Genomic DNA, 231,865 nt, shown 5'->3' on the forward strand with positions numbered 1-231,865 from the left:
GATTAGCATCTTGTCCGCAGAGACACCAACCAGAGTGGCTCTCCCCTTCATCTGTTTGATCCAGGCTAGAGCAGACACTATCTGGCAATCCCCGGCTTCCATCCCACCCACAGCCAAGGGGGTCGAATGGAAGTACATGGTGCCTTCCAAGGGGTATGAGTACCTCTATGTGCACCCCGCTCCCTGTTCATTGGTGGTACAGTCTGTCAACGAATGGGAGCACCACAGCCAACAAGCCCCCGCATCTAAATCTAGGGAGGCCAGGCGAATGGATTTGTTGGGATGGAAAATCTATTCCGCGGGAGGCCTCCAACTCCGCGAGGTGAACCAACAAGCCCTCCTGAGCAGATAGAATTACAATACCTGGGAGGTGGTCGGGAAGTTTGCTGAGTTGGTTCCGTAGGATTCCCGCCAGGAATTTGCAGCACTCCTGGAGGAGGGGAAGAGGGTCATGAGGACCTCCTTACAAGCCTCGCTAGATGCCGTCGATTCGGCAGCTAGAACGGTCGCCTCTGGCATAGCCATGCGATGTATATCATGGTTGCAAGTGTCCGGCCTGCCACCTGAGCTGCAACATACCATACAAGACTTGCCGTTTGATGGATAAGGCTTGTTCTCGCAAAAGACGGACCCCAGACTGCAGAGTCTAAAGGAGAACCGCGTAATTATGCGTTTGTTAGGAATGCATACGCCTCAGACTCAAAGACAGTCATTCCGCTCCCAACCTCAGCGCCCTTACCCCCTGCCTCAGCCAAGACAAGACTTTGCCAGAAGACACGGTCGTACCAATCGCAGACGTCAGTCTGGACCTCAAGGGGGTAATAATTCTGGTTCCACCAAACCAACACCGGGACCCAAATAAAACTTTTGAGGGTGCGCCCGAGAGCAGTGTACCAATTGCCTCCCCGGATCCCTTTCAGTTCTACAACTGCCTTTCCCCGTTCCTCCCTGCGTGGTCCCAATTGACTTCAGATCGTTGGGTCCTATGTACGGTGGAGCTTGGATACCATCTTCAGTTTGTTTCACCCCCTCCCTCTCACCCCCCCTCCTCGTCCCTCTTCAGGGACCCCTCTCATGAGCAACTCCTCATCCGGGAGGTCCACAGGCTCCTCTCAATCAGAGCTATAGAGGAGGTACCGGAGGAGTTAAGGGACAAGAGTGTTTTATTCCCGATATTTCCTAATTCCCAAGGCGAAAGGGGGCCTCCAGCCTATCCTAGACCTGCAAAGCCTGAACAAATTCATCAAAAAGTTCAAGTTCTGCATGGTATCCCTGGGAACCATCATTCCTTTCCTGGATCCCGGAGAGTGGTACGCCGCTCTCGACATGAAGGATGCATATTTCCACATTGCAGTTTATCCCCCGCACAGGCGGTATCTGCGCTTTGTGGTAAATCATCGACACTACCAGTTTACTGTCCTCCCCTTTGGCCTCTCCTCGGCCCCTCGTGTCTTCACGAAGTGTATGGCGGTCGTCACTTCTTCCCTACGCCGTCGTCGAATGCACGTCTTCCCTTACCTCAACGACTGGCTTATCTGAGGGGCCTCCGAGGCACAAGTCGTCAGCCATGTGACCATTATCAAGGACCTGTTTATGCGTCTAGGCCCGATCATCAATTTAGACAAGTCCACTCTGGTGCCTACGCAGAGGATAGATTTTATCGGGGCAATGCTGGACTCCAACCTTGCAACAGCCTGTTTACCCCCACACAAGTTTCAGGCCATAGTCTCCCTTGTCCAAAGTCTTTAGAGTTTTCCAACAACCTCTGCTCGCACTTGCCTTGGTCTCCTCGGTCACATGGCTGCATGCACATTCGTCACAAAGCATGCCAGACTGCAAATGCGTCCTCTACAAATCTGACTCGCCTCCGTCTATCGGCCGGGCAGAGACGCCATAGACATCATTCTGACAGTTCCGCCAAGCGTTCTCGGCTCCCTTGACTGGTGGCGAACGTCATCCCGGGTGTGTGCAGGTCTGCCGTTCCATCCTCCCCAGCCCTCCACGTCCCTAACAATGGACGCGTCCTCCCTGGGCTGGGGTGCTCACCTAGGGCACCTGCTCACCCAAGGCCTTTGGTCATCCCAGGAGCTGACGCTATATATCAATGTCCGAGAGCTGAGAGCGCTCCGGCTGGCATGCCAAGCATTCCAGCGCCATCTGCAGGGCCGTTGTTACAGTATTCACGGACAACACAATGGCCATGTATTACATAAACAAACAGGGAGGGACATGGTCCTCCCCTTTGTGTCAGGAAGCGATCCAACTGTGGGACTTCTGCATAGCCTACTCCATAGACCTAGTAGCCTCCTTCCTCCCAGGAGTCCGGAACACGCTCGCAGATCATCTGAGCAGGTCCTTCCTGTCGCACGAGTGGTCCATCCGTCTGGACATTCTCCATTCGGTTTTCCGGAGGTGGGGCTTTCCCCACATAGACCTGTTTGCCTCCAGAGTGAACAGGAAATGCCAGGTGTTCTGCTCCCTACAAGGTTGCTCTCCGGGCTCCCTGTGGACGTGTTCCTCATTCCGTGGACGGGCCACCTCTGTTATGCCTTCCCACCATTTCCTCTCATCCACCAAGTTCTACTCAAGCTCCGCAGGGACAAAGCCCGCCTTATTTTGATTGCTTCGGCTTGGCCGAGGCAGCATTGGTACACCATGCTGCTCAACCTGTCTCTGTCAGACCCGATTCCCTTGCCACTCTGCCCGGACCTGATCACACAGGACTTTGGCAGGCTGCACCACCCGGACCTGCAGTCTCTTCATCTGACAGCATGGCTGCTGGCTGGTTGAGCCAACTGGAGTTGCGTTGTTCCGCATCAGTGCAACAGGTGCTGCTGGGAAGCAGAAAGCCCTCCACGCATTCAACATACCTCGCTAAATGGAAGCACTTCTGTCACTAGTGCGCCTATCAGGACCTTTCTCCACAATCTGTATTAGTCACCACTATCTTGGACTATTTATGGTCTCTCAAAGAGCAAGGTCTAGTGATCTCTTCTCTAAGAGTGCATCTTGCAGCTATTTCCACCTTCCATCCTGGGGAGGCTGGCAGTTCCGTTTTTTCCCACCCTATAGTTTCCAGATTCCTCAAGGGCTTGGAGCGACTCTACCCCCAGGTCAAATGCCCAACCCCTACCTGGGACCTGAACCTCGTCTTAACCAGGCTCATGGGGCCGCCCTTTGAGCCTTTAGCCACATGCTCGCTGCTGTACCTGTCCTGGAAGACAGCATTCCTAGTCACTGTCACCTCGGCTAGACGAGTCTCAGAACTTCGAGCATTGACTGTGGATCCTCCGTATACAGTGTTCCATAAGGACAAGGTACAGCTGCGACCACACCCGGTGTTCCTCCCTAAGGTCGTCTCTGCCTTTCACGTTAATCAGGACATCTTCCTGCCAGTCTTTTTTTCCAAAGCCGCACTCATCGCGACGGGAACAGCAGCTGCATACTCTGGATGTCCACAGGGCTCTCACCTTTTACATCGAGAGGACCAAACCCTTCCGGCGTTCACCTCAGCTATTTGTAGCGGTGGCAGAACGTATGAAGGGCATGGCAGTCTCTTCCTAACGGATTGCATCTTGGGTGACATCCTGTTTTCAGGCATGCTATGACTTGGCTCACGTTCCGACTGACCATCTCACCGCCCACTCTACTCAGGCTCAAGCCTCATCTGCCGCGTTCTTGGCCCATGTTCTCATACAGGAAATCTGCCGCGCGGCCACCTGGTCTTCCATCCACACCTTTGCATCACACTATGCATTGGTCCAACAGTCCAGAGATGATACCGCCTTTGGCTCAGCGGTCTTACATTCCGCAACGTCTCTCTCCGACCCCACCGCCTAGGTAAGGCTTGGGAATCACCTAACTGGAATGGATATGAGCAAGCACTCGAAGAAGAAAAGACAGTTACTCACCTTTGTAACTGTTGTTCTTCGAGATGTGTTGCTCATATCTGTTCCACACCTGCCCTCCTTCCCCACTGTCGGAATAGCCAGCAAGAAGGAACTGAGGAGCGGATGGGCTGGCAAGGGTATATATCAGGCACCATAGCGATCCCACTCCAGGGGGCGCCCTGCCAGCCTACTGAGTGTTGCTAGGGTAAAAATCTCTGAACGTGCACGCGGTGCACGCACACCTAACTGGAATGGGTATGAGCAACACATCTCGAAGACCAACAGTTACAAAGGTGAATAACCGTCTTTTCTCAAAGTGGGAGTTGGGACCCCTTGGTGTTGTGAAGTCATTACATGGGGAGGGGGGGTTGTGAGCTGTCAACCTCCACCCCAAATCCCACTTGCCTCCAGCATTTATAATGGTGTTAAATATATTAAACAGTGTGTTTAATTTATTGGGGGGGGGGTTGTACATGGAGGCTTGCGATCAGGGGCGGCTCTAGGCACCACCAAAGCAAGCACATGCTTGGGCAGCCCATTTGCAGGGGTGGCAGGGATCCAGCGTGGGATCTGAGAACCAATAGGGGGCCCTGGGAGCTGTAGTTCCTTGGTTAGCTCCCTGCCTATTGCCCCAGCCCTGGATCAGGGAAAGATCTACATTTCCCAGCATTCCCTTGGCCACTATCAACAGGAAAGGAAGAGAGAGGAAGTGAGGTAGCTGAGACCTCATGCTGCAGTCTGTTCAGTGGAGACCTGCACTGTGTAGGGTAGGGATACCATATTTTAACATTCAAAAAATAGGACACTCCACGGGGAGGGAGGGTAGCCCCACCCTGCCACTATCCACTCCCTCTGACTGCTCCCCACAGAAACTCCAACCCCCCCTGCTCCCTGATCACCCCCTCCTGTGACCCCACCCCCTATCTAAGCCTCCCTTCTCCTTGTCCCCAACTGCCCCATTCTGAGACACCGCCCCCCCCAACTTCCCCCTTAGGACCTCACTGCTTATCTATCCCCTGACAAACTCCTGGGACTCCCATGCCTATCCAACCGCTGCCTGTCCCCTGACTACCCCCCTGAACCTCCACCCCATCCAACCTGCCCCCCACCGCTCCCTGTCCCTTGACTGCCCCCCTGGAACTTCCTACCCCTTCTCCAACCCCCCAGACCCCTTACCGTGCCACTCAGACCAGCATGTCTAGCTCCGCGCAGCCCCAGACACGCTGCTGCATACATGCTGCCGCGCTCCCCTGCAGAGCCACAGCCTGCCCCCCGCCCCAGCACCTGCCTTCCAGTTATGAACACCTCAAAATTCAGGAGTGCTCAAGGTCAGTTTGAGCAGCTGTTACTTCATTTCTCCCAAATCAAATATACTGATCCACTGTAACTTGCTGTATAAAAAGTAGGATAATATTGAGCAAGAAATGCTTCCCAGGGGTTATTGGGACTGGAATTGCTATTTTCAACAGCCATTGCCTGTTTGTTTAAAAGGAAGACACTGATAGCGCATTGGCAAATTCCCCATAGAAAGAAAGAGTGGAACAAAAGAATAATAAAGACATCTCAACTTTTCCTTATAATATGCATCCAGATATCCTCCAATCACACAAGTTGAAAAGTGTTCCACTTTACTGCAGTTCTGTAACCATAGGGGAACCAATGCTGTCTGTGTTCTGTGCACATCCAAAATTTCTGCTGAATGACCTACCTTGGGAGCGAGTTACCAGTGACCCAGGGCTGCGGCGAAAGGAGGGTGCAAGTGGTGGGAGGGAGAGCCCAGGGCTGGGGCGGCAGGAGGTGTGTGTGTGGAGGGGGCAATGGTGTGGAGGAAGAAGGAAGCCTATAGCTGGGACATCAGGAGGTGTAGGGGGGAGGAGAGCCCAGGACTGGGACAGCAGGGGGGTGCTGAGCGGAGCCCAGGGCTAGGGTAGGGAGTAGCCAAAATTTTTTTTTTGCTTGGGGCAGCAAAAAACCTAGAGCCGGCCTTGCTTGCGATGTGAAAGGAGGCACCAGTAAAAAAGTTTGAGACCCACTACTCTAGCTCCTCCAATCCAGGAGGATGAAGTGGATGCCCAGGATCCAAACAGGTATCACCTGAAATTGAGAGTGACCCATGCCAATCCAGGAGGCTTAACAGATTAGCATGGTTCACTACCTGGAATATAAGGGTTGTCAGCTTCATCATCAGCACGAAGGGTATGGCTATGTGCTTGGCGCAGTCCTGGGGACCGAGTGGGGGAGAGTCCGTTATCAACGTCATCGTAATCAAAACATGGTTAAAGGAAAAAGACACACTGGGTGGATGAATGTCTGAGGATGGGGGTGAAAAGGTTGACCCTTTCTGCCCACTCACAATGTGCTTAGCTAGACCTTTCTTCCTTGGCTGTAAGGGCTGCAGCTTTGGCATCCATGGGACAGTGCACTTGTTAATGCCTCTTTGGGTACTCTTGACATACCCTGTCCTGCACATCACATTTTCCCCTTGTACGTGTACCCCCAGCACTCTGTGCATGTGCTGCACAGGATGAAGCCCTTGGTGTGTTATCTTCTAACAAGTGTGAAGCAACTAAACGCTTATCTTTTATGTTTCTTGTTCACTGATGGAGCAGATCACTCGGAAGTTGAGTCCTCGTCAACTAAGGGCTGACCTCAAACCTCTGTGTTCTGTCCTAGAATGGACCCTTCTGAATGTTTTCTGTTTAGTGCAGCGTAGAAGTTGCCTTCCAAATATTCTTGGTTTGAGTGGAGAAAAGAAAAATTACTTTAACCACGATCCCTTAACATTACTTTCCCTCATACAGTGAATCCCATTGGGAATAACGTATAAAACTCATTCTCACCTTGAATAGCATAATGCAAGAAGATACTTTCTGCAAAACAGGTCACAGGAGATAACTTACATTTATATGTTTCAGAGGGGTAACCATGTTAGTCTGTATCAGCAAAAAGAATGAGGAGTACTTGTGGCACCTTAGAGACTAACAAATGTATTTGGCCATAAGCTTTTGTGGGCTAAAACCTACTTCATTAGATGTATGCAGTGGAAAATACAGTAGGAAGATCATATATACCATGACAGACCCAGCCCAGTGGAGTACAGGAGTCTGGTAGAGGGCAAATATACTGGTCACTGAATGAGTAGTATCAGAGGGGTAGCCGTGTTACTCTGGATCTGTAAAAGCAGTAAAGAGTCCTGTGGCATCTTATAGACTAACAGACGTTTTGGAGCATGAGCTTTCGTGGCTGAATACCCACTTTATCGGATGCACTACTGGATGAGTAGTTTTCTGTTTCCTGAGTGACCAGAGCAGGGGCGGCACTAGAGTAATCAGGAACCTGCTAGAACCAATTAAGGCAGACAGGCTGATTAGAACACCTGCAGCCAATCAAGGCAGGCTAATCAGGGTACATGGGTTTTAAAAGGAGCTCACTTCAGTTTGTGGTGGGTGTGTGAGGAGCTGGGAGCAAGAGGTACAAGGAGCTGAGAGAGGGTGTGCTGCTGGAGGACTAAGGAGTTCAAACTTTATCAGACACCAGGAGTAAAGTCCTATGATGAGGATAAAGAAGGTGTTTGGAGGAGGCCATGGGGAAGTAGCCCAGGGAGTTGTAGGTGTCATGCAGCTGTTACAGGAGGCACTAAAGACAGCTGCAATCCACAGGGTCCTGGGCTGGAACCTGGAGTAGAGGATTTGGTTCCCCCCAAACCTCCTAACTCCTGATCAGGTACAGGAGGAGTTGACCCAGACTGTGGGTTCCACCAGAGGGGAAGATCACTGAGGTGAGCAAATCTGCCAATAAGCGCAGAATCCACCCAGGTAGAGAAGGAACTTTGTTACAATACACGCAGACACACACACCATGAAAAAATGGGGGTTGCCATACCAACTCTAACAAGATTAATAGTCCACCTTAATTGATTAATCTTGTTAGAGTTAGTATGGCAACCCTCATTTTTTTCATGGTGTGTGTGTATGTAATCCTACTGTATTTTCCCCTGCATGCATCCGATGAAGTGGGCTGTAGCCCACAAAAGCTTATGCCCAAATACATTTGTTAGTCTCTAAGGTGCCACAAGTACTCCTTGTTCTTTTTACCATGTATATATGGTTTCTTTTCCCCAGAAGAGTATAGATTATTTCATCTGATAGACATACAATCCTCTCTCTCAGAGCGAACATAGCAGCTTTCTAACAAACATTAAACACAACAGTTTAGGACAGGAAATGGAGAGTTCATTCTCTATTTTTACGCACAGGGTGTACATTGTAGTTACTTCACTTGGAATTGGGCCAGGATACCATGCCCTTCTCTTGCAAGGCAATTGTTAATAACCTAGTCAATGGTCTTGTCCAAAAGATCTTGGGCAACATTTTCAAAAGCATTTAAATCCCTAAGTCTCATTGACTTTTAGTGGAACTTGGGGCTTGACTATGTGGCATTTTAAACCTGATCAAATTGCATTAATCCAGTTTGAAAACAGGTACACATGGCAAAAATTCATTACTGTGCATTAAGTCCACATTTATCACTAACTTTGGTGACCTCTTGCAAAGTGGACTAGGCTTGCTTCGAATTGAATGAGACTGATCTATTAGTGTGGACACAATTGCTGACTAGGTTATTAACAATTCCCCTACAACTCTTGCAAGAGAAGGGCATGGTACCCTAGCCTAATTCCAAGTGGAGTAACTACAATGTGCACCCTGTGCATAAAAATGGAGACAGTATCTTCATTTCCTATTCTGAACTGCAGTGTTTAGTGTTTGTTAAACGGCTGCTACATTCTCTGAGAGAGGACTGTATTTCTGCCAGATGAAAGGACCTATACTCTTCTGGGGAAAAAACCATATATAAATGTAAATTACCTCCTGTGACCTGTTTTGCAGAAAGTATCTTCTTGTATAAAAACTCATTCTCACCACCTTTCATGTTTCCAGTGGCTATCCCACAGCACTTTGCAGTTGGACCATTATTGACCTGTCCATTTACAGGTGTCCCCTCCCATGCTTTGGTGTCAAGTTCCCAAGATGATCCCTCCACCTATAAAAGCTGGCCCGGGACCAGATTTTGCCCATTTCCTCTTGGATTGCTGTGCATTATTTTTGTAATACAACCACAATAGTACTCTAGAAGCCAGGCAACATACCTTGCACAGCCACTTGGCACTGTGCTGAGACCTTGGGTCTCGTCTCCATCGGGGGAGAAGTGTCTGTGCAAGAAGCTCTTTGTGGCCAGCCTCTGGAATAAAGTGCTTCTTGTAGACATTACAAAGCAGATGTTTGTGAGGAACATGGAGCAGTGGCAGATAAAGAGCAAGGAGGTCAGGAAAAAGTACACTGAAATGGACAAAAGGAGACAATCTGGCAGGGGACATGACATGCCCATTGTTTGATGAACCAGATAGGATTCTACACAATTATAGTACTACCTGTCCCAGACACTGTTTGAATCCTGCTGCCCACACTTCTCCCACTACACCACTGAGGATGATCTGTTGGAAGATGAGCAGGAGGCTACCTCAGAGGACCTGTCCCCTAGGAGACAGGATCTTTTTGGGACACAGGATCCTGACTCTGATCAGCTGGAAAGCTTGCTGCAGTCCTGCTCTCCATCAGCTTGATCCTGAGTCCCAGCCAGGAACCCAGGCCGGGACTGATAAACCATATTCCTGGAGACTTTGGTATGTATGTACCTAGACTTACATTTATTATGATGATTACTGTACAGTACTGTGGCCCTAGCTTCAGGAGGGTTTGTAGCTCACATCCACCTGCAATGGCTGAGGCCAGGTGCGCTATGGTCTCAGCCATGGTAGGTGGATATGAGCTACGAGTCCTCCTGAGTTTCCAGCCCCTGCCTCAGCCAACACTGTCCATTCAGTACTCCCAAACCTGTTTCCAAAATGGCTGTGACTCTGCCCAGGCAAGCGGCCTCTGTGATGTGCTAAACCCACAACATTCACCTGCTTTCAGGACCACCACATAGAAGGCCCTTGCCTATCTGCTTGTTTTCCTTTCCCTTTCTCTGGAACAATTGGTACAGTGGGGCTGCTGAGAGCCAGTGAGCGAAACTGTAAACCCTGCACATAATGGAAACTACTTCAACCCAGGGGGTACGGCATTCTCTCATCTCCCCTAACTGGCAAACCCACCCATCCCTTTTTTTGCTGTTTCCAAATGGCAACCAGCAATAAGGCACAGCTGCAATCTCTACGCTGCCTAACCTGCTCCCCTGCCCAGCAGATCTGAAAAATGAAAGCATTCACGTGCAAAATTCAACAGTTTATTGCACTAGGGATACAGGAAAAGAAGTGTGGTTAGTGTTCACAGTTTAAGCGTGGTATAAATTAGGGCTGTCAATTAATCGCAGTTAACTCACACAATTAACTCAAAAAAAGTAATTGTGATCAATCGCAGTTTTAAACGCAGTGTTAAACAATAGAATACCAACTGAAATGTATTAAATATTTTGAATGTTTTTCTACATTTTCAAATATTCCAGAGGACATGATTCCTGCCGATGATACTTGTTAAAAGAAATAATGCGTTAGTTAAATTTTTGACTGAACTCCTCAGGGGAGAATTGTATGTCTCCTGCTCTGTTTTACCTGCATTCTGCCATATATTTCACATTATAGCAGTCTCAGATGATGACCCAGCACATGTTCATTTTAAGAACATTTTCACTGCAGATTTGACAAAACGCAAAGAAGGTACCGATGTGAGATTTTAAAGCTAGCTATAGCACTTGACCCAAGGTTTAAGAATCTAAAGTGCCCAAAATCAGAGGGATGAGGTGTGGAGCATGTTTTCAGAAGTCTTAAAAGAGCAACACTCTGATGCGGAAACTGCAGAACCCAAACCACCAAAAAAGAAAATCAGCCTTCTGCTGGTGGCATCTGACTCAGATGATGAAAATGAACATGCGTCGGTCTGCACTGCTTTGGATTGTTATTGAGCAGAACCTGTCATCACCATGGATGTGTGTCTCTAGAATGGTGGTTGAAGCATGAAGGGACATATGAATTTTAAGTGCAGCTGGCATGTTAAGTGCATCTGGCACTATAACAGTGCCATGCGATCGTCTGTTCTCATTTTCAGGTGACGTAAACAAGAAGTAGGCAGCATTATCTTCTGCAAATGTAAACAAACTTGTTTGTCTTAGCTTTTGGCTGAACAAGTAGGACTGATTGGCCTTGTAAACTCTAAAGTTTTACATTGTTTTATATTGAGTGCAGTTATTTTTTTTAACACAATTCTACATTTGTAAGTTCAACTTTCATGATATAAGTACTGTAGTGCAATCTCTTTATTAGGTGAATTGAAAAATATTATTTCTTTTTTACAGTGCAAATATTTGTAATAAAAAATAAAGTGAGCATTGTACACTTCATATTCTGTGTTGTAATTGAAATCAATATATTTGAAAATGTAGAAAACATCCAAAAATATTTAAATAAATGCTATTCTATTATTGTTTAACAGTGTGATTAATCACAACTAATTTTTTTAATCACTTGACAGCCCTAGTATAAATGTACACTGCATGTCCCATTAAGGAACAGACAGTACTGCTCTCTGCTCAGGTACAAATAGCCTGTAACACACGTCGTAGGTCACAATCACTACAAGACCCTATATATTTGTCTGTGCATGTCTGCGGGGGGATACAGCAGTAGTTAAGACTGAGAAATCACTTGATTTTGTTGGACATTACAGAGAATAGCAACACTCCTCTTCACCCCCTGGCTGTAGCTTGCAAGCCCCTTCCATTCCTGCTGCATTTCTGGGGGACCATCCTCATGAATAACTTATCTCACTGGGCTACTCTTCACCTTTATCAATAAGATCATTCTCTGCCTCCTAGTCGCCTGCCTCACCATAGTGTCATCCAGAGTCAGGACAGCCTAAAGGGGATTATTCATAGATTCATTGAATATCAGGGTTGGAAGGGACCTCAGGAGGTCATTAGTCCAACCCCCTGCTCAAAGCAGGACCAATTCCCAACTAAATCATCCCAGCCAGGGCTTTGTCAAGCCTGGCCTTAAAAACCTCTAAGGAAGGAGATTCCACCACCTCCCTAGGTAACCCATTCCAGTGCCTCACCACCCTCCTAGTGAAAAAGATTTCCCTAATATCTAAACTAAACCTAAACTGCAACTTGAGACCATTACTCCTTGCAGCTCTACCGCCACTGCTTCAGTCTTCGGCAGCAATTCGGCGGCTGGTCCTTTGCTCCCGTCGCCAAAGACCCGGACATGCCGCCCCTTCCCATTGGCTACCGCAAGCAGCTGCTTGCTGAGCTGGTGCCTGGAACCGGTCCCGTCCAGTTGAGGCCTAATCAGCATGGAGTACAACTAAAGAATTACTTCTCATGTCTTGTTTATAACACTCCTGCTAATACATCCCAAAATGATGTTTGCTTTTTTTGCAACAGTGTTACACTGTTGCCTCATATTTAGCTTGTGCTCTACTATAATCCTCCAGATCATACAGACCAAGCAGCATGGGTCTATTCGTGCATGTCACAACAGCAGCGCAGAGCAATGTTGGGTCCATGCTGGCTGACAGCAATATAAAAATGGCATAATCCCACTCAGAAAGAATTACGGTGTTGAGACAGTGGAAGCATAGGGTTTAAAAAAAAAATTGAATCAACATGGCTTCTCACAGTCACTGTGGAAATATCTGCAGGATGCAGCTGCTCAACAGCAAAGCAGAAGACCATGGAGTACCCCCAAGAATGCTTCTCCATCAGTTTGCAGCAAACTGGTGTCATGGATTCACACAATGCAAACTGAAAATGGAACAGATATGCTGTGTGCATGCTATTGATTGTGAGGTGCATCATGCGAGATACCTGACGTGCATCATGCGAGATACCTGACATGCATCAAAAAGCTTCAGATTAAGACACACACACACACACACACCCCTGTGTAAATGTACCTTTATTCTCCCAGGTCACTAAAATGTTTTTGAAAAATTCAGGCTCTCATCACAACATAGTTCCCCTTTACCTATGATGAAGTCTCAGCACACTTATAAGGTAAGCAAGGGTAATCTCTGGTGGTCAAAAGAGAGCGAGAAGCTATACACTGATGGTTTTTCAAAAAATGTTTTCAACTTGAGTCAATTGTGCATTTCATTTCTGCCCCACTGGGTGGTGCTCTGATGGCTGTCATTGAACACAACCGTGTCCAGTTCATTCTTGCACATATGTGAAACTTCGTCTGTTTGATTGAATAAGCTAAGATAGCCTACGAGGACACGGAGGGAGCCCAGCTTTTCCCTTTTCCTAACTTCTGGTCTTTGAAAAGCTTGCTTTGATTGCAAGAGCGGGAATGATATGGAGACTTGTTCTGTACAATTTACTATTTTGAATGATATCTTGCCAGTTCCTTTTAAAAAACTGTGCATGAAAAAAACAGAGCAGTTTAGCAGGTTTACAAATCCCCTTAGTCAAGAAGGCTATCTGCGCTGTAAAAGCAGCCGTGCCAGTGCCCCCAAAGATGAGCCTTTCTATTAGAGAAATGCGAAACATCAAAGCTCATACGAGCTATTATATCTGGAGAGGGCCCCTAACAATAGCCAGCTTCTACTACTCCAACTCCATCTGCAGCTCTGGCAGTTTCTAATGCCTGCTGTGAGATGTCTGCAAAACAGTTGCAAGCCATCCCACAAGAACGAGGTGGAAACATAAAGGCTTGTTCGATGCTCTTGGGAGTTGTTGTGACTGCAGTGTGTTCAGTCATACTCCTGAAGACTGAAGGGAGACTGAGTGTAACTGGGCAGTTTTTTTTTCCCCTTCAAGGTGGCCACCAGAGTCTTGGGACTGTTAGCGCTGGTGCCTCAGCTAATCTCTGCGGTCTGGGGATCTCTGGCCCAAACCATATGTGACGTTATACATCAGGGGTTGGCAACCTTTCAGAAGTGGTGTGCCGAGTCTTCATTTATTCACTCTAATTTAAGGCTTCGCATGCCAGTCATACATTTTAATGTTTTTTAGAAGGTCTCTCTCTACAAGTCTATATATTATATAACTAAACTAGTGTTGTATTGTAAAATAAACAAGGTTTTCAAAATGTTTAAGAAGCTTCATTTAAAATTAAATTAAAACGTTGATCTTACGCCGACCCACTCAGCCCGCTGCTGGTCTGGGGTTCTGTTCACCTAGGCCGGCAGTGGGCTGAGTGGGGCCTGCGGCCGGGACCTCAGCTGGGAAGGGTCTGGCAGCCAGAACCCCAGACCGGCAGCGGCTCAGCCCACTGCCGCTCAGGGGTTCCATCCTCCAGCTCCTGCCAGCCAGGATCCCGGCTGCCAGACCCGCTCACCCCGCTGCTGGTCTGGGGTCCTGGCCCTCCCCACATACAGTGGGTACCTACCTTCTCCCTGGTTCTGGCCCATTCTCTTCCTCTCTCTGCACTGAGCTGAGAGTTGGAGTGGACCGAGCACAGGGCTGGGGGTGAAGGGTCTGGCCAGGAGCTAGAATGAAGGAGGGGGCTCAGGGTTGGGGCAGGAGGTTTGGGTGTGGGGGCAGCTCTCATGTGGTGTGAGGGGTGCAGGGGCTCCTGTTTGGTGCTCAGGCTGGGGGTGGGGATGTGCATGCGATGTGGGGGGGCTGAGGATGTGGGGGGTGCAAGAGTCAGGGCAGAGGGCTGGGGGCATGTGAGGGGGGTGCAGGTGTCAGGGTAGGAGGGCTGGGTATGTGTGGGGGGTGCCAGTCAGGGCTAGGGTCATGCAAGAGGTGAAAGAGTCAACAGAGGGCTGTGTGGTACAGGGCTCAGGGCAGGGGCCTGGGGGTGTGTGGGGGTGGGGTCAGGGCTCAGGGCAGAAGGCAGAGTGACTGCCCTCCTCAGAAACCACAACTCCCCCACTCCTTGTCCCCTGACTACCCCCTCTTGGGACCCCGCCCCCAACTGCCCCCACCAGGACCCCATCCCCTATCTAAGCCTCCATGCCCCTTGTCTCCTGACTGCCCCCCTAGGACCCTACCTGTCCCCTGACTGCCCCAACCCTTATCCACACCCCCACCCCCAGACAGACCCCCTGGACTCCCATGTCTATCTAACCGCTCCCCGTCCTTGACAGGGGCCCCAGAACTCTGGACCCATAACCCCCCCCCCCACTCCCTGCCTGCCCCAACTGCTCTCCACACCCCTGCCTCCTGGCAGTCCCCCCAGAACTCCCGACTCATCCAACCCCCACAGCTCCTTGTCCCCTGACCATCCCCTCCAGAGACCCCCCCACACCCTAACTGCTCCCCCAGGACCCTCTTTGCTCCCTGTCCCCTGACTGCCCTGACCCCTATCCACCCCCACACAGACCCCGGGACTCATATGCCCCATCCAACCCCCCCTGCTCCCTGACTGCCTCCTCCAGAGACCCCCACTCCTAACCACCCCCAGTATACCGCCCCCGCCCTGGAGCCGGCCCCCTTACCATGAGGCTCCTCTCTCATCCAGAGCCCTGCCGCTGCCGCCCTGCTCCGCCCCGCCCCTCAGAGCGCTGCGCGCGGCAGCAGGGCTCTGGGGGGAGGGGCCGACGGTGGGTTGGCACTCAGGCCAGAGACCGCGGACCCCGTGGCTTGCCGCGTCGGCAGGATTTTTAATGACACGCGGAGTCCCAGCAGGCAGCCGCTTGCCATTAAAAATTGGCTCACGTGCCATTGGTTGCCGACCCCTGTTATAGATCAACAGAGTCTTTTTGGCGGGGGCAGACAAAGAGCTAAATTTGGAGGTGATATGACAGACTCCCCTAGGTCATATTTATACCCAGTTACCAAAGGGTGAGAAAGTCTAAGGCAATAACATGTACCCTATGATGCTGAAGGAGGTGTAAATTTCAGTAGAGATGGCCTGATTCCACTTACACAGTCCTATACCTCCTGTTAGGACTGGTTGGCACATACGTTTTGCCAGCAGAGCTATGTCAGTTAGGGCTCTGACTTTCTCCCCAAGATAGCTGCCAGCAAAAGCTCTCATGTCTATACCGCGAAAAGTGCTTTTGGTGGTTATAACACATTTCACTCAGAGGCACAAAACGTGTTCAGTCTCTGCTGCCCACCTGACCACAGGGGAACTAACTAACTGGCATAAACCACACTGGCCACAGGACTTTTTTTTTTTTTCTGATTTAACCTCGTCGTCACAAGGAGGGTTTGCCAGGACGAGAAGAGAATAGTTTTACTAGTTTTGAACTTGGTACCTTTGAATGTCTCTAGGTATTTTGTATTTCTGAGAGAAGCTGACTAATTCTACCTTTCCTGTGCCTGTCAATCTTGTGTATGCCTTTACTGTGACCCCACTCAATCACCTCTGCTCTTGGGTAAGCTGCCTCAGACCTTTCATCCTCTCACTGTATACGAATTTTTCTGTGCCCTTAACAGCTGTCCGCCAATATCCTTAGTAGGGAAATGTGTTTGCTTGAATGCTCCCAGAGAGGGACCGCAAACCCACAGGAGCATGCCTGAAATGAATCTGAAGTGCTAACCAATAGTCACAGCCTTGTTTTCGTAACTGACCCAGCGCTAGTCGGAGTGCTCTGTACTGCCGTCCACAAGACCTGGTTTTATTCCCAGTCTGCTGGTGCCAGGAGGACTGTGGAATCAGCTTCAGAGCTGAGGGCATGATATAGAGGAGAGGAGACCTTTTGTGCTGCTCAGCAGTGATCCTTGTGATGAGCTCTGAAGAGAGCTCCAGGCCCTTCTTTTTTGCTAGAAGGACAGATTTGATCCTGCAGGGCCTCAGGGAGGAGAAGTGGGGAAACCTTTGCGGCAGTTTTGAGATGATTTCCAGCTCAAGTCATCCTTCTGCAAATGCTTTGAGTCAGTCACTCTATTACCCTCTATCAGGGCAATTGAGCATCCTTGGTACGTTTCAGTACTGAGCGTTTCCTCTTCAGAGATGGCTGTATCCTCTGCAGGTACAGTGTGGCACAAACCAGACAGCGAAGCACCTCCATCAAGCTAACAAATTTCTCTCCAATAAGTGCAGCATTTCAGTATCGGGGGTAGCCATATTAGTCTGTATCCACAAAAACAACAAGGAGTCTGGTGGCACCTTAAAGACAATTTATTTGGGCATAAGCTTTTGTGGGTAAAAACCCCACTTCTTCAGATACATGGAGTGAAAATTATAGACACAGGCATAAATATACTGAAACAGGAAGAGAAGGGAGTTACCCAACAAGTGGAGAACAAGTGTGGACAGGGCCAATTCAGTCAAGGTGTGTCCCAGGTCCTGTAGCAACTTCAGAAAAAAAAAACACATAAAAACAGTTCCTTTCCCCACTGACCCCCGGGGTCACCAGCTCTGTATTGCAGGCTTGTGTAAACCTTCCCCTCTTTCCCTCCCAAAAAGCTTATGCCCAAATAAATCTGTTAGTCTTTAAGGTGCCATTGGACTCCTCATTGGTTTTGTGGCATTTAAATAGATGCTACATCCTCTGCTGACCAATACTAGTTCAACAGTTAATTTCTGGGTGTGTGATTGTTTTAAATAGAGAGAACACTAATAGCCACACATATGGACAGAAAAGCACAGTCACGTCTAAAAGCTAATGCCAATGGTATTTTTGGTTCTGCCACTTATTTGTAATGTGACGAGTGATTCTCTGTGTGATTCATAGTTTGTAAAATGGGGCTATTGCGAAGATTAATTAGTCAAAATTCATATAGTATGTCGAAGATGTGAAAGGCACCATGCTAGTACTTGGCATGAGGCTGCTTGCTTTCATTTCTGTGCATTGATTTTTAGTTCCTTAATCTCTTTTTCTCTCTTTCTGTGCCATGTTCCAGCCTGACTCATATGTGTATCTGTCTCATTCTCATTCATCCATCTATTTCTCAGTACTGTTGAGTGCTACGTACGTAAGTGAGAGAAGCTTTGTGTCTGCCAAAGGAAGGGCGTGAATCTCTAGGAGCCTGAGTGTGTGTTCCTTCCCTAGGTGAGATCCCTGTGAGTGGTTGTGTTCCAAGAGAAACAGTAACTGTGCTCAAAGCCCTTCAGCCTGCACAGAGGTGGGGAAGTTTCATTATCTCCATTTTTACATAAGGGAAAAGATTTGCCTAAGGTCAGAGGCAGGAATTGAACCCAGCTCTCCTTACTCTCAGTCTGGTAGCCTGCCCACTAACAGGCTGCCTCCCTATCTGTTCCCCAGCTCCCTTTACTGGGGGAAGGCTTGCCTAGCTGAGGCATGCCTTTCATTGTGCCCTCATCCTCATCTGTAGTAATGAGGAATTGCACAGCTGAGGGCCCTCTGCCGAGAACATCCATCCCTTGATATCGCCCCAGGCCCAGGTCCTGGGCCCAAAGGAGGGGGACCATCCACCGTAACACCTCCAGGGCAGGCAGTGGCTTGCAGGGGGAGAGGTAGTCTCTAAACTGATTAGGCCCCAGCCTGTTGTGGGACTTTAGAATCAGGAGCTAGGACGCTGGAATGATGCTGAATTCATCTTTCTGCATGAAGGGTTTGATTGCAGCACCCCTGACGAGAACTTTGGCAAAGGGGCGGGATATTACAGTATGTGTTTGATGTCCTAGATCACTCCCTGTTTGGGAGTGAAGCCCTGGCCCTGCCAAAATCAGTGGAAGAACTCCTGACTCCAGCGGGGCATGTCTCTGGAGCTGGACCCTCACGGCTGATGAAGAGTGACCAAGCCAACAGCTGCTCATTAACTGGATTAAAAAAAACCAATCTCAGTTGGTGTCTGTAGCTATTGTTCTGAGCAGTAGATATAGGGGAGTGGAGCAGCAGCCATTAAAGTGTAGAGCCTGTGGGCAGCACGTGGCCTGGATTCATACTGCTCTTCTGGTTCACATTCACAGAGAACAGGCTGAGTCTGAGCCAGCCGGGAGGCAGCAGCTTTGCTGTGTTTTTCGCTGCCTTGGAACAGATGGCTGTGTGCATTCCAGCCCAGTGAATGGTGCTGGACAGGAAGCTGATCCTCCTGGCTTATGTGTGCTTTGTGTGCACACCGCTCTGCCCTCCTGCCCCCGGGCGCACGTGCAACCTGCCAGTTTGTTTTCAGAGGGATTTGTTTAGTTTCTGATGAGGCACTGGACAGAACGGTTAGAAAAATGCAGTGTCACGTGGCAGCCAAATTATGGGCCAAAACCACACCAAGCTTGTACCCCTGTGCGGCCATGGTTTTCTTGCCTTTGTCGTAAGCAATCCTCCTTTCCTGAAGCTTTTATGGTTGAACATTCCCTTCCTTCCATCATGCCCACTTCCGAGGGCCTATGAAAATACAAGGGATTTTACTGCAGGCCAGCATAAATCTAAAGAGCCCACACGGCCAGATTTGCGATTGGTAATGAGAGAGGGAGGCATTCACCTCTTTATGGCCTGTCCCCACCTCATGGAAAACACTGATATGGATTTGGCCAGCATCCAGCCAGACAGCTATTGTCTTGCAAGGCTTTTCGCTAGACAAGTTTGCAGGCCACATTCCTCTTCCTTTTTCCTGACTCAGGGGAGGTGGAGCCATGTGGAAATTGTCATCTTCCTTTCCCTTTCACTGGAAGGTCTCTGGGGGAAGAAGAGTAGGGAGTGGTGGGGGCGGGGGGTGTTAGTCTACATACCATGCTTAGATAAGAGGTTGGTATGATAGATTAGCTCAGCTCTCTGGGGGTAGGGAAAATGTCTCTGAAGAGTGTCTGCAGTGGAGTTCCCTGATAAATCCCAGCTGAGGACCAGGCCCTTTGAGAAAGTCCCTTTCCAGTGTGTTTTCACAAGGGATTTGAGTGACGTGGTTATTTTTGTGTGTGTGGTTTTACTTTAAAACTGCTTCAGCCCCTAAAACACTTTCTGCAGAATTAGCTAGACCTGTCCCTGCCCCCAGATGCCACCACTTTCTCCAGCACTGCTCTGGCTTTGTGGGAAATGACCAGACTGTCTCAGTCCAGCTGCTAGCAGACAAGTGCCCACAACACAGCCACCGCTGGAAGCAGTCGCGGTTGGAAGCTGCTGGGTCATCTGGGGAGGCGATGGTCCCTCCATCTCAGGGTGGAGGCATGTTGGTACAGAGCTGCGCGGGGAAGATTGTGCTGCTGCTACCTGTGCTGTGCTTATTCTGTGGAAAAAGGCAGTACTCTAGGTCTGTCAGTTCCCTGCTTTTCACTAGCACTGACTTCATTAAAAACCTGTGCAGAAGTGTTTGCACAATGTGCTGATTATTGAGATCAGACTTCACCCACAGAGCACGTCTGATCTACGTATCTAGGTGCTTCCATGACTCCCAGCCACATAGTGTTTGAGCACTTCAAAGCCAGCAATAGATTGTATCCCCATGAGACCCCTGGCAAGTAGGGAAGTATCCTCCCATTTCGCAGATGGGGAACTGAGACACTGGATAGGTTTAGTGCTTTGCCCAAAGTCACACCAGAAGTTTGTGGCTATGTTGAGAACCAAACCCAGGCCTCATGAGTCCAAATCCCTACTGTCTTGATCAAACCTTGTTCCCCTAGTCAGGCAGAGAGACGGTCAGTCTTACTTCTGATGGGAGAGATTTCCAGAAAGCTGAGAAGGTAGGAGAAATACCCCAGCTCCCTTCTCAGAGCACCTACTAGGCTGCCTGGAATGGCACCAGTATACAGAGGCAGATGCTTATGTGCATCACACACCTGGCCTTCTGTGTTGATCACGTAGGGCTGATAAAACTCCACCTGCTCATGTTGAGTGCCCAGAACTGTTATTGTCTCTGAACCTGGAGTGAAGAGGCCACCCTGAGCTGCAGGGTGGACTAGTAAAAAATGGGATGGTTGTTGCATTTGAGACCTCCAACCTAGTCTTCTCTGCTGCAGAGACTCTCTGAGACAGTGAGCACCAGGGGCACGTGTAACACCTCACTTGACATACCTGTTGCACTGGATGAAAGTGACCTGAATTTCCATAGTGCTCAGCAGGCAACTCCCTGTGAAATCAACAGCAACTGTTGGTGGCAGATATCACATCGATGACACAGATGCCAAAACATTGATTTAGATGCCTAACTTGGGCACCTGTTTGAAAATGTTGGCTACAGGGTACAGAGAACATAAGAACGGCCATACTGGGTCAAACCAATGGTCCAGCTAGCGCAGTATCCTGTTTTCTGACAGTGGCCAATGCCAGGTGCTTCAGAAGGAATGAACAGGACAAGTAATTGTCAAGTGATCCATCCCATCACCCATTCTCAGCTTCTGGCAAACAGAGGCTAGGGATACTTCAGCTCATGGTTTTGCATCCTTGCCCATCCTGGCTAATAGCCACTGATGGACCTATCCTCCATGAACTCATCTAGTTCTTTTTTGAACCCTGTTATAATCTTGGCCTTCACAACATCCTCTGGCAAAGAGCTCCATGGTTTGACTGTGTGTTGTGTGAATAAATACTTCCTTTTGTTTATTTTAAACCTGCTGCCTATTAATTTTATTGTATGATCCCTAGTTCTTGGTGTTATGAAAAGGAATAAATAACACTTCCTTATTTACTTTCTCCACACCAGTCATTATTTTATAGACCTCTATCAATCTGCCCTTAGTTGTCTCTTTTCCAAGCTGAAAAGTCCCAGTCTCATTAATCTCTCCTCAAACAAAAACTGTTTCATACCCCTAATCATTTTGTTGCCCTTATCTATACCTTTTCCAGTTCCAATATATCTTTTTTGAGATGGGATGATCAGCTCTTCACACGGTATTTAAGATGTGGGCATACCATGGATTTATACAGAGGCAATATATTTTCTGTCTTATTATCTATCCCTTTCCTAATGATTCCCAACATTCTGTTCGCTTTTTTGACTGCTGCTGCACATTGAGTGGACATTTACAGAGAACTATCCACAATAACTCCAAGATCTCTTTCTTGCATGGTGACAGCTAATTTAGATCACATAATTTTATATGTATAGTTGGGATTATGTTTTCTAACATGCATTATTTTGCATTTATCAACATTGAATTTCATCTGCCATTTTGTTGCCAGGTCACCTAGATTTATGAGATCCCTTTGTAATTCTTCACTGTCTGCTTTGGACTTAACTAGCTTGAGTAGTTTTGTATCATCTTCAAATTTTGCCACCTCACTGTTTACCCCATTTTCTAGATCATTTATGAATATGTTGAACAGTACTGGTCCAATACAACCCCCTGGGGGACCCTACTATTTACCTCTCGCCATTCTGAAAACTGACCGTTTATTCCCACCCTTTGTTTCCTATCTTTTAACCAGTTACTGATTTGTGAGAGGACCTTCCCTCTTATCTCATGACAGCTTATTTTGCTTAAGAGCCTTTGGTGAGGGACCTTGTCTGAAAAATCTAAGTACACTATATCCACTGGATCACCTTTGTCCACGTGCTTGTTGACCTCCTCAAAGAATTCTAGTAGATTGGTGAGGCATGATTTCCATTTACAAAAACCATGTTAACTCTTCCCCAACAAATAGTGTTTATCTATGTGTCTCATAATTCTGTGCTTTTTCAACCAATTTGTGTGGTACTGAAATTAGGCTTACCGGCCTGTAATGATCCCTTCTCAGAAAGCCTGCTGCCTGGGGTCACCCTGTAGCATGGACAGGCCTGGAGTACCATGTGGCCATGTAAGCTCTGAAATTCCTGGGCCAGCCCTTTCTCCCTCTCCGGCACTGGGAAGGGACAGGAAACAATTGGATGAAACTGGCTGCTTGCCTTCCTTAGATCCATAGATTTCAAGGTCAGAAGAAACCACTGTGATCATCTCGTCTGACCTTTTGTATAATATAGGCCACAGAACTTCCTTGACTTAATTCCTGTTTGAAGCAGAGGAGATTTTTAAGAAAAATATCCATTCTTGATTTAAAATTTTCCAGTGGTAAATCATTCCAATGGTTAGTCACTCTCACTGTTAAAAATTTGCACCTTGTTTCTGGTCTGAATTTGTCTAGCTTCAACTTCTTCCAGCTATTGGATCACGTTATACCTTTCTCTGCTAGAATGAAGAGAAACTCTGTTAACACATTTCTGTTCCAGTCTAGGTGCTCCCAGTTGGACCAATTAAGAGGCTGGGGCAGCACCTGAGGGCTATTGAATCTCAATCAGGAGTCAGAGCAGGCTGAATCCGTCAGGAGATGAAAGCTGCTGCACACAGAAGGTGGTTCCTGGGAGCGGGCTGAAGGTGGGAGAGGTTTGCTGGCAGGCATCACCGAGCCAGAGCTGGAGAGGGCTTGAAGGCAGGAGGAGCAGCAGAGGAGATGCTGACTGGCTGTAAGCCAACAGCTAAAGCCGAGGACCAGAGAGGACTGAAGGCAGGGGGAGTGGCAGAGTGTCTTGACTTCTACTTGCTGGAAAGCTAGACCCCCAAGGAACAGTGAGAGAGCCAGGGGGAGTGAGGATGCCCTCTGGCAAGGCTGCTCCCAGCAGAGAGGCTGTGGGTGTTCCCGCTTGGAAGAGAGGGGTTGCATCTTAGAAGAAAAGGCTGGAGTGGCTATCCCAGCAGAGGGCAGAAGAGGACAGAAAAGGAGCCTATCTGTGATGGAAGACACTAAGGTGTGGTGAAAACAAGGACTTTATGCACTGGGGTGATATTGGACTATATCTTGGTACTTTTGTTATGTTTTGTTAATAAACTATATTGATGGAGTAGAGGACAAGCTTGCATGGAGTTACCAGGGCCCCAAGAAGGAAACTAAGGTGAGGGGCCACTTGCAGGGCTGCCCCAAGGCCACAAGGGGGCACCAGGGAGGAGGCCATTCCTCTACATCCACCATGAATCCCAAGATTTTTTCAGTCACTGCTTCCCAGAGGATGTCCCCCATCATATGACCTACATTCTTTGTTCTTAGATGTGCACAAGCACATCCTCCTCTTCCAGCTACTGAGCAGACCTGCCATAGGAGAATGGAGGGCGTGAGCCCTGTGCTTCCCCCATCCCCAATTTCCTATATGTTTTTTCTTGGTAAGACACGTGTTCCTTTTGAGTGGCTAGTAAAGGGTTTGCCAAGGATCTGGGGGATGCTGTCCAGAGCTGCTAGGAAATGGGATCATGGACATTCTTCCAAGTGTAGTGATGGTGGAATGTGCCCCAAATTAGCTGCTCTTAGCTGCCAAAGCTGTGGGCCCACATCTCGTGGGCTGCCAGAGCTGGTGCTTGTGAGAGGGAGCAATGAGTGCTGCTGCATCTTATGTGGCCCCCCACACACACCTGTTTCACAGCACTGCAGTTATATGAAGCCCTCAGAAATGTTTCTCATACTTGTGAGTCTAAATCTAGATCTAGAGGAGGGAGGTAGAGGTGAGGGAGGCAGGTTTCCCACAAATCTTCTCCCACTAGAGGAAAGAAAGCAGCAAACTGTGGTAGTCAGCACCAGAGCAAGTCTTGGACACAGCCACTGTGGCATGTCCACTAGTGAAGACGAGGCCTTTGAGTGGCTATATCCAGAACTATGTGGTATAGCACATACATACCCAAACAAAAGCCTGACTGGGACCTCATCCCCCAGCCAGACATGGTGACACATGGCCTGACAGAGACCTCATTCCATAGCCAGGTACGCTGATGCGTAGCCTGACAAGGACCTCATCTCACCCATGGCCGGACATGCTCATGCACGGCCTGACAGAGACTCCATGGCACAGCTAACCATGTTGACGCACAGCCTGACAGAACTCCCCCCAGCCCCCTGCTCACAGTCGGACATGCTGACACACAGCCTGACAGGGACCCATCCCACAGCCTGCCATACTGATGTACAGCCTGACGTAGAGCTCCCCTCACCCACAGGTGGGCACGCTGACACACCCTGGCACAGACCTCCCACCTCCACCCACAACCTGACATGCTGACTCATGCCCTGACACAGGTCTCCTCACCCCCATCAGTTAGACACACTGACACACACCTCCCCTTCCCAGTTTAATCAGCCATACGAACAAACCTACCTACATCCCACCCTACACAAAAACATACACATAGTCCTACATGCCCACCCACTCATACACGCCAACTGATCAAGGTCCATAGTAGCACATACCCTCATGCATGTCAACAGTTCAGTGCAGAGAGACACAGCAACCAAGACCCTCTGACAGACACAGAATGCTTCTTTGTGCACACCTTACTACAAACACCTAGGCGTAGCTATCCTGAGACTCCCCACCAACCATGCACACACACTTGATGCAAACCCCTCTCTTGATGCAAACCCACTGACCCTAAGCAACAGAGTCTCTTCAAGCCAGAGGCAGAGCCAGTGTGAGTGGAGGTCTGTGGAAAGTAGCTGGCAAGTGGTAACGCTGGGAGCGTAAGTGGAGAATAGGTGAAGCAGACAGTGTGTCCGGAATTCTCCCTCTGCCTCTCTGGGATTGTGTGTGCTTCTAGGGCATTCAGAGAGAGACAAATAGTTGTGAGGAAATATGTTCTTCCTCCTGCATTTGCTTATATTACTGCCTGTTATTCCCTTTGACCCCTGACTGCCTGTCCAAGACTGTGCTGGGATAGAAAAGAAGCCATAACTGTTCAGATAATGAGAAAATCAGTTGGTGTCCAAAGTCCAATTACAAGCCATGTCTGTGAGCTGCTTTCTTCCAAGGACGCTAATTGAAAACACATTGACACTACTATTAGGAATTATAAAATAAGAGGCATTTTGGAGTGGAGAATGACATACAGTAATAACACTTAGCACTTGTGCTGTGCTTTACTTCTTCAAAGCTCTTTACAGACAGTCAGCCTAAGAATCTTCAACCACAGTAAGGTGGGCAAGTACAGGTGGGGAAACTGAGGCATAGAGAGACCACTTGCCAAAGCGCCTACAGCTAGGCAGTGCAGAGCTGAGACTGGAACTCTGGACCCCTGACTCCCATCCCCTGCTGTCACTATTACATCATGCTCCATGCAAGTTAAAGCAATGCTGTGAAAAAATCGGTGAGCTTTGATGAGACGTTAAAAATAACCTGGTCTCTGAGACTGGACAAGTCTCCGTGTCAATGAGCCATATCCCAAAGCATCATAGTTCTCTAGTCTTCTGCCAATGTTTTTGCTCCCCTACAGATTCTCAAGTGTATGAAGCATCATGTGACACTGGCTAGTCCAAAGTTCATGAGAGTGCTGGGAAGGAAAGTGCTAGCAGCAGACTGCGAAATGAAAGGTCTGTTTTTCCTCCTCCTTTTCGTGCAGCTCCTTGGTGAGTAATGATAGGACCTGTCTGAGAATGGAGAATGAGGGCAAAATGGCTTTTTCCATTTCAGGCTTTAGGTAAAGTAGAATAAAGCCAAAGACTCTGTACTTGGTGACGTATTTCTAATGCAAGCGGAAAAACTCATTTCCAAATGGACAAAGACAGAGTAGGTGGGCTGTGATTTGCATCTCCTGTTCACTGCAACTCTGCTGCTTGGGTTTCTCAGCTCTTTTTATTTAAGGCTCTGAAGAGTTGTCTTCTGTTGAATATGCATATGTATTTAATATTCAGAGACCATGATTCCACAGCAAAAGGACTGATTAAACAGTCAAGTGATGTTGATATAGAGGCAAAAGGTGCATTAATGCAATACTGTAGTGCATAGTTAAAGTCAGGAATTGCATAAACTGAGGCTGCAACAGTTCGGTTAACTTGGCTGCATTGCGCAATTTGGGGCCAGATCCTTAGCTGTGTAATTCAGCCTTACTTTGTTGAAAGCAAGGAAACTATGCCGATTGACCACAGCTTAGGATATGTCTGTATGTTTTATGGTACTGGGTATGATACACTTTATAAGGTAAGCTACATATATCCAGCAAAACAGGGATAGAATTTTCTACATATATGCAATGGAATGAACTTATGCATTCTGTTAGAACTTTAACCTTTCCTTTTCCTGACTCTTGGGGATTTTAACTTGGCAGTTGTAGCATTGCAGCAACAGTTTTTTGTATGTAATTTTGTAGGTTTTTCACCATAAAAGAAAAAGACAAAACAAAAAAATGCCCATGTTTAGATTTCAGTTCAATAAGGTTCTCACGCACATGCCCAATTTAAAACTAGTGAGTTTATTCTATTGGGTTGGAGTATCATTACACTGCTCTGGCAATGTAAAGGGGCCTTAAAATGGATTTTAAAAATTCCCTAATTTAAGGCTCCTTCATGGCTTTAAATCAGACTCAAGTCTGTTTGCTTCAGTTAGATTACTTGTGTGCTTTAAGTTAGCCATGTGCATATGCCCGTTGCTGAACCAGGGCCTTAATGTTAGCATTGGAATGGTCCCAGTTTGGCTTTGGAATTCACACTGCATTGAAGGGGGGAGGGAGTGAATTCTCCATATTACTGCCACTATGGTGTGGCTGCAGACCCTCCACTGCAAGGCTGGGTTACAGGGCAGCAGCATACCTGTTTACATGGGGAGGGTTGCATCCTAAAGGACAGAAACATTTTCATTTTAATGAAGGTGTGACAGTTCTTGGGGTATCCGGGACTGTGAGTCATCTTGTTACCCCCACCTCCCCTCCCCCTCCCACCTCCAGCATGAGGGAGTCATGCCCGTGCTAGCTTCTTAACGCCGCCAACATGTTAGCCTCTCAAGCTCACTCTTCTGGGATATGCCAGCCTGACCTTGTTTTGCACGTTAACAAGAGGTACGCTCCAGTGCCTGAGTTCCTGTAAAGCATTCTCCAGTGAGATCCAGCCCCTGACACTGGTTAATCCCAGAAATCCCAGAGCCTCTGCTCCCAAAAAAGCAGTGTACCCCAGTTTATCAGTTTTACCTTAAATCACTGTACCTGTATAACACACAGCACTTGTGAGCACTTATAATAAAATAAAATAAAGTTTATTTAAGAAAGAATAGAGGTTCCACTAGAAATGAGAGAGAGAGATGAAAGCAAATGGTTACGATATAAACCAAAATCAGAAAATGTGAATTAAGGCCTCCATTTAATAATAGTTATCTTTCCTGCCTAATAAAGCAGGTCCCCCACCCCCAAAGTGCAATCTGTTGGAAAGCCCGGGAACCAGGATCCAAACATTCATGAAATATCCCCTACTCAACAAGATGGCTCCTTTGTGAATGGACACAGTTTCTTCCTCCACCTTGCGATATGCTGAATCAGTCTGTTGTCTCTATTCACAGGCTTTTATAACATTCCTTTTTATCTCCAAGTTCTTTCAATTGTTGGCTGTTGTCTTTGATGGTTTGCCATTGACAGTTGTGGGTTGGGGCAAGGGTAGAGAACTGAACATTGCATTATATCACCGGCTGACCAGAGAGCGGTGACAACTCCCTTCCACTTGAATGGCCCATCACCAAGACACAGGATTCCCTGGTGACTAAGTTGTACTCCAGGAACATAAGGTATAGTTTTCAATATAGTTATGTAATTCCTTAAACATTACCCATGCATACACATCTCACAATGGGAAGTTATAAGCTGTCAGCAAAGACCTCGCATGCCAGCCTTCCTGGATGGACTATATGAGAGTGAGTATTAGGTGTATTGAGTTTCTCAGGTCTGAGACAGCAGCTGATTGTAAAGAATAATGAACCCTTTTGTACCAATGGGCCTCTGGGTCACAAAAGAATAAGAATGTGCAGGACGCACTAGAAATTTTGGAAAGTCCTTTCTATGGTTTTCAGCCCCTAATGTTAAAGGAGAAGTGGGGGTTTTGTTTGTTGGTTGTTCTGTTTTGCTGTGTGTTTCAGTAAGACCATAAAACCACACTGTAAGATCTTGTCTTCAGTAGGCAACTGATGTTATTTTAACATATGTAGGTGTTGGAGGCACAGTCTAGGAAGCCCCCTCCCCTGAGTTTGCCTCCTGGGGTTCCCCACTAAGGTTTAAACGTCGACCAGTTAAAACATGTTAAAACTACAACTATCCTGTCTACACTATGGTGCTTTTTTTTTTTTTTCCATATTTTAAAAATAACCCTTTTTTCCTAGTCTGCCATACGCAGTGATTGTCTCAATAGCACTGCTGGCCAGGCCACACAAAAATAATGTTGCAATTATATTACAAAGGAGATCATTTGGTGCTGCTAAAATTTCAGCAGAGCCCCACTAAGTCTCTTCCCCATCACTCATAGCATTCATTGTGACACCTCACCACCACATGAAGTAAGTAATGGCACAGTTGCCTTTACTGGTTTAAAAAGTGGTTAGCATTTTTAACCATGAGAAAAGTGCAAATTTATTTTTACTGTCCAGTAACTCTCATGATTGAAACCATTTTACTCAGAATGTTGTCAGTTACATCTTGAGAGACCAACCTTAGAAAATGTTAGCACCAAAGGAGAATGTTTACAAAATGTTGTGCAAAAACAGGAGAGAGGAATGGAAACTATCTTGTAACCTTTTCTATGACAGAGGCTCTCATTTGATTTTGCTAATTTCTGGAGTGAGATACACTTTCTAAACATGTCCAATTTTTATCATTAAAAGATCCACATTAGTATTGTTGGATGGCAGGCGGTCCTGACTTTGAACCATCATTCCTTAAACTCATCCTTTCAATCCAAAACAGACAGAGGAACAGAGACAGAGTGAGGGCTTGGCTACACTGGAGAGTTGCAGCGCTGGTGGTGGGTTTACAGCGCTGCAGCTTAGTAACTGTCCACACCTGCAAGGCACATCCAGCGCTGCAACTCCTGGCTGCAGCGCTGGCTGTACACCTGGTCTGCTTGGGGTGTGACGATTGCAGCGCTGGTGATGCAGCGCTGCTCATCAAGTGTGGCCACCAAAAGGGCTGTTATTGGCCTCCAGGGTATTAGGAGGTATCCCAGAATTCCTGTCCACAACAAACCGGAAGAATGGCTGAACTCCGAGCTCCCGAGCTCCCCAGAGCTACTTATCTAAAAAACAAACACAGCTGCTCTTTGCTCCAGCGAGCAACGAGCAGAGGCAGGGGAATTGCTTTGGAATGTTCACAGCTGTTTGCTTGAGGAGAGAGTGGAGTCCGTGTTGAGCAGCTGCTTATGTGGTCTGAAGGCTATTTAGGAGTGCATAATTTGCATTTAGTGAATAAGAGAGGAATGGGGGAAGGGGTCAAAACTTTTAAAATGATTGAAGGTAGGTGCTGTGTATCTTCCAGTCCTTAGAACTTGCAAGACAGGGAGCTGAGAACAGTGTCAGCTCCAAAAATCCACTCTCTCTGTCTCCCCCACGCTCCCTGTCACGCTGCACCCCACCCCCGTTTTGAAAAGCACATTGCAGCCACTTGAATGCTGGGATAGCTGCCCACAATGCACCACTCCCAACAGCGCTGCAAATGCTACAAATGTGGCCACACTGCAGCGCTGGTAGCTGTCAGTGTGGCCACACTGCAGCGCTTTCCCTACACAGCTGTACGAAGACAGCTGTAACTCCCAGCGCTGTACAACTGTAAGTGTAGCCATATTGCTGCACTAGTGACTTTTGCTGGCTGATGGAAGGGTTATACTGATCAGAGCAAATGTTTGTGCCTGTGTCTATAATTTAAAAATATGGTGGGCAGGGAGATGGTTGAGAAGAGAGCTAGTAAAAATGTCAGGAATTCACCAAATTCTTGCAGGATCAGACAATGTGAGACAATTCCCACAAAAAAGATTAAACCAATTCAGTGTCCTGTGTCACAAACGCATGTACAATGGGTCACACAGACTCCAACAGTAGATATACAAGGAGTGGCCTGATCTGAATTACTGTGTGAACTCCATGTATATACACACTTGATAAGACAAACTTCATTTTCATCTGGTTTGACTGGTGGCTGCCTGTGACTGTTTTGTCCACTGTGGCAAGCACATCTCCCTCTTCTGTTACCTTGGACTCACCCTCCACCCCTCACTACCTTGCTTGTTTATTTAGTCACCCCTTCCATGTTGTTTAAATTGTAGACTATGGGGCAGGGACTGTCTTTATGTTTGTACAGTACAATGGGGCCCTAATTCCTATAGAAATAAATAATAAGTAATTTTAACACACTGGTATTTGGTAGTACAACATTCTCATTTACCACCTGGAGACATTGTACATGCACAGACAGTGCTTCTCTCTCAGCCATCAGTGATCCGCAGCTACATGTTAATCACAGCATTGAAAATGTCCCCTGTGCTCACTGATCACGGGGAAGGGAGGATTTTGACATTGCTTAATTTAAGACATACACACAGGCTATGATGCCTTTTTGCTCCTATGCAGAAAATTCCATCTCTGGCATATGGAGGCAAAAGGATGCTCTAAATCTCAGCTAAGTCTCTTTAAATCTATCCCCGCATAATGAAGCAGGCTGCGTATAATTTAATCAGGGCTAAGCAGGCTGGTTGAATACTGCAGATCTGGCGTGAATATAAACATTGGTTCAAATTCCCAACCGCTGCCTGGTACAACCATTGTCACACTCCTTTGGATTTGCTATGCATAATCATTAGTGCAAACAGGTTTGTGTTTGCACAAGTGTTTAGGGACTGGCTATTCTTCCTACAATTCCCATATTCATTTGCAAGGCAGAGGACTTGTGGCGAGACAAGTGTATTTGTTTGTTTTGTGTATGAAAAGTCAAGGAGTAGAAACAATATCATGTGACTTAGCTGACCACATGCCTTGAGTAATGAATAATAGTGAAGAGTCCAAATGAGTTGTTTGCAAACAAACTACAAACTGAGGCTGGTTCAGCCAGATTATTTGGCAAATGTTTAGAAATCACCAATCCTCTCCTCTCTCACCAACGGGCAGTTGGTCCAATAAAAGCTTTTACCTCACTCACCTTGTCTCTAATATCTTGGGACCCACACGGCTACAACAACACGGCTTAGGCATTACTAAGGCATCTGCAGAAGAGTCAGTTCATAAAAGAAAGGCAACAGCTACATTTGTCAGGTAGTTTATCCACACTGAATAATTGGGCCCAACTTCCTCATTTTTTACGATGGCATTTTGACATCCACTCTAGATGGTATTGATTGTTTACAAGTGCTTGAGTCACCATGAGATCCAGTTGCTAAATTAGACTTTGTCTACAAAGGAAAGTTGTACACTGCATTAGCTATACTACCGTACTGCCTAGCATGCTGACTCTTTGTACTCTCCGGTCTGTCTGCATCCCTCTGTTGTCTCTTGTCTTTATAAATAATAAAAAATACAGGTATAAAGGTGCTTTGGCTGTAGCAGTGTAGCTATTCCTGTATGGGGTGAAGAATAAGCGTTACCCGTATAATGGCTTGTCTATACTTAAAACCCTTCTGCAGCACTGCTGTGCCACTACCTATGCTGACAGCAAGGGTTCTCCTGATGGCATAGGCGTGCCATCTCCCCCAAGAGGTGGTAGCTAGGCCAACGGAAGAGGTCTTCCATTGACCTAGCACTGTCTATTCGGGGACCTAGGTTTGCTTAACAACTTTGCTCAGGGGTGTGCCTTTTTCACACCCCTGAGCGACTGAGTTAAATCAGCCTAATTTTCTAGTATAGACCAGGCCTCGGGCACATTTATATAGCTATGACTGTCTCCAAATTAGGAGTTGTATCAATATAACTGGACTGGTAAAAAATTCCATCTCTAACCTACATAGTTATCCTGGTGTAAAATCCGTGTCTAGACCAGGCCTTACTTCCTCTTCTTGTTTAAAATCATCTATGTTTTTTTTCTTGATCTTTTGCACTTAACTCTACACTCAATCCCAGCCCTGACCTAATTAAACTCCTGTCTCCTTCCATGAGTAATAATAATGCAACTGCAGAGATAAATAAGAGGAGAGATGTAGCCTTGGTTGACTGGTGAGGTGGAAGAACATGAAGGAAGGTGCTCAACATGGCAGGAGCCAGTGTCACCAACTCTCATGATTTCATCATGAGCCTGACAAATGGAGGTGTTTTTCTTAAGCTCCTGGAATCATGTTATTACTTGAGAATCTCAGCTTTCAATTAAAAAAAAAAGTTTCTACTCCTCCTGACTGCAGACAAAAGCTTGCAAACAGGGCCTGTAAAGGCTCAGAGACCAGAAGACAGATCAAAAGGACCCAACAGGCAGTATTATTCAAAGCTGATGATTTTAAAGCCAAACTCATGGGGTGGAGGAGGGGCCTGAATCATGGTGTTTTGAATGCTTTGGGTTGGCAGTCCAGAGGCGCTGCACAGTAGAAGGCTCTTACACCAGCAGTGTGTAGGCTGCAAACCAATGGCAAAGTCAGCAAGTTGATGAGCATTTTGCCTGAGTAAGATCTGAGGAACAGCTGACATGACTGGGCCCTCTCGTTCCAGTCTGAGACACTGGCAGCTCATTTCTTTGCTGAGTGTTGTTTATCTTTGTGTGACTGTATTAACTCATTCTGGGAGAAGTTTGGGGCCTATTCAGGGCCAGATCCTCAGCTGGTGTTAGTTCCTTAGCTCCATTGACCTCAACAGAGCTACAGTAATGTACACTATCTGGCCCACAGTGTGTCTGGAAATTGCTGTGTAGAAACAGAATAGAATTGAATTCCATTTCTTTCTTTGCCTCGCCTAGTTGCTTCGATTGCTGTGTACAAACAATGGATTCCAAACACCAATTTTGAAAATGCTTCCAACTGGGATAAAGACAGAATCCCATGTGCTAACGATGTGGTCCTTTTCAAGAGTAATCAGGTATTTAATTTCAAAATAGCATTAATTTGGGCCAATCTCTACCTGTTTACAGAAAATGCCCTCAGCCTTTTTGTATTTCTTGCAGGAGATCTCGGTCTTTGTCCAATCAACTCACTCTCTGACAGACATGGTAAGGACATGTATTGCAGCACCAAATGTGGTGGTGATGAACGCTGTCAAAAATATGAGACAGGGCCAGCTAAGTGACACAAGGACTGCCGCAGTGCAGGACACCTGGGTTCCCTAGCCACTTCTGGTGTCTCATCCGATGACCTGGGTGGCTGAGATGTGTTTTCACAGGCAGCTGGAGTCATGGGGGGCAGGTGGACCCCCCCTTCAGAGATGCTAGCCCCCGGCCCTGCTCCTTCCTCCCAAGGCCCAAACTCCTGTGGGCAGAGCCCTGAGCCCCCTTTCCCGCCTGCCACAGTTGGAGCCCTGAGCCCACTCATCCCCACTCCCTCCACAGCTGGAGGAGCCCCAGGCAGGCTCGAGCCCCTCTCTGCCCCCCCACCCCATGGCTGCACCTGGCCCCAGCCGTACTGCCCAAGACCCAGAGCTGCTTGTTGGGAAAAGCAAAAGCTCTTCCCAAAGAATGCTGAGCTTTTTATATGCACCGTGCAGGTTCTGAAGTGGCTGAGGAGGTGGTATCTGCTCCTCAGCTTCCCAGGTTCATCAGTAATGTCTCTGGAGTCCAGGGAGAACCTGGAAAGCTGAGGAGCAGATACCACCTCCTCAGCTTAGCCTCCCCAGGCCTTTTATACCTACTACCTATGGTTGGAGTTTTGCTGGGAAGGCCAGAGTGGGTGGAGTGTTACAGAACAGCCCCATATTGGTTGTTTTTGGAACCATGTCAGAGCTGTTCTCCGAGGAAGCCATTCATTGTCCAGGCTGAGCGAATAGCACTCTTCTTGTGCCCATGGGGAGCAGAATGCTGCTTCTGACTTGCACCACAGAAAAGAGAGTCCCCCCAGGATAACCAGACATATTAATGTAGTTCATTGGGGGTGGTACCAGAGCTAGTGGGAGGGGAGGCATTTGGAAAGAAATCAAATTATCCTTCAGTGCAACATTGTGGTGGCAGTGTAAGTAGGAGGGATCGGGCCAAGGCTCTGGGGCTGAGGGCTCCTTCATGGTGAGGTTGTACCTTGAAGGTGTGTTCAGTTCTGGGCATCCATATCCCAGAGAGATAGCACTAACCTGGAGGGAAGGCAGAAAAAAGCATCAATAACGCTCTGGGGGTGAAGGGAGGAACCAGCACAGAATGTCCTATTTATACAGTAGCTTGAGCAAGTGAATGAATAAGATCCAGTGCTGAGAGGTTCTGAGCTCCTTCATCTTCCACTCACTGCCGTGGCAGCTGAGAGCACTCACTGCCTTCTGGGAGGGTATTTGAAGGGCATAAAAACAGCAGGGAGTTGTAACTGAGTGTCATGGGATCAGGTGAAAAAAAGGAGAAGTTAAGATGGCCACAAGGGAGAAAATCCTATTGGCAAAATAATATTAACAATAATAATTTTTGTGCATGAAGCCCCATATGCTGTAGCATTCTAGTTCATAACAAAAACTATCAGATGAAAACACCATCAAGTCCTCAAACAGATCTGAGAGCTGCTGTACGGTGCCAATAAAATTGATGGAAAAGCCTCCCTGAGGGAAGTGGTGGCGGTGGAAGATCTATCACTTAGTCAGAGCTCGTTGTCTGTCTAGTCACTGACTTCCATGGGACTACCCATGTGCATAGAGCTAAGCAGGTGCTGTGGTACTTGGCTGGATCAGGGCCATAGTGAGGAGCCCAGACACCAGTGTGCCTTTCCTGTCTGGCTCTCTGCCCAATCTGTGGTACTTCCAGGTTATCCTATCACTGCTTAGCACCATTTAAAAACTGACAGGACAGAGCGAGATCGGGGATATGCTGTAGGGAGCACTAGTGTTTGCAGGGGGATGAACTAGGCAGCTTAATGGGTCTTTCCTATTTTTTATTTCTTGTCAATGAGAGGCTCATCAGGATGTCAGAGGTGCTCCATACGCAAGGCAAGGTATGAACTCTCACTTGGCACTTTCCATTCATTCAAAAATATCATGCTTAGCTAATGTCCCAGATCTTTTTCCCTCACTTCACTAAGCTCTCTTTGAATAGTGACCATTTTTAGAGAGTTTCAAAAATTGATCATCTAGGGAGAAAATGGGAGTTTAAAGCAAATTGTGTGATGTGTGCACCGCCCTGGCAGGCAGCCAGATATTCCTGTTAACCGCGATCATGTCACACCAAAGTCAGTCTGTCTTGATTTCTGTGCAAAGAACATTTGTTCATGGAAATGGCAACTGAGGTTGCCATGGTGACCTGATTTTTCTAGCTGTCCTTATACCTATTATAATTGGATTTGTTTTGGGCAATTCTAATGTACCCATCACCTTAGCATCCAGGCCCTAGGATTGTCATCCAGTTGTGATCTAGTTGTGACAGAATTGTCCTTGCCATTTATTTTATTTTATTTTAGCTGCCATAAGTAGTTTGAAAACTCGCCATTTCCCCCCAACCCTTTTTTTTGTGTCACTGTATCCAAATAGGCCCTATAAAAGTTTGGATTATAATTTGTATAAGCTGCCTAAACTACTGATAGCTTTGGTGCTTTAATAACACAGAGTGCCACATTTAACTCTTCTATAAATGCTTGGAGGAATTATCATCTATCTATCTAAACTATAAAATACGGAGTTTTTAAATGATGTGAATATTAGCAGGAAAAATAAATGCCAAATATCGGTTCAGTAGATTTTATTTTGTTTACTGATTAATGGATAATATTTATAAAGTACTTTGTAATCCACTATTGAAAGTGCATAACTGCAAAGTATTTATTATTATTCATTATGGCATTAACCTTTCAAAAAGAAGCCTAACAGCTAAGATTTAAAAAAACCTAAGACAGACCATATTTCCTGACAAAAAAAGGACAGACATCACAAAAGCTTAATACAAATAACAACTTCATCTGTAATAGAAAAGGAACTCTGTCTTACCTGAAGGACTTATGAGGGAACATTGATGTATTAGGATTCTACAGCAACTAAGAAAGGGTCAAGTTATTAAAGCAGACTGAAGAAACTGTTACCTTGCCTGATCTAAGCACCACATTGTGCTGTGGTTTTTAGACAGAACTTGCCATTTGAAATTAATGCTGCAGTTGTGCTTAAAAATAAATAGGCTGCTGCAGAGCTCAGTAACTAGTTCATGTCAAAGAGGCAGGTTTGTCCCTTGCCACGCGTAGGCGTTAGGTGGTGAGGATTTAGAGTGGTAAATATAACTCATCTCACTGGCACAGCAGCTTTTCCCTCATGTCTATTACATCTTTATCAATATACATGATGGAGGGCTTGATCCTGCAACACGCTGAGCATCCTCGAGTGCCCACGGAAGCTAATGGGAGCTGAGGATGCTACGCCCTCCCAGAATCAGGCCCTTAACTAGCTGCTAGCTTTGCTGCTATAACATCAGACCCATAGTTCCAGCCTGACTCCCAAACCTCCTCCCCGCTCCCGTAGTTTGCACCCCAGAGGATGTGTCTGGCATCAACTGACAGGAACTCTGCTATGAGAATCTCAGCTGAAGATTTCATTCTTGCCATGCTCTGAGGGATTTTATGTCTAATTATGGCTCTGAACCTTCTCAGCTCTAGACATTTATTTTGCAGCATATTATATAGGCTTCTAATGAATGGGAATGTGCTGAAGTCATTTAGCCTCAGAATTTATGTTTTATAGGATTTTTGTGAGATAGGAACCCAAAGCGAAAGCCCTCAATCTTCGGGGAAGTTGGGATCCTCAACTAAATCCAAAGTCCTCTGCTTAGGCCCCTTTCTGTGAAATGGACCTCGATTGGAACAACTGGCTCTGAATTTTGCCTTTTGGACCTGATGTCTATAAAGTGGGTCCAGACACTCTCCAGATCTAATCCCATCAAAAGACTTAACATAAGTCATGCCAAATCAGAGTGCCAAGTTATTACTTTTTGACATTAACATGGCACCACAAATGTACATGGTACTTTACAAGATGTGGAACAAGACTCCAACCTTGCTCAGAAGAATTTAGTCAAAAACCACTACAAAATATATGGGGTCAGATCCTCAGCTGGTGTGAATTGTCACAGCTCCTTTGACTTCAACAATTTACAACAGCTAAAGGTCCACCTCAGGACCCTTTGCATACTGACCCAAGTGCTGCTGCTGTAAAACAGGGTGTCTCTAAACAACGAGACTGACATCAGGCCACCAATCAGCCACCATATATAATGCAGACCATTCATTTGGTCAAAGTGTAACAGACATAAAGATTTACACTATATTGATCAGAGCAAGTTTTATAGGTTTCTGATTCAGCTCAGCTCTCTCCATGTATGGTAGGTGGGTTTCTGTTCTCTGTTCTTTGTTACCACGTGATAAAAATAATGCCAAGGTTCAGGATTTTTTAAAAATCAAGGAATTGATCTGCCCTCTTACTCCTGGGAATGGCCTGAAATTTGGTGCCTAGGTCATCAGAAAAATTGATTTTCAGGATTAGAGAGAAAAGCAAAAATGTGCCTCTTTAGACTGTAGCCTCAATATTTCTGTGAAATTAATCACATAAATCAGCAGGACTACCTTAAGCTTTTCAGTCTCCATGGAGACGCTATACAGCCTTTGGCCAAAGAAGTGGCCATCACATACTGTACAATCAAAGGGCGAAATTCAGATAAGGGACTTAAGCTCCTATTGACTTGAGTGATTTCAATGGAAGTTAGGCACCTAAATACCTCTGAGGATCTGGATCTTATAGATCTCTTCTCTGCAAGTTTTCCACATCTTCATTCTCCATTTTCCTTTTCTTACTTCCATCCTATTCGTTCTACTTGTCCTCACCTCAAATAATCTCCCTGTCTCCTAGGTCTTACCCCTTTTCAGATATTTTGTAGACAGTTGTCATACCCATAGTCTATTAGAGTAGTAGACAAGCTAATTCTCAATATTTAGCTCTTTTTATCTTTCCTCAGAAATCAATCCCTTCGTCCCGCTGATCATTTTTGCTGTTCATCTCTGAATTTTCATCAGTTTCTCTACATCTTTTTGATACTGAGGCACTCAGAATGGACTGCAGTGTTCCAGGGAAGCTCTCAGTTTATGGTCTTTGGTGGTGTCCTGCCTGTTCACATGGGAATGCAGAGCATGACAAAACATTGATGGGGTGTGTGTGTGTGTGTGTGTGTGTGTGTGTGTGTGTGTGTGTGTACAAGGTAGTGATGAAGGGCTAAATAGGATATGAAGGTTATCATTTTTTGTTTTGATAGCCAATTCTGGGTTTTGTAGAGAATCAATGTAACTCAATATTCCAGTAGGCTTTGCAATGACATTTAGCTGTGATGCAGGGAGAGAAAGCGTGCTCTCCTTATTCAGCTAGAATCTTAAAAACAGGAACTTATTTCATGCTCTTGGGGTTAAAAAAAAATCAATGTGTAAAAGCCTGCTGCATCTCTTTGGAAGTGTCCTCAGTGCTGTCACTCATAGGAGCTACCTGTCAAAATCTCACTCCACACATTAATCTGCCCTGGATTTAGCCCAGGTTTAACAAAGCCCATAAACTGGCTGTGCGTGACAGTCTAACAGGAGCTGAGCAGAAGCTGGCTGTTGCAATTTGCCTCAGAGAACACAGGATTCACCCTCTGTATTGTGGGCCATGAGGTACTCAATATACATAAAGCTTGGTGTCCTATAGGCTGTCTCGAAGGGCTGAGTGCCTTCAGCTCCCAATGATCAGCTTCTGAGCTGGGCTCCATGAACATGTTGGGAGTTTGGAGGACTCTGCACCTGGCAGAACTGGGCCCTTTCTTGTACAGTTCAGTGATTTGGACAGAAGCCAAATTTGGGTTGTTAGTGGATCAGAACCTGGCTCTCGGTCACCACTTCAAATCCAGACTAGGGGTACAATTTTCAAAAGTACCTAAGTGACTTAGGAGCCATTTTCAAAAAGGGCTTGAGCACTTAGGGCACTAAAGGGCAGTATTTCAAAGTTATTACGGCACCTAAAGATGTAGTAGGTGCCTAGTGGGATTTTCCAGAAGTGCTGAGGTGTCAAGTGCCTATTGAAATCATGGGAAATAGGTGCCTAGGTGCTTTTGAAAATCCCACTAGGCACCTATTGCATCTTTAAGTGCCTAAATGCCACTGACAATTTGGCCCTAAGGCGCCTATGTCTCAATGAATGTCAATGGGACTTAGTCACTGACGTCACTTAGGTGCTTTCAAAGATTTTACCCTAGGTTTGTACTGGCTGGAAGTTGTTCCTATCTGATGGCTGCTCAGGAGTGCACTGAAACTGAGTTCTGTAGCCTCAGATTAGTTCCCAGTGGATCGGTGCCCAGATCTGAAGAATCCCCACCTCAGCTGGAGTGAAATGGCTTGGATGGTGATGCTGCCCACACCGAGAACAAGGACTAGCTGGACAATGGAGACTGAACTGCGTGCTCCCCTCAGGAATGTGCGCTCTAGGAGAGGGCTGAGGTGCATTGGCCAGAGAGGCTTGCAGTGCTGCTCCCCACATCAGCCCTGTGCTCTGGTCTCCAGGGCCACTCCCAAATCTGTCAAGCAACTGTGCAGCCATTCTATTGACATGGCTGGAGTAGCCCTGTGTGCCTCTAATGTAGCCCTATTGTGAGGAGGGGGCAGAGACCATGCAGGGATGGCTTTTCTGGCTCCATTCCCATCCTTAACCATGCTCCTCCTCCCTGTCCTGCAGCCTGCCCCCCCATCTGCCTGATCTGCCCCACACAACTGTGACAACCACCAGGAATCCTTCCCCTCCCTTTGTGCAGTGGAACTGCATTGGGCCTGTGGCCTCAGTGATCCCTTGTGAACATACGGTTATTTTTGTAATTGTCTCCCCCTGCAGCGAGTGAAATGGGGCAGCGCCTGTCTGTGGCTGCTGGAACATGCACCACTGAACATGGGTATTGATGAAGAAGCTCTGCAGATGTAAACAAGGGGGTTATTGCAGCATCAGCCAATTTATGCAGGTCGTCTCTCTTCTCACTCTGTTATGTGAAAGGAGAAGAGTGGCCATAGCAACCTCCGCATTGGTAGCTTATGGAGGCTGCTGCTGAGTGCCCAGGCTCTTCTGTGAAACACACATTCCCTGGTTAATGTGCCTTGCACACGTACTCCTCAATAATGTGGTAAGGACAAGATGTGCATGTAAACCCTAGCACACTGATCCTCCTTAAAAGTGCGGGAATGAATGCTGATCCTCATGAGCTGCACAATCCTGCAGAGAGAGGGGAAAGAAATATTTTAAAAACCAATCAAGTTGCCTGCATGTAACTGGGAATTAGCATTCTAACCCTGGAATCGCTCTCCAACATCTGTTTCACAGCTGTCTGAGTCAGATGTCAGTGTTGCAAATGGCTTCTAGTACTGCCAGTCTCATGCAGGCTCTTTGCTATTCAGGCTGGCTAGGTGAAATAAGCACACCAATGCGCAGGATTGCTGGTGTGCAAAGTGCTCATCTTCCCGGGTTATATTTTTAGTCACCTAATTGTAAGAGCAGAATGTACTAAGCGTTGCAGCAAGACACTCCTCTGTTTCTGGTAGAGGTTGATCTTGAAATGCCAATTGCTCTCCTGGGGCCTGGTTCTAATGAATTGCGATGTTTCACACTAGTCCACTAGGCACTGTAGGTCCCTTAGCTTCTGAAACAGCAGGAGTGCTGGCTAAATATACAGAGAGGAAGGATGATTTTCCCTGTGATGGAGGTGGAAAGCTGTGCATGTCAAAGGGTATCTTAGGAACCTGTGTGTTAGGTATCTATGTGTGCATAAAATTACAGGGCCAAATCAAACAGAATTGCCATTGACTCCTTGTGAATGTGAGAAAGGACTGCAATCAAAGCCTGTGAGGTCATGCAGCCCAACCCCTCCTGGAGCATGGTTGTTCCCTACAAAACAGTTTCTAGTGGAGGAGCTTTTCAGATACCATCATTTCCTGTTACTCTTGGGAACAGCAACAGACTAGAGCAAAACAAAACTCTGTTTAGATTCCTTACACTGTATAGGGGAAGCCTTCTCAAGGGCAAAAAAGCCTTCTCAAGGCCATGTCTACACTACAGCTGTTACAGTGGCAGAGCTACAGAGCAGCACCTGTGTCCCTGCAGCAGCTGTCGCGTAGACACTTCCTGTATCCATAGAATGGGTTTTTCCATTGATGTAGTTAATCCAGCTCTCCAAGAGGTAATACAAACAATTCATACTAGGGTCTTGCATCTAAACTCTTCAGCACAGGGACTTTGTCTTTATTTGCCTGTCACCACAGACAAACCTATTGTGCTATGTAAAGAAATATACATACTACAGTGAGGTCTATGTAAGACTTGACAATGGCTAGATAGCTGGTGTGCTGACACCACTGCCTGTTGTACTGATCAATACTGTCTCATTGTTTCCTTACATTCTCCCCTCCTGTCTATATCCATCTGTTTTCTACTGTCTTAGACCGTCAACTCTTTGGGGGCAGGGATAGTCTTTCTGTTCTGTGTTCACTCAGTGTCCTGATCCTTGACTATGATTCCTAGATCCTGTGGTAATGCAAATAATAAATAGTAACAATTGTTAGTAAATGGTGCTTTTCACCTGTTGATCTTAAAGTGCTTTATGAAAGTGGGTTAATCTAAATAGCCCCAGTTTATAGATGGGGAGCCACCTGTACAGTCCCAATGTCTTCCTGTTCTGCCCTCACTGACACCTGGACAAGCATGGAGCTATGCTCATAGCAACCGTTGTAGCTGCTAGCACAATCACCTCATTCCTTGCCACAGGACTAAAATTATCCATAATCCTGGTGTATTTCAGAGAAAAAAGAACAGGAATCTGGAGTATAGGGATCATGGGGGTGGATGTTTTATGCCTACATAAGGCAGCTCTGGAACAAAAGCTCTCTCTCATATTATTATCCCGCAGAAAGGGAATTTAAATACCTAGGTTAGCTGGTTGCTGACAATGGCCGTCCTGCGATGCCCAGCATCATACCAAAGCAATTTGGTGCAAATGGCAGAAGCTGACCCCAGTTCAAGATGCCAGTAGAGTTAAAAGGTAGAGTGTATAAAACTGTAATTCAACTGTTCTAATCCATGGAGCAGAGACTGGGCCAGCAACCAGAGATCAGCATTCTTTCCACTCCAGAAATGATGATGTTGAGACACAAGCAGTGTTGAGATGGTCAAATGGTTGGACACTCTGTGATAGAAAATGAAATAAGGCTGTGAGGAACCTAATGCAGGTTGCCCGAGTTGAAGAAAAGTCGAGGGAGGCTAGGCTACATTAGTATGGACGTGACCACGGAGACCTGAGAGTGATATTGGTTAGGATGGCTCTTGCGATGGTGGTGGTGGACAGAAGACAATCAAGGGGAAAGCCAAAGACTTGTACATGGACCAGATATCAGTGGATCTTAGAGAGATCCGTTTGCATGACAGCCAGGTATGTAATTGTGTGTTAGAAAAAGGCTACAAAAGTCGCTGAGCCTGAATAGGGAAGTGGCAAGAAAGAAGAAGAGATTTAGCAGAGAGGGAAAGGAATCAAGTGACAGTGGGGGTGGAAAGCTCTCACTGGGTTAGATTAGTCCAGGACCTGGGCTGGTGGGTGGTGATTTTGCCTTTAGCAACCCAAAAAATTGGTGGGCACATTACAGGTATCTGTGCTTTAAAACCCACTTTCTATTTGCTTGATCAATAAATGAGTTAGCAGCTGTGTTCTTAGCAAAAGACCATCACTTCAGCTATTGGAAATGACCCAGCTGCACTGAATCGAGATTGTGCCATCAGGCTGTGTCAGTACAAATGACAGTCTAGAGACGGATTTCTCTGGGGAGTCCTATTTATTTGCAGGTGTGCTCCTCGGGGAACAGGAACACTGCACAATCTATTGATACAGCTCAGTGCACCAGGCATCCAGGACAGTGACCAAAACAGGGGAAAGTGACCCTAACATTTATTCTAGGGCTCTTCCATCCACAGTGAACAAGGGGCTCTGGTCTGGTGATGAGAACAGGGGACTGATAGTTAGCCCTCCTGGGTTCTAGCCTCACTTCTTCCACTGATGGGCTCTGGAACCTCAGGTAAATCATTAAGTCTTTCCGTGCCTCATAATAACCTCCTAGGGGCTGGGTTAGGAACTGCTGGATTGATCCTTTTCTTTTAACTTAAAACACTGGGTGACGTGCTGGCCTCAGGGAGGTCAATGGCAAAACTCCTGTTTACCTCAGTGAAGCCAGGATTTCACCCATTTTGCCTGGGATTTGCACCTTGATTTCTAGCCGCTTGTAACAGGGTGTGCTCTTTTACTGCTCTGTTGCCTCCTAGTGGTCCATCCGGGAATTAGCCCACCACATGGTCTGACACCCCTTCCTGTGGTTGCTCAGCCTGTTGTCCCATTCACTTGCTTCATGGCCTCTCTCATGGGCCCAGACCTGCAGCGCTTTCCTCTTTGTGGTGTAGCCTTCTGGCCAAGACACACTGAAATTCTCCCCCTTTCTGGGGTATTATCCAAGTCTCCTTCCAAACTCGCCCCAGGAGTCCCCAAATGGACTGTCCGTAGCATGCCACCCCCAAGGTGACATGTAGGGGAACCCAGACCCGCCCTCTGCACTAGCTTCCAATCCAAGGACCCTTGGCCCAGCAACTCAGGGCTGTATTCTCCCAGCCCTTACTGCTTTCCTACACTGCCTATGACAGGGTACTACTCGTCCCCCTTGTATCAGGGAGCGTGACTGCAGGGTTCCTCACTGCAGCCACCTTCTCTCTTGCTGGCTTCATAAAAGCCCTGCCTGTTTCTGCCTAGGTGAGCTTCATCCCCAATTAAACCTCATTGCATCCTAGCTCCCCTCCAGGTGAAGCCTGTGGTAATTGGCCCCTCTTGCATAGGCACTGACAGGGCTGGAGCACCCATAGGCAGCCAGCTCCCCTCTCACCCCAGCGCCTCCCACCCACCAGCAGTCCTGCTGATCAACTCCTTCCTCTCCCTCCCAACACCTCCTGCCTACCGCAGTCAGCTGTTTCGCAGCATGCAGGAGGCTCTGGGAGGAAGGAGGAGGAGCAGGGATGGGAGACGCTCAGGGGAGGGGGCGGAACTGGGTAGGAAGAGGTGGGGCGGGGGTGGGAAGAGGCAGGACAGGGTGGAGATTTTGGGGGAAGGGGTTGGGTTGGAGCGGGGCCTGGGTGGAGCAGGGAGTTGAGCACCCCCCCAGACTCAGAGGAAGCTGGCGCCTATGCTCTCTTGCCTACATTAACCCCTCCAGGGGGTAGTGTGAGGTGAAAGCCCTATCACTCAGCTCTAGTAACATTTGTCATTATTACACTAAAGAGGGGAGTGTCTATGGGAACCCATTGAGGGCTATAGCCTGTAGGGCTTGGGGTACTGACAGCACTTGCCTCTGAGCCCAGTAGTGAGCTACCTGCTATCTAGAGGGGACTGGTGTCCCAAAGGCCTCACAGCTTCACCCTGCAGCAGGGTTGGTCACAATACTCTTATAATGAAAGGCTACACAACCGCCTGCTTGGCAAGGCCTTCTCTCTGTGCAATAAGTGTAGGCTGGTCAGGTGGTAGGGCACTAGCCTGGGACCCGGCAGCCCTCAGTTCAATTTCCTGCTCCACCGCCAACTTTCTGTGAGACCTTGGGCTTGAGACATTGGCCTCTTGCTGGCTCAGTTCCCCATCTGTAAAATGGGGAGAATGACTCTGTTTTATCTCCCAGGGCTGTTGTGAGGACAAATACCTCAAAGATTGTGTGGTGCTCAGATGCGACAGCAATGGGAGCTGGACCAGTACCATAGAGAGCCAGGAACTGACTGCAACTAGAGGCCCTGCTGTCCTTGGGAGGGTCTCAGGCAGAGTCCCAGAATTGCCAGCAGATCAAGGGAAGAGATTATTTGGCACTGGTAAGGCCACGTCTGGAGTATTGCGTCCAGTTTTGGTCCCCCAACTACAGAAAGGATGTGGACAAATTGGAGAGAGTCCAGCAGAGGGCAACGAAAATGATCAGAGGGCTGGAGCACATGACTTACAAGGATAGGCTGAGGGAACTGGGGTTATTTAGTCTGCAGAACAGAAGAGTGAGGGCGGACTTGATAGCAGCCTTCAACTACCTGAAGGTGGATTCCAAAGAGGATGGAGCTAGGCTGTTCTCTGTGGTGGCAGATGACAGAACAAGAAGCAATAGTCTCAAGTTGCAGTGTGGGAAGTCTAGGTTGGATATTAGGAAACACTATTTCAGTAGGTGGGTGGTGAAGTACTGGAATGGGTTACCTAGGGCGGTGGTGGAATCTCCATCCTTAGAGGTTTTTAAAGCCTGAGGTTTTTAGTTGGTGTTGGTCCTGCTTTGAGCAGGGGGTTGGATTAGATGACCTCCTGAGGTCTTTTCCAACCCTGATATTCTATGATTCTATGAAGTTCATTTAGCTGAAGTTTGCATGGGTTGTGCAGAATTGTTGTTCAAAGTCATCAAATCTTAGTAGTTTCAGTTGGTTGCATCCAGACACAAACGTGGTTCCATCCTAAATCCACTTGACCATTCTGACACAGTCTGGGTCACAGGCGATGAAGTGGGTGAGAACTGACATGCCTCTGCAGCGCTGGGATGGGGAGTTTGCATAGTTCCTGCCCACCCTTCATTCTGGCTGCAAACAGCGTGGACCAGCCCAGCTCCAAAATACGCAGCCTTCCATTTTTAAAGTGCTAACTGTTTACGTTTAGGAACCATATTTTATTGGCTGTCCCTAGCATTGGGATTTAACGGCCAGAATGAATGAGTTTAGGCTTGATCCTGCCCAGAGCAGGTGCAGCAGCAGCAGGTTGTGCATATAAACTTAAGGTAAAGAGCGATGAGCTAACAGAGCAGGAGAACTGATCTTGCATTAATGAGAGTGCTGCTGCCAATCTGCTCCAGCCTAGTTGCAGGAATGAGGCTTAAGGGGAAACACGAAGTTAAGTGGCTCAGTAGCATGTAGAGGATTGTGCTTATTCTCAGGTCTCCTTAGACACACCTAGTCTTTGCCCACTCCTCACCTTTTATATCCTGCCCTCTTGCAAGTTGGGAAGGACACAAGGGTTGGGTTCCTCAGTGCAGTGGACTGCATCCAGCACCTACTCTTACTTGTGCTGGCTAGCAGCCTTTGCTCACTTGGATGGTGGAATGTTCTCCCCTCCCTTCCACCCCCTGCTGCACATTGCATAAGGGCCAACGAGACCAATTCCCCAGTTGAACACTTCACCCCTGGAACAACAGCAGAAGTCTGCTCTCTCTCATAGTAAATGTCCATGACACTGGGTTTCTCAGCATTGAAGAGCACTGTGTGGCGCAAGAGAGGAGATGCAGTTCAGGAAAAAGGCTTTTTTCACAGCTTGCCTGTGGATCTGAAGCAGGGCATGCAGCTGATTCTCAGTGCTGGTAGTTACTGGATCCTTTCTCACACTGCACAGAGCGTGGGACGCGCCGTGTCATCTTTACATGATCTGACAGGCCATGTCCAGTCCCCTCATTCAGTCTAGGCCATTAAGCCTTATTAAAAGGAATTCTGTTCATTTATTATTGCCTTTGGCATGCTCTGCTTAATCAGCCCATTTGGGGCTAGCCTGGGCACGGTCATAGTAATGTGATTCTACGGGGATGTCTCTCCTCTCTAGGGACCAGCAGTTAAAGCTGTTACAGCCTCAGAACCTAACAGTATGTAAGTAACTGTACCAGTGTTAGTCCGGGAATGAAGCTGGATATGAGTCAACAGTGTGTCCTTGTTGCCAAGAAGGTTAATGGCATTTTGGGCTGTATAAGTAGGGGCATTGCCAGCAGATTGAGGAACATGATCATTCCCCTCTATTTGACATTGGTGAGGCCTCATCTGGAGTACTGTGTCCAGTTTTGGGCCCCACACTACAAGAATGATGTGGGGAAAATTGGAAAGAGTCCAGCAGAGGGCAACAAAAATGATTAGGGGGCTGGAACACATGACTTATGAGGAGAGGCTGAGGGAACTGGGATTGTTTAGTCTGCAGAAGAGAAAAATGGGGGGAAGGGGTGATTTGATAGCTGCTTTCAACTACCTGAAAGGGGGTTCCAAAGAGGATGGATCTAGACTGTTCTCAGTAGTACCAAATGACAGAACAAGGAGTAATGATCTCAAGTTGCAGTGGGGGGGGGGGGTTTAGGTTGGATATTAGGAAAAACTTTTTCACTAGGAGGGTGGTGAAGCACAGGAATGGGTTACCTAGGGAGGTGGTGGAATCTCCTTCCTTAGAGGTTTTTAAGGTCAGGCTTGACAAAGCCCTGGCTGGGATGATTTAGTTGGGAATTGGTCCTGCTTTGAGCAGGGATTGGACTAGATGACCACCTGAGGTCCCATCCTATTCTAATCTTCTATGATTCTATGAACTGGCAGGGGCACATTGCAATGCTGGTCTCTCTGTGCTGTTGCTAAGGTGAGTATTTTTGCCTCAGTGTCTACCAGGAGTGATATCCTACCTCTGCTGAGGTCAATGGGAGTTTTGCCATTGACTTCAATGGGGTCAGAATGTCAATCTAGGTTTGAACGCTGCAATGGTTCCACAAAGATTCCAATAATGGGTTGGTACCAGTATTGCTCTGATGGGATGAATCCCGTCTTTCTCAGCCAGGGAGAGGTCCGAAGGGCTGGACTAGTCTATATCCCCCCAAACAGATAGATACGTGCACAGGCCTCTCCTCATTCATCAGAACAACTTGTCCTCTTCCTTGTTGCAAAAGCTGCTACAAATCGTCTCTCACCTGAGGCTCTGGCTCTCCATGCCTTGCCTGAGCATAGGGAAGTGATCCACGAGCAGTGACAGCGAGGAAAGGGGCAGTTACTCTCCTTTCATGGCCAGCTCCCCACCACCATATTACCGGCATTTGATCATTTCTGTTCCTTCCACCTGTCATTCCCCAGATGTTCTTTCCTTTATCTCCTGGTATAACAGTGTAACTCTGAGGGTGGCCAGGCCCTGCAAAGATTTTCTGAAGATTTCCAACTTCTCTTTGGTATAGCTCAGTGATTTATTCATTGCCATTGGCGAGACCTGAGTTCTAGTCCTGAGCTCCCTCTCCTGGTAGAATTGGGAAACAGCATGGGCCAGATCCAGAGCTGGTGTTAATCAGAGCAGTTCAGCTCTGCTGATTTACAGCATCTGAGTGTCAGGCCCCATGTGTTACTTTCCAGTGGCTTCCTCTGGCCACCTGGAGCAGCATCCCTGATGGATGATAGCAAAAGTCACATCCAGTCCTCCCCATAGGAAGGTGGTCACCACAATGAGAGGCCAGTAGATGAAAGGCGCCAGTGATGCTGTACAGGTCTTTGAAGATGAGTTGTGCTATATATTTGCCAGGGGCGGCTCCAGGCCCCAGCACGCCAAGCGCGTGCTTGGGGTGGCAAGCAGAGGGGGGCGCTCTGCCGGCGCCGCGAGGGCGGCAGGCAGGCTGCCTCCAGCGGTTTGCCTGCAGAGGGTCTGCTGGTCCTGTGGCTTTGGTGGACCTCCCGCAGGCGTGCCTGCGGAGGTTCCGCTGGTCCTGCGGCTTCGGAGGACCTCCCATAGGCACCCCTGCGGCAGGTCCGCCGAAGCCGCGGGACCAGCGGACCCTCCGCAGGCAAACCGGCAGAGGCAGCCTGCCTACCATGCTTGGGGCAGCAAAATCCCTAGAGCCACCCCTGATATTTGCAAAGTATTATTATAATACAGGAAAACAGGGGCCTTTCCCCCCTTCAGCTCTGCACAAGAAAGAAAGAAAGGCCCTAGAGGCATGGCAGATAGGGGTCTGGAGCAGGTCTGAGTGTGATTTTGGACTGACCGAGGGCATATGGCCTACGTGGGCTTTGGAAATGGAGGGAAATGTGCAAAGGAGCAGTGAGGACCCTGTTTTTCAGAAGTGCTCAGCTCTCATGTGTCCAGCTTTTCCAGAGCTCAGCATGGTGGGGACATTGGTAAATTTCCTTGGTAAATCTGGCCCATATTTAATGGCAGCTGAGTGCTTTTGCAAACCAGGCCCCTGCTGTGCGTGCTGAGCACTTGAAAATCTGGCCCATAAGTAGATAGCAGGCAGTATGTGAAGGGGCCCTCTGGGAGAGGTGCTGCCATGCAAGGAAAGTGCGCATATGTAGGCATGTGGGCGGGCATGGGTTAGGGTACAAGTAGCAAGCCCAAGAGTAGAGGTGCAGATTTCATCCACGCAGAAAACCCCTTGTGGCAAGTTAATCGGGGACATCACTTGAGTGAAGTCAAAGGAATTGACCCAAAGTTGGATTTGGCCCACAGCCTTGTCTCTTCCTACAGTAGAGTGACCAGAGAGCAAGTGTGAAAAATTGGGACACTCTTTTTCGGGGGAGTGGGAGGGGGGAGGGTAGTTGCCTAAATAAGACAAATCCCCTAATATTGGGACGTCTGGTCCCCCTGCCCTACTGCCAACAACCTGATCAGACCTAACTGACCCAGCTACTCCTTTTATATTAAAGTTTGTTCTCAGAACACCCAGCGCTGCATCAAGAGGACATTAACAAACTCCCTCGTACTCCTAAATTTCCCTTTCCAGTTAAAGAAAGAATGCCCTGCCTCTGCTACCCCCACACTGGGAAGCCTGCCTGTGTGTAAGCTAGTGCTTGGGCACATTGCTGCCATCTGCAGGAAGGAACTGGCAAGCACACACAAGGACAGATTTGTAAACAGAGGTGAAGGAATTAGGTGGATGATAGTGAAATCTGCTTTTTTAAAAACTTTAATTACTGTGATGGCGAAACTTAACCAGTCACTCGATGATACTGTAGTGCTGCGTTTCAGACGCAGCCCTGCAATGTCAGCTAAGGACTCGATGCTGAGACTAAGCAGTCTAGGTACAATATATCACAAATCAGCACATAGCCTTGATTGCTAACTAGCTGCTTGCAGAGCTCACACATGCTTGTAGCACTGCAGAGCCCAATGTTCTGGTGCAGTCACTGAGTTACAAACAGGGAAATCTGGCACAAACTAGACAAAGCAAAAAATGATGGTAGTTTGGCTCAGTGAATGAAAATAAAGATGATGGAATGGTCAACTGTAATGATGAGCTTTGTTCTTTTGGATGAGCAAAGGAAGTTTGACATTTTTTTCCTGCATTGATGATTATGAACATCAGTCATAGTGCCATTGCTGATCAACATACTGTAACCCTCATTAATCAGCTGGACCTTTAAAGTGACTCCATCTGGTTATACACCTTGCATTTTAAAAGACCCATTCCCATGTCTGTGTCCTTAGTAGAACCTTAGATTATTAAAATGGACCTAATTCTAAAGGGAGAATTTGATTCTTATCATTTCAGTTGCTTGTTCCCCCCCACGACCCCTCCCCATTTCTGAAAATGGCCTAGTCAATTTCATTTTTGCTTATGAACAATTTCTAGTGGGTTTGACTTCTGGGTTCTCAGGCACTAGCACTATTAGGTTACAAAGGTGTCTTTATATTCATATACACAGCCCTAAAACTGTTTTTAGCTGATAATCTCCACAAGTCCTGAAAACGTCAGTTGTCGTTACATTTCGTAATAGAGACCAAAGAAATAAGTTATTGAACAATAACCAAGAAGAAAAAATGCTAATCCTAAAACTACTGACGCTCTTGGTGTAGTGCTGGGCCCCGAGTACCCTTTGGCAGGAACAGAGGGCAGGTGAAATCACCAGTTTATTGGAGCCAGTCCCTTGGCACACGTCATTGCTCAGCTCAAAATGGACCTGGTTTATATTATAGGCAATTTCTATACCAAACCCCGCCGTGCAGAGAAAGTGGTTTCCAAATGGAAACTCCCATTCTGTCTTCTGCAGTTAGCTTTGGTGAATGGTTCTTCCTGTGGTGTGAGTGACATGTTTCTGAGCTGTCTTCTGATAGTGGCCATGTAAGGGAGAACTTGCTTAGTCCTCAGTCCTGCAAACACTTGTGCATGTGTTTTATGTTAAGTCTGTGAGTAGTTCCAGTGGGACACCTCATAATTAGTGTTAAGCATGAGTTTGTTTCCAGGATCGAGGCACTGGCATTGGACATTGGCAATGTGAGCGCCTATCATCAGAGATTGCTGCTATGATGCTAATGGGGCTTCACTTCAGGGTTTTGCAGAACACGTGACTCCTTACACCAGCTCTGGCATTTCCATTTAACGTCAGGTCTAGAGTTTATAGCACTGAGCCTGTCCAGACTTTGTAAGCATCATACTGAGGAGGTAAATGATTGTACATTGCATCAATACTTCTTTGGTTTCCCTATCAGTGTCTGCAGGAGCATGGGACACTCTGTCTTCAGGTGCTGAATACCCCATCTTGAATCCCCCATGAGAAGAAAGGGTTGTGGTCTCAATAGGTCCCTAGGCCAACCTTTGCACACGCACACAAAGCTCACAGAGGACGTATATTTCCCAGTCTATATACAGTAGCCAGAGCATCTCAACCCTGCACTTTCCAAAGTCTGTGTTGAGCACAATGGATGCAGCTGACTGTTGATCTCAACACAGAGGTGTGAGTCTTAGAGGTCTTCCCTGGGGTATAATAAATGTGCAAGCTGCTCACAGAGTTCTGTGTGGTTTCCTGGAGCAGGGCTAATATTACAACAAAACTTAGGAAGCGTTTGTTTAAATGTTGTGTTAGTGACATTTTTCCCTCATCTTGTGAACATTCGTGGCACATGAACTTTTGGGCAAGAAAGTTCAGTGCAACCGTGGATTCTAAGTGAATATTGCAGAGTATTCTGGGACCTCACATTCCTACTCAGGAGCAGGAGCACTGGAAATGAACCACTTCTTAGAACATGAAATACACTGGGGAAAATCCCAACCTGTTCATGGGCAATTCGTGAATGGAAAATGAGGTGACTTTTTTTGAATACATGATGTGTTATGAATGAGTCACTTGGCTGTCGTTTACTAATGCCTCCTGCCTTGTCTGCAGTAAGGAGTATCCTGGACTCAGCCATCATGGGCTGGTTATGAGAGTAATTGCACCAGTGCTTGGGGCTGGGATCACAGTGGAAACCACAGCCCTGGGTTAGGTGCCCAAGCTCTCCATACAATGCATGGGGAGAGATCGGCATCTAGGAAAGGGATTCTCAGAAGCCAACAAAGCTGAATGGGGAACTGCCCAAGCTAGGTTGGTGTGAAATGCAAAGGAAACGGGTGGGGCTTAGGGCCTAGATTTGCAAAGGGGCTTAGGCACAGGGGTGAAAGTAAGCACTTTAACCTTGCTGCCCCTTTTGCCCCCCCCCCCCGGGCCTCTGACGGGGGGGGTGAAGGGACAAAAGAAGTAGCTGCCCTCGAGCCATGATTTGAAAGGGCCCAGGGCTCTGGCCTCCTTTGCCACTACCGCAGCAGCACCCGCCTAAGCCCCAGGCCCTTTAATCACTGCTGGAGCCCTGGGTGGTGTGGGCCAGGGAGCTCAGATAGATTGGCTGCAGGATGCTGACTCCCAGCCCTGCTCCTTCCGCCCGAGGCCCTGTCACTTCCGGGGGGGCCAGAGCAGCCTCGTACTGGAAAGAGCTCCATTTTACTTTCACCCTTGCTTAGGTGCCTGACTCCCATTGGTCTGGACCTCAGGCATCGGACTGACAAGCTGGAGGAGGGTGCATAGTACCTCTGCTTGGTGTCTCTCAGTCCCTTCACTTGCAGCTATTTCAATCTGTAGAAAGAGTGAGAGAAACACACACACACAAAGTGAGACTGACTCTCTCACCCAGTGCTCAGGGCATGGGGGAGAGTCGGGGTCGAGTCCCTGTACCAAGAAACTTTTAGTTATTTTTACAAACAGGAACAGGTTCAACAGATTGAGAGAGACCCACCCTCAGAGCCTGATGGTTTGACTACTTACATGAGAGTCCTGGGGTCAAGTCCCTGCCCTATATCAGGCAAAACAGAGATTCAAATATGTGTCTCCACATCTTCTGTAAGCAAACAATTCCTGACCAGCTCAGTCCTGGCCTTCTTTTGTGAGGAGTAGGCATGCTCAGAGCCCTCCTACTGGATCAGGCCTGACAGGGAAGCTAGGCCTTGGCTGGGAAACCCACCATGACCTGATTTTGAAACCCCCCAACCATGCCCCCTCAAGCCAATGGTGTCCAAGGAGAGATGAGGCTGCACAGCCCTGTGTGAGATCAGGCCCGGGGCAGTGATTGGCTAGGAATGCTGGGAAGCCAACCCCTCCGGTCGCAAAGTGCTCAGCTGCCGAGAGACTGTACGGCCAAGCAATGTTCCCATGAAGGAGCAGACCCAGCCTTCCCCATTCACACAGAGACAAATGGGGAAGAATAGTGCAGTTTTGCACAATGTAGAGACAAAGCAGTAAGTTGTGGGGCATTTTTACTTGCTTCACGTCTGCACTCACTTGAGCTGCTTCATAGTTATGCAAAGGTCAAATAAAGCATCTCTCTGTAGCGCAGCATCTCCGCTTGTAAAATGGAGATGCTGGTACTTCCCTGCGACCCTGGGTGCTCAGAGTGGGTGGGGACAGCGACTGTTTGTGTTTGTATAACACGTTGGCAATGGCACGTGGCCTCTAGCTTTGAGGAATCAACATTGTTATTTGATCATAAGCATGTCTGGCTGGGAGGAGCGCCGAGTAGTAACTCTTTGAATCCCTTTGTTTAGTACCTTCCATTGAATGGAGAGTTCATTATGGCACCTGGTGCAGGATTTGCAGCTTTTGATGGCAGCTGGGATCCAGGCTGTGACACAGGTATCAAGTGCCCAATCCGCTGTTGATTAGCCATGTAAATTCAAGACACAGATGTCTGGGTGGGCTTTAATTATGGGAAATACAATGAAATAAAGAATTCCTTTGTAGCATCTGCCTTCTCCCTCCATGGGCTAGTAGATTGCACTGCAAGTGCTATAGTGTGCAGCTGTGCCACTGTAGTGCTGCTAGTGCAAACGCTCTGTGCCAATGGCAGAGAGCTCTCCAGTTGGCATAATCACTCCACCGCTGAGAGAAGCAGTAGCTATGTTGGCAGGAGAAGCTCTCCCGCCGACACAGCGCTGTCTACACTGGGGCTCAGGTGTGTGTAACTTACGTCACTTTGGAGTGGGGCTTATTCACACCCATGACTGACATACTGTGTTATACTGAAGTAAGTGGTAGGGTAGACCAAGGCCATGTCAGACCTTTTTCATGAGATCATCTGCCTTCTAACAAAGGCACAGAGAAGACTTTGAAAGGAAGGCTTAAAAAGGGGGGACGGTGTTGTGTGTATTTTCTGCCTATTTATTAAACATGGGGCCCAAATCAAAGTCCCCATTCTCAACACTTTCAAAAAATAGGTTGGTTGGGAATTTACGCCTTACCCTTGTTGTTATAATGAGCTGAACCATTCCCACGGGGAGGGGAGACAGCTATCCGGCCCATGTAGTATTTGTGCATTTCAGTAATAAAGTATCATCTATCCCCCATGTTAATCTCAAATTCACATTCCAAGTGTCTGTAGGCTGTTGAGCAGGTTCTGTTTTAGGAGTGGCTGCTAATTTGTGACTGGATCCTGAGGTTCTTACTCAGTTCATACTGAGGCAAAGTCCTCTAGGAATTTTTTCCATATCTAACAGCCAAAAAACGCTTTCAGTCTAAAGCGACTTTTAATTTAGAGTCAGAAAAACAAGAAAAGACTCAAGAAAAGACGCTATGAGAGAGCGCAGTGTGTGTCTTCACTGTGATTGGCTCTAGCAACTCTGAGACCAGGATCTCTGCACACTGGCCATGTTTCCAAAGACTTACAAGTGCAGGGCACAGAGAACAAAGGCAAACAGATTCAAATTACATATTCATTAACTTCATTGAGAGTTCTTGCAGTGGAAAAATGGAGAAGGGATTTCAGCTTTTGGCCCTGCCAGATTCAGTCCCAGCGGTCTCAACGGTAATGTTAACAGGGCAAGTGCAGCTGCAATTTTTCAACCTTTTGTTGCTTAAATTATGATTATATCCAAGGCCACCTCCGTTTTGAGCTAGCCTTAAATTCTACAGCATGGTTGCTGGATGCTGGGGCTCTCCACTGAAGCCAACTGGGAATTCTGTGGCAGCTTCACTTAAAATATAATTTGTTTTAATGAACTAAATACAAATATCAAGCCCAGACAGTGAGTAGCCACTGTGTAATTTATTTGGGTATCAAATTCAGCTAGGGAAATGCGGGAGGCAGTTTGGGACTGTGGGATAAGCACACTTGCCAGATGTTACTACTAAAAATGATCGGCCATGAAATAGTTAATTTCATGTCAGTTGCCATCTTTAGGTTTCAGAGTTAACCCACTGAGCTTCATGGGGCAGGTCACACCTCTCAGAGCTCTTGTTTCAGGCTATATGCAGACTCAGACAGACATTATTGCACCTGTTGCAATCAGTTAATCTTGTCAAGGTTTTCTCCATAACCCTGAAAGCTGGAAACAGAGGAAGGAAACAGAGATTCACCAGTCTGATACAAGAGGTGGATTCCGTGGGACACACTATACCTTGAGCATCCTGGAATACATGAATCCTGACTACAGAAGCCACCTGTCTGGCTTTGCAAAGCACTGACAAGTCTCCAGGCAATGAGTGCTGCTGTTATCCTGGAGAGGATGAGCAGACAGTAGATTTTAACTCCTGCTAAATGCTATTAGCTCCTTCATTTCAATCCCGGCATTCACACTATTTAAATCGATGAGAGAATTGAAAGAAATGTATCAGGGCGCAGAGACTGGCTCCAAGTCCAGCTCTCACCGAACTCCGTGTCTTTCTTCCCAGGTTCAGCTGTCTCATTCACTGCTGCCGAGCAGTGTAACTGGCATGACCCTGCACTATGGCACGCTGCAACCTCCTTGGAGGACCTAGAGCAGGGCAAGTACATCTTCGCAGTGGATGAAGAACGTGTCCCGTGCCAGTACGATGATGTTATCTTTCAGCCTGAAACCTCCTTCCGAGTAAACATCGACTCATCTGAGCGAATGATTCATCTCCGAAGCATCTCTATAATGGGACAGGTAAAGTGGAACATTTGAGAAACAAAACAAAACGTTATCACACTTCACCCCCTCCCCTGCGGTGCCCACAAAGTAGGTCATGAGAACAGAAAGTGCAGTGACACTTGCTGTGTGTGTTAGTATGGTTCACTTACAGGCACTTGTTCAGCACTATGCCCGAGTTTGACTTTGGCATGCACCGTGGTGCCAGATTTCCAGAAAGGCTTCAACCGTGTGCACCACAGTCTTAAGCACATGTTTGGCTCGTGCATGTGCAAAAAATCTGATTTGTGCTTGCAACCTGCGTGGGACCCCACAGCCAGGGGAGTCAGGCACTGACTGCCCCATCTGGGGCATGCAAAAGCAATTTTCAACTCCACTGACTTTCTTGACATGACAAGCCATTCAAGCATTGCTGAAGTATAAATAAGAGACAGACCCTCTCAGGCGTCTCTCAGAGGAAAGTGTATGATTGTCTGAGGGGAGGGGGGGTCATACTGTTTTGGGAGGGGTTGATCTCCTCTGTCCATTTGTCTCGTTGCTGGCCAGTCCTGATTGGGTGGTAATTGTTCTTACCCTACTATCTCGGCTGTCTCCTGCCCAAGTCAGAGTTCTTATGTGATTTAAATGTGGGTGTGCAAAACGGTGTGTGCAATTTTGGAGGCTGCTATGGTAAAATAGGGCCTCACTGTGTCTAAATCAAATGAAGGAGAAACGCGACAGTTCTGCTTTCAAATGCTGAGAGCCTGGGGAAAGCTCAGACTGGGTACCAGTGTAAATGAGGGCGCTGAGGCTGGGAAAGCTCTGTCTGATGAGTCTGGTCCTTGATTAGCTTGTTCATTTGAATCCACGTGTTGGGAAGCATTTCAATACAATTAGGCCAAGACTTTCCAAAGTGACCCAGGACTTTGGGTGCTGAACGTGAGACACATTCCAGGCGTGTGATTGTCACAAAGTGCTGAGCTCTCACCCTCTGGTGATCAGCCCCCTTTGAAGTGTCTCCGAATGGTGCCCAGAATCACCAGGCCCTTCTGCAAGTTTGGCCTCAGCTTTTCTTGTTAAATAAAAACAACCAATGTCACAAAAGTTGCACAGTGGTTTATTGAGATTGGCCCCTTCCCCTCCTCCCAGGTTCAGCTCATTGCTTTAGCCACATCAGGTGCAATACCGAGATGGGCATGAACAACAACCCCAGATCCAAACAGCTCCCAGCTTTGGAATCCAAATTGTGCAGCAGGGTTCCAACTTGGTAATGAGACAAGCTGAGATCCAGGGGGTTCTTCTGGCCACTGGGAATGCACGTATTGGGAGCCAGACTTTGCACCTCACGTCCCACTCTACTGCAGATCATCTATGTATCTGGCTCCTGTGACCACAGTAAGTGAGCATGTCACAACATCCTGGGAGCTGGGAAGAGCTCTTAGCAGATAGGGAACTGAGGCATAGGAGGCTAAGTGACTTGCCCACTGTCACATGGGAAGCCAGTGGCAAAGCAGGGAATTGAATGCAGGTCTCCTGGGTTCTAGGCCAGTGCCCTAACAACTGAGCATCCTTCCTCTCTGTCAGATATACCAAGACACACAGATGAATTGGCCTGAGAAATATTGTCTGTGTTTCTTGTCAGGTAGGAGCCTGAATGGTGGGATCTTCAGGGCCAGGCTGTTGGGGAGGAAGATGTGGTTGGAGGGGCATTCGTGCTCATTTCCCCTTGGTTGCTGCCACCTATTGTAGGCTTGCTGCTGTTTTTCTATTTGGTAGTTTTCAAATAGCTCCTCAGGGCACTGGAGCTCGGGAGGCCAAATAAATCCATGAATATACAGTCCCCTCTGCTTCCCTGGCTGCTCCATTCCTAGACTCACGTCTGCACTTGCTGGGCTCTGTGGCTGTGCTGGGTATTGTGGCTCTGGCAGGTTTCACCATGCAGGACCTCTAGCTTGGTTAGAAATGAGGATTTTAATGAGACCTTCAGAGGATAATGGTGCTGCTAGAGGGAATATACGGAGGCTACGTGCCACTGCATTCAGGGTCGGCTCCAGCTTTTTTGCAGCCCCAAGTGGCGAAGGGGGAAGAAAAAAAGGTGCAATTGGTGGCACTTCGGTGGCAGCTCTACCAGCCTCTTCATTCTTTGGCGGCGGGTCCTTCGCTCCGAGAGGGACTAAGAGACCCGCTGCCAAATTGCTGCTGAAGATCTGGACGTGCCACCCCTTCCCATTGGCCACCCCGAGCACATGCTTCCTGTGCTGGGGCCTGGAGCTGGCCCCGACTGCATTGAAGACACAGCCATGCCGTTCCTTTTTCCTCTTGGCTGTCACCTTCCAGCCCACTGGAATGTAATTGCAAAGACACTCGCAGTCTGCACTGTGCCTCTGCCCATGGATTAACCATATGGCTACTGCAGCGCTCCTAACCCTGGTGGTCTGAGGAGTTAACTGCGGTCTCTGAAGTAGTGTGCAGTGGTTACGCCCCAAAGCAGGAGACACAGCTGGACGTCTCAGTGGTTGTTATTATTTGCGTTGTGATAGTGCCCAGGAGTCCCCTCGTCCTCCCTGTACTCGGTGCTGTCTAAACATGGTAATGGTAATGGTAATGAAAACAGTCCATGCCCCACACAGCATGTAACTGCAGGATCCAATTCAGCACTTCAGAGTTCTGGATCCAAACTTTCCTGCATCGGGGGTGTTTGTGCTGTATCTGGGGTCTGGTTGTAGCCAGCTGTAGTCCCTATGTTCCACAGTCCTGTGTGTGCGAAAAGTGACACTGTAGAAATGACAGAGAGGTGTTCACCTTTATTGTCCCTCAGTGACCTTCCAGACTGAGACAGAGCCTTGTTTATTCACAGTGGGGAGGCGACATGCATTCAAGTTTGTAATGCCCTGTGAGGTCCTGAGAGAGAGGCTGAGAAGTTGGTTTCTCTCACTGGTTGGCTGGGCTGTGGGGATGGGGTACCAAAGGGTGGGTTTTTTACAGCAATGTTCTAGACAGGTCTCTTGGTTTGGCCTCGTCCAGACACAGTGGTAACCGGCAGAGTCGATGAAAGTGTTTAAACCGAGCTCACATGGAATAACTTGATTCCCAGCCCTGTGTTGACAGGACCCTAGACATGGATCCACCTATCCTGCTCCCACTCATACCAGTGGCAAAGCTCCCATTCACTCCCAAGACAGCAGGATCAGGATTAAAAGGAAGAGTGACATAGAGTAAAAAGATGCCCATCAGCTGCTTCTACTCGTCTTTGAAAGGTGACTTGCAAAGACTAGTGTGTGCTCCCGCTCCCACTCCCACTCCCCCACCCCCATTTAGGTAAGAAGGCCTATTATTTTCCTCTTGCTTTTACCTTAGGGTTTGTCTCCCCTGTTTTTCCTGGAAGCGTCAGGATGTCACAAATCTTTCTTTGGAAGCCTGTAAATTAATAGAACAGGATCTCTAGTCAGACTGTTTAGTGCACTCCTGTTCACTGCTAACAGCGAGTTAACTGAAATGCCTGACAGACAAGTTTGGGATAAAAGATTCTGTTAAAGAATCCACCTCCCTAGCCCTGGTGTTACAGGCGGATAGATCTGCAGTCTGATTCTCGGCTCCTCTAAGCAGACCTCCAGTACAAAAAGGGAAAAGAAATTACCCAGAGTCCTGGTAATTCTCAGCTTAAGAAGAAAGAAACAAATAAAAACCCCAGCCCATGGTGTTCTTTTTTATTGTTTTTTTAGTTTGGAAAAGCCTTTCAGGCCTTTTGTAGAAGGGGAGGTGGGCATGACCCCATTATTTTCCCTTGCCAGTGCACCTTGAAGGGGATGTCCCAAGTCCCAGTACCTCCACCTTTGAGGGCAGGTAGGCTAAGCGACCGCTCTGTCGACAAGGCTGGAGCAGCCTTGCTGCTTGCTTGCAGAGCTCCCAGATCTTACACTCCATAGCCTCAGCTGGTAAGAAATGTTGATCTATTTTTTAATCTTTCTGGGTTGGGAAGTAGAAGTTCACCAGTGATGCAGCCTTAGCTGAGTACATGCAGAGAAGCTTGGCCAAGCTGCAGTTCCACGGCAACAGGACATTCCAGGTGACGAACGCCAGGTGTCCGGACAAATCGGGCTGTGAGTGTGGAAATGCTGGGGTGAGTTTTTCCACTGGAATTAAACAAACTGTTCTCTGGGCTCTTTTAGCTCCACTAAGTCACAACTCCTGGGTGGGCTCTTCATGGCCTCAGGATGCAGATAGGAAGTCGGGGAACATCCCAGCACTATGCTCAGGCAGGGCAGTGCAAAACTGAACAGAAACGCAAAGCAGGGGTGGATCAAAGGAACTTACCCTGAGTTTTCATTTAAGGAACATCGACAGATCTGTGCTGCCTTGCTGGGGTATTCTGGGACTCGGTGCCCAGTGCTTGTGTGCAAGGACCCCTTCCAGCCAGTTGGACACTGCTGTGAAATATGCGGTGAGTGCAGAATGGGGATTTATTCTTGTAGCAGGCGTGGGCGGCGTGCCTGGCCTTCTGGCTTTATTGTATCCATTTCCTTGGCACTAGGCCTTGAATGCCCTTCTGGAGTTGAATCTTGTGGTTGTCACCTATACTTTGGGAATGCCAAGAATTGACTGACTGCTGTTTGACTGGTGCAGCGTCTGTTCAGTGGGAAGGTCGGAGGCTTGAGTTGGTAGAAAAATAATTAAACATGCTGGTGACTCTGCAAGTATCGAGACTCAGGCATAATAATTTAGGGCCTGATCCAAAGCCCTGTGAAATCAGTGGGAAAACTCCTGTTAACTCAGTGGACTCTAGACTCCCTTTGGCTGGACTTTTTGAAGCTGAGGAATAACCCATATTCCACCTGCTGAGCTCTTCTGGTTTTTCTCTGAGGAGTTTTGATCATCCCTCCATATCAGCATGGTGACATCTAGGGAAAGGTCTTTTGTATACTGTTCTAACTCCTCCTCCTCCCCTAGTAGTACAGTATTTTATACTGATGTTATCCAAACAGGACAGCTTCCAATAGCACATCAGTTGTGGTAGAATTTGGTTCCTTTGAGGTTTGGACTGTCCAGGTTCCTACCAGCATTTAAACCAGACGTGTTTCTTTGCTTGATTCTCGTTTAGCCAGCACTTCACTGGCTCAAATAGAAAAGTAGGATGAATAAATACAAAGGATTAATTGATTGAACAAATTCCTGAACTATCCTGATTCTGCATCCAACTTCCTCCTTGTTCCTGCTCTAGGGGCTACTCCACCTCCCTATGAAGTGAAATTAAAGGACACAGGAAAAGGATTTTAGAGTTAAAGCTCTGATCCCCAGCCGGACTGAGCCCCTCAATGGAGCTTTAAACAGTGATCACCTCGCAGGAAGGGGACCCAAGCTCACAGGATTATTATAGGAAGCAATGCTCAGTGCTTCCTTTAGTGCCATCAGATCTTAAATGCACAACACAAATATTAACTATTTGTCAGACAGCCTCTCTGTGGTTGGTAGCTATTTATTATCCCCGTTTCACAGATGGGGAAACCGAGGTATGGGGACCGGCTTCAGACAAAGGGGTTCAGCACCTCTGAAAATTAGGCTGCATTCGCTTATATGCCTAAAGGTTGGCCTTAGGGACTTGTCCAAGGAAGTCAGTGTCGGGATCCTCTAGCAGTGGGTTCAAATCAATCCCATCACCTCTTCCCGCCCCTGTACTATGCCTCAAATGCCTGTCTCTGGAGCCTGAGTTATGCAGAGCGCTGAGTTATATTCATGTCTCTCTGAATCATTATTATCCCTTTCTGGAGTCTATCTTGGATTGCAACCTTTTGTCCCCATCTGATTTTTCGAGGCCTGCCCGTGGTTTAGCCTGTCAGGGTGTCACAGGTCATCAAGATAGTTCAATCCATTCCTGTTAGTGCAGGCTGCTAGGACTGCATTCAGTGCTGGCATCAGAGATGTCACTAATGGAAAATACGCAAGGAAAATGCACTTTCTTGTTCCAATAAATGTCATCTTTATCACCTACAGTAAATTTCATTGAAAATGAAAATATACCCAACAGATTGGTGGAATTTCCTCTACATATGGGTGTTTGTCTGCTTATCTACCTGGAAGGTGAACGGGAATTTTTCATACACATGCCAAACTCATTAGGGCTCTAGCATATGGTTTTCAAACCTGTTCATACCAGCAGAGCCTTTGAAAGCAATTAATGGAACTTTATATTTCAAGAAACTTTTACTCCTGCTTTTCAAGAAAAATATTTAGCTAACTTGTGTGGTGCCAATTGATTCAGTGACTTTAATTGTGCCCTTCCCTGGTGCTTTTTATCCAAGGAGCTCAAAGTACTTTACAAGCATTGATGGATGCTCATCATTACCTCTTTAAGAGCTAGGTAAGTGTCAGCAGTGGATGTGGCTTTCCCAGGAGCATTCTGAAAAAAGCTCCACTGACGCTGGGTTTTTGAAACCTGTAAAAAGACCAGCAATAGAGGAGGTGTTTCCTTCTGAAAGCTTTGTTCAGAAATCGCTAGCTGATAGATTATGCTCCCCTTTGTGAGCTTTAGAATGAGACCAGATTACACAAATGGGACTGGAGAATTGTTTGGGAATCTTGTACTGATCCAGATCTTGGTAGACTCTGAAAACCACATTGATCCACGCTGCCAGCCTCACAATAGCCCACTTGCAATGAGAGGTGTGCTTGCAAATGCAAAATCAATGAACCTGTGTGCGTTCTTTCTTGTCTTTCTGTCTTTGAACTACAGGAGCCACTATTTCACTGGAATACACGCCTGATTTCGACATTAGGCAGTATCAGAACAGAATTCTTCATGCCTTCCTGAGCCTGGTATGCTAGTCTGTTTGGAAAGACTTATTTAATATACATCATTCAGATAGAAGCCAGGAAACCCCACCAATAAGACACTCACCATTATCTTATAATATAAATACACTGTAATAGACTGGTACGTACATTATTCCAGTGATGTCAGGCTGGGTAGTGGCTGCTTGCAGAGCTCTATCTGATACTCGTGTAACTTGGAAGTCAGCATGGGGAACAGCTGTTTGTAGCTCTGGCTTCTGACCTCAAACAGGAACTCAGCTGCTGGTGCACACAGAGTTGCTATTGTATACTGTATACATGTATTGTGTACTATTATATACAACATATATTGTATTACTATTGAAGCCGGTGATCTGGTTCTGCTCGCACATCAGTATGTCATTTGGTGTGAATCCTGATTTACACTGGTGTAAATGAGAGCAGAACCAGGCGTGTTGAGTCCAGACTACCCCAAACTGTCCCACTCTTTCAGTTAACAAGGCTGCAGAACACAGAGTGCTGTTCAACACAGAACCAGGCAGCATGAGCACCAGGAGCTCACACCTGCCTTGTTCGAGTTTTGACAGTTATGGGGCAGCAAGTTCCAAAGGTGGGCTCCTTTGAGTGAGGATGCCCAGCCACTACCCACAGAGAGCAGAGGGCCAGGTAGGAGATGCCCCCAGGAGATGTGGGGAAGGAGGTGGCCTGTGAAACAGTCAGCCCCGGATCATGCAGGGTTCTCGACTGCCCCTGAACTGAAGTGGGAGTTTCTTTTTTTCATTCATTCCTACTATTGTTTTGAGACTAGGGATGTGAACTAGGAGGTATGGGGAGAGGAGAAGGGGTTGATTTCACCCCATTTCCTTCACTCACTCCTCCTGGCTGTGTGGTTTCCCAAAGAAGTTAGCAGAGTTGTAGAGTTTAAGGCCAGAAGGGACCATGAGATTATCTAGTGTGACTGCTTGTATGTCACAGGCCACCCACACCATCCAGTGCCCGGCCACTAAACCCAACACCAAAAATGAGTTAAAAGTTGAACAGCCCACAGGAGACTAGGCTATAATGTGTGACAGGGAGGGAGGGACCTAGGTCAGTGCCTGAGGCACCCTCCATGGCAAGGAAATGATTACGTGAGATAGACCCAGATGATCCTACCAAGTGAGCCACACCCCATGCAGAGGAAGGCAAAAAGTACTCAAAGTTGCTGCCAATCTGACCTGGGGAAAATACCTTCCTGACCCCAGGTATGATGATCAGTTAGACCCCAAGCATGGGAGGAAGCCCCTGCCAGCCAAGCCCCTGAGAGAAGGAATGCTTGGTGCCATCTCAAGGCACCGGCCCACCCCATCCAGTGTTCATCGTCAGCCATGTAGGGTTGCCAACTTTCTAATTGCACAAAACCAGACATCCTTGCACCGCCCCATTCCCTGCCCCTTCCCCGAGCTCCCATCTCTGATCCCCAGGCCCCTACTCACTCCAGCTTCCCTCCCTCTGTCACTCACTCTCCCCCACCCTCACTCACTTTCACTGGGCTGGGGCAGGGGGTTGGGGGGTGGGGGGGAGGGCTACAGCTGGTGGTGTGGGCTCAAGGGTGGGGTCAGAAATGAGGGGTTCAGGGTGTGGGAGGGGGCTCTGGGCTCGGACAGAGTTGGAGTGCGGGAGGGGGTGCAGGCTCTGGCTGGGCTCTGGGATGGTGCCGGGGATGAGAGGTTTAGGGTGCAGGAGGGGGTTCTGGGCTGGGGTCGAGGGGTTTGGGGTGTGGGAGGGGGCTCAGGGCTGGGGTAGGGGGTTGGGGTGTGGATGAGGGTGCAGGATCTGGGAGGGAGTTAGGGTGCAGGAGGGGGTTCTGACCTGCGGTAGGGGGTTGGGGTGTGAGCTCTGGAAGGGAGTTACGGTGCAGTAAGGGGTTCTGACCTGGGGCAGGGGGTTTGGGGTGCAGGCTCCAGCTGGGCTGCGCTTAGCTCAGTTAGCTCCTGGTTGGTAGAACAGCAGGGCTAAGGCAGGCTCCCTGCCTGCCCTGCTCCGCGCTGCTCCTGAAAGTGGCCAGTATGTCAAGCCTGTACGCAGAGGGGCCAGGAGGTTTTGCGTGGTGTGTGCTGCCTGTCACCGCAGGTACCACCCCAACAGCTCCCATTGGCTGTGGTTCTCGCCCAATGGGAGTTGCAGAGCTGGCGCTGGAGCGGGTGCAGCAGGCAGAGCTTCCCTGATTGCCCCTGCCCCAGGGGCTGCAGGGACATGCCAGCCGCTTCCAGAGAGCTGTGCAGAGCTCGGGCAGGCAGGGTGCTGACTGGCACCGTCAGGTTCACTTTTCGACTGGGCGTTCCATTCAAAAACCAGACGCCTGGCAACCCTACAGACATTGCCATCCTTGATGTTTCAGCAGAAGGAGATTAAAAACCCCACACCAACCCAGAGTATGGGGTCGGGAGAGGGGGCATAATCCCTTCCTGACCCCTGCAGGTAACCGTCTGAAACCCTGAGGCATGTATTTGAGGCTTCAGCTCTTCTCTACATCCCGGGTCGGGGCGGGGGTGGGGGACTGGCTAGTGAGTGACCAGAGGCACTCTCTCTTCCCAAGGGATGACGCGCTGCAGCAGCAGGCAGAACCCACACTGGGTGGGTTTACAGGGCCAGATTCACAGCCATGCAGGGGTCCAGCAGAGAACGGCTTTCATCCTGGTGGAGCCAGGCAGGTGGGAATGTAGGAGACTCCTCAAGGAGCATACGGTTGGCATATTGGTTCCTACCCCATCCCACCACCGAGGGCATGGCCAGAGCAAAAGGTGCCTGAACAAGAAGGTGGTGCATCTGGCCAATCCCTGCCTGCAGAATGGGTCCTAGGGACTGTGGACACCTGGACCTAAACCAGAGCAGTTCTCAGGCTGCTCTAACTTGTGCTGGGGACTAGTTTGCTCCCTGGCAGCCATGGGATCTGGAGGCACAAAGGTAGCTGACCAGAGAACCTGACCCAAAGTTTTCTAAATATCCGTTCACGACACTGCCAGAGAAAACAGAGCTGGGGGTCCCATGCTGCGTGACAGGCAAAATCGCTTAGGTGTCATGGTGTTCAGCTGCCATGCAGAACACCTGGCTCCACTCCTCCACGCAGAGTACTCACTCTCAACTGGCCAGTCGCGGATGCCAGTACTGGAGTTGCTGCAGCAGCCCAGTCTCATGCTCTTGAGCTTACTGCCCTGTGCAGCCACCTGGAGGACATGGCTTCAGCTATCCCACAATGGAGCCCATGGGCCAAATTTTGCTCTGGGGCAGGTTGTGCTTCTGGAGTAACTTCATGAGAGTTACTCTGGATTTACCCTGCTATAATCAAGATCAGAAGGTAGCCCCATGTAGCAATAGATGTGAGTCTGGTTCTTCCCTCTTTACAAATGTGTACATTCTAATATGTTGTTTAATGGGTGTGTTACATTCATTGCCTCAGTATACAGGGGCCAAATGACACTGTCACTAGAGCCTAGGAGCCCTGACCCAGCTCCAAAGGGAGCAGTATTCTACAGGCGTAACCTGCCCTGAGTATTTTGAAGTAACATTGGGCCCCAGTGTCTGTTGTTTACAGCCCTGCATGGAAAAAAGACATAAATGTGTCATTGTGAAAATACAGCAGTAATATGATTCACAGCAACACTAGCTCTTGGTGATATTTACATTAAGATTTATAGCCAGCACTTATTTTACTGTCCATCACAGTTCCAGCTGGAGACATAATCTCTGCCTGCTGACCCAGTGTGTTTTGTGTGTCTTGCTTTCTTTGAAAAGCCAAAATACGCAGGTGTTCAGCTGGCTATATCCAAGGTGCGGAAACCTCAGACTTCACGGAACTCCGTTCCAGTCATCCAGATTGTGCTAATGGATGATAAGACGGGGTCACAGACGGGGACTAATGCTGAGCAGTTGGCTGAGGACATCATGCGTGACGTAGCAGAGCATGGTAACTGTTCCCATTCACCTAGGGAAGATTCTTTTTCATTCACCAGCGATGCTTTCTAGGAGGTTAATAGGAATCACAGAAAATCAAGTGGCAATTAATTTAACAAAGTATGTATTGAAAACTCCTGGTGGCTTGTACACAGCACTTTGGCCATGTCTACCCTCCGAGGACCATAGCGACATAGCTCCAGTGGTGTAGCTGTGCCAGCATAACCCTGTAGTATAGACGCAGCCTACAGTGATGGAAGAGGTTTTCTGTTACCACAGGAACTTCCCCTCCCCAACCAAGAGTAGCTGCATTAACAGAATCATTCTTCTGTCAGCCTAGCTGCATCTACACCAGCGGAGAGGTCAGCATAGCTACAGTGCTCTGCGGTCTGGATTTTTCATACCCGGAGCACCGTAGCCATGCCAACGGTCATTTGAAGTGTAGATGAGCACTTTTCAGCTCCTAAGCATTTCACAGCCCCTCTGAATTAATCAGTGCTAGTCCAGCACAACTCTTGCAAAGCTATCCTCCCCCACTCCCTAAGGACTTGGCTACACACAATTCAATGTTTACTGGTGCAGATTTGTATGCAGACACTTAAAACTGGTTATATCAGTTTAGTTTGTGCTTGTGAATTTACATCAGTGTCCACATACAGAGTTGTACCAGTTTAACTAAATGAGTATAAAATCATACAACTTCTGTGTGTGGACAAGACTAAAGGTATCAGTTTAGTGTTAGAGTGATGAAACCCCCAGTGTGGATGCAATTCACACTACAATTGTATAACCCTGTACTGAAAAATCCTCTTTCTTGCTTTGCAGGTGACTCCTTTGGCATTGTGACAGGTACAGTGCAAGTAGCCACTGGCAGTAATTCTAGTGGACAAGGAGTCACCGTTACTGATGGCATCATTGCTGGGACGGTTATTGGCCTACTGCTTGGGCTGCTGTTGCTTGGCACAATGCTGTTTCTCCATAGGAAGGGGATGATAAGGTAGGGACAGGGGCTTTCACACCCCTTAGATTGATAACCACCAAAAAGTCTTGTTTAACAGCTGGGACTAAAAGAATTATCTCTGAGGTCTTTTCTGTCATTCACTGATTCATGAAACAAAGAATCCAGGGATTGGCCCAGACCCTACCCACCATTAAAGCAACTTTATGCAGCTCCACCAGTGTCAAGCTGTGCTAACTTTGGCAGAACTGGCCTCCCAAATATCCTCGCGTCATGGGCAGGTCCTCAGGTGACAAAGAACTGCCAGAGCAGCTTCTATGCCTTGCCCTGTCCCTGCAGTGAGGGAAAGGTCATGGTTGGGCATCGTGGCATTGCAACAATCCTTGGCTGCGTGTGTTGTTGGTCGCTGGAGTAAATGAGGGCAGCCTTGAGGCTGCTCTGACTTGCACCCAGGGACTGATGGCTGCACAGTGGCCCCAGGGTCAGGGAAGTTCTTTGGTGGCTTAAAGGCACATTAGTGCCCCGTTCAGCTGCAGTCCATGAGCCCATAGCCATTACGCTGTTCTCTGGTTTGAGTTCAGTGTGGTTCAATTTTGTAGCTTAATGGAAACTCCCTGTTGCTCCTGTCACTTTGCAGCCCCGCATCGGCATGCAGAACTGACGTTGTCTAGTGGGGCCCATTTGGCAATATTAATGCACCAAAACAATTCTAAACACTTGTTCTGCAACTTTGTGTCCCTGAGAGCAAATTGCACAATGGAGAGAGCCCGCGGCAGCCCCTTGGACCTTGTCGCTTTATTTATTAATCGTCACGCAGCTAGCACTGCCTGTTGACTCAGTCATCATAAATGGAGACTATGCCAGGGCAGAGCTCGGCCTTTCATTCCTTCTGCACCCCAAATTCCCACGGAGGCCAAAGAAACCCAGGCCTGAGTACGGTCTACAGGTCTGGGCCCTCATTTCTTTTGGGGCTGCACATCTGGGGCCTGTTTCAGTATCTTGGGGCTTACCTGACTGATCCATTGGCCAGCACTTAATTTAAATCACTTATGTTTTATTAAAGGTTTCCGACTGCTTGCAAAACAAGCAGAGTCAAGCAGTAAAGATTATACCTCTGAAATGTTAACTCGTGTGTGTGTGTGTGTGTGTGTGTCAATGCGCGCGCATGCACTGGAAGGATGTATAGCTATCAGGGCATAGCTGTACTGGGAGGTGACTGGATCGGATGCATTTGACACAATAGGTGAGATGAGAAGAAGGAAAAAAGGGGGAATTCAGAAGGAAAAAGGGAGAAAAGTGGGGGTGGCAGGGGAAAGGCCCATCCCAAGATTTCAGTGTAATCAGATGGGCCTTATGAGCCCATTCTGCAGGTGTTTGTCCCACAGGTCACCTTACCACAGCGAAGGACCACGTAACAGCCTGGTCTCTGCTTAAAAAGCTTTACCAGCAGAGCCATGTAAGGGATGTGATTTGTGGTTATGCTGATAAAAGCCCCAGTGTAGACACTATAACTTGGGCCAGGTCTACACTACAGGCTCCTGGCAGCCTTGCTCCCTGGGCCAGGGGGTGAAGAGGTGAGATTTTTGACCAACATAGCTGTGCCAGAAAAGACCATAATGTAGACACTGCTATGTTGGCAAACCTAGCTTGTTTCACTCCTGGAGGGTGGTCTTACTTCCCCAGTACAACATGCAGCTTTGCTAGCATAGCAGTATCCTCACTAGGCATGCTTTGCTGGGATAGCATACCAGGATTCCTATAGCTGACCATGGAAATAACACTAGTCCAGGAAAGTACTCCTAAGTGCAGACATAGCCTCGCCGAACTGGAACAAGCTGTATCGGTATTGCTGCTTCCGCACTAGGGGGATGGTGTTGCTCTAACTACAACGGCAGAGTTGAAGTGACAAAACTGGTTACATGTAGACAAGGCCAGAAGTTCCAGATGAAACCCCATGTCCAGGCTGCTGTTGCATACCAGAGAGCTCTGTCACAGCTGGCTGGCTCCAGCAGGGTACGAATCCAAGGCAGGCTGCTTCTGCTTTTGCCAGCGTATTAGTGTTCCATTTTTCAACAACCAGCGCGGTTCTCAGGCATCATTTGTTTTTCTTGCCTCTCGACAAGCACAGAGATGATTAGCGTTTCCTAGCAATAAATAGCAGGTTTATTTCAGTTCTAAATAAATCTCTAACCCCAATAATTGTTCCTAAATTATTCATTTCCCAGTGACGCTCGTTTGGAAGCTGGGCCGTTGTTTGACAGTTGCTCACTGCTTTGGGAGGAAATTTATGAAACAATCAAAGATGAGTGGAACCCAAGACCAAAACTTTTGGCTTGGCTCTCCCTGCCCAGCTGCAGGCTCTGAATTCCAGCGCAGGCACAAATACTGTTTCAGCCAGGGCAGCTGCCTAGGATGCCAAGATTTGGAGGCGACAAAAAGCAGTGCCCCAAATTTTTTTTTTACACTATTGCTCCCGGCGGGGGGACGGGGACACTTGCAGCCGTGTTAGCACCTACCTCTGCAGGTGTGCTCTGCAACTACAGGCCCCGCCGTCTCCCTCTGCCACGCCCCACATCACTGCTTTCCCGTGCCCCCCCGCCAGCCCGGAGTCACCTCCTCCCCGAGCCCCCAGGCTGCTGCATCGCTCCCTAGCCCACTCCCTCCAGCTCTGACAGCCCTGGACCCCCTGCTGCAGCAGCAGCTGCTGCCCAAGGGCTGCCGGCTGCAGATCCAGATCGGAACCAGTGACATCAGCCCGTCTGCAGCTGGCCCTATTGATAGCAATGCAGCAGCAGGAGGGGAGGTGGGGGTGGCAGAAAGGAAGAGGAGACCGTGGCCACCAGTCCACCAGCTGGGGTGGTTCATGGCCCTGCCAGAGGATACCATCCTCAGCACATGCCACCTTCCAAGGCTTCATCCCCATCCGTCCCTGCAGCCCTGTGGAGCAGGTAAATAGAGCCCCATTTTGGGGGAAACTGAGGCAGAGAACAGTGACATGACTTGCCCAAGTTACTCGGGTAGACATTGTCCGAGTTCTGCTTTGAACACAAGGGGTCAAGGCTCCTAGTTCTGTGCTGGCTCAGACCATTAGACTAGAGGCCTCCAAGCCCTGAGTTCTGTACCTGCCCACACAAGTATTAATATGGGATTCAGGGGCAGCACACTGCAAGTTTTCAGTGAAGAAACACGACTGCCTTGCGCCCTTATGGTTACAAGGAAACTCTTCCAGAGGTGATGGGTGTCTAGCCGACACAGTTCTGTCTGCTTGAGTCTGCAGCCAGCCTGGGACAACAGCTCTAGGAAATGCGGCAGTAACCGTTAAGTCTAATTATGACACCATCAGAGCCAGATTTTCATGTAACATGGGTGACCAGTTGCGTGGTGCACAACCACTGCAAGTGTGCGAGCAACTCAGGTTAAGTGCAGCTGGCCCCGTGGGCAGGCTGCAGCACCCAAGAGATTTTTGTTCTCCCACTGTATGACAGCAGATGCACCAGTAACTTTACTAGGTAGAAGTTTAGTGACCACATTAGGGCCATATCCTCCATACTCCCAACATTGGGCCAACTGCCCCTCATAATTCTCCTGATTGCCTGTATTGTTATTGATGGGAGATCTGCTGTGGATGGATGGGTGTATATGGATCTGCCTTTGCAGGCTCAGTCCTGGCCCAGCATTCCAAATGAATTGCCCCGAGTTTCAGAAGTACCGAGAACCCTGGCATTCTCATAGACATCGGGGGAACCGCAGATGCTCAGTATCTCTGAAAATCAGGCCCAGAAAGACACCGCTGCCCTGGGCCAGAGCTCGCTGAGTAAGGGGCTCCAGTAGCGATTGGCATGGGGCAGAGTAAAGCAACCACGACAGTCAGGGTGGAGGTTGGAACTCTGTCCTCACCTCACAACTGTGGGGAAGACAGGCCTTCAAACACCCCCTCCTGCCTGCATTGCACTTTCCAGCCCAGAAGCAAGGAACCATTTCACACCTTAGCACTGAGGGGAACTGAAGCCCAGAATAGGGAAGTAACTTGCCTGAAGTCATCCAGCAAGTTGGTGCCAGGGTGGAGAATAGAAGTCAGATCCCGACTCCCAACTCTGTGCTCTGATCCCCAAAACAGCCTTTTCCAGATCCATGAGCTGGGGGAGGGACTCTAGCCACGTGCAGGAGACCCAAAGCCATTTATTTTCATGAAATATGTAGACTAAATAATGAAATTAATAAAATGTCAAGCTGAACGCATATTAATTCTAATGAACAATGCCACATTATGCAGTATTCATTTTTGAAAGTTTATAATAAGCGATGCTTTGGGGGCAGGGGGCACAAGGTGGAAGTTTCACTTAGGGCGGAAAATATCCTTGCACTGGCCCTTGTTTCAGCACTTGCATCACTGCTGCTGGACACTAGTTTTTTTCTATAATGGAGGGTGCTGTAGAAAATGGGGAAATGATAGAGCCAGCCAGGATGTGTGAGAGCTTCAGTGGATGCTAATCATCCTAAATGCTGCTGAAACAGTCCTTCAGAGAGCCTAGGTTTTAAAACTGAAAACTACAGCCACTTTCCTGAGAACAATCAATGTCCCTTTTTCAAGAGGGCCTGACACTTACCTAAATATCCCCCCATCTGTATCATGAAGGAAATCCATCTCACTAGGGGTGACTGGCTTGACAGTTGCCTTCAGCATTGGATGGATGCACATTTGGGAACCTAAAATGTCTTTCCTCTCAGGTTACCATCCTCACATTTGGCAGGCCTGTGGAACAGAAAGGAGGACCAGGATATTGTGGCGGGACCAAGTGACAAAGGGTTTGACAATCCTATATTTGCCACACCGACCAACGGAGCTGTAAGTACCTCATGTTCTCTCTTTCCACCATTGGCTCAACGTGTAACCATGTAATCCTTTGCATGTGGAATTGCCATTGCAGGCAATAGGCTGGTGGGGTGATTGGGTACTGGCTGGAATGTCTGATCTCGGTGGTGTCTGCTAGACAGAACGTCAAGTCTATGGGACTGTACAGACCACAGCAGGGATACATCCTATGTACTTAGTGGAGATTCCTCTTTAGTTCCAGTGGAAGAGCTGTGTGATCTCGGAGTGAGTGGAAGATCTTGGGCTCTACCTCAATGCTGCAGATGTGATGTATAGCTGGTGACTGTGCTGGCCATTGTTTGTGACCAGAGGCTTTTTACAATCTGGGTCTCTAGAAGCTCTCCAGTTTTACACATCCATCGCGGCTGAGGTTTTCAAAGGAGTGGTAGGTGAGGTCTATGTCCTGAGTGCATTGCAAACTGCCTGGATGTGTGGAACATTTGAGGAAGGCCAGTCCTCTGAGTTGGCAGCTATAGCTAGGTGCCAGAGCACTAAGTATAAAATGTAGCAGAGGAGTTTCATTTTCTGGATAAGTTACTGGCAAAAATGAGCTGTGCTGTTCCTGAATCCATAGTGCCTTAGACTGACATGTTTCTTCCACACCCTCCCCACACTCCTCCCCATCATAGCTCTGTAAAAGAACCAAATTACCCCATCTAATGTAATTGGGGTGTGACAAGAGTGAGCAGCAGGAGAAGAGAATTGCTCTGGGAGGAAGGACACTTGCCCCAGAAAGAGTCAGGAATTAACCAGTGTGTGGAATTTGCTGTCATGAGGGATTGGTAGGGTGACCATAGTGCCAGTTTGGCCAGGACAGTCCCTTTTTTAAGCCTGGTCCCAGCTGTCCCAACTTTCTTGGTAGAAGTGGATATTTGTCCTATGTGTTCTTGCCAACTTGATCAGTTGATCAGCAAATGGGACAAATGCCCACTTTTGTCAAAAAAGTGGGGTGTGGAGGAATTTGTGGCAGGGGATGATTGGTGATGCTAGCCCCAGCCTTGTGGGGTGGGGGGGGGGGGCATGCCAGGCTCAGGCAGCAATGCCAGCCCCAGCCTCGCACGGAGGGGGGGAGGCGGGGGAAGGGGAGGACAGGCTCAGGCCAGCCCTGCGTGGGGAGGGGGACTTGGGCAAGCCGCACACACGGTGGGGCCCTCAGATGAGCAACTCGGGACAGCCTGGGGGTGTGGGTAGGGCCTCAGGCTGTCCTCATGTGATGTCCCATTTTCCCTTTGGGAACTATAGTCACCCTAGGGATTGGCTAAAAGCTTAGCAGGTTCCATGGAAGGTTTTTCCTTTCTCTGATGAGAACATTCACCATTACATTAGATGGGGTCACTTTGTTTTGTAGTTACAGAGATAGGAAACCTCATGCTTCATGGATGGGCTAAGGAGGAACATCCTCTGTGGGCAGCTCAGTCCATAATGGTCAACTGAGGGGCTTCTGCTGCCGGTCATTGCTGGAAACAAGATACTGAGCTAGACGGCTGGCTGGTCTGAGCCAGTCTGACCATTCCCATGTGAAATATGCAGCTTGCTGAACTGTAGTGCAAAGTTCTACAATGTCACATCAGATTTGCTTCACCTCGCTCCTTAAACATTTTCTCTCTCTCTCTGTTGTAGGAGTCACATGGTACATGTTCCAGAGAGGAGGCCCCGAAGGAGATAGCTAGTAAAGACAGTGGGATTTATTTTGCTAACCCTTTATATGATGAAACTGAACTCATCGCTTAATAGCAAAGTCCTGAGCGGTCCTAGCCAAATGTGAGATTGGAATATAATTTCATTCAGGCTAATATTTTACCTGTTGTACAGCAACAGTTATCCCAGGATGACTCTCTATTGAGACATTTTTATTCTGCACTAAGAGTGGCTTTTATTTGGTTAATCTAAACCTCTTCCCAAGTGTTATAAGTTAAAGCAGAAAAAGCCACTCATATCAGAAAAAGTGTGTCCACATGCAGGGATTATACACTGGTGTACTATATCTGTTTAAATTCCCATCTTAGCTTATACCAAAAAACCTTTCCCATGTAGCCAGATCTAACTAAAATCCCCATGCATCATCATCTGTGTATGATTTCTTCAGTTCCTGTCCTAAACTGTTATTTTGTGTTGCTTCTAGAGCTGCTGAGTTCTTCTACCCCAAAGATGGCTGCATTTCAGTGGTGGGTGAAGTAGGGTGACCAGATAGCAAATGAGAAAAATCAGGACATGGGGTGGGGGGTAATAAGAGCCTATATAAGAAAAAGACCCAAAACTCGGGACTGTCTGTATAAAATAGGGACATCTGGTGACACTAGGGTGAAGTGATATAATTTGCATATCAGTTTCCCTTGTCGATGACTGACAGGAGCTGTATTCACTCATTTCTTAGCTGAAGTTCCCAACGCCTTAATAGAATAAACAGTGTTCATACAGCGCATGCTATTTGTGTGCAGTAGTTGTTTTTTCCTCCCTTTAAAGCTATTCAATTAGATAACAATACTTTGTCCCCATTTAGCCAAGGGGAAGCTGAGGCGTAGAGAGATCAGTTGCTTGATCCCTGCAAGATGCTGAGCTCTGTGGCCTAGATCCAGCACTTTTCACATGAAATCAGCCAGTGATTTGTGTGTGTGGAGAGAAACAGGCCTGGCAGCAAAATATTTCTGAGTCCTTTTTTGTTTCCCTGATGGCTTTTATCATTGAGAATATCTGAAAGCAGATTCCCCCAGCCCATCTCACAAGATGGAACCCTAAGCAAGTATTTATCTTCCTCTGTCTTTTATTGAAATGGCTGCAGTGTCAGGTGTCTCCTGCCGTCCCATTCAAGTTTGACATTTGTTATGAGAACTTCATAGAGCCACCTTGGAATTTTTCATGTTGCTTCCTGAGGTCAGAGAGCAAATATTTTAGCAGGAAAACAAAAGAGGGGACCCATCATTTTTTACATCCCTGACATTCCAATGTGCCACCTTACGATGTCCACACTAGTTCCATTGAGAAGTCCAGCATTAAATGTTTTAAATGGCTTTATTTTCTGCATCAAAGACAAAGTGGATGAGGCAATATCTTTTACTGGACCAACTTCTGTTGGTGAGAGAGACAAGCTTTCGAGCAACACAGAGCTCTTCTGCAGGTCTGGGAAAAGTACTAAGAGTGTCACAGCTAAATACAAGATCAAACAGCTGTTTTAGCATAGCTAGCACATATTCTAAGGAACCTTTATGCTAAACTGTCTGTTCCATCTTGTGTTTAGCTGTGGCACTTTGAGTACCTTTCCCAGTCCTAAAGAAGCTAGTCTCATTCACCAACAGAAGTCGGTCCAGTAAAAGATATTACCTCACCCACCTTGTCGCTCCAATATCCTGGGAACGACATCGCTGCACCAATATTACTTTCTGCATGACATTAATTAAGAGTGGGGCTAAGAGGCACAACCTTTCCACAGCTCCTTAGGATATGGCATCAGGAGCAGTATTAGAAGTATGTAGCCTCATTGATTTTAAGGCCAGAAGGGACCATTATGAGCATCTAGTCTAACCTCCTGCATAACACAGGCCGGAGAACTTTCAGTATGGACGTTTGCTTATTTAGCACTGGATTTTTATAGCTGGTACTTCTCTCATAACCCACGCAGCCCAGAAATTCATGCAGCAATTCTCCTCACACGTTGGGAATTCATTATAGAATAACTTATCAATGAGCAGATCTTGGATTCTGAATATATGGAGATGTGTGAAAATATATGCAAATTTGCAGTCTCCTGGGTTGTCAATAGGGCTGGTTGGCAGGTACTATAGGGAAGTAGATCTGTTTAGTTTATTATTTTTTGTTTCAGTCTTTAGCTGGCCCAAGCCTTTTTCAAAGGTTTTGGAACTTGGTTTTATGTCTATCACAGATTCTGACAAAATGTGACAGCTCATTGATAGACATGTAATGTCTTTAAACACTGTCTGAATAGCTCCAGTGGGTCATTATCCTGGAGACAAAGTTTTCTTTGCAGACAGATTCAATATATTTTATGGGGGTTCCAAACATTTCCCAGTGCTGATTGGTTCACTTGCCTAACCACTGGCATGAATGGGGCAGAAAAATGGATTCAAATGGCAACCTCCAAAAGGCAAAAGTTTTGCAACAGCCAGTGGATTCTGTTGCAGTTTTGGCAGTGAGGTTGGGCAAAGACATTATGGAGCAGACACTTGACTAATTTGTCATTCTGGGCTGCCAGCCTCAGCGGCTTGTGAACAAGAGCTGCCTCAATGGACCAGGGGCCAGAAACGAGGAGAGGGCCTCAAGTAACAGCCCTCTCCAATGCACAGCGTCTCTCTGGGTCCAAATGAAAGACAGGCCCTGAGCAGTCATATGGAAGAGTAGAAGCCAGACAGCACAGCTAAAGTCAAAGGTGGGAAGCTAATATGTGCTACCAACAAACTCCTTTTCCCTCACGGAGCCTCTGATAGCAAAGGCAGCAGCAGCATGGGAGCGGGGCTCAGTAGCATCATGGGGCTGGAGGGGGAAAAGGAGTGGGGAGGTTTGAGGACAAGGGATGAATTATCCCAGGAGCTTCTACAATTGCCTTATTATCTGTGTTACAGTAGCACTAGGAGGCCTTTACCAAGACCACAGTCCCATCCTGCTAGGTGCTGTATAAACTTATGATAACAACCCCTGCCATGCAATGGATACAATTGGCATAGACAGAGAGGGGAGGAATGGAGTATTATGAGCCCCATTCTGCAGAGACAGAGAGATGACAAAGGAAGCCTGGATTAGACCTTGTAAACTGAACTCAGAGCTTGGATTTCTAGTCTACTGCCTCACAGCGCAGCTCCTCCTTTCTGTAGCCCTCCGGGGATGTCACCTCTCGGGCCCCACTACCTTGAGGGATCTTTTAAGTGCCAAGCCCTGGGCCAATGTGTGTGCTGGGCCCAGGGATTGTTGTTGCCTTCAAAGCTGCCTTGCCTCACGTTGTAAGGATTGGTTAATGTTGTAATAACACTGTAAAAACGCAAAGCTTCTATAAGTGCTTCATAATGTTATTACTTGCTGCGTCCTCTGTCAGAGACCACTCCCTGCTAGTGCCAGGGGCAACCAATCTTATACTTCCTGGCTGTTCTTGAGAAGGGGGCATGTGTCAGCCATGAACTGGAGGATGCCCACCATCTCTGTTTCATAACCGATACCCACCAGCCCTTATGTGGTAGCAGCTTCAGCTCACTGTTGGGACCTGCTAGGTTTGTACCCACAAACCAGAAGGGGGAGACTCCATAGCCCATTCCCCAGCCAACAATGAGCTCCTATTTGTCCCTATAGGATATGTCTACACTGCAATTAAAATCCCCTGGCTGGCTTGTGCCAGCTGACTTGGCAGCTCGCACAAGCAGGGCTCGGGCTAAGGGGCTCAGGCTAAGGGGCTGTTTAATTGTGGTGTAGACATTCGGGCAGGAGCTGCAGCCCAAGCTCAGAGACCCTCCCAACTTGCAGGGTCCTAGAGCCCAGACTCCAGCCTGAGCATGAATGTCTACACTGCAGTTAAACAGCCCCTTATCCTGAGACCTAGTCAGCTGGCATGGGCCAAGTGCAAGTGTCTGATTGCAATGTAGACACACCCTGAAAGACCAAGATGACAGAGATTGAAAAAGCCTAAATTGCCTAACTATCTACATGGGAAATTGAGCATGGAGTAGCAGCCAGTGCCTTGGGACTCACGGGTGCTGGGGTCTAGGGCTGGCTGTTTCTGGGACAAGTCACTTTCTCGCCCTGCCTAATGCAGATGGTAAGTGCTGTAGAGCAGCGAGTGCCGGGGACCGGGTGGTTGGTTGTCCTTTGTTGATTTCAATTGAAAACAAATTACATTTAAAAAAATATTCCAACTTGGATCGTTTTAGTGACAAACAAGGAGCTGAAGTTTTTTTAAAAAAATGCAGCAGAATGAGTCCAATGTGCTGGGGCCCTGGCAGAACTATGTGCGGTGAGAATAAAACTAACAAGCCAGTGAACCCTCCTGGGTACCAAAAAGAAAGGAGACTGGGGTGGGAGGGGTGGTGGCGGGGAAGAGACAACTACTGAACACTGTCAAGCCTCTGCCTCTTCCCAGCGCAGTGTTGCGGCCAGCAAGGCCATCGATCTTATGGAGCGGTTGTTGTTGCCAGTGCTGTATTTCACATAATGTTAGATGCCATGGTAACAGGATGATGTCGCTTGCCAAGCTATTAATCTACGAGCTCAGAATTTCACGTTCACACTGGCCTCCTGCATCAGTGAGCACTAGCTCATTGTAGGAGAGTGCGCAGTACAACACCCATCATAAAACATGCCCTCACACAGCTGTGTGCCGCAGAATTCAACTGCCAAAAGCAAGGACACCCACCGCAAACATACACGCTAGGAGAGGAGGGATGGCAAAGGGGTTAGAGTGCTACCGGGGACCTGAGACACCTGGGTTCAATTCACTGCTCTGCCACAGGCTCCCTATGTGACCTTGGGCAAATCACTGAAGGCCAAATGTACGGACGCATTGCTCCATTTAGTGTTTTTGTGTAACTCCTACACGCCCTGCTGCCCAGTGGACCCCTCAGACCTCGGTTGGGTGTCCAGCCTCCCCATACAATGCCTGGGCAGAGTAAGTGATCCTCAGAGGCCAGTAGGGAGGGAACTAGCCATCTGTGAATTGCAGCATGTGGCTGGTGGGTCTGAGTTGGGAACCTCCTGCCTCTTGAGAACATCAGCCTTGACCTGCCTTCTGCAGTTAGTGGCCTAAACCAGGCCAGCCAACTCAGTAGCCCACGCCCTGGCTGGATGAAACTGAGCCCTTCTGCCATTTCAAGGAGTGGATACAGGAAGAAAGAGAACCCTAACCTGGTGGATCAGGCCCTTGGACCTTCAAGTTCAAAATCCTGTTTTGGCCGAGTCAGACGAGGGACTTGAAGCTACATCCCAGGCGAGTGCCCTAACCCCTGGGGGCAGAACATCAGGCTGCAGCTCTATGAATGTTGACTTAGTTCTTCAAAGTGCAGCAGCCCCACCCCGATTCACATACACCAGGAGAGCTGGCGAGCACTCCACCAGTGCAGTGGTTAGGGCACTCATCTCAGATATAGGAGCCCTGGCTTCACGTCCTGCTCCAGATCAGGTAAAACAGTGACTTGAAGTTGGGTCTCTCACATGCCCAGTAAGTGCTTTAAACACACACAACACAGTTTTGTCATAAAATGCTGATCTGCTGCCTTTCCTCCCCCATCCGCAGTCCATTGTGACAGGAATTGTTCAGGAAGGATAGGCGGGGGAGAAAAAGTGCAGGAGTTGCTGTATGTAAGGGAGCAATATGATTGCTCAGAGCTCCAGTATGAAACTGGAGAAAAGCCTGTTAAGAGTCTTTGGTTTAAGTTTAGAGGCGAGAGCAATAAGGGTGATGTCATGGTAGGTGTCTGCTGTAGACCACCAGACCAGGAGGATGAGGTAGACAAGGCTTTCTTCAGACAACTAACAGAAGCTTTCAGATCACAGGTCCCAGCTCAATCACTCTGACATATGCTGGGAGAGCAATACAGCAGTGCACAGACAGTCCAGGAAATTTTTGGAGAGTTTTGGGGACAACTTCCTGGTGCAAGTGCTGGACGAACCAACTAGGGACCGTGCGCCTCTTGACCTGCTGCTCACAAACAGGGAAGAATTGGTAGGGGAAGTAGAAGTGGGTGGCAACCTGGATAGCAGTGACCATGAGATGATCAAGTTCAGGATCCTGACAAAAGAAAGAAAGGAAAGCAGCAGAATATGGACTTCAGAAAAGCAGACTTTGACTCCCTCGGAGAACTGATGGGCAGGATCTCCTGGGAGGCTTATATGAAGGGGAAAGGAGTCCAGGAGAGCTGGCTGTATTTTAAAGAAGCCTTATTGAGGGCGCAGGAACAAATCATCCTGATGTGCAGAAAGAATAGTAAATATGGCAGGAGACCAGCTTGGCTTAACAGAGAAATCTTCGGTGAGCTTTAACTCAAAAAGGAAGCTTGCAAGAAGTGGAGACTTGGATAGATGACTAGAGAGGAGTATAAAGATATTGCTCGAGCATGCAGTGGTATAATCAGGAAGGCCAAAGCACAACTGGAGTTGCAGCTAGCAAGGGATGTGAAGGGTAACAAGGAGGGTTTCTACAGGTATGTTAGCAACAAAAAGGAGGTCAGGGAAAGTGTGGGACCCTTACTGAATGAGGGGGGAAACCTAGTGACAGACGATATGGAAAAAGCTGAAGTACTCCGTGCTTTTTTTTGCCTCAGACTTCACCGACAAGGTCAGCTCCCAGACTGCTGCACTGGGCAGCACAGTATGGGGAGGAGATAAGCAGCCCTCAGTGGTGAAAGAAGAGGTTAAGGACTATTTAGAAAAGCTGGTCAATCACAAGTCATGGGTCCAGATCTAATGCATCTGAGGGTGCTGAGGGAGTTGGCTGATGTGATTTCATAGCCATTGGTCATTATCTTTGAAAACTCATGGCAATCGGGGGAGGTCCTGGACGACAGGAAAAAGGCAAATGTAGTGCCCATATTTAGAAAAAGGAAGAAGGAGAAACTGGAGAACTACAGTCCGGTCAGCTTCACCTCAGTCCCTGGAAAAATCATGGCACATGTCCTCAAGGAATCCATTTTGAAGCACTTGGAGGAGAGAAAGGTGATCAGGAACAGTCAACAAAGATTCATCAAAGTCAAGTCATTCCTGGCCAACCTGATTGCTTTCTATGATGGGATAACCGGCTCTGTGGATATGGGGAAAGTGGCGGACGTGATATATCTTAACCTTAGCCATGGCCAATCTAGGCACTGTAAACAATCTCCCTCTAGTGGCCCCACCTACAGCCAGTGCTTCGCAGAGGGCATGGGGGCAAAAATCAGCATGGAGCCAACTGTGCAGTGCAGGGATGGATCACAGAGCCTGGGTTGGAGGAGGCGATGTGTCCACCACCCTCGAGTACAGTGCACATGCCTGTGGGTTAGGATGGCAGGGTAGTAGCTCCTCTGCTTGGGGACCTGTCCCCCCCTTAATTTCCCAGAGCCCTTTGCACCAGGGGGCGCCCCACCCCACACATGGCATTGCCAAAGCTTTCAAACACTGCCTGCCCTGAGGCCATCCCCCCCACCCACGTATATAGTCCCTCAATCCCTTGTCAGGTCCCCCCATTCTAGCCTAGTAAGGTGCCCTCCAGCACTTTTCATGCTGATTCACCATTCCAGGGCCCTTCCCAGAGCCCCACCCCCACCCCCAGGACAGGCTCCCTGTGCTGAGGCTGTTTATTTCCCTTTCTCACGCAATCACCCAGACTGTCTTCCTCCCCATCAGCAAACACAATTACCATGGGGCCCACGTTGGGGGCTGGCTCTGTGCTGCCTGCAGCTGGCTCTGCTCCCTGCTCATGCACCAGACACGTGATGAGCAGACTTTATACTGTGGAGCCAATCCCAGCGTCATCTCAAGCTGCCAGAAGACACTAAATGTGGCTTTTAGACATATGGCTACTCAGGGATGGCTTTAGGCCAATTCACCCGATTCCTGTGAATCGGACCCCACAGCATCCGGAATAGGGGCCCCGCAAAGTAAGGAAGGACCCTCCGCTGAAGTGCCACCGGAAACAGCAGCAACCGATTGAGCCGCCGCCGAATTGCAGCCGCTATCTTCGGCAGCATTTTGGCAGCAGCTCCTTCAAATTGGACCCAGACGTCCTAAAGCCAGCCCTGTGGCTACATACCTGAGGCAGAGCCACCTGTGGCCATGGGCAGGGCCTGTATCAGGCCTGCTGTGCCTAGTGGTAATCCAGCCCTGCCAGAGTAGGGTGACCATATTTCCCAAGAGAAAATGGGACACCCTGCCAGCCACTTGCCTGAGATCCCCGCCCCCTCCCGGCCCATGTCTGTTGCCTGTAGCTGGAACCCTGCAGGGCCCCCTCAGGAGGCTGTTGCCCATAGCTGGAGCCCTGCGCCCCCTCCGGCGCCAGGTTGTTGCCTGTAGCTGAAACCCTGTGGGCCCCCGTGTGCCATTTCCAAGGCTGCTGCTCTGGCGCACATCCAGCTCTTCTGCCCCTCACCCTTTCTCCCTCCCACACATTCCTCTGCACCACACCCCACTTTTTTGACAAAAGTGGGTATTTGTCCCATTTTCTCTTGCCAACTGATGACATCGACAAGAGCAGCAAATGCTGCCTTTTGAAATAAAAGTGGGGATGGCCAAGGCAGGGATTAAAAAAGGGACTGTCCCAGCCAAAATGGGATCTATGGTCACCCTATGCCTGAGCAGGTTCTTTACTGCCTAATGCCCCAGTATAGATAACTGGCCTTACCTGGTATAAACCCTTAGCCAACTTTGAGTCAGGCACTACTACAGTGTTCCCAATACCTGACTGAGCTGGCTTGGGGCTTGGGATGGGCTGACCAAGAGGGTTAGACCACTCAGTGATTTTTGTAGCCTGGGGGAGGCCTCACACATGAAGGGTCATGGCTGGGGGGAAAACACATCCCATAGGCCCAGAATTAGTTGTCCTGGGGATGCAAACTGCCACATGAGGGCGTTAAGGCTTAGGTGCGCTGCAGATTGCTGTAGTCAGCCTGTGTGGGATGCAAGGGAAGCACTTCAGGTCCGTGTTTCCTTCACACCACGGCCCTGTTTCCTCTTCGCACAGGCATTTTGGAGGTGAGGTGTGGGGAGAGTGGGGGAAGAGCAATAATGCTTGCCTTTCATGTGCCCAGCTTCCGCTTTGTGCCTCATCCTCGTTAACGGTTCTTCCCTTTGCTCTCTCTTTTGGGGTGCTTGTTCCGTCACTGTTAATGGGCTCCATGACTGCATAAAGTAGGCTGTCACCAACAAAGCGAGAAACAGCACATCCTGTGACCAAGTGCCAGGAAAAGAAACCAATAATAAGAGGGATCATTGCAAAACATGGCAGCAGAATGACACCGCTTGGCTGCAGTCAGTTGAAAACGTCCTATACATTCCACTTTGTATGATTGTGATTTTACTGCGTGCCGGGAAAGGACATTTGTATCTGCGGCGATATGGTTTCACAAAACACACAGCAGAATACAAAGCAGGCAAGACAGGCAGATTTTCTTGTAGCACAGATCCGCAGTGGTTAACCACTTGGCATTCAGGGGGCCTGGAATTCCCGCTAGTGAGGATTAATTTGAAATGCAATAGAAGCTCTTGGTCACTTGCAAGAGAGGATTTAATTAAAGCAGAGATCAATTTTGTCAGCATGCTAACAGAGCACAGCCTGTACTCTTCCTGCGGGAGCCACGTCCTGCTCGCCCAGGAAGAAATGTTGCAGGGACTCTGTAGTTTTCACAGAAATGACCCGGGGGGGGACAAACAGCCTCAGTGTGCCTTGCCAGGGCCAGGCTGGTGCTTTAGTACCAGAGCGCTGCTGCCATTCTGCCTTATCCTACTCCCTACTGTATACGCCTGGCCCATGGCGCAGAAAGGGTAATGAAAAGGGTCTCATTAACCTAGTGGGATTCTGCAGAATCAGCACAAAAAGGGGATGTAATTGGATTTGTACAGTTGCTTTGATAATCAATTCATTAATTAGATTCTTGGACTGGGTTGCTAGGATTGCTCATGCAACATTTCTTTGTTAAACTAGGAGTTGGGATTTCCCACTGTACTAGACTAATGCAAAATACGTTACCGTTAACAGCAGGACTGCTAGAGTCCTTGGTTCGCAGGTCGAAATAGCATTCACAGTATTAATGGACATCAACTGGCACATTATCATCTAGCATCAGTGTGCCTGCAGTGGCGCCTAGAAGCTTCTCATCATTCAGATTGAAGTCATTCTGTTCAGCAGCTCTTCTAGCATTGCAGCACTTGGGTCCTGGTTTTATTTTCAGTTCTAGCAGGAGATGGCAGCATCTGACAAGGTTTGCTCCGTCAACATGGACCAGCATCACTGAGATGAACCAGCTGGCTGGGCTGTTTCAAAGTGGGGAGCAGAAAAGTGGGCAGCTAATACCGTCAGAATTCACCACGCATCACCTTGGCATCTGACCTTCCTTTCTAAAAACCAGTTTGTCTGGCTTTTCCAGCTTCCTTGGAAGAAGGTCAGAGCTGGACTGGAGGCACCTGCCACAGGGAACAAACTTACAGTAAACTGAAAAGGTGACCTGTGTGATCCGCTACAAGGGGAAAGAGCTCTGAGCCACTCTCTAGCCTGTTTTGTCATAGTTCAGTGAGGTGTCTCATCTTAGTGAGGCAGATTTACAGTGAAACACAGGGGGCCCTGGCATGGGGCACCCGCAACAACAGGAGGCCCCAGGGCCAGGCAGCTGCGGGGGCCGAAACTTGGTCCTGCCACAGGCTCCTCCCCCACCAGCAACCAAGTTCCCCCCTCCCACGCCACCTCACCCAAGCATGCTATGTTCCCGCCCCTGCCCCTCAGCGCTTTCCCCACCGTCAAATTTGACGGCGCTTCGGGAAGGAGAGGGAGGAGCAGGGCTGTAGTGCTCTTGGGGAGAGGAGATGGAGAAGATGGCGGGGTCTTGGGGAGGGGGTTGGAATCGGGACAGGGTGAAGCAGAGATCGGGCCCCCACACATACCCTCCCCCCCTCAGCTGTGAGCCACTCAGGGCAGGGGCCTGGGAGCACCCCAATGCCCCCAGCCCCCTGCCCTGACTCCTGCATCCACCTCACACACATCCAGCCTTCTGCCCTCCCTGACTCCTGCACCCTCCCCACATCCCCCTTCCCTCTCTGAGCACCGAACAGGAGCTCCTGCACCTCCCCACCACATTCCCACCTGCACCCCTCACACCAAACAGGAGCTGCCCCAGGTAAGCACTCCACACCCCAACTCCCTGTCCCAACCCTGAGCCCCCTCTCTCACCCTAACTCCTGGCCAGACTCTGCACCCCAACCCCCAGCACACTCCTGCACCCTAACTCCCTCCCAGACCCTGCACCTCCAACCACCTGCCCTCCCTGACTCCTGCACCCCTGCTCACACTCTGACTCCTGCACCCCTCTCACACACCCCCTGCCCTCCCTGACTCCTGCTGTCCCCCCCACACCCCTTGCCCTCCCTGACTCTTGCCCCCCCACACCCTCAGCCCCCTGCCCACCCTGACTTCTGCTTCTTACCCCATACATCCCCACCTGCACCCCTTGCACCAAACAGGAGCTGCTCCAGGTAAGTGCTCCACACCCCAACCCCCCTGTCCCAGCCCTGAACCCTCCCTTGCAACCTAACTCCTGGCCAGACCTTGCACCCCAACCCCCAGCCTTCTCCTGCACCCTAAATTCCTCCCACACCCCGCATCGCCAGCCCCGAGCCCCCTCCTGCACCATAAGTCCTGGCCAAACCCCACACCCCAACACTTTTTTACATTTTCTTTTTTATAAAGCACTCTTGTCCAAAGAGCTTTACAATAGTTAACGATCTTTCCAAATATTGTTTGTTAGCTAAGTGGTCTGCCTAGACCCTCAGCGATTTTTCAAGTGGTCTGTGGAAAAATAAGTTAGACTACAAAAACAATCAAGGTACCTCACTTTATTTTCATTTACTTCCTATTACTTATAGGAGGAAGATGAAGGAAAAAAGAATGAAAAATGGTGGATTTGGGAGATAAGAGAGAAAGTTCTTTTTCTTGGCTGGGTCCCAAGGAGGGGCCCCAGAAATGAAGTTGAGCACTGGGTCCCATTAACTGTAAATCCACCACTGATCTTCGTGGGGGAGAAGAAATGTTTACTGCAGGTATAATATGGAGCCGAGTGATTTCTGATTCTGTAGTCCTCCTCTGGTTCAACTGCTGAACTGCAGCTCTAACGTCCTATTATTGCATCCCACAGAATTGCTCATACCTTAAAACAGGGTTTAATTTGTAACGAAAGAGGTGCTAAGGCTATGAACTGCGAAGTCTAGAGGTGCCAGGGATCAGGCCTGACAAGTCCTGGCACAAATTAAGCACTGCCCTGATCTAGCCCTTTAAATGTTGTATGCAGTGTAGTTGTAGCTCTCATCCCAGGATATTACAGACACTTGATGGGAGAGGTAATATTGTTTATTGACCCAATTTCTGTTGGTGAGAGAAACAAACTTTCAAGCTTACACAGAGCTCTTCGTCAGGCAGGGTTGGCTCCAGCTTTTTTGCCGCCTGAAGCAGTGAAGGGAAAAAAACCCAAAACAACAACAACATCCCAATCGAGCTGCTGCCGAAGAGGACGAGAGGGAGTGAAGGACCTGCCACCGAAGACCCAGACTTGCCTCCCCTTTCCATTGGCTGCCCCGGGCACCTGCTTCCTTTGCTGGTGCCTGAAGCAGGCCCTGTCTGCAGGTCTGGGAAAGGTACAAGGAGTATCACAGGTAAATGCAAGGTGGAACAGAGAGTTAAGCCTAAATTGTTAGCACATATTGTATGAGACCATTCAAGGTAGAGTGTCCCTTTAACAACTCTGCAGTCATAGGACAAAAGGAGGGGGTTAGTGAGTTAAGCTGTCTCCCAGCACTCGTATGCGATCACACCCGCACTTCAAAGCGCTGCCATGGGACATTGTCTACCACAGACTTTACAGCGGCACAGGTCTCTTGTGCGGCCAGTCTATGCCGGTGGGAGAGCGCTCTCCTGCTGGCTTAATTAAACCATCTCTAATGAGCGGCGGTCGCTAGGGTGGTGGGAGAAGATCTCCCACTGACATAGTGCTGTCTACACCGGCATTTTTGTCTGTCAGGAAATGTGTTTTTTGCACATCCCTGATTGGCAAAAGTTTTACTGAAAAAAATGCTAATGTAAGGCTTTGTCTACAGATTGTTGTAATAAGCCACAAAGCCAATGTGTCTGTTCAGTCCATGATTTTGAATGTTACAAAATTTCAGAAAGCCATAATACTACATTGGACCCATCAGTCCCCGTCCTCAAAGGAAACCTGCACAACACTTTCAAAAGATGAGCCTGGGAGCTTAAAGTCAACTTTGCTAGAAACTCAAAACCAGAGACTGAACAGAGACACTGGAGTTTTTGTTCATTACAACAGTCCTGTGACTGGAGAGGTGTTAATGGGCCACTTTACCTTGAATATGTGATAACTACTTAGGCAAGCAATCTGGCCCACCTTGCATTTAGCTGTGATGTTCAGCATACCTTCCCCAGCCCTGAAGAAGAGCTCTGGGTAAGCACGAAAGCTCGGCTCTCTCACCAACAGAAATTAGGCCAATAAACAATATTATCCCATCCACCGTAGCCCTTTAAAATGTTGACATTTAGCATTTTTCTGGCATAACACACCACAATTCTTAATGTCACTAAGGCCCTCATCGTCAAAGGGATTTAAGTGTCTAAAAAGGCAGATAGGCACGTAAGTCTACCATGTAGGTGCCAATAACATTTTCAAAGGTGCAGCTCAGATGCCACCTAATTCCCCTCCCCTCCCAGGTACCTAAATTTGCTGCTCAGCATTTTCAAAGCAGGCAAAGTGCTGACGTTGCCTTGCAGTTAAGGAGCAGCTCAGAGCCCTTGCTGACGCTGAAGCCCTGGAGGTCCCTAACCAGGATTCTCAAACTAGGCAGGAGAAATGCTTATCTCACCAGGAGGCCCCAGTCTTGTAGGTGTGCTCTAAGCACATCTAAAACCTGATGCCTGGCAGCAAGGGAGCCTGATGCAGGCCACTGACAGGTGAAGGGGCCAGGGGCGGTGAGTTGTATGGGCCTGTGGTGCCACCACTATGAGAGCCCAGGGGGACCTGGCTCCACCAAAGTTCAGGGCCAGGTCTCTCCCTCAGCCCTGCCTGCTGCCGCCGTGTGCCTCCCCTGGAGCATCCCACCTGTTACCCCCGGGCAATTTAAAAGGGCCTGGGGGGCCACCTCTGGCAGCGCAACGGGGCTAAGGCAGCTTCCTACCTGCCTGCTCCACTTCCAGAAGTGGCTGGCACATCCCTGCGGCCCCTGGGTGGGAGGGCGTATCGCCACATGTTGCCCCTGCCCCAAGCTGCAGCCAATGGGAGCTGCAGGGGCAGTGCCTGCTGGCAGCAGCACATAGAGACTCTCCCACCCCTCCCAGCCTAGGAGCTGCTGCCAGAGCAGGGTGCGGTTCGCTTTTGGGAGCCGACCGAGGTAAGCGCTACACCCCAACCCCCTGTCCCTGCCTGGTGGCGCCCACACCCTGCACCCAAACTCCCTCTCAGAGCCAATCTCCTGCACCCCAACTCCCTGCCCCAGCCCAGATCCCGCAAACTCCCTCCCAGAGCCCGCACCTCCTCTTGCACCTCAACCTCCTACCCCAGCCCAGAGCCTTGGGGGAGGGGCAGCACAAGCACCTGCACAAGAGAGAGCCGGAGGCATAGGGCCAGGAGTGCCAGAACAGGCAGGGCCAGGGGGGCATGTCCCTCTCCCTTTCTACCAGCCATAGGGGCAAGCAACAGGGGCACAGGTGCTGGAACTAGGAGTGCTGCTATACTCCCTGGCTTGAAGTGGTTTCCATCATATACAGGGTTTAGAGTTAGGGGTGCTGAGAGTCATTGACCCAACTGTACAAATTGTTCCAGCAGCCCTGGACAGGAGCTAGCAGGTGGTGTGGGCTTGGGGGGAAGAGGTGGTGTGGGAGCAGGGCCAAGGGGCAGGGCTGAGGATGAGGGTGTGTGTGTGTGTGAGGGTAGCGCCGAGGGGGACTGGGCAGTGCAGGGACAAGGGCTTGGGGAGAAGAGGCGATGAGAGGGTAGGGGTGTGGGGAGAAGGGGCAGTGTAAGGGCAGGGCCTTGGGGAGATGGGGGAGTGTGGGGCCTCAGCAGAGGGGGGTCCAGGGCATTGGGCGGTTCCAGGGCCACAGTTCAGGTGCCTGTGGGGCCCCCTCACACTTTTAGGGCACTTGTGATGCTCCTGCATAGGGTAATATAAGGCAGTGTGAGAGAACATGTGAGTAAATGACAGACAGTGAGATGGGCAGTTTTAGCACGGGCCAGTGGGAGCTATGATCTGCCAAACCTGGGGACTCAGCAGGTAAACAAAGCGGCCCTGGCCCACCAGGGTGCTTACCCTGGCGGGCTGCATGCCCAAGTTTGTGATCCCTGCGTTAAGCTTTGCTCCACTCAGCCAAGCAACTCCTAAATCCCTTTAAAAATTGGGCCAAGTACCTACATTTGCATGTACCCAAATTATCTGTGTATATGTAACATGCCTGCATGAAGCTGGTCTTTTCATACACACGCACACCAGTCAGGGGCTATTTTTAATTGTAAAAATTTCTCAGAATATTTGCATTGCATATATTATAACCTTAGTCCCAGATTTGGACCTTAGCGTCCAAAATATGGGGGTTAGTATGAAAACCTCCAAGCTTAGTTACCAGCTTGGACCTGGTACCTGCTGCCACCACCCAAAAAATTAGAGTGTTTTGGGGCACTCTGGTCCCCCTGAAAAACCTTCCCTGGGGACCCCAAGACCCAAATCCCTTGAGTCTCACAACAAAGGGAAATAATCCTTTTTCCCTTCCCCCCTCCAGGTGCTCCTGAAGAGATACACAGACACAAGCTCTGTGAAACTACACAGAGGGACTCCCCCTCTCTGTTTCCAATCCTGGAAACAAATAGTACTTTCCTATTCCCCCAGAGGGAATGCAAAATCAGGCTAGCAAATCCAACACACAGATCTCCCCGATTTCTTCCTCCCACCAATTCCCTGGTGAGTACAGACTCAATTTCCCTGAAGTAAAGAAAAACTCCAACAGGTCTTAAAAGAAAGCTTTATATAAAAAGAAAGAAAAATACATACAAATGTTCTCTCTGTATTAAGATGATACAACACAGGGTCAATTGCTTAAAAGAATATTGAATAAACAGCCTTATTCAAAAAGAATACAAATCAAAGTACTCCAGCACTTATATTCATGCAAATACCAAAGAAAAGAAACCATAGAACTTACTATCTGATCTCTTTGTCCTTACACTTAGAAACAGAAGACTAGAAAGTAGAAAGTACTTCTCCAAAGCTCAGAGAAAGCAGGCAGACAGAAAACAAAGACTCAGACACAAACTCCCTCCACCCAGAGTTGAAAAAATCCGGTTTCCTGATTGGTCCTCTGGTCAGGTGGAAGAGACATTAACCCTTAGCTATCTGTTTATGACAGCATATTGGATTGGCAGATGTGTCACAGGCAGGAAAGGACTGAAGGAATGAGTAAGGCTACTGGCCTTTCACATTAAGGTCACATATTTGACTCCTACAGCTATGTTAGGAGTGACCAAAAAAGTTGTAGGTGGCCCTAATCTAGCTCCTAGTGGAGAAGTATCCACATTGCCAAACTGTAATCAGTATTGGCACCAGCCCGTGCCTTGGACAACACAATCTCAGGCCAGGGGTCAGACTCTGAGTGGGAGTTCTTGTCATAATTGGGGCCTAGCAGGCCCACTTTAGTTCTTAGCCTAACTGCTGAAAAGTGAGTAAAGGTGAATTGTCACAATGACCTGCTATATAAAATTATTTCAGGAAAGATGTCAGGAGACAGAAGGACTAAATTAATTTAAACACAAAGGGTTTTATAGATATCACTCAAGACCAGTGTTAAGATGATGACTGGAAAACAAGAGGCATGGAGAACCAGAAATGAATGGGCCAGAATTGGTGCTTCAGAAATTAGGCCTAACAGATGGGCAAACTAATGAAAGGATGAACCATTCCATCTATTACCCTTTTGAGGGCCCTTAAAAAGAGACTTTTAGGGGAGAAAAATAGAACTTTAAAATTCCTGCAGCTAAAGTGGACAGATTGTTGCCGTGACACACAGCTTTGATACTCCGCTTTGAACACCATTGGTGCACCAGTGAGGACCCCAGCCTGATACATGTGAGATCCTGCTGTCTTCCCTTCCCCTTCCCCACCTCTATCTTCCTTCTGCCCTGCTTTTCACATGATTCGCACCAGCACGATGAGATGAGACAGCCCATTCACCTCTGCCAGAGGAGGACCAGTGAAGAGGGACCTGACCAGATCAACCAGATGATGTTCCTGACCAGGGAAGATGAGCCAGAGTCAAGAACAGTTGCTGTTGTGGCTGGCCTGCCAACTAGAGACTGTATTTCCCTCATATTTACTATCCTCTCTCTTCTGTGTGTTTTGTGTAAAGCAGCAAAGTGACTAATTCCTGACTCAGAATTGAACAGAACTAACCTTTCCCCACCCAGAGCTGTTTGACAAAATAAGAGACTAACCAAAATTCACACTCTAAAAAGTGACTGACAGGTTTTGAATAATCATCCAAATCTACTCAGTGCCATTTGCCTGGCTTTGATTTTTTTCCTTTTGTGTGTTTCAATTAATAAAATTCTAACCTTTGGCACGAATTTCAATGTGTATGCCATAGTACTAAGCAGGCTGAGGTCTCTGTATACCCAACCCTGTGCCTTGTTTAACACTGGTGTTGGACAATGACAGGGTCATGTTAACTCTCTGGGCCCATATATTCCATTTAAACCACGGGTGGGCAAACTTTTTGGCCTGAGGGCCACATCAGGGAATAGAAATTGTATGGCAGACCATGAATGCTCACAAAATTGGGGTTGGGGTGGGGAGAAGGGCTCTGGTTGGGGGTGCGGGCTGGGGATGAAGAGTTTGGGGTGTAGGAGGGTACTCTGGGCTGGGACTGAGGGGTTCAGTGGGTGAGGGGGATCAGGGCTGGGGTAGGGGTGCAGGAAGGGGTGCAGGTTCCAGCTGGGGCTGCGGGCTCTGGGGTGGGGCTGGGGCTGAGAGGTTTGGGGTGCAGGAGGGGGATCAGGGCTGGGGCAGGGGGGTGGGGCATCAGGAGAGCCTCAGAGGTGCTGGCTCTGAGTGATGCTTACCTCAAGCAGCTCCCAGGGGTAGCATCATGTCTTCTCCGGTTCCTACACAAAGGCACAGCCAGGCAGCTCTGCACGTTGTCCCATCCACAGGCACTGCCCCTGCAGCTCCAAGTGGAGCACATAGGAGCTGGAGTGGGGCCATGCTGTGGCTTCTGGGAGCCATGTGGTGCGGCCTCCGACCCAGCACCCTGTCTGGACTGGGCTGAGCCAAGCCGTGGGGCCCCCGACCCACCCCTGCTCTAAACTAACAGAACAGTGGGGAGAGAATTCTCATGCCTTGGAGAGTTGAAGTGTCCAACCCATCCTGTATCTTTTCCTTGCCATTAAATAGGATCAGTCCGTGGTGCTGTCACGCTAACGTTTCATGAGCTCAGCATTATTTTTCGTTTAAAAAGTCAGCCTGATGCTGTACGGGTGACCCTTCCGATGATTGGAATAAGCCTGGGACATTTCTAGTAGAGGAATGGGGCATGGGACAGATTGGACACCTTGCTATGTTGCATTTAAAAAAGGAATTATTTAGTACTAAGTAGTTCATTTGTTTCTAGAAGCCTACCCACATAGGCAATGTGGGGTCACAGGTCTGTCCCAGATTTCTGCCAGGGTGGGAGTCATGCTGAGTATGGCTGAGGGGATGTGCCTGGAAAGACACTGACACCATGTGCTCCCACTAGAGTCCCGCTAGGTGGTGCCCGGAACTGGGAAGAGGGATCAGGCTGGCAGCAGGCTCAACAGTGGAGCCTGCCTGGTGAGTGGGAGGCTGCAGAAAGGAGCTTGAGGCAATGGGGAGGGGGGGAGGCAGAAGGGACCAGAGGCAATGGGGGGGGAGGGGTACAAGTGCAGTTCCCCTGAAACTGTGACAACATATTTCATTTTTTCTAAGACCTAATCCAGCAGAGTACTTAAACCTGCTAAGTCCAAGCACTGGAGCAGTTCCATTGATTTCAATGGGATGACTCACATGCTTATAATTGAGCATATGCTGAAGAGTTTGCTCTATTGGGGCCTTAATGTTGGAATAGAATAAATAATAATTAAGAACCGGAGAGTCACACTATTAACTTTGTAAAGTTAATAGCAAAAGGGCGTCAGCTGTGAAACTTCCATCCAAATTCAAGTTCCTAAACTTCAGATACAAACCCAAGAGAGTTCACAGGAGTATTGGGGATTTGGAGTTCTGAACTGGCCCATCACAAAAATAAACCTGAGCTGTGAAGTTCAGATCGGGGTCCAGATCTGATCTGCCTCATGTTTCTTTCTGAGTGATTTGGATTCTAGGTCCTAGTTTTGGTCCCTCGCTAGTTAAAAGTGAACTGTAAAGAGAAAATTGTAGGCAAGCTCAGAAACCTGACTTGAATGTCCCTGTTAACTGGCCTGGGCACAGGCAATTGAGCACAGAAATCTGTTTTACTTTCCAAACATTCTTTCAAACCACTATCCTCCTGCCATGAAATGTTTTTACAGGTTTGCTATTGATGACCAATATTCAGCATTCTGTGATACTACAGATACCCGAAGAGACATCATAGCCACCGGTAGGGTTAGAATGAGATTTCTGGTACTTGTGATGCCCAAGACAGCCAATGTCTCCTTATAAATCCAGCAGGGAGAGGGGATTCAAATTGAGAGGGAAAATTATTTTATTAGGGTTAAATTAGAACTGATTCCTGACATATTTATTGGGTACTGATATCACAAGATCTCTAAAAGAGCATATCAAGCGCATGGTTTGCAAATCTCTCTTTAAATTGATATCGCACACCAGTGCAATCCAGAGCATCACGTGTAGCTCTTTTAGAACAGTCTCCACCTGCTATTTACATATCGTAAAATATGACACCAAAAATATTTCTAGAAATTAAAACTCCTTTGTCTCCTGAGTACCTGCCTTTAACTGCACTGCATACTAACAGAAACTTTAAATTGTGCACCCCCACTGCCAGCAGTTACTAGTCACCTCTGCTTACCCATGTTCTTAAATTACTCCTGGGGGGATTCTGCACCCAAAAATTAAAGATTCTGCACACAGTATTTTAAAATTCTGCAAATTTTATTTGTCAAAATAACACTACATAATCACACCAATTGCAATTATTTTGATAATTTATTTCAAAATACCTGTCAGCAAATATGTCTGACAATACAGACACACAAAAATTCCCCAGGAGTAGAGAGTTAAAGAAACCCCATATGACAATCCAGTTCCCATTTCTCTGCTCCCTTCCCACCCCGCACCCCCAGAACCCAGCCGTGGTCAAACACCCGCACTCTGTCATCCCCCCCACCATACCCGCACTCTCCTCCCCCAGAGATCCAATGGGACAAAAGGCTTGATGCTCGATTCCAGGCTTGCACGGTGCCTCCCATTCCCTCAGGACATGCTGGGAACTGTAGCTGCCAGGAACCCTCTAGCAGCCTAGCTCCCTCTCTCTCCCGCCATCAGTGTCTTATGTGCAATCTGGGCTCGGCCGAGTCCAGTGGCCCCTATGGGCAGCTAGCAGCACTGCAGCCCATTTCTGTGGGGGAAAGGAAATTCTGTGCACATGTTAATTTTTGCAAAATTCTGCATTGTGCAGTGGCACAGAATTCCCTCAGGAATATTACATTACCTCCAAACCTCTGTTACTGAGTTTGAGTGCTGCAATTTAGCACTGTTATAATTAATAGAGGCAGTGTTTCTGTTAAGCCCTTGGAATGCAAAGAACAATCAACCCAAGAGCAGTAGAAGTGTTTGACTTTTTTAGAAGATGAGTTAGTGTCTGAATACTGCATTTAGAGTTCGTTGTACTCCCTCTTCTCAGCAATCCTACACACACCTCCAGGGAGATTCTTGGTACACCTTCCCCGAACTAGAGAGCTAGCTCAGCTGCACAGCTCTGCACTAGCATACAAGAGACCCATGTGATCCTTCTGGCTGATTGTGAACTCTATTAAGATTTCCATCCAGGTCTGCCTGGCTAGGAGGAAAATGGTTGCTATGAGGGTGGTAATGATCAACGAGCAGGAAAAAAATCAAATTCTTGGGAGCACCTATAAAGGATGATGGAAATTCACACAGGAAGTATGTTAACAATCTAGAAGGGATAAAGTAGAAACTAGGTTTCTTCTAAACTTCAGCTGTAACCTGCCCCATTCTAGCCAAGTACTGCAGCACATGTGGAATTCTAAAACAAAGCATTGTTCAAAATCCCTCAGTACACTAGGCAGAGTATGATGGGTTAAAACAATGGAACTTTAGCCTAGGCATTCAAATTCCCACCCTTTAACGTTTTCATAACAGTGTTTCTTTGGAACCACTGCATCTTTCTAACTTTCCTGCATCCACCGCACCATTTAGAAGATGTTTGAACAGATACCGGAGGTCCTTTCACCTACACCTCAACCCCCAAGAAATAATTGTTCTAAATTATATTAAAGAAGCTAACCTGAATCAGAAAGGATTGTCATTTTCATTTTGAGTTCCTCAGATGAAAGAAAGGTGCTGCAATTCCAGCACCACCAGCAAAAGGTTTTTCTTTGCCATTAAACAAGTGCACAGAAATTCACATCTCTTTTGTAATGCTCCTGAATGGCATTTCAAAATATTTCTCCTTTGTTTTATATCTTAAGTTTTAACTGAAGACTGTGAAATTATTATGAAACTAAATTACGCACCCACAGTAAAGTATTTTCACACATCAAGACAAACCACTATGAACTTTAAAACCTCCCTCTTCTGCTTTATTGACAGGTAAATTGTTCAAAAATGTTTTCACAATTCAATAATTACAAAGACTTAGACTTACATTAAAAAAGTAAAAACCAGAAAACCCCAAAAGCAGTAGTGTCCATCTCTAACTGAGCCCCCTTTATCAATAATCTGAGAAAAAAGAGTAAGTACTGTCAAACACTTAATGTAACAGGATTAAATGTTGACTAGAACACTCCGTTTAACTAAATATAAGTGCACGTCCTATACAGTGTTTCAGAAAAGAACATTAACCATTGGTATATTATCATTAGCCCATTTAAACCAAACTTTAAATAAGTGACATCCAACTGTCATAAAATTGGCACAGAAGGCACACTAGTGTGACAATGACAAACTGGATATGCCAGCCACTGAATTAATTACAAGCTTTTAATGAAACATGGTCACAAATCTTTGATTACTAAATGTATAATACATGGAAGCATGAGATTAAATATACACGCAAGACATCACCACTGGACGTGGGCCATAGCAAAATATACAGGAGTGTGTTGTGCATCTCTCTCCATGATCAATACTTGATTAATAATCATGGGGTCTTCATGCATGTGAGGATACAATTAATGAAAAAGCAGCACCCTCGCTTACACATCCTTCATGTTCCACTTTGGTTACCAATAAAATAGACTGATGTTTTAGTATAATACAGTCCCTTAGTTCAAGCAGACTTCAAGGGTAGTGTTCCTGCAAGAATGCTTGCTAGCTAAAAAAAATGTAGTGTATTTTATACTGAAAAACCAAGAGAAACTACATCTCAGAAGAGGATAGCAGGAACTAAGAGTAAAATTTGTTTTCACAGCATTATTTACTGATGTCTTAAAAGCCCTGACTAATGATCATGAATGATAAGGACTAAAAAGCAGGGTAAGAGTAAAACGTTACTGGTAATAGTCCTATGTACAAGACTAAAAAGTTGGTAGAAAGATAGAAAGACAGTTACGCAGCTGAAATGTAATGGCTAAACGAGTTAAAAGGCCACAAAACTATCACCAACTTTCATTTGACTTCCTGATGATTCTGTTGATGCTGGGAACAACCTATAGCTTCCTATCATTCCCCTAAAGATTCAGGAAACAGCTACAGGAAAAAGGGAAAAGTATATTTATCTGAGGATGTAACTCAACCTGCTTGTATTTCCTATTCAGAGGTCCAAATTCTGTCTAAAAGGATTTCCTGCTAATGAGACATTACATCATTCTATAGAAAAATAGTATTTCTGATACTGCTTAGTAGTAACACTATCAGTAAGTACCTCTTCTCTATTTCTTTTTCAGCATAAGAATAAGACTATTTACTGGTGGCCTTTAATCTTACTATGCAATGAAACTGTGATAGCTGTGCAGAAATAAAATGAATGAATCAACCATAACTTAACAGTGAACGATTTTGCATAAAAAGCTTGATCACTATTGTAGTAAAGGATTTTTCTTCATCTCAATATTTTGTATCTACAATCTGGACATATAATTATTCTTGTGCAACACTAGAGATTTAGCATCAGTCTTGGCACTAGCATCTGAGACAGCTTTGCCTTGCTCTCGAATACTCCATGGAGTATTGAATGATCGAAGCTGGACCGGTAGGAGCTGTAGTATTATGCATCACAGGTTGACTGATCCAGTCCATCTAGTGTAAGCTGATTCCTATGTGGAGAATTGGGACTTGGGGGACCGCTTGGATTTGAGCTGTTAGAGGGAGTAGAGTGTTTGGTAGAATCTGAATCAGGCTGTCAAAGAGAAGCAAAAAGGATTCAATTTCTTATTTAAAATACTTCACACTCAGAAGCTTTCAAGGCACTTTACAAACATAATTAAGGTACTACATTCATTTTTACATTAATTTACATTACAATCACAAAATGAGGCCTAGGTAGAAGGAATAAGCCAAAGCTAACAGAAGTTAATGTGAATATTCCCATTAGTGCCAAGGGCCTTTGATCAGTCTCCTAAGTGACTTACCAATATAGAATGATAGAATATCAGGGTTGGAAGGGACCTCAGGAGGTCACCTAGTCCAACCCCCTGCTCAAAGCAGGACTAATCCCCAGACAGATTTTTTGCCCCAGTTCCCTAAATGGTCCCCTCAAGGATTGAACTCACAACCCTGGGTATAGCAGGCCAATGCTCAAATCACTGAGCACAAGTAAGTGGTAAAGTCAGGAAAAGAACTCAGGAGTCCCTATTATTACTTTCCTCTCCTCTAGCCACTACAAAGCTCATTTCTATTCAATGTAATTTAGGATTTTTCAGCAAATTTTTCCCAACTGATTTAAGTGGGCACAAAATAGGATTTGTTTGCACATATCAAACAATTTCATCCAAATACTTTATCAACACACTGAAGAACAGAAATTATAAAATAGCTTACAGGTTGCATAAGCTTTTGGCAAACAATGGCCCTGGCAGCATGAGGAAACCTGTGGGAAGTGTTTTGACTGCATGACAAAATAATCAAGAGTATTGCCAAATATCAGGCTGGAAACCCACTGCAGAAATAACAAGTGTTTACAGGAGACTCCTTCCAGTCAATAACTCAGTTAAGACAGCTCTCTCCCATGGTCATTTTCCACCCTACTGGTTGTTGGAACTCCGCCTCCAAATCTTAGTCCCCCCCTCAGCTGGCCAGTTTCCCACTATTTTGGTGAGTTGTAACCCTTAACAGTACACAAAACTATGGCTCATGAAAAGTTTCATAGGAAAACTGCTATCATCGCAGTCCGTTACTTCAGAAAAGGGAATTTAACTTTAGCTCATTGACTGAAAGGTGACACCGGTGAGGACTGCTTTTCACAAGATTTTGCCATTCTGTGATATACCACCAATAATGGGATTATTCTAACAAGATACACAATTGAGTTCATGCTGTGATAAGGCAGCAAGCTATGGGAAAACAATAATAAAGGTGAAGGGTAGCGTTAGACCCTCATTTTGCATGTGTAATAACCTATTATATTGCAAGTTAAAATTCCTAGGTAATAACCAACGTAAGATTTAACAAAAAAGTGAAAATTAAACACTTTTAAAAATTGAATATATTTCAGTATTTGCATCTGCAAACAACTAGAATATGGAATGTGAGGGGGATCTAGGAAGAATATTTCAATACAACAAGAACTGTAGGTGGTCAGCACCTCTGAAAAAATCAAGACACTTATTTAGATGCCTAAACTTTAGCCACCCAATTCACATTTTTTTGTTTTAGTGCGGCTCACCCAAGGCAACACGAGTCAGAGGGAGAGTTGGAATTAGAACTCAGGGCCAAGATCTTCAAAACTGACTAGTGATCTTGGGTGTACAACTTGAAACATCTTAAAGAGGCCTGATTTCAGAAAGTAGTGAGCACCTGCACTCTGAGAATCAAGTCTTTAAAGATTTCTTATATTGGACACCCAAAATCACTAGTCACTCTCAAAGATCTTGGCCGTGGAGTTTATCTCCCAGTCACATTTCCTAATATATCACTTGCACAGGGCACATAAACGTATGTGTACAAAGCTTGTAAAAAAAAGGCACCTGATGATAATACAGGTGAAAAATCCGATTTCACTAGCCTGGTGAAAGACACTTTAATTTCATGAAGTTTATACTCCTGTGATGACAGGAAGTATTCACCTGCAATCTCTTTCACCTGCAGGTAAAAACTGGCACATACTGCAAGACCTGTTAAAGGGCTTGTGTACTAGGTAGAATCTTTGCAGAAAGAAATGCAGAATGCAATCTTTATCAAAATGTTTCCTCACAGGTACCTAAACTTTTGAGGCTAGGAAAGACACTAATGCCAGTCACCATTTAATAAAAACTACTTTACCTCTTTGTCGAACTCCTGGTCAGTGTCGGACGTACTTCTCAGAGGCACGGCTACTCCCAAATCACCACCACCTGCAGAACAAAGGCATTTTACACCTCACATTGAAACAATCTAAGCTTTAAATTAGAACAGATCTGCTTGTTTTCAGTCTTACTTGATGAGGGCCATGAAATGTAGGTTTTGCTTCTCTGCTGCCGTGAGAGGTTGGCTGTGGGGGGACATGCTTTTTCGTCTTGGGAGGAAGGTAAGACACTCTGCAGCACAAATCAAACATATCCTTAGTCAGGATCTTTCCAATTAAAGCTCCTTTCTCATGACAATTCTAGCATAATTCGACAGCCATGTGTTCAGAACCATTACATAGAATGGTTTGTAGAAACAAAAGCTCAATGCCCCTACTTGACTGCATACATACAGTATCAGAAATACACCCCTTTCAAACACCCTCAATGAAACAAGGAAAGGACTGAGCCCCAAAGCAGCCAGAAGAATTTGGCAGGCAGCAAACCCTTTATACAGGAGCAGTGACATCACCAATTGCTGTTTTCCCGTCTCCTCCCGCTGGAAGGAAGCATACATTCCCCTTGTCTTGGCTAGCAGAGGATGAGAGAGGAATGCTGGGAATTTCAAAATGGAAGGTATAAAAGATAAAGCTGTATCTTCACATCTCATTCTCTTACTTTTGTTTTATTTTAGCTGCTGACACCACAGTACATTTGTTAAATCCAAGTACAAAAATAAAGCTGGGAACACTGTGACTTACAGGCATGTTAGTCATTATCTTCCAACTGTGTTAGTTTTTGCTCTAGTATTGGCCAAGCGCCACAGCACACCATTCTAGTTCCTAAAGGTTTATGCTACTCCTACCCTTGCTAAGGAGGCAGAGGAGGGACAGGAAGAGGAAGAAAGCAGAGGGGAGCCTTGCAGTGAGGAATGGCCATTCTGGAGAAAGATTTCTGCAGAGATAGGGCTCATGTGATAGACGTGCTCAAAGCTTGTTGGAGGTGATATCAGAGCAGAGTGACGAGAGGATGAGGGGGAAGGAAATTCATTCTGTTATTTTAACAAAACAAACAAGAAAAAGGAAGGGGGAAAGACTGATTATTCACAAAATCCTATCAAACTCTTGGCCGTGATATTTCTTTTTCAGCTTTCCATTTTAAAGCCAGCTAACGCTTCCTTGCATAAGGCTCAGAAGCACTATGCATTGTAGGAGCACATGTTCCTTGAAACCATGGCTTGAAAGTGCCTAACAGCTTGGAAAGATTTTAAATTTAATGCTGAAACCTTAGAGTGTCCATCTGCGTAGCTTTTCAGTCCAAAACTGAACACACACGTATCCCTCCCCATTATATTTATTTTACCAGTGGGAGATCCATGAGAACTTGCATTCCATCTCCTGGTCCCATATGAGCCACATGGTTGAAATTTGTTGGGTTAGAAATCATTTTTGATCTTAGTTCAGGGTCTCTCAGCATCTCTCTGAAAGAGAAACACTTCATGATTAATATTGTTTCACATTCATAACCTTTCCACTTCAATACGTACAAGCTGCTATGTAGAGATATTAAACCCTTACCGTCTTTGTTGTAATCTCTCTTCCTCAGGAACCTTGAAGACAAATCTTCTTTTACTTCTGGTTCGAAGCATTTGCTTTTTGCTGTTATCAGAAGTTTCTGGCACACTGAGGACAGCTCCTCCTGTAACAACACATAATGCAATTACACACACACATACCTTCAAATAGTAGAATTTATTTTCCAAAGCATGTTGACTCTGTAAAGCACACACTGCATGTTTGAAAGAAACTGGATTCTTACAATCTACAATTTTGTTTTGCTCACGAGTTGGTGATCGTTTCAATCTGACTGGTCATCCCATCCTAATGTCTTTCATTACACCACTCCTGCCCTCCTTCAAGAAGACTAACCTGAAAACTTGTTCTTGAAATATATAAGTCGTGGAGGTTCACAATTAAGGAGATTCAGTGTGCCCTCCACATTTAACGGTCTGATCTGTTTTGGAGATAAAAGGGGAAAATATTAACCCAACTGCAGTGTCCATTGTGAAGGAGCCTCCATTCCAAATCAGAGTTAATTAAATTGTGCAATAGAAGTGAACTACTTACCTTTCGTAGGCCAATTGTCTGAACCCATTCCATAGTGTTAACATCAAAGACATCAATGCCATATTCACTGTACACTGTAACATAGGAAGAATTGCAACCTGGTACAGACAAAAAACAAAAGTCAAGGAGTGTTCAACAAGCCTGGAGCTGGCATACATTTGAGCATTGCTGTAACAGTGTTATATTTTCAGCTATAAGAGGAGATTAAAATATCAAATTTTTTAAAGCCATCTCTTAAAAGAAAAAACACTTCTTTGTACAGTTCATGTTATTTTGGTGAAAATAGAGGTTTGCCGTGGCAAACAGCCACCAACCTGCAATTCTTATTATTATTAATTTTGGATACATTTACTACTTTTAACTTCAAATCTTGGTTTAATACTCTCAAGATGCTGTCTACTGTCTGGACAGTAAGTGTCAGGAATGTAAATGAGTTATTCTATAGGAAATGAACTGCACTTAACATCCTGTTTAAGGTTACCATGTCTAAGGACGCAGCTTAGTGCATTTTGAAAGCGATGCACTGACTATAACTATACACTGACGACATGCAGTGGAGTCCCCATGTGTGAGGTAAGTCATCAAGTTATGCTGCACATCTTTATGTTCATTTCCTTCCTCCTTCTATTGGAATGATTTACATGTGCATGCTGCTCTACCCAGGTTAATGGAACATACTTCAAGAGCTTCAAACCTCACCACTTGCTTTCTCTCTTTTTGAATCCTCTATATTAGGTGTGTCAAAGAACTTTATTTTAGCTCAGAGAAGAGTAAAAAAGCAATGATCAGGACATCTTAGCACCAACAAGCCTGGGCCTGCTCCTGACAAAAGTTCCTCAGAAAGAACAGCCATTATAGATCACATGGTATTTAGGAGAGAAAAAAGATGTACTCAGCTGGCAGGATTGCCTCAATAAATCGCAGAGGGTAAAAACCCTAACAGGGACACGGAATTCAACAGGAGTAAATTCCTGCAAGGAAGTGATGTGTGCTCTTGTAGCTAAAAACATGATTTGTCTCAAATGAAGCCTGGTGTAACTAGATATCATGAATCACAACTTCAGAAGAAAACCTTTCCAGAAATGACGTAGTCAGACAGACACCTGCTCCACTCAACTTAGTGTCTTCATGTGCCCGTCAATGAACCTTGGAAGATAAACATACTCCATCACTAGACAGAACTCCTCCAGTAAGCCATCCCTTAGGATTGAGTACATTACTAAGGCAGAAAGAACCTTTTCTAGTTTTATGATCTCATGATGGGATATCTAACAGGAAGGGTGAGAAAGGCTTCACCGATAACATACCAGGACCAAGGCAAGGGGAGTAGGCTGGTGAAAATAACCAGATTTCTTTAAGCAGTTGAGCTTATGGTCCTTCCCCACAAGAACGTGTGTCAATGCCAAACTGAGAATCGAATGTGCAAAAATCATTCTAAAAATGCTTATAATACTAAAAGTAAACAAAAGCCCTCCAACAAAAAAGTGCATCTGGTTTGCTGAAACAGAGTTTTAAAGTAAATTTGCTGATTACATCCCATCTCTATGCCCTTCTCCAAACTCTTATGTACAGAACCAAGTCAGTAAGGCAAGCAAATAGTTTCTATTCAGAATTAAAATAAAACAAACTATTAAGGTCTTGCAGTTTGAGGAATTTTACTATCAGCTGTAGCAGCTAGTTGCCCCATTGGTTTAATTCATTATTTAAACAATGGCTCTTTTTTGGTCTTCAATCATTTGGAACATATAGTCATTGCTATTGAAGCTCCAAATAATTTTAGGGCTTACTATAAGCAATCAACGCAATAATGCTTAGAAATCTTTTGTAAGTCACTATGTAGTCCACCAACTCATTTGTGTCTCTTTCAAACCAACAGACCTCAAAATTACAGCAGGCTGGAAAACAGGAGACAATTTTGCATATTTTTGTAAACTTCCTTTTGTTTCAAAAACAATTGATACAAGTTTTATTACCAGCTCTGCCCAAAAGCAATATTTTTCTTGAACCCTGTCACCTTCTTTGTTAGTAGTTGAAAACTGACCTACAACTTTCAATAGGTACTCGATTTGAAATGCTATAGAGAGTGGCCTGAAGACAAAAGTACTTTTAAACCCATTGGTGGAGCAAAAAAAAGGATTTTAGTAAAGAATTTTACAATTTATGTGGTCTTCTGCTATCCTACATACAGGTTACGCTATTAATTAGACATGAACTTATTTAAAAGAAAGCGTCATCTTGCTTTATATTGTTGTTAATTATTCTGTCTCCTGTGACTAGTAAAAACTGCTTTCCTACAGTATCCAGGAGTTTGCCACAAAATGGTCCCTATGTGGAAGAATTATTATTCTGTTAACTCATCAAAACTTAAAGCTGTAGAAATTGAAAGACAAAAAAAGCAAAATAGAATACATGCTGATTATTTTTTAGACAAGTAAAGCAGCAACAGGGATATGGCAACAGAAAAACATATACATACTACAGGCAACAGGAGTTGCAGGCCACATTAGTTCCTGCATGCGTGACCTTCGACCTTGTGAATCGACGTACACTCCCATATGGCTGAAGCAAAGCAGGTATTCCTCACTAGTGAGTTCCACAGCACAAAGGGCATCAAAAGACTGCTGTGAGAGGAACATAAGCGAGGGGTCATTAGGATTTACCAGGTTTATAGATTGTCCATCTCCCTGGATGCTCAACAGAGAGAACCCAGACTGGTAGCCAACACAAAGCTTGTCCTTGAACACTGCCATCCACTGTACATTTCCTGGAGCCTGAATTTCAGTGAATTTTTTATGGAAAGGTTTAGTTCTATGAATTTCATAACAAAGAACCTGTCGTTTGACTGCCACAAACAAACAAGTCAAAGAGCTTTTCTTCAGTGTTCCAGTTATAATCAACTGGCAGCCTTTAGTTTCTGGAAGTTTCATGTCAAAGTTGCTTTCTGATCCATCCAGGGAGGCCCACGGGTACAGGTGAACATGATGGTTCCTGCCACAGATGAGGATGATAATTTTCTCTTTGGGAGCAAGCTCAATCTGGTACACCTTCTTACAGTCAGCAACTCGGACTATCACTGCAATTAGAAGAAAAGCCACCATGAGTAAATGACAGGAGTATATGTAGGCCTGGAAGTATTACATAGTAATCAGAAATTTAGACTTATGCACACATCCACTAGAAAGGGACACCAGGCCCTGGCTCCAGGTTCTCCTTGCCAATTCTTAAACATACAACCAAGAAACAAACCACTTCAGTAGCGCCCTTCACTTTTCAACCATGAAGTCACATAGCTCCAGCAACCCTCAGCAGCAAAAAACATACGTAAGGTCTTTAAGATCTCCCTCCAGAGCCTTCACATTCCCTCACAGCTATGGGAAAACAAACATGCCTTGTGTGTGACTGTATGGATGTCTGCTAATGACTCTACCCCCAGAGAAAAAACATTTACACCATTAATAAAGGAGAGAGATGGGAAAGGGGGAAGAAATCATTTTTTTTTTGAATGCCAAAGACAGGCAAACTCAGAGTATTGTGATATTAGACAATAGTTCTTTGACTAAAGTGCAGAAATGGGATGGTAGAGAAGTAAAAAAATGTAAGAGTGAAAAATCAGCATCTGCATAATAGTGACTGACTCTAGCAAAGCGTTCAGTATTTCATGAGGTTTAAATAGGCCAGACCAAGCAATTATGAAATATGGAACATTAATATATTAATATTTCATAGTAATGTACATGTTATCTTATAAAACTTTAATCAATATCAGAGTTTTACTTTATTACTAGTGAAAACATTTAAGTAAATATTTATAAATAATAAAAAAATATTTTTCTTTTAAATCCTCCTTTGGAGTTTGTACAGTGATTGGTAAAGTAGTTTGGCAAGGTATCTGGTTCTACAAATACCCCTCAAAACCTTAGGATTTTGGACCACACAAAATCAAATGTCCTTGTAGATTTTGCCCCACTGGCACAGAACACAATATATTTGCAGAAATGTTCTAAGAGGTAAGTAGTAATTTCACAGTTAACCATATCTTGCCACAAATAAAACGTAACTTTTGCTTGTTGTCCAAGCCCAGCTCTCATATTTTAAGTTTAATGTACATGTAAGCTGTTTACAGAGATCTTGGTCAGAGCCATTAGATATAACCAGATGTCAATGAATTTGCATTAAAAGTAACAGCTGCTGTGAAAAAAAGGATGAGAAAATTACTACTTATAAAAACATTTCAGTAAAATCCAGGAACTTGCCATAGCACATAGTACAAACATTTAATGCTTACATAGCTTTAATTTGCTGAAAAACTAAGGTGGTATAATATTCTTATTCTGTACTACCTGTGATAATTAAGTGTACTAGAGAACCACTTTTAAATACTTTTTAATGAAATGAGTATGCAAATTACATATGTAACTTTACTCATGTAAACAGTCATATACTGAAGTCAATGGGATTATTCGCGAGTCAAATTATGTTCGTCCTTAAGTGTTTACAAGATGATAGATATAGGGAGTATAATGAAAAGAGCAGTATTTAATACCACTAAGAATGGGTTCAAAATAAATCTTATTTCACAGGCTATAAAACAGTTCCTCAAGCAGTGAAAATTACAAAATCTGTTCATATACCGTCAAGACCGTTGCCAATTGCTGTCATTACGTAATATATAAAATTGCATGAGAACAAAATGCTCAGGCATTTCTTTTTCCAAGAAGTAGAACCACCATCTTTTGGAGAGAGAGCTAGAATAAATTGTTGTATATTTCCCCCTTTTCCTTTTTAAAACATTTTACACAATTCCACAGTGTATGTATTATGTCAGTATTTTCTTATAATACATCTTTGGCAGTTTTTATTCAATGTGTTTCTATTAAATTTGTTTAAATCCAATAAAAATAATGAATCAAGAAATAATATACTTTACATTTTGTATTTATTGCTATATTTTCTGTCAAAGCATAATTCTTGCAATACTGCAAACTGAGTATTAAATAATTTACAGATTAAGTTGTATTAGGAAGAGGAAATTAGATTTTGGATTGCCAGAGGGATTTAAGAACATCACTTACTGTATATCATCATCATTGGTGACCTTCTTCTTGACATCGTAATTAAAGTACTATAAAAGGAGGTAATTAAAGACCTGTCCCTCAGGGAGTTTCAGGACACTACTCTGGAACACCCAGTCTTTACATTTTTCTAAACCATTACAGTGTGCACATGTATCTTTTAAATCTGCATAACTGCATATAATAGTCTCCAACACCACTTAATCCTCCATAGCTTTTAGCCAACTGGTTTTGAAGGGGTGGTTAGCTACTATTGTGAGATTAAATAGAAACAGATCGACCATATAGTTAAGGCTGTAAGATCTTACTGGACCACAAAAGCAAGATGTAATATCACCTACCTTTCTGGTAGGAAAGGTATCAGCGTTGTACCAGTTGTTTATAATGCCAGAGAAAACAAAAGGGCCTAAAAAATTACTTAGGGTGTTGTGGAAGATGGAAAAATGCAAGTGGCAGTAAATTAACTTTTAGCATGTATCCCTCCCCAGAAGGCTATTTTGTCTAACACATATAATTCAATTTATTAACTAATCTGTTCTGAGCATAGACATCACTTGCAATACTTCACAGTATAACGAGGTAAATATAACACTGCCATGATTCTATCTCACAGCCTTACCACTGAACTATCTGTGCTTTGCAGTTTTATGGAAAAGGAGCAGATATTTGGATTACTTACCACTGAGAAGTCACCATGTTCATTTCCATTAGTAACCCTCTCAGTTCACCTGCCTTCCCTGCTGGACTAAGGTACACTTCCCCCCCTGTTTTGTGTTGTGTCTATCTGTCTCTGGAAAATCAGGTTGCAGGGAGAAAACACCTCCACTTCCTTAATATACTACCCGTGATGGCTGGCAATTAAGGGCTAAACCTCAACTCTGCCTGGAGTAAGGCTGTGCAGGATCTCACTGAATGGCTAAGTAGTAGTCCTCTTTCCACTGTGCTGCCTGGGGCCTACTGTGTACGTGTGCTGCTAGCCCTGGCAACCAGCACTCCAGGAAAGGTCAGAAACAGCCTTGGCCAAATCCACTCGCTGCTACCATTGTAAGAGGAAAGTGGAGGACAGTCCTTAGAATGAGAAGGAGGAGGAGTGGCAGAGAGGGGCTCTGAGCAGGAAGCTGTAGGGGAACCTCCGTGCAAGGAAGGAGAGGGAGATAAGAATAGTAGGCAAGGAGAGGTCCAGCACCTACAGATTCAACAATCTTTTTGACTGCCAGCCGCCATCATAGACTGGAATGTTAAGTCAGTGGCTACAGCAATCAAACTTCTTTTATGTGAGGCAGGAAAAAAATGGAAGAACATTCAAAAGGCATGAATAATAGAAAGCCTCACAAACCTAATAACAGTATTCAATATGCTAGCAAAAATATAAACAGCAACATCCTAACATCCTGTTATATTCCAGTCTAAGTTATGGCCGTGCAGGTTGGAACAAATCAGCCTCCAGGTTAACTTATTGAAGTTACCAGTTTTCTCTCTTAATTCATTCTAAATAAACCATGTATTTTTCTTCAATGAGTGGCTGGTTATTCATTCAAACACTAGTGCTGTGTGCTCTGAATCCTGGAGCTTCAAGTGAGGTTTGTGTCACCTATTATGCCCAATGTGTTGGCCCCTTAATTTTAGGTAGCCAGCTAAATATAATGGTAATAATTAAATTAGTGTTTATACCTTATATTAAAATTTCCATCTTTTGTCAATTAACTGTGTGCTGGTATAAACTACCCATTAAAGGGCTATTATGTAATCTATATTAAAACAGCACTGGAGATCATTATTCATTATGCAATTACTGTAAACATGGAGATCTAACTTACCATCACGGGTCACCTCTACCACATACAGTCCTTCTTCTGAACCAATTGCTATTCTATCTCGATCTAAACAAGAGGGAAAGGAAAAAACATATGAATCCAAGCACGTAAACGTTAACTTGGATTACAAAACTATGCTTGTTCTCTTTGAAAGACAATGGAAAATGTTCAAAGACCAATAGCTGAAATAGCCTTGCAGAAAATCATTTTAAAATAGGTTTATGTCATGTAAGTTTATGCTTTACTTGAGATAAAGAATACAATGTGTTAACTATTTTGCTCAAGAAAATAAGCAAAATAATAAGTACAACCAAATGGTATAGGGCTTTTCTTTAACCACACTTTCCCCCTCCCAGTGAAATCAAAATTATGTAAGTGCTTCTTACTGCAAACAGAGTTAGTATTTTGAAGGGAAAAATTAAGATTAGTGTTTTAAACAATGTTTCACGCCATCAAACTTCTATGGGAAGAGATTAAGCTGAGGAATTTATTTAAGGTGTCGGCACATTCAAAATTGCAGTTCACCTTAAAGTTATAGCAGTGCACGCAGTTAAATGTAAGGCTAAAGCGGACATACCTACAACAGCAGCAGCTAAACTTGTTTTAATAAGAGGCAGTGTACTGTCATAGGCTTCTTGTGGAATATGTACAACTTGGTTTTTAAGTCTGTTTTTGTGCAGGATAGATTGCAACCCTTCCAGGATTCCAACCCATTTTCTCTTTTCATTCTCATTTTCTGTCAGGATTAGTAGTGAACAGGTCTTTGAAGGGAAGCCTAAGAGAGAAGCTGTCACCTTAACAGCCAGAGAAAACAAAATTAACACCTACGTAACACACACATTCTCTGTATAAAGTAGGGGTAGCCAAACTCTTTTTTGTGGCTCTTTTACAGTTGAAGTTTGGCTCACAGAGTCCCTCTCCCCACCCTAGTCTCTGCCTACCAAAGCTTGGGGCTTCTGCCCTGTGGCAGGGTGCTGGTGCTAAGTGGTTCTGCCAGAGATGATTGGTGCCTGCTGTGTGTGTGTGTGTGGGGGGGGGGGGGGCACAATCTAAAGGTTCCTCCAATAGCTTGAGTCACCCTCCTGGGCATGCCCCTCCTCTTATTCTCACCGGCCTCTACCTGCAGCTCCCAGTTGTTAGTTCCACATGCAGGGAGAGGCATTGGCAAACAGCTGGGAGTTGCAGGGAGGGGTTGCTGCTTTAGCTTAATGGGGAGAAGCAGCAGCAAAAGCAGTGGCTCTCCCTGCAACTCTCAGCTGTTTGCTGCGGCCTCTCCCCACAAGCAGCCCACTGGCTCCAGCAGCTGCCATGCAGTGAGGGGGCCGGACCATACCATGTGACCAAGTGGCGCCAGCAAACCCTGGGAAAAATCGAGGGGAGAGAGGGGGAATGTGACCCCGCCTCACGCCTGCAGAGGTTGAAGCCCCAAGCCCTGGCAGGCGCACCCCAACTCTCAAACTTCTGAAGATTGTCGTATGTGGCTTGGAGGATCAGTAAGTTTGGCCACCCCGATACTATACAGAAACAGAACTTTACTTATAAGAGTTCTATAAGTATCAGCTTCAAGATGTATGTAAATGGTATATAACATAGTATGCATCTTACCTGCTACACGGAGTACCATCATACCTACTTTTTCAAACAACGCAGTCTACAGTGATAATATTCAAGGCTTTCACACATTTAGTTAATGAATTTTGATCCATAGATATGAACCTGCCCCGCCAAAATCTACATTCTATTCTCCAAATGATCTATTTTAAGGCATGCTAGTAATGGAAACTTGTCTTTCCTGTACTGGAATCACAGTAGCATACAATAATTCTTCCTGAAACACAAACTTTTAATTCTCAATTGATTTCTATTGAAAAAATGAAACCTTTTTGTATGTTGAAAGAGATGCATTTAAATTGCTATCAACTGTACTGAACTTCCACAATTTTGTTGCTTACTGGTATACAGTATTTACAATATATTTAACTGGACTGAGGGAACAGGTAACTCATTTCTGGATGAAAAGTTATGGGAGCCAAGTCTCCAGCCCAGACATCTATACTGCAATTTTATAGCCCTGTGAGCCCAGGTCAGCTAACGTGGGCCAGCCATTGGTGTTTTACTGCAGTGTAGACACACCCTGAGGGGCTGTGGCCAGGTTCTCTGTATTGTTGGCAGAAATGACCACAGACTCAAATTTGTGGTGTTCCAAAATCATGCCCATATTAGAATCTAGGTTAGAGACTAGTTTTCCTTTTGAGAAGTTTCAGCCACTAAGTTGTCCAAAGTTTCCTCCCAAAATCAGCTACCCTGCAACGGCAAAGATGCTACTCATTACTTTGCTATGGCATCTGCTTGTCAGGATCATAATAAAAGTGGTCTTTCAGCCATTACAATGGATGCCACAGACATGGCAGAAAAAGAGGGTATTCACCAGTAACGGGAGGTTCTTAGAGATATGCAGTCCCCTATTTGTATTCCACACGTGAGTGCGCATGCATGCCACGCGCCTGAGTCCCAAAGTGTTTCTTAGTAGTGTCCATTGACCTGCATGCATGCAGTGCATCCCCTTGTGCTTGCAGCTGAGGGTATAGAAAGCAGTTTGGGTTGATGCCTCTCCAGTCTCCCTCTTACCTTTGCGCAGTCCAGTGCACAGCAGAGGGGATGGAGAGAGGATAGTGTAATACAAAGAGGGACCATACATCTCAAATAACCTCCAGTTACTGGTAAGTAACCTCCTCTCCTTCTTTGAGTGATAGTCCCTCTATGTATTCCACATATGGGTGATTTGTGAGCAATGGCTAGTGTGGAGGTGGGTACAAGGATGTGACAGGAAGTGCAGTCTGCAGTACAGCTTGGCCCACAGCTGCATCTTTGGCCACCTCTTGTGCAATGGTGTAGTGGGTTGTGAACATGTGGACAGAGCGCCAGGTTGTTGCATGACAGGTGTCTTGACATGAGACATTTGTGATGTAGGCTGATATGGCTGCTTGTGCTTGCATAGAGTGCGCTGTGACTATCAGGTGGGGTAAGTTGGATTGTGTGCAGCATTTGCAGATGCATCTGGAGATTCATTGGGAGGAGAAGGCTTGGCCCTTGGATTGTTTGGCAATGGTCACAAATAACTTCTGTGATGTGCGAAATAAGCAAGTCCTGTGGAGGTAGAATGCCAATGTATGATGGACATCGAGGAAGTGCAGGACTCTGTCCATGTGGGATGCATGTGGTTTGGGGTGGAAAAGTGGTAAGTGGATGCACTGATTTAGGTGGAACTCCGACACTACCTTTGGGAGGAATTTAGAGTGTAGTCATGAGGACGTTTTGTCCTTGTGGAATACAGCGGTGGGTAGGGGGAGGGAGGAGGAGAAGAGAAAGACACTGAGCACAGCCTGTGGACCGGTATAGAGCTGAGGGCGAGACCTGACATTTTGAGAGCAAGAAGAAAGTCAAGGACGATTGGTATGGATGTCGCACAAAGTGGGTAGTGATTGTGGCAAGCCCATAACATAAAGCGTCTTCAGTTAGCTCGGTAGTAGGTCCTGGTGGATGCTCTCCTGCTCTGGTTGAGGATGTGGTGTTCCAGGGTGGAGCATGCCGTTACCCTTGGGCTCCATCCATTTACCAGGCCGTGAGGTGAAAAGGGGCAGGACTGAGATGCTGGATCTGGCCCTGATCTTGTGTGAGGAGATCCAGGGTGCTTGGAGGCAGAGCGGTGAGTGTGTGGAGAGTCTGAGGAGGTCCGTGAACTGGAACCGACGGAGCCAGAACAGGGCTATGAGTACCCATACTGACCCACAATGATCTTGCATAGCACATGTGGTAGGAGAGAAAAGGAGGGAAAAGGCATAGTGGAGGTCCCCTGTCGGGGGAGGAGTCAGGTGTTGCCTTGCAAGTTCTTCCCTATTGTTCCCCTGCAACAATAAAGGGGCAGCTTTTGACTCTCACGAGTGGCAAAAAGTTCCGACCGAGGGGTGCTCCATTTGTCAAAGAGGTACCACAGCATGGCGTTGTGTAGCTCCCTCTTGTGACCGAAGTAGAGAGTCCGGGACGATGTTGTCCAGGGAACTCTGGGTGCCTGGGAGATACATGGCTTGGTGCTTGATAAGCCAGTTCCAAAAGGTGGATGGATTCAGAGCAGAGGGAGGGAGACTTGGTGCTGCCCTGCTTGTTGATGTACACAACCATTGCAATGTTGTCAAAGAGAGCAGTTTAATGTGGGGAGACTGGATGAGCAGCAGAGTGCTTGATATGAGAAATGGACTGCCCATGGTTACAGCATGTTTATGTGCATCCTGGCTTCCCGTGATGTCCACATTCCCTGGGCTGTGTGACCGTCCAGGTGAGCTCCCCAACCTCCTAGGAAGATGTTTGTTGTGATGGCAGCCATTGAGATGGGAGGGACGAAGGGAGTGCGACCATGAACTTTGAAGGATCAGTCCACCATGTGTAGGAGGCCAGTGCTGTCTGGGGAACTACGACCCTGACCTGCATATGGTCCGTGTTGGGTCTGTAGACAGAGAGGAGCCACATCTGGAGGCAATGCACGTGCAGATGTGTGTGTGGTGTTACATAGGTGCAGGCTGCCATATGGCCAAGGAGAGAGAGAGTGGCAGACCGCTTGTGATAATGGTTGTCAGTGTTGCAAATCGGAACCTGCCAGAAGAAAGGCCCTTGCCATGCTGGAGTTGAGCTGTGCTCCAATAAAGTGGACCATCTGTTTAAGTATTGACACAGATTTTTCCTCACTGATGCAAATACCTAGAGATGCCAGAAGAATGCAAAGGGTAAGGATGACGGGGTGACTTCTTGTTGCGGTAACATCACAAGGAGCCAGTCGTCTAGGTAGAAATATGTCGAGTAGCTAAGGTACTGCGTTGTACAGCCACCACGGCAAAACTTTTGTGAACACTTGCAGAACCGTTGCTATGCTGAAAGGGAGGACCCAGAATTGGTAGTGATGGTGCCCTATCGGAAAAATGGAGAAACTTGCAGTGGGTTGGGTGAATGTTCACATGGAAGCAGGCATCCTTCATGCCAAGAGCCGCAAACCAAGCTCCCTTGGAGAGGGATGGGATAATCAATGTCAGTGTCACCATATAGAATTTGAACTTTTTGATAAAGGGTGTTCAACACCTGCAGATAGAGAATGGGGTGGTGCCCTCCCTCATCCTGAAGAGGGGAGAAGTATGGGGAGTAGAAGCCTCGTCCTGTGTAGTGAGGTGGGACATGCTCTATGCTCCCTTGAGGAGGAGAACATTCACATGCATTGATGAGAAGGGACTCCAAGGGGGGCAATGATTGAAGGGTGAGAGGGTGCAGATGTGGCAGGAATGAGAGAAATTCTATGCAGTATCCAGGCTGGATGATCTCCAGTACCCAACTGTCCACGGTGGTCTTGCCCCAATTGTGGGCAAATAGGGTAAAATCGCTCCCAAAGACAATATGGGGTGCCCTAAGTGGCATAGGGGGAGGTTCATGGGTCTCGACTGTCACGTCAAAACTGAAGTCTTGGCTCCTTTGACTGCATCTTTTCCTGAGCACCATTAGGGACAGATCTAGCTCCTAGGGAAATGTTTTCTAATAGGCTTCTTGGGGGATGTGAGGAGCGATCATTGGATATTGCCCTTGAACCAGAGAATATAACTAACTGATTGTGGAAATCAAATAACTCAGAAAATAGTTTTTAATTTATTTTAGGTCAAATTCCTCCTTGTCTTCCTTTCTGACTGAGGAATGAGGCATATTTTTTTCTGCTCTTCTCCACTGTGGCAAGTACTGTGTTCTTATTGGGAGACACTGTGGTGGTAAGTTTTTCCCCTTCTGAGCCAGACAGAGCCTTACATTCAGCAACGTGAGAACTGAGTTTACGGAGTACAGACTCAGGCAAGACCACTGTGTGTGCTTTGCATGTCTGGATCTCATGAAGCACAGCCTGACTTCCATATTCAAAAGATCGCTCCTCCCATCCCCCAAGAAGCAGCTACTCACTGCACTGAGAAGAGGGGAGCGGGAAGAAAATTAATTTTAAAAATTGGAAGGAAGTGTAAGAAAAAAAAAGTAAGAAAGGAGAAAAACAGTAAATACAGGTGCAAATTCTCACTGAAGAAAATATCCCCTCTAAGAGGCTAAAAAAGCTGCAGGAGCACTTAAGCCGCCTCTGCTGCCTCTCCAACACAGAACATTCACAGCTTTGCTTAGGCGATGGGAACAAGTGATTGGGATTGCTTGCTCTTTTACACCTGTGCTCCATGGATATGGGACTTCATCTTAATGGACAGGACCACAGAGATATACTTGGAGAAATTAACGTTTTCAGATGCAAAACTCAAGAGATTAAAAGCAATGAATATTTTTTGTCTTTAAAAAACAATGTTCATCTTATTCTAAATTAAAGATGATCTATAAAAAACTAAAACAATCCGTTTAGTACAAAGTCCTTAGATGACCAAATAAACACATTAAAGGTGAACTGAGAACCAAGGAAAGTTATTTCTTCCCTTTATTGATCTTCTAGAATATATAAATATGGTTGTTAAATGGTTTTAAAAAGTATTCCTTATGTGGTTTTTACATTAGGCAATCAGAAATACTGATGAGGAAGGGATGCTTCAAGTGGAAGTCTGGCAAGCCACAGCTCAGGTTTCACCCTGCAATGTCACCATGCAAGTCCCTAAGATTGTTGCTACAGTTCTGCACACCAAAGAGAGGAAAACCAGGATCTGATCATTCCAATGTAAAAAGCAAAACCACTTATTTTTAAAATAAAGGAAACTATTTAAACATGGCAATTTTATAGCTCATAAAGAGCACACAAACAAATCTTCTGCATTTCATGGTTCACCTTTAAGAAGAATACTATAACCCTTGCCACCACCTTTAGAAACTCCTTTTAATGTGTTATTTGAGATACTTCTGCAAACTGATAAATATCATATTGTGCATTAAATGGTAATTGGGAACTGTAAGCATGAATATGGATAACAATTGACAATGAAAATACAACACTAATATTTAACATGCTTTTTTCTAAGAAAGAGCAAATTAAAACAGTCATACCCTGAATATACAAGGGATATCTTTACGGGTTGCATGTATTACATCTGATGCTAGGACAGAGTTCACACAAAAATCTTCATCTCTGTTAAGAAAATGAAAAATATAATCACTAACAGGCTAACATAACTTAGAGAAACCTTCTCAACTGAGTGCCAACTATCACTATTATTTGTATTGTGGTAGCACCTACAGGCCACAATTAGGATTGGTGCTCCGTTGTGCTAGGCACTGTATGCACACAAAGAAAAGAAAAGATAGTCCTTGTCCCAAAGAGTTTATAATTTTAGGCCCAGATCCTGCAATTTACAGCAGGGCCTGCTGCATCTGTGGGGGTCCACTGAAGTCAATGGGCTCCAGGCATGCTCAACGGTCTACTGGGATGTCAGTGATTGATTAGGGCTATTAACCTAATGATTTGAAGAGAGTTAGTTGCTCTTTGAAGCCAAAGAAGACATTAGAAATATAAACAATTCACATCTAAGAGTATAACAAGGTAAGAACATTTGCAGAGCCTATATTTAAAGGATTAAGCAACATACCTCGCCTGTTTGCTGGATTAAAATAAGGGCATATTTAGATTTTCAAAACAGCTACTTTCCCACTTTTTGTGATCGTAGAAATGAACACTGTAAATCACAACAAACTCTCACATACTTTACATGGTGTCCTTCTACAAAGGGATTGTCTATACTGGGATTTTTAACCGCATTGTAAATGTAAGCAGACACCATTATTTGCTCCTACCACAGTTAAACATAACCAGGAACAAACCTTAGGGTATGTCTATATCTACAATTTTGCAGCGCTGGTTGTTACAGCTGTATTAGTACAGCTGTATAGGGCCAGCGCTGCAGAGTGGCCACACTTACAGCAACCAGCGCTGCAAGTGGTGTTAGATGTGGCCACACTGCAGCGCTGTTGGGCGGCTTCAAGGGGGGTTCGGGGAACGCGAGAGCAAACCGGGAAAGGAGACCAGCTTCGCCGTGGTTTGCTCTCGCGTTCCCCGAACCACCCTGCAAACCGCAGGGAAGGAGACCTGCTTGCTCGGGGGTTCGGGGAACGAGAGAGCAAACCGGGAAAGGAGACCAGCTTCGCCGCGGTTTGCTCTCGCGTTCCCCGAACCACCCTGCAAACCGCAGGGAAGGAGACCTGCTTGTTCGGGGAACGCGAGAGCAAACCGCGGTGAAGCTGGTCTCCTTTCCCGGTTTGCTCTCGCGTTCCCCGAACCACCCTGCAAACCGCAGGGAAGGAGACCTGCTTGTTCGGGGAACGAGAGAGCAAACCGGGAAAGGAGACCAGCTTCGCCGCGGTTTGCTCTCGCGTTCCCCGAACCACCCTGCAAACCGCAGGGAAGGAGACCTGCTTGCTCGGGGGTTCGGGGAACGAGAGAGCAAACCGGGAAAGGAGACCAGCTTCGCCGCGGTTTGCTCTCGCGTTCCCCGAACCACCCTGCAAACCGCAGGGAAGGAGACCTGCTTGTTCGGGGAACGCGAGAGCAAACCGCGGTGAAGCTGGTCTCCTTTCCCGGTTTGCTCTCGCGTTCCCCGAACCACCCTGCAAACCGCAGGGAAGGAGACCTGCTTGTTCGGGGAACGCGAGAGCAAACCGCGGCGAAGCTGGTCTCCTTTCCCGGTTTGCTCTCGCGTTCCCCGAACCACCCAGCAAACCTTAGGGAAGGAGACCTGCTTGCTCGGGGTTCGGGGAACGCGAGAGCAAACTGGGGAAGGAGACCAGCTTGATTACCAGAGGCTTCCTCAGGTATGCTGCGATACCTGCTTATTCCACGGAGGTCAAGAAAAGCGCTGGTAAGTGTCTATACTTGATTACCAGCGCTGGATCACCAGCGCTGGATCCTCTACACCCGAGACAAAACGGGAGTACGGCCAGCGCTGCAAACAGGGAGTTGCAGCGCTGGTGGTGCCCTGCAGATGTGTACACCTCCTAAGTTGCAGCGCTGTAACCCCCTCACCAGCGCTGCAACTTTGTGATGTAGACAAGCCCTTAGTGTCCTGTCCACACGCTAACTTACAACTGTATTGCTCAACTTGTGTTAAAACACAACTAAAAATTTCAGTGTAGATAAGCTCAAAGAGGCAACTCTTCACCAATGGATAAAGCACAAGGCTGCTAGGAGTAATGTCTGGCTGAACTGCCTCAGGCAATCTACTAATGTGAATGTTATTTGCAGTGCCTCACATTTCTACTTTTGAACGCTATGGATTGTCACAAGCCCAGGAGATCATCAGTGTCAACTCTCAAACAGAATTACTGAAAGGAAAGAGCTGAGGGCTGGTCTACACTAGGGGCGGAAATCGATCTAAGATCACATAGCTGAAGTTGTGTATCTTAGATCGAATTACCTACCGTCCTCACAGCGCGGGATTGATGTCTGTGGCTCCCCATGTCGACTCCATTACTGCCATTCGCAGTGGTGGAGTTCCGGAGTCGACAGGAGCTCTTTCGGGGATCAACATATCACGTCTAGATGAGACGTGATATATCGATCCCCCAGAAATCGATTGCTACCCGCCGATATGGCCGGTCGTGAAGACGAAGCCTGAGTATCTGTCATCCTATGGCAGTAGGCCTTATTGGAGGGGATCGTTCATCAAGGTAGTTGTGTAAGCAGATTCTACACTAAAAGGCATAAATGTGTTTAACACTACAGGATGTGCTATATAACCAAGAGAAATTTTATATTAGTTTATTGGGTAAAAAATGGAGAGAAACAACCAGCTTGTTGTAGGAAAAAGTCTCCTGTGCTTAAAAGAAAACAGTTAAATGTAAAAACATGACCTCTGTAACCAATAAAGTCAGGGAGTGCTGGGGTAATCTACAGTCTAAATTCGCAAGCTCAAAGCTTCCTGGAGAACTGCTTTAATGTACTCAGTTTTTCCAAGGTTCCTGAAATTGCTAGCTATGTGTTACCTATGATTTGCTTGGTTGGGATAGCTCTTTCCCTGTTCACAGCCTGCACATCCCCTGTGCCCTACTTAATCTTGACTAGTTTCCCCAAGACGCACATCAAACTCTAGGAGAGCACACTAACATTATGTGATTTCTAAGAAAATGAAGTGTCACACTACTTCTTACTGCTTAAATTAACCTTAAATCCATGTATAGGAGGCATAAATCATTTCAGAACAGAGCTCTTATGTTACAAGAGCTTCTTATGTACTGCTTACAGAGGCACTTGATGTAGGGAAAAATAATGGAAGTTTTCTAACTACCATAGCAACACAAACCTGAGATCCAACACCTGACTTGCAACAACTCCAGGCTGGGTGGATTTTCCTTCAGGCACATCATATAGAAATAGTTTGCAGTCACAGACAACTGCATAGGCCCTCTGCCACCCCTTCTTAACTCCTGTAGGCTTTGGAACCTGCATGTAAATAATGGATCGTTCATTATATGTAGAAATGGTTATATAGACATAAGGAGAGGAAATTTAGAAAGGCATGGCGACACACATTTGAGTCAAGAGAACCTGAACACCAAATTTTGGTTGAGTCAAGAGAACCTGAACACCAAATTTTGGTTATGTTTAACACTGGTGGAAAAGTGTCACCGTACATGAAATTTCAAAAATAGCAGAACATTTCTTTATGAAATTCCCCCATTCTCTGTCCAGGTTTAATAAATACTTTCAACTTTTCAAGTAGTAAGCCCAGGACATGTCTTTTCAGAGATTCCACAGATGTCAAATTGGTGATCGAGTTTACTTTTCATCCTGCATTTCTCTCTACCATAGCAAGAATTCTTTTTTCCCTCAAAGAAGGTTTTTCTTTTTTATGTTTGTGGCAATTTCAGCAGCCAACTTCTAGTCCGCCAAGTAAAGCCACCTGTTTCTCAAGGATTAGCATTAAGGGCATTAGTGTGAATTGCACACAATCCCAGGGTGTTAGCACAATCTGGGGATGGAGTTAAACATAGCTACAATACAAGACCAAACAGCATCTGCAATTTAAGTTTGCAGTTATACTGAAGAAAAATATCACTCATGTGCAAGGTCAAAAGATTCTTACCTTAACATAACCTTTGTACGCCATTCCTATCCCTCTTTGCACATCTACTCCGAGAGGCCTTTTGGCTTGCTCAGGCGGTATAGGACAGACCTGAGGCGCACTATCCTTGCAGGAAACATGGCATGCGAATGAACAAACTGAGAATAAAAAAAAAAATCTATAATGAAATCACGTTATGAAAATGAATTCATCTTACTAGGTGATGCACATTTTCTACTCTTGGAATCAGGAGACCAATGAATTCAGTTGAAATTGCCTGCAAAACGTACATACAGAAGCTCCCTGACTTATGCAAGCGCTCTGTTCCGGAACGCTTTGCGCAAGTCGAATTTCGCGTAAGTTGGGAATGATTTTTAGGTTAAGTGACTGAACATTCAGAACGATTTAACTGACTCACCATCACAGGCATAGCCTTGTCGAACTAATCCCACCATGAGAGATGTGCAGTGACTGCACTGAGTAGGGCTTGAAAAGGACTTGATATTGAGTTGGTGAGCTTTAGGCTGAAAGATAAATTCAGGATAAAATAAAGCTACATGATAAGGTGGACCAATCAACTCCAATCTCCAGAAAATATGTTTATCTTTTCTTTATGTTATTAGCAGGAGGGAATTATAAAATACTGCTTTCTTGTAACTAACTGCAACTTGTCAGAAGTCCTGCATGATCGAACTTTCTCTCAAAGTCATGTTGTATATTCTTTTATTTCCAGTTTAAGAAAGACACACCCATGTGAACAGCAGAACCAGACAGGTATTTCTAGTACAAATAAAAAACCCAAATCTACTAACTAATCCGAAATAATTTTCTCTCATCTCTGACAAAACTAAAAACTTAAATAATAGTTACGTACGAATATGAATTAAAAAACAGGCTTACAAATAAACAGCAAATAAAAAACCCAGACAGGACAACCCCAAACACATGGATGGCTAATTTATATAAAGCATGTCTTTTCTTTAGTTCTTACAAATAAGGTGAACAAGGTCCCCCTACCTTTGGTACAGCTAGAGAAATGGACTGAATGGTAGGGGAGGGAACAGCAGGCATCCTCTGAAGCCGTATTGGTTCCTGAATCACAAAAAACTGCAGTTGAGCAAAATGAGGCTTCAATAATTTGTTTTACAATTAGGGTGTTACTGATCACCACAAATTTTTAATAAGTGTTTAAATTTTAGAATGTATAGCCATTCCTGATTTACTGTGAATGAATTACATCTTAAAGCACTCATAGGAAAGCCTGCATAATAACAAACAAGAAGCAGTACAAAAATGGGTATGAAAATGGAGTACATCAACATACGTAGAGACTGGGGAAAGGTTCCACCTGCAACTGTTCTCAAAGCATGTGTGCTTATAACAATGACGCATGGTCTGCAAATAAGCAAACACTCAAGCTTGGAGTAAGCCTCTTCATGGTGAGTAATGTCTGTGATACACATTTATAATAAACCAGATGTGCTTAAAGATGTAAGTGAATTACTCTGAATAATAAAATACCAGCTGGCTTACTTCTTGCTGCGGTTCTGTAGTCATAACAGAAGTGGATGGTGAGACTTCTGGTTTGGGACCTTGTGTTTCCTGCTCACTAATAGAACTTGTCTGCAAAAAATGTTAGCGAACAAATTAGATTAATACTATACATCTGAAGTAGTCTTCTTGCATCAGCACGAAATAAATCCCAGAATGGTTACAATTAACAACTCAGAGCAAAAAAATAGTTTGTGAAGCACAACATTAAGAGCACTGCTAATGTCTATAAATGCTATGTAACGTATGTTTCAAAAAACAAACAAAAAAAACCCCAGACCCACTAAATGACAGCAAAATTGTAGAAATGGAAGTATCATTTTAAAAATTCCCAAATGGTAGGTGGCATAATAGCCATAAACATTAGCCTCCTTCTCCCTGAAATCCAAAGAGGACCCATCACAACATACTTGGCTCCACCAATCACATCTTTGAATGTTGCTCCTACAACCTTGTATGCTGCTATGAGAGGAAGCCAGGTTTCTTGGACAACAAACCATGAAATATTTACTACAGTAGAATTTTTACAATGCAGAGCAGCCAATGATCCAAGCATAAGGTTCTTAAAGTGACTTCATACAATTTATTTTTAGTATTTAAAAAATATTTCAAGAATTTTATAGATAGAATTTTGTTACCATTTGGAATTCTAACAATAATTACAACACATTTCACTAATACTAGAAACTAATACCATCACACATCCTCTATTAAACACATATTTACAATAACTACTACTAATTGCCAGCACAAGGGGTAGTGTGCTATAATTCTAGAGTTAAAACAGCTGCGGGGGTGGGGGAATTAGGATATTATATTATTGAATTCTGTGGACATTGGGAAGATTATGATTAGCAAACATCAGATTAAACTTTATAAAATATAATGTAATTAGTAGTAAAAGCTGTTGAGTAAGAGTCATACTCACTCTTCAGCTACTTTAGATTGGAAGATAATTCACAATTACACTAGATATGTATCGACATTTTGTTATATGCTGATTGGTAGTGCTAGACTGAGGAGTATAAAATAAACATGAAATTGTATCCTTGTGTAAAACAAAGTATGTTACCATGGTAAATAAGATTCATCTTTAGCCAAGATTGTATTGTCAAAGTATCTTAAATTGTCAGCCTGCACGGAGGTTTAAAAAAAACCAAACCAACTATTTCTATTTAGTGGGTTAATTTGTAGTAAAAAGTTATTAAGGAAGAAAAAAAATCCACTAGTTTTAGGATGCCAGTTTTACAAATAGGTCATAAATTAGGAGACAAATGTATCAGCAAGAACTTACTTCTTCCCAAAAGGCTAGCAGAGAAGACGTAGACGAGGAAGAAAGAGAATCCTTTGTTGTAACAGATATGAGGGATAAAAATAATCACTTATCACCCGTAAGAAACTTCAGAGGGATTATTAGTAGGCTAATTAAATGTATGTTTATGCAGCAAACTGATATTTACACAAACCAAAAAAAACAGGAAGATCAGGGGGCAGTAAAAGTGTACCTTCAAAAAGTTAATGGAAATTTTGTTAATCAAAATATTCAGACTTCTAACTGTAATTCGTTAGAAAATGACACTCAACTTTCCTTAGCACTTATTTATTTATGGCAGGATATATGACATGGCCTTTTGGTTTATTATGCATTTGATTTTTTAAACCCTAAACTTTGTAATATATTTGATTTCAGTTATAAAAACAATGATTCAACCTTTATTCATACAAAGTGCTTTAAAATCTCATTTACTAAGCAATGTCAATTTGCTTTAAATGAGGAACTATCAAGGTCAGTAGACTTAAGAACTCACACCCTGGCAGCAGCATGTTTCATATGCTTTTCATCTATTCCTTTTTTAAAGGAATGTCTGGGGAGTGGAAGTGGAATAGTATACAGAATGACCTGCTGTGTTAATAGTAAATAAACTAGCACACAGAGACTGTAATAGGAAATAGCACACACATTCAAGGTTTATGTATTGCACATCTCACAGCATGTCTTCCTGGCAACAGCAACAATGTGAGAAATATATAGAAAGCACTGTAATCATATGATAACATCTAGATACAAATATTTATCTAGGTAGACCAGGATTTAATCCCAAGTATAACTGCACTCCTCTATTTTACACAATCAGACTTCTTATGATTTTCATTTTTAACTCTGTTTTAAACGTTATACAAAACATGTCCAGAAACATATTAAGGATCAAGAGTTCATAAAGTAAGGAAATGTGATTCACTGCAGTAATTAACAGCTGTTTCCTCAGGGGATGTACAAACTTTACGCACTAAAGCCACACTTTGTATGATTAACTTTCTAAAGAAAATCAGAGGGTGTGTCATGACAAAGCTGAGCTACAGTCCAACAAAAATCTTGAAAAAGTCTTATTTGGCTGGGTCTTCTATATCTCTGAAGCTCTTTCCAGTTTCATCTACTCTAACCACCACATTGAAGCCCAACCCTAGAGGCAACAATCTCACATACTAGATGGGTCTCCCTTTGGAGCTCATCAATGCATTTAATCAGTCGGGTTCGTCAGCAGATGCAACCATGTAACCAGCAGCTGTACGTGCTTTCCTTTAGTTTGACTTTAATGTGAAGCTTGTTCCGAAAAAACTGAATGTGTTATTTATCCAGTAGAAGTTCTCAGACATTTTCATATCCTGGTTCTTTTGATTACCTTAAAGTGGGGTTTTGCAATTATTTCCAAAAGTTATTGTTTTCTCTACTAATGCCTAGCTACATGACATCTATTATAGGGGCAATGTGCACTTGTTACATACTTTTAATTTATCTTGCATATTTCATAGTCATTTGTCAGAACCTAATTTACTGCATATTTCACATGAATAAACTTTAATTCAAAATCCCCATGACACATTTTTGTAATCACTTGATGTAAAAACTCACTCTAAAAGTCAGATCACGTGCAAGAGGTGAAGTGTTGAAATATTCAAAAATTGAATCTTGAAAGTCTGGAAGTTTGAGACCTGAAAGAAAATAACCAGCTGATTTAGCTCAAAGAAAACAATACAGATAATAAGCTCAAAATTAATTCTAATACTAGCTTTAGTTACCTGTATCTGTTCTGTATTTTTCTTCCAGCTTTTTCTTCAATCCAGCAATTTCTTCCAACAGTTCCTGATTTTTTGCTTCAGACGCCTTCAGCTTACTAGAACAACATGAAAACCATGAAGTATTTGAAATGCAAGAAATTTACTGCATAATTTCATATTCTTGTCTCTAATGGCAGTAGTCCCCCTTTTGCCTCTTAGCTTTGGCAACATCTACCTTCTTTTTAAGGCAGATCATTTCCCCCAGCCCACCATTCCTGTGAATTACAATTTCACTACCATGTTAGATTGAGAGTTCTTTAGGTTATCTGCATCTCTTCCTGTGATGTTGCAGGTGGTAGCTAACTGATGATAATTTCTGGCTAGGATGGTCTTCCCTCCCCCATACCACCGCCTCTCCAACTGCTCTAAGAAAAGGGATTTCTGATGCTACTCCTAGAACCCATTTCTCCTGCATGGCAAAGACCCACACATTAAAATCAATCCACTCATCTGGGCATGTTACTTTATCTTAAAAATTACTTCAAGAAATCTTTAGAAATTTTAAACGAAGTTGGGAAAGAAACCTGTAATAGACCACATCATTTTCTGTCAGGGTGTAAGATTCTTGGCATAAAGAAGGGTAAATTAAAAAGGGTTTGTTATTTGAACAGGCAGCTAAGAGTGGCACATTAAGGGTAACTCAGCATGTTAGCAAGATCAGATGAACAAGACTGCAGGCTTCAGTAATTTATTACCTCTCAAAGGATACATTTGCATCTTTAATCTTTCGTAACTCTTCTTGAATTAGCTGTTTGGCACGTATTTCTGCATCCAGAGCAGACTGCAGTTCCAGCCTTGCTGACATATCCAGCTTCTGACTACGTCGCAGTTTCCAAAGTGGATCCTATTGGAGTAAGTTATTGTACATTAACATCAACTCTCTAATGTAATTTTCCTCCTTTGTTCACAAAGAGAACACAGAACGTCTGATCCCCCCAGATATCTTAATTTAAAATCACATACTAACACTTCCACTGTTATGATGAAAGAGTTTAAATGAACACTGTCAAAACTGGTCCAATATTTTAATTTTATAAAACAGGCTTTTATAAAAAGCCATGACCAATGAAAGTGTTCAGTCAGTAGTTTTAAACCAATTAACGGTTCATCTGCAGTGATTGAAACCCAAACCCTGCAACACTAAAAACTTGAAAATGAAAATGAAAATGACTGAACAAAAGTGAAAGTGACTTCACTTATTTTCATTGTCCAGGCTGAGAGAAAAGTAAAAAAGTACAGTGAAATTGGAGCTTTAGAATATTCACAGTCAATCAAGGTTGTGTTATTACTGACATAGGTACAAATTTCTATTTGTTTATAGCGAAAGGCTTTTAAGTTGTTAGCGTCTCTTTGAGAAACCTAAAGACAATACACCTCTACCCCGATATAATGTGACCTGATATAACATGAATTTGGATATAACGTGGTAAATCAGTGTTCCGGTGGGGGTGGGGAGTTTGCGCACTTTGGCAGATCAAAGCAAGTTTGATATAACGCGGTTTCACCTATAAAGGAGTAAGATTTTTTGGCTCCCGAGGACAGCATTATATCAGGGTAGAAGTGTATATGTATTTTTTAATCTTGTTGTACATTACATACTAATTTAAGATATGGATTAGTTCCTCTGCATTTTATTACCAGAAAATGGTTTTTGATTTTCTAAGATAGATAATTTTTCAAGTTTTTTTTTATTATAGAGGTTCTCAAACATTTTCATAATATGGACTGTATCTTAATAGAGATGGTCTCATGGACACCTATCCACCCACTCAAGATCATAAAACCGTATAACATTACCATGGCAACTGCAGCAATTTCTTACACTGAAACAGAATATTAAAAATATTTTTTTTGCTCTCTAATGAAGTTTAGCAGCGAATGAAAGCAACACCATTTTAACATACTGGTGACCTGGGGAGAGCTGAAAGTGCTCCAGAGAATCTCAGTAGGCCAAGAACCACAATTTGAAAGGCAAGGCCTGATTTCATTTCCATATATACCTGAAGTCTGCTCCAAAAACATGATTATTAATTTAGAGCAAATTTGCTGAAGTCTGTGAAACCAGCCTTGTTATAGTATGTCATCCGCTTTTTATATTTTGACAGTAGGCAAAAAGCAAATGGTCATTGTCTGCCGTAAATTTGCCATTTCCTCCTCTTGCGCTCATCTTCACTTAGGGTTAGTTTGCACTTCACCTCTCTATCCCAAGCAAGAGAGGGCTGGTGCACAGCTGTGCTGCCTCAGAAGTAGATCAGGAAGAAAATTACAAGCCACAATTTGCTCTCTTGCTTCCCACTTACTCTGAAGCGGGGAGGAAAAGGGGATGTAATCCGTTACGAGCATGGGCGGAGACTGGGGAGCATGAGGGCATTGCCCCTCCAAATACAGAAGTCAAACTACGCCTATGGTCACCAGTATAAACCAGGAGCAGGTAACTTTTCCCATGTGCTGGCTGGTGTGTTGGGTGAGTAGAGGCCCCATGAAGATGCTTTCCTTCCCCATTCTTGGACTTACCAGGTGCTAAGGACAAGAGAGAATTTTGCCTTTAGGACTGTAAGCTTTCCTAGGCAGGGACTCCTTTCTTTAAGACTGCTAGGCAAACTTATGAAATATAAATTTATATAACTAGCTGCTTAACATTTTCCCATAAGGAAAACTTTCTTCCTGATCCCAGATGTTGATCTTATGCCACGCAGCATGAAGAATGAAACCCTTGTAATTTTATTACTACTACTGTCAGGGCAAATGGCTGCTATTCATTTATATGTCTAAACCTTTTGTAGTATGGTGCATTAAAATTATTCCCTTTAATTTCTTTTGGAAGTGTTTATTTTATTGACTCTTCCCTTTAATCTTGTTTTAAGGCATAGTTTGCAATTAACGGCAGATATTAGCAACAAGCAAAATACAGGATTTTATCAAATTCGGATTGTGAGACACAGAGACCCCTGGGCAAAGGTGTCCTGTTCTTCGCAATCAGTTCTCACCTCAGACCTGACAAACTCACTACAACAAACGTGTCTTATTTATCCATAAACAACAACATGTAAGGTATCTACAGAAAGCTCATAATTTGCCATGACTCAATCCCTGAGGGTATGTCTACACTACGGGATTATTCCGATTTTACATAAACTGGTTTTATAAAACAGACTGTATAAAGTCGAGTACACGCGGCCACACTAAGCACATTAATTCGGCGGTGTGTGTCCATGGTCCGAGGCTAGCGTCGATTTCTGGAGCATCGCACTGTGGGTAGCTATTCCGTAGCTATCCCATAGTTCCTGCAGTCTCCCCCGCCCCTTGGAATTCTGGGTTGACAACCCAGTGCCTGATGGGGCAAAAATCATTGTCGTGGGTGGTTCTGGGTAAATGTCATCACTCATTCCTTCCTCCGGGAAAGCAACGGCAGACAATCATTTCGAGCCCTTTTTCCCTGGATTGCTCTGGGAGACGCCATAGCACTGCAACCATGGAGCCCGTTCAGCTTTTTTTGTTTTTGTTTTTTTACTGTCACCGTATATCTGCTGGATGTTGCTAACAGACGCGGTACTGCAGCACTACACAGCAGCATTCATTTGCCTTTGCATGATAGCAGAGACGGTCATCAGTCGTTCTGTACCGTCTGCTGTGCCACTGTAAATTGGCAATGAGATGTCTGTTATCTGTCGTTCTGTACCATCTGCTGCTGTCATGGGTGCGCCTGGCTGAGGTCAGCGGGGGGCGCAAAGACAAAAATGGGAATGACTTCCCAAGTCAATCCCTCCTTTATGGTATCTAAAAATAGAGTTAGTCCTGCCTAGAATATGGGGCAAGTGTACTAGAGAACCAGTATACCAGAGAACCAGAGAGCACAGCCGCTCCACGTCAGATCCCGCAGAAATGATGAGCTGCATGCCATTCACGGGGGGTGCCCCTGCAACAACCCCACCCATTGCTTCCCTCCTCCCGCAACCTTCCTGGGCTACCGTGGCAGTGTCCCCCCCTATTTGTGTGATGAAGTAATAAAAAATGCAGGAATAAGAAACAGTGACTTGTTAGTGAGATAAAATGGGGGGGAGGCAGCCTTCAGCTGCTATCATAGTCCACGCAGGACATTAAGCGGTGTGGGGGAGAGGAGCCCAGCATCCCGCTGCTATGATAGTCCAGGCAGTACAGAATCTTTTCTTTATACAGGAAAGGGAGGGAGCTGATGGAGCTCAGCCCCCAGTTGCTATGATGAGGACGGTTACCAGTCATTCTGTACCATCTACTGGGAATTACCGGGAATCATTCCTATTTTTACCCAGGCGCCCCCAGCTGGCCTCACCTGAGGCCAGCCAGGAGCACTCAAGGGCTCATGACGAGGATGGCTATCAGTCCTTCTGCACTGTAACGTCTGCCACCGGGGAGGGGTGAAGAGAGGATGCTACTGTTTCCTGCTGCAGCACTGTGTCTACCAGCAGCATGTAGTATACATCAGGTGACATATAAAAAAGTCAAGAAACAATTTTTTCCCCTTTTCTATCACGGAGGCCGAGGGGTGGTAAATTGACAAGATAGACCCTGAACCACCCTGGACAATGTGTTTGACCCTACAGGCATTGGGAGCTCAGCCAAGTGTGCAAATGATTTTTGGAGACTGCAGGGACTGTGGGATAGCTGGAGTCCTTGGTACCCCCTCCCTCCCTCCATGAGCACCCATTTGATTCTTTGGCTTTCCGTTACGCATGTCACGCAGCACTGTGCTGTGGACTCTATCATAGCCTGGAGATTTTTTTTCAAATGCTTTGGCATTTTGTCTTCTGTAACGGAGCTCTGATAGAACAGATTTGTCTCCCCATACAGCAGTCAGATCCACTATCTCCTGTACAGTCCATGCTGGAGCTCTTTTTGGATTTGGGACTGCGTTGCCACCCGTGCTGATCAGAGCTCCATGCTGGGCAAACAGGAAATGAAATTCAAAAGTTTGCGAGGCTTTTCCTGTCTACATGGCCAGTGCATTCGAGTTCAGATTGCTGTCCAGAGCAGTCACGGTGGAGCACTGTGGGATACCGCCCGGAGGCCAATACCGTCGATTTGCGGTCACACTAACCCTAATCTGATATGGTAATACCGATTTTAGCGCTTCTCTCGTTGGGGAGGAGTACAGAAACCAATTTAAAGAGCCCTTTATATCGATATAAAGGGCCTCGTGTGGACGGGTACAGCGTTAAATCGGTTTAACGCTGCTAAAATCGGTTTAAAAGCGTAGTGTAGACCAGGCCTGAGAAATGTACAGATGTATGTTATTAAAGGAACAATGAGTGTTGAAAGCAAGACATGGGAAGTAATTCTTCTGCTCTACTCTGTGCTGATTAGGCCTCAACGAGTATTGTGTCCAGTTCTGGGCACCACATTTCAGGAAAGATGTGGACGAACTGGAGAAAGTCTATAGGAGAGCAACAAAAATCATTGAAGGTCTAGAAAACATGACCTCTGAGGGAACATGGAAAATTGGGTTTGTTTAGTCTGGAGAACAGAAGACTATGCAGGGACATGATAACAGTTTTCAATTACATAAAAGGTTGTTACAAGGAGAAGGGAAAAAAATTGTTTTCCTTAAGTGTCTGAGGATACGACAAGAATCAATGGGCTTAAACTGCAGTAAGGGAGGTTTAGGCTGGACATTAGGAAAAACTTCCTAACTGTCAGGGTGGTTAAGCAGTGGAATAAATTGTCTAGAGAGGTTGTGGAATCTGTGTCATTGCAGGTTTTTAGGAGCAGGTTAGACAAACATCTGTCAGGGATGGTCAGCAATTCTCAAACTTATTTAATTGTGCCCCACTGCTTTGTAGTAGTAATTTACATGCCCCTGGCACACAAGAACATATACCAATTAAAAAAACCATGAAACTCATGAAATATTAAACACAGTCAGTCATTGATTCAAACCCACCTAACGATCCATTGTGATAAGAGCAAAAGCAAAAGCAATTGCGGTCAATGCTTACAATTAGATGTCCACATCGTGTCATAGCAAATTGATTAACATACAGATGGCAACGACTTTATAACGCCAGGCAAGCTTAACAGAAATCCATCAAAATGCACCACCCCATCTGAAGACCTGATACGTCTGGAGGAATCAGCTTTGCTAGTTATTTATTGCTGTGGGTAAAATGTGGGCAGTGTTTTTTGTCTAATGCTTCTCACGACCCCTTCCACTCCCCAGTTTGAGAACCTCTTGTCTAGATAATACATAGTCCTGCCATGAGCGCAAGGGACTGAACTAGATGACCTCTCGAGGTCCCTTCCAGTCCTGTGATTCTATGATAAATCAGTCATCACAAGGTAATGTGTCTCAGTGATGATCTATTCAAGCAAGAGGGAGTTGTCACGTCTCCCAGTTAGCTGGCATGGTAATGCAGGGTTTCATTGTCTACCTTTGCACATCCCAGAAAAGTCAATGGGGAAGACACCAGACACTACAAACCACCAAAACCATTTAAAGGTAGAAAAGACACTCTACGGCAAGGCAGGGGTTCACCCGGCCTGTGAGCAGAAACAAATGGCTGGTTTCAGTTTACTAGAATAGCGAAAAGCACTATCCACTCACTGAGGAAAACCCCAGGCAGAATGAGGGTTCTTTCATGAAAATTTGAAGGCTGGTTCTTGAGAAACCAGCCAGCTCTGCAACAGATGGAACTTTGGTGGGAAAAAAATCTACTTTATTATATAGGAAATTCATAAGTACAAACTCAAGTTCACGTTTTATGATTTTGTTTTATATTGTAACCACTTGTTTCCATCACTCTCGTTTCTACTTAAATCTTGATTTTATTTAAATAAGAATAAACTTTTATCATAAGTGGTCACAAGTGCTGTGTGGTTCAAGGCAAAACTGGTAAACTGGGGTACGCAGCACCTTTGGGTCCAGAGGATTTGGAATTTCTGTGAGTAGTTGGTGTCAGGGGCTGCATATCACAGGGGAGTGATTCTTTCCAAGAGATTCGATGTACCTATTGTTAATCTGCCTGGGGAAGGAAGGGTTAGCATAAGCACAGAGGAGAGAGTGGCTGAAAGGCTGGCAGTGTCAGGGAGCTGACACTGCACTACTACAAAACTCCCTCTCTAGAGAAGATGGTAACAAGGCGACTCACAGGCCCGGGTATCGCAAGAACTGTCACAGTGGTGTAACTGGGATTCACACACAATGGGGTAAAGTAGTCAGGCTAATCAAAGCACACAGTGTTTATTAGAAAACACTTCTGGCTATTTGCATACTATACCCTTTCTTGATACATAAGAGGATTTCTAAATGAACATGGAAGTAAATGAAGCCAAGTATTAAGCATTTTAGGCATCCAGAATTAAAAAGCCTTCTGAATGCTTACTGTTGACTTACCAATGTTCTTGAGCCCAGACTAGAGATTCTCAATGACTCTAATTCTTCTGTCATCTTGGAAGCTAAAGCCTGAAGATATCCACGTGCGTCCTTCTCATCACTTACCCTAGAGTGCAATTATAAAGCAGTTACTTAAGCAAGACCTTGTTTAGAAGCTGGAGAAAATATAAAAAACTTTGATTCTCAGGCTAATGCACCATGAAACAAGTCATCTTGCTGCCAAATATCAAGAGTATTTGTACTGAATACAGGGTCACAAGCAGAGACAGAACACAGGGGAAATTGCCAGGCCCAGGATGGAGCCTAGCTGTGCCTCCTTTAGGACTTCCCTCCAGCTGGTTCCCCTACCCCTGGATGCTGCCAGGTGTTGCATGATAGTTTTCGCTCTAGAACTCAACAGGAGCCATACTGCGTTTCATTACTAGTGCATGGAGCCTGGTCTGCTTGTTCCATGAGCAGACAGAAGCTGATTTCTATGGGCTTCCCCCAGGTGCCCTCTCTCAGTGCCCAGAAAAGCATAGAAACATACCCTCGGTGCCCCTTTCCTCCTTACTTCACTAGCTGAAAGATTCTTTTCAAGCTTAAAGGTCACTCCAGGGACAAGAAACTCTTCTTTCTGAGAAGCTCTGCTCACTAGGTCTAGGCTCCATCACCACTGAACCTCAGGTGGAGGAAGAATGTGAGCACACCTTTATGAATGTGTGCACGCATGCCTGCCTGTGTTCTTACATTCGTGAAACACTTGCACATAGCCTGTCAAACCAGTAAGGTACTAATAAATAGAAATTGTGTGCGAGAGAGGGGCTGTCCTTCTGACTGCAAGTGCTTGTCTGGGTGAGGGTGGGAACACTAAAAATCAAAGGAGGAAATACAAGAGGCCCTGAGCCTTCTGGGGGCTGCAGACGATAACACTGGAGACTGAACTGCTACAAGGTAGTCTCTTGCTTTGAGTCTCCTGAACCCTGTAAGTTCTGGCAGTCGCCCTGAGTGAATTAGTCCAAAAATTCTAGAGGAAACCAAGGATCGTGATTTCATGATTTAATAATCATTTTAAAATTTTGACTTGAACTGACACTGAAATAGTCTTCTTGTACATTTAATATTCTATGGCAGGAATTTGCTGCAAAATGAAAAAATCCTGCTACTTAATCTACTGGTAAACAAAAGACAAAACAGATCATCAACAACCACATCCACTAATCTTCAAAATCCACAAAAGACTTAGTTATGTTAAAAAGGGCCTATCTGGAATAGTACATACCACTGAATAATCTCTGCAATCTGAGCTTCCCAATGAGCAACCGATTCCTTCTTTGCTGCCAGGTCTTGGAGCTCATCTTCTAGCTGCCTGTTTTGTGCTGTTAATTTATCCACAAAGGAACAAAGCTGAAATGAAAAGTGATCAGTTGTTTTCATCTGCCACTTATGTCACTTTCAAACTCATTATGCATGTGGAATATACACAAACAAGACCACTCGAGGATATTAAAAAGCTCTGCCAAATCCATGTAACCTTCGGAAAACGTTTTTCTCAGGCTCTATGAGTGTGACTTTCAGGTCTAGTAGTACTCAGGTTCACATGCCACTTCAAACAAAGGAAATGAGAACTGGAGAAATGAATAGAAAAAACGATGAGCGTCAAAGACATTGTGCAATCCAAGCTTGGGGGTAGTTGGTATCAGCCTCTTTTATACCCTTGGAATACTTCATGGGGGAAGAAGGGGGTGAAAATCCCCAGTGGACAGTTCTTCATAAAATTCCACTGCTCAACATCAGGAGGCACCAATCCCATAAGTGTGAGTGGCCTCTACATACTACAAGAAGAAAGTGATTTGCCCAGGTCTGTGGCATACATGTGTGATAGTTGGAATTACTCCTATCCATACTAATGAAAAAAATCCCATTTTTAAAGCACATTTATGATTTCTTCTGTGGTCAGTGAGTTTTATAGAGAACTATCACAATATTAGAGTGACATAAAAGGTAACAAGATTTAAGTGAAGAACAGAACGCTAGTTTTCAAGAAGAGGAATTGTAGTTTGTTCCAAAACAATGGCTATACGAATTACCTTTTCATTTTCTGTTGTTAACTTTTTGTTATCTTCAAAGAACATGGTTCTTTCCCGTTCATATTTCTCTTTTATTGTTCCTACAGTCTCCTCCATCTCATTGTGCCTGAAGAAAAAAATAGAGAACTTACAACTTTACAGACCACTGGAGATGGCTGGGATTTTCAAAAGGCACTAGGGGAGTTAGGCGCCCAAAATCCCACTACAGTAGAGAAGGAGGGGGTTGATTTCTCCAGCAAAGTGTTTCATACAAACCCTTACCGCTCTCGTTTTGCCTTTTCCAATTTATCTTTTAGCATCATGATCTCTTTCTGCAGTGCTAGCTGATGGCTTTCTGAATCATGCACCTCCTTTTTTATATTTTTTACTTCCAAGACATGGGATGCCTCTCGCCTGACTAACTCTTCTTCATAGAATAAGATTTTCTTTTCTAGCTCGGACTTCATTTTGGAAAGCTCCTGCTGATGTTCTAACGTGGCACCTGCTGCACGGCCTCCTTGCTTTAGCTGCAGAAGCAAGAGTGTGAAAATTGTCAGGAAAAGACATAGAAAGATTTTTCTAGTGTTGCTTAAAAAGTTAGGATTTAACATGGACAGGCAAAAACCAAGAGATTAACATCAATAACAAGAGGCTGCGTCAGGTTTCTATGAAAGACCGATTCAGTTAAAAGATACCGAAGTGCCACAAACGTACACACTTAGATAAGTGACGTTATTGGAGGCTTGGTCTTGTATCAGTAGTAAAAAGGGCATCTGTTTCCCCATATCCTGCGTTTTTTAAATAATGGTACCTTTAGTGCTTCCAGTTCATTTTCCAGCTGTTTGGAGAAAATCTCACTGTGTTCACGAAGCTTGCGTTCCTTTGATGCTTCTGCGGTGGCATCCTCAAGTTGAGCTTCCAGCTGTGAAAAAGAAAATCTCAAATTATGTCAAAGCAGACAGACAGTTGTAGCTACCCTGCTCCTTTCCTCTCCTCTAGGCTGCTTTTAGGTCCTTGAAAACAGCAGGATTCCTTCTTTATCTCCATCCTTATAACTCCTGCAGCCCACATTTGGACCATTATCTTTCTAGACAAGTCTTTCATGCAAGATTCATTCCCTTTGTAGTGCAAACACCACCACTCTATCAGCCAGTGGGGTTACTGTTAGGTAATTTAAAAAAAAAAAAAAAAAAAAAAAAAAAAAAAGACAGTTACCTTTTCCATAGGTGTGTGTGCTTGCCATGTGCACCAGTGCCGGAAATTTTTCCCTCAACAGTATCTGTAGGGGACTGGCTCTGGCACCCTCTGGAGTGGCGCCCACATGGCACAGTATAAAGGGCACCACTGGTCCCCCCCCCGTTCCTTCTTGCCGGAAACTCAGACGGGGGGAGGAGGGTTGGGTTGGGGAATGGACATGAGCAACATATCTGGAAAAACACCAGTTACGGAAAAGGTAACTGTCTTTTCTTCTTCAAGTGCTTGCTCATGTGCATTCCATATTAGGTGACTCTACAGCAGTACCCATGGAAGTGGGTAGGAGTTCATGGATGCGTTGATTGCAACATAGCTCTGTCAAATCCAGCATCATCACTGGCCTGCTGAGTGGTGGCATAATGAGCTGTGAACATGCAGACAGAGGACCACGTTGCGGCTCTACAGATGTACTGGATAGGAATGTGCGCCAGGAAGGCTGCTGAAGACGCCTGAGCTCTCGTCGAGTGGGCTCTGACAAATCGGCAGCAATGGAACTCCTACCAGGTTGTAACAGGTCCTTATGCATGAGGTGATCTGACTGGAAATCCTCTGTGAGGACACGGGAAGGCCCTTCATTCTATCTGCTGTTGTGATGACAAGTTGAGTCGATTTACAGAAAGGCTTGGTACATTCTAAATAAAAAGCCACGGCCCTTTGGACGTCCAGCATATGAAGGCACCTCTCTTCACTGGTCTTGTGCAGTTTGGGACAGAACACTGGGAAGATGATGTCCTGGTTTATATGGAAGGTGGACACCACTTTTGGCAGGAAGGCTGGATGGGGCCACAACTGAACCTTGTCTTTGTAGAAGACCATGTACGGCAGTTCGGAGATCAAGGCTTTAATTTCAGAGACCTGTCTCGCTGACGTCGCTGCCACTTGGAACGCAATCTTCCATGACAGATAGGAAAAGGAGCAAGAACCCACCAGCTCAAAGGGTGGGCCGGTGAGCCTAGAGAGAACCAAGTAAAAAGAGACAGCAGCCTGCAACTGTGGGAAGAGTCTCTCAAGCCCTCATGTCATGGGAAAACACTGTCTGTCCTTGGATCGGCAGGCGAGAAGCAGAGATGGCTGTGAGATGCACTCTAATGGAAGAGTGTGCCAGGCCCTGATTCCTCAAATGGAGCAGTTAGTCCAGGACAGCCTGTATGGAAGAACGCAAGGGAGAGATGCTACGTTCGGATGCTCAGCGCGAAAACCTCGTCCACTTTGCCAGGTAAGTCAGTTCGGTTGAAGGCTTCCCACTCCCCAGGAGGACGTGTTGGATTCTTTCTGAACACGTCCCTTCCTCCAGGTTCAGCCACACTGCATCCACCCCGAGAGGTGGAGGAACTCGAGGCTGGGACATAGGAGGCGACCGTGGTCCTATGACAGCAGGTCTGGGAGGTTGGGCAGGGGCCAGGGAGGGGCCACTGACAAGTTCATGAGTGTGCCGAACCAACGCTGGTGAGGCCATGCCAGAGCAATCACAACAACCTGCGCTGTGTCTCTCAGTCTTTGCCAGGACCCTGCTGATGAGTGGAACTGAAGAGAACACATACATCAGGCTCCCTGCCCATAACAGAAGGAAGGAATCGGAGAGGGAGCCCTTACTCAGGCCGTGCTGAGAAGAAAAGTGGTGACATTTCCTGTTTGGCCTGATGGTGAACAGGTCTACTTGGGGAGTTCTCCACCTTTGGAGGATCATGCAGACTACCTCACTCGTGGTGAGAGGAGAAGTCCCTGCTGAGCTGATCCGCCAGCATATTCTTGACATGGGGATGGTGACAAGCTTCCAGGTGGATTTCGTGGTTGATGCAGAAGTCCCACAGACAGAGTGTCTACTGACAGAGAGCCAATGAGCACACTCCCCCCTTGTCTATTGATGAAGAACATTGAGGCTGTGTTGTCCATCAGGACTCGGACCATCTTGCTCAACAGGAAGACTCTGCATGACAGCTGGACTGCTAAGAGCTTTTTCACATTTATGTGTAACCTTGCCTCCTCCGGGGACCAGATCCCCTGTCTCTGGAGATTGCCGAGGTGCGCACCCCAGCCAAGGTCCAAGGCGTTCAACACCAACTCGATGGAGTGAGGGGGGTTGTCGAACAGAACCCCCTCCAGGACTGCCCCGCGGTCGGTCCACCATTGCAGTGAGGTAAGTATTGCCTGGGGAATGGCAATGATCTTTTCCAGGGGGTCTTGGGACTGGGAATAGAATGCACCCAGCCATTGTTGCAGGGGTTGCATCCAGAGACTGGCATGGTGGATCACGTAAGTGCACACTGCCATGTGACCCAGCAGGCAGGCAGACAGACCCTGGCTGTAGTCAAAGGAAATGTGGAGACTTCTGTGATGAGATCTGCCATCGTGTGGAAGCTTTCCAGCCGCAGGAACGCTCTGGCGCAGGTATAGTCGAGGACCACTCCGATGAACTCTATCCTCTGCAGCAGCACTAACGTTAACTTTTTGTTGTTCACTAGTAGGCCAAGAGAACAGTACGTGGCTTGAAGCACCGTGACATCCCTTTGGACTTGAGAACTGGAGCTGCCCTTGAGGAGCCAGTCGTTGAGATATGGCTAGGTCTGGATACCCTGGCGCCCGAGGTAAGCCACTACCACCAACTTGCACCTGGTAAACACACTCAGTGCTGTCACCAGGCCAAACAGGAGGACCACAAACTGGTAGTGGTGAGGTCCCACTATAAAGCAGAGGAAGCATCTGTGTCCTTGAAAGATCGCTACATAGAAGTATGTTTCCTTCAAGTCGAGAATGGCATACCAGTCTCCTGGATCCAGGGAGGGGATAATAGAAGCCAGGGAAACCAGGCAGAACTTTAACCAGGTAGAACTTTTAACTAACATCTTACAGATCTAGGATGGGCTGTAGACTGCCTTTGGCTGTTGAAATTAAAAAGTACCAGGAATAGAACCCCTTGTTCCTGTACTCGAGAGGAACTTCCTCCACTGCTCCCAGCTGCAGCCACCCCTTTACCTTCTGTGCGAGAAGACTCTTGTGAGAGGGGTCCCTGAAAAGAGACGGGGAATGGAGGTAGAAAGGAACTGGAGGATATAACCCTGCTCCACCATCCTGAGGACCCATCAGTCTGAGGTTATAGCAGTCCAAGCAGCAAGGAAAAGGAAAAGGCGGTTAGAGAACATTGGGACAGATGGATCTGAGGAACAGTCTGGTAGGTCGCCCTCGGGCACACCCTCAAAATGATTGTTTGGCCCCTTGCTTAGCACAGGTTGAGCCCAACTGGGCAGAGGGTGAAGGCAGGTGGCTCGGATGGCACTTGTAGCCCTTGGATCATTTGTGGGGCTGAACCGCTTACGCACTGGGGTTGGGATGTAAAGACCCAGGGTTTTCAGGCCTTTTTGGCTTCTGGACCGGATCTGTGGAGGAGGACCAGAGCTGTGGCAAGCACACACATACCTAATATGGAATGGTCATGACTAAGCACTCGAAGAAGAACCCATGTTAAAGTCAAATATAAATCAAGAACATACAACACCTGTATGGGAAAATCATATAGCTCCCATTAATGATAACAGGAAGAGTGAAGGTATGTAAGTCACGATGGCAATGACAATGGCACAGGATAAGCCCCTAAAGTTTATAGTTCAGTTGCATCTTAAAACACATACCAACATCCAAATCAGCTTCCCTTAAAATGTTCACTTTTATGCCAGTTAATTTAAATTTGGTAAATTTTTATACCAAGTACTTGACTATTCTATCTCATAAAATTGTATAGTATAAAGTGATTATGTTATTTCCATGAATTATTTCTCTTATGAAGATATGGTCACTTTGAAATGACAATAGAAGTGGGTCTTGAAGAGGGATTAGGAGGAGCAGGAGAGGGCAATGACTTCACAGCCTAGTTAAGGAGGAGCACTTGATGTGTAAAGGTGGCATGGAAGAGACTTGTTGGAGGGCAGATAAATGGGCAATTAACCACGGCAAAGGTGGTGGAGAGAAAACTAAGTTACAAGCTTAGATAAGTCTATTACAGGAGCGGGTGGGTGAGGTTCTGTGGCCTGCAATGTGCAGATCGTCAGACTAGATGATTGTGATTGTCTCTTCTGGCCTTAAAGTCTGAGTCTATAAGCAGAGGGGCAGAGTTGTAAATAGCCTAAACTGTAGGATAAAGCTTTAATTTGAAGGGAGCTAATAGACATTTTAAATCATTTTAATAGACACATTCAAAATCATGGTGACTATTTTAGCTGCTGCACTTTGAATGGACTTGAGGGTAAGGAAACCAGAGTGGAGGAGTTTTGCAAGCCCCTATACAGGACATTATGAGGGCCTGGATGGAAATGTTGTAAAGGAAAAAACTGCAACGTTTGGACACAGCCGAGATGTCTGGGGAAAGACTAAGGATGAGGTCAAAGAGGGTAACAATGTTCTTCGATTTACCACCACCCAATCTTTTGTTCACTACTGAAATGTCTACTCCAATGCACAACTGGCCCACGATGCTCCAGCCTTCATCCCTCAACCTTTTACATTTTCAAACAAGCACCCCTGTGCTGGGGAGGAGCTGCCCTCTCTGTTTGGAAGGCACTCCCAGTGAACATCCACAAAGCTATCTCATTATCTTTCCTTGAAATCCCTCCTTAAAACTCCTTTGTCATGATGCTACAAAAAACAGAGGCACTGATATTGTCCATCATTCTGACCATCACTGCTCCTCTGTTTTTTGTACTTCCTTTTGTGTCTGTATTTACCTGCTGTCTCTTGTCTTGAGACTGTAAGCTCTTTGTTCCGTGTTTGTACAGCATCCAGCACAACAGGATTCTGCTCCACAATTAGTGTTTCCAGCCCATATGGTAATACTAATAATAAAATGGTGGTTGTGCAGTGAACTTCATGAACTAATTTTATTTTTTTTTAGCTACATTTGTTACAAACACCTACTAAAATAGCTAATTGAAAATGATGAGGAAACTATGACTTCCAATTTGCTTACTTCCTGAATTTGAGAGCACTTTGCTTAGTCTGTTCTACTGTTTCCCCTCTTTCATACAGCCACGGAAAAGAAAAATTTTAAAGAGGAAATTGGCAGGGGTACTCTGAATAAACTGCTTTGACCTTTGGAATTTACTAGATTTCAAGCTGACTGCATTCCTTGACATTTTTAAGGAGAAGATGAACATGTAGCAAGAATATATTTTCACTGCAGTACAAACAGAATACATGAGAAAAACACTAAATTATCTCCTTCACAAACTACTAAATATTTAAGATGTACTCTGTAAATGAAATAAAATGAGCTAGGGATGTCAGGCCAATTTACAGACCCAATATAAATTATGGTTACATTGAATTTTTTACTTTTATTAAATATACTTAAGTGAAATGTAAGCAGCAGCTGAAACATGTTAGCCTTAAATATTTTGCCAAGATACCTCTTTTCTGGCTCTCTCAGATTTACGAATTTCCTGTCTCATAGAATCAATTTTCTGCAAAATCACTTCCATCTCTTCCTCTTTGTCACGAAGCTGTCGGGAGAACTTCTGTTTCTGAGAGCGCAAGTCTACCATTCTCTCATTCAGCTCTGAAAACTCCTGCATAGCTAGCTTTCTTTGCTGATGGGCATCCTTCAGTTCTTTGGATTGTGCCTTTAATCTTTCCGAAACTTCCACAAGTTGCTGGTAAAATTAAAAAAAAGACAACAACATTAAAAATACACATCTCCTCTCCAAGGAAAAAGCACACTAAATAAGACAAACAGTCTTTACTTTAAAGTTAACCATTATATGTACTTCTCTAATTTACAAAAATCCTGTCTTACGCAGTATTTAAATATTGTGCTGCTTCTAATTTGGCATTCCTCTTTGTGCAGCTTTGTTACTCCACATGTCTCATGATTTGCACACACAAATTAGTCACTTCCTTTCATATAACTGCTGATATTCCACCTCCATAATAGTCTCTGGCTGAAGAGAAGGCAGAAAATGTACCACCAGCCCAAGGCAGTTATCTTAGTGCCATGTGCTGGATAATAGCACAACGCTTAAAAAAAAACCCAACAATTTCAGTACATACAATGCCATTGGATCAAGAGTCAAATCCACAAACTATGGGCGTATGCACTACGAGCTCAGCAAAACTTGTGAAATTCTTCAAAAAAATCTTATGCAAGATTCCACAGACAAAATTATGAAGAATATTCAATACTCTGGTGGAGAGCACTGTAAAAACCACACTTCCTTGTGGGAAGAACCTAACCTAGACATGACAAGCTTACGATACAAAACAGTGTATACTTCTTAAGACTTGGCAATGAACATACATGAGAAATGATAAAACTGGACACTAGCAGTTAGGAAAAAACACATATGTAACTTGACTAGTTCCAGCTTCAAGTTTTTGCCATGATTACTGAAATTAAGATATTCAATGACCTGCAAAAGAGAGGTGTTCAAGTCAAGAGGAGCAGAACTGGCTAACGCTCTACTCACATCCTTTGGTGTATACGCTCTAGTAGTGGTTCAGAGACACGGAGGAAGATAATTTAAAAGAATTGCCTCCTATGGTGCAAAAAGTTTCTTCCAAAATAGAAACTTCAGGCATTCTGGCCAGTGGGTTGCTTTTACTGAACTGAAATGCCAACTGAAAAATATGGCGACTCAAACTTTCCAAACCCAATGCCTAGGGCCCTACCAAATTCACGGCCATGAAAAACACATCATGGATCGTGAAATCTTGTCTCCCACCATGAAATCTGTTTTTGTGTGTGCTCTTACACTATATTACACAGATTTCATGAGAGAACACCGTTTCTCAAATTCAGGGTCCTGACCCAAGAGGGAGTTGCAGGGTGGGGGTGGGGGGGTCACAAGGCTGTTTTTTTGGGGAGGGGCGTGGGGAGTCAAGGTATTGCCACCCTTACTTCTGCGCTGCCTTCAGATCTTGGCAGCTGGAGAGCAGTGGCTGTTAGTCAGGTGCCCAGCTCTGGAGGCCATGCCCTGCCAGCAGCAGCACAGAAGTAAGGGTGGAAGTACCATACCACGCTTCCCTTTACTTCTGTGCTGCTGCCATCAGAGCTTGGCAGCCAGAGAGTGGCAGCTGCTGACCAAGGGCCCAGCTCTGCACGCAGCAGCGCAGAAGGAAGGATGACAATACCATACCATGCCGTCCTTCCTTCTGCGCTGCTGCTCATAGCAGCTCAACCTTCAGAGCTGGGCTCTCGGACAGCAGCCACCACTCTCCAGCTGCCCAGCTCTGAAGGCAGCACTGCTGCCAGCAGCAGTCCAGAAGTAATGGTAGCAGTACCGCAACTCCCACCCCCTACTCTCACATACAATTCCTTTTGGGGTCAGGACCCCTGCAATTACAATACTGTGAAATTTCAGATTTAAATAGCTGAAATCATGAAATTTACAATTTTTAAAATCCTATGATTGTGAAATTGACCAGAATGGACTGTTGGGCCCTACCAATGCCCAACACTAGCCATCTGAAAGCATATCAATGAAAATACAGAGTAACACTTTAAAAACGCATCATGTATAATTAGTTACCTTGAAATAATTAAACTACTGTGGTGAAATAGAGTTTTAGTGCAACATTGTAAGATAATATACTCTTCTATATTTTAAAAAGAACAGCATGAAAGGGTTGAATTACACGTTGTATATAATATATGTAGTATTGTACACTAAAGCAGGACAACAATCTTAAAAAAAATCCTTTAGATGCTATAGCCATGGCATATTGTTCCTTTATCAAAAAAAGGAAAATTTATTTACTGCAAACAGTGGTAGTGGGCTCAGTGAGGAATAGTTATCCAGCTAAACATACTGAATTAAATATTTGCATAAAATACTTTTCAGTAAGCCTGGAATTTATTATTAGCCATAGATTTACAATCTGAAAACTTCTACTGATATTCCAGCATCTTGAGAGCAACGAAACAGCCGAACTGATTCTGCTTTAAAAAAAAAATTGCTTTCTAACAGTTAGAAAACTAACCTCCACACTCCTGGATACATAAAGTCTTTATAAATTATACTTGGATTGGACAAGGCAAACTAGGTTGTTTCCCTGACTATCTAGCTTTTCAACTTTCCACTATTTCATGAGAGGTATCATGAACATACTAAAAAAAGTAAGAACAGACGAATGCCTTAAATACTAATAGGAAAGCACTTTTTTTAAACTACTTGAATACCTATCAACATGCAATGTAAAATACATGTGTCTCCTTGGACAGCTATTTCTCATCTTGCCACTCTATTACTCATTAAATGAACGGGTGGACTAATAGGCTGATATAGCAAACAAAATGGAAAAGCACTGTTTCAGACATTAAGGGAATACTGTATGTTGGACAAATCTATCCTTGAGATACCTGACGTGAGCATTAAGGATATGCACTTTGGGCCATTACCTTATGAAGGTCCTCCTTCTCTTGCCTTATTGTTCTGTACTGCTTTTCAAGTCCTTTTATCCTGTGTGTGTAGTCTTCATTTTCTTGGTGAAGTTGTCGTTCTATCCTATTTAAATCTGTACAGAAATTCAAACTAAGTATACTTGGCTCCCAGATTTACACTAATAGCATAAGCAGCAATGTTACATGAACAAACCACTAACTTTTGCTAGGAACTTATTAGAGTTTAAATATTTTTTCTGCTTCATCTCCCCACTCAGGAGAGCCTTCTAGCCAACCTCTGTACTGAGGATTCACTCTCTTTTTGACTTTTACTCTTGTCTCTCTACCAAGAGCCCTGGTGTCATGGAGACAGACATTTCTCCAGATTAAAAAGTTTGAACAGTGGTTTTTTGGGGGGGTCAATTAATGCTATCCTGCAAAATACAGGAATGGGTTTTTAGGCATGGCACTGTACTCAAATTAGGATAGGTTTTCAGATGGCTAAATCTAGAGAAAGACTTAAGGAAATGACCATTGATACTGAAGTAATAAATGTTGTAGGAAGGAAGATTAGTCATGGCCAAGATAAGGACTTCCCCATGAATGAGTGTGGGGCGAAGCCAATGAGTCAAGATGACATTAGAAATTGGAGGCCAGGAAACTGCATGCTACATCAACATCGATGTTCACATCTTCAGTGAGGAGGATGTCTGAAGAGGAAAAAATTTGATATGAGCTAAGAAATCTGGAAGGAAGGCAGAAAGTAGGCTTTTATGAAGTGGAAGATGACAGACTGAGGGCTGTGGAAATTTGAGAGTGATTGCTCAAACAAACCTACATCTCTGCTTTTCCTTTCTTTATAGTAATAGTAACTGAGAGTCTCTCCTCAGTAAAGCTTCATTAAGATTAAAAGTCTGAAAGTTTAGCTAGCACTAATTGAAAAGTAGCTCTCATTCCCTTTAAGAGTCTTCTAAAACTGATCTCATGTTTTGGGAGATGTTTACATGGATGAACAAAACAGGGTGGTCAAACAACATAGTTTCAAATAATTTATTAGGATCCAACAGTTGTGTCTCTCTCAGGTAAGACTTGTGTAGTTGCCTTTTTCAACTTGTCAGTCTTAGACACTGCTAGATGAAGATGTATTGAGTGGGCTTCAAAATAACCATAACATTCCTTTTTAATGCTTCCCTTAAATATACCTAAGATCAGAAAAATGCCCCTTTTCATGAGAAAAAAGCAAGATTAAAAACACAAGAAAGATCACATTCAGAACATATCAAACTGAACCTATCTAACCAATTCCTTCTACTCTTGGCTCTCAGTGGAATATGTGCAATCGGGCTCAGGACAGACGTTGATGGAAAAGATAAAGAGTTTATTTGTAAATACTGAAAATGCTGCCTGATATAAGCATTCTAGTAAGTATCATTCATCAATAACTTTATTTGTACTGAATTAAATTTAAATTGATAAAGTCAAACATTATTGCTACTGAGATATTAATAGTAGAATTAAGTTATTACTTGAAGCATGCCAGACAGAATATCTGCCAGTCATGCCAGACACTTACCTGCCATTTTGTTGTTCAAATGTTCAATTTCTTCAGTTAGCTTCTTGATTTCACCATGAGCTGGATCCGGCACAGGAGATTCTTAAGTTGAAGAAGAAAAAATGTCAGTCAAAGTAAGAGCATTCTGCTGCTTTTCATCACCTGAATTGCAAATCCCAGTAAATGTGCATGACTAACTTTGCAGTTTTCTGTACAAATCCAGTTTTTCTTCCTCCAGTTTTCGTATTTTCTTCTCATAAGCTTCTATTTGCAAGCTGATCTCCATATCTCCGGTTACAGCACCAGACTGCATTACACTCCTTAAAGAGCCTCTATCAGAAAATAAGCTGTAACCAAAACATGAGTTAGAAAATACATCACTGAATATCTTACAACAATATTTACAACAAAAAGCAGATAAACAATAGTATCATTCTTTATACAAAGATGAATTCACCCTATCCTATTGTACATTTGTGTTCCAACACTCCTCTGAACTGGAGCAGGGTCTCTTCCTCATATATCCACAATTCAGAGCTCTAAGTACATAGCACATTCTTCAGCACAGCACAAAATCTGTGTCAGAATTGAGGTCAACTCCATTTTTCAAAATGTTCCAGTTTCAAGCTGGAATTCAACAGTTAAACCTAAATTTCTGAGCACAAACACTTAATGTAGTGTTACTGTATACACTTCTGCCAAGATTTTGCAATTTCTCTCATGCTTTTCTATTCCATGCAGAAAAACAGTGCCTTCACCATTGCCTTCCATCTTCGCCAGTCTCCTGATGCAGTCAGCTTCTTCCTATGCCATTTCGACAGTTTTTAATTCTGCTTCTATTATGCATTTCCATACTATCCTTGGTTTACCTTGTCACCTCTTGTTCTAGGCATTCAAGTCCAATGCTTGTTTTATGATGTTATTCAGTCACATATATATATATATACACATATATATATGTACTTGCCATCTCCATTTTCATTCCGTAATTTCCTGTCCTATCGGCTTCTGTATCCTCTTCCATAGTTCATTTGTGATTTTTTTCCCCCCAGCCATCTGATATTGGGATTTTGTCTAAGGCAGCTGTTTATGAAAACGCTGGAGGATAGGAAGGTCTTAAGTCTCCAAGTTTCATATAGTAAGACTAGCTTTACAATGGCTTTAAATATTCAAAGTTTAGTTTGGAGGGCAAGATTTCTATTTCTCCAGATCAACTTCAAAGTTACAAAGGTATGTTATCTAGCTTTTGCTATTCTAGCTTTAATGTCTTGGTTTGTTCCACCCATAGTACTTACAATGCTGCCAAGACACATGAAGTATCAGACTTCTTCTACGTCTATATCACACACTGTTATTGGCATTTCTTGTGTGTTGAGTCCCATAGTTTTCATTTTCTCAATGTTGATTTTCAACCCTACTAATTCTGCATATGCCTGGAGATCATTTGTTTTGGCTCGTATATCTCTAGGCGTATGGATAGTGAGTTGATGTTATCTGCAAAGTCAAGATCCTCATAACTTGTGAGTGAAAGACTACTATACATCTCTTGTTTGCTTTGTGATCTCTCATTACTCAGTAATGATGCTCGTAGTGACCAGGAATGGCTTAGTTACCTCACTATTATGTATTATTTGGCATGTCATACTTCCACAGAAGCTTTGAATGATGTTCACAAATTTCTGAGGGATTCTATAGTGGTGCAACAACTTCCATTAAAAACTGTTTTATCTACTCTATCAAAGACTGTTCGGAAATCTAAAAAAAATCATACAAAATGGTGATTGCCATTTGATCATCAGACCTGTTGATCGAATGGCATGTAGGATTATTATTTGATCTATACATGATTTCTCGTCTGTTCTTTTTGTAACCTGGAACTACCACTTTTATTATTATAGACAAATATAGAAAGTAAATGTGTTACTTGGGATAGACATCAATCGAATACTCATATTTTTACAATGAGACCTCTCTTCCCACTCAACTGCTACTTTTCTAAGAGGCCTACCAAAATGTCTAGGGTGTTCAAGTCTGCCTTAAGAACCTCCATGAATGTTATCCGGACTCGGTGCCTTTCCACTTTTTAACTGACTGACTGCCCTTTCTACTTTTACCTCTGGTGATAGGTCCTAGGTTGACATCCAGATCTCCTCCTCTCTCTATATGTGAAGGACTGGCCACTGTTTCACCATTCAGAAGTTAAACAACATACTGCCTCCATATATTTAATTGTTCTGATTTTTTTTTGTTATGCTTTGTTTTGGTAAGCTGCCCTCATTGTCTCGATCTCATTGATTGGTATTTGTTTTTCTGACAACCATCTAATCAGCTGTACTGTGTCTTCATGTCATTTTGTGCTGCAGCAGTCTGTGCATCTATTTTGTCTATGAAGTCTTGTCTGTCGTTCCTAGCATTCTTTCTGGCCTCACTGTTCTTTACAATATATTACTTATGGAGTCACTGTCTGTGTTCTTGCTTGATTTAATTTCAGTTCAACTGTGTGGGTCTCTTCTATTTTCTGCTAGGTATTCACAGATAACCATTAGTTGTGATGTTTCTGGCTGACTCCCAGCACTTCAAGTTTTTCAGACATTTTCCTTTACCTTCTAGTATTCCATTATCTCAATCTTCAAGCACCTGGTACCTATTTGCTAGCACAATTCTAAACTCTTGTTTTGTTATCTGTTTTAGCTTGGTGATGTTGTAACACAGGCATCTCTGTTGTTCAGGTCTCTCTCTCTCTCTCTCTTTTTTTAATCCTCAATATTGCTACCTCTAGGGCATGGTCTGTTCCCACATCTGCCCCATTCCTGCTACAAACATCTTCTAAAGTTCTTCTCCATTTGTATTGCATTGTAATGTGATTGATTTAGTTCCCTGTTCTGTGACCTTGTGACCTACATTTTATCTTATGAACAGTGCAGTGAGGGAAGATAGTTCCTCCAATAACCAGGTTGTTCATTCCAAAGAAATCAGCAAACATTTCACCATTTTAATTCACTTCACTGAGGCCTTGTTTCCCTATAACTACTTCCCTTCCAGTGTGGTTGCTCCCAGATTAGCATTCATAGCTCGTTAATAGGAGGGCATATCTTTTCGGGACCTCATCTATTAAGTTTTCTTTTTTCCTTAGGCTAGTTTGATTTGTTGGAATACAACATTCAATAATGGACACTTTCTGGAACTTTGATGTAAACAGTACTGTTATAATCCTTTCTGAAACTTGTGCCCATTCTGTCACACCCAGGCCATCTTGGTGTACATCACTGGCACTCGGCAGCCTAGAATATAGTAGGATGATGAACTGAAAGTTTTTTGTCCTGATGTTACCCATCTCATTTTTCTTAGGCCTAACATACCTAAGTTATATCTGTACATTTCTTTTGTTACTTGGACCATTTTACGAGGTTCTTATATTGGCAGTCCATTCCATGTACCAATTTTGGTGAGGGATTTAGAAGAAAGCAAATTTATCAGTGGAGTACTTTCCTTTGGGGTTGGCCACTTTGCATCATCATCTCTCTTCTAGGTCTATTTGAACTGAATTGAGTTGGACTGACTTTGAACTGACCAGTAAGTAGAGGTTTTCATAACGACTTTTTTTTTTTTTTTTTTTAAATAGAAGATCATTGGTTTACTCCCAACCTTTTACCAGGAAGACTTGTGAACTGCCTTTAGCCAGGTTCCTTCTCCAGGTTACGCAATAAATATCCTCATTTGACTTGGGTGTGGAGTGAAGAAGAAAATTTTGAAAAAGCACCCCAGGCACGCACCTAGGAGCCTGATCCCAATTTGCTTTAAATGGGACTGAGAAGTGTAAGTGACTGAAATGCTTTTGAAAATCTTGGCTCATCATATTCTTAGAATGTGGAAACTCTCAAACAGTCATTGCTAAAGGGTAAACAATCTGAATGGCCAACTTGCTTTGTGCTGCGCAGCCACACTTTCGTAAGTTGGTACTAGGAAAGATGGCCTATTGATAATCATGCACCAAATACCTACATAAGGACAATCAAAATAGATGTTGGCAGGATTTGGATACTTTCTGCACATCAAAAATTGCTACTTTGATTCCACTAATAAAAATCAGGTGCACTGCAATTTTGTTAGTTACAGCTTCTCTTTGAAATCAGATAATTTTTAAAAGAGCTATCACAAGCCAAAAACAATCCTGAAAAATATGTTTTCTAGGTCTAGCTGAAAACTAATGTGGATTTTGCCAAACAAAATTTAATCCACTGCCTCAAAAGTAGGGAAAGTTACATCCCAAAAAAGAACTTTTAAAAGAGAACTTCAATAGTGATTATATCAACTGTAACTACTTCATGTGACGGTACAGTAAAAAATCCAAAATACCAACGTTTCTTTTGGTCCCCCAGAAAGAAATGTTTATACTCCGTTGCTCCCAGACTTATTGCTGCAGCAGGTAAACACTATTCCAACATCTATAACCACAGCAACCATACAAATACCACAAAATGAAAGCGCCTCACGCATTGTAAGCTCTATTTCAAATACCTGAAGAAAGATTAAGTATAAATAAAAGCACCTTTAATTCTTGTACTGTCAAAGCAAAAATGTTCATATACAGTAAAAATATTTTATCTACATTCTTCAGTGTGCTTGTGAAGGTAAACCACCTAGGATTAGCCCTATTTGAGCAATACGTGTAACAAGTAACTGTTTCTTTTGCCTACCTGTCAGTTGTATATGTAAACCCAACAAAAGGTAAATGTAATCCAGAAAAGCCAGTATGAGAACCTGGTGGCACGATTTCCTGCATAAAAAGAACATGAGTGAAAACCAAACAATGTTTTAAAACCTTAAGTGCTTTTTTGTGCCTTAGTGCTCAGGAGATCAGACTAGATGATCATAATGGTCGCTCCTAGCCTTAGAATCTGTGAGTGTGGTACCAGAAATGAACTTTTCTTAAAATGTATCAGCGCACAATATGTAGTTATTCGTTCAGTACAACCATCTCCCACTGTTCAAAAATCCCTCATCCCAAACACGGTCATTCAAAATGCACAATATACATTGAAAACCCTCTTCTTAAACACACTCCATTTAGAGGACAATTCTGTATGACAAATCCAAAATGCAATACAGGCGAGTCTCATCTTACGTGGAGGTTCCGTTCCGCGGTTAGTGCGCTGTTATGCTTTAGATATTTTTATTAGAACAAAGTAGAAACAAGTTGCTCACTTCTGAACTAGTAGTTTTTACTGTTACTATACATACAGAAAGGCCATAATTTAATGTTTAAATGAAAGACTCACAGGATTCCTCAATACATCATCATCTACATCAAAGTTTGATGTGTCAGAAGGACTGCTAACATCTGGAATATAAGGTGCTTCTAGGTTTCGAATATTATCCCAATTAAGTCCTTTAAAAAATGCATGTGACTTGAAGTCCTCTATTCCATTCTGTCCTAGTCGACGTTCCCTACTACAGATAAGTCGCTGAATAAGGTCTTTTGCTTCTTCAGATACATCTGTTACATGGGATGGAAACTGAAATCGTTCCTAGAAAAACAAAATAAACCTCATCTGAGAATTTTATACTGGAAAATTCCTGTGAAAAGGAAAAATACAATTTTTACAAGCTGTTTTGGTAAAGAAGTTAAGTTCTAGACTACAGAAATGACACTGGAAACTAATAGTTATAGCTACTAATTTCAAGTCTATTATGAGCAATAGAAGTCTTCAGCATGATGAACCACAGAATCAAAGAAATGTAGGACTGGAAGGGACCTCAAGACCATAAAATCCAGTCCCCTGCACTGAGGCAAGACCAAGTATACCTAGAACATCCCCACCAGGTATTTGTCTAACCTATTCTTAAAACCCCTAAATGATGGGGATTCCACAACCTCTCCTGGAAACCTATTCCAGTGCTTAACTATCCTTATACACCTCTACCTTGATATAACGCAACCCGATATAACACGAATTCGGATATAATGCAGTAAAGCAGTGCTCCGAGGAGCGGGGCTGCACACTCCAGTGGATCAAAGCAAGTTCGATATAACGCGGTTTCACCTATAACGCGGTAAGATTTTTTGGCTCCCGAGGACAGTATTATATCAAGGTAGAGGTGTAGTTATAAAGTTTCTCCTAATGTCTAACCTAAATCTCCCTTGCTGTAGATTAAGACAATTACTTCTTGTCCTACTTTCAGCGGACATGGAGAACAATCAATTACTGCTCTTTATAACAGCCCTTAACATATCTGAAGACCTATCAGGTCCCTCCTCAGTCTTTTCTCAAGACTAAACATGCTCAGTTTTTTTAACCTTTCCTCACAGGTCAGATTTGCTAAACCTTTTATCATTTTTGTTGCTCTACTCGGACAATTTGTCCACATATTTCTTAAAGTGTGGTGTCCAAAACTGAACATAGTACACACACTGAGCCCTCCCCAGGAGAGTGGCACAATTACTTCCTGTGTCATACATAAGACACACTTGTTCATACAGGCAGGAATAATATTAGCCTTTTTTGCAACTGTATTACATTGTTGGCTTATACTCAATTTGTGATCTGCTAAAACCCCCCACATCCTTTTCAGCAGTACAAACACCTACCCAGTTATTCCCCTCTTTGTACTTGTCCATTTGTATTTACTTGTATTGTGTATTATTTATTGAAAAAAATCAATCCTATTTTCAGATCAGATTCATTCATAAAAATAATGTAATAGTAGGGTGTGTCAACCAATAGTACACATGTAAGGAAAAAATGTGATTTCAGTATTTTTGGCATCTGTACTAATAGTATTTGACTCTATATAATAATCTGCATTATAAATTATTTATGACAGTATATTTTAATCTCTCAAATATAAAGTTAGTCAACTGAAAAATTGCACGTAAAATGTGCCTACTATTTACAAATTCATATTTGAAATTACTATAAATAAAAGATGTGAAAATAATTTTTCTATTTGTAGTTTATTTACTTTATATATTTGACACTGTCTATGAACAAAAACAACGAGGAGTACTTGTGGCACCTTAGAGACTAACAAATGTATTTTGGGCATAAGCTTTTGTGGGCTAAAACCCACCTTTAGCCCACAAAAGCTTTTGTCCAAAATACATTTGTTAGTCTCTAAGGTGCCACAAGTACTCCTCGTTGATTTTGCTGATACAGACTAACATGGCTACCACTCTGAAACCTGTCTATGAACAGTAAGGTTTCACTGTTTACCCTGTCCAGTCTTGTTAGTTTCCCCTTCAGTTTCTGTGGCTAACAAAACGAAGAAATTAAAATAAATAAATAAATAAATAAATAAAGTGGGATTGTTAAACCACTAAAATTTGCAAAGTGTTCTGAGATAGCAAGACTTAACCTAATAGAACTTCAAGTTTAAATTTTTAAATGGAAATTTTCAGTATAATCACATCTATCAACAAAACCCAAGACAGACTGAATTATTAAGAAAGCAAGACCATAGAAACTACAGAAACATTTAGAGGTATAAATACCACAAAAATATCACAAAACTAGCAAATTAGATAACTTTCCAAAACTAGTTAAGATAGGAAATGCCTGAATACACAAACTCAACAACATTTTAAAAACAGAATGAAACAACACATTGGCTGTATCAGCACTAGGAAAGCTGCTAGCTGTTTTGCATCAGCACTACCAATACTGTGAGCTCTAGTATAGGCAGGGCACTAGTGTTTTTATATCATTTAACTCTTTTGAGGAAGTTCCATTAGTAACAATTGCAGCTCTACCTATGTTGAAAAAACAGCAACAAATTTCCTATTATGGAGGCACCCAAGATGCATCACCCTCTGCTTAACTTTTTTCAAAAGGACATCAACCATGAGCTGTTTAGAACACACTCAAAAGCTTACAAACAAAAATTTCCCTACCAGTTTTGCAGCTAACAGTGGGAGAAAAAAAATAAACCCATCTCTGGTAGCTCACATTGTTTAATTTTCTTATTTCCTTATTTGTACTGATTATCAGTGTAACAGAAAAATGTGCCAGCTGTGCAAACAATGTCTTACTTAACTGCTACCGCGGACTCCAGAGTAAACATTTTATAGTGGGCCCCCACAAACATGGGGGCTGGTTTAGTTCTCATTTTTTATTTTGCAAAGATTAACAAGTGTTTAAAAATAAAAGTCATAATTTGGAGGCCATCATCAAATTACAACAGTAGCTGATGGTTTTCCATTTTTGCGAACTCAGGAAAGCTAACCGTTTCCTTAACTCAAGCTGATAAGCCTGCACAACTACAGTACTATGAGTAGACATATCAAGGAATTATAACTACAGAATTATTGTCACACAAAAATCCTGTTTTCTTTAAAGGCTGTCAACTTCTGCATAAATATTTTAATAAATATGTATGATTTGATTATATTCCTTACTTCATGGTTCATAATCTTCCCATAGGTTTCCACTAATGATTCTGCATAAAAGGGTGTTTCACCATACAGCATTTCGTACATACAGACACCCAGAGACCACCAGTCACATTCAGGTCCATATTTTCCCATCCCATCTTCCATTGCTTGCAGTATCTCAGGAGAGATGTAGTCAGGCGTACCCACTGCCACTGAAGATTGTACCTTAAAAATAAACAAGCGTCATTCTGGAAAGCTTCCAGGCTTCCTCAAGACAGCATTCTTAATCATATCTTAGTATTTTTGGCAGATGAAGACATTAGGAAATGCTTGTTTTTATAAAAGGGAAAAAGAATTATCAATCATAACACTAAAATGAACTAATATGTACAGAAAATTCAAAACAAAGAGGCTACATTCAAGTGGACTCAGATGGACCTTCATTTAATACATTTTTGGCAAAACACAGAAGTTAATCAAAGGCAAATTCTGATTTCCCAGTGCTCTAACGGTGAAATGTAGACTCTGTGCAGTAGAAAACTCAGAACCACCAAACCTGATGATATGAAAGAGGGAAGGGCGAGAGAAGACTGATGTAAACACCATTAAGACATGAAGAGAAAATGTTTTGCCTCAGCGTATGTGTAAGTTTAAGGATGTAAAAAGGCTGTCAAAGGTTGGGGTAGGAAGCGGGGAGAGCAGGGGGCTAACGAGCTCCCACTCTGTTTTCTATGCTCATTTTTGTGGTTTAATTTTGAAGTATTGGAGGGAGTGCCCACTGAGACAAGAGCTTGTTTTTTTGTGTGTCATGTGTTGGGATGGATGGAAAATGGCTTAACGTGGTGGATTACAGGATAGAGGAATTGGATGGGATAAGGAGATGAGCTACTAAGCTTCAATATACCCACATAAAAAGCAAGTTTGGGGGATGGCGGCAGGTATTTAGTTTTATGCTCCTTTGCCAAATTCCACTGAGATATCTTACAGCCAAGTTGGCATGGCTCATTCAAATCCCTTCTGCATATTATTTTGGATAACGTCAAGACAAATGCTTTAGGGTTGTCGAATGTCACCAGGCTCTGGAATGTTTCAGTGACAGTGGATGATGCTACAAGCATTATTTTGCCACGACTGGTTCCACTGGGTACTCATCATGCCACCAGCATTGCACAAAACAGAGATGGGGCATTAGCTGAGATATTTGTATCAAATTTGCAGTATACCAGATGGCCAGCTAGCATACCCTGGTTCGTTCTTTTGTCCAAAGGCACTTTCACAGTGATTCTCAGGAGCTGAAACAGCTTGGGTGCAGACTGGAAGAGAGCTGGGAGACATCTGAAGTCTTATTTAATGCCCAAGGATTTTATGCCAAGTCTATAAAGATTTCTGAATGAGGCCAAGAAATGTTATTTGTTCTGAGCTGAAGACATTGTGAGCAACTGTATAACTCAACTCTTGGGTGGGACATAGCCCGATTAATATAGGCTGCCTCAATTCATCTGCTGTTACAAGTTTGTTTCAACCTTTACACATAAGACAAACCAGGTCACAGTGAGGGGGGGCTCTGAATCTTTTTAATCTAAGAGCTGTGGGCTCCTGATGAATTCCCTCCTCCCTCCCTCCCTTGTTTGGTTGCCTTGATTTCCAGTTAGCTTTTTCCCATGATTTCAAGGTGCCCTGAAGGTTGTAGCCTGTGGCTCTAATAATCATTAGCAACACTTAATCTTTAGATATTCCATAACACCAACAAGAAATTCAACAGCTAGGAATGGAATGGTTGACGAGCAGATTGGTATAACTAATGCATATATACACTTTCATGTAGTCTCCATAAAATACTATATACACAAAATGTATGTAAAAATGTATATATTTTGATTTTACCTCTTTCCCTCTCCCTTGGAATGCTAAAAGTCTTCCTAAGGTAGATCTACATTGCAGTCAGGGATGTGAATGGCAGCTCTTGTAGAAATACCTGTGCTAGTCTAGTTAGCTCACTAAGAATAGAAGTGAGGACACTATGATTTCTGCAGCAGCTGCACAAGTCAGTATGTACCTGGGGAAAGCAGTGCAGGAGTGTCAGATGGGCTTGTGTAGCTGGTGCTGAAGCTTGCAACAGAGCATCCTCACGTCTATTTTTAACAAGCTAGCTAGAGAGTACAGCTAGCACAGTAACTTCTACATAAGTTGCCATTCACATCCCCAGCTGCAATGCAGATGTGCCCTTAGGCTGCAGGTTCTTAAAGAGCAGGCACCTACTACAAAGATCCTGACTAAAATTTTACTTTATACATACAGTGCCATCTTCACTCATCTTCAAGCATGAGCCAAAGTCTGCCAGGCGTATATGGCCATTCATGTCCAAAAGAACGTTATCAGGCTTTATGTCCCTGTTATATTAAAAGAAATAAAGTGATGTCAATACAATACAAACATGAAGCCAACATTCTCATTGAAGTATTGGCTTTGCTGAGAAAATGCCAACGTAAATTAATGTAGAAGTTAGTCACTTGTTGAAAGAAAAATTCTTTACTACATTGAAGGTGTTTAGTTTATGTTTGGTTATCAGTCAAGTTCAGAGTATGTAGTAAGTTCAGAGAAATCTGATACTATGCCTAGAGCTGTACCACCCAGGCCTCTGATTCTGTCAAACCTGCAATGGTCAGCATTTAAACAGGAGAATTATGATAAAACCAAGTGATGCAGAAAGTCAGTCTGAAGAGGTGATTCACATACTGTCTTGAAGAGCATCAATGTCTCAGCATAGTATTCTGCAGGGGAAGTAGAAACTTTTGTATTTGCCAAGTATCCTGACCAAATTCTAATCTGGGTACAGTTTTTCTGTCTCTCTCTAAACGCTCTGTTATTTCAATTCAAGACCATATTTTTCACTTCCTGTCCTAGGCTTGCCTAGTACGGCTGGGCTCTATTAAAACAGCTGTGCTGTTCTAGCCCAGAAGTAAGGTGTGTTTTAGGAGGTTGTAAAGTGATTCCTGCATGTATATAGGGTCTGAAGTGCTTTACATGTCTACATGAGCAAAGGGGCTATAAACAAGTTAAGAAATGTATTAACAATAAGAGTATTGAGAGACAGTCAATTACCAATAACAAGTCTCACAATATCACAACTTGCTAGGTAACAGCTGTATAGTTGTGTATAATATGCTGATGTTACTAAATGAAATGAACTACAAGTTCACTTTTGCTCTAGCTCATAACCTGATATTCTCTCTTACATAACTAATGTGGTCAAAAATGTTAATGAATGGGCATAATGTAAACTTAATTTCATTTAGTCTCAAAATTAAATCATGTTTTCCTTCATTCACTATTTTGTACTCACTCATCTTCACATCCACTTAAAAGTATTGGCAAATAAAATGGCTGTAGCACCGAGGAAACAGAAGATAGTACTGAAACTTAGTGGTTAAGGCAGGCAGACATTCTCTGCTGATATTTCCTTATAAGTTCTCTCAAAGAATCTCAAAAGGGCAACAAGTCAGTGTACAAGGGGAAAAACAAAACCGAACAGTTTTTAAATGATTTGTTCAATTTAGCAGTATAAAGAACATCCAATAGATGTACAAGTTAAGAAAGGGGGGAAGGCGGTGCATTTTATGTCAGTTTCATCCGCATCAATTCAGCGATATACCCCAACGTGCACTCTGCTAGTACATCATGGAACATCACCCCTCCATAGAATATAATTGAATATGTGAGCTGGGCTATAAAATTAATTTAACTTTAAATAACGAGGCACAATTTGCTTAAAAAAACCCCAAACACCTTTCTGTACTGGGATATGTATTTAAAGAAAACTGCACATTATTGCTGAACAAAATGCTTTACTTCTGTAAATTTGTCCCAGCTACCTCAGCTATGCCCCAGGGTCCACTCAATCCTCCAAAGTCCTGTACCCTCTATCCACTCTGACCAGCTCCACCCCCCCCCCCATCTCCCCCCATGGGTGACCTATAGCGTAACTATTCATTTTGTGGATTTCATGTTTAAATTTGTGATATCTTAATTCCCCTCACCCTAGCTCATATTGAGGTTCAGGAAGATGGGCTTAGACTGCCCAAAGAAGCAGGGTCCCCCAGACCCTAGAACACACAGCAGCCTGGGAGAACTCAGACCCCTGCAGGGGGGTAGGGTTTCTCCAGATCCCAGGCGCACACACACAGAAAGGGAGAATTCGGGGCTGCCAGGCTCCCCACCCCTAGATGTCCACCTCCTCTACTACCTCTCACATTCTTCAACCCCTCTTCTCTTGTCCCATTCCCCCAATCCCTACCTCCTTACCCTTACCAGAACCACCTCAATACCTTTTCCCTCCCCAGCCACCCATTCATCCCACTCCCCAGCCTGAAACAACAGCTCTGAGAAATGTACCTCATGCCTGGCAGTTCCTGTCCCCCCACCCCAGTGTGGGAGATTTTCTGATGTGTCAAACATACCTCTTCTCAGCTCCTCACTCATGTGTTCTAAGCTCCCCCCACCCAGAGGGGCAGGACTTCCCATGAGCCAGGATCTGGAAGTGGAGTTAGGGAGGCAGGTTAGACCCCCAACTGATGGGCAAGGGCCCCCAGATCCTAGCACACAAAGGGGGAGGGACAGAGAGCAGAGCTCAGACACCACAGCGGGCAGTGATCCATCCAGGTCCCAGGAGGGGCTTAGGGTTCAGACACCTCTCCAGAACCTGGCTCACATGAGGGGGGCAGGGAAGGAGGGGTCACCAAACCCTGCAGACAGGTCGAGGCCCCCAGATCGTGGCACACACAGAAGGGGAAAACGGAGCTGACAGACATCCCAGCCCTGTTCTCCCCCAGTTCCTCTTCCCTGTGTCTCACACCTTCCCATAGACCCTTACCCTGATCCCCCAACCCCTCTGCCACTATCCTCACCTACTCTCACACCCCTACTTACCATCCCGTCCCACTAAGCATTTGATCCTCTCATTTTCTTTTCTAAACAGTTTCAGCACCTTCTGAATATTCTGCTGTACTCAGATTACACTTCCCCAAAATAAAAATCCCCCTTTCATAAGAGGCAGATTGGAGTAATATGCCTATTTATTTAATTCAAATTTCTGCCCTGGGTTGGATTTGAACTCTCAGTGCCCTGGGTGTTCTTGGATTCAATGAGCAACACTCTCAGAGCTACCCAGATCCTGTAATGTGCAAGTAGTTTTTCAGATAGTTAGCGTGTCTCTCTGCACATGCTCTGTATAACCCACTTGGTGCATGATCAGGCATTTGAACCTTACTGTGCAATCTATTTTTCAAACACTGAAATCTGATTTTTCCCAAAGGGCTGATGGGTGCCACACACTCTGCTGGAGTAACCCTCAAATGTTTGAGATCCTGATGAAATATCTGAGCCTTCAGTTGATCTCTAGTTATAAGCAAAAAATTTGTTAGAATGTGTCAACTTTAAGAAAAATCTGTTTTTTTTTTCAGGGGCTGACTTCGGAACCAGTTGATCAAATGACCCCAAAACTGAATCACTGACTGTACCCTAACATCCCCAATGAGGCACACCAAAATTCACGGCAATCTGATTAGCTGCATGGATTTTGAGAGCACTTAGAACAGTTAAGTTTTAAACAGAAAGCTGGTCTTAATGAAGTAGAGCTATTGTTCTGCTATAATAAACAGTGTTGTTTTAAAACAAACAAACATTCTTACTTTAGAGCCTATGGACTCTGTCTCAAAATAGGAAATAGCCAATGAAATTATAAAGTTTCTCCAGAGGACCAAGTAGATTCAAGCAATCTTTATGGCTAACAGAGCATACATTCTCTAGAAATGATACACAATGTACCTACCAATTCAAACAACAGCACAGAAGATTATTTTTCACATGCATGGTTTTATTTTCAGCTTTCAATAGTGACAACTTCGGTGTATATCATTTCACGGGAATTAAATGACTGATTGTGCCTAAAGCCCAGATGCTTATGCCTACAATATTATCACTTAAATATACATTAGTGATAGTTCAAAAGTGCAGTATATTCTGTTAGAACTCTCTAGATCCCTTATGCATACCTGCACACACATGTAACTGAACGATATCAATGCCTTACAACACTCCATTCTTTACAACTGCACATTTAATCAGAAACAAAGTACAAGGTCAGAACATAAAAACAATGGCAAAGGTTTTCTGTACTAATGTCACTACTTTTTCATGACTGTGGCCTGGTCTACACTATGCGTTTAAACCAATTTTAGCAGTGTTAAACCGATTTAACGTGGCACCCGTCCACACTACGAGGCCCTTTACATTGGTTTCTGTATTCCTCCCTGATGAGAGGAGTAGCGCTAAAATCAGTATTACCATATCGGATTAGGATTAGTGTGGCTGCAAATCGACGGTATTGGCCTCTGGGTGGTATCCCACAGTGCACCACTGTGACCGCTCTGGACAGCAATCTGAACTTGGATGCACTGGCCAGGTAGACAGGAAAAACCTCGCGAACTTTTGAATTTCATTTCCTGTTTGGCCAGCGTGGAGCTCTGATCAGCACAGGTGACCACACAGAGCTCATCAGCATAGGTAGCAATGCAGTCTCCTGAGAATAGAAAAAGAGCTCCAGCATGGACGGGAGGTACTGGATCTGATCACTGTATGGGGAGAGGATTCAGTGCTAACAGAACTCCGTTCCAAAAGACGAAATGAAAAAATATTTGAAAAAATTTCCAAGGCTATGATGGAAAAAGGCTACACCAGAGACTCAGTGCAGTGCAGACTGAAAGTTAAGGAGCTCAGACAAGCCTACCAGAAAACCAAAGCAACAAACGGAAGGTCCGGGTCAGCACCGAAAACATGCCGCTTCTACGCTGAGCTGCATGCAATTTTAGGGGGCTGCGCCACCACTACCCCACCTCTGTCCGTGGATTCCAAGGTGGAGGTTGTAATCTCAACCATGACTGAGGATTCTGCGGATGGGGAAGAGGAGGAGGAAGAGGAGAACGACCTTGCAGCGAGCACACAGCACTCTGTTAGCCCCAACAGCCAGGAGCTTTTTGTGACCCAGACGGAATTACCCTCCCAGCCCTTCCAAGCCACGAGCCTAGACAGTGAAGCCATGGAAGCGACCTCTGGTGAGTGTACCTTTGTAAATATAAAACATGGTTCAAAAGCAAGCGTTTTTTAATGATTGATTTGCCATGAGGGCTTGGGATGCATTCGCGGCCAGTAAAGTTATTGGAAAAGTTTGTTAACATGTCTGGGGATGGAGCGGAAATCCTCCAGGGACATTTCCATGAAGCGCTCCTGGAGGTACTCCAAAAGCCTCTGCAAAAGGTTTCTGGGCAAGGCAGAATTGTTCCATCCACTATGATAGGACACTTTACCACGCCATGCATGTAGCAAGTAATCGGGTATCATTGCATGACAAAGCCTAGCTGCGTATGATCCTGGTGATCGCTGGCATTCAAGAAATATATGTTCTTTATCTCGCTCTGTTATCCTCAGCAGAGTGATATCGTTCATGGTAACCTGGCTGAAATTCAGGAATTTAATTAAGGGGACAGAGATGGCCATTTTCCTCCTGGGCTATTGCTTAAAAGAAATCCTTCCTCGCACATAGCCAAGCAGGGGGAGGGGAGGAAGGATAGCGCTGAGCTTTTTTGCGTTTGGCAAGCAGGAATCTTCCCAGCTACCAGCCACGCAGTGGGGGGGGGGAGAGGGAGAAAAGAGGGGTGATTAACAGTGATCTTCCATGATACCTGCCATGTGGTGGGGGAGGGGTAAAGCAATCATTCTAGAGAATTGGATGGGAAGGGGGTTGGCTTCTGCTGCTGCATGTTAACAGGAAAGCAGCATCACAGGGTACTGTGTATATGAAGACTGGAGAAGCCAAAAGACAATGGCTTACCACGACCACATGCAAGATGAATTCTGATGCCCGGACCTGTGTCTGTGAGATCTCTAACACCAGAGCCGCAGGCATTCAATATTAAGATGCAAAATGCGACCTTGCAGTGAAATCACATGTTCTATGTAAGGTGAATAGTGTTGTTCACTGTGAAAGAGTATAACCGTTTGTCATAAACAGATACGAAAAGTTAATAGCACAGAAGTACTTTATATCTCTTTGACTGTAAAGGGTTAACAAGTTCAGTAAGCTCGGCCGTCACCTGAGCAGAGGACCAATCAGGGGACAGGATACTTTCAAATCTTGAGGGAGGGAAGTTTTTGTGCTGTGCTGTTAGTTTTTGGTTGTCGTTCACTCTGGGGGCTCAGAGGGACCAGACGTGCAACCAGGTTTCTCTCCAATCTCCCTGATACAGGTTCTTATAAGTTCAAAATAGTGAGTACTAGGTAGATAAAGCGAGTTAGGCTTATGTTTGTTTTCTTTATTTGCAAATGTGCATTCGGCTGAAAGGAGTTTAAATGTGTATTTGGTTGGAAGGAGTTCAAATTGGTATTTTGCTGAAAAGATTTTAATTTGTACTTGTATACTTAGGCTGGGAGGGTGTTCCCAGTGTCTACAGCTGAAAGACCCTGTACCTATTCCATTTTAAATTTACAAAGATAATTTTTACTGTTTTTCTTTCTTTAATTAAAAGCTTTTCTTGTTTAAGAACCTGATTGTTTTTTATTCTGGTGAGACCTCAGGGGACTGGGTCTGGATTCACCAGGGAATTGGTGGGGAGAAAGGAGGGAAGAGGGAGAGAGAGGTTGATTTCTCTCTGTGCCAGGATTACTCTCTCTCAGGAAGAGTCTGGGAGGGGGAAAGAGAAGGAGGGAGGAAGGTGAATTGTCCTCTGTTTTGTGATTCAAGGAGTTTGAATCACACAGTGATCTTCCAGGGTAACCCAGGGAGGGGAAGCCTGGGAGAGGCAACGGTGAGGGAAAGGGTTTACTTTCCTTGTGTTAAGACCCAGAGGGACTGGGTCTTGGGGGTCCCCGGGCAAGGTTTTGTGGGGACCAGAGTGTACCAGGCACTGGAATTCCTGGTTGGTGGCAGCGCTACGGGTACTAAGCTGGTAATTGAGCTTAGAGGAATTCATGCTGGTACCCCATCTTTTGGACGCTAAGGTTTAGAGTGGGGAATTGTACCATGACACCATTGTTCTGTAAAATGTATCTTTTTAAATACTTCTCTCCCTTTTTTCCCTCCCTCATGCAGCTGCACATTTTTCAAGTCTCCCTACTCCATCCCGAAGGCTCTGTCAGATAAGGCGGAGGAAAAAGAAGACCCGAGAACATTTTGTCTCGCAAATCATGGAAGTAACCCACAACGAAAGAGCTCATCTGAATGAGTGGAAGGACGTGGTAGCAAAGTACAGAAAAGATGCCAGTGAACGTGAGGACAGGAGGGACCAACATGAGGATAGGAGGGACGAACGTGAGGATAGGAGGGACGCTCGAGATGAGAGGTGGCAGCAGGAAGATCAGAGATGTAGGCAGGAAGATCAGTGGTGGTGGGATGCAACACTGGAGCTGCTGCGTGATCAAACTGATATCCTCCGACGTCTGGTGGAGCTTCAGGAAGAGCAGCGGGGTCACAGAGTGCCGCTGCAGCCCCTGTGTAACCACCCTCACCACGTTCCATATCTTCCTCACCCAGACGTGTAAGAACGTGTGGGGGAAGGCTTCATACACCTGCCCACTGCACCAACCAAAAGGCTGTCATTACATTGAAATGTGTTTAATGGCCTTTTCCTTCCCTCCAATCCTCCTCCCAAACCACACCCGGGATACCTTGTCAGTTCTCTGCCTCTTTTTATAATTACTTTTTAATAATGAATACATGATTTTTAAATGATAGTGACTTCATTTCCTTAAGCAAGCTGTAATCTAATGGAGAGGGTGGGTTGCTTACAGGAAAGGAGTCAAGGGGGGGGGGTTCATGAAGGGGAAACAAACACAGCAGTCACACCGTACCCTGGCCCATGATGAAACTTGTTTTCAAAGCTTCTCTGATGCGCACCGCTTCGTGGTGTGCTCTTCTAATCGTCCTGGTGTCTGGCTGCGCATAATCAGCGGCCAGGTGATTTGCCTCAGCCTCCCACCCCGCCATAAAGGTCTCCCCCTTACTTTCACAGAGATTGTGGAACACACAGTAAGCAGCAATAACAAAGGGGACATGGGTTTGGCTGAGGTCTGAGCGAGTCAGTAATGTGCGCCAGCGAGCCTTTAAACGGCCAAATGCACATTCTACCACCATCCTGCACTTGCTCAGCCTGTAGTTGAACAGCTCCTGACCACTGTCCAGGCTGCCTGTGTATGGCTTCAGGAGCCATGGCATCAAGGGGTAGGCTGGGTCCCCCAGGATAACTATAGGCATTTCAACATCCCCAACTGTTATTTTCTGGTTTGGGAAGTAATTCCCCTTCTGCAGCAGTTTAAACAGAGCAGTGCTTCTGAAGAAGCGAGCGTCATGAACCCTTCCTGGCCATCCCACGTGGATGTTAGTGAAACGTCCCTTGTGATCCACCAGTGCTTGCAGCACCATGGAAAAGTACCCCTTGCGGTTTATGTACTGGGTGCCCTGGTGCCAAGATAGGGACATGGGTTCCATCTATCACCCCCCCACAGTTAGGGAATCCCATTGCAGCAAAGCCATCCACTATGACCTGCACATTTCCCAGAGTCACAACCTTTCGTAGCAGCAGCTTAATGATTGCTTTGGCTACTTGCATCACAGCAGCCCCCACAGTAGATTTGCCCACTGCAAACTGATTCCCAACTGACAGGTAGCTGTCTGGCGTTGCAAGCTTCCAGAGGGCTATTGCCACTCGCTTCTCCACTGTGAGGGCTGCTCTCATCTTGGTATTATGGCGTTTCAGGGCAGGGGAAAGCAAGTCACAAAGTTCCATGAAAGTGCCCTTACGCATGCGAAAGTTTCGCAGCCACTGGGAATCGTCTCAAACCCGCAAAACTGTGTGGTCCCACCAGTCTGTGCTTGTTTCCCAGGCCCAAAATCGGCATTCAATGGCTAGAACCTGCCTCATTACCAGCAGGATCTCCAAAGGGCAGGGACCCGCGGTTTGAGAGAATTCTGTGTCCATGTCCTCTTCACTCTCGTCGCCGCGCTGCCGTAGCCGCCGCTGCCTCCTCGCCTGGCTTTGCAGGTCCAGGTTCAGCACAGACTGCACGAGAATGCGCGAGGCATTTACAACATCCACAATTGTGGTATTGATCTGAGCAGGGTCCATGCTTGCTGTGCTATGGTGTTTGCACAGTTCACCCAGGAAAAAAGGTGCGAAATGGTTGTCCACTACTTTCACGAAGGGAGGCGTGAGGCTGTACCCAGAACCACCCGCAACAATGATTTTTGCCCCATCAGGCACTGGGCTCTCAGCCCAGAATTCCAAGGGGCAGGGGAGACTGAGGGAACTATGGGATAGCTACGGGATAGCTACCCACAGTGCAACGCTCCAGAAATCAACGCTAGGCTTGGACCATGGACGCACACCATCGAATTAATGTGGTTAGTGTGGCCGCGTGCACTCGACTTTATACAATCTGTTTTAGAATACCAGTTTATGTAAAATCGGAATAATCCCGTAGTGTAGACGTACCCTGTCATACTAAATGTTAAGTCTGAAAGCAAGTGTCAAGAAGAGCAATTCTCCTTTGAACAAGATTCTGACTACACTGAACAAAACGTTTATCATGTGCTTCTTCCTAACAGCACTCCTGTTTACCAAAGGCTTTTCTGGAACTTGCATTTCTCAGAGTAACCTAACAATAAGGAAGTGTACAAAGTGTTCTTTGCTTTCCTGACTAATTTCCTCCCATAGTCAGAGGAAGGAAGGTTATTTTCTTAACCGTTTCAGAGCGTGAACTAAACTGATAACTCAAGCTTTTTACATTTTTAGCATTGCTAAATGTTAGAATAGGTTGACTTGGAATACACACCTATACGTTAAAGCAGCAAAGAATCCTGTGGCACCTTATAGACTAACAGACGTTTTGGAGCATGAGCTTTCGTGGGTGAATACCCACTTCCTCAGATGCACCAGACTAACACGGCTACCCCTCTGATACTTGACACCTATACGTTAGACAGACAGACAGACCCACCCACCCCAACAACATAACATTTTATGAACAGTTAATATAGATAATGCAGACAGGTAGTCAACAGTTACTATAAAGGGTGCATTCTAAATATTTTCCTGCATGATACAGCTGCTGAATGTATTTATTCAGAGAAGCTCAACGGAGATGCATCTGATTTTGCCTGAATTTTCTAGCTGGGTTGAACTGAGGCATTAAGTCATCAAGTGAATTGCCCAAAGTAAACTACAGGCGTGGCAATTGCTCACTAAACTCCTTATTATATTAATTCTTTAACTATTAAGCCAACTATTTTTAATCAATTACATTTCACTACCTCTTAAATTTGTCATTTATAACTTGATGTATTGAGTTAAAAGTTTAAACAAGTATAATTAACAAACAGACCCATAAATTTGCCTGACATGACCACTGTATGTGCAGTTAATTCTGCACTGACACTTTCAAAATTGACCATATGTATGATGAGGTGGATATTTTACCTGTGCACATAATGCAGCTGATGAATGGAATGTATAGCAAGCACCATTTCAGCGATGTAGAATTTGGCCATATCTTCAGGAAGCTTGTCTTCAAACTTACTGAGAAGTGTCAGCAAATCACCACCCACATAGTAGTCCATTACTAAATACTAAAAAACAAGAGAAATATGAGCAATGCATGTTTGAGTCAGAATGGATAAATACAGGAGTTAAATACAAGTAGCTCATTGTGGAAAAAGAAGGATGCAAAAAGAGGTTGTGGAAAAGGTGCATGTGTGAAGAGAAGTTAAAATGGGCACTTTTTATGAACAATTGCTTACTTTGCTGCAAATATTTCTGATTTTCTTTAATATAATTACAGTAAAAACATTAGCTTCACACATATTAAGCTCTCACAGATCTGGTCATCATCATAAAAATGAGTAGAGAGAACATACAGCAGAGGGCAACCGAGACAATGATTTATGACAATCTAAGCTTAGTTATACAGAGAAGAGACAGAAGCAAGGCCCATTTTCTTTAGGGAATTGGTTTTTGTGAGGTTCCACACTAATTTAACAAAACCTTAACAAAACAAAAATCATGACCAAATCTAGCATATTAAATTTCCAAGTGTGAGGATTTGTACGGCATGGAAAAGATGAAACTAGTTTAAAAACTATTTATGTACTGGAGAATTAATTTTATATCCCTTTATACATCACAACATTAAATCCCTGTTTAGTTTGAACAGGAAACACTGGATTCTTCTAGTGGAATATGAAACTTTTGGAATGAGGAACAAATAAGATTTGCAATTAAATTCTTGTTTAGACAAGAAATGTGTTTGGATTATAGGCATATTTTATGGTGTTGATAAGCCTGTGAGCAACAACAAAAATATGAGCCTGGAATATTCATTTTATTCTACTAAGCATCTGCTGCAGAAAACCAACTTTCTTCACAAATATTACATTGATTGATAAAGAAGAGAGCTCAATCTGCGTGAAATAATAAGTTAGTGGGGTAAAAGATGCTTTTCTAAACAAATATTTTCAATGACTTTAGTGCTCATTAAATAGATTGAAAGCTCTTGGCTTTGTGTATGCTAGCATTTTTCTTAAAGTTTCTTACCACTGTATTACCACGGTTGGTAGCAAGAGAAGGGGCTTGCTAGAGCACAGGCCAGCATTTTAGCCACTGTGAGCCAGATTCACAAGAGTGCTCTAAACACCAATCTACAGAGTCATTCTCATGCTTGCTATCTCCCACGCCCTCGCGCTCCCTCCACCCAATGACTCTTTCATTATTTATCCATAGTGGACCACAGACATATTTTAAATTATTTTTGGCACTCCCCCCAGCCACCCACCTGAATTAGAATTTAGCCCATGACCTAGGGACTGATGGCTATATTTCCAATTACTAATCCAGAGCCATTCTGTGTGACCCTTCCTCCCACCCAGTGGGATATAAAGTGCTAGCTATGATCTTCCTTTTCTCAGTAACGGACTTTTACCAACGTAAATACTTAATTCTATTGCTCATGGTAGAGCAATCTGAATTCCATTCAGTTCCTGAAGGAGGGAAAAACAGACTCCCTTCCTACAAGGGAAAAGAGATTAAGTCAACAAGACCATAAAATAAAAGAGAAGGCAAAGGTAACTGCCCTTTTATTTACTCAAACTTTTGCTGGAAACAAAAGGACACCCCAAACGGCATATGCAGTGTTGCAGTTCGGTTGATCCCAGGATATGAGAGGGACAAGGTGGGTGAGGTCATATTTTATTGGACCAACCTCTGTTGGTAAGTGACAAGCTTTTGACCTTACACAGAGCTCTTCTTCAGGTCCTGTATACAATAAAAGGTATTACCTCATCTACCTTGACATCCCAAAAGGTGTCTGTCTTGACATTGCCCTCCACACAACTGTTCATGTACAGCTTAACCCTAGGGCAAATATTTGCTTATGCTGACAATGGATTGCTTGTGTAACTTGGCAAATTCTGAATGTGCATTGGGAACAGTGTGTCTTACACAAAGATAAATTTACATATGAATGTACATCCTACTCTGTGTATGCAATGTCCAGACTCCCACTGTTTTTCTGCAAGGAAGTTTTATTATAAGTTCCAAGGTGCTTAAATTGGAACATGGAGTGTTCTTCGAAAGAAATAACCGTTTGAATTGTCTTTTTCAAATTGTATGTGTTTCATAAACCATTATGTGATGTTTCACCTACCCCCAAATATACTTCATTAAGTAAACAAAGGGGTACTTTTAAGTGACTTTTATTCCTAAAACTGTCTATATGAAAAGCAATCAGAACAACCATAACATTTGAGGTTAGACCATCTCAGAGTCTGTAGTTGTTTTCCATACATTATGAGTATCTGTCCCAGAATACTTAGAAATTGCAGCAATGGAATGTGTGGACATCTGGCATGGACATTCCTGTTCATATACAGTCCATGCTAGTGTGAGAAAAAGCTAGAGGAATTTGATTTTCTTCACTTATACTGCAAATTGAGGAACTAGTAGGAAAAACTTGCTGCTACTTTAAAGGTCTATGAATATTCCCATGACAAGCACATTTTTTTTCAAGTTTCATAAAGTATATACAAACAATTTGTTGCATGCAAGCTAAATGTACTAGAAGATAAGATCAGTGTAAACAAACAGGAACTCAAGAACTGAAAAGTCACTGTTAATTAAAAAAACTATTTTAGTAAGTAAATAAATACTCTAGAGATTAACACACTGTTCAACATTTATTTCACCAGTCCTTAAATGAACATTGGGAACACTTTACTCAATGTAATAGTAGTCTTATAAAGTTCTACTCCTCTCATCAGCTGAAATACTAGGTTGTAATTTCCTACAGCAAAAAGTGATGTTCCTTCTCCTTTTCCCTTTTCCTAATATTGGAATTACTCCAGTATCACAAAGTCTGCTTTATATCATTAATAGAACCAATAGATACTAATAGGCTCTGTATTTAATGCAAAACTGAAGGAATAACACTGTAGGTTAAATTATTAGAGTGCATCAGAGCTGGTTTCATGGGTCTTACCTAAACTAGAAAAACTACCAATAATGGAGTAGCTGCCCGGTGCCAGCAACAGGGTGACCACACAGAAATGTAAAACATCGGGGTAGGGGGTAATAGGAGCCCATATAAGAAAAAGACCCAAAAATCGGGACATTTGGTCACCTTAGCCAGCAATAATGTAACAATTAGCTTAAACAAACACTCAAACACACTTACCATCATGTCACAATAACCTGCTCTGAGTAGGTTTTTATGACAGTAGAAAAAATATCTGACCCCACCTTCACTGGTTCAACTGCACCGTTACTTGTTGTTGCTGTAATACATGTACTAATTTTTCTAGTGTAGATGCATCCTTTGAGGCAACTCAGCAGAATGTTACCCAGAAGCACTACATTTTGCAAAGGCTTCAGGTGTAATTAAAGGAACAATTCTGTAAAAATGAATGGGTTTGAAGGCAGGGTGCAGACTGGTCACTGAACACTAAGCCTTAGCTCAGAGAAGCTGTGCTAGAGTGGCATTCAATTTATGGTACATCTACACTTATGGCAGGGTACAAAGTACAGACATTGAATGCCCACTAGCATGGGTATCAATAGCAGCGCAGACTGAGGCACAGCTTAGCTGAGTAGACTGCCATATGCATCTGAACCCTAGGATATACACCCCATATGTCTCTACATACCCAAGCAATGCCTCCCATGTCTACTGCTTCCCCATTGCTGGAGCCTTCCATTGCTGTGGTGAAAGGCTCCAGCAGCTAGCCTTTCCCTGCTGCATGTAGCTATGTGTACCCTACACACTGCCATTACGTGCAGACAAGAGGCTTTAGAGAGGTAGAATTCTGTTCTTCATTCACAAATGATAAAGGTTTAATTCAGGAATCTCACATCTCAGAGAAGCACCCTAACCAATGGGCTAAAAGTTACAGAGAAAGCTGCATCATTACCAGCCGGCTCCACCTCCCATTCTGTAAATGACATCTCAGTCCCAAAAAAATATTTTTGGGCGTTGAAATTATCCAGTGAATTCATGTAAAATTTCATAAATAATTTGGTTCGCCAAAAATTGTGTGGTTTTTGGTGAATTTACTATTCACTGAAACACTGCACCCAGCTCTACTGTCTTCGTGTTTCAGTCTACGGTATTTTGTCACGGCCCAACCAGCACTCCATGAGAGAATAAATGTAGATCATACACTAAAATGATAATTGTGAATGTCTACTGTATAATCCTCAATTTGGTTAAACATTTCTAATGCAAATACATTTTTCTTCAATGAATCATTGCAGATAATATGCAAAAAACCTGAATATGTAATCCATTGAAATACTGATGCATAATATCTGCTGCTTAATATTTTTAGGACATGGGTAATGTTTTTCATGATTTTTATTGAAGCTTTTCCAATATAAAGCTAAGCACAATATTTCAAATAAAATTTACAGATTTATGACAATGTTAGTGGAATAAAACTGACCTCTGTCATTTATAAAATGCAATGAAGGAAATCTCAGCTCAAAAAAACAAATTTTTGCACATTTTAAACTGTAGAGTGAAGTAAAATTAAACTTCATAGCAACTCTCACAGTCACTTTCAAGCTAAAGAAAATCTGCAGAATCAATATATTAACAAGTTATTCACAAAATTAAACTTATATCTAATATACTGTATTTCATAGTAGATCAGCATACTTCAGATGATTTACATGGGACAATTAAGTATACTCAAGCTACATTAAATTTGTTTTCAGTGTCCTAGGGTTACATTAAGTCTTCTGAAGTGTTTTTATGTAAGGGAAGAATAAAGATGTGAAGTGCTGCAACAACAAACAAAGAGAACTGATTTATTGCTCTAAAACCCTCAAACTTGTCAGAAACAAGTTTGTTTTTAACATAAGTAACAAAACTTTTGTATTTAATGGTGAAGCAAACGTACCAAATAGTTCTCATCCTGAAAGGCATAGTGCAATGTAGTAATCCACTGACAATCTCCATTCACCAAAACATTTCTCTCTTCTCGGAAACAAGCTGTCTAAAGGAACGAGGAAAAAAGGCATTGTCAGATTCCAAAAGAAGCCTTTGCAGGATTCATACATATGCATGTTTTATGAGATTATTTAAAATTTATACATAGAGGTCTCTATTCATTGGAATTTAGTCTGCACGAGTAATAAGCCAGGGAAGCTCTGCAGGCTTCTGTGGTTAGGCATCCACTCCTAATCCCGAGTGCTACCTTTTTAAAAACAATTTAGCTTGAGCCACTCAAGTCCTTTCTTCTCTCGTGTACTAAAAAATATGTTTCCACCCCACCACAATCTGTAGAAAAGGACAACTGCATAGAAGGATAAGACCTGTGCGAAAATAAATCTATGCACCTACAGTTTAATGGGTCAGTTTCTAACAGTCCCTCCAGTGAGGGCCTCAGCTAATATCAACCAGACAGGAAATCCATATTGTTGCCCACACTAACATTCTGCATAAAATACTGCACTTTTCAGGAGTCTCCCCATACTTCAGACAATGCACAGAGTAACATTTATAAAATAATTTGCACGAAAGAGTATCCCAGCTCAGCTCCATATACATTTATATACAACCAATCATTACATTTTTAGGAAGAAGTCTCATCTTGAGTTTATTAATGGCTTTCTTGGCCAAAAACACCGGTCAAGATTCTTTTACCACCATAAATTGAGGCTGCCACTATCCATATGTTCTTTTTATTTCCATTCCCCACTGTTAAGCTCTTACTCTCTGGATAAGAGTGTTTCTACTGGTTCTGATCTATGAATTGTCCAACAACGTGCACTGAGCGAGCACCTAGGAATCCCACATTTCACCAACCTCATCCTAGAGGCCTCGCTATTACAATGTTTGAATTTGAGTTTTCCAAGAAAAAAAAAAGTCTTAACTTTTTTTTGAATGGAGAATCTTTCCCGAGGAAGTGGAATAAACTGTGGTCAAGTTGGAATAATTAAGTTACATAGCGAACGTATAAACAGAACCACTCACGTGCAAGATGTATCATTATATGTCGATATTCGGCTGTGAATTAGAATGTCCTTTATGCTAATACTTACACATATAAACACTTATTTGGTGAAATTCTCTGGCTCATGTAATGCAGGAAGTCATTTAGTCTGAAGATTTATGAGTCTATGAGTACACTGCTATTCTCTCAATTTCCAGAATTAGATATTTCTATATTTGAACATTGTTAAAACAATACACTTGAAATACACAACTGAGTCCACCTGAGTAACTGCCAGACCCACTTAATTGAAACAACTGCTGGGAACAGATTTAAGACCATGTAATTTGCTGACTAAACAATGGATAAAAAAGGCACACACCTTATCTATGCAACAGCATACCTAGTCATGCCTACAAGGCTACCTACAAGTGTTTGCTAACAATTTTCCCCAGGGTTGCCCTTTGTTCACTTCAGACCATCTTGCTCCTCTTACAGTTGATATAAAAACTGGTATCACCCAGATGCACTTTCCTATGTTTAATGAATTATACAATGCTTTCTACAACTCATCAAGTAAATCAACATAAAACCAGTACAATGCATTCACTGAGCCTCTGATAACTGAATGAAAAATTGCATGATGTCTGTTTTTCAGTAAGGTGTGTAAGTTAAGAGGTTATCTATTGTGTACTTAAAGGTTTCATTTTAAAGTTGAAGAGGCTTACAACATATAAAAATGAAAGTTTCCCACATGCTTTATGAATTTGATATGGAGGTTTTGAGAAATCAACTTATCTGCTTGCTGTGTGCAGCAGGTGGCAATCAGAGGCAGGCAAAAAGAAAAAGGTGCTGAATGATGCACTGCTCCATTTCCCAAGGGGAAAGTCAGTGAGCACAGAACCTAGATGGAATGGCTACAGCTTTCCCTGGAAAGGAATAGGGACACATAGGGGGAAATAGCAGAATTATTGCTCAGATTCTGGTTCCTATGCAGATTCCATAACTTCACTTCTTGCCTGCCCCAGAACGCCACTACCAGATGCTCCTGACTGGGGCCGAGGTAAGTCAGCCAGGCAGTGTGTGCAGGTGACATACTGCTTCCTATATTTTCCTCCTCTTCTCTCACTTAGGACATGTCGACATGAGAAAATTACAACAATCTAATTCAACTGGTGTAGAAACTGATCAAATTGGTGCAACCCTGCATGTGGACACTAATTTTGGATTAAAAGTGACTTGTTTAAATTAGGGCTGTCGATTAATCGGTTAACTCACGCAATTAAAAAAATTAATCGCGATTAATTGCAATGTTAAACAATAGAATACTAATTGAAATTTTTTAAATATTTTTGATGTCTTCTACATTTTCAAATATATTGACTTCAATTACAACATAGAATACAAAGTATACAGTATTCACTTTATATGATTACAAATATTTGCACTGTAAAAATGATAAACAAAAAAATACTATTTTTCAATTCACCCAATACAAGTACTGTAGCGCAATCTCTTGATCATGAAAGTGCAACTTACAAATGTATTTTTTGTTACATAACTGCACTCAAAAACAAAACAATGTAAACTTTAGAGCCTACAAGTCCACTCAGTCCTACTTCTTGTTCAACCAATCGCGAAGAGAAACACGTTTGTTTACATTTATGGGAGATAATGCTGCCCACTTCTTAATTACAATGTCACTTGGAAGTGAAAACAGGCATTCACATGACACTGTTGTAGCTGGTGTTGCAAGATATTTACATGTCAGATGCGCTAAAGTTTCATATGTCTCCTCATGCTTTGGTGGTCATTCCAGAGGACATGCTTCCATGCTGATGACGTTTGTAAAAAAATAATGTGTTAATTAAATTTGTGACTCTACTCCTTGAGGGGAGAACTGTATGGCTCCTGCCCTGTTTTATCCACATTCTGCCATCTATTTTATGTTATAGCAATCTCGGATGATGACCCAGCATATGTTCATTTTAAGAACACTTTCACTGAAAAATTGACAAAACACAAAGAAGATACCAATGTAAAATTTCTAAAGATAGCTACAGCACTAGATCCAAGATTTAAGAATCTGAAGTGCCTTCCCTCTGAGAGGGATGAGATGTAGAGCATGCTTTCAGAAGTCTTAAAAGAGCAATACTGATGCGGAAACTACAGAACCCAAACCACCAAAACAGAAAATCAACCTTCTGCTGGTGGCATCTGACCCAGATGACAAAAATGAACATGCACTGATCTGAACTACTTTAGATTGTTATCGAGCAGAACCTGCCATCAGCATGGACGCATGTCCTCTGGAATAGCGGTTGAAGCATCAAGGGACATATGAATCTTTAGCGCATCTAAATATCTTGCAACATCAGCTACAACAGTGCCATGCGAATGCCTGTTCTCATTTTCAAGTGACATTGTAATTAAGAAGCATGCAGCATTGTCTTCTGCAAATGTAAACAAACTTGTTTGAGCGATTGGCTGAACAAGACATAGGACTGACTGGACTTGCAGACTCTAAAGTTTTACATTGTTTTATTTTTGAATGCAGGATTTTTTTGTACATAATTCTACATTTTTAAGTTCAACTTTTATGATCAAGAGATTGCACTACAGTACTTGTATAAGGTAAACTGAAAAATATCTCGTTTTTTACAGTGCAAATATTTGTAATAAAAAATAAACTGAGCACTGTACATTTTGTATTCTGTGTTGTAATTGAAATCAATATATTTGATTATGTAGAAATCATCCAAAAACATTTAAATAAATGATATTCTATTGTTTAACTGCACGATTAATTTTTTTAAGTGCTTGACAGCCCTAGTTTAAATTCATTCCTAACTACTTAAGGAATTGGTACTTCTAAACTAAGGTAGTCAGATTAGTACAATTTCTGTGAAACTCGTGGTGCTGAAAGGTTATGAGAAAAGTCAGGAGAGTAGCAACAGCCACCTGCACGGACTCAAGGGAGTCTGTGAAGAGGAGCCTGCACAGACTGCTGGAAGGCAGTGAGTTTATCCAGCAATCATTATCAGATGCAGCAGTGAAGAGGTGCCTAAGAGGGATGGGGAACTTGTTCACTGGAGCTGGATGGAATTGATTTATATTAGTGTGTGGTGATCCATGTATTTTCTCTTGGGCTAGTAGGCTCAGCCCTGGTCTATGCTTAAATTAGATCATCCTAGCTACATTGCTCAGGACTGTGAAAATTTTCATGCCCTGAGAGACACAGTTAGATCAACCTAATTCCCACTGTAGATGCAGTTAAGTCGACAAAAATTCTACCATTGACCTAGCTACCGTCTCTCAAAGAGGTGGATTAACTACATCTATAGAAAAACCTCTTCCATCAACATAGGAAGCATCTATACCATGGCACTGCAGCAGCTGTAGTGTAGACATGGCCTTAGCACTCAGCAGGGAGGAGTCAGGAAAGCTTTCAAGCCCTCTTGATGCTGTGTAAGTATTTACATAGTTAGACCTCTTTCCTCAACGGTACCCTGCATTGTCCGTGAGCTGCATTTTACTTTACACAGATTTATGTAATATTATAAATTATTGTGAGTTGCATTTTGCCAATGTAATAGCAATTACTCTAAGTAGACCTGAGCATATGTTATTTTGGATAATTTCTCTCAGTAGGACCTCTAAGCACTATTTATTAATTTGTAAAGTTGCTATTAGATTAGCACATATATGTGCTTTTTGGAAACCAATCACTTCTAAAGAAAAAAAACTAAAATATTTCAAATGCTTTGTTTACACAGCTATCTACTTCACCTATTTTTATTTCTGTGTTTCCAGAATATTAGTTAACTGTCTTTAGCAATGCAAATCCCATTACAAAATGTAGGATACACTTCCTGAAGGCTTGTTTTTCCAAATATAAGAATAAGTTCCTCATTTTTACCAAATTTTTTTGCACATAGTCATAGCAACAGAAATCTGAGTCTTCCATGTAATCTTTAACTTGCTTTTATTGTAAACAAAAATCTGGCCAATATAACTCAGGGTAAAAACTAGGGCAGACTGTCTGGTAAACGAATACACAGTAATGCTGAGAACAACAGATGCCTGGAAGGGACTGTCAGACTTGATTGCATTAAAGCAGCTCACTGTTTTTTTTGTTTTTTTTAAAAGAATGATGCTCCTATACTCATGAAATAATTCTTTCTAATCTGGAAGAGCATCAATGCAATTTTCCCTAATGCCATTTTTTAAAATTCGCTGCATTAGAAAACATAGTACTTACCTCTGCCCTTTTAAGCATTTCCCATTTATTTAGAATTTTCATTGCATAAATGCGTTCTGTGCTCTTCATTTTAACAACTGCAACCTGGAATAATAATTTTGTTTAACAAAAACAAAAAGGAATGTAACAGTTTCAACAGATTTTTTCAAACAGCTGATAAATGATGCAAAATATTGTTTAATAAAATCATGATTACTGAAGAGTAAGTAATTAGTGACCAACAGGCAGTGAACAACTTGCTGAACATATCGGTAAGTTATTTTTCCCTTCTAAGAATTGAGTCGTAAAAGCACATTACTACTCATTTACTTGACACATAGTATGCCATGTGTGGTCAATAGTTCATGATCAAGTGGATGGGGGATGGTACAGGAGGAGCATGAAGTCTTTTATATGAAGATGTGTAGTAAAGCTACATTGTTTGCAAAGAACAGGCAATGTCTGTACACCATGCCTTTAGCCAATGAAAGAACATTTAAAAGGACAGCCACAGAGAACAGAAAAACTGCTACCCAAAGGGAAAACAAATCAGAAGCCAGCAGGAAACACACTGATATAACCAGACATCTGATATTGGAGAACTTTTATACGCTGCATACTGATTTTAAAAAATGGAAGCAGAGCTAGTTAGCATGTACACTATTTTATTTGAGTTGTACCACTTATCCTACTTGTCAAAGACTTGCTTATGCTGCTCCATCTTGGACAGTAGTCATGTATGTGGCTGTATAATGGCAAGAAGGTGGATGAGAACATTCTCCAGGACTGTACCTTACTAATATGGCAAACTATACACTGAGGCTATGTCTATACTAGAGAGCTTACAGCGGCACAGCTGTACCGATGCAGGGAGCTCTCTTGTCGATGGAGCACAGTACACACTACCACATATGGCAGTGAAATTTATGCTGCTTAGGGGTGTGTTTTTTTCACACCCCTGAGAGACAAAGGTTTTACCAATGTAAACAGTAGTGTAGATATGGCCTAAGGTAAAGCACCATGGTGTCTTTAAATTGCAGTGAAGGAATATAGTTCTATTTTGGAATTGTGAAGGCTACATTTTAGGCAGGGCTTGAAAAATCCACTTGCCCAGGGCTAATAAGAATCTTTCCTGGGCAAAAGTCATCAACTTCTAAAAAACTTAAGGTTTCATTTCGGTGAAGAAAAAGTTTTAATTCTTATGGTTGCAAAGAAAATGTGATCCAAACATCTAGTAATGCAGTGCCATCTTAAGTCTGCAGCCAGACTGCTTGAGTGCCTCTGCTGTTGCTGATCGCTTTCCTAGATTTCAGCAGCCTAAAAACTGACTTGTGGGTTTTAACTGTTGCTTTTCAGAACTCAGCAGGCAGCAGCGAAACTAACAGGAATCAGATCAAATATACCGCCACTGTTCCTTGAAAAGACTGAGTAGCAGTGGAGGAAGGCATTGACGCTATTCACTGAGGAGGTGGAGTAGAAAATGAGGCTAGAGTAGAGCAGCTAAAAGAGCCACCTCCTCACAAAGCAGGAAACTGGAAGAGGGAGACTGAGTAGCAGAGAATCTCACTCACCATTCTAGCCAGAAGCTCTGGGTTAGGGGGAGCATGGGGGGGGGGAAGAAGAGAGAATACTCCTCCCACCCAGTAGCCAGAAAGGGGTGGAGTGTGGCTCTAAATCTCACAAAACCCAGCCCTATACTTCAAACAACAAGCCATGTTTGAGCAGGTTTTTTGTATTTGTCTCTCAAGAATACACAAAACCAGAATCTCGAGGCACACATGCAAGCCATTGTGAGTTAGGACTCTGATATTATTTGTACTAATTTTGTAGTACATTTTCCTTCAAAATGGTTTTATCTGAAATAAAGTTATGCTCCACTTGTATTGGAATAAAGAACAAGATAAATCTATACAGCTGAGAGAATGTTTTCAGACTTCAGTAAGAGCAGACACTTTGCTTCCAAAATCCTAGCTAAAAAAGCCTCATCTTGTGACTCCATCTTCAAGAAGCAATTTGAGCTTTGAGGATTTCAGGTCTGAAATGAAAATAAGGTAGACTATTAAGCCAAGTTCCATGCTGACTTCCACCCCGTTTCATCCCATTTAATTAAATAGGTTGTAAATCAAAAGCAAAATTTGGCTCTAAGCACATTGCAGAACCCTCCCCGTTACTGAACTCTATCCATTACTGTCTAAGGTTCAGCATGTGTCGTCATAGCTGTGTGGTCTCAGGATATTGAAGAGGTAAAGTAATATCTTTTACTGTACCAACTTCTGTTGGTGAAAGAGAAGCTTTCAAGCTATACAGAGCTATTCTTCAGATAAAAAGATTAGCTCTTTCACCAACAGAAGTTGTTCCAACAAAAGATATTACCCCACCCACCTTGTCTCTCTAAGGCTCAGCATATCAGGTAAAATAAGGTATGAATTTGCAAGTAATCCTCTGGTAAACTGTTTTAATGTCATTTTTTCAGTCTCAATAAAAGTGTAAGAAATGAGCAGAGACTTCACTGAGAGTAAGAAAAGGCTTACAAATTTGATTGACTTGGCTTCCAGAGAATCTAGAGATTGATGATAAAGACATTCTGCAGGCTAGAGCATGAATCTTTGGATGTTCACCCTTTTGTAAAGCATGCTAGCATTAAGTCAATGCAAAGGCAAAAATTTGCTACACCACCTACAGTATTTACTGTATATCAAATCTTCAGAAAAAAATTTAAGCAACCAGAGTTTTAGGAAACCAGAGTTCTAAGGGACAAAAACTGCAATTTACTTAGATAACACTTCCCTGATGTTAAAGAGAAGATTGTAAAGTTATCTAGGCTGCTTTGGTGCATAACACCAAATCTGGTGATTTTTATATCAAGCACAGCTATTGGTAATTGTGTTAGTTAAAAGTTCATCTTCAGCTTTCAAATAGAAACTTTTTTTATTTGAGCAAAATCCAGGGACACTTGGGCGTAACCAATGTTTGTTAGAGAAGAAAGATGCAAAAGAGTCCAGATGTCATGTAGTGCGTGCGTGCTGCATATTTTCCTTTTAAAAGTGTACAAGCTATATACCACTTTTACCTATCAAAACAAAACATGAGATATTATAAACGTGCTGTTAGAGTCTTAATTTATTCAGTTATGAATTTGGTAACTTATTGTTCTGGTTACAGCTGCTGTAAGTAAGGTAATCTTGATAGTAGTTTGTGTGCTTCATTATGTTGGTAGGGGTATCCCAGGTATTGATTACTGAAACCAACGTGCTTTATGAACTAGAACTGCCTAGTATTCTCAGAAGGGGAGTTTCTGTGAGTTTGAGTGCCAGTGTTCCACCTGGACAGAGGTCTGTCTACTTAGACCAGCTTTTATCTATTCATATAAGTTGTTAATTAGGTATAATTTAAAATTAAAATAGAGTTACTAAACACGGCTTTGTTGAGGTTCATTTTTATTGTCTCAATTTACATAGAAAAAAATCAAGTTAGATTTTTTAACTGTCCACCCTTTACATTTCCTTGGGATCTGAAGCTCACAGCAAGTTCTTCCCATTTTGCACATCATTACCAGCAATAAAGGTTCTACAAACCAGTTTGGCCCTCACCACCACTTAAGTTATCCAGTTGCCTTCAGCGGGGTTGCACATACATAGATGACTAAGTGGAACTACAAAGAATTGTCTATTTAAGCTTTTATAACACGCCTATCACCATAGTAACTTCACACTTAGATCCAACGGTAACAGGCACCGAAGAAAACCCTAAAATAGTATTAAGTTCCTTAGAAATATTTTCAAATTGAAACACGTCTCCATTCCCATGTAAGAGTAAATTGCTTGTTCTGATATTTTTGTGAAGAACTTATAGTGGGCAAGCAAAGTCAATTAAACGTTTTGCATTACATTCTGAATTCAATGAAGTTAATGACCATTCATAGCTCTTATGGTAGTCAGCTCCTGATCCAGCCCCTGAAGAAGTTCAGTCTCTCGCGCAAATGATTTTTCTCCCTATTGCTCTTCAGTTCAGTAGGGAAGGTAGCCCCTTCAGGTAGCGAGTGCCAATCCTGTACCTTTTTTCAGGATGTATGACTTTATTTTTAGATATGATAAACAAAGAAACAACCTAACTCTCTCTCTCTCCTGACTGTGTTGGCAATGCACTACCAACAGGCACAAGTAGTGCTGGCTCTTATTTGTTCTTAAAGTGGCCAGACATGATTGAATACTCAAGACACAAAATATGTTCACATTCTATGCACTTTTCAGAGTATAAATACCCTCTTAGTCAACACATCCCTGATTCTGAATCATGTTAGTACCTGGAAATCTATGTTTAATCATTAAAAGGGCACAATGGATTCCTTTTGTTTTCTCTCTCCTTATAGCTTGGCAGTAATTCACAAATATCTTCCATTCTGTGGACAATAACAGTGTATGTGGTGGGTGGGAGGTTAAATGTATTGATTAGATTGATTGCCAGAGCAGCAGAGGGACAGGTATTACTATAAATTACCATTAAAATTCTGTCTGTGTTGTAATAATATTGCTATGAAAAGGTGTTTCTAAAGCACTTATAATATCTAGACAGGGCACATGATTAAGGATTTTAGCTATTCTTGTGCAAAGCAGGCCCAAACTGTTCCATCTTTCCGTTCTATCCATAGTTACTATTTCCCAGAAAACTAGAGCATTGCGTTTGCATGCAAAAATCCTTAGCAATGAAGAAGGGAAGGAAAATAATGGTTTCTAAACTGTATTTGCCAGTTTTCTATGAGATGTCAACTGCCAAACATCCTCTCCTCCTGAGAGAGTTACCCAACACCCATATTTAAAGAGTTATTCTTTAAAAATAATTGTTATACTGTTAATTGTTTGAGTATATTTTTTTCACACTGAAACATGCAAATACAGACCAATACATGTGCATGGCTCTTTATAGCAAATAAGAAACTCACTAAAGGATTCTTGGAGGAAAAAAAAACATAGGAAAGTTACATAGTTGTGTAAGCAACTTCAGAATGCTGAAGAGTTCACATTTTTAGCCACCTAACAGGAATCTATAAAACTCATTTTTGTTCAGTTTGGTGGAAAAAAATTTCAAATGTACAAATTCACAACTGGATTGAAAAAGCTATTCTGGGCAAAATTTTAAAAAATGCTTAAGTCCCACTGACTTTCAATGAGGCTTACATTTTTAAGTACTTAGGGCACTTCTGATAATGGGAGTTGGTGTCAGCAGCACACCTGGCTCCAGGCCTGGTCACTAGGCAACCCAACAAGCTCAGCTGGTCCCAATGAGCCTTCTCCAAATGATCACGCTTCCTAACTCAGGAGATTCTACGGCTGCTATGTAGGCCTGGTCTTAGCCACCTGGAGGTCCCTTCTGGAATGACAACAGTGGAAGCGCAGCTCACCCTTGAGGACTTAGTTGGGACCTTACAGGAACTGCAGGCTCATACTGCATCACTGAGATCAAAATGCAGTCCTGCAGACTCAGGTGGGGCCCATGAAATGCAGGCCCAGGCTATCACAATACAGGACAGGAATGTTGCCCTCCAAGCCCAGGTACAAGACCAGGCAGCAGCTGTGTCCCCCCAAGCCTCATATCTACTGTCCATTAGCCCAAGGTCCTGTTCCTAACAAGTTCACTGGGGACTGTGCCAAATTCCACAGATTCTTGAATTAGTGTCACCTGCTGTTTGTATGGCACCTGCTATCATACCCCACAGATCGGTCCAGAGTAGGATTTGTGATTACCCTAGTTACTGGAGAGACCTAGGCGTGGACTTTCCCCACTACTGGAGGGGTCTAGCCCTCTTCTCAAATGCTTCAAGTAATCTGACCAGGCAATGGCATGCATTTTTGACAATCCTATGTCAGTCACTGGGCATTAAATCAAATCACTGTACATAATCAATATCCCCTTCACTGAGCTCCTGGAAAGACTCTGATTAGCCCGTGTCTTCATGAAATTAGACCTGCATGGAGCATATGACTTGGTTAGAATCCAGCAGAGAGATGAGCTCCAATCCATGTATGGCCATTTTGGATGTCTGGACTCTGTAACATGCCCACTAACTTCCAACATTTCACGAATGGCATCGTCAGGGATATATCCCTGACTAGTTTATGGATCATCTACCTAGATGACATTCTCATCTTCTCTGAAAATCAAGAACTTCATAACCATCACATATATAGCTTTAGATCAGCTTCCCCAGAATTAACTCTGCACCAAGCCTGAAGAGTGTGAATTTCACAAGGACTGGCTGGTCATTCCCTTAATATCCCTCCTCAAGAAGGGAGCCAGATTCGCCTGGTCAGCCAACATGCAGACTGCATTTTATCACCTGAAAGGAGTCTTCACATCCACTCCTATCCTAAACCACCCAGACCCCACTTGGGCCTTCATCACAAACTGATGCCTCACACTTTGCAATGGGTGCAGTCTTTTCTCAATTCACTGGTCCCCACCAGCTACTTCACCTCGTGCCCTTTTCTCCCAGAAACTGATGCCCACAGAGAAAAAATAGGACACTAGAACAAGAACTCCTGACTATCAGGGATGCCTTTGAGGAACTGCACATCTCTTTGAAGTGGCCCGTGCCCCCACTCATGTGCAGACCAATCACAGAAATCTAGAGCACCTACAGACAGCTTAACAGTTAAGCCAATGCCAGATCCATTGGGTGCCTTTTCTATCCAGAAATTCAATTTTGCAATCACCTATCGCTCGTGGACTAAGTGTGGGAAAGCAGGCCTGTCCCACAAGGGTGACCACCACAAAGTAGAGGAAGAAGCTCTTTCAACTGTTATCAAACCCTCCCAGTTTATTAGAGGAATGGGCGAGGGCCATCTGATAATCACCATCTGCTCTCTGCTCCTCAGCAACTCACTGACAGCCAATCTGCCAGTCCCTGGAAAACTCGGGCACCTCTCTTGGGTCAAGCTTCCTTCTATAGCAAGGTCTCCTTTATCATGGGGATAGCCTTTACGCTCCTGAAGGAAAGCCCCAACTCCAAGTATTGAGGCTGTGCCACAACTCCCCCATCGCAGGACATTTTTGGGCAGTTTAAGACCGGGAACCTGATTTCCAGGTATTTCTGGTGGCCAACCTTATGAAAAGACATCAAAGACTACATTAGGATGTGTGATCTCTGTGCCCATGCTAAAAGACCATACAAGACCAGTGGGTTTTCTCCATTCTTTTCCCACACCTACGTGTTGTTTGGCACTCAGTGGTCCTGACAGTTGTGAACTTCCTGACAAAACTGACCCATTTGAACCCTGGAGTAGAGTTCCATCAGCCTGTGAAACAGCACAGCAATTCCTGGAACATGCCCACATGCTTAAACACATTTTTAATCAGGGTGCCCAATTTGTTTCCTTGTTCTGACAGGTCTTCCTCCACCTTCTTGGCATCAAGACCCTCATTTCAACTGCCTACCACCCTCAGACTTACTCTGAACTGAAGTGTCAACCAGACAGTGGAACAGTATCGCTGATGTTTTTTGAATTTTCAACATGACTGGGTCCCCTATTGCCAGGCCAAATTCACTTACAATATTGCAACCCACATCTCCATCCAGCAAAGCCCATTCTTTGTAAACTTTGATTTTCAACCCTGGTTTCACCCTGAACTATGAGAAGGTTCCCCTGTTCCAGTAGACACACACTGGGTATTCTATCTCCAACAAATTCATCAGGAGCTCATGGAATATTTAGTGGCTGCCAAGAAGTCTCATAACAGCTATTCTGATAGACATCAGCAAGTAGCCCCGGACTTAAATATAGGTGATGAGAAGGGGCTTCCTGCCCAAAACTTGGTCAACCCATCCCTCTGCCAACCTCGACCCCTCTTAGATGACCCAGAAAATAAATCCATTGAGTTCAAACTCCAGCTCCCAAAGTTCCTCAAGAGCTACTCAGTCTTTCACGTCATCTTTCCCAAACCACTCCTCAACAACCCCTTCCTCAGAGAGATGGATCCACTGCCACCAGCCATAATGGCCTTGGGGTAGGAATAATGTGAGGTCCAGCAAATCCTTGATTCCCAACAGATCAGAGGCAAGATCCAGTACTTAGTGGACTGCAAGGCATACAGGCCACAGGAGCAATCCTGGAAGACCACAGAAAACATCCACGCCCACATCCTGTTACAGGAATTTCACCAAGAGTACCATGACAAACCAGGGCCAAGGGCCCCTAGAAGTAGCCCTAGGGGAGAGGGCACTATCAGGAGAACAGCTAGCTCCCAGCATGGTTGCTAGGCAACCCAGCAAGTTCAGTTGGGCCCAGTGAGCCTGTTCCAAATAGTCATGCTTCCTGATCCGGCAGGAGAACCTGCAGCCTGCTACTTGAGCCTTCAGTGGCAGCTGCACAGCTGCTGCTCAACGCGTACCACCCCCACAGCTGTGCTTGTCCTGCTCAGGCTTCCAGCCCTAGCTCCTGTCCCGTTCCAGCCATGCCTTCTGTCTGCTTCAGTCCAGTCTTTGCCCCCCAGTTCTGCCCCTGATCTTGAATCCAGTTCAGACCTTTGGCTTGGCTTCTCAACCCCAACTTCGGCTTCAACCTCAGCATGATACCTAACTCCTGCATCTAAACTTGCCATTTCTCTAAACTGCCACTGCAACAACCACAGAAAGTCCAGCTGCACCTCTTAAGTAGGCTGCCCACACCCTGGTAGCTTACGCTTGGGTTCCTAAATTGGGCACTTTTGAAACTTTTACCCTCTGTTATTATGAGAGTGATTCTTTTTCCTTTAAAATCAATGGCAAAATTCCTACTGATTGCAGTAGTGCAGGATCAGACTATTTCTTCATTGCTAAAAATATCACAAAACAAAGTTTAGTTGTACATCCACCTCAGTACTAATATGTGACCTGCATTAACTTTAAAGAGAGTCACAAGTACAGCCAGAGAAGAAAAGTTCCTAAAAAGATACACAAACACACTACTGAAAAGAAAAGTCAGATATGAAGCATGCACAGGACTGGATTAAGGCTATTTGGAGCCACGGACACACCCCTCACAGGACTGCCACATATGCCCTCCTGGGGATGGTAGTGGCCATCCACACAAGAGCCATCTAAGGGGTTAGTGTCAGTCCCTTCATGCAGGCTGGGACCACACTCCTCAGACTACTTGAAATAGGAAACAGTGCTCTAGAGAAGTCTGTCCCACAGAAGCCTCAGCCCCATGCATCCCTCTGTGCAGAGCGGTCTGCCTACCACCCACCACCCCAGCAAAGCCAGAATAATAATAATAGCAAAGAGTCCTGTGGCACCTTATAGACTAACAGAAGTTTTGGAGTATGAGCTTTTCACCCACAAAAGCTCATACTCCAAAACTTCTGTTAGTCTACAAGGTGCCACAGGACTCTTTGCTGCTTTTACAGATCCAGACTAACACGGCTACCCCTCTGATACTTGAGAATAATAATAGTGATGATAGTGGTAGGCCTCCCACTAACCCATATACACTCCTCTGTTGGGTGGTCTTGGCAGCTCCCCCCAAGAACAGCAGGTAGGAATGGGGCAGTTAGCACCTCTTACAATTACTGTTTCAGAGTATGTGCAAACTCAGGAAGTCATCATTACTGCATCAGTTACACATTTTAAAAAAGGTTTTCTTCACAACGAGAGCAAGAAACTTTTTTAAATGAAATTACAGGATTTAAGAACCAGGGACCTAAACTTGTACCCACAGTGCACGTATACATTCAGTTTGGCCCTGAATGGACAGTAACTGTTTGTTTAGCTTATACAGAAAAGAGAATAGATGGCCATTGGGAATTACTGAAAACTTGTTTCTTATTTATAAAAATTCTCAACTTCCTATCAGCTTTAACCATCTTCTCACTTTCCCGTCTCTCATTCGTTACATGAATTTTCAACCTGGGTCCCATGAACAGGTATCAGTAAATGGCAACCACCCTGGTCATTTGTATATTACTAGAAAGGTCTTTCTAATTGACAGGAAGATCTTGACTACATGGGAAGAAGAGGAAGGAAAAGAACACCAGTATAGTACAAGTTGAGAATCATTGATTACATCAGCTTGTTGTATCGTGCCTTAAATTAGGCACCAAATCTGTATCTGTGCAGGCAAACCCACGTGGAGTCTAATTTAGCCTGAATATACTCTGAAGCAGGGGCCACGGCTTCCTTTGTTTGCATAATGTCTAGCAAAATGCCTGACTGGGACCTCCAGGCATTACCGTAATAGAAATAATATTAAGACAAACTGTATAAAATCAGCAACTTTGAAGCAAATGCTCAAATGTTCCTGTGTAAAACTATAGCAACTGATGGTTTTCAGAAGGGTTTTGAAAATTTTTTAAAAGTGGATATATCCGCATTTGATATTCAGAGTGGAATTTCAATTTTTTTTTTATTTTAAGTCCAGTTTGTTTAGCTATTCGGGTTTTTTAATGTAAACATCTTTTCCCTCATGATTAGTGTCATGTCCAGTAACTGCTGACAAAAATATAGATCTGAGCATGGTTTTAATTAGTTTCTTCTTACACTCTTACATGCCTTATATATCATTTTATGGTATCAATCTAGGATTTTCTTATTTTAACGCTAATTAGTTATTTACATCGATGTCAGAAGAATTAACCTTGTGTATTCCCTGGATTCCAATCAACTCGTTTCTAACAAAGTTCCCATAATATGTATATAGTTTATAGGAGCAGTAATATTCATGTGCCATAATTCAGTTAAAATTAAGATTTCCATTATGTTGCTTTACACAGGACTTGGGTACTGTGGCATCTGATCTATATTAGCAAACAAGAGAGTCTATTTACTCTTGCATGGAGCTCCAACTTCTGTCTTCGACTACATTCCTGTTTTATGATGGTCATTATAATACCTAGCACTTACTTAATAGTACACAGGGCTGAAGGATCCATTCACCAGTGACAAGCATGAAGTATTCCATAGAAACTGGAGGTAGCTTAAGCCTTCAATTTTGCACACACAAAAATGCAACTTTTCATTTAAAAAAGTTTCGGTGATTGTAAAGGCAACCTTCCAAATACAAGAATATAAACCCACTGCAGTATTGTCTTCCTGAGTTTTTAGATAGATACCTAACTCCACTGCCTCTGTGGCCTCTCAGAGCTCTGACAAGCAGCTAAATGAAACTAATATTGTCATTACTGCTACTCAGGAACTTGTGGGCAGTAACATGAAAAACTATACAGATGCATACAGTCTAGTTTCACATTCTTAATGTTTAGGAAAGCTCTAAGTGAAGCTTGGAAAAGAGGAGACTAAGGGAGGATATGATAGAGGTATATAAAATCATGAGTGATGTTGAGAAAGTGGATAAGGAAAAGTTATTTACTTATTCCCATAATACGAGAACTAGGGATCACCAAATGAAATTAATAGGCAGCACGTTTAAAACAAATAAAAGGAAGTTCTTCTTCACCCAGTGCACAGTCAACTTGTTGAACTCCTTACCTGAGGAGGTTGTGAAGGCTAGCACTACAACAGTGTTTAAAAGAGAACTGGATAAATTCATGGTGGTTAAGTCCGTAAATGGCTATTAGCCAGGATGGGTAAAGAATGGTGTCCCTAGCCTCTGTTTGTCAGAGGATGGAGATGGGTGGCAGAAGAGAGATCACTTGATCATTACCTCTTAGGTTCACTCCCTCTGGGGCACCTGGCATTGGACACTGTCGGTAGATAGATACTGGGCTAGATGGACCTTTGGTCTGACCCGGTACGGCCGTTCTTACGCTCTTAAGTGACAGCATAGGCAGATATTGGAAACTACATTAATGGTACTAAAAACCCAAAATATGAGGCTGGAAAAACAGAGTAGCAAAAAAGCTCTGTCCTATCCTTCCTCACAGGAGACTTTATAAAGGGAAAAGAAAGCTCCTTTGCCCCTGCCTGAGCTAAATGGGGATAGAGATTCAAAGGTATCAAAACACACACATTAAACAATATATTTTACCAATAACTAACATTGTTCCAAGTATCTAACAATGAATTGCAAAGACTTCTTACCTCGCCAAATGCACCTCTTCCAATTACTTTTATAATTTCAAAGTCATCGCGATGAAGTTGCATTTCCTTCACCAATTGTGTAAATGGTTTTGCTGTTAAAAAAGTAAAAATTGAAATTAACACATGGAAGTATAGTTTTTCTTAATATCCAAGCTAGACCTCTTCCACTGCAACTTGAGACCATTGCTCCTTGTTCTGTCATCTAGAATCACTGGGAACAGATGAGCTACATCCCCCCTCACTCTTCTCTTCTGCAGACTTAGGGCTTGTCTACAATTACCAGGGGATTGAAGCATGGCAATTAATGCATCGGTGGCCAATTTAGCGGGTCTAGTGAAGACCCGCTAAATCGACCCTAGATCGCTCTCCCATCGACTCCTGTACTCCACCTGAACGAGAAGCACTAGGGGAGTCAATGGGAGAGCGTCTCCCGTTGACATCGCATAGTGTGGACCACATGGTAAGTAGATCTAAGTGCGTCAACTTCAGCTACATTATTCACGTAGCTCAAGTTGCATAACTTAGATCGATCTTCACCCGTAGTGTAGACAAGGCCTAAATAAGCCCAGTTCCCTCAGCCTCTCCTCATACATCATGTGCCCCAGTCCCCTAATCTTTTTTGTTGCCCTCTGCTGGACTCTCCAATTTGTACACATCATTTCTGTAGTGGGGGGCCCCAAAATTGGACAATACTCCAGATGTGGCCTCACCAGTGTTGAATAGAGGGGAATAATCACTTCCCTGGATCTGCTGGCAATGCTCCTGCTAATACAGCCCAATATGCCGTTAGCCTTCTTGGCAACAAGGGCACACTGTTGACTCATATCCAGCTTCTCATCCACTGTAACCCGTAGGTCCTTTTCTGCAGAAGTGCTGCCTAGCCACTCAGTCCCTAGTCTGTAGCAATGCATGGGATTCTTCTGTCTTAAGTGCAGGACTCTGCACTTGCCCTTGCTGAATCCTTTTGGCCAAATCCTTCAGTTTGTCTAGGTCATTCTGGACCCTATCCCTACCCTCCAGCGTATCTACCTCTTCCCCCAGCTTAGTGTCATCCGCAAACTTGCTGAGGGTGCAAACCATCCCATCATCCAGATCATTAATGACTACGTTGAACAAAACTGGCCCCAGGACCAAAACCTGGGGCACTCCGCTTGATACTGGCTGCCCACTAGACATCAAGCCATTGATCACTACCCACTGAGCTCGAAGATCTAGACAGCTTTCTATCCACCTTATAGTCCATTCAGTCAATCCATACTTTTTTAATATGCTTGCATGAATACTGTCAGAAACCATATCAAAAGCTTTGCTAAAGTCAAGGTATATCATGTCCACTGCTTTCCCCATATCCATAGAACCAGTTATCTCATCGTAGAAGGTAATCAGGTTAGTCAGGCACGACCTGCCCTTGCTGAATCCATGTTGACTGTTCCTGATCACCTTCCTCTCCTCCAAGTGCTTCAAATGGATTCCTTGAGGACCTGCTTCATGATTTTTCCAGGGACTGAGATGAAATTGACTAATCTGTAGTTCCCCAGATTTCCCCCTTTTTTTTTTTTTTTTAAAATGGGCACTATATTTGCCTTCTTCCAATCATCTGGGACCTGCCCTGATCATCACGGGTTTTCAAAGATAATGGTTAATGGCTCTGAAATCACATCAGCCAACTCCTTCAGCACCCTCAGATGCATTAAATCTGGATCCATGAACTTGTGCATGTCCAGCTTTTCTAAAACAGTCCTTAGCCTTAACCAGTTCTTTCACCACTGAAGGCTGCTCACCCGCTCTGCATACTGTGCTGCCCAGTGCAGCAGTCTGGGAGCTGACCTTGTCTGTGAAGACTGAGGCAAAAAAAGGATTGAGTACTTCAGCTTTTTCCACATCTGTCCTAGGTTGCCTCCCCCATTCAGTAAGGGTCCCACACTTTCCACGACCTCCTTCTTGTTGCTAACATACTTTGCTCTATTACAACCATTTAATCGGATATTTCTTGTTTGTGCAAAAAGGAAATGTAGCTTGAATAAATGAAATGCACTTTCAGATGCTGTGAACAGGGGGGGGGGGTTAAATTATTCAGAACTGGTAAATTCCTAAGCAGATTCAAAGTAGCAACTTTTGAGAACTGATTCAGCAATGTACACCACACAAATATTAGCAGCAAACTAAAAGGTAATTTTTTCCATCTTTGGGCCTTTCGTTGATATATGGTAGGGGCAGGGAGGGGAGTGTTTCTGAAGGGGAAGGATGAAGAGGATAAGGAAACTTTTTTTTTTAAACTTAAACTGCCTTAACTTTTCTTCATTCTTGCCCTCACTGCACTCTTTCAAAAAGAAACAACATTCCTGTGATATTGCTACTAATACAGTACTCAGACAGGTTTAACAAGTTACTGTATGTATACATGTATCCAGCTATTGAAAAATGTATCCACCATCTGGGAGCCTGAGACCAGCTTACTATTCAGGGTGCAAAATACCTGCTCCTCCTCATTCCCTCTTGCCAATCTACTCCTCCTGCATTTTAAAGAAATCAACCTGTACTGTATTTAATTGTATAATGCCAATTAGGCCTCCAATATATTTTACAAAGTGTAACTTTCTTTTCTTTCTCTCCCGACTTCACTCTACTTTTGTTTTTCTTCTTTCCAATCACAGAATGTGGTATATCTTGTGTTCTCTCTCTTCCTCTACCCCATATATCACTTTCTTTCCCTATATTGTGTCCTCTGCTGCCCACTCCCATATCCCCCCCTTATTTTCTGACTGTCCAATCTCCCCCTCAGCCCACCTCTCATATACACAAACACCCTATTCTGTTTTCTGATTGACCCAACAATGTTTTTCATACACCATGCCCTGTCCTCCATCCACTCAATCAAAAACTGTATAAGTCTTGAAAAACTGCATCAGACAGCTAGAGTCAAAGCACTAATCTAATGCACTAGATAGCAAACCATGTAAGGAAAACTAATTGTTAGGGGACAAATAAATCACATGGGAGACGGAAACATGTAACAATGTGGGAAAATAGCAGATGCGTCAGATTTTTTACTTGGGGTTGGCTCATGGAGTTTCACAGATAAAGTGCACTGCATAAGAAGCCTTTCATCACTTTCACTTTATTCAATGGAGAAATGTGTAAATTGTAAAAAGATTTATCTTCTTCTGTCTCAGACCCCAAGTTTTTATATTTAAGTTTGTTTTGGAACAAGGAACAATTATGATGGGACCAGGAACAAGATGTAGAGAGGTCTGTGACTATAGGAAGCAATAATATGGCATTCCTGGCTGCACTAAACTACAGCTACGTATACACTACGAGGCTGTTAGCAACACAGCTGTTTAGCTGCTGCTTGTGGGCAGGAGACAGCTCTCCTGCTTACAAAACACTTCCACGCCCCACGAGCAGCAGCGCTTTGTAAGCGCTGTTCACACAAAGCTGTTCATCGGTAAAACTTTTGTGGTTCGGTAAAAGTTTTGCCAAATAAGTGTCAGTGTAGACAAACCCTAGGAAAACCTAAAGGGCATAAAAGACCCTTCTCATGAGTTTGATGCAACCTCACAATGCTTAATCAATATGGACACTTCACACACACGCACCCTTCAATTTATGAGCATATAACTTAACACAAGAAGAAAGACTGAACAAGAATGTCTGCTTTAATTATAATTAAGTGCTAGACAGAGAAAATTTTGACACCTACTAGCTTGAGGTAACTATAGAAGGAAGAAACTTCCACCCCAACTCTGATCAGATTCTAGACATCAGCTTTCTCCAACATGGCTGCTGAAGAATGGTGGCAGGCTGTTCCGTTTTTCATATCTGCTTTTGGCTAGTCAATATCCAGTGCCTTTGGAACTCACCATCAATTGCTATTGAATGGGGAAGCCCCCTAGCTCTCCAGTCTCTACACCTCATAAAATAAAGAGCCTCCCCTTCTCCTCAATCCTTGCCTGTCTGCTTGTAAAAAAAGGCCTTCCTCCACACTTCCTTTCTATACTATCCATATTTTGGGGAGAAAAGATGTAGGGGAGGGAGGAGGGTGGGGGAAAGGAAAAATGTGTTCTCCATGAGAGTTCTACCTACTTGTGCTGCTGACAGTTTTTCCAAACAGCACAAGTATGAAGTTTAGAAGGATTCTCAGTTGTCTTCCCATAAGACACCAAGCAGCAATTATAGGGCCAGGAAAGATTTCCAAGCATATAGTGGGGAGCGCTTTCCAAAGGTACAGTGACAGTATGATCAGCTATAAGAGTTTTATGTCCACCTGTTCTATTCTGCACAGCATTTGTGAAGGCAAGGTGCTTAACAGACTGAACTGAGGTGGCCTGTGAGCCTTGCTGCAAACCACACAACCACAGAGTGATGCTGTGATTGCTGGGGATGCCGCCTGCACCAAGTGTACGAGCCAAATCAAAGATGCTTTGTATTCAGATTTCACAAACACAGAGTGAAATGGACGTTGACTGAAGCCTGAAAGAGGCACAGTGAAATATTAGCATTTGATGCTTATTGTTTCTTTAGCTGCTGGTGGTGGTGGTTGGAGGCGGCAAAATGGATCTGCCCTCCTGTAACAGCGTTTACATTTATCATGGCTTTATATTTGTGATTTTTGGTGCAGACATTATGAGCAAAACTAGTGTCTTTTCTATTAGCTTTTTATTATTTTATTAAAATATACAGAGAGAAAATAAATACATTAACCATTTGCTACCTAACTTTAGTGATACTTGAAACATGGCTATAATATCTATTTGTATAAACTATTACACAATGTACAAAAACAAAATTTATCAAAATCTAACTAATTCAAGTAAAATTTAAAAATAAAGAATAGATGCAAAATTCAGGAGGGGTGCAGAGACAGGGAGGGAAGGAAGTGGTCAGAGAGGAGGGAGAGACAAGTAGGAATCTCCTGGATTTAATAAGATCATTCAGATGCTTCAAGAAAAGCATGCCATACCTGAGAATCTCTCTTTGGTATTTCTGTTACAGTATACAATTCGTTCCATGGTGGCCAAGCTTAGGAGGTGTATAGTGCTAAATTGGTCTGTCGTTTTTTGGATGTCTATTTTTATAGTACTAGTCTTTTAGCAATTAGTGCTCTGGTAAGACAAAGTTTTTCAAATTTATTCAGCTTCCAATTAACATCTATGGGGTTTAAAATTACATGCTTAGTTTGTATCACAATTTTATTTGATAGGAAAATATTAACTGCAATTAAGTTCTACCCAAAACACACTGTTATAGGAACATTCCCAGAGCATATGGGTTAAGCTGGCGCTGTGACTCAGCAGGTGCTAGCATTTATCTGATTTAGTGGCACCTGTTTTGAATAGTCAGAGAGAGGTCCAATGATTTTCTGCTGGATTAATCTTAAATGGAGGCCCAAGGAACAGGACAGATCTTGAGGGTAAACCCAAGCATGCCTGATGATCTGTAAACATGCAGAAAAATGATAAAACACAACTTTATTTAAACACTCCAAACATACAGGCCTGCTGAAATAGGTAATGATGCAAAACCCCACATAAAAATAAGACAAGAGTTTCTGAACCACAGGGACAGGAAGCAACTGGCCTAGGATTTCTTTGTCTGGCTATTCGACAGGGGTAGAGTGTGTCACGGCAATATATAAGAGGAAGCAGGTGAATATCAGGCAGTCCATTATGGGCTATGCTGAGGAGCTGGTAACTGATGAACAAGTAGAGGGGCCTATGAATACGACAATACAAGTTGCCTTTGGCCCTGCATGTACCTCCTCAGAAGTTTACAGTGAACTTTTGTTCTTGCTGCTGTATTCGGCTACCATGATGGATATAGTCTACCATTGCTTGAGTCTTCTTCATTAAGTCGACATTCAAAAGAAGTTCAGCTTATTCTTCACAAAGTAACTCTGTTAGCATCCCTTTGCAGGGCCCTCTGAAGGCAGACACACAAATCTTCTCTTGTTCTTCCAGTTTCAGGCTGGTTAAGCATTCTGTGTTCCAGCAAACCTGCTCTGTGATACTGCAGTATTTCCTAGTCATAACCCTCTTGCAGAAGCAGTCACTGAAATGTAAAATAAGGAGAGGTTAATAGGTTTATTCATTGTACAGGCATCCATATCACAGAATGTGGTAAAAGTTATTTAATTCTGAATTTCGGTGGCTGATTAGGCATTCTGTCCTTAGATGTGAAGTAGTAAGGATATAAATCTAAATGTCTTCCAAGTTTTAAATTGATTTTTGGTGAAAGTGGTTCACAGGGGGAACAGGAGCAACTTAAATTCAGTACAAAGGATCTAATAGGTGAAAGATTTATGCCAAAGGTTCCAATCAAGGGAAAAGAAGGACCTAATTAAGTGAGCAGGGGCAAGGATAATAAGTCTGCAGTTGAGTGACTTTCACAGATGGTAACAGTGAACACTTAAGAACTGGAAAAATATAGGGTATGTCTACACAGGGATGAAAGCCTCTTGGCACAGCCACAGCTGGCTTGGGTCAGCTCACTCTGGCTCATGGAGCTAAAAATTGCTCTGTAGACATGCAGGCGTGGGCTGGAACCTGAACTCTGGGACCCTCCACCCTCACAAGGTACCACAAAATGTCTACACGGTAATTTTTCAGCCTCAAAGCCCTAAGCCCCATGAGCCAAGTCAGCTGAACTGGGCCAGCCACAGGTTTTTTATCCCCACGTAGACATACCCATAGTGAGATTCTGGGGCGGGGGGGGGGGAGGAGGGAGTGGGGAAGTTAGAATTACCCAATAAATTTGATTGCCAGCTAGAGCATTGGCTTTACCAAAGATATGAGATTACTCAAGAGAACCACGGAAAAAAAAGTTATAGCTCAAGTAGTATGTTCTCTGCTAGACCGATGACACTATCTTGCTGGCTGGCAGTGAGGTTGGACGAAACCATTATTCCACCCTGCTCTGCCTGTGGTTGATGCTGAGCAGTGTGCTATCAAAAAATGCTCATGCCGGTGTTTCAAGCAGGAATGACATAATCACAACTAGATAAGACCAGACAGCTAAACAGATGCACTAGTCTCTGGTACAGGCCGACAGCTTCTGTGTAGTATACATGCCTGGGGGAGGGGAGACATGGCATCTAATACGTATCTTATTGCAATTAAATAACCTTGTTTTGACTTTTTCTATACTTAATCATAGATAAGTACTGTCTGAAATTTGGGGGGATAACAGAGAGCGGAAGAAGGGCAAATGAGAACGCTGCCAAACCTGAAGTGTCAAAGAGAAAAAAAAAAAAGTTGCCACATACACTGTTGCAGTGTCATGAATTTGGAGGGGGGAGGATGCTTATGTCCTCTTATGAAGACGCATCCCACAGTGATGGTGACATTCATTAGGACCTCCAGCACAAGAGCATGAAAGAGCATCAGTAATAATGAGAATAGATAATATACCTTGTGTAGGAGTCCTCATCTTCTCCTGAACTTGCTCATCAGTAATCTCTAGAGTCCACGATCCTGTGAGGAGGTCTCATGATTCTGGAAGAGTCAAAAGGCATCTCCAGGTCCTGGTTCACCTCTGGGTTTCATATGGTTCTGAAAAGCAGCATTCTCCTCCCTCCAACTTGGTTCCTCAACAACTCGGTGCCAGATGCTTCCTAGAAGCTGTGACCCTAAGAACGCCTCAACGCCAGCTGGCAAAGGGTATATTGTTCTGTAACAGCAACTTTTGGCAGGCCTGAAACTCACTACATCCAGCATACCACTTTCATAATATTTATCCATAAAGAAAATAATGTAAGGTCTCTAATAAAAGCTTATGTCATACTGATCCTCATAATCATTGCATGCTGTATGTATGGATAATATTTAAGGAATTGTGTATATGCACTGAAAGTACATTTTAAAGTCAGTCCCCAACCAAAGAAAAAAAACAGATTTATTCCAGATAGGAGTTAGAATGTATCTTGGTTCACATGTAAAGTAAGCATGGCAAATCAACACAATGGGAGCCCAATTCACATATTTAGTCAACAAGAGGATGGGATGACATCAAAGATTAAACCACAAGGGGTTGTCCTGTCTCTGGGGGGAGGGGAAGAAGAGCTTTGAAGAATATAAAGAGATTACTAAGCGATGTTTTGTTAACTATTCACTGAGAAAACCTCTGATGGAGGGGCATGCTTCATGAACACTTGGATCCCACTTTATCTGAAACCAGCTAGTTCTGCAAAAGACTGATCCTTTGGGGGGGAAATCTACTTTATTATATAGGAAATATAGCCATTGATAAGTACAGATCCAGCTTCACATTTTATGGATTATGTTTATATGTAATCATTTGTTTTCATTACTATCCTGACTCTCTCTTCAATCTTAAACTTTAACAAACTTATGATTGCTCTCACTATTAATATATCTCAGTGCTGTGACGTTACACAGAAGACGACTTCCAGCTGAACCAAAAAAACAAACTTGTATGTACGTCCTCCCCTTGCGTGAGGGTCCTGTGATTAAGGGCTGGACATGACAGGTGGAATTCTTCTGTGGGACTTGGGATGCCCCTACTGGTAAACTGCAAGGCAAAGTTAGGGCGGACAGAGCCCCAAGATTGTTTGGGTGGCCAACAGATCAGTTAAACACCAGCAAGTCTTCCTCTCATTGGAGGCAAGGGGTAACAACTGACTCACAGTCCTGGGTATGCCAAGAAAGCATCGCAGAAGGATCTTCACTGATAAAAGTGTAACAATGCAGTCCCATCCCAGCATAAAGGGGCAGATTTTCCTCCCTGTCACAAAGCAAATGATGGCATGCAATGAGTTATTATATTTCATCTTCAGTCCTTTTACTTTCTCCTAGCATTTTTTCCCTGATAGAGTAATTCCCAGCTGACAACAGCATTTGCAAATCAAGTCACAGACCAGGATGTTCTGGAATACAGATCTGAACCGGGACTAAGTCTCAGTCATCCCAGATATGGGCAAATAGCTTAACGTCTGACTGTAACCAACTTATGCCACATTTGAAAAAGTGGCAGCTTCTTGTGATGTTTCTCTGTGATTAGAAGCAGCCTGCAACACAATCTAAGATAACATACCATTATTTGTACAAGATTTCTGGAAAACTTGGCCCTGTGTCAGAAGTACAGACAAATTCAACCCAAAAGGTCACCTACACCAGTGGTTCTCAAACTAGGACTGCCACTCGTTCAGGGAAAGCTCCTGGCGGGCCAGGCCAGTTTGTTTACCTGCTGCACTCTGCAGGTTCAGCCGATCGCGGCTCCCACTGGCCGCGGTTCGCAGCTCCAGGCCAATGGGGGCTGCAGAAAGGGTGGCCAGTAGGTCCTTCGGCCCACGCCACTTCCTGCAGCCCCCATTGGCCTGGAGCAGCGAACCGCGGCCAGTGGGAGCCGCGATCGGCTGAACCTGCAGACGCGGCAGGTAACCAAACTGGCCTTGCCTGCCAGGAGCTTTCCCTGAACAAGTAGTGGCCCTAGTTTGAGAAGCACTGACCTACACAGTGACAAATGCACTGTGGGACAGTAGTAAGTTCAGAAGATGTCAATTAAAGTGCAACAATCTTTCAAAGACTGCTCCATGCTAATGGATGAGTCTGTAGAGTTCCAGGTAGCAGAATATCAATGATTCAACCCCTTTCATTCTTTTAAAAGGAAACTGCCAATAGGACTAAAAATCCACCCACTTCACAATTACATGATAATGTTCTAAAAAAGCAAGGTGAATTATAGCTTTCTGTTGAGTAGTGTTAAGAGTTATGTATGTTTAAAAAAAGTTATTTGGAGTTTTCATTCTTTTTCAAGTGGACTCAAAATTGTGTGCTTTTCTAAATCTGGCCATTTCTGACTCAGGACAAATTTAAATTTAAATGTCCTCTACTTTAAAATTACTGAACTAATTTTCTTTGAGCTTCAGTTGATTTGTAGGTCTTACTGCAAGCTAAAATTTTTGCCGACACTGACCACCATATGCTGTAACTCAGAGGTGGGTAAACTAGGGCCCGCAGGCCACATGCAGCCCCCGCAGGACTGTTCTGCCTGGCCCCTTAGCTCCTGGCCTGGGAGGCTCCCTCCCGGCCTTCTCTTCCCCGCAGCCTCAGCTCACTGCACCATAAGCGCAATGCTCTGAGTGGCAGGGACGGAAGCTTCTGAGGTTGCACAGCTGCAGAGCCCGGCCTGACTCGGTGCTCTGTGCTATGCAAGGTGTGGCTGGCTCCAGTCAGGTGGCGCAGCTGCTTCTCCTGGTACAGTCACACCACCAGCCACCGGTGCTCCAAGCAGCGCGGTAAGGGGGCAGGGAGTCAGAAAGGGGGTTGGATAGAGGGCAAAGGAGTTAGGGGGTGGTCTGGGGTGTGGGTACGGGTGTGGGTAGTCAGAGGGTGGGGAACAGGGGGGTTGAATGGGGGTGGAGGGAGTTCCAGGGGCGGTCAGGGAGAAGGGGTGGTTGGATGGGGTAGGGGTGCCGGGGGGGGCAGTTGGGGAGGAGAGAAGGGATTGGATGGGGTGGCGGGGAGGTCAGTCGGGGAGGAGAGAAGGGATTGGATGGGGTGGCGGGGAGGTCAGTCGGGGAGGAGAGAAGGGATTGGATGGGGTGGCGGGGAGGTCAGTCAGGAAGGAGAGGGGGGTTGGATGGGGCGGTGGGGGGCAGTTAGGGGACAGAGAGCAGAGGGGTGGATGGGGCGGAGTCCCAGGGGGGCCGTCAGGGGACAGAGAGCAGAGGGGTGGATGGGGCGGAGTCCCAGGGGGGCCGTCAGGGGACAAGAAGCAAGGCGGGGTTGGATAGGGGGCAGGGGCCAGGCCACGTCTGGCTGTTTGGGGAGGCACAGCCTCCCCTAACCAGCCCTCCATATAATTTCTGAAACCCGATGCGGCCCTCAGGCCAAAAAGTTTGAGTTACAGCAAGGGCGAGCAATGTACAACATTTCATTTTGTATTCTATAATAAACTGAAATTTATATTTAAGCAACTACATTTCCAGTATACCTACAAAGGGACAGAGTTTGTGCTTGATTTCTAACCCTTAAAACCACAACATAACCTATTAAAAACAAAGTAATCACTTGTCTGCATCACAGCATCACACACAACGAATAAGACTATGTCTAAACTGAACTTTTGTCAGTAAAACTTTTGTCGATCAGGGATGTGAAAGACACCCCGGACCGACAAATGTTTTGCCAATGAAAAGCACCGGCGTGGACAGCTCTTTGTCAGTAGGAGACGGCCTCCAACCAACAAAGCTACCATCACTTGTTGAGGTAGTTTTATTTTGCCAGCAGAAGAGCTACACGGAAGACCTTACAGTGGCACAGCTGTGAAGCTTAAGGTATGCGGCAAAGACATAGCCTTTAGTTTTTCCAGATATAGCTCAAACTCAGCCACTGTTCCACAAATCAAGACAAACAACAACAAGCAAAGGGCAGTGGTGATGAATGAAATATGCAATATATACTTTCAAAAATCTTACCACCAACCATTTCTCTACATATCCATTTTTAAATTGAAAACAACCAGTGCTATTATACAGAATAAGCATCTAGGTAAGTTTCTCTTTTCTGGTGACTCTAATTCAGCTTTAGAACTCTTTGTTGAAGCAGAACAGAGGTGCACGTGATTTGAGAGAAATCTGGTTTACCAGGTGTCAAATATTTCTTTGGCATCTCTGCCAAGATCTAAAGTAAACTGTAAGTTGTGTTCACTGCACCAAGCCAGGGGCATTTAAAATATTATACATATATTATACTTCCATCTGAAGAGGGTCAGAGAGCAATGCCCACATTAAGTACAGATGTGGCACATTTTTCTGTTCATTCCACTTCCCCTTGAAGGCATTAAAACACACCCAGTTTCAGAATTTCCTTATAGCTGGAGCTCTAATTAAAAAGGTCAGTAAAAGTAAAACCTCTGCCTCAGGCAAAAGTCCATGAAGGCATGTGACAGGCTACTACTGCAGACAGTACCTAGACTATTTGCAGTAGCTCAAGTTGTTCAGAGGCCCATAATACAGAACTTTAACTTTATGGAGAATGTTAGCAAAATCCACTGCAGAACTTCTCAAAATTCACAGATTTCAGGGAGAAGAAATATATAATAGATTAGTTTAGTTTATTTCTACATTTCATCTTATTCTTCCATTCATCACGTCATGTCAATATAAAACGAAGTTATTCAAAACTGTAAAATGAACTTTTGTTGCTCAACCAGTTGCTATAGAAAACCCACAGAGTCACACTACTGGAGCCGAACACTATTGCTGACAACTATAAAGAAGTCACTCTACAAATGTCAATATTTGACTAATCAAAACATTAATAGCCGATCTGGTTGCATTACTACACAGAAACCTAGGTTCTGTCCCTTGGACCAGCCTCCCACTGGGTCTGTCTGGAAGCACTGCAGGGAAAGAAGGGTTATCAGGTTGTGCACAGCACCGAGGCTCAGTGAGGTCATTAGGGAACCAAGCTGCTGAAAAGTGTTACTCCTGAGGGAATTCTGTGCCAAAAACAATTATGCACACAATATTTTAAATTTCTGAAAGTTTTATTTGTCAATAAATAAATATTGCTCCAGCATGGGAGTGGGGAGCACAGGCCACTGGCTACACTGAGGTGGGAGATCACCCTGAAGCCCCCACCTCTCTCAGTACAGTGAGGCTGCACCCGACTGACACAGTGCAAGGGCCAGGCCTCCCCCAGAAACACTACAGGGCCCTGCCCCTCTGTGTCAGGCACCCCAAGTGTAGATGGACAGGCTCAGCCCAGCATGATCCCCAAGTGTGGAGGGACTTGGTGTGGGATGAGAGGTTTCTGTGTGGGCAATCTGGGTGCAGGTGGCTCAGTGGGAGATTGGAATGCACAGGGACTCATTGGGTGGTCCGAGTGCAGGGGCAATAGGACTCTGCAGGTTATTCAGGTGAAGGTGGTTGTAGCTCAGCAGGAGGGATCTGGGTGTTGGGAGATGGAGCTCAGCATGGGGGGTTCAGGTGCAGGGCTTGTCAGAGTGACACAGGGTAAGGGTTTGATGGGAATCATCCCACCTACAAGAATCAACCAAGCAAGTCTCCTTTACATCCACAATATCATATTCTTTATAACTGAATACATTCAAGTTTTATAATTTTAATGACTTGTTAATTTTTCATGCTTACTGCATTATCAATACAAATGCAATATGTTAATATGCTTCATCTTTTCTTTCAAAACTCCATCTGTTGTCTTGGAAATGCATGTCAGATGATTAAAGTGAAGGCTTCCTTCTTCCTATTCAGTTTAAAGCCCACCTACCCATTTTGAACACGGTAAATCAGTATTCCTTCAGTTTAAGTAGAACCTCCTATAATCCAAGCAGGCTTGTGTCAAACTCTCAGTTCCAAACCCTCCTCTACACTGATCTGTTAATCTCCAGTCTCCTTCCTTTTTACTTGTATGAGAAGCAGGAAAAATTTAAGACAACTTAAGTTGGAAATGGTAATCTTCCCAGGGTCTGTAAGTGAATCAAGATTCATTCATTTCCTTCCAGCAATCTTCTGCCACATGGAGACAGTATGGATTTTGAGGCAGCTGGGACCAGGGCAGGGAGACAACACTAAAAGGTCCCTACTAAATTTAAAATAAACCTTGGTATACTTGCTAAAGCCACTATTTTCACAGAGGAAAAAAACTCAAATTTAATCTCCCAGCTATTTCTTTACGGTCTATATTTAATTTCCTCCCACATTAAGATTTCTCCCCCATATCACTTAAAGAAACCTTAGCTAGTTTTCCCATTTGATCATTGTTTTAGCTCTCAAGTATTTTTATTTGCATATAAAAATCTATTCAGTCCCACATCACATTAATTTAAAAACAGTAAGATTACTCATTCCTCATATCCTAGTTTAGGTTCAGTGTTTTATTTCTGATACCTGAGTAATACGGAATTGAGTTTACATAATTCTTTTCTCCAATGCATGTACTTCCAGTTTTCCACTAAGTTTTTGGGAAGACATGTTATTAACTTATTCTAGTCACCTTATTCTCTCCTTAAGATTAAAATATTTAATTGTTGTATTCTACACATTAACCCATATGTAATGATATATAGGGACTGAACAATACAGCCTTCCACCTGGAGGTTCCCAATGCAAATGTAATTCAAGTCAGCAATGTGGCCAGATATGATTTTAACCAGGGATCCCAGAAATCCATTTGCCGGGGGGGGTGAGGGAGGAGAGCAGAAAAACATGGAATTTGCATTTTTTCAAAGAGTAAGTTTTTACATTATGTGAAAAAATAAAAAAGTAGAACCTGTTTATCTCCGCTTTCATTATCCAACTATCCATGTCAACTGAACTGGGGCTGTGAGCCCTGGGAAGCAGGGCTTGGGCTGTCAGCCTCAGTTAGCCCAACCCACCATGAGGGCCTGATAAAGTTTCAGCAAACTTTGGGCACTGTGCACAGAAAAGGACCTCATGTCTGAAAGATGAAAATGTGGCTGGAATGGTGCAACTCTATTTTAACAACCAATATTAACTCAAAGTGAGTAATATTAATATAAAAGCAATTTTTGCTTTATTTTTTGTGCATTTTTTAAAAATTGATTTTTGGAAATATAAAATACTGACAGACACATGTAGTACATGTAAGAAATACAAACTGAAATTCTATTAATTTTATTTTATTATAATGATTGATGGCACTGGTAGGGTTTGAACTTGCTTAAAAATTTTAAATATATGAATAAAATATTGTGTTCAACTGATACCTACATATATTGTGGCCAGGTAAAATAAAGTTCAGCATTCCATTTTAATCACAGAAAAGCGCAGATTTTTATGTTTTCTTATCAGAGAATTTTGGTTTTATCATGGAAAACTAGGATCCCTGAGTATAGCCCATGGGCTATTTAATATCCTATGTGACATGAGAAGTAGATTTTGGTCTAGTTCTTGTGGACCAATGTCCACATGACACAGATTTTCATGACAACTAGCACTAAAAGATCTCCTCATACGTAGTTTCAGTAGAGAATGAGATGGGCTAAATCCAGAACTACTCTTTAAGATCAAAGCTGAGGCAAACTGGTGCTGCAATGAAGGTAAATTTGTATTTTTGTGTTTACTGTATATAAGGGACATCAGTCTCCAAGGCTGTCACTGCAGCCACCTCTACCAATACTAAATCCACAACATTTAAATGAAGTTGGATAATGGACTTCAAATTTTAAAAAATTATAGAAATGTAGCATTCTTACTCAATTTACATTCTAGAACCAAGCTCATAATACATAGCTAATTAATCTAAAAAAAAAAAAAAGCCAGTTCCATGCAACCTTTAAAATTAAGGACTGGAAACTTCTGCACATTACTTCCATAGTGAAGAAACAGTGCAATGACAGACTGCTCAATGGTAACTTTGTTATGGCTTCTCTTCTAGCACTCAAGTTTAACGTTACTTAGATGGTGACATTTACCAAGTTGCCGAAAATTATTCACCAACTGTAAACTAAGACCATAAGAACAGCCATACTGGGTCAGACCAATGGCCCATCCAGCCCAGTATCCTGTCTTCCGACAGTGGCCAATGCCAAGTGCTTCAGAGATAATGAACAGAACAAATAATCAAGTGATCCATCCCGTCACCCATTCTCAGTTTCTGGAGGAGAGGCTAAGGATGTTTCAGAGCGTGGTTCTGCATTCCTGCCCGTTCTGGCTAATAGCCACTGATGCACATATACTCCATGGACTTATCTAGTTGTTTTTTGAACTCTATAACTACAGTTGTTTGCGCTTCCCTCACTCTCTCCCTCCCACCAAAAAAAAAAAAGGAAAAGGGGAAATCCAAGTGTTATACCATGGTTTCAATGTATATATACATATAAATTGACCTCCTTTGAAGATCCAAACTCCAAGACAACTTGGAAAATATTTAGAATTCAGACCTCTTGTGGACAGATTTCAGCACTTCCAAACAAATAGCAGGAATGGGGTACTTCTGGTGCATAGTTTATAGTTGTTTTAAAAAACTTTGAGAGTTTGAGTTTAAAATCTGAAGTCCTAATCATGATAGCTTAGTAGCTGTCTCCAATGCACGCCCTGCAAAGATCCAAATAAACTGCTCTCTTGTTGATATTTCACTCCTTTGTCCCTTATTATTTCACAACAGGCCAATTTCCTAGCATAGAACACAAATGATCATATTTTCTCCAACAGTTTTGAAAGTAGTTTTGCCCTAACTACATTCTAACCTAAACTATGTTGCATCAGTTGATGAGTGCAAAAAGAATCTATTCCTGATTGTCGTTTTCCTGATAATGTAATGGAAAAGTTGCAGCAGTAGTCCAGGTGTATTCAGTAAGGGTTTATTGCATGTGCAGGAAAGACTGATGGGATGCTGAGCTGACAGGTTCCCTTTACAAGGAAGTGTCATCATTCTGAATTCTTTATTGCCCCAGCTTGGTATGGAGGAACTGCATACAAGTGAAAAGACTGATTTAGGGTACATCTACACTATGGGATTATTCCGATTTTATATAAACTGGTTGTATAAAACAGATTGTATAAAGTCGAGTGCACAAGGCCACACTAAGCACATTAATTCGGTGGTGTGTGTCCATGGTTCAAGGCTAGCGTCGATTTCCGGAGTGTTGCACTGCGGGTAGCCATTCCGTAGCTATCCCATAGTTCCTCTCACCCCTTAGAATTCTGGGTTGAGAGCCCAGTGGCTGATGGGGCAAAAATAATTGTCGCGGGTGGTTCTGGGTAAACATCGTCAGTCATTCCTTCCTCCGGGAAAACAATGGCAGACAATCATTTTGCGCCCTTTTTCCCTGGATTACCCTGGCAGACGCCATAGCACGGCAACCATGGAGCCCGTTCAGCCTTTTTTTTTTTTTTTTTTTTTTTTTTTTTTTTTTTACAGTCACCGTATGTGTACTGGATGCTGCGGACAGAGGCGATACTCCAGCGCTACACAGCAGCATTCATTTGCTTTTGCATGATAGCAGAGATGGTTGCCAGTCGTTCTGTACCGTCTGCTGCTGGTGTAAATTGGCAATGAGATGACGGTTATCGGTCCTTCTGTACTGTCTGCTGCTATCATGAGTGCCCCTGGCTGAGATCGGCCGGGGGCGCAAAGGCAAAACTGGGAATGACTCCCTAAGTCAATCCCTCCTTTATGGTTTCTAAAAATAGAGTCAGTCCTGCCTAGAATATGAGGCAAGTGTACTAGAGAACCAGTGTATCAGAGAGCACAGCTGCTCTGTGTCAGATCCTGCAGAAATGATGAGCTACATGCCATTCATGGGGGGTGCCTCTGCAACAACCCCACCCGTTGCTTCCCTCCTCCCCGAACCTTCCTGGGCTACCGTGGCAGTGTCCCCTCCATTTGTGTCATGAAGTTATAAAGAAAGCAGGAATAAGAAACACTGACTTGTTAGTGAGATAAAATGAGGGGGAGGCAGCCTCCCGGTGCTATGACAGTCCAGGCAGGACATTAAGCAGTGCGGGGGAGAGGAGCCCAGCATGCCACTGCTATGATAGTCCAGGCAGTACAGAATCTTTTCTTTACGCATGAAAGGGAGGGGGCTGATGGAGCTCAGCCCCCAGTTGCTATGATGAAGACGGTTACCAGCCGTTCTGTATCATCTACTGGGAATGACCAGGAGTCATTCCTATTTTCCCCAAGACGCCCCTGGCCAGTCTCACCTGAAGCCAGCCAGGAGCACTCACGGGTTGATAACAAGGACGGTTACCAGTCCTACTGCACCATCTGCCACCGGGGAGGGGAGAGGAGTGGATACTGCTCTTCACTGCTGCAGCATCACGTCTACCAGCAGCATTCAGTAGACATAGGGTGACATTCAAAGAAGTCAAGAAACGATTCCTTTCCCTTTTCTTTCACGTGGGGGGAGAGGGGGGAGTAAATTGACGAGCTATTCCCGGAACCACGCCGGACAATGTGTTTGAACCTACAGGCATTGGGAGCTAAGCCAAGAATGCAAATACTTTTTGGAGACTGTTGGGGACTATGGGATAGCTGTTGTCCTCAGTACCCCCTCCCTCCCCTCCATGAGCGTCCATTTGAGTCTCTGGCTTCCAGTTACGCTTGTCACGCAGCACTGCGTAGCCTGTAGATTTTTTTTTTCAAACGCTTTGGCATTTCGTCTTCTGTAACGGAGCTTTGATAGAACAGATTTGTTTCCCTATACAGCAATCAGATCCAGTATCTCCCGTACGGTCCATGCTGGAGCTCTTTTTGGATTTGGGACTGCATTGCCACCTGTGCTGATCAGAGCTCCATGCTGGGCAAACAGGAAATGAAAATCAAAATTTCACAGGGCTTTTCCTGTTTACCTGGCCACTGCATCCAAGTTCAGATTGCTGTCCGGAGCGGTCACAGTGGTGCACTGTGGGATACCGCCTGGAGGCCAATACTGTCGATTTGCAGCCACACTAACCCTAATCCGATATGGTAATACCGATTTTAGCACTACTCCTCTCGTCGGGGAGGAGTACAGAAACCGATTTAAAGAGCCCTTTGTATGGATATAAAGGGCCTCGTAGTGTGGACGGGTACAGCATTAAATCGGTTTAGTGTAGTGTAGACCAAGCCTTACAGTTGAAAAATCCACCAAACACCCTGCTTTAAAACAAAAACACTTGCAGAAGTTTCAATATACAATTTGAGACTGAACTGAGAATCACAATAATGCAAGGCTGGAAGGGACCTCGAGATGTTCTCTCGACCAGCCCCCTGAGCTGAGACCGGATCAACTAAAAATACACCATTCTTGACAGGTGTTTGTCCAATTTGGTCTTAATTAAAAACTCCCATTGATGGGGATTCCACAACCTCCCTTGGAAGCCTATTCCAGAACTTAACTACCCTTATAGTTAGAAAGATTTTCCTAACATCTAACCAAAATCTCCCTTGTTGCAGATTAAGCCCCTTACTTCTTGTCCTACCTCTGGTAGACATGGAGAACAATTGATCACAGCTCTCTTCATAATAGCCCTTGACATAATGGAAAACTTACCAGGTCCCCCCAGCCCAGTCTTCTTTTCCCAAGACTAAACACACCGATTATTTTTTTAAAACCTTCCTCAGATTTTCTAAAAATTTTATCATTTTTGTTGCTCTCCTCTGGACTGTCCATTTTTCATCTTTTCTGTTATTTAAGATGCTTGCTTACAAGGCAAGTTAGGGTGCAATCTTGTTTTTAAGTTCTCCCTCTTGGATATATTTGACAGTTTTTTTAGATGTGACAAATGCAGCATAGGTGAATTTTTACTGTAAATTATATCAGCTGTTAGTCTCCAGTTGAGCACTTGGAAGTACTACATTTCCCAGTACTTTTAACTGATGTACTTGCAGCCTCTTAATTCATATACTGAGAGGTCTCTCTCCGGATTTGTAGTATTTCTTGATAAGTGCAAAAGATCAGAAGTAGATTGAGTGAGGACTTCCTCTTCCGTGAATTATGATCTCAACTCAGACTCCTTTCACTGATAATGAAGCTTTAGAAGAAGAGTGGTACAGAACATTTATCATATCCTTCTCTCCTAAGAACCAGGTATCTGTCCACTAGGTTTCTAAGTGCTGGAGAAAGGGGAGGTTGAAGTTAAAAGTAGGCCCTGCCCAGTCCTCTCTCCCACAAAAGGATAATTCATTATCTTCCACCAGCTGTCACCCATTTTCATCTTCAATAAATGAGTATTTTCACAGGATCCCCACAGATATCTAAAGGCAAATTACTCAAGCACATTTCCCAATAAAATCTTTACAGTCATAGTTATTTTGCAACTACCAAGCATACATTTGAAGTTACAGCTAATATAAATATTATTTGAAGTGATGCATTAGATTTAATGATTTTCAAGATATGAAAAGTGCTTACAATTTTAATTGTTCTATGCTGCATATTTAATAGAAGTGACAAAGTCTATCTTGCCTTAAAATACAATATTGTATAATATTGATTTTTTAACTATGGATAGGGTGTTACCTGGCTAATTAAGGGGAGATATAAAAATGGTTACAAAGATTTTGAACAATTAAAGGCTAGAAGAAACTGAGGCTGTGAGAGGGATCATGCCCTGTGAAGCTTGACAGTGGGGTAATCTATGACTTGAAGAAGAGGGTTCTGCCCCTACCTAGCCACCTGCCCAACATACACAGCAGTTAGAGATTTTCTGAGGGTTTTGGCTTGTGAGGAATGTGCAGGTGCACCCCAAGACCAAGGAGCTGTGCTGATGGTACTGGAAGGGGAACGTTTCACATATCACTTAAGAACTTGTGTATTTTTCAACTGTTTTTATTGCCAAAATCTGTAGTAGGGATACAGGGCAAGTCTACACTTAGATCGCTGCAGTGGTGCCGCTGAATGAGAGGTGGTACCTATGTCAACGGGAAACACCCGCCCCACCGACCTAACGCTGTCCACACCAGGAGTTCGGTCAGTATACCTGCGTCACTGAGTGACAGTTATGCTGATGTAAATTTATAATGTAGACTCGGCCTAAGTAATACACAGCTCATGGTATCACAAGGATATTCAAAGAACAAACATTTTTATTCTGGTAGTACCTATGGCATGCTGTCCACTTCTGCTGTGCAGTGGAGGAGCAAGATGGACAGGTAGCAGAGACCACCCGATCACTGCAGCGACAGGCCTACATGGAGGCTGCGCCCCACAAGTACCAGCCTCCAACTCAACACAGACCCTTCCAGACCCCGGTCCTTCAGTGCAGTCCCACAGGCCAAAAATATCCTGGATAAAACCCAGGAATATGCCACTGAAAATGAAAGGTGTTACTAATACAGTACACTACTGCAACTTTAACCAATTTTAATGCTTCCAATAAGATAGCTAAATTGCCAGATTTTATTAGTTGTAAATATTATGTGTTCTTAAAGTGTTTAGGAATAAAGAAGTTGAATATCTTTCTTTAGACAGTATGTTATCAAGTTATTTATATAGTTTACTGTCCAGCTTCAATATCCTTTTAGAGACTCGAGAGTTTCCTGCCAATTTTGTCCTTTTCCATGTAGCAAATACGGAGGCCTGGTCTACACTTAGGATTTAGATTGACCTAGCCACATTGCTCAGAGGTATTTAAAAAAAAAAACCAACACCCCAAATGCCAGAGTTAAGCTGACCTAGCTCCCACTGTAGATGCAGCTAAGTTGTTACAGATTCCTTCCATAGACTAAGCTACTGCCACTTTGGGAGGTGGATCACCCACACTGACAGAAAAACCACTTCAGTAGATGTAGGAAGCATCTAAATTACAGTGTTACAGCATTGTAGAGGCAGCATGATTTATTTCTAATGGAGCTTGAAACTGTCTCGGCAATTTTTGGCTTATTGCATTAAGTGATCCTAGCAGTGCTGGGAACAGGATTTAAGTTTAACTCTGAACAGTTTGCGCAAGTCTCATGTTACCAAAGTGGAAACCTTAAGAAAAACATTACAATACGAGATAATTTCCCAGATTATAGATTATAACAATTACAAGGAAGATTCCATGTTTACCTTTATATAGATAACTGCATGCTCTGACCACTAATGTCTGGCAAACAGATTCAAAAATTACATCTCAGACCCTTTTGCCACCCAGTTCTTATATCCAACTGACAAGTTAACCCTATATTTTCCACAAGAAATTGCATGACTAGACACTCCATTGTAAGGCTCTTGGGAACCCTATACAATAGTGTCATGAATTATTTCAAAACATTTAACAACTAACAAGACAAAAAGGTAATCTTACTAAGAAAAAAGGATGAATCCTACATAGTTAACCACGTTAAGCTGAGAGGACTTGCAACCAGTTCAGGTAATACTGTCCTATTGCCAAGAAAAGTGTTAAGATAAGTTCCTGTCTGCATCCTAAAATCTTGCCCATACCGGTATTGCCCTGGCCTCTTCCTTTGTCATTCAGTGTTAAACGCATTCTGAACTATATGCATTTCCTCACCTTTTGGGGGTGAAGCCAGACTTTCAGGCACCTGCTCCCCTACTTGGCGTAAACTTTGCTTGTACCAATCAGAAACGAACACACACAGTTTTTGGGCCCCGTCCCCTATGACACTTCTATGATGTCATAGTGGGTATTTTAGGCTGGTCTGCCATGTGCAGGCAGAAGAGGAGAAAGAAAAACGAATCCTGTGTACCTTGTGTACACCCGTAACCGAGCCTGATCACCTCGAAGCCTCTCTCAGCTCACGTGTTTTAAGCAGAATTTCTATGTTTGCCGGTCGTTATGAGTTGGTTTGTATTCGTAAGTATTGGTTATTACTAAATGCTGCATCTGTGTTTATAATTATTGTTTAATAGTAAATACTTTAGCCATTGTATGTTTTAAGTTCCATTAACCCTATTAGCTAATCATACGCTGCTCCCCTACCCCTTGTAACTATCCCCAATAAAACTTTTAATTAATTAATTTTAGTTGTGTGCGTGCCTGCAGTTTGCATCGTGACCCATACCCTCCTTGCATCCCTTACCTATACAGTCTATTGCCATGTGCAGCCTGGTAAATAACAGGTCTGCATTTTTCTTTCGCCCCTAAAAGGACGTGGCAATCTACAAAAAGGAGTGCCACTGCTTCTTAACATATGGTTCAATGGATCACTTATGAAGCAAAAAGGTTAACAAGTAGTTCAATTTTTCCTCATTCAGAAGCATGAAGTTAAAAAGTTATAAGTATGTCAATATTTACATTTTCACCATATAAAAAGGGAACACCCACAAAAACTTGATGCCTGAAAAATACACGATATGGCTGATACTTACATATATCAAACTCAAAATACTAAACTTATTTCAGTAGTAGAGACTACTTTATTGCAAAGAAAAAAAATTCTGTTTCATGCACATTTCTTCTAAGTTTATGAGATCAGGAAGAGCGACTCTACTGAAAAAAAAAAACAACAATTTGTTGATAGCACACATACACAAACACTAACATCAAGCTTTTTACATAATAAACTGTTTCAAATGGCAATACACTGACATGGGGCCAGGCTATTCTAGGGTGGCCCTGTGAAAAATTTTCAAGAAAAATGATCAAAAGGTCTTGGGTTTGTCCTGATGTGGAAATTTTGAAATGTAAAAACATTTGCGAGATAGGAAAAACATTCCACCCCCCCAGCAATACATACAGGCAGCAATGAAACTGACAAGAAATCAGGCCAGTTTCATGCTTCTACTGTTAGGAAAATTATGAGCAGCAGCAGACACAGCCACTGGAGTTTTTCCACTGGGGAGGATGAACGAAGAACAGATGCAGAAATAGCAAAGACAACCACAACAGCAGGTGGGAAGCTAGAGAAGAAGTAGAGCAGTGAGACTCCCTTCTAGCCTCACAATAGACAAAACTCCACACAGAGGGGTAAGAGAAGGCAGCAAATTTGCTTACATCCAGAGAGAAGGGGCCTTAAAATTTACCAGACAGATTTTACTGTACAATTCCTACAACATCCCTCTTCCTTAGCAGACAGGATCAGGGGATTGGCTTTTCACCTGTCATTGCTCCTAGACATCAGGCTTCCTTATCATTCATGACACACTGGTTATTACGTGTTTAGTAGAATTTCCAACTGTAATGGGAGTGTGCGCGGCGCGAAGGGTCAAGAGACATGCACATGGGGGAGACAGATTGACGAGATGAGTTAGAAGAGTGTAATGCAGTATAATATGAAACATTTAAATGATTCAGATCCATTAAGTTGTGCACATTGTTAGACCATGTAACCATATGATCTTGTTATCATTACCTTTGTCCTCCCCATCCTCCTCTGACTGTTACACTCACTTGTATTTTGTCTTTAATTATATTGAAAGCTCAAGGGCAGGGACCATCTCTACCTATGTTTGGTGAGCTCCTAGCACTATGGGGTCATGACCTTAATTCAGGCCTTTAGGTATTACTCTAAAGGCTTGTCTACCCTCAAAATTTGTGCAGCTTTAATAATACTGGTACAACACCCTTGGTGTTTAAACAGCTATGCCAGTACAAAGGTGCTTATACTCCCACACAGAAAGAGGAAGAAGATATACAAATATATAGGTGCCTTATACCAGTCTAACTGCTTCCACGCTGGGGGCATTGTACTGATATAACTATTTAGTGTAAAAAAAAAAGTCACTCTCCTAACCAGAATTCTTACACTGGTAAAGAAACTGTGGCCATCCCTACAGTACCATATATGTTAGCAATACTAATGTTGCTCAGGGGTGTGAGGAAAAACACCCAAGTGACACAAATTAAGCCGGCATAAGTGACAGTGTGCACAGCGCTATGTTGGCGAGAGATCTTATAGCAGAGCAGCTACATCAGTACAGCTGTGCTGCTGTAAGGTCTCTAGTGTGGACACAGCCTGCGTATAGACCAGGCCTTATACCAGGGGTGGGCAAACTTACTGGCCTCAGGGCCACATTGGGTTTTGTAAATTGTATGGAGAGCCAGTTAGAGGAGGGGGTTGTGGCCCGGCCCCTACCTCCCCCGGGAATCCTGCCCCATCCAACTCCCCCTGTTCCCTGACAGCCCCTCAGGAACCCCTACCCATTCATACACCCACGCTCCCTGTCCCGACTGCCCCTGGACACCTGCTGCCTCATCCAACCCCCCGTTCCCTGAAAGCCCCTCTGGGACCCCTGCCGCCCCATCCAACCCCCCCTCCTTCCTGATGCTCCCCCCTGGGACCCCTGGCCCCATTCAACCCCATTTCCTTGTCCCCAACCACCATCCACATTCCCACCTCAATCATCACCCCGAACTCCCCTGCCATCTATCCAACCTCCCTCCCCCGCGTGCCCCCTTACCGCGCTGCCTGGAGCACCGGTGGCTGGCGGCGCTACATCCGGGCCATGCTGCCACCACCGCCGCCACCACACAGCACAGAGCATTGGGTCAGGCCGGGCTCTGCAACTGTGCTGCCCAAGGAGCTCACAGCCCAGAGCACTGTGCCAGTGGTGAAGCGAGCGAGCTGAGCCTGCAGGCGAGGGGGGACGGCAGGGAAGGGGCTGGCAACAAGCCTCCCAGGCCAGGAGCTCGCAGGCCAGGCAGGACCGTCCCGCAGGCTATAGTTTGCTCATCCCTGCCTTATACAAATGAAATTTTGGAGAGATGTGAGAGAAGAAAGGGACAAAACAGGGGAGAAGGTACAGAACATAACGCAGGGGAAAGAGGTGATGGGCTGGAGCAAGTGACTGAAAAATTGTAAAACAGACTTGAAAGATAATTCAGGAAAAAGATATACCAACTTTATAGGAAAGGAAACAGTGCATCCAGGAAGAGGAAGAAGGTAGAAAAAAACAGAAGAGATGTATGTTACATCAAAGTGATAATATGCCATAATAAAACAGGTGTGTATTGTATTTAATTCCTTTAAATTGCAAGATGAATAGCCTCAGGGGCTGGGAGGGGTTCAACAGTACAGGAGCAAAACATCTTTTTCACTCTTGCCAGTTGGCATTGGATACACATATCAAGCACTGCATATAAAATAACAAACCTTTTACTTAAGCCTCATCCACACAGAAGTTGTATCAGTTTTATCAAGAGCATTTTTAAACTGATTTAATTAAACTAGTACAAATCTCTGTGTAAATATTATCCAATTAAAACTGGATTTCATCAGTTTAGGTTGCACTGGTAAATTTAGTAATGATGCAAGTTGAATCAATATAAAACAGATTTAAACATAATTAAGCATCCACACAGAGCTTTGCAATGGGTTGACTAAGTTAGTTTAAAAACGGGAAAAACTCTGTTTAGACCATGTCTTAGCAAAGTAACTGTATGCATTTAGCATCACTGTGGGCAAGGGAAAACAGAGCACATTTAGGATGAATGATATTTTTACTGTTTATTTGGATATGTGCATATACAATTAGCTAAAAAGAGCACACAGAGATAACGGTGCATAAATTATGAGAATCTCAGCTTAGGTCTTCCATAGCAACTGGTGATTTTGGATACCCAACTAGGGTATGATATTTAGAGAATGATTGCTCAGCATTTTCCAGAAGTTTGGCCCCTTTCAAGGTGTCTCAAATTGGGCACCCAAAAAACACTAATCATGCTTGAAAGTTTAGTCTCTGGTAAGTATTATTAGGTTTCAAAGATCAGACCCTTATGACTTGAACAGTGGAAGTTCACAGCTCGGAACCACTTCAGGATGCCAATGGCCCTGTTCTGCAGACTTACACACATGCTTACCTTCATGCATTACAAATACTTCCACTGACTTCTATGGGATTAGTCAAAGTGCATAAAGTTAAGCACGTGCCTAAATCTTTGCAAGATCAAGGTCTAAACCTGCATCATACATTTTCACAACCAGGAAGTTACCTTCAACAATCATTAGGACTAAAAACTTGTTTTTTAATTAAGTCTTGCATTTGGTCAATCTGAATCTGTCAGAGAAACTGTATAAATATATCGAATGGATCAGGAGTTTGACATCTTGGGATTAAGAATATTAGGATATTGCTTATTCCACTATCAGGAAGGAAGGAAGGAAGGAAGAGAGGGAGCCAATATGTGTAACAATGAAATAGCAATGGATTGTAAAGATTTCAGCTACCTGTCACAGGTTGGGAGTCAGTTACAAGGATAATTCATCTTGTATCACAATCTTAACTGTACTTAGACATTCTCAGTCTGTGAATTTCTTTACCAGATCACCTAGGACACTCATATATTATTATTTTCAAAAGAAAGTATTCAGGTGCTCGGTGGCAGGTGTGGTATAAACAGTTAGATAGCTATGTCTACATTAAGTGTATATTAAATCTTTGGAAGGCTTAAAAAAAAAAAACTCAGTCCTGAGTCTGTGCAAATCACTGGCCATCTGGTACTTTTACATTGTCAGGGACAAATATCAATTAGAAAACATCAACAAATCCACCTGATTTTTACAAACTAAGATTTGCTTGTGGCAGAGTATTCTATTCCTTTTGCTGGAATGAATAAGTCAGTCACATCCACTAGATTTCATCAAGATTCTTTTTTGTGATAAATTTGGATTTGAGACAGAAAGCATTATTAGACTTTTCAAAGTCCAAATTATACCTTGTTTGCTTCAAACCAGTCTCTCAGAAACTGCTTGTCTGAATGACCTCAAATTATGCCAGTTCTACTCTTGCAACAAACTACACTTACAACATCTGAAGTGCACAAGTTTGAAGAATCTAGATAGGACCAAACACACCAGTAAAGGAAATATTACTAACTTAACTCTAGACTAGCATTTTTCCACATTAAACACACACACTGAAAAGAAATCTAAAATCAAAATTAGTTTCCATGTAGGAATCTAACGAGACAATTAGTCACTTCAGTTCTGTGACTCTTGTATAGTTCTCGGAAATAAATGGCTTAACTACAACAATTCCATCACTACCAAAGCAGAAATAAGCATATTTGTACGGAAGAGCTAGTTTAACTTCACCTGGTAAAGAGATTCAGCGCATTCAAGTTCATTAACTAAACTGACATCCACTCAGTTTTCTTATACTGATGAGACTTCACGGGCATCAACTGGAAGTTGTGGTGACAAAAGTATTTTCTTGGCAAAACTCAACTTAAAGTAATATTTCACACGCAAAAGCTATGTTGAAAGAAGGTTATTTAGGTTCCAAGTTGCTATAACTGAAAGTTAAGAAATGTTAGCTTTATGATTGCAACCACAGTTGTGCTCCCTTATGCATCCATTCTATGCACAGACTAAGACAGAAGACCACGCAGAAAAACAGCATGTGATCATGTATTTAAAAAACAGTATAGGGGAAAGAATTTAGGTTGCTTAATTTATAACTGCCAGTACATTTCCTAACTTCAAGTTCCGAACTTTCAAGTCACAAACAAAATAACATTATTTTAATGTAGTTATGTATTCAATTTCTGGACAAAGTTTTTCTTAATATAAACAAACTGTGATTTTTAGCAGCTTCTCTCTCAGCAAAACATGAGCAGAATTTCATGGGACAAAGAAAAAGCACTTCTCTAGCCTAAGGACTTTCTCCTTGCTTAATTTCCAAAGCCTGTGGCAAACAATAGAGGTATGGGGGCCTCAAAAAAAAAAACAAAACAAAACAACCACACACAACACCACACACAATACTAGAAACTTTTAAAATGGGAAGTAGTAGGCAACATAAATACAGAGCTTGTTGCTATCTTCACCATAATACCACACATTTTGCCAAAAGAAAGCAAGTTTGTATTCAGAGATCATAATATTTTCACTAATTAACCAAAATTTATTTGAATTAAATTGAATTTAATTATTCTATAAAAGATTAAGATAGGGAATAAACTAGCCACAAGAAACAAGTTGTATGTCATCTACCATAGATTTATAGACTCCATGATCATTTATAGATTCCATGGTACACAGAAGGGACCAATCTGATCATCTAGTCTGACCTCCTGCACAAGGCAGGCCACAGAACCCCACCCATCCAATTTTATAACAACCCCTATCCCAGGACCGAGTTATTGAAATCCTCAAAAATGGTTTGAAGACCTCAAGCTGCAGAGAAACCACCAGCAAGCGACCCGTGCCCCACGCTGCAGGGGAAGGCGAAAAACCTCCAGGGCACCTGCCAATCCGCCCTGGAGGAAAATTCCTTCCCGACCCCAAATATGGCGATCAGCTAAACCCTGAGCATGTGGGCAAGAGTCACCAGCTAGCACCCAAGAAGGAATTCTCTGCAGCAACTCAGTACCCATCGCATCCAACATCTCCCCGCAGACCATTGAGCAGACCTGTCTGGTGGTAATTCAAGATCAATTGCCCAAATTAACAATCCTATCATAACATCCCCTCCATATACTTATCAAGCTTTGTCTTAAAGCCAGGAAAGTCTTTTGCCCCTACTACTTCCCTCGGAAGGCTATTCCAGAACTTCACTCCCCTAATGGTCAGAAACCTTCGTCTAATTTCAAGTCTAAAGTTCCTAATATCCAGTTTATACCCATTCGTCCTCGTGCCTACATTAGTACTAAACTTAAATAATTCCTCTCCCTCCCTAATGTTAACCCCCTTGATATATTTATATAGAGCGAGCATATCCCCCCTCAGCCTTCTTTTGGCCAGGCTAAACAAGCCAAGCTCTTTGAGTCTCCTTTCATAAGGCAGTTTTTCCATTCCTCGGATCATCCTTGTAGCCCGTCTCTGAACCTGTTCCAGTTTGAATTCATCCTTCTTGAACATGGGACACCAGAACTGCACACAGTATTCCAGATGGGGTCTCACCAACGCCTTATATAACGGTACTAACACCTCCTTATCCTTGCAGGAAATACCCCGCCTGATGCATCCCAAAATCGCATTTGCTTTTTTAACAGCCGTATCACATTGGCGACTCATAGTCATCCTGCTATCAACCAGTACCCCAAGGTCCTTCTCCTCCTCCGTCGCTTCCAACTGATGCGCCCCCAACGTATATCCAAAATTCTTATTATTAATTCCTAAATGCATGACCTTGCACTTTTCACTGTTGTATTTCATCCTATTTCTATTACTCCAGTTTACAAGGTGGTTCAGATCTTCCTGGATAGTATCCCTGTCCTTCTCCGTGTTAGCAATACCCCCCAGCTTCGTGTCATCCGCAAACTTTATTAGCACATTCCCGCTCTTTGTGCCAAGGTCAGTAATAAAAAGGTTAAATAAGATCGGTCCCAAAACCGATCCTTGAGGGACTCCACTGGTAACCTCCTTTCAGCCCGACAGTTCACCTTTCAATACGACCCTCTGGAGTCTCCCCTTTAACCAGTTCCTTATCCACCTTACAACTTTCATATTCACTCCCATCTTTTCCAATTTAACTAACAGCTCCCTGTGCGGAACCGTGTCGAACGCCTTACTGAAATCTAGGTAAATTATATCTACCGCATTTCCTTTATCCAAGTAATCCGTCACCTTCTCAAAGAAGGAGATCAGATTGGTTTGGCACAATCTACCTTTAGTAAATCCGTGTTGCAATTCGTCACAATTACCATTGACCTCTATGTCCTTAACTACTTTCTCCCTTAAAATTTTTTCCAAGACCTTACATACTACAGACGTCAAGCTAACAGGCCTATAATTACCCGGATCACTCTTATTCCCTTTCTTAAAAATAGGAACTACATTAGCAATCCTCCAGTCATACGGCACAACCCCCGAGTTTATCCATTGCTTAAAAATTCTCGCTAACGGGCTCGCAATTTCAGGCGCCAGTTCCTTTAATATCCTCGGATGGAGATTGTCCGGGCCCTCCGACTTCGTCCCATCGAGCTGTTCAAGTACGGCCTCTACCTCAGTTGCAGTAATATCCACTTCCATATCCACATTCCCGTTTATCATCCCTCCATCATCGCAAGGTTCCTCACTAGTCTTATTAAAAACTGAGGCAAAATACTTGTTTAGATGTTGGGCCATGCCTAGGTTATCCTTAACCTCCATTCCATCCTCAGTGTATAGCGGCCCCACTTCTTCTTTCTTTGTTTTCTTCTTATTTATGTGGCTGTAGAACCTTTTACTATTGGTTTTGATTCCCTTTGCAAGTTCCAGTTATATATCCTCCTATATAACACAGGCCAGAGAACTTCCCCAAAATAATTCCTAGAGCAGACCACAGAGAAAAGCAGTCAATCTTGATTTAAAAATAGTCCGTGACAGAGAATCCACCATAACCCTTGGTAAATTGTTCCAGTGGTTAATTACTCTCAGCATTAGAAATTTAGGTCTTATATCCAGTCTGAACTTGACTAGCTTCAACTTCCAGTCATTGGATTGAGTTATACCTTTTTCTGCTAGATTAAGAGCTCATTAAATATTTGCTCCCTGTGTAAATACTGATAGACTAATCAAGCCACCCCTTAAGCTTTCTTTGTTAAGCTAAATAGACTGAGCTCTTTGAGTCTCACACTATAAGGCATGTTTTCTAATCCTTTAATCATTCTCATGGTTCTTTTCTGAACCCTCTCTAAACTATCCATATGCAGCTGTGGGCATCTGGACTAGACATAATAGTTCAGCAGTGGTCGCACCAGTGCCAAATACAGAGGTAAAATAATCTCTCTACTCCTAAGTGAGATTCCCCTATTTGTGCAACACAGGATCACGTTAGCTCTTTTAACCAGTATCACGCTACCAATAGTTGAGAGTCACACTATTCATACTTGATGCATTAAAATGGGTGTTCAAAGCTAGGAGAAGCACTGGGTAAAGTTTGAAAATGGGAAGTAGATATTCTTGAAGAAGTGATAAGCTCCTATATGCCAAAGTTACTTCTGAAAACTGTATTGTATCCTAAGTAATTAATTTGATATACCCACTAATTTGGAATATGAAAACATATTACAAAGGCTTGGTCGTATGTCAATATTAAGATTCAGGTAAGATTTCCACTTAAAGCAGAGATTTAGCCTTTTTAGAAGAAAATGAATACTATGCACCTTCCCAAAATTTACAGCACAATGTTAGTAAAAACAGAATTTTCTGGGACTGCCAGTGAATTGGTTGCTTAGTTTGAATTAAATTTAAAAATGAATTTTTGAAATGTCCCAGTGATTGACTTTTTGCAGACCCCCCGTGATAACAAGTGGCTGGTTTGTCACCCTTCAATCTTTTCATATAGTTAAGACTCATTACCAGCTACCTTTGAATGTACATTAGATTTTAATTAAGCAAAGTTATCAATGATTGTCAAGACAGCAAGGAAAACAGACTCAATGTAGCTGTCACATCCTAGACACCTCTATGCCGATATAACACGAATTCGGATACAATGCGGTAAAGCAGCGCTCGGGGGGGAGGGCTGCACACTCCAGTAGATCAAAGCAAGTTCGATATAACGCGGTTTCACCTATAACACAGTAAGATTTTTTGGCTCCCGAGGACAGCATTATATTGGGGAAGAGGTGTACTTATCAATCAAGCTCTTTATCCCTTCAGTAAAATTTGCCACATCACCACCAGTGGATGATGCCACTAGTAAAGATAATCATTATTTTCCACGGGACTGAAGCTACAGGCTGCCCTCAAAGATGGCTGCCATTTCACTAAAACCTGCCACTAGTTGACATAAATTAAATGTAGAACATCTATGTTTTGTTGGATGCTGTGCCATAATTTACATACTGTAATGTTTTTTCACTCTGAGGTTTCTTTCAAAAGGATATTTTCTCACTATGTGAATTAAATAAGCTATTTATTTAAAAAAAAAAAAAGAATAAACCAACCACAAAAATCCCTGTACATACACATCAGCAGGATTTGAACCCACAAATCTTCAGATCCCCAACTCTAACCCCTACACCATCTGAGCTACTGAAATAGCTTTTTTTAAAAAAAATGAGGGAAGGACCTAACACACACTTTGATCCAGTAAATAGTTATAATTATCTGCCAGTGGTTCTCAACCAGGGATGTGTGTACTCTTGTGGATACAAAAAGAGGTCTTCCAAGGGTGCATCAACTCATCTAGATATCTGCCTAATTTTACAGCAGGCTACATAAAAAGCACTAGCAAACTCAGTACAAACTAAAATTTCATAAAGACAATGATTTGTTTATACTGTTCTATATACTATATGCTGAAATGTAAGTACAATATTTATATTTTAATTGACTTACTTTATTATATGGCAAAAAGGAGAAAGTCAGCAATTTTTAAGTAATAGTGCTGACACTTTTATGTCTGATTTTGTAAGCAAGTAGTTTTTAAGTGAGATGAAACCTGTGAGTATGCAAGACAAATCAGACTCCTGAAAGGGGTACAGTGGTGTGGAATGGTTGAGAACCACTGTAGTAAATGGTAGGAGGATGCTTGAGATTGCTGATGGCTGTGAGAGAGGAGTGTTACCTATGGTCAGAGCAAGGGAACTAGTAATCAGGACTCCTAGATTGTATTCCTGGGTCTGGGAAAGGAGTGTTGTCTAGTGGCTAAAGCACCAGCTCAGGCAGCATCACCAAGAATTGACATCTAACAAATTCTTTCTAACAGTATGAGACTGAGGGATGCAATATTAAGAATTTGGCTTCTGCTCCTAGTAAGGACATTCTCAAATAAGATAACACAGATTGTACAAACTGTGTGATTGATACGTGCCTACCTTCTAAGGTGGTGGTGGGGAAAATGAGCCCTTTTTCAATAAAAAGTTAAAAAGTGAAAAGAAATGTGAATAGCTAAAAGCAGAACAGATCTGAACTCCCTTCCTGGCTTCCAGTTCAGCTCACCTTTCCCTACTAAAGGTCTTTTTATGGAACCTCTCACCCCCTCTTCTCTTCCCCAGACTCAGAGCTTGATTCAATTGAAATACTACACTTCCACACTCTGCTTGCCATAGGAAAATTAGACTATCCTGAATCAAGAAGGCAGCCTCTTGGCTCAGTTCCAATGGGACTGAAGCCACGAGGAAGATGACCAACCCCTACATTCTAACAGTTAGGAAACAGTGAGGAGATGAGCAGAAGCTTTTGGCACAGACAATCAGGAAACAGCAATCAGAGTTCCAGGGACAGAGCAGCTATAAGCTCCAGTGTTAGGGACTCAGCAGCTTCTGTAAAGTTCTGCAACTCTGAGATGGTCCTCCACTGTAAGGAGCTGTGGCCAGCCTGGTGGAGTAGATACAGTAATTCACATTCTTCTACTGCCCCAGGAACATGAGCTCCCTTGTGCCAGGCTTAGGAAGGGTGGCTCCTCCCCACCATCCGCCACCTCAAACATCTTCACTTCCTCCATATCCCTACAAGCCATAGGAAATACTGAGATAAATCCTGGTCTGTTCTTCCATGCCAAAAGCCTCCTTTCACTTGTCAAATTAAGAACCTATGAAAATCCATAAACAAAAATTTCCCTTAGAAGTGGTTACGTTAGGCTTTGTCTCACTGGAAAGTTGTTCAGAGGTGTGGAAAATAAACCACACCCCAACGACAAAAAAATTTTGCCAATGAAACGCGCCAGTGCAAACATCACTTTGTCGGCAAAAGATCTCTCCTGCTGACAAAGCTACTGCCGCTCATTGGGGATGGAACCTTTTTTGTTGGCAGAAGAGCTCTCTCCTGCTGACAAACAGCGGCTACACTGTGTGCCTTTTAGTGACATGGCTGTAGTTGCACAACTGTGTCACTAAAAGGTGCGTAGTGTAGACACAACCTTAGGTTATGTGTAATATCCTCCAAGTTAAAACCTAAACAAAAAAATGCCAGTTATAGGTCCCCTCTAACACTGCACATTTCCTTTGACAGTGACAAACTCCATGCTGTCAGAAGGAACTTCCTTCTGCCTCCAACTGACAAGGAGACATGTTGATCTCCCTCAGAGTATAACTATAACCTCATACTTCCCTCCAAACATAACAGGTTACATTCAACTTGTGCAGATCAACCTTGAATGTTTGCTAATACTGATGAGGCTGTAATTAAGATTTTGCATTTTACCACAAGGAAGATTTGTGTGTCAAGTGTTGTGTTTCTTTATTACACTTCTACCTGTATATAATGCCACCTGATTATAGCCGAATTCAGATACAACGTGGTAAAGCAGCGCTCCAGGGGGGCGGGGCTGCACGATCTGACAGATCAAATCAAGTCCAATATAACAGTAAGATTTTTTGGCTCCTGAGGACAGCGTTATATCGAGGTAGAGGTGTAGTTGGAGGCAAAAGCAAGTTCCTATTGATGAGGAGTCCATCACTGGAAATATGCTGTGAGGGTATTAAGGTACAGATAAAAGGTGTCCCATAATTGCATTTATTTGCTTTATAAGGCTTGCACAGTTGGGTGAGAACATATTAACCTGGATCATCTTTAAAAGGTAGTTTTTTGTATATGGAATATAAATATACAGAACTACATTTGTAGACCAGTTTCCTTTTCAAACTGTTTTGATTATAAACTTTTATCCCTACTTACAAATACTATAGCACCAGATGGCAGCTTACATGCATTATTAAACAGCTACTTTGTTACATTAAGATGGCCTACAGTTATTGATTTGATAGTACCACAATGCAACAAATATGCTGCTATTACTAGCCAGACTTCACATCAAGCCAGAAAGCTTTTCATATTTATTCCGTGAATATGATGCATAAGAATAGGAGAACCAATTTTACAAGAAGTAACAGATTAGTCTGTCATTAACACACTGGATGACAGTATGATGGCTGTCCAATAAGAGATGATCACCAAAGAACTATAGAGAAAGTACCTTATCCTTCAGAAATCACCCTGCCCTAACCTCTCTTCTCAATCTCAGGGCTAGACTATAAACAGTCTGTTACAATCATGGTTGGTAACTTGTCTGCATGTAAATTCAAAAAGTGAAATGATCATACACAATTGTTTACAAGAATGTGGAAACAGAATCCATTTTGCAGATGACATACAAAAAGCTCCCACCACAAAACAAATGAGCAATGCACCCATAGCTGCAGACTTGCAAAGCAGATGCAATAAAGTGGTTAATTATTCAGTTGACAATCACACTACTGACGTCAACAGAAGACTGCAGGAAGTGAATCCTCTTAGTTTGTTAGCATATAACTAAGAGTGGTGGCCCCCACAGAAATTGAGAACCAACTATTCCAATATTTTAGAGCACTAGTCTAATATTAAGGCATTTATTCAGATAAAGGAGTTGACTTCTTTACAACCCCTTCCCCAAGGAAACCCTCTTTTTAAAAAAGTATTTCTTTAAAAATTCACTTCACATGTGTGTGACAAAGAGGATAATGAAAGGCGCCCATGGTCTTGCAAGTGTTACTTCCCCCACAGTTTTTTATCCCATGAAGAAAGTTAGTCACCTTCACCACTCAGTATTATTTATTTCAACAACCCAAATAGGTCAGTTACTATCACCAATTTAACATAAATCAGGGCAGTAGTTCCAAGCCAGTAGCTATGCCAAATGACTACCTATAAATAAAATTCCTAACACAGTCAGGCACCTTTATAAGAAAAAGGTTTTATTCTATGTGCCACCACCTGTGCCTGCCTTTCCTTTGTCAGTAGGACTGTGGATTTTCTGTGTGTAGGTTGCTTAGTACACCATGAAACTAACACAAACAATGCTACTATCACAGGGATTGTCTGGAATTGCCCCTTTCCTTCAGATGTGTGCTCAGACTAAAAAGTGCACCCTAAATGGCAAGTGCCCTCCCCACACCCCCGCCCCCCGCCCGTCAACTGATTATAACAAATCCGCCACAACCAGGGCACAAAGCCTTGCTAAATAAACAATTTCCTGGCATACCCCTGCTGCCTCCACCCTTTCCAGGTAGGCAGAGGATTAGCCTGACATTTCAGGCTAAGCCAAGCGGGGTTTCAGGCCAAGGGCACTCTGGGGCCACTCCTTTTACTCACTGCCAGGCGGCTCTTTTGGAAAGAAGGCAGAGCTGGGAGGCGGTGGTTACGGGGCTTCAAGGGTCACATCCTGGCGGCTAGGGTGTTACTAAAGGAGATGTCACACCCAGTGGGCGGCCTCTCCTCTCCATGCAAAGCCCAGGGTTTAAACCCGGGATGTGGGGGGATGACAAGTCGGCACTGCCCCCCCCCCCCCCCCCAGCCAGCTCTCCCTGGTCCAGGGCTGCTCCCAGCTCCGTGGCTTTCCTCCCCACCCCCACCGGCGATCCCTCCATCGCCCGCCCGTCCCCCATCAGGCCTCACCCCACTCGAGGAAGTCGGAGACGTATCGGTCCCTGCGGAGCGGCGAGTCGCGGCTGCACTCGGTGTAGAGCCCGACAATCAGGTCCAGCAGAGTCTCCACGCTCAGCGCGCTCTCGTTGTGCCGCGGCCCGTCCAGCAGCAGCTGCTCCAGCATCTTCAGCCGCACCTTGGCCGACATGGTGCCGCCGGGCGGAGCCGGGGCGCGCCGGCCCGGGCAGGGGGACGGGAACGTGCAGAAGCCCGAGGCGCCGCCGCTTCAGTGTCCCCGCAGCAGCGGCAGCACCATCCGCTCCGCGGCACTCGGCTCGGCGGCCCGGACCCGGCAGCGGCGGGGTCTCCTCCTCCCCCTCACGCCGATATTTTGGGAGCCCCCCCGGGGGCCGGGCAGCTGCTTCCACGGGTTCTGCCCCAGGCCCGGCTGGTCCATTGACCGGTCCGCCCGGACCCGGCCTCCGCGCCCGGCTTCTCTCAGCGCCCCGGAGTCCGCTACAGGGAACGGGGGGGCGCCGCGGCTGCTCCGCCTAACGGGACCGGAGGCCTCAGGTAGCCAGGGGCAGCGGCGACCCTTCAGCAGCGGCGAACACGGTTCTGTCCGGATGAGGCACCAAGCGGCCCCAGCCGGGACCCAGAGCTACGCCCACCACGCTAGCGTCCCCACGCACGGACGTGCGGGGCGGGGCGAAGCCGTATTGGGGAAAGCCGCTTGCCCTAGTGTGAAATGAGGAAGGGGTGCTATCAAGTGTCTTTGGATTGAAGTCCGCAGATTCGCCACCCATGAGCGGTAGCGAAACAATTTGTTACCGGGCAGTGGAGGGGACGTGGAGACTTTGGCGTCTCCTCAGCAGATTCGCATCGGCTCCTCCCTTCTATCTGAGTAGGCGCCGTGTTAGTCTGTAGCCGGGAGGAGCCTAAGACGTTTATTGTAGCATGAGCTTTGCTGGGCTGCAGCTCATCTGCCTCTAGGGAAATTGTGGCGGCAGCTTTGGGGGGGCTCAGGTAGGGCCAGTGGGTGAGGTAACCCCGGGAGCCCTGCGCAGGGGGAGGGGTTGGCTGAGCTGCCCGAGAAGGCAATAGGCTCCAGCCTGAGGGGAGCTGTGGCCGGAGGCCCTTCACACGCGATGGAGCAGCACTTCGGGGCCAGGACAGACTTCTCAGAGTAGGGTTACTCTGTTATGATTTGAAATGCATCTGGGGGTCACTCCATCCCCAAACCACCACCCAAGCTTTAGGAGTGGTCCAGCACACTGGGGGTGTGCTACACTGTGATCAAAGGGAAGTTACTGGTAGCCAAGCTAATACAGTAGGTTGTCAAAAAATAACATAGGGTATTTTATTTAGCCCAGAACAAATGAACTGGATTCCACTTACCTACTAAAACATTACACAGATGAATATATATAATAAAGTATGTATAAGGGTTTGACTACACACACACACTCACCCACCCCTCCCTGGCACCTTTTAGACTAACAGACATATTGGAGCATAAGCTTCCACCACATGCGTCTGACAAAGTGGGGATTCACCCACCAAAGCTTATGCTCCACTACATCTATTAGTCTACAAGGTGCCACAGGACTCTGTTGCTTTTTACAGATCCAGACTAACACAGCTACCCCTCTGATACTTACTATTAAGTGTTCTTAACTACATATATTTATCTAAATGAAGAAAGATATCTATACCTATCCTAGCCTGCACAGGCAATTATAGGGTTGTTTATTATATCTAGTTCAAAGTTCCCCTTTCCCCAAATATCTCACTGACTTGAGTAGTAGATAGTACCCAATCTCTGAGCCACAAGCACCGCTCGTGACTTCCTGAAGGAGAGGGACTCAGCCCCAGTGATGCTTGCTTGTGGTAGTGCACATTAGACCAGACCCACTGGAACTGCAGTACTTTTGGTGCTCCTATTCTGCATCTCTGGGACAACATGAATCAATGATAGGAGATGACCAGAACAAATGTTCAGGAACAAACATTCGGATACTCAAGAACATGCCATCAAAAATGGACTGACTTGACTAGCCAGCTTTAAACTAAGGGACCCTCATCTGCATGTCTGTCTCTCTTGCTCAATCTCCATCTCTCAACTTACTCTTGACTTCCTTCTGTTCCTCTGGCTGCCCTCTCCCACCAAGTCATAGGTCTCACCCCCACTCTGAACTTTAGGGTACAGATGTGGGGACCTGCATGGACACTTCTAAGCTTAATTACCAGCTTAGATCTGGTCTCGCTGCCACCATCCAGAATTTCTGAGTACCTGGATCACTTCCTTTCCCCCAAAAAAACCTTCCCCTCCATGGGTAGCCTTGAGAGACTCCTCCACCAATTCCCTGGTGGACACTGATCCAAATCCCTTGGATCTTAAGGAGAATTTAACCATCCCTCCTCTCCCCCCACCAATTCCTGATGAGTCCAGATCCAATCCCCTTGGATCTTAAAACAAGGGAAAAAATCAATCAGGTTCTTAAAAAGAAGGCTTTTAATTAAAGAAAAGAAAGGTAAAAGAAAAAAAAAAACCTCTGGGAGACAGCATACAGCTGACCTCACAGACAACAGATAGAAAACACAGGATGTTCCCCTTGGCAAAAATTTTAATACAAGAATACCCAATTTGATAATTCCCTTAATGGCACCAAGACAAGTTACAAAGAAAATAAACATAAACCTATTTATACCTTTCTAAAACTTACTACTCTGATGAGAGGCTGGTTCCTTGATCTTTCTCACTCTGTTTCTCTCAGTTAACACAGACTCAGTTTCTCTCTCTCTCAGGTTCCACAATGCCTGCCTCTGTCTGTCAACTGTCACCCCTCTTCTTCTCCAACTATCACTTCCCTTCACTTAGAGGGGAAAAATTAGTGCTTTCACCCTGAATACACCATAAATCCTATGTCCCCATGCAGCATGGAGTCAGGGCCAGATGGCGTATTACATACTGGAAGGTATCTCCAGGCATCATGGCCACTTGGGGTCCAATGGAGCATTACATGCTGGAAGCTCTTGTTTTAGGGGACATTACACCCCAGGCATGATGTCTTTTCTAGGACACAATCACTGTGAGCCACAGATTGTGATAACATGCTGGAGATGTTAGTTGGTTCCATGGATTGTGACCACATAGAGACACTGTCTGGCATGTTGGGACCTGTCATCTCCATGGCCTACTCAGATCCAGATGTAGAACTGTATGCTGGTACCTGTCAGCTGCATGCACTGATACCACTTAGCAAGTGTGGTCTCAGATTGAGACCACAACTTGTCTAGTGGTCAAATTTATTATACTAAAAATCTGCACTTCTAATGTGTAGGGAAGCTACCTTTGTTGTCCCATTCCCTTGTGAAAAACATTTTAAACAGAAAATAGAAATATTTTTTATCATTCTAACTCTCCATTACTTCCTGGTTATAGAGATCTCTCCCCACAAAGCTGCTAACTCCATTGTTATATCTGGCTGTACTGCCCTAAGCATTCTAACTGTCAGAAATGGCTTACTACTGCTGCTGAACTTGAATGGAGCTTTTGGTATTTTCCACTTGTTACTTCTGTTGTAGATCTTCCTTGGAATGAGTTGATCAGAACAAAGGGTTAAGAAAGGCAGAGGTTGAAAGACATTGAAATAGGATCCATCCTTCCACTTCTTGTCCACTGCTGCAGGTGAAGGTAATCTCAGCCACTCTCAGCAGAGAAGGTGGTGTACAGGGAACTGCAATTGGATGCAGTAATACATACCCATTATTTGTAAATTGTGTCTGCCTCATGTTATTGATGACCCGAAAAAGTCAAGGGGTCCAATTCTTTTGGACCCATGTACACCACTTTCACTGTGACACTTTTCAGACTTACCTGAAGTGTTTGGGTTACAGGAACTCCATTGACTTCAGTAGTTACTTCTTGCTTACTACAGTGTGAGTGGAGAATCAGGTCCAAGACTTGGAAAGATGGAGGATGGGCCAAAAGATAATAGTGGCGCCTGCCTTAAAAAGTTTAGGATTTCACATGTCAGACCAGCACACAAGATCATTTATTAGAGTGGGGATACTGTAGCTGGTCCATGAGAAGTTAGATTTCACACACACACACGGATAAGAGTTTTGTATTTTTCAAATAGTGCTGGGTTTTGACATGAAGGACTGCAAGTACAAGAAAACCTACCTAGTTTACAAATGACATCCTACGTACACATTCAAACACATTTTTAAGCTTGACTGTGTAGTTTAAGGTATACTGATTGTGTTACACGTGTGCCAATTCCACATACTAAAGATGGACATGATTTGGCTAAAATAAATGAAATGAGGCATCTTGCATGTTATTTCTCCTGTTACATATTTTGGAGGAAGAGTACTAAATTAGCTGCTACACCCAAGAAAGACACAGGCCTTGTCTACACTATTGGGGAAAGTCAATCTAAGCTACGCAATTTGAGTTACTTTAGTAGCGCAACTCAAGTCGATATAGCTTAGATCTACTTATCACAGGGTCCACACTATGCTATGTTGATAGGAGATGCTGTCCTGTTGGACTCCCCTTACTCTTCTTGTTCCGATGGAATACTGGAGTCGACAGGAGAGCAATCTGTGGTCGATTTAGTGGGTCTAGTGAAGACCCGCTAAATTGACCCCAGTGCATCCATCATCGCAGCGTGGATCCTCCGGTAAGTGTAGGCAAGCCCTTATAGTCACCCTGGATCGTTCTCTGAAAACTTCAGCTCGTTGCACAGCAGCAGTCAAAAAGGCTAACAGTAGGTTAGGAACTTTTAGGAAAGGGATAGAAAATAAGACAAAATATCATAATGCCACTATATAAATCCATGGTACACCCACACCTTGAATATTGTATGTGGTTCTGGTTATCCCATCTCCAGAAGGATATAGTGGAACTGGAAACATTTCAGAGAAGGGTAACAAATATGATTGAGAGTATAGAACAGCTTCTGTAGGAGGAGAGACTAAAAAGATTAGGGCTATTCAGCTTAGAAGAAGGATGACGGGGGAATATGATAGAGGTCTATAAAAAACACTACACACCCACACCCCATGATATTTACCCTTTCACGCTATACAAAAAATACAGGATCTTCCAATGATATTATTAGGCAGCAGGTTTAATATGGGAAAAGAGAAAATACTTTTTCCACACAACACACAATTAACCTGTGGAACTCATTGCCATGGGAGGTTGTGATGGCCAAAAGTATAATTGGGTTTAAAAAAAGAAATAGATAAGTTCACCAATGACTGCTAGCCAAGATGGTCAGGGATGCAACCCCATGTGTGGAGTGACCCTAAGCTTCTGACTACCAGAAGCCAGGAGAGGAAGACAGGAAGATCACTTCATAATCGCCTTGTTCTGTACACTCCTTCTTAGCTCTGGTATGGGGCCACTGTCAGAAATGGGATACTGGGCAAGATGGACCATGCTCTGACCCAGCAGGGCAGCTCTTATGTTCTAACCCTGCTTTTTACTGTTTTTTCTTACTGTAATCTTTAAAATTCTCTCTTATTTCAGATCTAATGCAAGCAGAGGGGGTCTCGTTCAGAAGTTTTCTGTAATTGTCCTTGACTTGCAAAACTGTCAACGTAAATCCTTATAGCTACTGTAAAGGTCTTTCAAATTCAATCCAGCTCAGGCTTTTTGTTCTTTTGTTGTACTCCATGAACTTGGTAACCAGTAAAGAGAGAAGTTCTGATGGCAACAGAAAATAGCTGTGTAACCACTTTGTGACTTTATGAAAATCCACTCTCAGATCAGTTCTGGATTTAGGAGCATACAGTACAGAAGTGGGAGAGACTATGGGCAGACAGATTACAAATGTATTTTGTACCTTTTCTATCCTACCCTTTCATGCTAAAAAGGAAAGAAGATGCATGCTCCAGTCTTCTCCTCAGTGACAGAGTCCCTCCATATAAAGGTACTTCTTAAAAGCAGAAGAAATTGGGTTTGTGCTCTATTATGCTTCTCTATGATGTATACAGAGAAAGAGATGTTTATTTTTACTTCTGCTTGTTTTTAAATTAAAAAATTAATGGAAGACTATATGAATTGGAGAACCTAACAGATGCATGAGGTTTAAAAAAAACCCAAGCAAGTGAAACCTTTAGCTGAGGGGAAATGTGACTAACTTGGGAGAAAAAAACTATTTGTGTTAAGGTCCAACTTCCCCTCCCTTTTTGAATTAGGGTCTGAGAAAGTTCCGACTCTGAATCCAAGTCATCTAAAGAATCCTCCAGCTAACACAGGGAAGACAAGGCTTCACCTCTGTGATATTTTGAAGCAAAATAAAAATAAAGACTGTTGATTTATTTATGATAATTAAAAACAGACACATTCAGGCCTTCTTTAGATATAAAATAAAATAAATGCAACTAAAGGCCTAACCCATATATTTCAAGATGACCTGCAAAGGAAAAAGATTACTGTAAAAATTTGCACTGCCTCCATCCCACTCCCCTAAAAAAAAAACATAAAACCCCC

The 231,865-nt window shown here is 44.2% G+C and overlaps 2 protein-coding genes across 3 annotated transcripts; one reads left to right on the forward strand and one right to left on the reverse strand.

The window, feature by feature from the left end:
* Positions 1 to 32,601: 32,601 nt before the first annotated feature.
* On the forward strand, positions 32,602 to 75,307 carry AMN (amnion associated transmembrane protein). The gene is made up of 12 exons (XM_050956013.1): positions 32,602 to 32,659; positions 33,295 to 33,413; positions 33,499 to 33,543; positions 54,089 to 54,176; positions 56,211 to 56,446; positions 60,390 to 60,527; positions 60,740 to 60,848; positions 63,135 to 63,217; positions 66,968 to 67,139; positions 67,952 to 68,123; positions 72,813 to 72,930; positions 74,578 to 75,307. Exons 1-12 carry the CDS (start codon positions 32,602 to 32,604, stop codon positions 74,686 to 74,688), a joined length of 1,449 nt encoding a protein of 482 aa, XP_050811970.1. The 3' UTR covers positions 74,689 to 75,307.
* A 21,120-nt stretch (positions 75,308 to 96,427) lies between these two features.
* CDC42BPB (CDC42 binding protein kinase beta) lies at positions 96,428 to 226,034 on the reverse strand. 2 transcript variants are annotated; one of them, XM_050954077.1, is made up of 38 exons: positions 225,385 to 226,034; positions 188,765 to 188,856; positions 176,776 to 176,859; positions 171,480 to 171,575; positions 166,510 to 166,658; positions 156,282 to 156,375; positions 154,010 to 154,210; positions 150,894 to 151,142; positions 150,312 to 150,391; positions 145,813 to 145,961; positions 145,636 to 145,716; positions 144,081 to 144,196; positions 141,094 to 141,336; positions 135,255 to 135,365; positions 134,726 to 134,970; positions 134,465 to 134,570; positions 133,657 to 133,781; positions 132,396 to 132,501; positions 125,725 to 125,873; positions 124,991 to 125,085; positions 124,824 to 124,903; positions 123,207 to 123,257; positions 121,895 to 121,984; positions 121,379 to 121,453; positions 120,780 to 120,885; positions 120,383 to 120,519; positions 119,600 to 119,739; positions 116,355 to 116,436; positions 109,882 to 110,098; positions 109,308 to 109,370; positions 104,895 to 105,491; positions 102,419 to 102,516; positions 102,221 to 102,305; positions 101,870 to 101,990; positions 101,655 to 101,772; positions 100,445 to 100,544; positions 100,291 to 100,361; positions 96,428 to 98,209 (listed from the first exon to the last, which is right to left on the reverse strand). In XM_050954077.1, the coding sequence occupies exons 1-38, from the start codon at positions 225,560 to 225,562 to the stop codon at positions 98,078 to 98,080; spliced, it is 5,112 nt and encodes a 1,703-aa protein (XP_050810034.1). In that variant the 5' UTR covers positions 225,563 to 226,034; the 3' UTR covers positions 96,428 to 98,077. The 2 variants fall into 2 exon arrangements, with proteins under 2 accessions (XP_050810034.1, XP_050810035.1); XM_050954078.1 differs by lacking the exon at positions 123,207 to 123,257.
* Positions 226,035 to 231,865: the final 5,831 nt, after the last annotated feature.

The sequence above is a fragment of the Gopherus flavomarginatus genome, chromosome 5 (genome assembly GCF_025201925.1).
Source record: "Gopherus flavomarginatus isolate rGopFla2 chromosome 5, rGopFla2.mat.asm, whole genome shotgun sequence".
NCBI lineage: Eukaryota > Metazoa > Chordata > Testudines > Testudinidae > Gopherus > Gopherus flavomarginatus.

Bases quoted from the DNA above. Each gene is read 5' to 3' on its own strand.
- AMN (XM_050956013.1), top strand. From the start codon at position 32,602: ATGGCAGGAGCCAGTGTCACCAACTCTCATGATTTCATCATGAGCCTG. The intron at 56,447-60,389 runs GTAAAGTGGAAC...GTTGGGAAGTAG, and splicing joins GCATCTCTATAATGGGACAG to AAGTTCACCAGTGATGCAGC. The intron at 67,140-67,951 runs GTAACTGTTCCC...CTTGCTTTGCAG, and splicing joins GCGTGACGTAGCAGAGCATG to GTGACTCCTTTGGCATTGTG.
- CDC42BPB (XM_050954077.1), bottom strand. From the start codon at position 225,562: ATGTCGGCCAAGGTGCGGCTGAAGATGCTGGAGCAGCTGCTGCTGGAC. The intron at 119,740-120,382 runs GTAAGAATCTTT...ATTTACATGCAG, and splicing joins CGTACAAAGGTTATGTTAAG to GTTCCAAAGCCTACAGGAGT. The intron at 100,545-101,654 runs GTAAAATAAATA...TTTGTGCTGCAG, and splicing joins TTCTCATGGATCTCCCACTG to AGTGTCTTACCTTCCTCCCA.